This window comes from Chamaea fasciata, unplaced genomic scaffold, assembly GCF_029207755.1.
Source record: "Chamaea fasciata isolate MVZ Bird 193981 ecotype frontalis unplaced genomic scaffold, bChaFas1.0.hap1 SCAF_14, whole genome shotgun sequence".
NCBI classification, from domain to species: Eukaryota; Metazoa; Chordata; class Aves; order Passeriformes; family Sylviidae; genus Chamaea; species Chamaea fasciata.
Window position 1 is genome coordinate 3,104,858 of NW_027094099.1, and position 277,800 is coordinate 3,382,657.

At 50.4% G+C, this 277,800-nt stretch overlaps 12 protein-coding genes and 1 non-coding gene across 19 annotated transcripts in view; 8 read left to right on the forward strand and 5 right to left on the reverse strand.

Moving 5' to 3' along the window:
• Nucleotides 1-816: 816 nt before the first annotated feature.
• On the forward strand, nt 817-39,167 carry CPEB1 (cytoplasmic polyadenylation element binding protein 1). Of its 3 annotated transcripts, none has more exons than XM_066196486.1 (12): nt 817-897; nt 6,509-6,686; nt 15,934-16,122; nt 30,432-30,646; nt 32,143-32,392; nt 32,646-32,759; nt 32,877-32,981; nt 33,780-33,916; nt 34,905-35,103; nt 36,585-36,679; nt 36,900-36,980; nt 37,700-39,167. In XM_066196486.1, the coding sequence occupies exons 1-12, from the start codon at nt 883-885 to the stop codon at nt 37,808-37,810; spliced, it is 1,689 nt and encodes a 562-aa protein (XP_066052583.1). In that variant the 5' UTR covers nt 817-882; the 3' UTR covers nt 37,811-39,167. The 3 variants fall into 3 exon arrangements, with proteins under 3 accessions (XP_066052583.1, XP_066052584.1, XP_066052585.1); XM_066196487.1 differs by having other exon boundaries at nt 32,877-32,966; XM_066196488.1 differs by lacking the exons at nt 817-897; nt 6,509-6,686 and adding an exon at nt 15,581-15,667.
• A 784-nt stretch (nt 39,168-39,951) lies between these two features.
• On the forward strand, nt 39,952-42,627 carry RPS17 (ribosomal protein S17). Its single transcript, XM_066196469.1, has 5 exons — nt 39,952-40,032; nt 40,238-40,389; nt 40,858-40,963; nt 42,059-42,124; nt 42,501-42,627. Exons 1-5 carry the CDS (start codon nt 40,030-40,032, stop codon nt 42,579-42,581), a joined length of 408 nt encoding a protein of 135 aa, XP_066052566.1. The 5' UTR covers nt 39,952-40,029; the 3' UTR covers nt 42,582-42,627.
• On the forward strand, nt 40,556-40,684 carry LOC136297114 (small nucleolar RNA SNORA71). Its single transcript, XR_010723098.1, has one exon. It is a non-coding gene; the product is annotated as a small nucleolar RNA SNORA71 (small nucleolar RNA).
• Nucleotides 42,628-43,176: 549 nt separating the features above from the next.
• Nucleotides 43,177-48,301, reverse strand: TERB2 (telomere repeat binding bouquet formation protein 2). The gene is made up of 7 exons (XM_066196468.1): nt 48,227-48,301; nt 47,716-47,797; nt 46,336-46,481; nt 45,970-46,028; nt 43,700-43,791; nt 43,508-43,596; nt 43,177-43,433 (listed from the first exon to the last, which is right to left on the reverse strand). The coding sequence occupies exons 1-7, from the start codon at nt 48,288-48,290 to the stop codon at nt 43,306-43,308; spliced, it is 660 nt and encodes a 219-aa protein (XP_066052565.1). The 5' UTR covers nt 48,291-48,301; the 3' UTR covers nt 43,177-43,305.
• Nucleotides 48,302-50,171: 1,870 nt separating this feature from the next.
• B2M (beta-2-microglobulin) lies at nt 50,172-52,837 on the reverse strand. Its single transcript, XM_066196396.1, has 4 exons — nt 52,723-52,837; nt 52,285-52,563; nt 51,791-51,826; nt 50,172-50,633 (listed from the first exon to the last, which is right to left on the reverse strand). Exons 1-3 carry the CDS (start codon nt 52,790-52,792, stop codon nt 51,813-51,815), a joined length of 363 nt encoding a protein of 120 aa, XP_066052493.1. The 5' UTR covers nt 52,793-52,837; the 3' UTR covers nt 50,172-50,633; nt 51,791-51,812.
• A 2,198-nt stretch (nt 52,838-55,035) lies between these two features.
• Nucleotides 55,036-60,940, forward strand: PATL2 (PAT1 homolog 2). The gene is given in 20 exon segments (XM_066196214.1): nt 55,036-55,122; nt 55,124-55,195; nt 55,674-55,776; nt 55,901-56,196; nt 56,317-56,385; nt 56,494-56,559; nt 56,950-57,117; nt 57,234-57,302; nt 57,502-57,656; nt 57,774-57,851; nt 57,925-58,063; nt 58,177-58,291; nt 58,372-58,469; nt 58,777-58,821; nt 58,979-59,127; nt 59,373-59,532; nt 59,809-59,949; nt 60,030-60,127; nt 60,205-60,357; nt 60,563-60,940. Coding segments are annotated over 20 exon segments (2,301 nt in total). The 3' UTR covers nt 60,603-60,940.
• Nucleotides 60,941-63,773: 2,833 nt separating this feature from the next.
• Nucleotides 63,774-75,769, forward strand: SNX1 (sorting nexin 1). The gene is made up of 15 exons (XM_066196401.1): nt 63,774-63,943; nt 67,073-67,175; nt 68,034-68,164; nt 68,702-68,768; nt 69,837-69,880; nt 70,803-70,944; nt 71,415-71,493; nt 71,737-71,812; nt 72,509-72,622; nt 72,749-72,842; nt 73,746-73,951; nt 74,570-74,713; nt 75,066-75,146; nt 75,457-75,528; nt 75,662-75,769. The coding sequence occupies exons 1-15, from the start codon at nt 63,812-63,814 to the stop codon at nt 75,710-75,712; spliced, it is 1,536 nt and encodes a 511-aa protein (XP_066052498.1). The 5' UTR covers nt 63,774-63,811; the 3' UTR covers nt 75,713-75,769.
• A 723-nt stretch (nt 75,770-76,492) lies between these two features.
• On the forward strand, nt 76,493-80,828 carry SNX22 (sorting nexin 22). 2 transcript variants are annotated; one of them, XM_066196681.1, is made up of 6 exons: nt 76,493-76,767; nt 79,626-79,709; nt 79,800-79,904; nt 80,005-80,099; nt 80,214-80,290; nt 80,420-80,828. In XM_066196681.1, the coding sequence occupies exons 1-6, from the start codon at nt 76,627-76,629 to the stop codon at nt 80,560-80,562; spliced, it is 645 nt and encodes a 214-aa protein (XP_066052778.1). In that variant the 5' UTR covers nt 76,493-76,626; the 3' UTR covers nt 80,563-80,828. The 2 variants fall into 2 exon arrangements, with proteins under 2 accessions (XP_066052778.1, XP_066052779.1); XM_066196682.1 differs by having other exon boundaries at nt 80,217-80,290.
• Nucleotides 80,829-80,998: 170 nt separating this feature from the next.
• Nucleotides 80,999-83,030, reverse strand: PPIB (peptidylprolyl isomerase B). Its single transcript, XM_066196680.1, has 5 exons — nt 82,848-83,030; nt 82,234-82,347; nt 82,006-82,099; nt 81,430-81,614; nt 80,999-81,316 (listed from the first exon to the last, which is right to left on the reverse strand). Exons 1-5 carry the CDS (start codon nt 83,001-83,003, stop codon nt 81,194-81,196), a joined length of 672 nt encoding a protein of 223 aa, XP_066052777.1. The 5' UTR covers nt 83,004-83,030; the 3' UTR covers nt 80,999-81,193.
• Nucleotides 83,031-85,963: 2,933 nt separating this feature from the next.
• CSNK1G1 (casein kinase 1 gamma 1) lies at nt 85,964-188,946 on the reverse strand. 3 transcript variants are annotated; one of them, XM_066196676.1, is made up of 15 exons: nt 188,814-188,946; nt 149,469-149,577; nt 145,253-145,665; nt 138,655-138,695; nt 134,314-134,383; nt 117,106-117,257; nt 111,229-111,463; nt 108,815-108,900; nt 106,734-106,818; nt 104,958-105,106; nt 103,270-103,374; nt 98,530-98,637; nt 94,369-94,475; nt 92,139-92,162; nt 85,964-89,227 (listed from the first exon to the last, which is right to left on the reverse strand). In XM_066196676.1, the coding sequence occupies exons 3-15, from the start codon at nt 145,428-145,430 to the stop codon at nt 89,173-89,175; spliced, it is 1,395 nt and encodes a 464-aa protein (XP_066052773.1). In that variant the 5' UTR covers nt 145,431-145,665; nt 149,469-149,577; nt 188,814-188,946; the 3' UTR covers nt 85,964-89,172. The 3 variants fall into 3 exon arrangements, with proteins under 3 accessions (XP_066052773.1, XP_066052774.1, XP_066052775.1); XM_066196677.1 differs by lacking the exon at nt 149,469-149,577; XM_066196678.1 differs by lacking the exon at nt 92,139-92,162 and having other exon boundaries at nt 188,814-188,945.
• Nucleotides 188,947-195,606: 6,660 nt separating this feature from the next.
• PCLAF (PCNA clamp associated factor) lies at nt 195,607-197,940 on the reverse strand. Its single transcript, XM_066196259.1, has 4 exons — nt 197,714-197,940; nt 197,496-197,573; nt 197,098-197,239; nt 195,607-196,029 (listed from the first exon to the last, which is right to left on the reverse strand). Exons 1-4 carry the CDS (start codon nt 197,757-197,759, stop codon nt 195,972-195,974), a joined length of 324 nt encoding a protein of 107 aa, XP_066052356.1. The 5' UTR covers nt 197,760-197,940; the 3' UTR covers nt 195,607-195,971.
• Nucleotides 197,941-198,145: 205 nt separating this feature from the next.
• Nucleotides 198,146-225,347, forward strand: TRIP4 (thyroid hormone receptor interactor 4). The gene is made up of 13 exons (XM_066196258.1): nt 198,146-198,290; nt 198,647-198,813; nt 199,024-199,160; nt 201,151-201,384; nt 202,145-202,223; nt 204,154-204,283; nt 204,585-204,800; nt 205,123-205,249; nt 205,917-206,104; nt 207,088-207,212; nt 207,509-207,600; nt 221,794-221,896; nt 225,098-225,347. Exons 1-13 carry the CDS (start codon nt 198,205-198,207, stop codon nt 225,211-225,213), a joined length of 1,800 nt encoding a protein of 599 aa, XP_066052355.1. The 5' UTR covers nt 198,146-198,204; the 3' UTR covers nt 225,214-225,347.
• A 3,385-nt stretch (nt 225,348-228,732) lies between these two features.
• ZNF609 (zinc finger protein 609) overlaps nt 228,733-277,800 on the forward strand; it is a 64,690-nt gene continuing 15,622 nt past the window's right edge. Inside the window, exons 1-2 of one of the 2 annotated variants that reach the window (XM_066196587.1) lie at nt 228,733-228,805; nt 242,460-243,322. In XM_066196587.1, coding sequence (XP_066052684.1) covers nt 242,576-243,322 — 747 coding nt within the window. In that variant the 5' untranslated portion in view covers nt 228,733-228,805; nt 242,460-242,575. Of the gene's footprint in view, nt 228,806-242,456; nt 243,323-277,800 lie in introns of both variants that reach the window. The other variant, XM_066196586.1, reaches the window with a different exon arrangement.

Sequence of the window (277,800 nt, forward strand, 5' to 3'; positions counted from 1 at the left end):
GAAGGACTGATTGAAGTCCTTAAGTCCTGTCATTGGCCCTTGGGGTCCCGTTCCCCTCAGAGGAACATGGAGTGTTGCAAGTGCTGAGCTGTCCCCAGGGGCTCCAGCTGGGCAGTGCCACCACCATCCCACTCCCCTCAGAGGGGCTGACTTAACCCCTCAGGAGTCCCATTCCCTCATGGGGTGTTCAGTAACCACCACAGCCTGTAAATGGAGAGCTTCTGGTGCTGAGGTGCCCTCAAGGGGCTACAGCTGGGCAGCACAGTGCCACCACCACCCCACTCCACTCAGAGGGGCTGATTTAACCGCTCAGGGCTCCCATCCCCTCTGAGGGGGCTGAGTGAGTACCACAGCCCGTGTGTGAAAAAATGATGACACTAAGCCTGCCCTTGAGCGCCTCAATTTAACGCCTAGGGGATCCCATTTCCCTCACAGCGGGGGGCACGGGGAGTGCCACATCCCGCATGTGGCAGCTGCCAGCGCTGAGGTGTTCCTGGGAAGGTATCTGAAGCCCGACAAGGCAGTGGCGCCACCCCATCCCTCAGGGAGGCTGTGTGAATCCCTCAGTTGACCGCACGCTAACCCGTGGATGCCCCGTCCCCTCAAGGCGCCCGGGGCGAGGCGGCACCGCGGGGCTGTGGCGGGAACCGGCCGATGGCGGCAGGCAGACGCCACGCGGCCGGCGCGTGCCCCACGCATGCGCCGCAGCCCCGCCCCTCAGCGGCACCCCCTCCCCTCCCTCCGTGCCCCCACCCCCTGCTCGGCCCGGCCCGGCCATAAAAGCCGCGGGGCGAGAAGGGGTCTGCGCCATTCTCGGTGTCCTCGCTATCATCTCGCTTCGCCTCTGCCGCGTCCTGGGACCGCCTGCCCTCAGCGCCGCTCATGGCTTTCCCGCCGGTGAGTGCGAACACGTGCCGTCTCGCGAGGCCGCCCCACCACGTGGTTCCACGCGGCGGTGCTGCTGGGGGTGCTGTTCCCGCATGTTTTAGCTGTGTGAAGAGGGGATGGGAACCCCGAGCCCTCAGGACAGCGGTGGATGGGGCTCTCCCAGTTCCTGTCGGAGCGCTGATATGGGATCCCCATTCCCTCTAGACTGGCTCCGAGGGGGTCCTGCTGCTGAGGTACCCCTGGGGAACAGGGAGCTCTGACGGAGCTCAGGCTCAGGGACCTCATCAACTGACCAGTGCTGCCTTCAGGGAAACGCTGGACGAAACCGGATCCTAGCCTAGCAACCTATTATTCCACTCTTCTGAGGTTTTAGGGGGATGAAGCTGGGTTGGAGGTGCTGAGCTCAGGTTTGGATGGTGCGGCATGTTTTGGCTAGAGTAGGGACTTGTACGCATGCAAGTGATATTTTGGCGCACTTTTAAACTGCCTTTTTTTAGTGTATAAGGTGACCTAAGGTGCTGTTTTATTTTTAAACCATGTGCTGAAAGTCTCTGTAGTGTCTGGTTGAGGTGGGGGGTGACACAGGAGACTCAGCTGGTAACTGAGTATGGACAAAGGTGACTCTTCTGAGTGAGACGAATCTGCTGAAAAACAAGTTCTTTTTTTACCGTTTGCTATTCCCCAGCTGCAACCAATTAATGCTCGTTACTGGTGGCTGTGTCATGGGTTAACAAGGTGTGCTGGCACCTGGAGTGGGGCTTCAGGTACAGCTGGGCTCAGGGGGGAGAGCTCCAGGACCCTGTTGTTCTGCTGCAGTTTGTCTCAATTGGAACAGTTGCCCTAAACCGATAAAAAAACCTTATTCAGCTTTGATAAGCTGCGGCAACAGGTAGCTGTGGGTATTGCTTGTGTACAAAGCTGCTTGTGAGTGATGGCTTCAGAATGTTTTGTTTCCAAAAAAAAAACAAACAAACAAAAACCAACCAAACAAAAAAGCTGCCTTGATGGTGAAATGCCTTTAGAGACAGGGATTTGGGCAAAACGGGTGTTTTTCTGAAGTCAGTGCGCCCCTGTGAATTAAGACCAGTCTTAATTCCAACCAGGTGTGTTCAAGACATCTCTACTCGGTAAACCCTGGGACAGCTGCTTAACTTTAGCCTCGCTGATGATGGGAGAGCTAGTGCAGCTTTGCCTCATTTTGGGATGAGCTGGGGGTGGGAGTGTGTTGTTTGGTGGAAACAGTTACACCAATGTCATGTTTTGCGGGGTGTAGCTGGCTTCAACTCGGGAGGCCAAACATACCAACAAAAAAGGATTTTATGACCTGCCTTTTATTGAAGTATGGAGCCATCGTGGCTTGGTAGTGTTGACGTGGGCACCTTTTAACAGCATCTTAAATTTTGCCTCGGGATTGAAAGCCCTCTTGGCTGTAGCTACAGCTCCAAGAACCCCTCTGGGCATGATGCTGCCTGGGTGAGATTTCTACGGAAGATGTAAAAAGCAAAGGCTGGAGTGGAGCTGAGCCTTGTCTGCTCCACAGCATCCCCAGAAGCTAATGCACATCTTGGCTATACTGGCAGGCAGGCTGTGTTTAATGACTTCCCTAAGGATTAGACTATCCTAATCTGTGCCAGTGCTGTTGCGATGCTGCAGGTTCTGCCTAGCCCTGGGATTTCACTGTCTGTAGGTTTTCTGCAGGTGTGTGTGCCATGGGGCTGTGGAGGTTCCTCATTTCCACTTGCCTTGGACAGCTTTGGGGTGTTTTACTGCACAGGTGTGTGTTGTGCCACTGACTGGGTGCTGCTGGTTGTGCCTGGAGTGGGCCCTCCTGCAGGTAAACTCTGCAGGCTGTGGCGTCTTTTGGGGGGATGGGAACTCCAGGGACCTGCCAGCTTCCTGATGCACAGCCGGCAAACGAGCTCTCTGCCGTGGTGGTAAGGCTTGCTGGTGCTCTTACTCTGAGGGAGGGGAACTCTTCCTCTCTCTTTCTTGGCGCTCCTTTTCTCAATTCTCTGTGTTTCTTTGGGTTGCAAGAGTGGTCTGGAGGCTTTCAGTACCCTCCTTGAAACCTCAGTGTTCTGGGGATAAATTTTCCTGCCTGGAAATAAGTTCTTAGTTGAGTCAAGGTGTGGAAAACTGCCCTCCTGCCCGAGCTTCATCTTGGTGTGTGTCTGTGTATAATGTTGCTTGGGTCTGTGTTTCTGACCTCCAGTGACTTAACCTACAGTCACAGAATCGTTTGCTCTGTGGCACTATGTGCCTGCTGCAGAGAACTGAATTGCCCTTCTCCTTTGGTTCTGATCCAGGAGCTTCCCTAGAAAGTGATCTGATCCAGGGGCTTCTAGCTCTCTTAAGAGTCTGGGAGTCTTATCAGGCGTTAGGAAGTCGTGTTTGACTCCTGGTGGCTTTAAAGCACCTGTCAGCTGGATCAGCTGCTCCGTTCACTTGTTCATCCCCTGATAAAACTGTCTGTGCCTCTGCATGGGGACTGAGGTGTAGCAGGATGGAATGGCTGAGAATGGCTCCTTGGGTCACTGGTTACTCCCCGGGGGTCTCACATGGTGCCAGGAAGGACCCACCGGTGGTGCTTGACTAGTGCCTCTGGAAGCAGAGAGGGATCTGTAGTTTGTAGCTGCAGCGTGAAGTGCTTCCAGGGAAGCCTGGAGAAGGCAGTGTGTTGAATTTACCAAATCCTTCCAGGTAGGGTAGGGAAAGCAAATCCCACCTGGGCTTTGGAGTGCTGTGTTGCTCGATGATAGAGCAGCACCGGCTCTGGGGACGCAGTCTCAGGGGTAGTGTGCTTCTGTGGGCTTTGGTATTGACTCCCAGATGGAAGCACTTGGGTGGATTCTCCAGTTTGCAAACTCTTGCCACCATTCTTTCCAGGCTCTTGGGGGTGGTTTGGGCTCTGAGTGCTCTGGAGACTTGCAGAGCTCTTCTCAAAGGAGTATCTTATTTTATGGCTGAGGGAGGGGGATGGGTGAACCATGAGCCCCTTCCTGCAAGGGGTTGCAATGCTGCAAGGTCCCCTCTACCCTGTGTCCAGGATGATTGCAGTATCCCAAGGATATTTGTACAGTCCAGAGTTAAAAGCTCTCCAGCAGAAGGGTTTTTTGTGGAAAGGCTTGGCTGTGTTCTCGGTGGTTTCTGTTCCTGTTTGGAGCAGGACTGGTGCTGCCAGTTGTGGAGGCTAAATGAGAAGGAGCGGGGTGGGGCGTTCAGCTGCCTGCTCCTGGTTATTTAGTCTTGCTAGTGCAGACTCCTAGGGAAAAGCTTTGCCTCCCGCTGGAAGTGATTCTTTTACGGGAGCAGGAGTAGAATGCGGAGTTTCATGCTTGTGCCAAGGCAGCCTGATGCGGCACTCCTTTTTATTAAAGATGACTGGCAATATTTTTGTAATTTGAGCTTCTGTACTCCAGCTGCTCTTTATAAAGATGACTTAAAGCCTGTTATCTCAGCCTGCAGCTCGCTTTTAGCCTTACCTGTTTTACTCATGTAAATGTTCCAGAGTACCGGCGCCTTGTCTGGCGGTGGGCTCTGATGCGTGCTCCTGTATTTACAAACAATGGGTGAGGATATGGGTGTTCACGTATTTGAAATGGTTCTTAATGTCTCTACCAACTTCAAGCCGCAGGTTTGTTACAGAACCCAGACTGTTTGACTCCTGAAACAGACAAAGGGTCCGTACAAGCCTGAGTTTATGAACTTTGGGGGGGAAAACGACGTGTTTAAAAGGGGGAATATGTGGTAGGCGGTTTGGGAAAGCTGTACCTTCCTAGTACCTCAGCTAGGTAAGGAAGAGGGCAACCAACCAACGTGCCACCGGGAGTTCAGGCTAAAAGGAGGCTGTGCCCTCTGAAACCAAGAAAGAGAACCCCGCGGGCGTACACCCCAGTGGACAATCTCTCCCTTTATTCGAATAAAGCTGCAGGATTCCTCTCTCCTTTATGGACACTGGCTTTTCATAGCGTGGTTTCCTGCACAGCTCTGAGCGTTTCAATAGCCAAAGATCCCAGCCCTCAGCGCTATAGAGATGCTAATAGTCCTAAACGGGCTGGAGTTTTCCAGCAATTGTTCAGGTCCCGCCTGAAGGCACCGTGCGAGATGACCGTTCAGTAGCTCATTTCTGCTTCCAGGACTGGGATTCCTTTGCTTTTTTAGATACGTGGTGGGGAGTTGGAGAAAACGGTAAGATCGTTGGCGTCTAATGAGGGTGTGTGGATTGGAATGTAAGCGCCGGGCACGGGCTGGACTAATATTCCCATCTCCACCTGAAGCTCAGTTTAGACCGGCCTTCTTGATTGATCAGCAAGGGGTCATTTGAAGGTAAAACCAGCTCGGTGCTTCAGACTTGTTTGCGAGTGAAGTAGAACCGGAGGTTAGTGAGGCCTGAAAGTTGCAGAAGTACATCCAAGAGGTGCCTGTAATTAAGTGTCTTCTTGACAAGTACAAATGGTCCAATTTAGAGCTTCGGTGTGTGTTGGAGGAGCAGGGGCTCGTCTGCCAGACTTGATGCTCTTCAGTTCTTTGAATTTGAGTTTAACTTGATTTAATGGCCATTATTCTACTCCGGAGGCCTGGACTGGCAGGGCTGTGCCTCCCTGCTCCTCTCTTTAAACCGGCGATATCGATTGCTCGGCATGTTCGGGAGCAGAGTTCCGCAGTGGTTTTTGGGTGGTGTCCTCGGCCTCAGAACGTTGGTCGTGATGAAGCTTAGCGGCTTCTAAATTGTCAGAGGCTCAAATGTGATGCAGCTGCTCCCGAACGAGCAGCCTGCATGTCAGTGGCTTGTGAGCAGAGCTGGGAAAGCAGCTGCTCTTCATGGTTCTCTGGACCGGCACCAGGGTGTGGGAGGGGTTTGATGTTTCTTAGGCAGAAGCTTTACAAGAGGTAATCCTTTTTTAGAATGGTTGCAAAACCTTGATGCTGGTGGATCGGTGCCCATTGAGGGTTGTGCTAAAGCAGAGATGGTTTGAGGTAACTACCTTTGTGGTCAGGAGCTGCTGCCTGAAGGGAAGATAAGGATTTTATCCTCTGCCTTTCCTCGGGATTTGGGGCCGTTAGATTAGCTGGGAAGCAGTGTTGTTTGGGTTTTTTTGCAAACCTGGAGTGATTGCTGCTGACTTGGATCATGCCAAGATACTGTTCAGAACTCCAAAATGGATAGCAAGGTGAGCCTTATGCACCTGTGTGTGCATAAGAGGAGCTGCTGTGGTTCCTCGTGGTGTCTGCCTGGAGCATGAGCATCCCACTTTTCCCTTGGTGTCAGGAGACAGATTTTGGGGTAGAAGGTGTGTGCCCTCATTAATCAGATCTCTGCTGGTGTTGTGATGTGCTGGAGAAAACCAGCAGGGAGCTGTGTTCACAACCCAGCTGGATTGGTGTGGTCTCAATCTAAAGTCCATCCCTGTTACTTGTGTGTGATGGGCAGTGCTCCGGTGTGCTGTGCTGACAAATTGCTGACCCGTTTGCTTAATTGCTTCTTTAATGCCAAGAATTGGGTTTGAATGTTGCTAAGACCTAAGCTAATGTGAATATTGGAGGCAGTCCAGGCTTTCCACAATGTGTTGAAAGCTGAGTACTTGCCTATTTGACACACATACTGGTTCTTTTTTACCAGAAAGAAGATCCTGTGAGGAGCATAAAAGACTGCTGGGATAGCCCAAATGCCCCTGCACTTTCCACTTGCAGCAATGCAGATATATTCCGCCGAATAAATGCCATGTTGGACAACTCTCTGGATTTCAGTGGAGTCTGCACCACGCCTGTCACAAAAAGCAGATGTGACACCCTGCCAGGTGATGAAGGGGGGCTGCTGGAGTTGGGAGGCACTTGGTGGGGCCTGGTGAACAGAGATGGTGGTGGTGGTCAGCCTAAGTGGTGTGGGTGTTGGCATGCTTGCTACCAGGGGGCTTTGCTTGTGTGCCTGTAATGAATAATCCATGTACTTCCTGGCAGCATGGAGGTGCCTGGGAAGGCTTGCTTGCCTCCTTGTGATGCTGTGGGTCACTGTGGGCAGGATATGGGTGGTCCCTGCCTGCCCTGCCAACTCCTGGTGGGAATACCTCCAGCAGACTCGTTTAGCCTGTCTCTCCTGAAGGCAGGATTCATCTGCTCTCAAGGTTAGCGGAGCTGAGTTGCTGCATACATTGAAATTGCAAAAGAATTTGGAAAAACACATTTGCCACAGGTCAGTTAACCTGCGTGTAAGAGTGCAGGTGGGTGTGCACTTCCCTGTAAAGCAAGCTTGGTGTGATGAAATCAGTGCTGCAAGCTTCTGTTTCCTCCAGGCTGAGGGGAGTGGGCACATTCTGCTGTCTCAAGACAGAAGTTCTGTGCCAAAGCAGAGAGTGTTTGGTCTGGTCTTATTTTTATCCAAGTGAAGGACGTGCTTTTGTCCCTTTGCAGCAGCTCAGGTCTGCCAGTAAATGTACTTGTGCCTGATACTCCTTTTGCCAGCACACCTCTGAGCAGCAGTGCTTGTGCCAAGGATTTGGGCACTTGAAAGGGATTGCTCTTGCCTCTCCAGCCTCTGAAATATACAATAAACACTTCAGTAAACACTTCAGCCTTTATTGGAAGCAAACTAGCTCCTCAGGATATGTCCCAAAACGAAGTGGGAAGTGAAGGGCTGAACCTCTCCAGCTGACGACCTTGCAGGGTGCCGTGGGCAGAGCAGGTTTCTCTGCAGTCACATGGAGACGGGGTTGCCTTGGACGCATCGCTAAGCTGAGGTTTAATCAAATGGGTGTGGAAGAAAGCTCCAAATGAGCGTCTGGGCACCTTGTGGGTCTGTTTGATGCCTGCACAGTGCAACTTTGTTCTGGGCTTGTGAAATGACTGCTACCAGATGACTTCCAGTGCAGCCTAATCTCCTGGGTATTTTGAGGAGTTAGCAGTGTGGACCGGGAGCTGATCTGGCCATGTGATCCCATGCTGGCACTGCAGAAATACCAGAGGAAGTGAGCTGCTTGCTTCGAGGCCTGGATCCATGGCCAGCATTGCTTGATACCTGCCTCGTAAAGTGGCATTGGAGGCTATGCTGGCTACTTCTGAGCAGTGGGGTAATGAATATTAACCAATTCGGGTAGTGGTGCATTTTTAGAGATTTCCTGTTGGGCTGAGCTGGTTTGGCTATTTTTTTTGTCCCCTGGCACAGTGGTAACTAGTGCTGTATCTGATTTGGGTGCACTGGAAGCATAAAGGAGAAATAAACAGAAATATTTTCCTTTTATCTCCTTGCAGTGGGTTCATGAAAGAGTTGTTTCTGGCTTCCTTGTTGAAATCTTGGCTATAGACTTTCCCACTCCATTTGGAATGGAACTATTTCATGGACTCTTAGAATATGTTCATGGTATTTTCTGATTGAGTTTCAGCTTGCAAAACTTAACCTCGTTTATAAAAGAGATGTCTCTGTGTGGTAGAGCAGATTGGTCCTGTGAAGATGTAGGTTAGTTCTGGTTTTAGGTCTGGGCTTAAGAGCTGGTGCAACAATTTTAACATGAAATGCTGTATTTGACTTTAAAAACTCTCCTCTGAGGGATGGGGGTGTTTTCCTGGCACTGAAGTAGTACTTGTTCTACTGCTTTTTCTGTCGTTTACTCTGGTTTTTCCTAGGGATGTCTGGACCAGAGGGTCTTGCTGGTGATTCCTTGTCTGGAAAATCTTTGAGTTTCCCAGTGGTGTTAAACTGTTTGTTTCAGGGGGTCAGTAAGCCCTGTGGAAGACCTCTCACAGTGCAAGTGCATTAGCTCTTGGATGTAAAAATGAGTGCCTTTCTCTAGAAAATGTTACTTTTGCTGCAGGGAAACCAAAGTTGTGCTTTGGGGACACCCTAAGCAGCTTTTTTTCCTGCTGTGGCAGCTGAAGACTGGTGTCACCAGTGAGTGCTGGGGACCAGGGTAGGGGCCTTGCTCAGCAGTAGTTACCCAGACAGGAGGGTTTCAGCTTGTCACATCCCTTGTATAGTGACACAAATGCTTATGATGTTGTGAGGAAACGATTCCTTGCTTCTCAAAGGATACTGCTGCTAAGAAGGGTTGCCCTGGGCTAATGGAAGTGTGAAGGTACTGAAGGTACTGATACGACCTGGGCCAGCAGTTACCTGCTGTAAATTCGTGGATGAGTCAGCATCTGCCAAAACATTTGCAGCTCAGAGTTACTGGTTTCCTTAATGTTGGAGCTGGGACCTCTGGGTAGGTAAGGAGGGCCTGAATGTGACAGCTCTGCAAGCTTTGTCCTGTCTTTGGATCGGAAAAGTGCAGGAGCTGCTCTTAATGTTTGATAATGAGAGTCTTCTTCGTGAAAAAGCTGGCAGTGTCAGTGGGAATGTGAATCCTGGGGCATCTGTGATCTATAAATGGAGGAGTTACTTTGATGCCTGAACCCTGGCCTGAGTTGTGCAGAAATTCACGCCTGATTCACCCTGTAAGGGTGAGCAGCTGATTGCTAAAATTCTGAATATGGTGCAGGTATATGGGCAGGTGGTTAAGCCTGGAACAGGTTGTTGGAGCTGCTTGCCTTGCCCCTAAATGGATTTCTGGGTAGGTGACCAGTGGAGCAGAGACCATTCATCTCATGTGGTGTTTTGTCATTGCTCCAAGTCAAGTCACTTCTAAAAAATTCCTGAATCTGTGGTGCTTCTACTTTGTGCAGGACCAACTGTCCTTAGACTAGATTATCATGGAACTCCTTGCTTGGGCAGGCTTAATGAGTCTGGAAATCCACCATGGATGTAGTAGCTCTGACAGGTGAAAGGACTCTCTTTTTGCAACTTGAACTATTTTTGTGGCAGAGCTTGGGGAAGAGACTTTATTCCAGCACTAAATGCTTGGACTTTAATCTCTTTGTGGTCCCTCAGGCTTTTCAGTTGTCATCTTCAGGTCAAACTAAATTTATCCCGGCTTGGACTTGTGTTGAAGAAGCCCTTTTGAACACTAAGAGGATTACACGTGGTGGAGAAGAGATGGCAGAAGTTCATGACCTTTCATTAATGCTATTGGGGAAGCACGTGTGGAGACACCTTACTGGGCTGACAGTGGGGCCGTGCTGGGATCAGTCCAGCAGCAGGCTGAGCAATGTGAGAGGACAGGCTGATTCAGCACTCCTGGATCCACACAGTCAGTGTGTTATCCTCTTCTGGGCAGAGCTGGGACTGCTGCTGCAGGTTCAGCTTGTCACACCTTAAGTTGGATCTCTGTAAAGATCAGTTTGCAGCTGATGCTAATCCTTGGTGCACTTGGTTGCCTTGTCAAACCCAGCTATGTTGGGATGCCCGGGCTGCCCCACCTGCCCCGAGGTTTGTGGGGAGCTGCTCCAGGAGCTCTCTGAGCACCAGGCTCGGGTTGCTCTCCCAGACTGGGGGGTGCAGTGGTGTGGGGAGAGCTATCATTGTAGAACCTGTCTGGTGTCTTCTGGGACAGGTGCTTCACAACTCCTGCCTGTCTGGCTGCCTCAGTCCTCTCTGGAGAAAGGCAGAACCTCCTCAGTGTGTGCAGGCCTTAACCTTTAGTGGCTTTTTGTGTGGTGCTGGAGATGGGAGAGACTGTGTAGCCTTGACAGAGACAGGAGTCGGCATCTCCTGCTGGAGCAGCTGCCTGTCCTTGAGCAGCTGCTTTGCAAGGAATGTGCTTTTAAAGTTGTTGCATATGTTTTTCACTTATCTGAATAAGAACACGAGCAAGGGCAATTTCTTAACTGGCTTGGGGGTTTATTTGCCAGGCTTTAAAGCTGGGCCTTGCTGGGTGGAAGGTGCTGCTACCTACACTAGCTTTTGAAATCACCATGTTCTTTCTTTTGCATGCTCGTTCTTGATTTCAGTGAAGGCAGTGCTTTGCTTAAAAGGAACTTTAAAGACATGTAGGTACCCCAAATGTCCCAGAAGGACTGCTCTCTCTTTCATTAAGCTCTGCTCATTTAACAGCAACAAAGCGGCTATTTTGCTCTAATTTGACAATCCGTTGTGTGAAGAAATGGGAGATGCTTAAATGACTTCCTTTAGGTGGGAGAGGCCTCAGGTGCGAATTTCAGTGTGTAAAGGCTGTTAGTTGTGTCCATCAGGCTTTAATGACTTTGTGACTGCTTTATTTAAGGAAAACTGAAGGACAAATGCAAACCCAGACTAGCTGATGACTAAATCGGCTTCCTGTTTGGTCTTAACTGCAGTCAGTTAATGACCTATCACTTGTTTGGCCCTCCAAAAAGTGTCTCTGATACTGTAATGTAAATTTCTTTGCTCTTCCGTGCCTTGCAGCCCCAAGGAAACATTCCAGACAGCGTGGATGCAGCTGACCTGATATGCATAGTCTTGGATCAGGGAATAAAATGCCCTAGGATATAGAGACCCAAAAGGTAGCTCTGCTTACCTGGAGGTGCTGAGGCAGAGTGAGACTGTTAGCAGGAGCTCACCTGAAGCTGCCAGAAACTTCTGTCTGCCCCAAAGAAATGCTGGATGCCAGGTACACATCCAAAGTAGGGAAATTCCACACCTATGCCCCAGAAAAAGGGCACACTTACTTACTTCCCTTGGTCTTGTTGGCCTTTGGGTTTAAAGTGTCACATTGCCAGGTCTTTGCTTATATGAGTATGATGCTTCTCTCTACTGGAAAGTGGCTCTAGTAACTGGGTTTTATGAGATGTGCAGGTGGAAGCAGGTCAGTGTTCTGCAGAGCAGAAACTTAGCCTAGAGCTGTTGTACTCTGCAGCGGTCCTAGGCTGGTGTTGTTCCTGAAGATCCAGCAGTTTTCTGATTTGTACTGAGCTCTGTCACTGAGGTTTTGGTACTGTAATTCTGTGGCAGTCTCTGGTACTCTTGGAAGAGGGAGGTAGAGCAACAAGACTGTTGCAGTGCCTCTTGGTTTCTGAAGTAGCTGTTTGTCAGCTGCTCAAGTTTTTGTGGTTATGGAATAAGGCACACTCCTTCATCTGGCTGTGAAACAGGTCACGCAGCAGCGTCTCCACTTCAGGAACTCTTCAGGTTATAGGGGAGATGCTTAGTTGTGTTTCAGAAAAACCTCTTGTAACTAATAGTTTATGCTGAACAAGTGCTTTTCTAAATCTCTGATGATCTCCACTGTGCTTTGGAAATACAGTTGGCTCATCTGAAAGCTTTCACTTGGGTATGTCTTGTGTGCGGAAGGCACTTCAGAGGCTTAATTTTCAGGGATGCAATTCCCAGCCTTTACAATTGGCGATGTAGAGAAGTGTGAAAGGCAAAGCAATGCTGCTGCTGGCTTCTTGTTTGTCATCTGAAGGCTTCTCCCGGTTCGGTTTGGAAGTTCAGCCTTGGTCAGAGCTGTAGTCCAATGGGGTGAATCCCCGGTTTTGTCCGTGAATGGAGCTTACAGCTGAGCTGGGCTTATCCTCCTGCTGCCCTCTATGCTTGGGGCCCCCATTCAAGGAGGGGTTTCATCTGTTTTCAGGCTCTGGTGGAAACCAGTATGTGGGAGCAAAGGGAGAGCTGTCCTGCTGTGAAGGTGGTAGGAATGGGCTCTGACTTGGTTTCACGTTTGCGTGACCATTCTGAGAAAACCCAGAGGAAGAGAAACTCTGCTGGAGTGTTAACTGGCCTTCCCAGATCTGGAAGGTTCAAATATATGAACAACTTTGTGCTAGGTTGAAGCAGCACCTTTCCAGACTGATGGCACAGAGGTGCTGCTGCTATGGGCTGGGAACTAAATCATGCTCCCTGTTCCCTTAACCCACAACCTGCCTGTGGATGACAGCTTCTGCTGCCAGGCCTTGTGGATCCTTCCCACACAGGCTTAGCCTGTAATTTCCTAAATATTTTCTTGTTTGAAGTGCTTGGTTGGTGCAGCTATGCTGCAGACCGGATCAGGGGAGTGAACCGGGCTTAAAACTAACTCCCTGTGGCTTGGTTTTAGCTAGATGAACTCCCCAGCCCAGCTTCCTGTTTGGAAACTCACCTGCCTAAAGTGGTATGGATGGGCTGGGTCTGTGGGAGCTGTCCTTGGCTGCAGGTGAGAGCTGAGCTCATCTTCCAGAGCCTTTGGAGTGTCTTAAATCCAGGGCTCACGGTTAAAGTCTGGAAAATGCAGTTTTCCATGTGGGCAGTAGTTTGGGAAGCTGTCTGGCCTGTGCTGCAGTGTGGTTGGCTACAGGGATCTCTTGGACAGGCAGGTGGGAGTCACCCAGGAGAGACACTTGCTCCAGGGCCCCAGGGAGGGAGTGTTTTGTTGAGGACTTTGTTCTCATCATACTGTTGAAATCAAACCTAACAGGCTTGGGAGGCAGAAGCTCAGTCTCTCCCAGACGCTCGGGCACGAGCCCAGCGCAGCACTGCTCCCTCTGCCAGGATGGTTGGCTTCCAGTGGCAACTCCAGGGAAAAATCCAGGTTGGAAGGGCTTGTGCTGGTGGTTGGTGCCTGGAAAAAACTGCAGTAAAGCATTTGGGTTGGGCTGTATCAGGTTACAAAGTGAAGTTATTTAGTATTTGGTAGACATTTAGTTATGAATAACTTGGATATGACTCTTTTGACTGAATTTTTGTCGGAAATCTAATTCTTCCTGCTCTAGTGTCTGATTAGTTTTTTCTGCCTGCAACAATTGATTGCTTTGTAACAAATCTCCAGACTCTTGACTTTTAAAAATAACTAGTCCAGAAGTCTGTTCACTTTGGTTTTTTTTTTTTTAGTTGATATTTTGGCTGGGTGACCTGTATCTGTCTTTCATCCTGGCTGAGAGTATTAAAGGGGAAGCAGCTTGGGCTGGCTGTTGGCTTCCGATGGGAAAAGGTCTAATTAAAAACTGCTGGTTGTCTGAGTGGATTCTGCTCTGTGCTTCTGCAGTTAGAGCTGTAACTGGATTGCAGGGAGTTTGTTTTTAATGTGGATTGAAGTCATCAGAGGGGATCATGGATCTTTTACTTGAATATGATTTGGTTCGATTAAACGGAACTTTGTCCTGAAAAATGTGAATAGTGAGGGAAAAGGTGGCTGGACACTGTGGAGTAAAGGTTTCCTGTCACAGATAAATTTGTTTCCCATTTTCTTTATTTCTTCAGTCGTGTGTTTCATCCAAGCTGTTGGGATTCAAGTTGTGCTGTGTGTCACTACTGTGTCCATGCTTCCCAGAAGATGGAGCTTGGTGGGAATTATTTTTTGAGCCCTAGCAAGATCCCTGGTCCCCAAAGGGGATGGGAGTCTTCTGCTGCCAGGGATCTGGGCACAGCACTTGTGCATTTTCATAAAGGCAGGAATGTTACATATTCATATGGACAAGTTATGGTTGCTGTGGGAACTGAGTTGGCTGAGCACTGTGTCTTGATCCTCTCCTCCCTATGTTAGAGATGTCCAAGCAATCAAAAAACTATCTGGGAAGAATTGATGCAGTGAAATACCATGCTGGAGATGCAGTGTGACGCTGTCAGAGGAATAGATGCTGTTACAGGTGCTTGGTAGTAATGTGACTGAATTGGCTCTACAGCTTGTACTAGTACTACTAGGAGTAGGAAACACCGTGGTGGATGCTATCCTGGTGGAGTGCTGTGGAGGAGGCTGCAGCTGGGAGGGGGGGAAGATGACATGTTGCCAGCAGGTTATGGTTTTAAATGCTCTAATCCTGCCTGTAGTGCCTCATTGGGGTTCGGGAATGCTGGTGCTCCCAAATTGTCATGGGGTGAAGGCAAGCGTCCTGCCTCTGGCAGCAGTGACCTGTGTGTGTCACACATAGGGTTACCCAGCTGCCACCTGCCTTTGCCTGGGCTTTGCTCATGGGCATCCAAGTGGCATGGGATGTGGATGCAGAAAAGGAGGCCAGGAACGCTGTTGGGCTGTCTGGGATGGCTGGGGCTTCACGTGAGGGATAATGTGACAGACTGGAGTGACTGCAGCGCCTGCGGAAGAGCCGGGAGCGGTGTGTGGAGTGAGGTGTACATCTGATGGCACAGTGGGAGGCTGTGGGGGCAGGGGGAGGAGGAGGAGACAGCTGCTGCTGCTTGGGAGTTGGCTTATAAATGCCCTCTGACTCAGATTTCGGGTAGCACAGCTGAGCATCTTGTGGTTTCACCAGCCCCCAGATCCCTGCTTTAAACTGGAATTCTCAGACTATGAACCTGCTGTGTTTCCTTAGGCTGTTGGCACAGGCTTAAACCAAGGCGAGAATCCACATCTCCAGTACTATAGGCTTGTGGACACCCTGCCGGGGAGGGCTGGGAAAGGGGGGACCAGACGGGTAAAAGGTAAACAGGCCATGAAAAATTCCTGATGTGAAATGGGTCTGCTCAGTCCTCTTCCTCCTGTGCAGGCAGGATGCGCCCTCTCGGGCTGGACCGGGGATAATGGGCTGTTCTCCGGGTAGTGGGGGTTGAAGGTTATCCTTGTTACTCAGGGGTAAACAATGCCGAGTCAGTGAGGCACAGTGGCCAGGCTCAACCAAACAGATTATGCCAGCAGAATTGCGAAGCTTTGCATCGGCTCTGAATCAAAGCCAGGAGGTGGAAGCTGGCCAGGACTAAAGTGTTTTTGGGTTTTGTGGGTGGAGGGAGGCGGGGACAGGAGAGCTGGGTAGCACTAAAACTAACTGTGCTCTGTCGCTGCTGCTCTCGTCGTTGCTGAGGGGATTGCTGCCTCCAGCCTGGTGTCTGCTGTGCCGACGAGCCCTGCTTTGTGCTGCCTGCCTCCCCTGATTTACTGGAACTGCTCCTCTTTCCTCCTGCTACTGTCTTGTCTGTCAGGGGAAATCTTATCCTTTTTTCTTACCTTTATTTTGTAAGAGCTGATGCAGTTCTCTTGCATGGCTGAGTGACGTCACTGTCAGCACAGTAAGCATCAGCAGCCTGGTCACATGCTGACCCAGTCAGTAATGCAGACGGGATAGGAAGGTGGAGGGGCCGAGGGGGGTGGGGGGCTGGATTCTGGACATATGGTAGCCCTCCCTTTTGGGGTGCAACTGCTGGTTGCAGGAGCTGTGGCTTCAGAGCGGCACGAGACCTGGCTTGGGGCTTAACGCTTTGGAAAACTCCTGCTTTAAAAAGAAAAAAAAGCAGCCCTGAACTCTCAAGCTTCTGTTTGTTCTCCATCCGAGCAGACATCCAGGATTCTGAAGAAGCAGTGGCAAGCAGGATGCTCTTCCCTACGTCCACGCAAGAGTCTTCCCGTGGCCTCCCAGACACCAACGATCTGTGCCTTGGCCTGCAGTCCCTCAACCTGACAGGGTGGGACAGACCCTGGAGCACCCAGGACTCTGACACTGCAGCACAAACCAGCACACAGTCCGGTGAGTCTGCTGACACATGCAGCAACAGTTGTTGGATTCTGTGTGTGTTTTTGGCTGGTTTCAAGCTAACGTGGAGCGATGTGCTTGTGTAACAGGGCGCTGGCGGTGGCTAATGGGGGCTTCTCCAGCCGTGATGCTTGTGTAATGTGACAGCTGAGTTGGGGAGGCTGTAGCTGCCTGTGCCACAGCCCCCTCTGCTCTGCTGTCAGCTCACTGCAGATGAGAAGTGCCCGGGGTTGTTTTGCTCAGAGCTGTAATGCTTCTGGAGGAATAACCTCACCGGGAGAGGAGAAATCCTCTTGCTGTGTTTGGAGGGAGTGGGTGGGGGGTGTGGTGTCAGGAGGCTGAACACGCCGGGTAGGAGTGAGGCTGAACTTCGCTCCAGCAGCCTGAGGAAATCCCTGGTGGCAGGGAGCTCTGCAGGTGGGGGGAGTGTGCTTGCCGAGGGCCCCGCTGTGCCCGATTGCCAAAGTCCCGGCAGCCCCGCTCGCCCAACTCTGCTGTGGGGCGTGGTACAGCCAGCACCCAACAACTTCAGCCGGCAGCTCCCCAGCTGGGTGGGAGACTTGGAGGGATCCTTCTCCACTCCCACACTCAACTAGAAATAGCGGGCTGTGCCTGGCAGTGGGCTGCAGGAGATGCAGTGGAATGGCTTCTTGCTTTAACTCTTCTGGTCCAGCGCAAACCTACATGATGGGCAGGGTGTGGGCTTGCAGCCACGCGCTGCTGTCTGGTGTGCCTTTCCCCCTTGATCCTCTCCAGTCTGCTTTTGCAGCTGGGATCGGCTGGGGGATCCCAGGGACGCTGGGTGCCTCCCCTGGAGTGATGTGGGGTCCAGTTAACTGTTTGAGACACCAGCCTTCCCTGTAAAATCCCAGGAGAAAGGAGTGCTGCGTGCATGAACTTAATGCATCCTCTCAGCCTGGTGTTGGAGCAGAGGGATAAAACTGGGAAGAGTTCACTTGCTAGCCTCTGAGGCATGTAAAAACCAGTTTCACAAACGGTGTGTTCGTTAAAGTATCAGTCTGTGGAAAGATCTAGTGCTTTGGCAGAGTTTGTACAAGTACAGCCTGGTTGCTACAGAAACTCATCCCTTTATAGCAGCATGCTGCTGCTTTGTTAAAAGGAGAGTGCATTGCTGCGCAGACTTGGGTGACACAGAGGCCTCAGGCATGGAGTTCGTGCTGACAGAAATATAGATTGTTTCTTGGGGTGGAGGGGAGCTGGGCAGTGGGGTTTGCCTGTGTAGATGTTTGGAGGGGCAAGAGGGTGCTGTCCTGAGCATAGGATAGGCTTCTGGGACACTGCTCTGAGTTGCTGCATGAGTAAAACAGCAAAAAGAAAGTACTGGTAGGGTAGCAGAGTTTGAACAGCTCAATTTGCACAGCTCATTTGAGTTTCTGCATTTAATTTCCACAAGACTTGGCATGTGGGGCCTGGCATGGGCACTTGAGGTCTGCCTGCAGCCCAGCTGCGGTAGCTTTATTAAGCCTTGCTCTGCTCCAGTGAGCGAACCTCCACATGGTCCTGTGGGCTTCCCCTAATGAACCAGGGAATACCACATACTCCTGCCTGTACTTTCATTGCCAGCTGAGACCTTGAAGGAGGAAGGAGAAACAAGTTGTTAGCGTGCACTGGACTGGCCAGGTGCCTCAGAGCTCTGCTCTGAGCCCCTTCTGGCTGTTGGCAGACTGGAGCCCTGCTGTTCCCTGTATCACAGGGTCTTTAATGGATGAAGAGCACACTTGGAGCAGGTGACATCCCCTGGAGCGACCCTGCTGCTCACGGCCCTGGCACTGGGCTCGGTGCGCAGCGCGCTGCGGAATGAGGCTGTCACACATGGAGGCAGCCACTTGGTGCGGATGTCCCAGCTCCACCTGCTCCTCCGTAGCCATCTCCAGAGCTCTCTTGGCCGGCTTCCTGCCAGCCTGCCTTGGCAGAGGCGTGGATGTCTCCGCAGTGCTCCGGCAGGCAGGCGAGCAGCGCTGGCATGAGCTCAGGGCGGGCTCTGCGCCTCAGAGGTTGGGTGGTGGGGCTGGCATGGCTGTGCTGGTGGTGGGAATTTACTGCCAAGGGGGTGGAAGGGCTGCTGTTTTCAGGAGGGAGGTTGAGTTGGAGAGGATTTGAAGGTGCTCTGGTGACCTCCCTGCTCACAGAGAGTGTATCTGGTGTCAAGTGCCTCCACTGACTGCAGTGCTTTGTGCTGGAGCTCCTGCCTGCTGCAGAGGCCTGGGTAGAGCTGTGGAAAGGATCTTGCCTCAGGCACAGCCCTGGGCTCTGATGATGTGTGCCCGCTGGGTGCTTGTGGCAAGTGTGGTAACAGCTGGTGGAAGATGGCACCCAGTGCTGTCTGAAGAGGCCTGTTTCTTCACTTTTGGCTCCTGGTATTCCCGTTAGTACACAGAGAGAGGGTGGCTGGGATGTGAGACCTGCCCAAGTGCAGCTGTAGTGCTTGTCCAGAGCAGCCTCTGGCCTTCAGTGGCTGTGCAGAGGGTCCAGTGCCCAGCCGCTGGGTGTGTTGTGGTCCTGAGACTGTTCTCCTCATTCCCTTCCCCGATGAGCAGCAGCTGGGCCAGGAGTGCTTCATGGTCTGGGCTGCTGTTACTCTCCTGCTCTGAGAGCTGTGGGGATGGTATGTGCTGGCTGGGGAGGTGAAAGGCTGATCCTGTGCACAGCTTTGGATTGCTTCAGCCCCCCACACCTTCCATCTCTGTGAGGCCTTCGCCTTTCCTCAGCGCCCTGGAGGAGTGGGAGTGGAGCTCTTCGGGAGCAGAGAGCTTGTAGTTCAGGAGTGCTTTCTGAAAGGTTGTGGAACACTCTGGGTACCAAAGAAGTGTTCTGTGTCTGAAAGCTGTGTGGGTCTAAGGAGCTGGCAGATGCTCGTGCTTCCAGGTGGCCTGTCCATGCTATGGTGGAAAGAGGAAGGACATGGAGAGGATGCTGCTGTGTCTGAGGCCTGGGAGGCTGCAGCTGGCCCAGCCCGTAGGCCTGGGGTCTCCATCGGGGTGTCCGGCAGGCAGGTGAGGCTGCGGCAGTGCTGGGCTGTGGCCGGACATGGGGGAGGGCTGGCACTGCCAAGCCGAGCTGTTGTGCCGCTGGCACCCAAGCGTTTGGAAGGTTCCAGCAGTGACTCAGCTGTGCAGACCCACAGAGAGGTGGCTGGAAGGGTGGAAATGCAACAAAATAGCTAACAGGCTAAAAATATTGCTGATGTGGTCCCCTGCAGTGCTGTGCTTGAGTACTGATGAGCTGGGACCTCTCCTCTGCATAGTCCCTGCCAGCACAAAACTTCATCAGCTTGGGAAGGACCTTTGGCTGCAAAGCCTTCTGGTGTCACCTTGTGCTCCCAGGGCGTTGTCACTACACAGCTTGGTGCAGTAGGAGCAAATGCCTGCTGATTGGACGTCAGAGAACAGTGGGGCTGGTTTTTATGCCCCAATCCTGCCTACATTCCCCATTCCCAAAGGGCCACTGAGTCCCTTGCACTCAGACAGGGTTATTGGTGAGGAGTTTTCCTTCTGCACCTAGCTTGTAATGCACAGAGGGTGTGTGCTGACCTCTGGGGAGCATGCTAGAGGCACTGCTGGTGCCTGGAGAAGCTCTCTGGAGGCAGTGGCTGCTGCAGGCTCAAGCTGCTGGCACGTCCTGGCTGTAGGCTTGAACTGCTGTCTCGCAGCAGGCAAAGTGTCTCAAACCCTCTGCTGCCACTAGATCTGTCAGGCTGGAAATACTTCAGCAAGTCCCAGCAACCTGCTCTGTGACCTGGGGAGGGACTTGTGCAGGAAATTGGCCTTTAACACTTCAAGTCCCGCCGTTCTGTATTTCTGGAGGCAGTGTTTCCCTGTCTTTAGCCTCCCAGTAGGTGGACATGTGTGCTGAGATCTCAGGGTTCAGAGGCAAGAAGGGGTTAAGAGGAGCGAGGTGGGACTGCCCTTGATGGTATCCTTTACCTTCACTGCCCTGTTTCTCGAGGGGTGTGAGCAAATGGAGTCTTGATCCAGTTTTTGCCTGGAGAGCAGCAGTGCGCAGCAGATCCATGTGCATATTTTGGGTCTCCCTGCCTGGCTTTCAGCCTGCATGCCAGCCGCTCGGTCTGACTGGTCTGTCCTGCCCTACATTGAGAGCTGTCCCTATGTGGGACAGCAGACTTGCCCACGGGAAAATCATCCTAAAACCAGTCTGTTAACACTAAGTCTGTAATGCTAACCTGGGGGTGTTTTTAGCAGGATCAGGTCTTCTGGAGAGGATGTTGGAGTCTCCCAGGTGAGCTCTTCCTGATGGCATCTGATGGAGCACCTTGCTGTATCTGCCTCTGTGCTTGTTGTATGACCCTTAAGCTGTTGGTGCCGCAACAGATTTGAGCCTTCCTTTGGATTTGCTCTTGAGACTGCAGCTCCAGCCTCATCTGTGCCCTCTGTGGGATGGCTGCTGCTGTCTCATTCTCCAGCCTGCAAGGTTGCAGCTCCTGACACTCTGGTTCTGGGGAAATAGCCCATGGTAGGAAAATGCTGCTGAATCTTCTCAGCCCTTGGCTTTTCTGCTTCCCAGAGCACAGCAACTCATTTTTGCAATAAGCTTGCTTATCTGTAGTTATTTAAAATCTACCAGGCTGAAGCCGTGGGCAGTCTGTTGTGCGTTGCCTGGCAGATAGTGAGGCCTCAGAGCATGGATCTCTCTGAAGTCTTCAAGGCAAAACTCCGTCTGAAAGATGAAAGAGAAGACCTGTTGCACAGGAAGAATGGTTGTTTTCATGGACTCCTTGCCTTTCTTCTTGATAACAGCTGGAGGGATTCATAAGCTGCTCTCTGAGGTCAGGCTGTTTTCAGTGTCCTCAAATGCTGTGTGGTGGAGGGCACCTGAGCCCCCCAAGGGAGAGTTGCTGCTCAGCCTGCGGTGGTGGTTTATAAATGCAGCATGGCAGTCACTGGCTTTCCTCGAGCTGCTGGTTTGAGCACTTGGATGCAGAGCTTGGGGCAGGGGATTTGGGTCCCCAGTTCTCCATCTGTTTAATTTGCTGCTTGGCTAACCCATGCCTGACTCCACAGAGCTCTCCTTTGTGCATGTCCAGGTCACTCCCTCCTGCTTTTCCTGCTGTCTTTTGGACAAGTGGCTTTAGAAGACTTAGGTGTGTCCTGGGCTCCTGTGTATTCCTGCTTGGCTGTGTGTAAATCCTTCTCCTTTTGCTAGAGGAAGATTTCAGAGGCTCATCCTGATGGAGAGCTCAGTGTCTGAACAACACTAGGTTGGCATCAGAATATCCAAGGATGATTTTTTCCCACTCCATAATGAAAGGGGTGTTTTGGATGGGGGGCAGAGCACTTCACCTGAGACTTACTTTCATCTAAGCCCAAGTATGCCTAGAAAACTCAGTGAAAGATTTCTTTGTGCTGCTGGTGGGATAGCTGGTAGGATAAGGAGGGAACAGCAACTCCTGCTGACCTTGGACCTGTGCCTGGTTCAAAAAAAATAGGTATCCAGAGTTTTAATGGTGGTCCTGAATTACATGTTCTTGGTGTCCTTTCTTCTCTTGAAAGGAGGACAGGCTTTCCCTGCAGCCTGGTTCTTTGGGAGCAGCTTGCTGATGTTCAGATATGATGTTGCTTCCTTGTGAAGGTTCTGGATAACAGCGTAATGGTACAAAGCTGGGAGCTGGTTTGACTCTCTGGGTCTCCTGCTTTGGTGATGCTATTCCAGGAGTACCTGAGACAGCCTTACTAAAAGCTTGTCCCATGCCATCCTAGTGCTTGTAGCGCTTTTCTAAGGACTTAATTGATGTAGGTACTTAATGGACTCTTGTTCCTTGAATGTGTTTCCATAAGAGCTGCTCATGCTCAGTGGGCTGATTCCTCAGTGCTTGGCTCTAGCCACCAGTGCTGGGGAGTGGAAAGCACTTAATAGCTGCACACTGCTCATGTGGCAGTGGTATTTGATCTTAACAGAATAAAATATGTATCAAACAAGTAAAAGAAATATCAAGCCTGAACTTGCAATTGGTTTCTAATGAAAGTTGCTCCCAATCTGACTCTTAAAGCCTCCATTTGAGCAGCTTCTCTTAAAACAGATTTATTTTTTTCTGTGCTGATGCTGTAAAACGGATGATTCAAATAGAGGAGTAACTGGAGCAGGAGCCCAACCAGCATCTCTGCTTGTATCCAGCCAGAACTGAAGTGGGTCAGGGCAGCTCCAGTTCTGTGCTGGAGGCAGCTTGTGGGGGCAGCCACCCTTGGCTTTTGTCAGGGTGTTTGATTGTGGCCTCTGGAGGAGCCCTGTGGCACTATCCAGTGGTGGTTTGGAGAGCATTTCTCTTTGCTAACTCTGGGATTGAGCCTTAATAGTCATGTTCTCTTCTAAGGAGAGCACTGGAGTTGCTATTTGGTGGGTCTGAACTGCCCCAGGCAATTAATGGTTTAGTCTTTCCTGTGATTGATGTTGGAGGTAGCAGCAGGGAGAGTGCTTTAGTGTATGCGAGCCCTGGCCTGGAGTAGTTTACATCCCCAAAATTGCACCAGCCAAATGAGAGATGAGGTTTTCTTCCACCCCTTGCACTGCTACACATCTAAGCAGTGAATGTGAGGGTTCCTTGCTGGGCAGAGCTGACCTGTAAGGCTGTGCTGCAGCTCCATCAGGAGCATGGGAGCTCTCTAGAACAGGCCTTGAATGTGTTCTTGACTCAGTGCCTTTACTGCAAACTCCACAGCACGTGCTGGCACAAGTGCTTCCACATGGAGCTGGGTAGGGAACAGCTTTTGGACCTGCTTTCCCAGTGTGCCTCTAGCAGAGGCTTGTGGACCCTTGGCAGGCTGGGATAACTCATGCCAAGAAGGAGTAACTCCTGCCAAGGGTAACGCCTGTGGGAAGGGACCTCTTGAGGTTATCCAGTTCAGCTCTTGCTCAGAGCAAGGTAGGAAAGCTGCTGGAGGGTAGGAGAAATAATATAGCCCGGGGGGCTCCAGAAACTAATTCTGCCTTGGTGTTCCCACGAAAACACCCTTTCAAGTCGGTACCTCCCCTGAGGTTTGGATATGATCCCCTTCCGAAGGATGCTGTGGTCCTTGAGCTGTCACTGCACAGAGGCTGAGTGGTGCTGCTGTAGGGCTGATGCCCTGGGCAAGGCATCTCCAGCCAGGGTTGCGCCTTCCACCCGTATCTCCAAGCTCACTCCCCCTATGCCTGGTCCCTTAGGCAATGGCAAAAGAGCTGAATCACAGGTGCTGTCTGTGCTGCTGCCAGTGCAGAGGCTGCTCTCGGGCACGGCAGCTGGTGCCACACATTCAAGGTGCTCACAGGGACTTGCTGGCTCCCTCCTTGCCCCCCTCTGCCTGGTTTTCTCCCCAGGAGTGTGCAGGGGAAGGTGAGGCAAACTCCCAAGCTGTGATGCTAAGGGGTACAGACCCCTGGAAGGTAACTGGGAACCTGCAGGCATCACCAGTGGGGTGTGGGAGTGCCAGTCCAGCAGTGGCTTTATGCCAGCTGAAGGCCTCAGTGAGGCTCGTGTGCCAAAGAAAATTGAGTTTGGGACTAAAGTCTGTCTTTTTTTCAGTTGTTTTTCCTTCCCTGGAGAGGGATCTGGCCAACACTCTGCCCCCTTCCAGAGAGTCCCCCTTCTTAAGGTGGTATCCTGGCCTTGACACCCACAAACTGTGATGCAGCTGAGGATGAGTCACTCACCCTTGTTATCATGTCAGGTAACACACAGAGCACAGTTTGCACCCTAGATGTTGCGGCAGATAATTGAGAGGAGTTTGGTACTTAAATATAGAAGTGTTTGTTCTTGAGGCTTGCGAAGCTGAAGCTTGTTGTGCAGAATTTGACCTGAATATGTTGGCTTTTAAATCTCTCTGGGACTGACACATGTTAAAACCTGCTGTATTTCAGTGTTCTGATCTTTTTAAAGACAGCTGTGATTGTGGCAGTCTGCTTAGTGAATGCAATTACCTGGGCACTTGTAATCCTGAATTGCATTTTAGCTGTCTTTTCTGGTTTTTATATTTACCTTGGGCAGCTGTTTTCCCTTCCTAGAACCACACAGGAGTAAATTCTCTGCCTCAGGAAGCTGTGAGTCTGGTTGTCAGCTGGGTCCTGCTCTCAGTGTCAGTGCAGGACCGGTGCTCTGATGTTAATGCAATAATCTTCTGCTTGTTCCCAGTTATGCTGCTGTTTCTGTTTTTCAGGGCAAGTGGCTTACCATGTTGGTGTCAGAACCAAGAATAGACCTCAGGTGTCCTGACTCTAATTCAGTGGTTCAGCTGTGGGATCATGCTGCCTTTTTTTATTCCCCTGTCCCCTTCTTAGCAAACCAGAAATAGCTGCCCGAATACCTTCAGTTTTTCTTTGCCCCAAATGAAGAATCTGAGGGCAGAGGTTCCTCTTTTGTAGTTCAGAAAAAAAAAATGGGCTGTGCTATACATCTTACTTAGATGGTGGTTGCTGCTGGTTTGATTACATCTGCAGTTCTGGGAGCTGCTTTTCTATAGAGATGGTAGTTAGCTCAAGTTTATTTGGGCTTCTTGTAGAGGACTGTGTGCCTTGGACTTTGCATGGCTCCTCTAATAACAGCACTGACTGTTTTTTCAGTGAAGTAATGGGAATTCAGTGAAATTCAGAGGATTTTAGCTGGGCAGATCATCTGGACGTATCTAATGTGCTGCTTAGGTGAGCTCCAGGGCTCTAAGGACTCAGTTCCCTCCACCTCTGGGCCTTGTCCCGTGGCTGCTCCACTTAAGAGGAAGAAATTTTTTTGCCACTGTTCTTGCTGCAGCTTTTCTTTGGGCTTTTTTGTGCCCCTGTAAGAGTTTGGTAAACGGAGAATCCAGTGTCTGCCTTCCCTGTGCCGAGCAAAGCCTGTCCTTGTCCTGTGTGCTCCAGCCCCACATCTGCCCCCGCAGCTGCTGCTGGCCACATTTCAGTCAATGTTCCTGTGCTGTGGCTGTATGGATTCCTTGCAGGCAGCTCCAGGTCCACCAGCTGCAGGTGAGAAGTGCTAAAATTTAGGAGTAGACTGGAATGTTGGTCAGCCCTTGCCTGCCATGAGCTTGGAGCTACTTGGTGCTTGTGTGCGAGGAGAGTAAGCTCACCCTGGCAGCTTGTCTGGCTGTGTCACTGCTGAGCTACAGCTGTAGGAGGTGGTTGAGGTGCCCATTTGCTTTTCAGACATGCAAATGTTCCTCTTGCCATGGAGTTTCTCAGTGTCTGTAGGAGGTGCTGCTTTTTGGCTGACTAAAACATTCAGCTTGCTCCCATCCCACCAGGACAGAGCTTGGCTGGGTGGTAAAAACTGCAGACAAGCTGTTTTTCTGGAATTGTAGCAGGCTATTGTTTAGGACATTAGCTTTTTTTTAAAACTTTACAAGCTTATTTGATGCATGACAAAAGAAAGTGCACTGTATTCAGTCTCCAGGGCCTCAGTCACACTGCTTCTCTCCTCTGCTGCCCTGCCCCAGATGTGTATATGGTGCTGCAGCCTCTGGGCATGGCAGGTGTCACTGAAATCTGTCTCTTCTCTTTATTTCTCCTGGTTAAGAGCATTCCTGTTGATCTCCGTGGGGAGATCCAGGCAGAAGGGTGGACTTCTGGCTTATGTAGTAGTTGGTGAATGCAGGGGGAGGTCTTAACAGCTCACTATCCTTCTTGTGCTGAGTGATCTCTGAGCAGATAAACTTCTGGAGATGGCGGTGTCCCTCTGCCCAACCTTGCTGGGGGTGCCAGCCTGCAGAGGTGACCCTCTGAAGGCCTGCTCAGACAAGTCCTGGGCTCTTCAAAGTAAGCTTTTTCCAGCCCTGCAGTGAGTTTCCAAAGGTTGGGACACATCTCCAGAGCATAAATTCCAAAAGTGTGTATGCTCCCCTGGCCCTGGGGCTGCAGCCAGCACAGTGTCAAGCTGCCTGCACAGAGTCTGTGGGTGCCAGACACAGCTGGCAGCTCAAGGACTGAACCTGGCACACTGCTCCTGTAACAGGAGTTCCTTGGCCCACTCTCCACGTGTCTCTGAGGGGTGTGGCTGTGTGGTAAATGAGGTTCTCAGCCAGGGGGAAGCTCCCACTAATGTTCTGAGTGTGGAGAAAACTTGAGTGGAAGGACCTGGGCAGCTTCTGGATAAGAGAGATTTTTGCTCTGGGCAAGACTCACTTCCTGGATAATTTGACTAAACTGATGTACCATGTAGTAAAGAGTGTCAGCAGTGATCTCGTGCTGTTGGCTGGGTGGTGTCCCCCAGAGCTGAGCTGAAGCATTTTGTTCAAAGGGCAGTGTGGAAGTGGCTGGGGTTCTGATCAGCTCTGTCCATCAGGTGTAAACTTGGTGGATGCTCCATGTGATACATCTGGATGTGGCACTTGGTGGTCTGGTCTGGTTGGCAAGGTGGTGATTGGTCAAAGGTTGAACTCTAGTTTGGAGGGTTTTTTTCCACCTAAATGATCCTGTTGCTCTTAAGGTGTTATCCAAGGCAATAAACTGTCATTTGTCATCAGCATAGTGGTTATTTTCCCAGAACCCTTCTTTCCCTGAGCTGCCAGCAATCACTGGAGCTCATCTTTACATTCATCTCTTACAGAATTGTCATGGGCAAAGCTACCAGGGAGGTCTGCGTATCAAATGGCTGTAAATTACAGTGTTCAGGGAAGAACTGTGTGCTTTAAGGTCCTGGGCCGGTGCTGGAAATCTTAAATTGCATGTCTTAACTGGTGGGTGGAGTAGTAGAAGCTGTTCTTAGTGCTTGGATTGGACATCTTGCTGGTGGGACACCTTCCCAAAGTGTGCTCTGAATTGCAGCTTCTGCTGGTGGAGTGATCTGCTTGAGATAGGGTGAACTCACATTCAGTGTGGTAGTTCAGTGGTTGGTAACGGGATTTAAAGGCTAATTTGGGGTCTACAGGTAGAGTTGACCTCAAGAGTTGAAACCACCACGGTGGGCTCAGTGTAACTGCTTGTTTCTTTCAAGTGTCTGGCTCAGGTATAATGAGTCTGAGGGTCTTGATCGTGCTCCCCGGGCTTCTTTGGGGCCCTGGGATGATGTGGGAATAATGGTGTATCCAAACAGCAGTTACTAGGGAAAGCTCGGCTAAGGAAGAGGCCACACAGGCCATGAGCTGGTGGTGCCATGGCTGTTCCACAGAGTTCAAAGCTGCCAGTGCTGGACTAGCATGCCTTGAGATGGAGTGGACTGTGCTGGCTCTGCATCAGGCATTAGAGCTGCAGCACTGAGTCTAAAGTCAATGCCCAGATTCTATTAAAAGCTCCTTTTCTGCTGTCCCCTGCAGAGGAGTATTGCCATGTGCCTTCCTTGCTACATTGAGGAGAGGCAGGAAAAGTTCCAGAAGCTCTTGGTGTGTGAGTGGTGAATGGGAGTCATGTTGACCCCGAGTTAAAATTTTCCCTCTAGGTGTGAAAAATACTTCTTTGCACTCGTGTTCCTTTCTTACCCTGAGTAGTTCCATGATATTTGCTTTTTCACTTTAGGTCTTTCAGGGATGCTCTTGACTCCAGGAATTGCTGATGCATCTTGCATATGTGTTGGGAATGATTTTTCACTTAAATGAGCTGTCTGCTTCAAAAGGGAGACAAGGCCAACTCCCCAGGAGCAAGTGTGGCCCCAGTGCCTTGAAGGCTTTTTTTAGGTGGGCAGCCCGTGTGGGGCTCTTGTGCCCCATTCCTCAGGAGGGGTTTGGTGGGTTGGAGAAGGGAGTTAGAGGGTGGTGCTGAGGAATAAGATTTGTGTGTCTCATGCAGGTGTTTCCTAGGCTACCTGCACAGCCTGGCATCAGGGCGTACAGCCTGGTCACTGAGCAAGGATAAAAGAGGAAATGCTGAGTTTGGCTCATGGCTTTTCCTCCCAATGTCCCTGTGAGTGGCTGTGGGTACCAGGTGAACCTGAGTCAGGCCCACTGGGGTGATGTGGGGTCTCCCGTGAGCTCAGTTTGTCCTGCAGAGTGTGTAACCAAGTGTTGCCAGTGCAGAGCTGTCAAAGCTGCTGGACTGGATGAAATCCATCCGTGTTAACAGCAGGATGTCAGCACTTCAGGACATGAGGTTAGGATTGGGACAGTTGAAGCTGGCAGGATTTTGTGTCTTGGTAAATACCCAGACAGTAGATCCTTTTAAAAGGCAGTAATCCTGCCACTTCATTGTGCTTATACTGGCCTTACTGGTTTTGTAGCTGCTGTGAGAGCTGAGAAATCACGGGAGAGATATGGGGCAGAGCTGCTGGACCCTATAATGCCACTGGGAGCTCACAATGAGCCCCAAACCCTTACTGCTGCATCCTAAATGGATTTCTGGTTCCACATCTCTGTTAACCAGGAGATTCGGGGCAAGGCAGCATTATCAGGTAGCAGTCTCCCTGGCATTAGCTGCCCCAGGTCTCTGGAATGCTGTGCAGCTCGGGTCAGCACAAGGCTGCCGGCGTTCCAAACCCACGGTCCTCACTGCCTGGGGAAGGAGGAGGGTGTCAGTGCGGGAGCATTTGTTGGCAGCAAGGCTTGGGCTGTGGGATCAGCTGCTTTGCTTTGCCTCTTGTGCTGTTTAGTGACTAATCAGATTTTGGAGCCTGTCGGACAGATTCAGCTGTCTCCCCAGAACAATACGCCGGCTGTATTTTTAAACATATCACGTGGCTTCAGAGAAGTCGGCAGAGCAGCGAGTGCGGCTTGCTGGGGCTGGGAGATGCTGTGCCCTGCTCAGAGCTGTGACTAGGAGGGAGCATCTCCTCCCTGGCTGTGTCACATTCCCTTGGTCCTGGGGCTGCAGCTGCCTGGGGTCTGCCCAGGTAAGGACTGCTGGGCTGGCCAGTATTTTCCTGTGGCTGCAGGGCTGGATGTGAACACAGGTGCTGCCTGTCCAGGAGAAAGAAGGGCAGGAGTTCCCTTTCTCAGCGTGGTCAGAGGTGAGTTCCTAGTCCCATGATGTAGCCGAAATAGGGGAATCTCACAGGGATAAGGCTCTGCAAATGTGAGAAGATGTTGTGGCTGTTGCTGAGGGCTCTGCCTTGAATTGAGGGAGATGCTTCAAGTAAAGGATCCACCTGTACCTGTGTGATGTCACTGTTGGGGTGGTGAGGTTTTTTTCCCCACGTGTGGGGCTGGAGATGCCAGCTTCATGGCAGGTGTGCCATTGGATAATGCAGCTTGGGATTGGTACATCCCAGCATCTCGCCTCAGTCGTGCTCAGCAGCTCTCCCTGGCGCTGACACCACAGGGTCCTGCTGTCTAACCATAGTGCACCAGCATGATGGTGTTGTCACTCTCCTGGTTTGGATTATTAATCCTCATCTGCATAGGAGCTGCTGAAAGTCTGGGTTAAAACCTTGGGGTTCAGCTTGCTGAGATCAGGTGGGGCTTGGAGGATCTCGAGTGGATCCCAAATCTGCTTTGCTGAAAACAGAAAGCTTCAGGGCAAGCTGCCTTGTTTTGCAGCCTGTGAATAATTAAAACCATTTTTGAATGCTTTGCTCTTTTCACTTGGTTTGGGTACATATTCAGCTTGCTGAGACTTGCTCTTTTTGAATAGACTGGCTGGTGTGTGCCCTGGGGGGTCCCTGCCCTACATTCCCTCTTCTTGTGGATGGCAGCTGCCCCCAGTCACTGACCAGGATGTGACTTCATGACCTTTGGATGGCCTGGTCCTCTGCTCAGAAGCAGCTCTCTTTGTAGGCAGGCATTTTCTGGATTCTCCTCAGTGGGAGGAAAACCTGCAGTGTGAGGGAAGCAGTCTGACACATCCTCGTCTGCAGGCTCCGGGGCAGGGGCCTGATCAGACAGACTTGCTGTGAACACACACACCAGGGACAGCAAAGCCTCTCTGTCAGCAGCCCAGGCTGGCACCTTCCTGGCTGCCCACAGCCAGCTCCTGGCAGGGATGAGAGCAGTGTCTCACCTCCGAGCCTGAAAATTCCTGCTGGTGGGCCCAGTGTGCCTGCCACTGGTGTGTGCCCCCATCCCTGGGGAGCTGCCCCCCTCAACCCTGGCTTGCTCCAGGACAAATGGCAGGGAATGGTATGGACTGGGCAGAGGACACTGTCCCAGAGCACTTCTGAAGTCTATAGTCTGGAATGCAGGATCTCTGAACTTCTGCCCGATGCAGTGTGTTCTCCTGGACAGTCTCTCATAACCCACCTTCATGTTTGTCAGCCACACAAGGCTGCTCTGGGTTCTGTGCAGCACCATGGCCTAGCTGATGGCAAACACCAGAGGTGCCACCTCCCAGACATGACATTTGTGGGCTGGCAGGAGCCTGGTGGCCTCCTGGGCCACAGGAGCCTGGAGGAAGGAGCTGTGCTGTGCTGCAGCCCTGACAGACTCTGTCCCTCTCTGTTGCAGTTCTCAGCATGCTGAATAACCCTCTTGGGAATGTCCTGGGGAAGCCCCCGCTGGGTTTTCTGCCTTTAGACCCCATTGGTTCAGACCTGCCAGAAAAGTTTTCCACACCGTCGCTGAGGAACTCCCGCTCCCTCCTGGATTCCCGCTCCAGCAGCCCCTCGGACTCGGACACCAGTGGGTTCAGCTCTGGTTCTGACCATCTCTCAGACTTGATTGTAAGTTTGGGTCCTGGGGTTTTGCTGTGTTTTTGGGGAGCGCAGAATGGCTGAGTGGAGCTGCCAGCCAGAGCCCTGCCTGCTCAGGAACGGGAGGGAATGCTGGGAGGAGCTGTTGTGCACACGCTGGCACAGCCCAGGGTTTGGGAGAAAGGCTGCTTATGTAGTCCTTCAGTGCAAACCAGCAGTATCCTCATATTTTTTTCTTCTAAGCTAATATTTTGGCCTTTGGGGCCTGTGCTTGCAGCCCTACCGGGTTACAGTAGCTCCCAGAGGGATCTTGAGTGCTTGAGCTGGTGTGTGGCAGGGTGGTGTCTGTGCCCGGATCCCAGCAGGGAGGAGGCTGATCCAGCCTGGACTTCTCAGGGGCTACTGTCCTTGCCTTTCATTGCTCTTTGCGTTTGCTGACTGCACTTCTCCATCTCAGACTGGTGTACTCTAGAGTAATCTGGGTCTAGCCTGCTCCTGTTTCCTAAAGCACAGCTAAATTTGAAAGGGCCGGGAGCAAGTGAGTCTGTCTGACTGCCCCAGTGTGCTCTGATGGGTCTGTGGTGGGTGCAAGTGGCAGCTCTGGGTGCCAACGGGACAGCCTGGCTCCAGCCAGCTCGGGAATGCTGCTGCATGGCCTGGCCTTGGCACAGGAGGATAAAGCCAGGAGCTGCTTCAGGCTCTGCTGTGGTGTTGCCATGGCCCTGACCCCTGTGTTGGGGTAGGTGTGAAGGACAGAGCTGACTGGATGTGGGATTGATTCTGCTGTGATCCACCCTGGAGAATCAGGAAGTGCTAAGTGACTGCAGCACCCAGGCAGTGATGGTGGCAAGTGGTGCAGGGCACAGGGCTCTGTGCTGTCCTTGTTTGTGAAGGGCAGGACTCCCAGCACAGCCCTGGCGTGGGCGGCTGCCGTGGCAGCACAGGGACAGATTCGCAGCGCAGCTGGCACTGAGCTGTGCAGCATCTTGCCTCCCTGCTGTTCCATTAATCCAAGCTTTCTCTCCTCCTGCCCTGGCAGGGGCTGTGGTCCATGGTGCCCACTCCCTGGTCAGGCAGCCCTGGAGCTGGGCTGTGAGGATGAGATCCAGCTGGTGCCTGCAGAGCCCATGGACACTTCCAACAAGTCCTGCCCACTGCAGACACAGCAGAGCCTGAGGCTCCTTCTGGGGTGGCTGGTGCTCTCCGGGGGTGACACTGTTCTTGAGGCCATACAGCCAGGGGTAGCTGTGGGCTTCTGCTGGTCTGTGAAGTGCTTCTGCTTAATGATCCCTGCTGCTGATCGTGGGCAGGGGCTCAGTGGAGAATAGCCCAGGCCTTGCCCAGGATGCTGGGATGTGTTGGGGTTGCTGCTTTCTTGCCTCTGCCAGGCCTCAGGGGGTCTCAGGAGATTTCTGAGAGCTCACTCTTCTGCCATGGGCAAGGGCAGGGCCCCAGTGTGATGCCTCACCCCTGGCATTATGTGCTCTTACTCAGAGCTGGATTTCATTGTGGGCTTTCTCTTGCAGTCAAGCCTTCGCATATCCCCTCCTCTGCCCTTCTTGCCTCTCAGTGGGGTGTCGAGAGACCCCTTGAAGATGGGAGTGGGATCCCAGCTGGATCAAGATCAAGCTGCCCTGGCTGCAGTAACTTCCTCCCCAGCCAGTGCATCAAAAAGATGGCCTGGAGCATCTGCGTGGCCTTCCTGGGATCTTCTGGACTCTCCAGAAGACCCCTTCAGTATTGAAAGAGAAGCCCGACTTCATCGGCAGGCAGCAGGTGAGTTGGGAGGGGGGGTCCAGGGGATGGTCCCACTCTTGGGGGAGGGCAGATGGCCTCTGTGCAGACACATGGAGTTTGCTCCAAGCCCAGGCCTGACTCTGGCTCAACCTGCTGAGAGAACAGGTGGGTCTGGGCAGCTGCCTGTGGCTCTGCAGCTCTGCTCAGCCTGTAGTTGGGGAATATGGGGAGACTTGTGGGAGAGTGGGAGGGAAATGATCCTGTTCTGAATATTACTGGTGTCTTCTCCAAGCTGTGAATGAAGCAACCTGCACCTGGAGTGGGCAGCTGCCTCCCCGAAACTACAAGAACCCCATCTACTCTTGCAAAGTGTTCCTGGGAGGAGTTCCATGGGACATTACAGAAGGTGAACAGCCCCTGGAAAGTGAGGCCCCACACCAAGGCCTTGGGTGTTGACATTGGGAAGGGTGCAGGATGGAGCTTTTTGTGGGGGGAGCACTGACCTCTCCCCTTTTGTCTGTAGCTGGGCTGATCAACACTTTCCGTGTTTTTGGCTCCCTGAGTGTGGAGTGGCCCGGTAAGGATGGCAAACACCCACGCTGTCCTCCCAAAGGTAATATGCCTAAAGGTAATAGCGAACACGGTAGGGTTACTTTTTTCCCATGCTATGTTACAGCACGGATGCTGGGATGGTACAGCTGCATGCTGGTGACTGGATGGTACAGAGCACCTGGGGTAATGTCCTGCCCTCACTTGGGTCTGCACCTGGGCTGCAGAGCACTGGCACCCCAAACCCAGCATCCTCACCTATCCATAGCACGGTTGGACAGAACTGTGGACTGGGGGAACCCTCTCTGGAGGTGTTTCTGGAGCCCCGTGTAGGGCTGTGGCTCCGGAGCAGCTGCCGATCCTGCTGCCAGCATGTGCAGCTGGGCTGACATAATGTGTAAGCAGGAATTAGTTATAGGGTAGGAAGTGGCTGGTTTGGAGGCTCTGTAGTGCCTGATGGCCTTGTTCAGTCACTGGAGCAACGTGAGATAGAGAGCAGTGGCATCCGTGGAAGGGGCTTTAAAACCCTGGTCTGTATTTGAGCCTGGCCATCCTAAATTCAAAGCAGGGTCTACTTTTCCGCAGATCTTGTTGTGGCCAGGCTGGTAGTGCCCACCTGGCATGTGCAGGTATGGTTTTGTGGATGATGCCAAGTGGCCCATGTGGCCCTGGACCTGGGCATCCTGCCCCTCGTGCTGTGCTTGGGCTCTTCCCAGCTTGGCTTATACATACGAGTCTGCTGGGAACAGCAAGAGCTACCACACAGATACTTCAGATGGCACCCAAGAGTGATTTTGATGATGTCTGCAAACTGGGATGGTCTGTTCCTCCTCCACCACAGCTCTTAACAACTGCTTCCTTCCCTTCCCTTCCAAAGGCTACGTGTACCTGGTGTTTGAGTCGGAGAAGTCGGTGCGTGCGCTGCTCCAGGCGTGCTCCCAGGACCTGCTGAGCCCTGATGGGCTCAGTGAGTATTACTTCAAGATGTCCAGCCGCAGGATGCGCTGCAAAGAGGTGAGCAGAGCTGAGAGAGCACCCTGACAGGGCAGCAGGGGATGTGGAGGGAGATGCCTGGAGGAAAGGAAAGCAGGGCTGGAACAGCAGCTGAAGGCATGCTGGCTCCTGGCTGGCTTTGACTGCCCTGTGCCTGTGGTAGGGATGGTCAGCTCAGTGTTTGTGTCTCTCATAACAGCTTATGTTAAACCAACCTGGCCGGAGCTCCTGGGTGGGTTGGTGGCAGACCCTGCCTTCAGGCTTTGGTTAGCTTGGACAGAGGATGCAAACAGAGTTTTGACTGCTCTGTGCTGCTTCCATCACACCTTTGCTTGCAGAGGCAGACTGGGGTCCCTCAGGTGCTTTGTCAGTCCTCTGCTTGCAGAGAAAATGACAGGTGTTCAGCAGGCAGATATTTTGGATCCCAGGCTGCTCCCCAGCGTGGCCTTGGCTGGCTGACATGTGGTTTGGAGGTGCTGGGGCTACCAGAAGCTCTGCATGGGCTTACGGGAAGGGGGGACCTCAGATCATGGGCAACTGCCCGAGTTCAGGGAGTTACAGGATGGAGATGCAGCTCTTAATCTAGATAGGCACAAACTAATTGTGCTCTAGACAACTCTCCTGGTGTCTGGCGATTGGCAGTGCTTCTACGCTCGCTGATTTAGTTCTGCCAGAAGCTTCTCTCCTGAGCCCTCCATCAGCTGCAGAGCAGATGGGAGCTCCTGATGGAGCTAGTACTGGGTCATGATTCCAGTGATCCCCTCCAACATCAGACTCCTATGCTGGGAGGTACCTGAGTGGGCCATAAATACAGGTAGAGGGATGTGGATTGTCCTCTGCCTGCCACCCCAAAGAACTGCTGGCTTGGGTTCCAGTTCGGCTGGAAGCAGAGTTGGTTTTGTCCCCTTTGTGGGTTCTCTGGAGGTGTGGACCCTGAACAGCAACAAATAAAAAATGATGCTTGCAGCTCGGGGTGAATTCTGAGGTTCAGGGGTTCTCCTGGTTGCAGGTGCAGGTGATCCCATGGGTGCTGGCCGACAGCAACTTTGTGCGCAGCCCCTCGCAGCGGCTGGACCCCAGCAAGACAGTGTTTGTGGGGGCCCTGCACGGGATGCTGAACGCAGAGGCCCTGGCAGCCGTCATGTACGACCTGTTTGGAGGGGTGGTCTATGCTGGCATTGACACTGACAAGCACAAGTATCCCATAGGTAAGTGATGATTCCACCAGGATCGGTGGCCGTCCCTGCCATGCTCTGAGGCTGCGGTATGTCCTTGGCTTGTCCTTCTGTTGGAAGGCTGCCCAGGTGCCAGGCTCGGAGAGCAGATGCTGTCCAACCTCTTCTGCAGTCTGTGCTCCTCATCTCCTGGCCCTGGGGAGGCAAGACAAGCCTTTGGGAGGGCTGATAGAGCTGATGGGCCTGGGAATTGGAAGGTCCTGGATCATTTCAGAGAAGCCTGAACTTTTGAATATGCCTTTAGGCATTGCTGAAGGTTTCTCTGTCCTTGTTCAGTGCTGTTAGTGGTTGTTGGATGCTGCTGTAGCTGCTTTTCTATTCCTTGGGCAGAGACAGCTGTGGGTCTTAACCCACTCTTGGGCTCTTGTCACCAGAGCTGAAACACGGCTTGTTATGATGTGTGTGCCTCCCTGGAGGCCTCATGGGCCAAGAGACACCACTGAGGTGGCTGGTATGTTGGAAAAAACCCACAGCCTGTGCCTGAAGATCAGCTTTCCAGGCTCACGCTGCAGCAAGTCACAGATTTGGAGAGACCATGATCTCCTGGTGTTGCCAGGCAGTAAGAGTGTCAGAGCTTGGTAGTGCGCAGTTGTCACTGCTTGGTCAGTGTCCTTGGAATAGCAGTCAGGCTTTTCTGGGCAAGGCTCTGGTTTAGGGACGTGGATGTGGTGCTGCAAAGCCCCTAAAGTGCCTTTAGGGGCACAGTCTCGAGGGTGGGAATGGGAGTGAGATTTCAGGCAAATTCTCAGTGTGACTGGATGAAGTGCCACAGAACCCCCCTGTGCTGGCCCTGTGAGATCCCAGTGCGTGACCCCAGCCTCCTGTGGTTCACGCAGAGCCCAGGTTGCCCCAGGTAGGCAAGATCCATCTCCCAGTAGCTCAGTGGCACTGCCAACCTTGGAGCTGTCCTGAAGTCACAGCAGTCAGAGCTCAGTTTTGGTAACTAAGCTGCCCGCTAGTTGGTTATGCTGATTGAGGGCATCTCCTGTAACCCCAAACTGGGTCCAGGCCCTCCTGCCTGTGTCCTGTGTGATGCCTTGTGAGGGGTGTGGATGGGTTTTGGGTGGCACTTTGTCTTGTGGCTGAGATGTAGGGATCTGCCAGTGTCAGTTCTGGAGCTTAACAGACCTTGGCGGGAAGGGAGTGGTGCTGGAATGCTGCTGACAAGCAATGAGGCTGCAAAACACAAGGCTCTGGGGTGAGGGGGAGGCTGGGAGTAAAAGCTGCTGAGCTGTCTTGGCACCAGCATATTTCAGGTGTAGTGTGAAGCACTCCTGCTGCTCCTGGGAATGTGGTGCCTGGAGAAGGAGGCAGGAAGAGCCCCCAGGCACTGAATACCATCTCCCTGTCAAAGCTGTTTCCCTGTCTGACTGACACCAGGAAAGGGGTGGTGCTGGCAGGGATTCCCTCTTGATCTCTGCTGTTCCTAACAGTTGTGGTCTGGCTTATTGCAGGGTCGGGCCGTGTCACCTTCAACAACCAGCGCAGTTACCTGAAGGCTGTGACTGCTGCATTTGTGGAGATCAAAACCACCAAGTTTACCAAGAAGGTGAGTGGGGATGGTGGGGCAGCCCAGGGAGGGGTCTGTGTGATGGGTGGTACTGCTGGAAGCACCAGTGTTCATGGAGCCTGCCCCATGTTCCTTCTCAAGCAGTGGGAAGAACTGCTGCTCTTCCAACCCCAGGGGGGCTGCTGGGGCTGGATTTGAGGTGCCCAGGGAGAGGGCAATCAACCTGGTGCTCCATGCCCACTCCCTCATTCTCCTGCAGGTTCAGATCGACCCGTACCTGGAGGACTCCATGTGCCAAGTGTGCAATGCCCAGCCTGGCCCGTTCTTCTGCAGAGACCAGGTAAGGCCAGTTCTCCTGCAGCCTGTGCTCAGGCGTTTCCTTGAGGAGGAGCAGGCCCTGCTGCTGGATTTTGGGGATATATACACTGTCTCTTCCCCAGTGGGCAAGAAAGGGCCCAGCTGGGAGGGTGGCCTTCTTTTGGCGGAGGTGCAGTCATCCTGGAGGGGACAACTCTGGTACTTGCCAGGAGGCCCAGGCAGGCAGTGCCCACCTGGCTTTGAGCCAGGGGTGCTGTGCCAGCACTGGGACCTAGTGTAGGAATGACTGGTGGCCCTGAGGGGAGGGGACACTGCTGCTCTGTGAGCCATGATGAGCTGGGGTCAGGGTATATCCCCCCTGGGGCTGGCTGAGGCACAGGGAACTCTGGCTGACACAACCTCGCTGCAGGCAAAGGAGCTTGGCTGGGCTCTGGTAGCTTCCTGCAGAGCTGGGATGGGATATGAGCAGGGGGCAGGAGTGCCATGGAGTGATGGGAGCCCTGGCGGAGCCTAGCTGCTGCCCCAGTGCCCAGGCCCTGATTTTCAAACCTGTTCAAAAGATGGAAGCCGGGCACAACAGGCCCTCCGCAGCATCATCGTTGACATTCCCTCTCTCCAACCCATGGATCAAACTCTGCTGGTGGGGGCTGCAAAACCGGGCAGGAAGGGGAAGAGTGGTTCTGCTGGTGTCCCTTTGCTGCTGGAGACACCCCCGTGTTTGCTCCTGTGCTCTGCCCACAGATCTGCTTCAAGTACTTCTGCCGCTCGTGCTGGCACTGGCAGCACTCCATGGAGGTCCTGCGCCACCACCGCCCGCTGATGCGCAACCAGAAGAACCGGGACTCCAGCTAAGGGGCTGCCGCAGGCACGGGCAGAGTCTTGGGAGAACCTGCCACGAGGAGAGCGCAGCAGCGCCTGCCAGAGCCAGGCCCAGCTGGGAACGTTCTTCCTGAGGACTGACGGGGAAAAAAAAAACAAAAAAATCTTACATTCATGTTTGCACTTGCTGGTCTTTTTGTTTCTGCACTAATGCACAGTGAGTTTTGTTGGGGTTTGTTTGGGGGTGTTTTGAGGGGGGGGAGTGCCCCTCAAGCCATTCTGCAGTTCCCAGACTTTGGTTCCTGGTTTGCTGACGAAAAGCAAAAATTGAAAACGAATAAACCCAACCAACCAAGGGCCATGTGTCGCGGAGGTGTCACTGCAGGCGCCTCTGCCCTGGTTTTTTTATTTTTTAAAGGCGCTTTTTTTACATTCCTTGCAATACTGGTGGAGAGAGCGCAGGTCTCATTGGTCATTGTTTTGCCGTTGCCATACAGTGCCTTTCCATTCATTTACCCCCACCTGGATGGTGTGACCTGGGTGTTCAGCTGGCGTTTTTTACTGTAACAACAAGGAGACTTTGCTCTTCATTTAAACCAAATCATATTTCATATTTTACGCTCGAGGGTTTTTACGAGTTCCTTTTTACACTCTTAAAAACAGTTTTTAAGTCGTTTGAAATGAGAGATTTTTTTCTTTTCCTGGCAGCTTTTAACATTACTGCAATTTGTGTCTGGGGGCTGCTGGCAGGACGTTGTAAATCCTTGCAACGGGACAGGCCGGGCTTTGTTTTTGTTTTTGGATTTGAAACTGAACAGAATGAGGATATCTGAGCTGCTGTATATAGTTTTAATAGTTTGTTGCACTTTTTTAAGTTGCACTTATGGGGGGTTGATAGAGGTTTTTAATCACACAAAGTCACAGGACTTACCTTTTCTTTTGTAACAAGCTAAAAAAGGGCTGCGTTTGGTGGACGATTGAAGGTTCCTGGGAGCCCTTTCTCTTAGAGGGGACAAGTAATTTTCCTTTCCTTCCCGAGATGTTTGGAGTATCAGTGCAGTCGACTGAAATGCTGCTGCTGGGATTTGAGACGTTAATATGCTGATCATTATTATTTTGTTACTTTCCCCTCTATTGGAAGCTGTGTGCCAAAGAACCAGTGTCATAATTTCTCCCTCTTTACTATGATTATTTTTTTCTTTACTGCTGAGCTGATGTTGCATTGTTGCATATCCCAGCTGCTCTTTGTGGGGTTTTGTGAAGCTGTGTGTGAAGTCTCTACCTCATTGTAGTATATGCAGGCAAGACTGCACTCTCCTACAGACGTGTGGAGTAAGCTGTGGTGTAGTTTTTGGCACATAATAAACACGTTGCAGCAAAAAAAACCCAACTTCATTATGCCTTGTGTGCTTCTTGGGAGCTCTCTGCATCCCTGAGGGCTGTGGTGTCACTCCCTGGAGTTGTGGAGGGGAAAGTATGGATGTAGTTTGAGGGGAGGGATGGACGGAGCTATGAATTGTAGATGCTGTAGGTGACTGACTCAGTTGGGAGGGAGCTCTACCTGCTGGGCAATGCATTTTTAGATCTCACCCGAGGTCCCTGCGGGACCCTAGGGCTCCAGCTGGAGCTCTGCTAATTGCAACAAGTTAATGAGGCTGGTGGGAGGGGCCTGTGTTCTCTCACTGGGGCAATGGATGTGGGGCTCCTGCAGGGCTGAGAGGGGAGAGGGACCCTAGGGCTCCTTTCTGTGGGGCTGGGGAGGGCTGAGTTGGGCTTATGCTGCCACAGTGGACACTTTGTGTGCCCCATGTCCCTGGAGCACGGAAGGCTTTGGCCTCCTTCCACGTCCCGCAGTGGTAACGCTGCAGCAGCCCTGTTGTGGTCACCCCTCCTCCTTTGGGGCTGGGTGCTGCTTCCATGGGTGCTGCGAGTTTGGGGGCGCTCCGTGTCCTCTCTCGGGACCACGTGTGGGAGGGGCTGGTGCTACTGGCACCGCAGGTGTCTCAGATTCCCTTCCCGGGCTGCTCCATGCTGTTCCGGGGCGCGGGGCGGTGCGGAGCGCCTCAGGATGCGGCCCCGGGAGGGGCCGAGCGCCGCCCACGGCAGCCGTGCCCGCCGCGCCCCCGCCCTGCTCTGCCCCGCCCGCCTTCCCCTCCGCTGCAGCCCTCCGAGCCGCCAGGGGGCGCGGGGGGCGTCGCTGGCTTCCGGCGCCTCCCGTCAGCTTCCGCTCTCTTTCCGCGGCTGCTGCCGACATGGTGGGTCCCGGTGTCGCCATCCGCCGCCATCCTCGGGAGGGCATGCGCCCCCGCGGTGGGGAGCGGCTGGGGGGACCGGAGGGGACCGGGGCGAGAGGCAGGGAGGGGCGGCGGGAGCTGGAATGGCTGGGGAAGGGGAGGATTGGGACTCTGGGCCTGGGCTCGGCGGAGCCTGACCGGCGGCACTCCCGCCCACCCCGCGTAGGGACGCGTTCGGACGAAGACGGTGAAGAAAGCGGCGCGGGTGATCATCGAGAAGTATTACACGCGTCTCGGGAATGACTTCCACACCAACAAGCGCGTGTGCGAGGAGATCGCCATCATCCCCAGCAAGAAGCTGCGCAACAAGATTGCTGGGTGAGGGACTGCGGGCTCCGAGTCGGCGTTGGGCACTGAACGGTCGCGTGGGGTTCGGGCACCGCGGGGTCCCGGGTGGGCTTTGGGCAGCTGGGGGTGTCCCGGGGGCTTTGGGCATGGGAAGGGCCTGGGGGGATTCGGGCACGGCGTGGGGGTTCCTGCTGGGCCCTGCATTCGAAAGTGATTACGGTCCCGCCCGTGGCCGGGTCATTGATAGTGCAGGGAGAGGAGTGCGAGAGTTTTCCCGTGTTTGGGGCGGGTCTGTGTCTCCCCCAAACCCTGTTGCTGTCGGACATTTTGTCTTTTTTGTCCCCTGGAGGTGGTGGGATGTTGCCGGGGTTAGCGGTGGGACATCGCTGGGGTAAAAGGTGGCAGCTGGCCCCATCCTGCTGTGGTTCCAGGATCTGGGATGTGGGGGAGGGTGACGTGAATCCTGGGAAAGCCCAGGACACTCCCGTGTCCCCGCAGGTATGTCACCCACCTGATGAAGCGAATCCAGAGGGGCCCTGTCCGCGGCATCTCCATCAAACTGCAGGAGGAGGAGAGGGAGAGGAGGGACAACTATGTCCCAGAGGTGAGGCTGTGAGGCTCCAGCCTCTCCATCGCTCTATCCTGCTTTGCCATATCTCCATAAACGGTCCCAAGTTTCTTTGAAACAAATCCTCAGCCAGGAGGAGCTGAGGAGGATTTGGATCAAGGGGGCCAAGGTGGATCCCTCCAAAGCTGCTGCCTGGGACAGGAAGGGCAGCTGGCTTCTCATGGTTTGGTTTTCCTAACTTAAAATTCGGGATAAAATAATTTGATGGAAAGCAGTAGGATATTTCAGAGCGGCTGAAAACCTGCTCTACAGCTAGCATCCCTAGAGGGAGGGTTTTGGTAAAATCCCCTTGCCTTAACCCTCTGTTTGGAACAGGGTCAAGATCTCACCTGTCACCTGGGTGATATGGTCAGGAGGGCTTCCCTTGTTCCAGGCATATGATCCTGTTGCTCCTAAATCCTGTAGCCTTCAGGCACAGGACACCTTACCTGTTTCCCAGATCTTTCCAGTTGGGTCCTGACAGAGCTGCTGGTTTCTGTGTTGGCCTGAGAGGAGTTACATGGAAAGGACTCCAAGCAGGGAAGGGAGTGTCCATGCTGCAGCTGTTGGTGCAGTGTCAGCACACAGATCTGTACTGTTTGTGATTTCTTAGAAAAATCCTGGGGTTACATAGCTCTTGGGGGAGGAAACATGTGGAGGTAGGGTTTTGGGGTCTGGAGAGGGCTGGAGGAAGTTTTGCTCGGATTAAAGAGCAGGAGAGCACAGGTCCTGGAGTTGGGACAGCCTGTGTTGGCACCACAGTGAATTTGTGTCACAAGGCAGCTGTGAGCATCGGTGATGACTGCCAGGACTGGTGCAGTTGAGGGTCCAATGCCAGCTCCTCAGCAGCCCTGGCCTGGAGCAGGTTGGGCCTCGGTTTCCAAAGATTTGCCATAAAACAGGCTTTTCTCTCTACTGCCAGTGGCCTCTTGTAGTGTTCAGTCAGGAAAGCTGTGTTCCGTCACGATGCTCCTGGCTCTGCTGCTGGAACCGTTCCCCACCGCAGTGGGATGGGAACAGAGAGGCTGTGGGGACACCCTGGTAGCTGTGGGGCTTTATCGGTCATACCTTTTCTCTCCTCTCTGTCCCCAGGTCTCTGCCCTTGACCAGGAGATCATTGAAGTGGACCCAGACACCAAGGAAATGCTGAAGCTCCTGGTTAGTGGCCACAACTGTTCCCTGCCCAGCTACTGGTATATCCCTGGCACAGCTCCTGCTGCCCTGAGTGGCTGGATGGTGTCAAGGGCGTCTCTCTGCCCTGAGTCCTGTGGGAGGGTTGATTCATGTGTGGCTTTTGAAAGGGCAGAGGCACGGGGGCTTTGCCACCAGCACAGTGAGGGTGTTCCTTGCCCTCCATCCTGATGATTCCCTCACCAAGGAGTCAATCTCTGGAGAAGGGTGGTCTCCCCTTCTTAAGAGACCTGTGTCCACCCTTTGTGCTGCACCTTCCCTCACTTTTCCAGAGGAATTTGTATCCACTGTCAGTGGGCAGGATGCTGTTACTGATCCCATTGTTTTCCGTGCTGTTTCCCAGGATTTTGGCAGCCTGTCCAACCTGCAGGTGACACAGCCCACAGTGGGAATGAACTTCAAGACGCCCCGAGGAGCGCTCTGAGTCTGTCCCTGTGTGTCGCTTTTCCAATAAACGTGAGGAAACCATCTCAGCCTGCCTGGTCTTTAGACACCCAAGGGATGAGGGAGGGTGGGTTCTGGGGGTGCTGCATTGGAGCATGCGGAGGGCTCACTACCTTCATGTGTACCAGCATCTTTTTGGTTCTCTCCTGGCGGTTTGGAGTGTGAGGTGCAAAGGATCTCCTGCCTATGGGGCAGTGGCAGAGAACAACCATGGCAACTCCTTGGAGCTTGTGGGAGCCTGTCCTAGATTTGCCTGTGCTTCCTCCATATGGACAGCCCAGGGATCAGGCTGTTCCACAATAAAAGTTGCTTTTTACAACCCTATTGGTCACTTCTAAGTGCTTAAATGAAAGGGAAAAGTCTTAAAATTCCTTGATTAAATGAAAGTAAGGAGATCTTGGTGTGTCCCTCCAAGGAAAACTTGCTTAAACTAGTTAAACACAGCTTAAACCATCACCAGCACTCCCCTACCCTGGACTAAAAAGAAAATATTTGTGTTTTGGAGAGAAATGTCTGTATTTATGTTTGTTGTGAAATTTAGTTTAAGTAGTTACTTAAAGAAGTAAATACTGCAATAACTGTAGCCAGTACTTTAATAATACATTAAACACTCTGAGCTGCAGTCAGATAATTTAGAAATCATCTAGCAGCTCTTACACTGAAGTTTTTGCTGTTCCAGCCACCTGTTCCTTACAATTTCCTCTTCATTTGGTCTTCTTGCAGTAAATGCTAAATTTGCTTTGAACCCAGTACGCTGCATAGCCCGAGGTGCCGGGGATAAAGTCGTGGAGTTCCCCCTCATATTTCTTCATGTCCCGTGCAGAGGCATAGCCTGCAGAGGGAGAATAGGCTCACTGAGTCCCTGCTCCATCTGCCCCATCCGCAGCCCTTTCCAGGTGTATTTACCTGTCACCATGTTATTTATTGGGTATTCCTGGAGGGCGCGGTATGGAAATTCTCCCTGGACAGGTCCTTCACAGTCTGTTTCTTCAGTGCTGTATCAGGAGTGAAAAAAATTCTGTGTGTTAGTTCCTATGTGTTAGGATTGCTTGGAATCAGGGGTGCATCCAAATCCCACCACCCAAGGTAGGAAAATACCTCTCATCCAGGTCTAGCACCTCCTCCTCTGGTTCTTCCTCACAGACACTTCTTGCTACTTCTGGTTCCTCTGTCAGGTTTTCGTTGGGCTGCTGGTGAATACCAGCACAAGGAAAAGTTAGAATTGTGCTGTGGGTCACCTGCAGAGCACATGGGACACACTCCAAGTGCACAGGCTTTTAGGGCTCATGATTTCAAGCATAATTCAGAGTTAAATTTTTAATTTGAGGGCATTCCTGCTTCAAAAGTGCTGGGAAGTTGCTTTGAGCAGAGAGTGGGCAGTGACATGGGGAAGGAAAACACCACACCAAAGGGCTGAGTTCAGCCTGTGGCAAATGGAAGCCCTGGAACAGCACACTGCTGGGAGACTAGATATGTCTGGGCAAGGGAGACAGTCCTTTCAGTGCTGTCCCCCCTCAGGATGTCATGCTGGGAGGGACACATAGCAAACACAAGGAATCAGAACCAATTAGGTTGGAAAAGACCATCACGTCCAAGCAGTGACCAATCACCCACCACCTTTCCAACCAGATCAGAGCACTGAGTGCCACGTCCAGTCACTCCAGGCAGCCCATTCCAATGCCTGATCACCCCTTCTGGGAAGACATTCTCTCTGATGTGCAACCTAAACCTCTCCTGGTACAGCCTAAGGCGGTGTCCTCTCATCCTGTCCCTTGGTCCCTGGGAGCAGAGCCTGACCTCCACCCAGATCCACCTTCCTGTCAGGGAGTTCTGCAGTGCCAGAAGATCCCCCCTGAGTCTCCTTTTCTCCAGGCTGAGCCCCCCCAGCTTCTTCAGCCACTCCTGGTGCTCCAGACCCTTCCCCAGCTCTGTTCCCTTCTCTGGATCTGCTCCAGCACCAAAATGTCCTACCTGAATTGAATTGAGGGGTCCAGAACTGGACACAACATCTAAGTTGGGGCCACAGCAGTGCCCCGTTACAGGGGAAAAATCACTTCCTGGTCCTGCTGGCCACACTACTAGCTCAGGCCAGGTGTCATTGGTATTCTTGGCCACCTGGGCTCATGTCCAGCTGCTGTTGATCAGCACTTCCAGGATCTCTCTTGCTGGGCCGCTTTCCAGCCACTCATCTCAGTCTGTAGCTCTACAGGGGTTATTGTGGCCAAAGCGCAGGATCCAGGCCTTGGCCTTTGATCCAGCCCATCTGGGTCCCTCAGCAGAGCTTTCCTAGCCTCCAGTAGAACCACACTCCCACTCAGCTTGGTGTCATCTGTGCATATGCTAATGGTGGACTCAGTCCCCTCATTCAGATCATCAACAAGGATCTTGAATAGGACTGCGCCCAACACTGATCCTTGGAGGACACCACTGGTGACTGAACACCAATTTTCCAAGCCGTGGGCTGCAGTTTTCCAGGAGATGCCTTGGAAAACTGACAAAGGCTTTGCTGACATCCAGGTAGGCACATCCACACCCTTTCCATCATTCACCAGGTGGGTTCCCTTGTCGTGAAAGGAAATCAGGTTGGTCAGGTAAGACCTGTCACTCCTAAATCAATGCTGGCTGGGGCTGATTCCTTGGTTTTCCCGTATGTGCTGTGTCATGGCACTCAAGGTGATCTGCTCCATAACCTTCCCTGCCACAAGTGACACTGAAAGGCCTGTAACCCCCTGGATCCTCTTTCCAACCCTTCTTGTGGATGGGTGTCACATTGATACCTCCTCATCTAGGACCTCCCCAGTGAGCCAGGACTAATGATTAATGATGAAGACTGGCTTGGCAAGCTTTTTCTCCAGCTCCCTCATCACCCAGGGATGGATCTCATCCAGGCACATGGACTTGTGAGTATCTAAGTGGCACAGCAGGTCACTGACTGCCTCCTCCTGGATTTCTGGGGGTCCATTCTGCTCCCCACCCCTGTCTACCAGCTCAGGGGGCCGTTTGTCCTGATACCATCAGTCTTAGTGTTGAAGACTGAGGGAAAGAAGGTGTTAAGTACCTCAGCCTTTTCCTAGTCTTTGGTGATGGACAGTCCAGGAAAGAAGGGAGGTTTTCCTCAGCCCTCCTTTTGTAAATGAAGTATTTATAAAAGTATAATCCTTTACAGAGGTGGCAAGATTAGGTTCTAACTGACCTTTCACCTCTCTAATTTTCTTCTTTCTGCATGACCTTAAACGCTTCCTGAGTTGCCTGCCCCATTCCCCAAAGGTGATATATGCTTTTTTTCCCTGAATTCCTGTGAAAGCTTCCTGCTCAGCCCAAGCTCGTCCTCCAGCACATACATGTGGAGTACAAATTTTTCATCTTACCTGTTCTTCAAGGTCATCTGCCTTCTCCCAGATAAACCGGCCAATTTTCCTTCTGATTTCTGCCAAGAACAACAAAACCAGTGACTCTGAGGACAACAAACAACAGCACTATTCTGTCAGCAGTTTCTGCCAGTGTGATGCCCTGGAGGTGCGTCTGGGGACAAGCCCAAATGCAAGGTCCCCACTTTGTGATAACAGATGGAAACTCTGCCCTCTGGGAGGAGGAGCCACTCCCAAGCAGAAGGAAAAGTCCCTCTGTAATATTTGTATTACAGACAAATAACTGTCAGTTGTACTTTGCACCAAGGCTGCACTCATGGGGGGTTTCCCTGGGGAAATATCCCCAGATGATTTTTTTTGCCTGACCTTCCTGCAGGCAGGCAGGGGGCAGGACGAAGTTGCCCAGAACCACCGAGGGTTTCTCTCCGTCGCCGGCGCCTGCACACACTGAAAGGTAACGGGAGTGAAAGACCGTGGCTCTGCCCTCCAAGTAACTGAGGCTCTCGTGTATGCTGGAAGAGAGAAAAAAGAGCTGGTTTCCAAAGGAGAATCTCGAAGCAAACCAAAACTGAAACGTTTAGAGGGGTGTTGTCATTAAACCTGCTCTGATATTTTTGCCAAAAGCACCTAATTTTCTGTGATTTTCCAGCTGTGAGACTCTACCAGTCACTTCCCCTTACAGTCCCGGCTGCAAGCACCTCCCAGGGGTAGCCTGGAGGAGAGACAAGGGTAAACGTATTTTTAGGGATTACACGGTCCCACTCTTCTCTTGAGGTGAAACTATTTCGGGGAGGGCAAAGCCAGGATTTTTCCAAAATTATCCTTCACCACACTGGTTCCTGCTCACACAGCTGAGCAAGGAAGTTGAGGTGGAGGGTGCTCCAGCCCCCACTGTCTTTCTTAGAGGGGAATTGAATCTCGTTTGCTGGGTTTAAGGATGTGTATAAAGATTACATTTTTTCACAAGAAATTATCTAACTATATACACTGAAAATATATATTAAAAAAAAAAAAATTATCTGGAATTCCCCTGGGGGAATAGGCTGGTCTGGCAGCACGTTGTTGCAGAACAAAAGTTGTTTTTCTGTGTTTATTGGAATTCCCCTGCTCAGCTGGAGCAAGTGGCTGAAAGATTCCAAAATTCGAAGCCAGTTTTAAGCACTGGTGTGTTAAAAAGAAACTACTTCGTCTAGTCTAGCAAAGCCTAAAGGAAACATCGTGGCTTCCTTTCCCATGAATATGTTTACATGACTAAATAATGAATAAATACAAATATTGACTGATATTGAGGAAGTGAGGAAGATCCTGAAGATTTTCCTTATATTTGTACAAATGTTCCATAGCTTTCTGTTTTTTATATTAAGCATTTCAGCCATTTTTCCATCTATTTTTACCCCAGTGCTTCCTTTTAGGATTAATTCACACTGGCTTTTTAGCACCAGGTTCCTTCCTTGGGAATTGGATCACCTCTATTTTAGATGCTGATTTTCCAGCCGATAATTCACAGCCAGGAAGAAACCAGCACTATTAATTTAATTTATATTACAGTTAATCCCCTCAACACAGGGATAGTTTTTCTGTATTCTTTCTACAGTTTAGCGTGGGTGTGAGTTTTCCTGACCCCACTGGGCAGAAAGATCCTGGCAGATCCATGCCATGACTTTAAAACCACCCCCTTGATTTTTATGGAATGTCAGTATCCATGAAATACTTTCCACTAAATACATTAAAGCCTGCTTTGCCCACCTGCGGGTGTCGGGGTGGGCGGCATCGCTGCTGAAGAGAAAGTCGGCATCCAGCCAGTGGACAATTGTCCCGCCACCGTCTGCTGCAGAGGACAGGGAGGGAGATGAGGGTGGGCATCCAGGGGGTTCCCACCTGGGGGTGACCTGGGACAGGGACAGCTGCTTGTGGGGCCGCAGAGATGGGCCCTGAAGTGGAACCCGTGATAGCTCCCCACGGCTGTGGGACTCCCATTGCTCGCCTGAGGGTTGTTCAAGGCTTTTCCTCAGCGTGGGACCACCATGGACTGGCCAAACTCATGCTCTGCCCTGTTGTGCGGGTCTCAGACCCACGAAGGGGTGACAGGGCTGTGCCCCCACTGCTGTGCCCTGCCGAGCAATGATGGGGCTGTGTCCCCCCTCCTCATCCCCCCTGAGTGATGACAGGGCTGCGTCCCTCCCTATTCCCCCGCGGATTCCTGCCAGCTCGGTGCCCCGGGGCACCCCTGGCCTTCGCCATCGCCCGGGCCCCTCACCCCAGAGCCCCCGCGGGCCCGGGCTGACGCTCTGCGAGAACCAAGCGCGGTGTCCGCGGAACATCGAGGCGGGAACCGCCCTGAGGGGAGACGACGGCGGGAACGGCCCTGAGGGGAGACGATGGCGGGAACCGCCCAACGGGTTCGGTGGAGGCGGGAACCGCCCTGAGGGGCGGTGGGAAAACCCGGCGAGACGGGGAACGGTTGGAGCTGTGTCGGGGAGCTTTAAGCTGGGTATTAGGGAAAGGTTCTTCCCCCACAGTATGGCCGGGCACTGGAACAGCTCCCAAGCCTGACATAGCTCAAAGGGCACTTGGACAACGCTCTGAGGAACAGGGTGGGGATTGGAGTGTCCTGTGCAGTTAGGAGTTGGACTCGATCCTTATTCTCCTACAAGTTGGGGTTTTTTTCGAAAAAAAACCCGTTGCATTTTGCTGACTCTGGAAACTGCTTGCAGAAAAATTGCTTGTATTCTTGTATTTCATAAAGCACGAATGAGGCTTGCTTCAAGCTTCCCAAGATATCCCTCAGGATCCCCCATCCCCTGGGAACTGTCACCAGCAGCAGCAGCACAGCAACATCCCACGTACCTCAGCACCCCAAGGATGCTGGATAAAACAGAGAAGGTACTTCTGGATATGGTCCCGAAATCCAGCTATTAAAAAAAATCAGCCTCTGGTGTGAGCATGTGTCATTCTCCCACAGACAGGGGATTTTTGAGAAACCCATCATGATATTTCCTAAGAACAGAAAAATCCCACAGATGCAATCAGGGCACAGCTCCCCAGAGTGGGAAGATGATGGTTTGTCCTTTGGAAACGGGCATTTCACATTGCCTCCACAGAATCTTCAGTTTCTACAGTCGACTCCACTCCTGTCCTAATTAGGATGAAGCTCTCCTGACGGAGTGGTTACCCGGCCATTATTCTGGTGCTCCTGAGGATAGGAAAGGTGGAGCTGAGGTGGTGGAAAGCACTTTGATGGCCCTTCATGATCCACAGGAAGAGGCCAGGACATGTTCCACAGCTCCTTAGGCTCATAAAGCAGTTTGTGCTGCTCCACTGGGGTCTTTGGGAGAGAAGCCAAAACTTTTTCCCCTCTCCCACCGCCACCTTCTCTCACACAAGGGACCACTGCTGGGGCTGCCTGGTCCCTAGGGTGCACCTGGTGCTGCAGGCATTGCTGTTTGCTGTGTCCTGCTGTTCTGTGCTGAGTGATGAGCACTGTGCACAACCACCCAGCCATGACAGCCCCACCTGTCCTACCCTGAACACCCCTCTGATGAACCCAAAGGGATCCCCATAATGGGGCCCTGCCCCTCAGCAACCTCCCACGTGGGTGCTGGAACTGCAACAGCCTGGATTTTCCCAATCCCTAACAAAAAAAAAAATGGTTATAATGAAAATAGCTATGGAACAAGACAATACCCATCAAAAATCTCAAGTGGGTGTTCTGTGACACCATCACAGCAAATCTCAATATACCAAAGAAGACATGGGATGCCCTGAGTCACCAGGAACCCTTGATCCCATACAGGTGATCCTGGTTAAATCCATTTGGATCCAATATTCAACCAATGATTTTTATTTCTTCATAAAATAAAAACGAGCCAACGGCAGTAGCATGGGTTTTGGGTAGTGTCATCAGTCTCCCAGAGTTCAACAGCAGCCCAGCCCCAACTGGGATTCTCCACGGGGTCAAGTGCAGAGAGCAAACCAGAATTGGAATTCACCAACACACACACACATCTGCTTCCCCCAGGCTCAGCTTTACACCACACACTCCAAGATGCACCAGCCAGAGCTCTCGCCCATGGAGTAAGCATCATTACCTGCCACCACTCCTTCTGTGTCCCACCCTGTATCCCCAAGGTTCTTTATCCCTTTTTAAACCTTGTGCCTTCCTGTCAAAACACACAGGAGACTCCAGCCAGGCAGATACCACATGAGCAAAAAAAATTCTTTAATTCTCTTTTTATTGATGGAAAAGTGCTCTTGCATCTTCTCAGTGGGATAAAAAAAAGCACGACTGGTCATCATGCCACCAAGGCTACATATCCACCACCAACCCCGTGGCCACCAGAGCCTGTGAAATCAGCTTGGGCTGTCAAATGACTTTAAAGAAACATTTTAAGGACTAGCAGTTTATTAAGGTATAAACATCCTGCAAAATTTGGAACAGTGAAGAGCTACCATTGTTTTTTAAGCAGTAACGTGGGCATTTTCAGCTACATGCTCAAAAGGCTTGCAGACCTCCCTGGGTCCCTCTCCCTATGCTATGGCAAAGTGATATTTTTAATACAGCCTATTAGCAAATTTCTGAAAGGAAGCTGATCCTTCTTGTGGATAGGATGAAGCACGGACAAAAGCTTGAGAAGACACTGACTTGCAAGAGGAATTTCTCAAACCTGCACGGAGAGAGTAGATTGACATAAGTCACTCTAGTGACACCTTCAACTGTAAATATTTTAGGACTAAAACCCAGTTCCCCTAGAGCAGTCTGACTGCAACACCACTGTTCCTGCAGAACCACCTTCCAGTGACGTTCAGGTAAAACTCCTACAGAACCTGCTTTTCTGCCTCTTCCTTAGTGGAGTTCCAAGTTCAAAAAGTCAAGAAGATTCTTGCTCCCCACCCCAGGAAGTTTGTCCTGCTCTCAACTTTTTCCATGCCAGCTCAGTAAATCCTCATCCCCAGACCATGGTGAAGTCAATCACATCCAACCTCACCCTAGACTTGGCATCCCTCACCCATGTCCCACCACCCGAAGCCACGGTGCTGTGTGGGCACAGCACATTTCAAACCCTGCCTTGGGGCCAGGTTTACACCCCCACTGCCCAAAGGTGAGTGACAAACCAGAGGACTGACTGTACACAACTTTCTAGAGCTCTACAGAAACTGGGTAATTTCATGCAAGGGTCCTGTCAAGGCCTGTCCCAGGCACAGTTAATCATTATCCAGCCTCTAACAGGGCACATAACTACGGTGTTTCAACCAGGACTATGTCAGCTAGGCCACATATTCAGTTTCTTTTCCCTCTCAAGTGTTAAACTAGAATTTCCCTGTTGCTAAATTCAGAACAGTTACACGCAGATAGTTTGAAGAACTTGGAGCCCTCAGACTGAGACACCCGTGAATAAACCCAAAAGTGTTTCTGGTTTGTGCCTCACGAATCCCACACGGCGCTGCCCGGCCACAGGGTTAACCAGCCTGCCACCCACAGGCACAGAGATCTCGGGTACAGTGACTTCCTGCTCCTCCCCCAACAGGAGGACAACTGCGACAACTCTCTGTGGTATCTAGCTGACACAGCAACATCATGCAAGGAAAATTTTTTTCTGAAGTTTTTTTTTTTTTTGGAGCAAAGGACTCTTGTAGGCACGGGATGGCCAAAACCAGACCAAAACAGTGTGCAAAAAGAGTTTTGTGTTCCAAACCAGCACTAAAATTATCTACTTTTTTGGGTGTGGTTGCTTCTGTTCCTCAGCTTTTAAAACCCTCCCCCCTACAGAAATGGGTCTGTGTTTCCCCTACCAGCATAGCACACAGCGCTGGAATAACTCACCATGGATTATCCCAGCCACAGCTCAGAAGTCTGGTTCTGCAGGAAAGAAGTGAAGAGCATTAGATTTGGGGGCACATGGTACCCCCTCTCCCCTATCCCCACAAGGTTTCCCTGGAAACAGCCCCAGTGAGTTGCCCTCAGCTGTAGCTGAGGCTAGGTCACCACCATCGACTGCTAAGTCCTTCTTTACATTGAAACAACATAAAGCAAAAATTCAAAAATGACCCATCACCTTCCAGTGAAGCTCACCAAGGCAGAGATCAGATGACACGGCATCACCAAATCCCTATGAATTAACACCAATGTGTGTCTTTCCTGAATCTTTCACAGGTATAAGTAACAGCCTTTTCAGCTAAAGCCAAGTTAATTTTCTATCTCTAACACAAAACCTTCAAACCCCACTCTGTTACAACACCCTGCTTCGCAGGAAAAGGAACAGTCACAGCACGGATATAAAACAAGGAGCTCCAGGCAGAAGGGAAGGCACAACATACCCCATCGGTAAGTGGCTGGCGCTGGCATGGTGGAATGCTGCACCTTGCAAGTGAAGATGTCCTCCCTTGTGGGGATGAAGGGTGCATAGACCAGGCGCTGGAATTGCCACTTCTCGTTGAAGGACAAGTCCCCGTAGGTGACGCCGGGCATGGGCTCCCCGTTCTTCAGGAGATCGATGTCGATCTTGGGTGGGTGAAAGCCAGTGATGAAGCAGTGGAGGACGTTCTCCTTTCCCTCCTCGGCTCGGGAACGGGCATAGACTTCGACTTTCGGCGACTCTGGAGAGAGGGGCGAGGGCGTGTGAGAACCGGGGCTGCGGTGGGCATCGCCTCGATGCCAACCCTCGCCCACCCACCCAGGTACAGTGACCCGGACCCGCCGGGACCCCGCAGCCCCTCACCCCCGTCAGGACCCTTCGCGCCGCCCCAGGTACTCACCACCGGCCGCCTCCAGGCCGGGCAGCGCCAGCAGCACCAGCACACCGAGCGTCAGGACCCACCGCAGCATCGCCGCTCTTCGCTGCCTCGCCGTTTCCCGGAATGACCCACCCCCGCCCGCGCTGCGCCTTTTATACCCTCCGGAAGGCACGGCCAATCGCGGCGCGGAGCGGCCTCTACCTCATCGGTCTCCGGGTAGAACGGGAGCTCCGGGGTTGTGCGAGCCAGGGGGCTGCTTTCGCTTTCAGTTCCGTGCTGGGTGTGGGGACAGACCCGGGCAGAGACCCCGGGGCTTCGGGCAGAGACCCCGGGGCTTCGGGCAACGGCGGCTGGACGTGAGCCCAGGTGGACAATGGCACCTAGTTTGCACCAGCCCCGGTGTGGCCACGGGCCCAGGGGAGCGCCCGCCCCTGTGCTGAGCACTGCTGAAGGCACACCTCAAATCCTGGGGTCAGTTCTGCGCCCTTCACGACAAGAAGGACGTGGAGGGGCTGGAGCGTGTCCAGGGAAGAGAACAGAGCTGCGGAAGGTGCTGGAGCACCAGGAACAGCTGAGGGAGCTCGGGGGTACCTTATTTTTCTACAACTCCCTGACAGGAGGGGGCAGTCGGGTGGGGTTGTGCTCTGCTCCCAGGGAGCAAAGGTGAGAACAAGAGGAAACAACTTCAAGTAGCACCGGAAAAGGTTTAGATTGGATTTTAGAGAAAAGTTCTTCTCTTAAAGGGCTGTCAGGCCTTGCCACAGGCTGCCAGGGCAGTGGTGGAGTTCTCGTTCTTAAAGGGATTTAAAAGCCCTGTGGATGTGGCACTTGGGGACATGGGCTAGTGGTGGCCTTGGCAGTGCAGGAAGTATGATTTGACTTGATGGTCACAGAGAGCTTTTCCAGCCTAAATGGGGGTAAAAGCCACCTCTTGCAGAAGAGTTTGCATCTAGGGCCGATATTACACCAACAGTCTATGGTGGTACAGGCCTCCACCTTCTTTTATGAACTTCTTTTCAAAACTGTGTCAAATGTCTCATTCCAGTAGCTGCAGGGTGAGAAGCTGACTGTTGTTTGAACACAGCATAGGCACCCTGACATAAAACATGAGAATTCTAACACCAAAGAACCAGGTTTTCTAGTGCCTCCTCCAGAAGAACTGTGAGCACCAAAGCCCGGGGAGGCTAGGAATGCCACCGTGTATCCCAACAATGCTGCTTGGAAGGAAAATAAAGGCAAAAGAAAGGAAAGTCACTACTAGTGGGGGGAAAACAGCAGCGTGGTGTAAGTACCAAAATGCTAAGCCCCTTTAGGACCTGCTTTCTTAATGCAACTCATCAAAACACAAATTAAATTAACAAAGCATATATGGAGAACATCCCAAAGGCAGCAGGTAAATCAGGAGAGGCCAAGCAAAGGAAAATCTTGAAAACATTTGTTATCAGTTCCCACTGGCCCAGCTCCTGCTGGGTTTGCTGGCTACCCAGTGAGCAGTGCCAGCCACGCAGCTGAAAACACACCATGTTTTTCTCAGTGTGGGATAAACAGATGCAGCTGTGACCAGAGCCTTATCAGGGATCTTAGGGCTCTGGCAGAAATAATCCCTTAGTGCTCCATGGGTGGCAGAGTTGTTATTAGGGTCACCACATCAGGAGTTACCACCCCAGTCCAGCTGTCCCCGGGGTGAATCTGACTCTGCCCCACTGCATACTCCCCTCGGCTCAGGGAGAGGATGGCAGGACACGGATACTTTCCAAGGCCCTTTGGGATGTGAATCCCTGGCAATGGACTCTACTGTAATGCACACCACGTGTCAGAATTTCCCAGTAAAGATAAGTACAAGTCTTCCACATAATGTTTATAAAAGGCCACAATGATTTGGCTAGAGTAGCCAGATCTTCCACTTTTGGGACATTTTTGCTTTTATTAGCAGAATACTGGAAGAATTATTTGGGAGTGGGTGACATGACCAAGGTGCTCCTGGTATTCAGGGAGATAAGGGCAACCCGCTATGCTTTGTGGGATACAGAAATTTGTAGTGTTAGTGTTGACACCCGTGCCCAGCGTTATCTACCAGAATATTGAATCCTGACAGATCACACCCCACCAGTTTCCCCTCAACTCCTCAGAAGGAGATCAGCACTGAGAACACCATGGCAGCCAAGGAGCGACGCGAGCAGTGGGGAAAACTGGCCTGGGGTGTTCCGTGCTCCGAGAGCCGCAGGTGGGGTCACTAAACCTCTCCAACCTCACTCCTCCCTCGGCTCCAGGAATTCCTCGTACGGGGGCACGGCGAGGCGAGTGCGCAGACGCAGGTCGCCGCTGGGAGCCGCCATGCTGTACGGCAGGCGCATGCCGGAGCGGCGGGGGCGGCCCATAAAAGGGGCGGCGGGGGCAGGGTGGCCTTGTAGAGGGACCCGGGACGGACGGAGGGTGGGTGAGCGGGAGGAGGCGGCGGCGACACCGCGGGATGGCGGAGGGCGGCGAGAACATTGTGAGTGCCTGCCCTGCTCCGCTATCCCCTGCCCGCTGCTGCCTCCCGGCGTCCCGCTCCCTCTGCGGTGCTCGTTCTCCGGGGCTGGCGCTCCCTGGAACGGTCGGTCTCGGGGCAGACGCTGCCCTGGAGGTGCTGGTGGGATGCTCTTCCCTGCCTTGTGCTCGCGTGCCGCTCGTGCCCACGTAGCGGCTGTTCACTCTGAAGCCTAATGATGTCTTAGCCCAGCCGCACGCGTGCCGTTCCGTGCCGGCATTCGCTGGTGCCGGCAGCTCCTGTGGGCTGAGCCTGCGGGTCCTGTCCTCGCTGGCAGTGCCGCTGGCCCATTCTTTTCCCTTTTCCAGCTATGGGCTCTGTGGGTTGTCTGGCACCACCAGCAGAGTGAGGGGGAGGTTGGGTGCCCCCCCCCCCCCCCCACTTTTGAGAGCATGTTAGGGTTACTCTCCCTTAGCGAGGAATCTGCTGCTTCCAAATCCAGATTCTCGAGGATTTTCTGCTGGTGGAAGATGTACTTCTGCTAGAAGAGATGGCTGAGGAGGATGAGGAGCTCGACCTCTACAACGAGATGACTTTTGGCTTAGGTAAGACCTCAGGGGAGTCCTGCTGTTGGAGAGACCTGCCAACACTCAGGGGGGAGCAGACAGCCTGGTGGGTACTGCCCAGGCGTTAACGCACCCTGCTGTGCGCTGCTTTCCCCCCTCCAAGACCGAGACTCCACAGAGGAGGATGTCCCAAAACTTCTGGTGGTACCAGAGATAAGCCCTGAGGTGGCCAAGGCACTGGTAGAGGCGACTGGAAGAGCAGCTGAGCAGCTGGAGGAGCTGCCCGAGGAGGAAGGTGGGATAGAGGCGGAGGTGGAGCAGGTTAACTCGCAGATGGAGGAAGAGGTAGAGGAGCTGGGGACTGAGGAACAGGAGGAAGACCAGGAGTGCTTTGAGGAGCCCAGTGAACTGGGAGACCCAGCAGTGATGAGAGCTGTGCGGAGCAAACCCACGCTGGAGGTGATGTGTGAGCAGAAAGGGGGTTCTGCTCCTCCCCCCTCCATCCCCACACCTTTGGGTCCTGCCCCACAGAGGGCACTGGGGCAGGGAGGCAGACCTTTAACTCCACTTTCCTTGCAGAGCCAGGACTCGGCGGTGCTGGACAGCAGGATTGGTACTTGCTGGGGAGAGTTTGGCAAGGAGGATATGGTAAAGATGTCCCCACCCATCTGGTGATGAGGCAGAGTGGCTCCTGTGGTGTCCCCTGTTCTCTCCTCCTGTTCACTTGCCTCATGCCAACATCTCCCTGTTTTCCAGCTGTCAATGGATTCCACGGCACTGGGCTCCTGCCCTGGGAGTGTCCCACGTCACCTCATGCTGGAGGTGGGTACCTCCAGGCAGCCCTTCAGGGGGTGGCTAAGGGCTCCCCACTACTCTAAGACGAGGGTCACACAGGGAATTTGGGACACCTGGGGCATCTCCAAATGGCTTTGGAGGTGCACAGATGTGTCTTGGGTGCCAAGGCTGTGAGTCCCCACCCAAAGCAGAGCCTGGGTTTGAAGGCAAAGTTGTTGAGTTTGGGGGGATTGGGACCCCCATGCTGGGTGTTCCCATGGGTCCCTAGTTGCTCCACACTACCAGGGTGGGAGCCCAGCTGGTGCATGACACTGGTTTAGCAATGACCAAAGGTTTTAGTGAGCTGACTATTGCTGAGGGAATTAAACTGTTCCCACCTGTGCCCTGTTCCCACCTGCTGCTGCCTCCTCCCCACAGGATAAAGCCATCCTCCAGGTTCTGGAGAGACCTCCACCATCTACCAACATGGCACTGGACTTCAGTGGTTCTCCTGTGCAGAGGGGCTGTGGGGGCTCTCCCCAGCTCAAGTGCCCTGACTTAAGACTGATGTCCCCCAAGCCTTTCCCCCAGTGCTTTCTCCAGCAGGTAACAGGTTTTGGGGTGCTCTTGCATCCCTTTGTTCTCTGCTTCCCCTCCTTGGAGCTACTGCGTCGAGGATAGGCTTGTCTGAGTGACACCTCTTGTCTCCTGCTCCCTACCAGGCACCCATGGTGTCTCCTCGACCCTTCTCACCAGCTTGCAGACCCCCTCCACTCTTCACTCCCAACCAGGTAAAGTGGTGGGCTTTGAACCACTGCCATGGGCCCACTGAGGCAGCCCTGGAGTGGCAGGGGATAGGGAGAGTGGCAGTATCTGGGGGTAGCATTTTGCCAGAGGAATGGGAGCCAGAAGCCAGCACAGAGCTGGCTGACCCCTCTGGGATGCTCAGAGGGGAAGGCTCAGACCCTTGATCTCCTCTCTCCCTCTCAGATGGCAGGGTATGCACCTCCAACCCCTTTCCAGCCTGGGTCCCCCACCATGGGCAGCCCACCGCGGGCCCTAGGCATGCACTTCAGGTCCATGTCCTCTTCTTTGGACCCTGCTCTCTTCTTCAGCCCCTCAGCCATGGGCCAGCTGGACTTCAGGTAGCAGGAGTGGGATGCTGGGGTGGGACTGGAAGGGCCCTACAAAGCAGCTGGGGGTCACCTCACTCTGGGGATGTCCCAAACTCCCCCTTGACCCCTGTCTGGTGTTCCCTGCAGCACACCCAGCCACATGACCCAGCTGCACCCTCAGCACCAGCGCATCCTGATGCAGCAGCAGGGCAGGCAGGTGCAGAGGTATGGAGGCCTTTAGGGGGTGCAGGGGGGGCTCTGGGTGGTCACAGTGGGCTGAGGTCTTCTCCTGTGCCAGTGTCTCCCCCAAGAAGCTGTGGTCTCGTAAAGTGGACCCTTATGCTGGACTGATGACTTCCAAGGAGAAGGACTGGGTTGTCAAGGTGCAGATGATGCAGCTGCAGAGTGAGAATATGGATGATGACTATTACTACCAGGTGAGTTCCTGCTGGCAGCACCTGCAGCTTGTTCTCCTCAGGGTGGGGCTTTGGGAGCTGGAGAAACCCTCCAGGACTGGTGGAGGGTCTTCTGGCTATTCCTGTTGTTACAGACCTACTACCACCGGCTGGAGCACAAACAGGCGGAGGAGGAGCTGTTGGGCAGGCGCAACAAGCCCCCCAAGCTGGTCACACCATTCATCCAAAAAGTGGAGACCTATGACTCTGGTGAGGGGCTGGGGCAGGTGTTAGGGGGCTGGGTGAGGAGTTCTGGGATGTGGTGTCACCATGTTCCCGCTCTTCCGCAGTGGTACGCATTGCTGGGTCACTGGGTCAGGTCACAGTGTCCACCTGCTACAGCCCTCGCCGGGCCATTGATGCTGTGCACCATGCCCTCATGGAGGAGGTATGTGAAGGGAAGCTGGGCTGGTTGGGGCCTTGAATTGCCAGGAATGCTGCTTTAGGAGCTGCCCTGAGCAGTGGGATGGGGCACACAGTTGGAGGAGGTGCCACCTCAGCAGTGGCAGCTTGTGCCTGGCTAAGGGGTGGGACTGGGCTCTGGCCATTTGAAGCTGGACATGGTATCCCCATGGGACAGCTCTGTGTCCTGAAGTCACCTCTGACCCCCAGGGGAGCAACTGGCCCCGTGCTGGGCTGGTGGCAGTGTCTGAGGTGGCTGTAACCTTTGTGCCTTCCTTTCTACCCTCCCAAAGGCTGCAGGGACCCACCTGCTGCGGGCACTGCACAGGATCGAGAAGGTGAGTGAGTGGTGATTTGGGGAAGGGCAGGATGGTCCGGGTGCTCTATTTTCATCCAGGGATTTCTCTAAGGGGACATCTACCTAGGCAGGGTCCTGGATAGCCGGTTGGTAGAAGATGCTCCAAGCTTCTTCTTTACCCTGTATCATTGCTCTAGCTCTTCCTGCAGCTGCTGGAAGTGGAGGAGGTGCAACAGAAAATGTCCCCAGCCCTGGAGGACCAACAGCCCCACAGGCAGGAGGAGAAGAGCCAGAAAGTGGGGAGTATCTACCAAGCCTTGAAAATCAGGGCTTGCAGCATTGAAGAGTGAGTCTGTGCTGTGGGGAGAGGGGAGAAGGCAGCATATCCTTGTCCTTGTGGATCTGAGATGGTCATTGATGAGCAGGTCTAGGTCACAGGAGGACTGGGTCCTTCCTTCCATGTGTCATTGCAGCCTGTGCTGACCCTGTCTGTGAACCACATCCTCCACTGGAGCTGATGCTGGTCCTTTTAGATGGATCGAGATGCTCCAGATTCCTTGGGATTTGTGCCAATGGAGCCTTTGTTCCCAGGGAGGCAGAAAATGAATTCCTGCAAGTGCTGTGTGTGCGGAAGGGCAAGAAGCTCGTGGCTCGGCTGCTGCCCCACCTGATCGGAGAGCAAAGGGAGAAGATCCTGCTGACCATCACCCACCACCTGCCCTTCCTCATGAAGAAGGACATGCTGGATGAGGCAAGCACCTCCAGCCAGGGCAGGGATGGCTTGGGCTGTCTCCTTCCTCCTCTGTTCTTGCTGGGGGTGGCACCCTGGGCAATGAGGGGGGCCTGTCTTGTGGGGTTTTCATGAGACAGGAACTTATTCCCATCCTTGGGCGGGAAGAAGGTCTCCAGGAGTCAGTCAGCAGCATTCCTGGTAGTAGTGACCCTCCCTTCCAAGTGCTAGGATGGGGTTGTGGCTGTGACAGGTCAAAGGATCTCAGGTTCCTGCTCTCCCCTCTGCCCTGCCCAGTCTCTCCCCCTGCTCTACAGCCCGTTGAATGAGGTGGTGGGTGAGATGACCTTCAGCAAACTCATCGAGGTCCTTCAGGAGCTTACCCGGCCTCTACCTGAGTCTTTGGAGCTCCCCCTCACCATGGCCTTGAAGAACCAAGTATGTGGCCCTGAGCCTGATCGTGTCCCTGGGGTGTTGTTGCTGCTGCTGGCTGTGACACTCCTGGTGCTTTCCTGCAGTTTGGTATCTCCTTGCTGTATTCCCTGCTGAGCCGTGGAGAGAGGCTGCTGTCCTCACGTGTGCCACTGAAGCCGTGCAGAGGGGACTTTGAGGCATGGTGAGGGACTGTGTGGGCTGGGAGGGGGGTTTGTCACCACTCCATGGGGTGCTCACCCCCTGTGCTGGTGCCCCCAGGACAGACATGGTGTACCTGATGTCCCAGGAGCTGTCACGCCTGCCTACAGCCTCGCTGGCAGAGCCTCTCTTCTTGCCCAGCAACCTTGTCTTGCTCTTCTGCCGCTACCTGGACAAGCAGACTGTCTACCACCTAGCTGCCAAGATGACTGAGTGAGTACTGCCTGGAATGGCTCCCTGCTCTCCTGGGGATCTCCCAGGGGGAGAGGAGCAGACAGCACTGGGGCCTCACTGCTTCCATCCCCCCTCGGAATTATCTCCAGATATCTGCTGGGTTGAGTTGATCCTGTTGCCATTGCTTCCACTTCTTTGGGACAGATCAGCAACCTGGTACTCCAACCTCATCCTTTCCCTGCAGGTGCTCCCCGCTGCCCACGGAGGCTGACATGTTCTGCTGAGCCCTGGGAGCTGGGATATGGGGTCTGGAGCCGGCGGTGCCGGGAAAAGGGCAGGGCCCGATGCTATGGCTTTGGAAGTGAACATTTAACCCTGGTGCGGGGCACTCTGGGTGACACGGGCAGTGGCAGGGCTGGCGCCGAGGGGCTGATGCCGCCCTGTCCCGGCGCTCGGGGCACGGCGGTGGGCGGGTGTAACTTATTTTGGCCTCCCGCCGGCAGTCGGTGGGGTCACGGCGGGGGCTGAGGCGGGGCACAGGGGCGCTGGGAGCACCTTGGGGGAAGGGGTTTTGTCTACAGCACTCTCTGTATAGTGCTTGAAATAAAATAAAAAGGTGATTAATGAGCTCCTCTGGCTCCTGGGGGCAGCTTGTGTTGGATGCAGGGTGGTCCTATGGGTATTGCTGGGCAAGGAGACCCCTGGCCTGGGACAAGGATCTGGCAAAGGGCAGGGAGAAGAAGGGAGGGATGCTCAGAGGATTGAGGAGGAGAAAGGAGTGCTTGGAGAGGGGATCAGAGGCCTCATTCAACTGAGCACGCAGGGAGGGGAATAGACTGGGAAAGAAGGGATATGGTGGGGAAGATCAGTCAGAGCTTGTCCTGGCAGGGAAGTAAAGATTTGTGCAGGCATCTGGCAACACGTGGGAATGATATGGTGGGAGGGTCTTAAACATACATGGGTGCGTAGTAGAGCACCTCTTGTCTATGATGAGCTCTCAAAATAGCTCTCAAAAGCTATTTAGTTTGAAGTCTTCCAGTTGTGGTCACAGTGAAGTACCTTGAGGCATCTTTCTAATCAATTGTGACTACCCCAAGCTGCTCCTCACTTTTGTATCTGTGGCTGAGTGTGTGTGTAATGTCTGTTCCCACTGTGGGAATCTTGGTAGCTCCTGTCTGATTTTATGGTGGGATTTCCCCTAATCCTATGTGACAGCTGGAGCTGGGCCACCTCCACCCATCCAGAGGTCTAAACCTGACACCCAAAGCCTGGTGTGTATTTAAAAGATGTTTACAGCAGAGAGTTGTCTCATCCTCAGTCTGCCCAAGCTCCAGCCCCGAGTGGATGAAACTATTCCTTTAAAAGGAGTTTCTCTTTCCTCCCTTCAGGGGCCAAATGGAGAATTTACATAGAGTAGGACAGCCGTGGGGCTTTGGTGGGATTTATCTCCACTGCTCATCTAGGTAGCTCAGTTTCTTCTGCCTCAGAGTGCAAAGTTCAGCTGGCAGGACCTCCCAGTCTTTCTGGCAGCTATATCTCCTCCTGCTGCCTCTCCTGCTCATCTTAAAGGATGTATGTGCCCCTCACACTTTATCCTTAGGGAGTTTTCTGGGACAGCTATGTTCATTCCTAGCCATCCTCTTCAAAAGAGTGACACTGGTAGCTTCTCCATGGGGTGAGCCCCTCGTTCCAAACCCACTGAGGCAGTTGAGGAGTATTCCAGTGTGGGGTCTCACCTGCCAGTGAAAGAACAGACCTTGCTGTTACAAATCCCAGAGAATTTCAGGCAGGAGGGAATTAGCAGCTGCTCGTTGATAGCAGGAATTGGGGAGGACACTGGCAAGTCCTTCAGATAAGGATAAGCGGTGTTCTGTTTTCTGTTTGCTCCTTGCCTGGGAGCCAGTGTGGATGAAGGATGGAAGTGTGACCTGGCTGCAAACATGTACTAGACCAAGTTTTAGCATGGAGGGTTGGAGATCTCTGCTGGATTTTGATGCTTCATTATAGGAGACAGCTGAGGGAAAAGAAGGAAAACCCATCTCTTTGTTGCTCTCCCACAGCCAAGTGGCTCACAGCACCCAGTGCTTCCCACCTGGAGAAACAGACCCTCTCCACGGGGCAGCACCCAGGAATGAATCCAGCTGAGGGGTGTCTTGCAGGTTAAGGATCCCCAGATCATTCACCTGCATCTAAATGCTCTCCCTTAATCCAGAGCTGATGGAAGTCCAGGGTGTCTCATCTGCCCTGCCCTGAGAGCTCCTCCCGGTGCTCCCCTGACAGGACCCTGGCCCCAGAGGATGGTGGTGATGCATGACTGTGGGCTGTCACTGTCTTGGGTGGGAAGAGGGGGTATGGGGCTCATCCTGGGATGTTTTGGGGTGTATGGAGCTCATCCGGGGCTGTCTTGCGTGTTGTATGGGGTTAATCCTGAAACATCTTCAAGGTGTGTGTCTCATCCTGGGGTATCTTGGAGGGTGTGTATGGGGCTTATCTGGGGATGTCTTGTTGGGAGTATGGGGTTAATCCTGGGATGTCTTGAGGTTATGGAGCTCATCCTGGGAGGTTTTGGTAGGTGTGTGGGGTTCATCCTGGAGTATCTTCAGGGTATGGGACTCATCCTGGGATGTTCTGGGGGGTTATATGGCTCATCCTGGTCTACCTCCAGGGTATGAGGCTTGTCCTGGGATGTTTTTGGTGGTATATGACTTGAGATGCTTTGAGGGGTATGGGTCTCACCCTGGGATGTCTTGGTGGGGTATAGGGTGCATTCTGGGCATTTTTAAAGTCTGAGGCTCATCTTGCAAAATCTTGGTGGGTATATGACTGACCCTGGGACAACTTTAGTGGTTTAGGGCTCATCCTGGGATGTCTTGTTGAGTGTATGGGGTTAATCCTGTGGCATCATCAGGGTCTGGGACTTATCCTGGGGCATCTTCCATATATGTGGCTTATCCTGCGATGTCTGGAGTGGCATAGTGCTCGTTCTGAGGTGTCTTGGAGATTGTATGCGGTCCATGCTGGAACATCTCTAGGTTATGTGGCTCAGCCTGGGATGTTTTCAGGGCGCATGGGGCTCATCCTAGGATAATTTTTTGGGGGGGGAAGGCGCTCAGCCTGGAGCGTTCTGGGTGATACCGGAGTCCTCCCCGGGCTGTCGAGAGGATACGGCATTGCTGCCCGGACTGTCGAGGGACCGCAGCCACCTGAGCCGGTGCGCTGAGGGGACACGGCGCCCTGAGCTCTCCCACTTCTTCCGGGCGGAGGGGACGCGCTCCTCTCTCTGCAGGCACAATGGTACGGCCGGCACCCCCGTTTCCATGGTGACGACGCGGCGCTTGCCAGCGGCGGCGCTCATTGGCTGTCACTGCTGGCGGGGGCGGGGCGGGCAGAGACATTGCCCAATCCGAAGCGCGCCCGCAGCCGAGGCCCCGCCCCGCGGGTTAAGGCGTGGCGGGCCCTTCCGGCGGGGCGGGCGCGGGAGGAAGCGGCGGCGATGGCGTCGGGCGGTGGCCACGGATCCCGCTCGCCCTCCCCGGCCGAGCGCCGCCCGCCGCCCTTCCCCGAGCACCGCGGGCCGGGGGCCCCCGACAGCGACTCGGAGGGCGAGGACATCTTCACCGGCAGCGTGAGTGCGGCCGCGGGCGGCGCGCCGCCCCTGGGGCTCTGCGGGGCCGGGCCCGTGTGCGAGGGGCTGCCCGGGACATCCTCGGGGCTTGGTGAAAATAGTGCGAAACACCCCCAAATCCCCCGAAATAAAGGGGCGGGGGTTTGATGCCTCTGGTCTCTGGTCGATGCCTGTCCTTTCGGGGGAACCTCGTAGGGCAGCTGCGGAGAGGGAGCCCCGGGGCCGGGTGGGGGTCATAGAGTGGCTCCCGTGGCTGTGGGATTGAGAAAAGGCTTGTGCTCGGCTGCTCCCCGTTTCCCCGGGGTTGTAGCCTCTGCGTTCCTGCAGAAATACTGCCCAAAGCCGGGTTGGGTGGAGGTTGGAGCAGCCTACTCTGGTGGGAGGTGTTCCTCCCCATGGCAGGTGGTGGAACGAGGTGGGCTTCAAGGTCCCTCACCACCATCCTACAGTGGCAGCCACAGCTCAGCCTCTTTGCTGTGTAGCTTGTGAGGCTTCACTGGGTGGAGAAGCTCCATCTGCGTTCCCTCAGCATCATCAGCCCTGGGCCCCTCAACATCCAGAGGGTGCTGGTGTGGCTGCCATGGTCCATTCAGTTTGAGGGTAGTGTGGGGGGTGAGGTGATAGGAGGTATCCAGTGTCCCCTGCTTACCAGGGCTTTGTGCTGGGCTGGAGGGAGGGTCTTGGAGGGTTTGGTGGTACTTGTTCAGCAAACCAGGTCCTGTTGCACAAATCCATGCTGAGGGTGGAGGAGTGAAGGGTGTCAGTGCCATTCCTTGTTTCTAGCAGTCTCCTGTGCAGGAAGTCCAAGTTGCTGAAGGCTGTTGGCATTAACTCATGCTGGCATTGTCCTAGCTTTGCTCCAGGCAGTGAGCAGCTGGCAGGAGAGGAGTTAAAACACTGACTTGGTGCTTTCCCTTGCTGAATCCCAGTCATCTGAATTTTCCCAGTCAGCCACTGGCCTCTGGTCCTTGGGATCAGCATCTTCATGGAGCAAGGATCTCAGCTAGAGGGGCCACAGAAGCTCTACCAGCAGCCTGGAGGCTGGAATGCTGTGGTGTTGATTCCCTGAGCTCTGGGAGCCTCTGCCCACCTCACCCGGACTTTTTCCAGCCTGCCTGATCCAGCTGGCAGCACAGGAGGAATTGGTGTCTGTGGCAGGAAGTTCTCCAGGAACATTCTGCAGTTTTCTAGCCTAGGGGGGCCTTGAGTGGGAGACTGTGGCCATGACCAAATGAACCTGCTGGGAATGGCCTGGCCAAGCTTCTCCTGCCACTGACACAAAGCTGGGGCTGTCTCTGCCCTGCTTCTGGTGCAGCTCCTTCCTGGTGTCTGTGAGCTGTGCTTGTATTTCCCCTTGGCAGCAGGGAAAAAGGTAGATTAGGGAGAACGTGGATAGATTGTGACCTTGTGAGGATGAAACTCACACTACTCTGGGCAAAACAACAGAGTAGTTGTTTGGAAACCTGAGGAAGTTCAGCCCTGGGCCTTGAAAGAGGAAGGTGCTGGTATGTATGGCAGACACCAGGTTGTGGAGATGGTCTGGAACCTCTCAGGACCTTTCTTTGGTGAAGAACTGGAGGATGTAGGAGGTGGCTTGATGGTCTGTGGCCCACCAAGAGGGGTGAGCACAGAATGCCGTGGGATTTAATGGGAATCACACATCCTTGTGCTGGAAGGGGAGGTTAGTGAGCCGCAGCAGCTTATCAGGTGTTTGGGTTTGTTGTGGAAGCCACTGTCATAACTAATACGTGAATGTTCTTGTGACCTGGTGGCTTTGCATGTCTGTGCCCTTGAACGTTAGGAAAACACTTTCTGGGAAGCAGGGGAGGCAGAGCTGCCTGGCTGCCAGCGTTCAGGTGGCTTAACAGTACCTGGGCATCGCCAGCAAGGAAGTGTTTGGGTCAGGCCTGAGTAGAGCCAGAGCTGGACCTCATCTGTCTGTTGACAGAGGTTGGATCCCTATGTGACCACGGCCCTTTCTAGGGATGCCCCTGAGGATCAGCTCTTCCCAAACAAGTTTTGTTTCCCTGTCGTGAGCATCAGGTTGGCATGGGGAGTACCTCTGCCTGCACGTGTGATGTTGGGGGGTGCTGAATCCAGCCCCAGACATGGCTGGTGTCATGTCATGGGCTGATCTAATAAGGTCACGGCTCCTCTGTAGCAGCAGATGGAGAAGTGGGAACAAGGCGTGGTGCTTTTATGTCTGAGGAGCTAAATTTAAGGCAAACCGGGAAGCAGTTTTGGTAGAAAACCACTTTGTCCATGCGCAATGGGGTTCTTTATGAGCCTGAAGATTTCCTGGGGGAGCAGAGGAGCTGTGTGAGCCCTTTCCTCACAGGTCACCACTGGTACCAGTCCTCTTGTTGGCTTGGACACTAGTCTGAAGGACCCTGGGGGGATGTTTGGCATGGAGGGTCCCTGCTCCCCACTCTCCATCACTAACAAACATAGCTCTTGCCTTTAACTGCTGTGATCCAAGCTGGGAGCATTCCTTCCTCTAAGAAAACATCCTAAAATACAGGAGCTCTTGCCATCAAGTGAGTGTTTCAATGGCTATTTTGTTTCTACCAGCCAAAGACATGAGCCCACCTCAAAGAAAAGCTGCCTCAGCACGGCTACACTCCTTCAGGAGCGACATGATCCGATGGTGCTTCCTTGCTGGAGAGAGTGCCAAGGAGCTGCTGGTTTGGAGTCTCTAATAGAGCTCCATTTACTGCCTATCAAAGACCTGTTCTGTTCTCTGCTGGGGCCTACAGAATAGCACTTGCTGTCCCCTTCTTTCTTGGGATATCTGTCTGCCTGCAAAATGAGGGATGATTTGGGGTGCAGGCATCTGTAACAGGAATGCTGGAACAGCTCTGTCTTCTGGTGGGCAGGACTGGTTGGCATAAAAGCTCTCAGGTGGGCTGTCCCCTTGTCCCCAGGCCTGCTCCCAGCAGCCAGGATGGTCCCTTCTGGGTGGAAACTGGCTCTGGATTTTGGTGTGATACTTGTCCTTAAAAGTGGCAGAAAGGGTAATGCTGTAGGGTGAATGGAAGGGCACGGGGTGGTGGACAAGGATGGTGACATGTTTGCTTTTCCATCCCTCAGTGTAAATGACCTGTCTTTGACCTTTAAATCCTCTCACAGAGCAACTCCCCGGCCCTGACAGCAGAATCTCCTCTTCCTGTGAGCAGCTCCTCCAAAGAGAACGGAGTTCATGTGGAGCAGGATGATCAGGACCTGTTTGCAGGTGAGTCTGTGTGTGCTGGGCCTCTCTCAGCTCCAGGCCTGGAGTGCTAGTCCTAAAGTAATAGTCCATAACCAAAAGGAGATCATAAGTGCTTGTCTCAAACTCATGTTTTGAGTCCACTTGCTCTGGTGTTGTGTTCGGGAAGGTCGGAGCAGCCTCCACCAGGTCTCTAGGATAATCCTGCCACAGGACTAACTGTTTGGGAGCTGAGGAGGATTAAAATGAGGGTTGCTTTTGTTGCTTTAAGCTCTGAGGTGGTGAGTGTCTCCTCAGAGTTAAAGGATTTTCTTTCTCCACCTTCTCCTGACTCCAAGCCAGTGGAAGAAGTGTCTCTAGCAGAGACCTAGCTGTTCCCAAGGAACAGGAAACACAACCCCACTCAGCAGGGAAAAATGAGGAGGGTCAGACACTCCCCAGCCCTGGCATGATGGGCCAGTCAGTTCTGGATACTTCTGTGGAGAAGTGAAAGCTTTTACGTCTTCCAGGTGGAGAAGTGACCTGGGAAAGAGCCTTCCTCCCAGGCTGGCCCATGTGACAGGTGAAATCTGCCTTGGCTTTAGCTGCTCCAGGGTGCAGCTCCTCTAGCACACAGCAAGGAGGTGATCAGTGAGAGGCGATGCCTGGCTTCTTCTGGAATAAGAAGTTCATTGGATTAACGTAATGTTCTCCAACAGGATTGATCAAATGCTCTTACTGCTTTGTCGTATTCTTCCCAGTGCTTATAGGTGTCTTCCCTATGGGTTTCTTTCCTAATTAAGACTATTGTTACTTCCTAGATCCCATGGATCAGAGAATATTGCAACTGCCTTTCCAGAAACCCCTAGAGAGAGGCTGACCCTTGCAAACTTGTTTTGACAGATGCCACTGTGGAGCTGTCCCTTGACAACACTCAGAACAACCAGAAGGAAGTGGCCAAAGCATCCAGTCCTTTGCCCTCATTAGACGTAGGGGCAAGTTCTTATAGAAACCTTTCAAAGAGCTATGAGGAGGTGAGAATTGCTCTTCCAAACTGTCCTGTGGCTTTCAAACTGTCTTTGGCAGGAACCCATCTGTGTACTCAGTTGTAAACGTGAATCTTAAATGAGGTAATTAATATGTAATTGCCTTATTGAATGCCCTGATTTGTATCTCGGGCCATCTTGAGACTGATACCACTGGAGTGGGGCTCAGGTCAGCCTGGTGGCATTCCTGCTCGTGTGGAGGTCCAGATTGCTTCCAGAGCTATAATAGTGGTGGATCTGGCCCAGAGGGTCCAAGCTGTGAATTGGAGCTCTGCAGTTTCTTCTCAGGGCTGAGCAGTTTTTGCATCAGTTTGGGCAGATAGTGGGGTAGGAACGACAAACCCAGTTTGGGATCCTTGCCTGGACACAGTGAGGAGCTGGAAGGGTTTATAGAATGGTCCTGGCCAGATTGAGGAGCTAGAGGTGCCCTGGCAGGGGGGACAAGCTCACCATAATGGTTTGGGGTGGGTTGAACCCTGGTTTCCTGGTTTTGACTTGCTGGCCCTGGGTGCTTTCTCCAAACAGCTGGAGGAAGAGGAGCAGGAAGACAAATTTGACCTGACTGTGGGAGTGAGTGACCCGGAGAAAGTTGGTGAGTTACTGTCCTGCACAGTGAAAGGGTTAGGGGAGCCAGGCTTGGCCCTGCAGCTCCAGCCACTGGGCTGTCTCTAAGCACAAACCTAAACCTTAAAAAATGTCTCCAAGGCTTCCTCTGGCGTCTTAAAGAAATGATGCTGCACAAAGCTCAGGGTGAGAACAAGCAAGGCAGAGTCAGGTTCTAGAAAGTCCAGAGCCAGGTTTATGGGATTCTTGGTGCCTGGCACTGTGGTGACCAACTTGGCGTGACCTCCAGGCAGCACTGCCCTGTGTGGAGGTGGCATGGGGTAAGCAAAATTACCTTAACCTGATACTGAGGGCATTTTTCCATGCTCTGGCACATTCCTTGAAACCTGGGCTTGCCAGGGAAGCAACTCTGGCTTCAAAATGAAAAGCAAGAGGGTTTCTGTGTGTTGAAAGAGGGGTCAGAGTGTCACAATCAGCCATGTGGAAGTTCCCGTGGTGCAGAATGCCCAAGGTGACATCAGATCCCAGCCAGCAGAGTAGCCTCACGAGTGGCAGCTTGTTCCCACTCTATGGCTTGTGATCTCTGGAGCTGGGAGGTGTAAATCAGATGTATCTTAAGGGTAGCACTGGAGCTCAGAGGATGCCCTTCAGATGAACTGCCAGGTGAACAAGGGGATTTCTGTGTGAGCTGGAGCAAACTGCCTGCGGTGTTCCAGGATCCAGCCCCATCCAGCCGGACTTGCATCCCGTGAATAGACTGTTTCATGTGCCCCACAGCCTCTGAATTGTTGGGGTCTGAGCAGATGTGTGGAGCCAGCCCAGACGCTGCTGGCACAACAAGTGCCCAATTGTCAGTGCTGGCTCCTGTAGGAAGTGTGGGGAGGGAAAAGCAGGTTGGGAAGTGGCTGCTGGGAAGGAGTCCAGGGCCATGCAGCAGGATGCTGCCTCTGGTTTTGCAGGAAGATCCAGGGCTCCATCAAACCCAAGATCAGGATCACTGAGGCAGGAAAAGGTCAGGAGCCTTGTGCTTTGTGTTCTGGGAATACTGGAAAGTGCTGATGTTGTGGTCCTAACAACTAGTTTCTTTTTTCCTTAGGGGATGGCATGAATGCCTACGTAGCCTACAAGGTGTCAACACAGGTATGTCTAACCCCTCTATGTCTAATTTTCCATTGTTTTTCCATGCTTAAAGGCAGCTGGACTGTATGTCCTCAGCCAAGCCAGCAGTGACCTAAATAAACAGGAGGCCTGAATGCCTTGTTCTGTGTTGAGGAGTTATAATCCACAAAGGATGAGCCTAGCTGAGGAATAGGGTTGGAATTTATTTGAAAGGATACTGGCTTTATTTTCACAGCCATTTTCCTCTTTGCAGCCTTGGCTGATAGGGATGCTCAGCATTGGAGGGAGCAGCAGGAATCAATTGGGAGAGTCCCTGAGCCCGGGGCTCCTGCTGAAGGTTCTGTGCCAGCAGCAGCATCAGATTGAGCCAACCTGAGCTCAACACTCTCTGCAGAGCTGCTGCTGTAGTTGCATTCACATCAGGACCTGTTCCCTTAAGTTTCCATGAGAAATGCAGCTGCTGGAGTGCTTTGGAGTCCGGCTCTGGAAAGTTTCTGCAGCTGCCTGTACCATGGCTGCTGGGCTACAGACAACCTGTGGTCTGAAGAAGAGACTAGAGGACTTGTTACCCTTAATTCCTGCTCTGCAAACTCAGTCCAAAGCACTGGTGGCCCCTGTAGTCTTTAGGTGACCTGAGGGGTGTGTCCCTATTCCAGCGTGGAGCAGGCATGATGGGATTAGGCAGTGGGCAGGGCTTGCTAAGCAGCCCAGGGCTGCAGGAACAGCTGTTTGTTATTTCATGTCATTAATGCTGCTGTTGGCTCCAAGGAGAACCCAGCTGGGAGGGAAGCTGTGGGAAACCTGGGCCAAAACTTGGTCTGTTCACTGCTCACATGTTTCAGGCCTGGTACTGTGCCACTTCATCCCAGGGGTGCCAGCAGGCAGAGCTGGCAGGGCCAGGCTTTCCTGGGGGTGTGTGACCCAAGTGTCATCTCTTCCCCAGACCAGCATGCCGATGTTCAGGAGCAAGCAGTTCTCAGTCAAAAGGAGGTTCAGTGACTTCCTGGGGCTCTATGAGAAGCTGTCGGAGAAACACGCCCAGAATGGGTTCATTGTCCCTCCGCCACCCGAGAAGAGCCTCATAGGTGAGTGAGGAGCTGCACAGCACCAGTGCTGGTCCTTCAGCTCTTGTGAGTCCTTCTGATGGTGAGCTCTGTGCCCGAGGACAGGCCTGTGGCAGCCTCAGAGCTGACAGGGAAGCTGCAGAGTAGACAGGGGAAAATAATCTGGGTTCTGTGGCACAGACAAAGCTCTGGCTCCATACTTGGAGCTCTGGATGTAAATCCTTGATGGAGTTCACAGATACCTCCCCACCTGCTTGGTGAAGAGTAAAACCTCTGTGGTGTCACCAGATTGCTGTTCACTTGAGTCCAGCCCATTGCTTTGCCTCTTTCCTACATGTCAATTCTTTGGGCATGAGCAGATTTCACATTTCCAAAGTCTAATTCCTGTTGTTAGATTCTTCTTCTCCACTGTCACCCTGATAGTCTGTAATAAACCACTTTGTGTGTAGAGTTTAGAGCAGCTCATTAATCACGTCTTCCTTTTGTGCTAGGCATGACCAAAGTGAAAGTTGGGAAAGAAGATTCCTCCTCTGCAGAGTTCCTAGAAAAACGTCGGGCTGCCCTAGAGAGGTATGACCCTATCAGCCATCCCTGAACTGAGTGAGGGACCTCAGAGGGGTCTGGTCTTTATGGTGCCGTCACCAAATTCCCCAGGGAGATGGGAAAACTGGTGGGTGAATTAGAACAGTTGCTGGCTCTGATTTCAAGCTCCCCAGCTGCTGTTCTGGAGTAAATACCAAGCTGTGTTGCTGTGATGGCTCAGAGCCAGATTTGCTGCAGCCACAGTAACTCCTGGAGTTGTTCCTCCCACAGGTACCTACGGAGAGTGGTCAGCCATCCAACCATGCTGCAGGACCCGGATGTCAGAGAGTTCTTGGAGAAGGAGGAGGTCAGTAGTGTGGAGAAAGGTGTCCTTGGAAGTGCTGCAGGAAATGGTACTTGAGCAGTTAATGAGGCAGGATCCTGCAAAGCTCAAGGGAAAGTGGCAGAACCCTGTAAGGGTGAGAGTGGGAACTGGTGTTGACACAGGTGCCCCCCAAAGCTGCTGAACCATCCCCTCAGCTGGACATGAGGGAGAAAATAAACAAAAGGCTTGTGGGGTGAAGTAAGGGCAGGGAGAGATCACTCAGCAGTTACCTCATGGGCAAAACAGAACCATGGAATGGCTTGGGCTGGAAGGGACTTTAAAAAGCCCATCTCATTCTACCCCCTGCCATGGGCAGGAACACCTTCTGCTATCCCAGGTTGTTCCAAGCCTCATCCACTGGCCTTGAACACTTCCAGGGATGGGGGAGCCACAGCTTCGTTGGGAAACCTGTGCCAGAACCTCATCACCCTCATAGCTAAGAATTTCTTCTCAATATCCCATCTGTCCCTGCCCCTTGGCAGTGGAAACCCATTTCCCCTTGTCCTGCCACTCCAGGCCTTTTTCAGAGTCCCTCTCCAGCTATCCTGAAGCCCCTTTAGGCACTCATTGGGGGTTTAAGGTCTCCCCAGAGCCTTTTCTTCTCCAGGCGAACACCCCCAGCTCTCGCAGCCTGGCGCAATCTCCTATGGCAAAGCAAACTTTCCCATTCCTTTCCAGCTCCCAAGAGCAGTAGGAACTCAGACCTTGAGTGGGGCGGGAATAATGAAGATGTTCAACAAAGCCACGGATGCTGTCAGTAAAATGACCATCAAGATGAATGAATCAGACATTGTAAGTGGTGGGACACTCTGGGCTGTCCCTGTCCTTGCTCTGAAGCTGTTTGCTCTTCCCAGCTCCAGCTGTGGGTGCAGGGAAAACCTCCCTGTGGGAAATCAGCTCTGGATTTACCCATTGCAGTGGTTTGAGGAGAAGCTGCAGGAGGTGGAGTGTGAGGACCAGCGGCTGCGGAAGCTGCACGCTGTGGTGGAGACGCTGGTGAACCACCGGAAAGGTGACTGGATCAGCACCGTGCGCGGGTGTCTGGGCTGGGACAGTCACACCCTGGGCCCTGCCTGGGGGTCACCGGGCCACGTGTCCCAGGGACACTTCCTGGGAGGTGGGACAGTGCTATAAAGGATTCTGTCTCTTCCTCCTGGGAGACAGATGTAAAACGGTCACTCCAGTTCTTCTGTCCAGCTCCACAAGCTTGGGATGGTAGTGTGGAAGTGAACCTGTGTCCTGTGGGATCATAGAATCCCACAGGATGGCTTGGGGGCTAAAGGGACCTTGAAGTCCCTCTTGTTCCACATCCCTGCTATGGGCTGGGACACCTTCCACTGTCCCAGGTTGCTCCAAGCCCTGTCCAACCTGGCCTTGGATACTTCCAGGGATGGGGCAGTTCCCTCACAGGGAAAAATTCCTTCCCAATATCCCATCTAACCCAGCCTCCTGTCAGTGGGAAGCCATTTCCCCTTGTCCTGTCCCTCCAGGCCCTTGTCCCAAGTCCCTCCCTCTCCAGCTCTCTTGGTGCCTGATTGGGCACTGGACGGGGCTCTGAGGTCTCCCTGGAGCCTTGTCTTGTCCAGGCTGATCAACCCTAAATCCCTCAGCCTGTCCTTGTGGTAGCAAACCTGAGCAGAGCTGACCTTATGCCTTTTGAGACACCCTCTGGGAGTGGGGATGTTTTCCTTCCTCTGCATGTTTTGACTGACTTCTGCAAAGCTGTGCCTGTCCTCCCACTCAGCTGCTTCCTTCTTCTCATGGCTGGAAGCTGCTAGCTCTGACTGAACCAGTGCTGGCTCTTCCAGCTGGTATCTCCTGGACTTACGAAAAGGCAGCTCCAAGGGCTGAACCTTCTTCTGGGGAGCTCTTGGTGCAGCCAGGCCCATCTCCTGACCCTCATCCCATTCCCCAGAGCTGGCATTGAACACGGCCCAGTTCGCCAAGAGTCTGGCCATGCTGGGAAGCTCTGAGGACAACACAGCCCTGTCCCGGGCATTGTCCCAGCTGGCCGAGGTGGAGGAGAAGATTGAGCAGCTGCACCATGAACAGGCTAACAATGACTTTTTCCTCCTGGCTGAGCTCCTGGGGGACTACATCCGCCTGCTCTCAGTTGTAAGGGTAAGGACTCCTTTGCTCTTGCTCCTCGTACCCATCTTAGGCTCAAGGATGCTAGGAGGTCTTCCAAACTTAACCACAGGATGTAGCAGAGGGCATGCAGGGCATGGCCTCTTCAGGCTGAGGGAAAACTTGCTGGTTGTCCAGGTGTGCACTGGTTAGGTTGGAAAATGGTTGTAGGTGAGGCCTAGCCATGCTGCTGTCCTCCAGAGGGGATGTGGAGAGGTTCATGGCTTGTGGGTGACCCCAGCCCTTCCAGAGGTGAAGGCTGAAGCTGTGAGCTGGTAACCTGTGATACAGGTGGTGAAAACTGACCTGCCAAGTGCCTGCTGTGTCAGAGCCTGAGTCCTGGTGCTCCTGAACTTGGGCATCAAGTCCACACAGCCCATCTGGTGCACTGGGAAGAAGCAATTCTATGGGAGTAGAAAGTCCAGCAGGCTGATCCCTTCCTGTCCCAAATCATCCTACCACAGAGGCCAGAACACCATATCCTTGGTCCACTGGTCCATATAGGAGCTGTGGATGCTCCAGACCAGGACCCAATCTGTGTTCTGGCTCAGCTTTGGTCCAGGACCTCCAGTGTCCCCTTGTCAGGAGACCTCTGCCCCTCCTTCCCTCCAGGGAGCCTTTGACCAGCGCATGAAGACCTGGCAGCGGTGGCAGGATGCTCAGGCCATGCTCCAGAAGAAGAGGGAGATGGAGGCCAGGCTGCTGTGGGCAAACAAACCTGACAAGCTGCAGCAGGCCAAGGATGAGATCTCGGAGGTAGGGAACGGAGCATGGGGGTCTCTGCTCCGTTCCTGCCCTCCATGCTCCAGTGGGGGACCTTCTGGGCTGGGGAAGGAACCTTCTGGGCTGGGGATCACCTCCTGAGCGGGAGGGACAGGTGTCTGTGGTCAAGTTGCACCAAGGGCTAAGCCAGCCTTGAGTGAGGCTGCAGGAGGGATTGCTCGTGGTCCTGCCTCCCGTGACCTCCATGCCAAGGTGACAAGGGCTGGAAAGACTGAAAAACCCAGCAACACTTCTCACATGTACAGTCGTGGCTCCAAACCTCCATGGAGAGGGGGGCAGGAGTTCCTTCTCCTGCCCCCAAACAGTGCACTTCCTGTCTCCGCAGTGGGAGTCCCGGGTGACACAATACGAAAGGGACTTTGAGCGGATCTCTGCTGTCATCCGCAAGGAAGTGATACGGTTTGAGGTACGTTTAGGGCAGCCCTTGGCGCCTTGGGGCTGACCTGGGCTCCTGCCCCTCCTCCTGGCACAGCAGCATCCCCAAATCCTGACCTGTGTGAGCTGGGGTATTGCTGAGGACTTTTGGCTAAGAGGGGGTTTCCCCACAGGGAATCCATTAAAATGGAGCTGGGTGGGCAAAGATCCTCCCTGTCCTGTGTGCTGGTCTCCTCATGGGACCGCAGGAGGAACAGGAAAATCCTGGTGGTTTCTCCTTCCTCCTCCCAAAATCTGGAGGGTTTTGGTGGTTGTTCCAGCCTCATGCCCATCTCTTGCAGAAAGAGAAATCTAAGGACTTCAGAAACCACGTCACAAAATATCTGGAGACGTTATTGAACTCTCAGCAACAGGTGAGTGGTCCCTGATGTGGTTTTATGTCCAAGTTCAGGCCAAGCTTGTGAATTTCTCAAGCATGACCCTCTGCACTGCAGCTCCATCCTGAAGGCTCCTGACTCTCTCCCTCTCTCCCTCTCCTCCCTGCAGCTGGTGAAGTACTGGGAAGCGTTCCTGCCCGAAGCCAAGGCCATTTCTTAATTGGACTGAACAAACAAACCTGAATTTTGCCTTTTTTTTTTTTTTTTTTTTTTTTTTTTTTTTTTTTTTTTTAAATATATATACACTATACCTCCTTCTCTTTTCCACGTGAGCGACCCCTCGTTCCACATGCTGGAGCTGGTAGAGGTATCAGCCCCAGACGAGCAGCTTGTGAGCCAGTAACTCTTCTAACTGTATATTTTTCATTTAGCAACATATATTTTCTTACTGAAGAGAAACTAGTTTCCTGCTTCCAGACCAGACCTGCAGCCAGGGGGTTAATGAGATCTGGCAAATACTATTTTTCAGGCTGGGTTTTAAGGCTCTAATGAATTATCTTACTCCTACAGTGCCATTAAAGTTCTGTAATAAAACTTCTATCAGGGCAAACAGGCTCTGGGTGTTCAGGGTGGGAGGGAAGGGGTAACGGTGCATCCTGTGGAGGGCGAGGGAAGCAGCAGAGCCTCCCCCGTGTTGTGACGGGCCAGAGGTGACCTTGGACGCTACTTCGGCCACCTGTCCCTGCTCTTGATTAGGCTTTGGCTCTCCGCCTTTATTCCAGCGGGAGCCGTTTTTAGGATCTGAGCTCAGCGGGGCTCTGTAGCAATCCCACTTCGTGGCATTCCCCAGAAATCCATGGTGGAGCCCTTAGGGGTGTGGTGCTCCTGCCCCCCCCCCCTTTACCGGGGGTTAGGTTTGCCCCTTTCCCCCCTCCCCAGCCTCGCGTGTGCGTTTTATCAAAACCGATACCCTTTCTGCGTTAAAAAGAGAAAAGGCAACGTGGGCTGACTTCCCTCTTTCCTTTCCCCTAATCCTTGTAAACCGGGTCCCTGCGGCGTCTCCGCCGCTCCCTCCCCCTGTGCTGGCCTGGGGCCCCAGGATCGTGCCCGGCGTGTTCGGGGACCGTCCCCGCCATGGGCGCCCGGGGCGGTCCCTGCCCGGGCCCGGCCCGTCCCGCCCGCAGCCCCGCCGTGCCCCGGGCCATGATCATCGCCGTCTCCATCCCCGCGGCGGAGCCCCCGCCGGCTGCGCGCAGCCCCGACCGGGCACACACGGTGAGGGACGGGGCGGTGCGGGCTCGGGGCTCTCCCCGCCGCGGGGGTGGGGGTTCGGCTGCCTGCGGGGAAGGGTGGATGAGGGTGTCTCCTTCTGCCCCGGGGACTGGAGGTCGCCGGTTGTCGCCAAGAGTCCCCCAGCCCGCCCGGGTGTGCAGGTCTCTGCCTTTCCCCAGGGGTGCCTGGTCTGGGAGTCCCAGCTGCCCTAGGACTGGAGCCCCCCAGGTTCTGACGGGGGAGTCACCCCATGCTCGCGGGGGGGATTGTCTCCCTCTGCCCCAGGGCTCTCCCACGTGCCCTGGGAGTCGTGGCCTGTCCCTAGGGAGTCCCTGCCGGTGACAGACAGACCCTCTGCCTTTGCAAGGGGGTGTCTGTGGTGCGGGGGTGCCCTCTGGTCCCGGGTGTGCGGGATTCTGCGTGCCCGTGTCCCTGCTGCCTGCGGCGTTTGGAGGTTTCTGCCGCTCCCCGGGGATCTCTCCCTGCCCGGCGGTGCTCCCACCCTGACCCAGGGGCTGGAGGGCTCTGCGTGTCCCACCGCCCCCGTGTCCTGTTCGTCCCCGAGTACTGTTCTCTGCCTCCGGGGTGGCGGTGATCCTGGCCCTGGCCCTGGAGGACCCCAGACACCCTTGGGAGAGTCCCTGACAGACACAGGGAGTTCCTCTGCTGGGGGTTGCAGGCGGAGGTCCCCACAGGGGTCGCTGCCGATGGGCACCCATTGCCCCTGGAGGAGAGGATGGGGGACATGGGCAAGGTGAGATTATTTTGGCCTGGGGGAGGGCCATGGGGGCGGAGGCCTCTGCCTGTCCCAGCCGGTGGAAGCACAGACCCTCTACCTTTGAAAGGGGGAAAGGTCCCTGTGGCCCCCATGGTTGGGGGTTCCCTTACTTCCCCGGGGTGCCCTACCTGCTCTGGGACTGGAGGTCCCCTTGTTCCCTCCAGTGACCCTGAAGTGTCCCCGCCTCACGGGTTGGAGGTCCCCAAGTATCCCTGGGTGGTCCCCACCTGCCCCAGGGGTCTCTGCCAGCCGTGAGTCCCTGCCAGGGGCACCTTCTGTCCTTGAAATCAGGAGTGTGTCTGTCCTGCAGGTTTCCTCTCGCCCTGGGTCCTGCCTTGTCCCCAAGGGGTCCCCACGTCCCAGGGGTGGCTCCACTTGCCTCAGGGGTTGGAGGCTCTTCCTGCCTGCCCTGGGGTCCTGTTCTGGGGATCTTGTTGCTCCCACGGGGTCCCCACCTTCCTGGGAGGGTATCTCCATGTGCGTCAGGGACTAAGGGTCCCCAAGGGTACCCCTGGGGAGCCCCACTTGTCCCAGGGGTAGCCCAGAGGTCACTCTCTGTCCTTGGTATTGGGGATGTTCCTCTAGGAATCCCCTCTGACCCCGGAGGGTTATGGGGTCCCTGTCTATCCCTGGGTACCCCCATCTGCCCCAGGGATGTGTGTCCCACAGCTGCCCTGGGGGTGGGATGTCCCCAAGTTCCCCCCCTTGGTGATCCCAAATGCCCAGCAGTGGCTGTCTCTACCTGCATCCAGAGGATCCCTGCTGGGGTGAGAGGGAGGAACAGTGACCCTCTGCCCCTGGAAGGGGCACCACTGGCAAGGGTGTCTCCTCTCTTCCCAGGGAGTCCTTGTCATATTCCTGTGCACCCAGGATGGGGATGTGTCCTTCCCCCAGGAGTGCAGGATCCAAGTGCCCCTGAGGGGTCCCTGTCAGAGCACTCTTTACACCTACAGTGGCAAGGGTGCCCCCTGGCCCCATTGGTGGGGTCCCTGTCTCTCTGGGTGCCCTCTCTGCCCTGGGTGTGATGGTGCCTGCTTGCCCTGGGTGGTGGAGGGTGAGGGGGTCTTAACGTGCCCACCAGGGTGTCTGCACATCCTCCAAGTGCTTGGGAGATTCCAGCAGCCCTCACCTCCTCCCCAGGGTCCCAACTATCCAGGCAAGTGCGGAGGCAGGGGGAGAGAGGGGCAGATGGGACAATCTGCCCTGAGGAGGAGAGGTCCTGAGCTGTCCTCATGGATCTCTTTCTGGGAAGGGGGACACAAAGCCCTTGAAGGGGAAGGCATGGGAGTCCCTGGCCCAGGGGTGCTGGGAAAAGGTCCCCACAGGGTTCCTTTCTGAGGTGGGTCCTCTGCCCTTCTGCCTTGACCTGAGGAGTCTCCTGTGGCACTGTGGGATGGAGGTGCCTGTCTGTCCTCAGGGGCCCACCCTTGAACACAGGGGCTGTCCCTGACCTGGGGGATCCCCATTGGCCCTGGGGAGTGGAGTGGGGGGACCCCTGGTCTGAAGGTTTCCTCTGGCCATGTGGGGAAAGAAGGGGCTCTCCTGCATTCCCCAGGAGGGTGGAGATCGATGACTATTCCTAGGTAGGGGGCCTCACCTGCCTTGGGGAAAGATGGGTTGTCTTCCTCTGTCCCAGTGGTTTGAGGTGCCCATGTGCCCCTTCCTGGTGTCCCTGTCAGCCCCAGAGTCCCAACTGTCTGTGTTGGGATTCCACACCTTCCTGTGTTCCCCTCAGGAGGGGAGAATTGTGTCCCGTCTGCTTTTGGGGGTCCTGCCTGGTCCCATGGTGCCCCCATTGGCCGTGGGCGTGTTGGGAGTCTCTGCCTGTCCTAGAGAAGTGGGGGTGGAGTGTCCCAAGTGCCCTCCCCAGGTGTGTGAGTTAGGGGTTCCTACCTCCTCTGGGAGGCTGATGACGATGGTGAGGCTGATGAGTGTGATGAGGATGAAGATGGTGAGGATGGTGAGGACTGAGGATGGTGAAGCTGATAATGCTGGAGCTGATGAGGATGGTGAGGGCGATGAAGATAGAACAAAGATGGTGATGCTGGGACTGATGAGGACACGATGTCTGTCCCCATCACAGGTGTTCCGGGTGGAGGTGCTGTGCAATGGCCGGCGGCACACGGTGACCAAGCGCTACAGTGAGTTCCAGGCACTGCACAAGCGGGTAAGATCCCCCAGCTCTGCAGGGAGGGGACACAGGAGGCCTGGCCTCATCCTCTGCGGCCTGCCCTGATAGCCCCGCACTCTTCCTCAGATCAAAAAGACCTGCAAGGTCCCCGACTTCCCCCTGCGCCATGTCCCCAACTGGATGCCCAAAGTGCTGGAGCAGCGCCGGCAGGCCCTGGAGGTCTACCTGCAGGTGGGGAGTGTACGGCAGGGTCAGGGTGGGTTTTTAGGGGTGAAGAATACATGGGTTTGGGATGGGGTTTTGGGGTGCTGACCTCCCTGGAGCATTGCAGGGTGTGCTGTACCACAACGAGGAGCTGCCCCAGGACGTCCTGGACTTCCTGAAGGTGCGGCAGTGCCAGCAGAACCCCAAGGCCAGCAGCCCCCCGTGAGTAGATGAGTTCTGCCGGCACCAGGGTTGTCACCCTGCCCTGCGTTTGGCACCCCGAGGGAGTGGGGGATAGTGGGGACAGGCTGAGGGCTGATGTCCCCTCTTCCACAGCAGCACCAGACTCCTGCCCTCCCAGCGCCCCACAGTCGGTTTCTGCTCGGATCCCTATGTGCGGCCACACAGCACCGGTAAGGAGCAGGGCCATGGAGCAGGTCTCCAAAACCTCCAAAATGGTCTTCTGGGCCCTACAAAGGTGTTTCCCCTTTAATGGGGCCCAGGAGGGAACAGGCTATTACAGCACTCCCGTTTCCTCACAGACTTGCTCCCCAACACCATCCTCAGCGGAGTCCTGCAGGGCCTCTACCTCCCCCTGAGCTGTGTCCCTGGCCAGGCAGCACCCCGAGCCTCTGGAATGATGAGTTCCCAGACACCCACTCAGCACCCAGGGATGCAGTGGTGAGGGAAGAATCCTTGTGGTGAAACTCACTCCTCCCTGCTGGGTGGGAGAACCAAACCCAAGGGGCCAGGGGGAGAAGCCAAAGGAATGTTGGGAACTGCTCTCCCACTACCATGCTAAGTGCCTTTGTTGGCAGAGCAGGAGCTTTGCCTTCCCCCCTGCTGTCTTGGGCTTGCAGTACGAGCATTTGGATGCTGAATGTTGCTGGAAAACCTCTCTGCATCCAGGCTTTGGTGCAATAAATCTCCTGGACTGGACTGACTGGCAAAGTGCTGTGCTGTGGAATTCTGCAAAGCAAACCCAGGGCCAACTGTGGCACCGCTCCCAGCTGGATGTGGAAGAAGGAAGGCTGGAAGGGGGGCTGGAAGGTCGAGGGGTGCATCTGGTTGAGGGATGCAAAGTGCTCTGCACCCCTCCGAAGGCAGGAGAGAGGCAGCTCTTTAAAAAACACATTGGTCACATTTATTGGTGCATGTGCTCCTTACAAAAGTGATGGAAGAGCAGCCTGTGCCCCATCCCACTGGCTGAGAGGCAGCAGGGAAAGGGGCACTGGGACGCAGCAGGACCCAGCGGCCCCAGGGCAGGGGAAGCCCCCGTCCCACAGCTCCTCACAGCCTGGCAGGGCCTGGTCCCGTCACTCTTTGGCGATGGCAAACGGCTTCTCCACCTCAATGGTGCCACAGTCGGTGATGGTGACGTCCTTGAGGGGCTTGTCCCGGCTGTCTGTCTTTGTGTTCTCCACCTTCCGTACCACGTCCTGGGTGGAGCAGAGTGTGACAGTGGGACACACGGACAGAGCCAGCTTGGCCAAGCCCTGCCCGGGCCCGCTCTCCCCGGAGCACCGACCCCTCTCCCTCTCCCATCCCTCACCATGCCCTCCAGCACTTTGCCAAACACCACGTGCTTCCCATCCAGCCACGGCGTCTTCACGGTGGTGATGAAGAACTGGGAGCCGTTGGTGTCCTTGCCAGCGTTGGCCATGCTCACCCAGCCTGGTCCGTAGTGCTTCAGCTTGAAGTTCTCGTCAGGGAAACGGTCCCCGTAGATGCTTTTTCCTAAAGGTGGGGACAAAAAGGCTGCAGTGGTCTCATGGAATATGTTGGGGAAGGGGTGGTGGTAGATCCAACACAAGCTGGCTGGGGGAATGAGCAAGTTCAGAGCAGGGACTAGCACTGATGCCACAGGGAGACATGAGACATGGGCTGCTGCAGGCAGCTGGAAGTACCCCAGGAGCTGGGCAGGGGTGTCATGCCAAGGGACTGGAGCAGGAGGCTCCCAGCACCTCAGTTACCCCAGCACTTCTCCGAGGCCACATCTTTGTGAGCTCCATGCCCACGTGTTTCCACCAAGCTCCAGCTCTACACTGGTCCCAGGGACAGCCCTGCAGTGGTTGGAATTGCGGCCGGTGTCTCACTCCAAGACAGTGGCTCGGATCTGCCACGTTACCTCCAGTGCCATCGCCGCGGGTGAAGTCTCCTCCCTGGATCATGAAGTCCTTGATCACACGATGGAACTTGCTGCCCTTGAAGCCAAATCCTTTCTGGGGGTGTGGAGGGAGAACATGGAGTGAGGCGAAGGGACAGACCAGAGCCCCCTGGCCCCAGCGCTGCCCCAGGGCACCAAGCAGGACCTGAGCAGGGGCAGGTGAGGCCCGGAGCACCACAGGCACCTCACCTCTCCGGTGGCCAAGGCCATGAAGTTGTCCACTGTCTTGGGCACTGTCTTGCCGAAGAGTCCAATGACAACACGGCCCACATCCTCCTCACCGATCCGCAGGTCGAAGTACACCTTGGGTGGGGGGGTGGAGGATGGTTAGGGGGGATCAGGGGAGCCTGACTCACCTTGCCTGGCCAACCCACCCCCCAAAATCCAACTCCCCAAGTCCAGCCAGGCCCAAAACCTGACCAGGTGAGGTTGGTTGGTGCCCCACTCTCGTGGCTGCGTCTCCTCTAGCAGCCTCACCACTCACCGCAGCTGGATCCCCACCCAACCCAGGCCTTCAGCCCGGGCCCCCCGCCAGCTTTCTCAGAGTCGGGCCAAGCTGTCCCCAGCTCTTCTCCCCCGTTCCAGGCGCCCCTGACCCCCCCGCGCTGCACCCTCCTTCCCTCACGGCCTTGCCCCACCCTCCCCGTCCGGGCCCCGTCAATCCCAGACTCCTCCAGACCATCCAGGGCCCCTGACCCCACCTTCCCCCTCCCCGGGTCTCCCCAGCCCCCTGCGGGCTCCCTCCGCACGGAGTCTTTCCCAATCCGCCCCCGCCGGCCCCGCCTCGGCCCCCCCCGCCCGACCTTAGCGGTGACCTTGGGTCCCTTCTTGCGCTCGTCGGCGCGGGAGGCCGCGGGCAGCAGGAGCAGGAGGGCCGCGCCCAGCGCCGCCGCCGCCACCAGCACCTTCATCCTGCGCCGCTCGCAGCCCGGCCACAGCGCCCGCCGCGCCGCCGGCATCCGGCCACGCCCGCCGCGCACCCCCGCCCGCACCGCGCCTTGGTACCGCCCGCGCCGCGCGCCCGCCCGATCCGCCCGCCTGGGCGCGACCAACCGCGGCCACAGGGGGGGAAAGGTAGCGCCTTCCGGCCGGGCGGGACGCGGGCGTGTGCCACGTTGCCCCTCGCTGGGCGGCCGCGGCGCTGTCAATCAGAAGCGGAACGCCGCGATGATTGGTCACTGAGGAGGAAGAGGAGGCAGAGGGGCGGTACCGAGGGTGGCCGCGGCCAATGGGCACGGCCGGGGGGCGGGGCGCCGAGGCCAGGCAGGGTTGCTGTTCCGGCGTGTCTCCGGTGTGCCCTGGCGCGTCCCCGCTTTGTCCTCCGGGCCCGGTGCGCTCCCGGTGCGCTCCCGGTGCGCTCCCGGTGCCAGCAGCCGCGGCCCCCGGGGCAAGGGGGCACCGCGTGCCTGAAGCCGGTGACCGCTCGGTGCCCGCGGCCGCGGCGGGAGGACGAGCCGAGTCCCCGGCGAGCTAAATGGCTGCCCGTCAGTCTGAGCGGTCCCATTGAAGAGATGCCAGCCGAGAGCCAAACCATCTTTGAGAGCAGCTGGCACTGCACCCAGTCAGACACCCGCACCTGAATCAAAGTGTTCCTGCGCTTGGAATCTGCTCCACACTGTCATATCTCGTATGACATTTTCTCCCCTAATTCCCAGCTTTAAATGTACCATTTTTAGCACGAGCTTTCATTTCCCGTTCACAAAAAGTTGTCTGGGGACACGAGCGCTCTGACAAGGAGATGAACCTCAAAGGTTCCCTCCCTGAGCCTTGAAACCTGCGTCTCCACCTTTGAGATTTATTGTTTTGGGGATTGACACTGACCCAGACCTGATGAAAACCTAATTCCCACATGTTCAACTAACTCCAGGATTTGCAATCACAGACTGGTTTGGGTTCGAAGGCATCTTTTTAAGTCTAACCCCTGGCATGGGCAGTGACACACCTTCAGTGACGGTGCTAAGCTGAACACAGGCATCTGCAACACCACAGACAATCCCGTGTGCTTCTAGCCTGGCCTCTCCTGGTACTTAAGAGGAATTAGGGCTTCTCTCACTCATTCCTTCAGTTTTTATCCCACAGCCTTGCCGGGGCGGGGGGGGCATATCCGAGTACCCCTCTCCCATTGCGTCCACTGAGACGTGGGGAGACAGCATTCCCAAGAACGGTGGTGAGTGTCCGGTCAAGACCCGGAGATGTGGGAGCCACGATCTCGAACCGTGGGGGAGCACGGCCTTGAGCAATGGGGAACGGCCGAGAGCCGGGAAACACATCGCATTAGAGGAGACCGGGGGAGGGAACGGTCTGAAGAACCGTGGAAATACGACGTGCAGATAAGACGAAGCGTGCCGTAGAGATGCGATCGAGCATCGTGGGAGAGCTACGGCCTTAAGCCGGGGAGACAGCGACCTAAAAGTCGTGAAAAATACGCTGTGGAAGATTCGCGCCGCGGAGCATCACACGCGCGAAAGTACGCACGGAGGGCGGCGGGGTAACGTCCAGACGGAGAGTTTAAAAAAAGGGTAAAAAACGCGAAATCTCAGGTCACGAATTTCAGCTGATGAAGAAGCGAAAATACGTGTGTGGGCACTTGTATTGCGCAAACGGGATAAAACAGGATAAAGGGAAACAGCGAACTTTATTGCTCTGGCGTAGAAAACAACGTGAGAGTAGATGTACAAAATGCCTTTTGTATCGAAAGGTGGGACGAGCTGGGGCAGATTTTGTGGGCAGCGGCCGTAGGGGAAGATAGGGTAGCCACAAAATCGTTACCAACATGGCATTTTATTAGAAATTCGTTTTAAAAATTACAGTCTGCTGATAGGACCGCAGCTGCTGCGACAACCGCCCCCCCCGGGCTCCAGCGACCTCTCGGTCAGTACCTCCTGTGTCTGCAGGTCCGTTTCTGTTCCCTCTACCCACGAACGATGGAAAAGTTACCTTTTAATTCCGCTTTTCATGCTGAAAAGACTATTAAAAATGTTATAACCACTTTGAAACTGCTTCCAATCTAAGCCATGTGAAGACGCGGCCACACGGCGAACAAAGAGGAGACGGGATCTGTTTGCCTGCTCCTGTGTAAAACGGTTCCGGCGGGACACGGTGTCCCCAGGCGGCAATGTGCGGTGGCCGCTCCCGCTCCCTGGGAAGCCGCGGGGCCGGGCGGTGGCCGCGGCGGCTCCGCGCGGGTGTTTTATCCTCCGGAAAGCCCCGAGCCCCGGTCGGTTCACAGCTCCATGGGGAACGCGCCAGCTCTGTAGACGGCAGGGACCGGAGCACATTTCCTGCTCCCAGCTCCTCCCCAGAGCTGACAGTTCCAATCCATTCCCTCCCGGTCTCTGCGCGGGCTTTTCAACGCAGCCGGCGGCTCCGCTGGGCCCGGCCCTGCATCAGCGGCCCTCTCCGCGGAGCTCCGCGGGCTCCGGGGCCGGAGGTGGGAGCCACAAGCGCTTTGTGCCTTTTTAACCTTTTCTGTATTTGTTTTCGGCGTTTTCCTCCCTTTTGCTACATGAGGTCTTTAGAGCGTTTTTTTGTGTTGCTTTTCCCCCCTCCGCTTTTCTACCGCGGGTGTTTGTGGGGGGCAGACGGGGATGCAGCAGCCTCGGGAGGGCCGAACCCGGGCCCCTTCTCAAGGGCTGCCTCAGGACAAGGCATCCTGCATTCCAGGACAGCTAAAGTAGGAATGCGAGACCCAGGGAGAAGGGAAATCGGGGCCACCATGCCTTGGCCGAGCGCCATAGGGCTGAGCCACCATGGCTGTAAAGCACGGAGTGTTGGGAGGGTCCCACAAGGTCCCACCCATGCGTTGTCCCCTCCAAGGGGAGCAGCGGGTGACAAGTGCCCAGTAGAGCCAAAGGAAGACAAAACACAAGTGCCATGGTCAGGCTGAGGTAATAAATACTTCTATTCATGGAGAACAATGCAGCAGTGCAATGTTTTATTGAAAAAAAAAAATCATCTCACTTGATACCTCAGAAGACTGCATCGCAACGTTGGTGGGCCGAGAGCCGCGTCAGAGACACCTGCGCCGGGAGCCCCCAAGAGCCCTCCCCTTGCCTGGGGTCTCCTGGCTGCCGACCGCTCCCGGCAAGGAGAGGAGAGATTGCCCAGGTTAATGCCCTACATCCTACTACAGCATGGCTGGCTCAGTCTGGCTGCATCTCCTTGTCACTTCCGAGCTCCCTGGGGACAGCGGTTTCCTCAAGCACAGGACTTGCTGGTAACCTGCTTTATTTTCTTTTTTAAAAAAATTTCTTTGTTAAAAAGCCACCCCGCATCTTTGCCCTTTTTCTGAAGAGTCCAACGTACGACTATAGTGCAAGAGGGCTTGGTACAAGTGAGCGTTACCAGCATGCCGTGGGGGGACAGTCCTCCCCTCCAAACACATCACTGTAGGATTAAAAGAACACCGTATCTCCAGAGAGAAGCTGTAGTGGGTCACCATGAAACAGCTTTCAAACCAACCCACTTAAAAACAAGGTCAGGAAAGTTTCTAAACGATCAAATACATTCACTTAAAAAAAAAACAAAAACAAAAACCCCCCAAAAAACAACGAAAAAAAAGAAACCAAAAACATTTAGGAACAAAACCTGTTGAGATGGCCCCTTTCCCTCCCCGCCCTCCCTCACCCTGCAAACACTTACATATGCTGCAACTACAAGCTGCTCCTTGAGTGGAGGCAGCGAGGAATGACCAAACACGGCAGGAGATGCAGAAGGAATCGAGTTCTGGTGACAGGCACTTAGTGGGGCTTGGGAGGGCAGCAATGGAAGTGTCTCAGGGCCCAGCTCCATCAGCAGTGGGCAGGGCAGCTCCCTGGGGAGCGCCTGTGCCCCTGGACCCCCCCTCCCAAGACGCCAAACCATGGTTTCCTACAGCAGAGAGAGGAATGCCTATGCCAGAGATGCAGCTGCTGGGAGCCACTGGCAGCGGACGAGTTTGGAAAGAGAAAGGTGGATGTGCCCATGGCTGTGTCCTCCCTGTGGCAGGAGGGGACAGGGCTGCACACCTGGCATGTGCCTGTGGGAGGTGAATGGTGCCCTTCCTGCCCTGCTCCCACCCTGGCCCATGGCCCAGCTGGAGGAAAGCGCTTTGCTAAGGGGGAAGGAGGTGCTTGTCTGAGCCGAGGGCTCTGCGCCTCCATGGCGCTCACTAGGATAAGGCATGGAGAGAACACAGCAGAGAATGGAGGAGAGATGCCCTGCGGGGATCCCGGCCAGGAGGGAGGCTTTTCCACCCTGGCACCACACCAGTGTCTGCCTGACTCAGGAATGCATGAGGAGTAAGCCCCGAGCTCACTGCCCAGGCTGATCTCCTGCCCTCTAAGCCTGCTCCTACCCAGCCAGGGAAACTGAACCTCCTGGCAATGTTGCTCTGTGAACTCCAAGCAATGCAGATTAGCATTAAAACTGAATAAACGATAATGAGATCTAGTCTCTCCCTTTCCTCCCTTCATGCTCTCCAGGATTTTGGGGTAGGCCAGGTCCAAGTCTACAGCAAGCGAACCATTCCAGCCTGATCTGGTGTCACACACGGAAAGACAAAGTCGAACGAACCTACTTACAACCTCCCCAAAGCTGCTCGAGTTCACCCACAGCCTTGCCACCTCTCCAGTAACCTCTGACAGCCTCATCTCCTCCAATTTGGGAAATGCTGCAGTTGGATGCAAGATTTCACTGTTTTTCTGAGTGTGCAAAGCACCCCAAGCCCTTTCCTTGCTATTGGTTTGGCTCAAAGTGGTGAAGGAGAACCGTGGCTGCTCCGGCAGTGGGAAGGTGCGGGCAAACTTGCACCTGCCCCATGCTCACAGAGAGGAGGTGAAGGCGATTCCAGTCAAACCTATCTGACCATCAGGAGATGCAGTCAGTGTTAAGGCATGAAGTATCCTCTCCCCTGCTGGGGATGCTTTGCTCCCACTAATGTGTTCTTGCAGAAGGTTCCCAACCACCCCAAGGAGGGATTTGGGAAGGCTGCCTGGCTACCCACACTGAGAAACACCCACGCTTCAGGAAATCGCTGTTTCTCAGGAACCTCAATCCTGATCTACCTCTTAAACCAGCACGAGTTTCTCCAGCTTGGCAAAGCCCATGCCGCTCCCTCCGGCCCACGCTGGGCATCAGCCTCGCGTCTCCCAGCCAGCTGGGTCAGGCACGGTGTAAGAAACCATGGAAAGGACATTCACTGGCAGCTAGGAAGGGTGATTGGAAATTCAAGTATGCTTTCCTCAGCGTGTGGCCCAAGGTGGGCGTCAGGAGCCCCAGACTGGCACGAGGGTTGTGGACATCCCCACTCAAGGGCATTTCCATGCACCCCACCATCCTCCCCGCTGGATGTCTGCCTGTGCTGGCGTGGCCACGCAGAGATCCACAGATACAATGTGCATCTGTAAATGCTAAAAATAATAAAAAGTGCAACGACGTCAGCTTCTTTAAAACAATCCACACTGCTCTGTTACTGTCAGAGGAGGGAGGTGTCAAGGGAGCTGGAAAAAAACCCCTAACTGGAACAGTAGATTGCAAATTTCTCACAGCTTGCACATTACAGTGTAACTGTTCCCAAGGAGCCACAGAGAGAACCTGTCTCTTCCTGCTGCAGCAGTCAGGCCCTTCTCCTAGCAACTCTCCTGCCTGCTCCGCATCCTCCTGCCCTCTCCACAGCCAATCGAGCCTATGGAATTTCTTCACTTAATTAAGGAGGGAGGAGAACTGAGGAGCAGAGTGCAGGGGAGGGAGGGGAGGAAAGTGAGCAGGAACTAAGCACAGTCCTCAGGTTTGCGTCAACGATGCCTTCGCCGTAAACAACAGGAAGGAGGGTCAGCCAGCCAGCCCCCCTCCCAGGGCGACCAAGACCTGAGCCAGCCACAGTCCTGGTCCCAAAAGGAGCTTCAGGCTTGGAGTGAATGAGGGAGACCATTCAGCAGATCCACCCCAGAGTGGTTTGTTTTGAAACGTTTTCTTCTCTTTTTGGTTTAAAATGTCACTTGGGTTTGTTTTTTTTTTTTTTTTGTTTTCATTTTTCTCTCTTCCTCCTATGCCTCCTCCTCCTCCTCCCTCCTAAAGAGAAGCCCCTTCCAGTGAGACAGGGCAGGAGCTGCAGGCGTGGTGGTTCCTGCAAGGCCCAGGAGGCACCGGTCACTTGTGACGCTGAGCCGTCTTCTTCCGTTTCCTCTTAAAGAAGCAGCAGCACCTGGGGCACAAAGGACAAGGAGGGAGAGTCAGCCCTGCGCCCAGCAGCCTGCCTTGTCCCCGCAATATCCCCATGATGTCCCTGCCATCCCCCCACTCATCCTCATGCAACAGCACCTCTGCCCGCCTGGCCCGGGCCCCACCACACTGCCGGGACAGGGGGCAGGTGCTGGTGGTTGGATGACACCACCAGCCCAGACTGGGAGACCAGCCACAGCTAGCTGGGGTGTCCCACTGCCAGGCCCCAGAGTGCCAGCCGGGCTTCTCCCTCCCAGGCTCCACTGGAACACAAGGAGCCATCTGGGAAAGCGATGGGACCCAGGTGCTCCACTCCCTCTGTCCCACCCCAGAGGAAGTGGGCTGGGACAGTGCGCTCTGTCTGCTTTTCCCAACCACGAGACACACGGTTTTCACCACTGTTCACTAAAAAAACAAGTTCCAAAGAGACCTCGGCTCAGGGACCAGGCTTCTTTACTGAACCTTTCATGATAACCAGAGCTTCCACCTTGGGTAAATCACTCAGTGCTGGGATGCAGAACCCCTGCTTCTTCCCCCATCCGATTTGAGGGTGGTGCACAGGATTAGGGGAAGCAAGAAGGATGGAGAGTGGAGGCTGAGGTAGGGAAAGGAACACCCAACGCATGTGAACCGTGAGGAGCGGTGGGTTCCCTGTGGGATACACTGGGAGCAGTTGTCCTATACTCCTCCTGGCTTCTTACAGAATTCCTTGGTGTTGAACACTTTTCTACCCTCAGCCCACTGTCAGGAATGCTCTGCGTATCTGTACAAGTTCTCCCAAGCCATGTCTTTCTCCATCTGCTGGGACAGCCATCCCTGGAGAAGCCTGGGTGATGCTGGAAGACTGCTCTTTCAGGCTGATGGAAGGGATGCCTGGATAAGCAATCAGAGTAGACCACCGAGTCTAGAAGATCCTGAGTTGGAAGAGACCCACAAGGATCATCGAGTCCAACTCCTGGCTCTGCACAGGACAGCCCCAAGAATCCAACCATGTCCCTGAGAGTGTTGTTCAAATGCTCCCTGAGCTCTGGCAGGCAAACATGAGGATGCAAAGACCGTTTTTTCCTACAACCGTCTGTTGTAGGCTAAAAACATTCCAAACCACTCTAACATCTTCTCCAAACTATTTTTCACTGGTCCTTCATGGAATGTCAGCTTTACACCCCTGTCCTCTCAGAGCTGGAGGAACTCTCACCCAGGTACTTGTCCTTGGGTGCACAAGCCTCACTCTGGGATGCAAAAGCAATGGGTGAGCACAACCTGCCATGATCTGAGTCTGCCAGCACAGATTGACCGCTTGGAAGAACAAACAACTCTCCCTGTGACATGGAGAGCTCCCACAGCCCTCCAAGAGGAGGGACCCCTCCCACTGCACGGACTGATGTCCATGATTTGCCTCTAGGTTCCCAAACAGGCCCAGTTTCACAGTGGGATGAGGAGAAATGCAAAGCCCTTGTCCCTGCAGGTCAAGTGATGCCTCCATTGCCGCCCACCCGCCCTGAGGTGTTTGTGTGCCACCTCAGCACTCCTGTCTCAGGCTGGAACCCCCACCCCAGGACTGCTCTGGCATTCTGTTGTCCCAGACCATCTGCCTCTACCTCCTGCTTTAGCCTGTTGCAGTATTTCTCTCCCACATTAGCCACCTTCCTTCATGGCTTGTGCGATGGTGAGTAAGGGGGACGGTCACAGGGAGAGGATGGAGGATGCATGAGTGATGGTTCTGCATGCAGCGGGTAAGGGAAGAAGGGGCTGAGCAGCACTCGACTCCTTGAGCACCGAACAAAGGAAGCTGACTGACTTCTGGCTGGTTTTCCTTGTGACTGTCTTTTTAGGCTCTTACTCAGAGGTCCAGGGAAGGGTTCAGGAAAGGAAGTCCTGGGAAGGGTTCAGACAGGCAGAGGCAAAACACCAAAATAAAAGGATAAGGCAGGCTGACAATTACAGAACGTGATCTCTCTGCATGCAGATGATGCCCAAGAGAACAGCCCCAGACTACGACATACAGAGAAGCCAGAGATGCCAGAGGTATTGAAGGCGATGCCTATGGAGAGCAGGGCAGAGTCAGTCTCCCATCCAACAAGGACATTCCTCGCCACACACGGGTGTGGTCCCCTTGCTCTGTGGCAATTTCCACCCATCAGCCCACCCGGGAACCTACAAACTCATCTGGGTGTCTGCTTGGTCCTCCACTTACTGGGTACATGGTTTCCCCAAGGGGCACCTCTTGGGACAGCCTGAGACTGGGACACTACAGCTGTAGCTTCAAAACTCTGATAGAGCCCCAAGCTGGGCTTGGACCAGTGGTAATCCCAACCTTTCCACCCCTTCTTTCCTGGAGAAGCCCACTCCCCTGCACCTCAGCTGGCTGGACAGGAGCCACCTCCTACCTACCCTCTCTGAGTAGGGGCTCTGTCTCTAATGAGGACTCCCTGTCCTTCCATCCTCTCTGGCCTGTGCTTCTCCAAGAGGAGTCTTTCCAAGGAAGCAACTGGCCCCTCTCCTCAATACTCAGTGCAGGGTTTTCCTTTTGTAACCGTCTGCGTGAGGAATTCCTGCAAGAGGCTCAGCCAGCCTAGGCCCGACTCTGCCCAACTCCATCAGGCATCATCTGCTCAGGGACATAAACGTTTGGGGGAGATGGAAAGCCAAATAGGAAAGGATTAAAATCTGATTTTGCATCCATTCATTCAGAGATCAGCCAAATCCCTCAGCCTAGTGTGGCTGGTCAGACACAGCCCATGCCCTCCCCAATATTGCAAATGATCCTAAAATCAAAACAGCTCTGGGTTGGCTTTGACTTTGTGCCTTTTTAGCATTTGGTGGGTTTGGTTTTGCCAACTCCAGTCTAGTCTGGTCCGCTCCCCCTTGCATGTGGACTGGAGAGAGGGACTCACCACAAGTTGAGCATTTTCAGGCAGCTACAGAGAGTATAGAGAAAAAACACAGAAAGGAAGAAAGAGCGATTAGTTCACAGAGGTGGGATGGAAGCGAGTCACTGCAGCCATGCAAACATGCAGTGCAGAGCGGCAGACACACACCAGGCCTGCCCGCCGCCCGCCCCAGCACTCACACCACTCTGCCCTCGACACCTCCTCCGTGGGTGCGAGGCCTCTGACAAACACCCATTCTCCACGGAGGCATCAGACCCCTCAGGTTCTTATCTGGGGCTGGGATCAGAAGGGGACCCTGGGCCACCAGCAGCTCTTGTCCCCTGTAGCTCCAGCAGCAGAAGGGCCTGATGATGGATCTACACCTGGGGCCTGCCTTCCAGTGATATCCACTGCCAGGAGCTTTTCTCCAGCACACTCCAAGCAGAAGCACTGGCAGGGCTCTGCCTGTGGAGTGCCAGGGAAAGCCCATCCCACTACTGCACATCATCTCAAAACACAGAGCCCAGCTCCAGTTCCAGCTCCTGCCAGCTCTCTCTGGCACCTTTTCTGCAGGGCAGAATCCCAAAGTCCTTTGCTCTTCTTGTGTGCCTGAGGGGATTTGTGCTCAGAGATGTAAGGAAAGACAAAGACCTCCCTGTGGCAAGCAGAATGAAGTGATCTATGCTTGGGAATTACAAGAGACCCCAAACCTGTCAGTGTAAAGCAGCTTATGCTCTGCTTCCCAGCACCTCCAAAACCAATCTGGGAGCACACAAACGAGGGCTGGAGAGAGACAGGACAGCTCCATGTGCTGTGGGATAGGGCCTGAGTGGCACAGCTCTTTCCCACCTGGCTTGATGTCTCCAGTGTACACAGAGTGGGGGCTGGACCTGGCCTCGCTGCACAAACATGGGCTGGTGATGTTCCTGGCTCTTCCTTGCACTGGGTTGTTGGACCAGAACTGTTGAGGGTGATAATCTGCTCCATCCTAGGAGCCACATGCCTGGGGTGACCCCCTTCAGAGCCCATGATGCCAAACTGGTGGTCTCTGCCGGCCACACAACCCATATCTAAGAGGAATGTTGCCCACTCAGGAAGTTGCTCCTCAAGATCTCCCCCCCCTCCCAGCCTTATGAGGAGCCTGCACCAAATCCAAGGCTTCTTGGACTGGGAGGAGAAGGTGTGTCTGTGGCCGCTGGGATCAAGGCCAGGCCAGCTACCAGTGAGCAAGATCCCACACACATGCTTCCTGAGGAATTGGGGAATCCCCGAAGGATTGGGGAACAGAGAGCAGAAGACCTTCAGGACAACCAGCACAGATTACATACAAGGACCTTTTCCATCCATACACCCTTCCTTGCACCTGCCACTTTTTCACTTCATACAGAAGAGAAAGATTGAGGCAAACAATGGGGGACAAGTGGCACCAGTATCACCCAGTCAAATAATAACCAGGCAGCTGGGCCATGTCTCAGCAATGACCAGTTCAAAGGCAGCCCTGAGCCTATTGGCTCCTTGTTTGGGGACTACCAGAACTCTGTGGTGACTCTGTAGTGACAGGTTCTGGTTTAGTTCAGAGGCAGAAAGAAGGTGCAAAAGGTGACACGATGGTGCCAGATGTAGGACAGGAGCCAAAATGGTCAAAGCAGCAGCTCTGACAGCAGTTCTCATGTCTGACCACAAGCTATAGGAGAGGTCAGCTTACAGGGGGCACTTTCTCCATGGGCTGCTTCTGTTTCCTCCCACTCAGCTTCTCAGGGCTGGACTAAGAGAAACCCCAGGGAGAACTATCCACTACCTGCAAGAGTTACTTCCAGACTGTTCAGGATACCTGGCATCCACCTCTCACAGCCAGAAATGAAGTGACAACTCCCAGACCAATGATCTCTTTGCTGAGCTGTGCTCAATCTACTCCTACACTCTCAGCACGAGAGCACAGCTTGTTCTCCCTCTGCAATGGGGGATGCTCACCGGGATTCCTGAGATCAGCTCCTGGTATTTTGGTATCTGTGCTACTGAAACGTCTATCTGGCAATACATGCTCTGAGTGAGAGTTATGTTCTCCAGGCATGACAAGTGTCAAAGAGAAGCAGCAGCAGCACTGAAGGCACCATGCACAAAAGCAGCAATATGCAAGGAAAAGGGCACGGGACATGAGCAGTGAGGACTTTGCCACACAATAAATGTCCCCACTTGCTTCCCAGGAGAAGGATAACGACCACCCAGTGGAAAGCCTGTTGTAAAGCAAACGTACTTAGCTTCCTCCACCACCTCCACCTCCGCCTGCGCTGTGATGGGTGCGTTGGAGTGTGCTCCTGTTGGGTCGTCCACGTTCAGCTCCCCATTGGTTGAGCTCACCACCTGCAACACAAAGGAATACCCTGTTAGAGAGGCTCCCTGGCAAGGGCTGCTGAAGGAACGGGAAATCTGATTAATACCCATTTGCTCCTGTCTCTTTGCACCCTCTCAGGAGGCTGCTGAGTTTCGTGGGTGCCTTGGAGTCTCCAGGCTGGAGCAGCCAAAGCAGAGCAGCAGGCAGGGGCCTGTGTGCGTGCTCCGTAACTCACATTCCTGTGCCCAGCACATTACTTGGCATTGAGAGGCCCCTCTGGGAGCACAGGCACTGGTGTGAGCACTGACTGCCAGCCCTATCTACACACACAAGCTGTATGATGCTGATTGTTTTCTCCTGACATTTGTACAGGTGAGCAGCTCAGTCCTGTTGCCTGACAGTACTATGGGGAGAAGCCTGAATCCTTAAGTCTCATTCCTTACACTGCCAATTTTGGGAATTATGTCCTCGCCCCAAAGCTACCGACACAGTCTCTCATCTCTTTTTGCCTAACACCTGTGATGATGGCTCACTCCAGCTTTTCCATTACAGGGATAACCATCCAGCTCACCAGCTCCCAGCAGCTCCACTGTTGGAGATTAGGATTTTTCTTTTTTCTTTTCTTTCTCTCAGGGAATTTTGTCCCATCTGCTGCCTAAGAGATGATAACGGCCAGTACTTAAAGAGACAAAAGAAGTGGCCAAGGAGAGGAAACCATCTCTTGGGAAAGGCAGAGATACTGCAAGATTTTGGCTGGGGGAGTGGGGGACTGGGCTCAACTCCTTGCTTGCTCTCTCAGATGGAAGGGGAAAGGTCCAGTTGCTGCTACCATAGGGAGAATTCGCTGCCACTGTGGAGTCTATCCCCTGCATTGCTTCTTCCTTACCGTGCGTGAGCCTTTGGATAATTAATCACTGCTCCATTACTATGACAACCCCCAAAGCATCCTGCATGGTACAAAAAGTTCAGCTGACCCTTCATGTTTCACTTGGATGTTAGACAGGCTTCTGCACCTTGCTGTGAAAACTGGGAGCTGCTCTTGGCTCCAGAACTGTAGGGACACCTGGTTTCCCCACCCTGTTTCTCCTCTTAGCCTTTCTACAAGGTAGAAGGAGGCTGCTCCCATGGGGTGGGGGTAGGGGTGGTACTCAGAACTCCTGGTGGCTCTGGATGATCTGACCACCACGGATGAAGGGAAGGAAGCCCTTGGAGCATATAGCCCCTTGTCAGCACATTGTGGTAATTTTGAACACTTCAGTCCTACCAGGAGCTGCTGTTTATGCCAACAGAAATTCCTTGGGCTCTGCCAGGACAGGTCAGAACTCAGCTCACACAGTGCTCAGAGCTCTCCTTAAGTGACAACTTCTTGGTCTTCAACCCTTCCCTTACTCATCATGCCTGGGTTGCCCTGGGTTCTCCAGACTCCCATGCTTCCCATACAGAACTGAAGAGCACTGGCAATTGCGTTCCCAGGGTTCTTCTCACACTTCATTCAGCTGCTTGTTAAATTCCATTTTACAAAAGGCTTTGATTTTCCTCCTCGCTTTTCATGTGCCTATACTTCATCTTCATGTAGCAAATTCTGCCTTAAAGGGATTGGTGACTCGAAGCTGCTGACCTGCCAAGGTCCAGCATGAGCTGGGGTATCTGCTGAGGAACAATTCCAGCCTCTGCAGTTTAGCAGCCACACACAGCACATTTCCTGTTCTCAACTGCAGATAAGCAGAATTTTAGTGCTTACAGTGGCACAAGGAGCTTGTAAAGTGCTCAGGTTGGCAGCTCTTCCTGTTCGATTCCTAGGGCTGCTTCAGTGTTTCTGTCACAAGGAAACATTGCCCTCACTGAGAGGGGTCAATCTGATTTCTATTTGGGCCTCAAGATATGTTGTACACGAGATGAAAGATTCCTAAAAGAGCTGTACATGTTTTTCTAGCAGCCCTGTCCCCGGGGAGGCTTCTCCTAGCAGCCAATCAGGGTAGAGAAAACCTCCATGATCAGACTGTGAGTGACCTTTCCCTACTTCCCGGTGGGGCAAATGCCCCGATGCCCGCGAAGAATGCCTGGGGAATTCAGGCCATGGGAGGAACCTTAACACATAAAAGCAGCTAACTATGACACAACGAGAGCCATTCTGCTTTGGGTTGCTAGGAGGGAGTAGGGGCTCGCTTGTAGGGTCTGCTTGGCCCCCCTCCTCCTCATGCCTTTTCCTCCCTGGGGTCCTGCTTCCCTGCTTCACTGTTCCTGCAAACCAGATTGTCATTGCGATGACCCTGTGCTCTGCTCCCTGACAGTGGGCACCGCTGCAGCCAGCCATCCCTGCCGTGTTTCCTGGGCGCAGCCAGTGCCACCACCAGCCTGCACCCAGCCGAGCCCACAGCTGCCACTGCAGCTGTTGTCTGCAACACGAGCCCGCTTGCATCCAGCTGCAACCACCACCACTACTGTATTTCCTGCACTGCACGTCTGCACCAACCCGTAGCAGGAGCCCGTAGTGACCAGCCTGCCACTGATGCCTGCACTCGGTCATGCCCACAGCTGCTGTGCCCCGAACCTGGGAACCTGCAGCTACTCCAGGATTGCACCTGTGGCCACAGCAGCCTGTTCCCTGACAATGGAAGGAACATGCAGCCTGGTACTGTTTGGAAATCGCACCCAGCCCGCCACGGGAGCTACGCAAACGCACTGCAGGTCGCAGCACACGTGCTCTGCCTTCTAAGCTGATGTCGACCAAGAGCTGGGTTTCTTGTGGTAATGCTGTCCCTGTCTTCTGTTTCTTTCCCCCTCTCTCTTTTTCTTCACTCTGCTCCTTCTCCTCTCCCCCTTTAGTAGAAACACTTACCCTTTTTTATCAATAAATGGTCCTCAGATAAATTGCTGCGTTGGCACTTTATTTTCATCTGAGAAATGGATCAAAAGAACCCTTCTCAACTCCCCCTTTTATTGTGGAACGGGATGCTCACAGAAAAAAATACAAATAAAAACATCTACTCTCTACTGAATGCTGAAGTTGTACAATCACAGAATGGTTTGTGTCAGAAAGAACCTTCACAGTTCATCTAATCCAACCCCCTGACATGGGCAGAGACACCTTCCACTAGAACAGGTTGCTCCAAACCCCATCCAGTACTTTCTGCTCACATCTGAGAGCAGAGCTACACATTCATCGGATCCTCCTTATCTTTGTTTCTCTCCTACTCAGTAAAATATCTTTAAATTAAAAAAGGACCGTGGAAGCTAAAGCCACATTAAACCCAACTATGTATCAGGAATAAGTAAAAATGTCAGCCTAATCTTCATTTTTCTAAGGGACATCCTGCACTACCTGCCTCCTTGGCTCAGCTCTGTCCTGCTCCAAGCACTAATTTCCCATTTCACCAGAGCCAATCTTCAGGGTGTTGTGTCTGACAGCAGAGCCAGCTCTCATAGCAAAGCTCTGCCAAAGAGGCAGCGATAGCAAAGTTCTTGTTTGCTTGGATGACTCTCCAGCTTGTCCAGCCAGTTCACTCTGGCTTTAGTGCCAAAAGGTCCCTCAGTGAGCCTGAGTGACAACCAGGACAGGTAGGGCTTCACCAACAGGAAGTTTTCAGGAATTTAAATACACTGGTAGTGTCAGCTCCAACATTGTCTGTTGCACATCCTCTGCTCATCTTCCAGGGCAACCCTCTGGGGATCCATCTTGTGCCCACCATGCCCTCAGACTGGTGGTGATCTGCTTTGGAACAGCTCAGCCCTTTTCCCAACATTAATGGGGACTGTGTACAACAAATCCTAACTTCAGTTGCCTGTACTGCCCTAGACCACCTCTAAGATAAGGTAGAGGGTACTTTATAGACCAGACCTACTAATGCCCCTCCTGCCTTCAGTTTAACAAATTTGGGTTCAAAACAGCCTAAAACTTTTTGTTGAAACAGTAAAAGGCATGGTGTTGGCCATCACAGCTTTGGTCCTTCTCAAACCATGGCTTGAGAACGCCATTTGGGACAGAACCAGTGAAACTGCTCTCCTGACCACAACACTGCTGCAATTTGAGAAGAATTCAGGGAGTTTAACACAAAAGCTGCACACAACAGAAGGTGGAGGTACCTGCACTGATCCTCCATGTCGATCTGCAGCCAAATGAGATGTCAAGTACGAGGTATTTGTCTGCCGGCTCGGTTGGATCTCCCACTCCCCTCGGCGATCCGACGATGCCTGCTCAGGAGTTCGGGAGCATGAAAGAAACAGAAGAGAGGGCAAAAGGTGAATAAAGAGAAGAAATAAAGGTGTGTTGGTTAGTGAGTTAGTTTCTTTTGCAGAAAGCAAGGCATTTACACTTTTAGCTGAGATAAAATTCTCCTTTACCAAGTGCACCTCATTATTTACTTCCAAGGTGGCTGCAGTGATCCACTGGGAGAGTGGATTTCATCTCCTCTAGCTGCTGTATGAAGGGAAAGATCTATTCTGGCAATAATTTTTTTACAACAGCTTCACTTCCCATGGATTTCAGCATAGGCACAATTAGACTGACAGTATTTAAGTATGCCTGTCAGGCCACACACACCAAAGCACTTGGCACGGCAGCAAGATGGGATTCACAAGCTCAACCTCCCTCAAATACGTCTTTTTAAACTAAAATTTGCAATATAAACCGAAGCCAAACATTTCATTTCACCCAAAAGCAGTTCCACACACTGATTCACCTGTGCAGTGCAGAAGGAAACATCCACACCTGCTTGACTGCAGAGGAGGTTGGGGGCTTTTTGGGTTTCTGCAGAAAAGTAGATAAGAAGCTTTGGCTAACAAGTTTCCTCTTTGCTCCCAAAGGATGAACATGTCAGGTGATTTAAAGTACTAGAACTTCCTATGTTTTCTTAGAAGAATCACCTGGAACTTGCACTTTAAGCTCTGGTGGGTCACTGTTGGGGGTTTAGGGTTTTTCCTTGTTTCCTTCTCTCATAGCATTTTGTCCCATCTGTTGCAAAGAAACAATAACTACCCATACTTAAGAGAATAAAAGATGTGGCTGGGAGGAGGAGGAGGAAGGGTGCAGCTGTCTACTCTCTTACCTGAGGGCTTTTCTCTTGGGAAGGGCAGAGTTACCTTGAGATTTTAGGCTGGGGGGAAATGGAGCGGGGAACAGCTCCTAGCTGCCTCTCGCTGTCGGCACTGGGGGGAGAAGGGTTGAGTGGCTGCCTACCGTGGGGAGAATTCACTGCCACTGCTGGGAGCCCAGTCCTGTACTGCTTCTTCCTTACCGTGGGAGAGCCTTTGCTCGTAAAGACTAGCCGTAGGACTTGGGCCTTATTGGCACCCAACTTCACTAGAAAGGACTCTCACCATCTACTCAGGTGCCTCAGGGGAAATCCTGGAGCCCCCTCCCTCTCCAGGGGAGCCTCTTGCAGTTGCGTTCAGGAGCCCGGCTGCCACCGCTAAGCCCTGCCACTTCGGGTTTTTCACTACACGGGACACCCAGGGCCTCTTGCTATGCCTGTGGAGTTTCTGATACATTTCATTTACTACTCCAGGATCTGCTCCTCCATCCCAGCCACCGCTCTGAGGTTCCTGCGGCAGCCCTGAGCCTCTCTCTGGCCCGCCCGTCATCACCGTGAGGGGGAGAGGGGCCGGGCTCGCGCCACAGCGCCCCCTGCAGCGCGGGGGGATCATCGCACCCGCCCTGCCCGGCCGGGAGCCACCGGCGCCCCTGCCGGCCGTGCCCGGAACTGCACCCAAGGGGAAAGTGCCGCGGCCGGGAGCAGGCTGGGACTGGGCTCCCGGCTCTGTTTGGGGCTGCTGCCGGGGCTGTTTGTTTGTCTAGTAAAGAACTGTTAATCCTTTTCCCATACCTCTGTGTGAAAACCCCTTAATTTCAAAGTTATAATAACTCGGGGGGAAGGGAATCATACTTTTCAATTCCAAGGGAGATTCCCGCCTTCCTTGAGAGACACCTGTCTTTCAAACCAAGACAGCCAGCTTTGGTGACAACACATCCAATGCTCACCTAAGATGCAGGAGGATCTCAGCACACCTGAAGGCAAGTGACCAGTGGGAAGAATGAATGCTTCCCAAGACTGGAAAGTGTGGGACAAACAGATCTGTGTTGGCCTCAAGGCCTCAGATGAATGAGACACCATGGATCTGGCCAGGAAACAGGAGGCTTCAGTGAATAAACCCAGGTTGTGAGCAGTGAAAATGCACCCAGAGAAAGACTCCAGAAACCCTAGAATAAACTTCAACAATCACTAGCAAATTGTCATTCAACTAGAGCAGGAACACATGCAAAAATAGGAGAATTGAAAGAGAAGCCTCCATAAAACATCCATTATTTCCTTTGCTCTGCCTGCCTCCTGGAGTGACCCACGGGGCTGCTCTTCCAAGCAGGCACCCCAACCAAGTGCTATTTCCCTAGAGGTCATTTTGTCATAGGATCATAGAACAGTGTGTGTTGGAACGGACCTTATGATCATCTCATTTATCAAATATTCTCACTACAAGTTCCTCCCATCAGCCTGAGATGCTGCTTACACCTCTTGTCCTTGGTGAAATCCAAAAGAAGCAGCATCTGCCTTGGAATACTTTTTTAATGGCTGTAATTCACAAGATCAGAACAACTGGAGAATTTCAAAGCAGGTTTTATGAGCTAGTAGAAAGCATTTATTGAGTGCTGTTCTTCCACGGCATCAGATGGCTTGACTAGCTCAGGGAATGAAGTTACATCAGTGCTGGGCGAAGCAGGCTCCTGCCTGGGAGCCTGTAACCAATTTCCAGGAAAGGCTGCAGTAGCCACAAGAGCCAGATTTGTCTCTTAGCTCTACAGCCAAGTAAGTATGTGACAAACTGGGTTTGAAGCAGGCTTGAGGTGAGCCCAACACAACCTAAGGAGTGACATCAAGAAAGTGATGCCGTGAAATTCAGAATAAACTAGACTAGACTAGACTACAATATTCTGAGCTGGAAGTGACCCACAAGGACCATCAGTCCGACTCCTGGCCCTGTACAGACACCCCAACAATCCCACCCTGTGTCTGAGAGCATTGACCAAACACTCCTGGAGCTTTGGCAGTCTCAGGCCATGACCATTCCCTATGGAGCCTGCTCAGTGCCCAACCACCCTTTGGGGGAAGAGCCTTTTCCTGATATTCAACCAAAATGTTCCCTGATACAGCTTGGGAGCATCAAGTTCCCACTAACACTCATCACCCTCCTACCAGCTTCCAAATTACACAAGAGTAAAGACAGAGGGGGAAGAGCTCACTCATTTTTGATTAAAACCCTTCACTTTCCAGAGGAAAAGGCTACAAAGAAGAGATTGCACATAAGCTCTTTACTAGGAGTCAAATATTGTAAGAGAGAACCTGCAGTTATTACATCCAAGAACAAAAATTAGGCCATTAAATCTGAAGACCCAAACCCACACCTCTAATTCACTTCTCGAGATGTTTAATTTTTTTTTCCTTTTTCCTTTAGAGAAATACTTTACTCAAGACTTTAAAGGAACATCCCTCAGAAGAGAGTTGTTTGTGTTTTGGTGAGAAGAACCTGATCTCCCGCATGCTATATTAAATAATTTATCATCCTAAGTAATGTTTAAGTAAAAAATATGACAAAAGCTGCTGTGCAATCCAGAACTGGACTATCTGTGCAGCTCAGAAGAACAAGGACTGCAGGCTGCCTGCATATTTTGAGATTTCTTTGGGCCTTTGTGAACTAAAATGCCTGAAAATGAAGCCAGGTGTCACTGTGCTGTCAAGGAAACATGATGCCTCACACATACACAATGTGAAGGTCTGTGGTCAAGGTGGACAATATGTGACTGCTAGAACAATCCCCCCAAAACCAGGGGGTTACTGCATCTGTCAGGGAATTTATTAAAGCAGATGACTGTATCAGGGCTCACACACCAGCCCACACTATTCACCATGCACACATGCTGCAAACAACCCGACTTCCTACAGCAACACTAACCAAGGAGGGGCCCTCTTGACTGCAGCTTGGGATGTATCCTACCCTGTGTTAGGTTTGTGACCTCTCAGAGCCCAGGAAGGCTGAGTCCACACAGGTCGTTGCACTCCATGCTTGGCTCTGTACCCACAAACCCTAGCTCGAGGAACTGAGCAGAACATGAAGGTTGGGGGAGCAGAATAAGCCCAGAACCACTCCCTGGGAATAACAGCAGCAACAGCTCCAGCTGGGAGCTGCAGTTGAAGATCTACTGAAAGTCTAAGAATTCTGTTAACACAGAAAATCCAAACTCTCAACACCAACAAAACAATACAAAGAGAAAGGAAAAAAAGGGAAATTCAATTTCGCCATGGCAGTTTGTCCAGACTGTGATGCCTTCCTGAGGGTTCTGCCCTGCCTGTTCTTTGTGCTCTGCAACACTCACACTGTGAACTGGACACTTTGAGAAGGACATATGGATGTTCCTGGGACACACATCCCTGTCACAGCCGCACGGCAGAGGGCACCTGGGAACAGGCTGCCATCAACACAGCTCAGTCTGCTTCACGGTCCATATGCTATGAGTAAAAGCATCTCAGAAAATGTGGTAGTCAGGGAGCCTAACCAGGCTGGATGATTGCTTTAACCTGTTTACCCACAAACCACAGAAAAACAACCCCATTCCAAACTGGACTCCGGCTGGCTCACGATACTGAGGAATTCCACTGCTTGATACCTTATTTCAACAACCCATTGCTTTGACAAAATTCTCCTCAAATCACCATCTCTAAATTAAGCAGGAATTGTCCTTGCTATGACCAAGAATCAGCCCCAGCCATCTATAACGCCATGTGGCTTCTGCTTCTCCAGGGCCAGAGGAATTGGGAGAGGAGCCAAGCAGTGCACCTGATTGCGAAGGGCCTGTTGTGATGGTCGGTCCCGGTGGATGTGGCTGTCTCTTGTCACTGCAGACGTCCCAGAATCTACATGGACAGATCCCACGGGAGTAGGCTGGAAAATAAGGTGTTGGTTAGGGCAGAGACTCTCACATGCACAAACCCACCTTGTCAAGCCAGTACGAGGCAGAAAAACATCAAAACACTGCCCAAAGGAGCCAAGGAGAATTACAGCCAGGGCTATCGAATCCCTGTGATTTACAGACATGAAATTTGATGGTGAACACCAGCACCAAATGTCTTGTATAAAAATAAATTACAAAGATACAGTTAGGTGCCTGTCTCGATGTCAGATCACACCTAGTACATCTCACACAGAATTATTACAACAGAAAATATACAGACTTGTTTTCCTCATCCCATTGTCTCACCACTTGTAAAAACCACGCTTGAATAGAAACAAGATGTGTTAAAATTAAAGCTTTATCTGCTCTCTTCTCGCCAAAGTAAAAATCCCTGCTCCCAACATCAAGATCTCCATGGCAACCACCGTGGTTGTCAGCAATAGCATGCTTGTCTCACAAGGTGCTCTTTATCAACTGCCTTTGTAATTAAAGAAAAATGAAGAGAAAATCTTGGTTCACAAAGGGAAAGATTTCTTAGGAACTCTGTTGAGCACAGTAAGTATTGGGAATGCTAAATATAGTTGGGAGAGTAAAGCACAGGCAGTGGTTCCAAGCTTAGTGCTGATGGCATTTGATCTGGCACCAGTGACAATTCATTCACAGATGTCATTACTGGTCTTTAGGGTGGGTCGTGAGCAGAATGACCCAAAACAAAGAGCTTTAGGTTCTTCCACCATATTTCCCCATGACACATCCTTTGGCCAAGGTCTTCCTGAATTTAAGTGGGTTTTGATGATAAAAGTGATGCAATGAGATCAGGGTCATGGTCCACATGGAGTCATGGAACTGCTGAATGGAGATTGGTTTCTGCCACATTTCCTTGCCATGTACTGTACAGAGCTGGTTCAACCTACGAGATATTCTGAGCTCAGGAGAGCAAGTTCAGATTAGATATTTGGGAGAAATTCCTCCCTGTGAGGATGATGAGGCTCTGGCAAGGTTGTTCAGAGCAGCTGTGGCTGCCCCACCCCTGGAAGTGTCCAAGGCCAGGTTGGATGAGGCTTGGAGCAACCTGAGATAATTGAATGTGACCCTGCCCATGGCAGGGGGGTGCAACAAAGTGGGCTTTACTGTCCCCTCTAACCCAAATCATTCTGGGATTCTACTATTCACTGAGGATCCATCAGAACCTGCCTCGATCTCCTGTACCTTTTTGATGGGAACATCACCATTATAGGGGGCTTCTATGATTCTCCTGCTTTAAGATAGATTTTAGATACTGGTCTCCAATCCTGTGCTAGACTAGAGGGAATTCAGTCTCATCATGTTCATTGTCACTAATGGGAAAATGAGGTTTGAATGTCCAGAGAGGTGGGATGGGGCATCCGTCCATCATGAAAACAAGGCACTGCAAGAACCCCCTGAACACAACGTCAGGACATCTCACTGTGTTGAGAACTGAGATTTGATCCTAAACTCACTGGGATTAATTGGGATTATCTGGAACAAAAAGGCAGTGGTGGGAAAGCAGCACCTGGAAGGAAAGGCATGGGATTTTGCAGGAACAACTCACAATTGGCCTGCCGACCCAGTCGTAGGCATAGTCAAAGGTGTAGCCTTTCTTTTCAAACAGCTCCGTGAAGATGGTCCGTAGGTAATCATAGTCTGGTCTCTCAAAGAAGTCTAATCGCCGGACATAGCGGAGGTATGTGGCCATCTCCTCTGTCAGAAAAGGGGAAAAAGCAGCAGCTTTTATCCTGAATCTTCCAAATGATGTGTTAAAAACCAATGTCTGGGCTGCTGCCAGCGCAACCTCTGGCTTTTCTTCTACAAGTCATGGTTTTTAGTAACAGTCCTCAATGAAAAACAATTCAAACACTTCTCAAGCAAAGATGGAAGTCCCACCTCTGCTCAAATCTGACTTCCACACCCTGATTTATTCTACACATTTGTATAAAAATAAACAGAGTGAGAAATAAACTCACTGAACCTGACAACAGGCTGCTCACAGGCATTTAGAATGCTGTTGCCCAGAGAAGCGGTGGCTGCCCCATCCCTGAAAGTGTCCCAAGCCATGTTCAATGGGGCTTGGAGCATCCTGGAATAGTGGAAGGTGTCCCATCATGACACTGGCAGTGTGAATATTCAAATCTAGACTAGAGGGGGAGGCTCCAAGGTTAATTTACCCGAAGAGGGTTAATTTACCGACCAGGGTTTGGTGTTAAGCTAATTAATTGCTTTCCTGCATCTGGGTCGCACTTTGCATACACAGAATATTGAGCCCTAGGAACTCATGTCCTGCCTCTTCTCGGCTCTCCCTTGGTTCGTGGCCTTGCCTTCAGCTGACTAAAACAGGAATAGAACTGCTTATTGATACTTAACTTTGTGGCTTGTGGCTTCCATGGAGGTAAAAGAGGGGGAAAAAAAAGTAAAGAAAGAATCCTCTCTTTCAAGTACCTCTGGAAGGTCGAGAACAACCAGTTTCAGGCAAGGAACGGACAGAACTCAGTTCTCTCACGTCCCATCAGCCCAGACCTGAAGAAGCTGTGAGGAGGAGTATTGGCAACAAGATGAGAACAGCCAACCTGATGCTGTTCTGGCTGGAACCAGGTGGTTTTTGGAATGAGACATCTGGGGAATTACAGGGACTTGAGTGAACAATGATCCCGTTCCAGGCTTGCTGCTCCTCATGCTGGGAAAGAGCCGTGTGGCACAACAGCTCCTACAGGAATGGGATTAATTGTGGGTGCTCTCCCTGGTGTCAGGACTTCAGAAACTCCCCAGAAAACCTCCCAAGCCCACTCTGTGGCCAGGGGACCCTGGCGAAGGCATTAACTCTGTACCCTGCTCTCCCGGCTCCAAGGTCTGTTTAACTGGAGATCAGGTGTTCGGCTTGGCTAGAAGCATATTTCAGTAACACTCTCCTTAAAACTGCTCCCAGAGGTGGAATTCATGGACAGACACACCAGCCCATCTTCCAAGCTGGCCACCTACACCTGGAAAACCCATAAAACATTCCATTTGGAAAAGAATTAACTTGGTAGCTTCAACACGGTCATTTGGGGGAGGGAAAATAATGAAGAGCTCGTTTGGAAGGAAACTAAGAAATAAAGCAGGCACACAAGGCCCTTGAGCACTGTTCAGCCTCCTTGATGAGAAGAGTTTTGTTCCTTTTGAGACCTCAGGCCCTGCTAATTTATAGTAGCAGCTCCAGTTGTTTGCCAGCTTGAGAAACAATATGATGGATACACGTCATCCAATACTTTCTGACGGAGGAGTGCAGGCCCATCCTATTTAACAAGGTATGGCCACCTCCAGCTGCACTCCCACAATCCCATCAGGGCTTTACCTGGAAAGTTCTCACAGAGAACTTCAACCGGAGTGTTTCTCTTTGTGTCCCCAATCTTCTGATATCTCTCTTTTAAGGTGTCAGCCTGCAGCGCACAAAGACAAAACAGTAGTGGAGAAAGAGTTCAACCATGTGAGAAAGGACATGCTGTATGGGAAGAAAAACAAGGTATTTAATAACTATTCTGGGTGACATCAGGAGATGCTACTTGTAACTGAACTGTGTCCTGGACTACACCAGTAGGAATATTTCACAGGCTATTGGCACAGAACATCCAAGGATGTTCAAAACATCTTTGTTCATGAAAGGCAGGACCCTTATTAGTGTCTTACAGGGCTCATTTCTCACAGCCCAGTCCTGAGGACTGTACAGGGACGGTTTCATGGGAGAAGGAAATAAAGGTGCATGAACTGTGATGGCACATCAGGACCTTCCCAGGTTTAGGGCCATTGAGTGCCTTCACAAACAACAGCAAAACAGACCCATTACACAGCAATTTGGGTTTTCCTCTGTGCAATAGGATGTTACCACATTGACAGGGACTCTACATCAGTCACACTTTTCCCAAATCCCAGATTGCTCCCACACAGCCTTTCCTTTCGCCCCCAAACCGTTCATCACTCAGCACTGGCTTAATATTTGGTCAACAAGGAAATGAAATCACTTGCAGTTGGATTTCCCACCTAAATCAACCTGAGGCAGAGCACTCTGCTCCAGTTGACACCCTAAAGGTGGGGTTTCTGCCTCCATTTCAAAATACGTCAATTCGACCCGGTAGCAGCATAATTAGCACCGTAGATATTCTCTGCAGATACAGCCCTGACAGTACACACCAAAAGTGTAAGCCTAGGAAACCTAGAAGGGCAAAGATGCCACATTCTAAATCCAGCTGGAGAGTCTGTGCTCGCCCTGGAATTCAAAAAGGAATCAACTAACTCTTACCAAGTTCAGCACTGAACTGAGGAACTTTTGTAGAACCTTGTATAAACTTGGAATTATTTTAGAATAATTTACAGGATTAACTTAAAGCAGGTAAGTTCAACTAAACCTGAAAGAAAAGATGTACCAGAATAACACACTTACAGAGAGGCATGGACATAAAATTAGAGAGAGTATGATTTCTTTCACAATCCCTTTCGTGCTTGAAAAACCTTTCTTTGCTTTTATGAGCTGCTGCTGACATTTCTGGCATGTGCCTGATGAGGCTGAGCTGAGACTAACTCTGGATAGGTGGTGAAAAACAGCTGAACAAGGTCTATCAACCCTACTGGGTCTATACCCACTGACCATTGCCGAACTCTGCCAAGCAGCTCCTGAACCCAAAGCCTTGTCTCCTTTTTCCAACAAGAGCTTCTTGTCTTCCCTGATAAACACAACCTGATCAGTCCCTTCACTCCCTTCAATTCCAAAGTTGAACACAGTAGCTTAATCATCAGGGAGGTGATGGAGAAGTGAAAATGCAGCTTCCAGCAGCTCTGGAGCCAGCAAATGACTTACTCCTTGTTAGCTCAGCTGATGGATGTTGGCGGCAGTCGGCAACACTATTACTTGCAGCTCTCCACATTGTACACAGCATCTCATAAACTCCCCAGCACTGAGTGTCCAGTGTCTCTGGAGGGAAGCCAAGTCCAATACTTGTGCCAGGAAACCAGTTTTTCAAGATGAAGTCCATCTGTGCATCTAAACGCATCAAACTGCTCCCATTATAAACACGGATCACAGATGCAGCTGGGAGATTGTGCTGCCGTAACTGGAATTTCATAAACAATCACTGTGTCCCAGTCATGCTCCAGTTCGGGGCAGCTTCCAATCACAGCTCTCTCACTGCTGTCCCTGTCTCTCTGTTCAACCTTCTCTCTAAAATTGTACCAATTTGGCAACTTGAAGTGCCAGGTACTGTATTTCTACCTTAAAATCTTCCCTACAGCTAAACTTAATGCCTCAGTGTTAGGCTTCAAGGACACAAAGGAGAGGACAGACAACATTTCTGATTGGATTTTGCCAATGTTTCCCCAGTGGATTCTCCTTTGGGCAGAGACTAGCCAAAGTTTTAAAGGACAAAACATAAAGCTCAAACCTACCTTCAATCCTTGCCAGGGCAGGCTGCCTCGGAGGAAATACATGAACATATGGCCAAGGGCTTCCAAGTCATCTCGACGACTTTGCTCTAAAAGAGAAGAGATGACAAATTATTGCTGCAGAAGCAGAAATGGCTCTGAGATCTCAGCAGCAGCCACACCTGTATTTGAGATAAAGGTACCACAGGGATGTTCACTCACTGTGTGCAGCTCAGATCTTGTGCAAAACCAGAAGCTGTTTAAGAAAGCCAGAATATGTATAAAATCAGCCAGAAGCCATGAGATAACATAGGAACTGCACAACATACATCCCAACCTGAGGTAGAACAGAAAACTCTTAATTGCAGAGAAATGAAGCAGTGCCCCAATTCTTTTCTTGTCTGCTAGTGTCAATGGTGCCATTGTGGTGCTGGATCATTTCCTCTGGACTAAATGGGAATGGGATACTCACAACCAGCTGCAGGGATCTACCCTTACACAGTGCCAACCCTTCCCAATTGCCTCTGCTGTTCATCAGAGCAGATCAAAAACAGCTCCTTCCAGCACGGTGGAACACTTGCTGCTGCTGCCATCCTGATGACATAATTATAAATAAAGAGGGGGGGAAAAAGGGGCAGGGAGCCAAAGGAAAAAGTATCCTAAAACAAGTGGCCAAAATGTATCCAAAACCCCAGGAGAGGACAGAAGAGAACAACAGATGTGGAGGCAACACTGGGCTGGGCTGAGCTGCATTCTTGGGTTCACTGAGCTCGAGGACTCATTTGGTGCAACCTCCCCACCTTTGAACCCCACCTGCTCCAAACAACATGCTCCAGGATCCAGAGCAGATCCAGCCCACGACACTGTGGCCACTTAGCCCGCAGGAGATGCTGGGAGTGGGAACACTTGGGAGAAGGGAACTGAAATGACAGTTCCTGCAGTTATCTCGATAAAAAGGAGAAAAAAAGAGGATGCCCTGGGTAATTTAGTGCAGTGATGCAGATGGACTTCCAGGAAGACGGTTGAGTGCACTTGTCTCTCAGAAAAACTGCAGTCAGACTCCTGAGTGTGAAATGTGAAAGGACTGATTCCACCTGGGCTGGTCTGACCAGCGAAGCATCAGCTCCTCACAACCCCACAGGGCAGGGACAGCCCCCTCACATACACCCCCAGAACTGATTTGGACCCTTCCCCTCCATGAGGCATGGTGCAAGCTGAAATCCTGTGGGAAATGGGTCCTAAGGAAGGCACACGGTGCACTTCAAACACAAAACAGACCTTCCCTCCACATTGCCTGCACCAGCCGCTTCCCAGCCTTCGCTCACTGAGCCCTCTCGTTCCTCCATCCCTGCCTGACTCTTTACTCTCCAAAATTAGAAGCTAGGCTCATCCCTCCTTACTCCCCAAAGAGAGTGAGCTCTCCAAGTGGGAGCTAACATGCTAGGAGGCCTCCTAGAGAATATTCCATTATCTCACTGCTTGTATGAATTTAAGAGAATATAAACATTTATTAAGTTTTTGGGTTTTTTGCCTTTCAGCCAGAGAAATGTAATCTTCTGGTAGGAAAGAAAGCAGCGAGCAGAGGAGATGACAGCCAGGTTTAAAGTTATTTAAATCATTCATTTTCTCCAACAAATTACTAGGTCAGGAAGCATCCAGCTCTAACACCTGGACTGGAAGGTATTGAGACAGTGCTGTGCTATAAAAATCTATTTGTCTATCATCCAGTGCAGCAATCACCGCCTGCCTGCTTGTCTTTTATCAGTGCAGGGCTGCTCCCAGTTATTTAGTTCCTAATAAAAACTGTAATTATGAGGCTTCCAACATTTCAGCTGGCTCAATTCCTCAAAAGAGGGGAGAAAAAAAAAGCCACACAACGGTAAACGGTATTGGGAGGTTCACAAATAGCTTCAAGGGCGCAAGAGAGCTGAGCCAAGATGCTATGGGAGGTCTACAGGATTCAAACGGCAAGCTGTAATGTGTCCAGGAAAGGGACTGGAGCTGGAGAAGGGGCTGGAGCACGAGGAGCAGCTGAGGAAGCTGGGGAGGCTCAGCCTGGCGAAAAGGAGGCTTAGGAAGGACCTTCTGGCTCTGCACAACTCCCTGACAGGAGGGAGCAGCTGGGGGAGGGTTGGGCTCTGCTCCCAGGGAGCAAAGGACAGGACAAGAGGAAACAGCCTCAAGCAACACCAGGGAAGGTTTAGGTTGGCTATTAGAGAAAATAATTCACTGAAAGGGTTGTCAAGGATTGAACAGGCTGCTCAGGGCAGTGGTGGAGTCACTACACCTGAAAGTGTTCAAAAGATGTGTGAATGTGGCACTTGGGGACATGGTTTAACGGTGAACATGGCAGTGCTGGTCAACTGTTGGACTCAATGACCTTGGAGAGCTTTCCCAGCCTAAAGCACACTCTGTAAGCTCCCTCCAGGCAGACAAACCTTTGCCAAGGTGTGTGTTGATGGACATGTATCTCGCTGTTCCAGTGAGACTCTTGTGCTCCCTGTAGGGAATGTGTTTTTTGGTTTCCGGGTCGATGTACTCCTTGGCCAATCCAAAGTCTATGATGTGAATGACGTGCTCCTTCTTATTGCCCTGCCGGCCAATGAGGAAGTTCTCCGGCTTGACATCCCGGTAGATGAGGTTCTTGGAATGCACGTACTCCATCCGAGAGATCTGCAAAACCACGAGGGAAACGTTACTTGTGAGCAGAGCTCCGGCTCCCAGCAGAGCTGGAAGAGGAATTTGTCATCCCCTCCTTTCCAAGGCTATCATGCTGCGCTCCCTGCTTTATTCCCACGGAAATGGCAAAGGCTGTTTCTGAGGCGTTACCACTGGGATGCAGCTCTTGGCAGGATGCCACGGGGAGCTGCAGCAGCCTTTTTGTATTGATTTTAAACATACTAAACCGGTTACCAAGAGCTCTTCCCTTGCCCACCGCCTTCCCCTGTTGCTCTGTCTTACCACCTTCCTCCCTCGACCCATATGGTGTCTTAGACATGCCAGATTCTTCATGGAGGGGGATTTTTGGGCAGGCAGAAGCTTTACGATCTTCAAAGCTGACTAAAATAATAATTAATCTCATTGCTGTCAACTAGGAATAGCTGGAGTATTTTTCAGCTTTTGACTAACGTTTTTCTGGAAGTTTGACTGAACAGGAAGGTGAAAGGGCAGAAACCCCATTTCTGAGGTGGTGGAGTGCCTCTAACAACACGCCTTATTCAGAAGTTCACCATTAAAATTGCTTTTAAACGCAAACATTGCAGGTAATGTTTGAACAGGCTGCCAAGCAGTTCTCCTTTGGGTCCTGAACTTAGGACATCATTCCAACTGGAAATAATTCCCAATTTCACTTCATTTATTACCTTTAATTGCCTTTTTATGTTTCAAATGAACACACACAAACCCCCATTTATGGCTGTCCTGGCTGCAGCTGCCCTGCAATGCCAGAGGGCACAGTGGCTTAAACAAGATGCTTCTTTGGAAAGGCTACTGGGATTGACCCAGATGTTTGTGGGCTGGCAATGTTATGAAACCTATGCAAAGCTCCACCAACTCCCAGTTTTGCACTAACGAGCCTCAGTCCCCAGAGGTCACTGCCACACCATTGTGAGGGACATCCAGGGTGAGGGCCACCAGCTGGTCACCCCCACTGGGTGGATTCTGGTGGGAAAGCTCAGCAGGCTGGAGTCTCTGGGTCACAAAGCCGGGTCACTCTCCCCCTACCAAGCAGCCAGGACCCCCTGTCAGCCTTTCCAACCCCTCTGCTCACTCTTTGGGCTGGCAGACCCTGACTGCTCCTTCATTTCTCACTGAATCCAGACACATTCCCAGCTGGCAAACTGAGACCACTCTTAATCTTTACAGATCTTGGACCCACACCTGGTTTTAAAAGTCCACATGCATGTGATCCTTCATCACACTCCCAGGCCCTGACCATGCACCTTATTTTAAAGGAAAATCTGCTGCATTTCCACCTCTCGGAAAGAAGGGGTAGGCAGGAGGGGGCAGCCCTCCTTATAAAATAAACAGCTGTATAGGGAGGGCAGCAGACAGGAAAAAATTTGCTGCAGGTGAATCAGGCTTAAAAACCAGAATTTGCTCAAAGACTCTTCAAAGAAGGGAACTGCACGTGCTGCCTGCCCTCCCTCCCCTCAGTGCAGTGATTGATTCCAATGTGCCGAGAAAATGGGTTTCACGGCTAACAGCCATTATTTCCGATCAATTACAGGCTGGTGCAGAGCAGAGCAGATGCTCTTCAGTCATTCTTCACACTTTGAATCACCTACAGGACACAGCAGCAGGTTGTGAGACAAAAAGCCACGTTGGGAGGCAATTCAAATGAAGATGCAACCCTTGAAAGTGGAACAAAGAGCTTCCTTGCCTCTCCGCACACAACAAGCTTCCAAGCGGAGCCTGACTGGCTCATTTGATTTGTTCCTGCTACCAGAGCAGCTCAGTTTTTGAAATCCCAACAGCAATTAGAGAACCTGAAAAGGGCCCATTTTTTTTCTTCTTTAAAAACTCTCTGGCAGGTTGCAGCAGGCAGGACAACAACCTGGACAGCTGAGGTGTTCGATGAGCCAATATGCTCCAGCAGCACTCAAGGGTACTTATTTTCCTGCCTTTTTTCCTCCCATCTGCCTTTTTTGCTTCCACCACACACACACAGCTGCTGTGGGGTCTTTCATATTCCTTCTTTACTTCCACCTGCCAGGACGCTTCATGCTGGAGAGCTTTGCTCAGTCACGGCAGCTGAAAGACGCTCCCCCAGTCAAAAAGATGTTTCCTGGAGTAGCTTCCATGCTTTATTCACGCTGACAAGACACTCTCCCTGCTCGTGGCTGCTGTGACGTGGAGTGTCTGGGCTGCATTTCCCTTCCAGACTCTGCCTGAGCACACACAAGCAGCGGTGCTGCTGCACAACCTCGGCATCAAACCCATCGCATGGCTGAAGGAGAGGAAAGTGGAGTTCCCACTCCAGAAATGTGCTGGATGCAGAGGCGCAGTGCCTACTCTTTTGGGTTTGAACTACAGGTTCAAACACACTGAGTTCATTCTTTCAGGGGCAGAGAAACCACTCGGGGAACTGGGACTAACTTGGAATTGCTCTAACACTGGAAAAACAGCAAGCACGGGAGCACTAGGGTAGATGGAAGACTGAATTACAGAGGGATTTCCATGGCCACAGCCGACTGAGTCCATCCTTGGAGCCAAGAATCTCTATTTCAGATGTCAGAGAAACCCTTAGGAGGGGGAAGAATCCTTTGGCACACAGCAGGACCCCTGTGCTGCAGTGGAGAAATGAGAGGATATTGTGACATTTAGCAGGTGCCAAAGGAACCCGTGCTTTCATTTGCCTTCCTCCTGCCAAGGCAGCAAGTGTAACAAACCCTCTTCTCCCTGAAAGGTAACTCTTAACAGGCTGATCTTGACAGCAGTTCCATCTCTACACCTTCCTGATAAATTTGAGCCCTTCTTCCACACATCACCTGCTTAAATATAGATTAGATCAGCAGAGAATGAAATTAATCTTGTTCAGAGACAATTTTGATGGTCACAGGTAGAAAAACATCTTGCCATAACTTGGTCCAGATCACATCCAGAGTACTTTTCCAGTGCCTGGTGGCACAACAGAGCTTGTTGTAAACTGTCAGTGAGCATCATACAGGCTGGACCTGGCCAAGAGTGAAAAACAGATGCCTGAATTGAAGAACATTCTCCCACGATTTATGGGCTGCAGGGGCTGAGATAGTGACCACATTTTAATTGCCAGGCTTGACTTTGTTCAGGAGTTTCATCCACTGGATCTGATCTACTGGATGTCTTCAGCTGCATGAGGAGTACAGAGGAAGCAGATAGAGTCTGAACAATTCCCAAACAGGCTGTCTTTCTTAAAGACTCATTGTCATCCAGTCTTCTCTCACCCTCAGCCAGGAGAGCCTTCCTGATGTAAAACTATGTTTGAATTTTCCTGTAATCTCACATGGCACTTCTTAAGAGACACTGCCCTTGTTTTCCCTAGAGAAACTTCTCTTTCTTCTAACATCTGTAAAGGATCCACCGTCAGTCCCGAGACGCTGCAACCTGTCAAGCTCATTCACACCACGCAAGCAGAAATACGTATTAAAAAATATCTTTCCAGGATGTCTCTGGTTAAAAATTGACCAGGGGACTGGATGCTCCTACAGACATGGGGATCATCCTAAGTATGAGGAGAAAGATCAGGTTGCCCATGGTTAGAACTACAGCAGCTTAAGCAGACTCAGCTGGTCAGAAGCAAGAACAAAACATAATTCTTGGATGTGAACCCAAGGAGTTTGAGAGTCCAGCTTTCCTTTCTGATGTGTCTCACGCTGGAGCGTGACACAGTGACTGCAATCACTTAGTGTGGGAGAAAGACAATTTCCCCATAAGCCTTGTGGCTGGAGCAAAGGGTTTTCATTTCCTTTGAGCAGTAAGTGCCAGATCCTTTGGAAAACATTTCTCCCAGGGCCAGGTGATGGGGCACACCTGAGGATGCTGAATCTTAAATGCTGTCTCCTTAAATGTGCACACTTCCAAGCTGGCAACACATGTAACCTCCCGGAGGAGGCTGAGAAGGCCCTACAACATCTCCCCATGGCCAAAGGAGCATCTAATCCTTTGAGAGAACATCAGCTCCTCCATTTCTGACTGTTTTTGCTGTCCCCCTGCATCAGCCTCAGCATGTGTTCTCCAACTGGCACCAATGCTCTGGCGAGCTGCAGCCTGGCCACAAGATAACAGGTGATGCCAGTGAAGAACATCCAAGCCCAGAGCTGAGCTGCAGCCCCAGGACTCAGCAAAAGGCAGCAGCCATGGCTGTGACAGTTCTGGTTTCTGCAGTAGTTCCTTGGGAATGAATTTAAATCTTTATATTTTCCCTCCAAAGGTCACACAAGCCATATCTGAGGCTTTGCCAGCTGTTGCCACTTGATTTAATCAAAGCCAATACTATAAATTGGTTTTCCATTGCTAAAGAAACATTCAAAACCAAGAGAACTTGACTGCTTTGCTGTGGGAGGCCTCAGTTCCAGGCAGGTGCTGTTCAAACTTCTGCAGTTCTGATTTCAGTTTTCCATTTAAGATTCTGCTGTGTCAAGCTTCAGTTTATGTGGAAAGGATGATTGTCTTCTTCATGCCTTACATCTCCTCTTCCCTACCATGCTTCTATCTGTGGATTTTTATTGTGAATATACAATCCCAACTCTGCTGTGGAGTATCTGGGTGATCCATATCCAAGATCTGGATATCTGCAGATATTTAGATACTTGGGAATCTGCAAATCAGTCTGAAAACCAAAAAGGCCAAACTGACTGGCTGGTCTCACCGACTTGTGGAAGTTTCTGCACCACATTTAGTATGTTCAGCTTTCACGTTCACTTTTAACACAGATCCAGATCCAAGCCTGGATCCCTTCCAGCTTGATTTCCTTTCCTTTTCAGGAACATTAAAGGCTCAGTGATGTTGCCCGTATAACTACTATATTCCAAGTGTCAGTAACTTAAACACATTTGATTGACCAAATTTTTGACAAATTTGACCAAGGCAGAGCCCTCAAATGTTGGTATTTTGGCTAAGGAGGGCTCAGCTCCCATTGCCCTGTGAGGTTTCAGTTTATGGGCAGCGCAGTAGCACCAAACCAGCAGAACTGGTAGGAGTGTGGGAGGGTGCTATGCTCTGTGTGTCCCACGGAGCAGATGAGAAATGAGATGTTCCTGGGATGTCCAAACAGAGGGAGGGAGCTGGGACAGGTACCGGGGCAGGGGCATGTAGGGAACGTGGGACGCAAGTCCAAAGGAATCCAGCTTCACTGGTTCTGCTGTGCAGGGAGCCAGTTTCTCATAAGCATAATTTGACCTTCCCTTTCATAGGCAGGAGTCCTTCTCACCCCTGAGAAGATTTCTTTTGTAAGAAAGATGGACAAGGGACTGGAGGGACAGGACAAGGGGACATTGCTTCCTGCTGCCAGAACACAGGGTTAGATGGGATACTGGGAAGCATGTGAGGACAGTGAGGCCCTGGCACAGGTTTCCCAGAGAAGTTGTGGCTGCCCCATGCCTGGAAATGTTCAAGGCCAGGTTGGACATGCCTGAACACCCTGGTCTAGTGGAAGGTGTCTCTGCCCATGGCAGGGAGGGTGGGATTAGATCTTTGAAGGTTCCTTCCAACTCAAACCACCCAGTGATTCTATGATGGAAGAAGATTCTCTCAGCCCTGAACCTTGCACTGTGCTGACCCTAGGATGGATGGACACCCCAGGAGAGCCCCAGGGCAGGGCCCTGCCCATCACTCACCAGCTGAATGGCAATCATTAACACAGTCTTCAGAGTGAACGTCCTGTCACAGAGGTCAAACAGATCTTCCAAGCTCGGACCAAGCAGTTCCAATACCATGGCGTTGTATTTTCCACACGGTCCAAAGTAATACACTTGGGGGAGCCCTTCAGCTGGAAGAACAGGAAAAGAACTGGAATCAGTCAATGGGACAAAGTTAATTCCCCTCCCCTTGTGTGCACACCTTTGGTTAGGCAGAGTTTTATTGTCACTTCTTGGGTATTCTCTTTGATGCTGCCCAGGAAGGAGGTAAGTTCGAGCACAAACTGTGACTGAACCAAAGGCCAAACCAGTGCAGGCTCTGCTCAGCTACACCCTTGGACAGAAAAATGGATTTCAGAGCAATTAACAAAACCACCTGAAAGTATTGAGCTTTGGCAGCTTAAAGGCTTGGATTTAGGGAACAAGACATGGAGTTCCCTATGTTCCACTAAACTCCAGGCAGAGAACAGCCCCAGATGTGGGCTGGCACTTGTTGGAGCAATTAGGAAGATGACAGTCCTTGGCGAAAATGAAGCATGGCTAAAAAAGGGCTGCTTTGTCACCAGAGATAACACCCAGCCCTTGTTTTTCAGCACAACCTTACCCAAATTTACATTCACTAAAAAGGAAAGAAACCTTTTCCTTTAAAATAGGGAAAAGTTTTAAATATTGACCAATCACCACACAAAAATAGGTGATCATGGTCATTAGCATAAGTGCACACACACAACTATCAACATCAAACTGCTAGGAGCCAAAGCCCATCTTCCCACCCAACAGACTGCTCTGTGGGAGTACAGTGTTGATACTCAGCTGGCAGGGGATTTTGGGTGGATTAGCTTTCTGGAAGGGGAAAAACCAGCCTTAATGTTGGAAGACTCATGGAGCTGCACAGCACTCCTAGAATTACCTCTGAGTCAAAAAGGAAACCACAGCAGCCCATACAGGAGGAATTTAGTGCAGGCCCAACTGCTCATTTTGCTAATCAGCACCTGCACCAGTGTTATAAATGCATATTATAAAGTTGGCTTTTCACACAATGTGTGCTATAGGATTAATAACATTGTGGTAAGGATATAAGTTTTTATGTCTACTGTTAATAAAGAAAACTAGGCAGAGTGGTAATAGTCGATATAGTATGCTTAAACTGTTTGGCCAGGATAACACCCAGTGAACATGGAAAGAAGACCCTGCTATTGAGATGCCAACTATCAGCATCTACCATCTGAAGAAAGTATGGACCAAGGCCCAAACTGGAGGTGATAATGAACACACAGACAAGAAACACGCATGCTCTAAAAAGGCAGACCCAAGGAGGGACCATGGAAAACAGTTCCTGGAATATGGAAACTAGTTTATGGAAAAATATGAATATTCAACAAACTGACGCAATAGAAAGGGTATTTAAAGAATGACTCTGATATAGCAGTGTGAGGACTTGGCTCAATGCCAAGTCACCCAGCTGGTCGCACTTTGCTTTTTTATCTCCTGATTGTCTTATTTTTTTTATTAAATCTACTTCTTAAAATTTACATAGAAAGTGAACCTCGTTTTTCACAACCGGCACTCGGCGTCCCAGTGCCAGCGCCAAGCTGGGTAACATATTTAAATATCCATGTATTTCTTGTCTACACCTCATAAGCTGCTCCAAAACAGAACGGAAAGGTTTTGTTTTGAAATATAGGGCTTTGTCTTACGTCAAAACAAAACATTTGCTTGAATGCCCAAAGACATGATGTCCTGCTATTCAGTGTAAAGGCTGAGCACGGGGAGCACTGCTATGTGTGCAGCCTTTTTTCCCACAGAGATCCTTAAATTATAGTGCATGGGATCTGAAAGCACCATGATTATTAATTCTATTGCATGTTTTAAACCAGTGCAGGCACACACCTGAATTTGCATAAGTGATCAACGTTAGATATAGCAAAACACTTGACTAATTAGGCACACAGTTTGGTGTCGGCTCCGTGAGGTGCTCAGGCAGTGAAACATTTCAGGCTGGAGCATGTCAGCAACACAAGTGCATGTCCTACTCCAGATTTAGGGAAGCTCCCTTAATCCACCCCCATGGCACTGGGAACTCTGCAACCTGCCAACAACAAATGCAGCACCTAGATCACTAAAGCTTAAATATCACAGAACTTGTGCTCCCAAGTAATGCTCCAAAAGAACAAAACCCAGTTTGACAAAGATTACCTGAGGAGGGTTTTAATCTCATTAATTCACATGCTCAGGGAATCTGTCATCAGGATGCATTAACGGGATATTGCAGAGTATTGCAGGAATTCCCTGTCTAACCAGTGTTTTCTGTCCCATGGAAAACATTGACCCAAACTGGGTTTGGGAGGCTGCTGCTCCTAACAGAGCTCCATGCTTCAGGAAGCAGTAACACTCATTAAATCCTCTAACAAGACAGGATGGTTTGATGCAGAAGCAATTCAGAAAGCCAAACAATGACGGGATATGATCCAGGCAGCTCCAAGATGCTTTCAAATATCCCCAAATCAACACAAATGGCAATTTAATGTCATCAGCTTAGTGCTGAAGGCTGGAATAATTGCAACAGGTCTTGAAGTGACTCAGGGTGAGCCACTGTGTTTTCAGTAAAGTCTGATGAGGACTCACCTACAAAATCACCTCTAACACCAAGATCAGCATCTCTGTTTTTTAGAGAATAATAGAATAATAATAGAGAATAAGAGAGCAACAGAATATTTTATGCACAGTTTAAACCTGAGCCCATTATAGATTCTAGACACAGACAGACAATAAGTACCTCTACCACAATTCCTACAAGTCTCAAATAGTGGAACTGAGGAAAGAATTAGGATTAGGATTCGGCTAACTAAGGTATGCAGGAGAACAAAATTGCAGAAAGGCTCTTAAGGAAGGTGAAGGATCCTGTTCCCAGACCCGTGGAAGATGAGAACACTTATAGCTTCACTCAGTAAGGAGCAAGCATTGCAATTAAAATGAATTTCCTACTGAGTATAAGAACCAGGAAAACAGATTGCAGCAAGACCCAAAAGGTGGGGATTTCATGTAGGGAATGAAGCAACACTACTTAGTGCTCTCTGGGATCCCAATTCCTTCAGCTTTACCTACTCAGAGCTTATAGCCAAGAGCTTGGAGAATCCTCTTAGTCTTAAACCCTTAGGAAGGCTCTGCTTTCTGTGGGAGCTCTGACAAGGTGAGGCCTTAGTGAAGAACATAAAAAAAGCATCCTAAATGTCAGAATACAGAAGACATCACTGGCTTCAGGCATATTTTTAGGGAATGATTCTTCCCTGAGGGTCTTCCCTGACTGCCAGCTCTGCAGTCAAGGACTTCCTTCTTGCCTTTGCCAGGATAAAGCTGCTGCAACATCTCTCTAAATTCCAGAGCCAGGCTGCACCGCTGTGTCCTGGATCAAAGGAGCATTGCTGATGAGCCCTGTGGAGCTCCCAGCCCAAGCCAAGGATCCTCAGATCCACACTAGATACAGAAATAATGTTGGGAGGGACTTGGCGCAACACATCCTCAGTTCACTCAAACTCAACCCAACATTCACCAGCTCTTTGGGAAGAGGAAAAGCTCGAAAGATGAACTTGATGTACACAGTAAAGGATGTGCTGGCAGATAAGACTGGATGAAACTTGACATACAGCCAGCTCCAGAGCCATTCTGAACAGTAAAAAGGGTCAGCCTAAGAAAATCTGCATAAAATTTGATTTTGTCACAGCCCATCTGCATAATTTATGACATAGCTTGGCTCTATTTCAGCAAAAAGTATTGTGTTCTGGTGCCGAGTCCATTGTCACAGTGAACCACAGGAACTCCATAAATATTACCAGCAGATCCATAAATACCTAAGGTTGTTGCCAACTAAAGAGACTGATGGAGGAAAAAGGATTTTTTTTTCTGGGCAGTTGGAATTGAGGTTTTTAATGGAGAGTAATCACATTGGGAGAGGAATGGAAAGGTCACACACAAAGCCACGGCGTCATGCTGTAGGTGACCAGCTCTGAATTCAGAGACTGTGGGATAAAAAGCCACCAGCAGAGCAGAGTCTCATACTGAAGATTCAAAAGTACAATTCAACATTTGAAGTACAAACCATGATCTGTTTAATGCAATTAATGCATGAAATCACATCAGAACCAGGAATTTCTCCATGGTATCAAACAAGAGCAATACACTAAGGGCAGAAAATACAGGTATGATATGTGCAGGTTCTCTCCTTTGGAGGAAAACCAGTTCATTATAGCAGAGACTGCTGCAAGCAGAAATCATCTCAATTTGCCTAACGGCTTTGGTCTCGCTGCTGAGTGATTTGGCTCAGCTACATGGAAAAGGCCCCACTCCACCCTCACTCTCACAGGAAGTTTATCACCCCAATAAACACAGACTGATTGCTGCACTGGAATCCACAGGCAAATTCTGCTATTTCAGCAGAGTGACGTCTTGGAAGAAATTCAAGCTGAGCACAGCGAAAACCTAGCAAAGCATTTTGTAGATTAAAGCATCGCTGTTGGAATGAGAGCAAATGCAGACATCAAAGCCAAAAACTCAAGACTTTGATTCCCCCACACTCCCGAGACTGGCCTTGGCTTTCCGGGGATGCTGAACTCTCACTGCTCCTAGGCTGCCACCAAAAGGGACTTTCCCATCCTTCCTCATGCTCTGTGGCTGTTGGATCAACCCAAAAAACGCTTGGCTTGAGCTTGAACACAAGAATGGGAACAGTAACGAAGAGCAGGATCACTGCTCTTCCAGAGAGTTTCATCTGAGCTGGATTAACACCTGGAACAACACCTTTCAGAAACTTCCATCACATGATCAAGTGTCTTGGATGATTTGAGCAAAGTTATCTTGCTACCACATGTTTTTACAGCATGACTAATGGCCACAAAACTCCTCAGACATCCAACATACTCCAAAAAAACACATTATTTCAGGCACACAGACATTCCAAAGCCATTTCCAGGACTGGTTATGAAATGGCGATGGGTAGAGATGTCAATCTAAGGTCATGCCCGAGGGAAATCAGAGTTTGCAGCACCTGCTCTGCATGGAAGGCACAGGAAGCAGAACCCACCTGCTCTGGAAGAGCGCCTGGCCTGAGGCTCTGTGTGAGCATCAAGAGAGGCTACAAATAAACCTCATCAACAGCAAGTAAAATACACCCAAGGAGGAACGAGGGAGCAAGTGCAGGAAGCTGCACGTGGCATCTATATCAATGGAAGGACAAGTCCTTCCATACAGCCAATCACGAGGAAACATCCAGAGCTTGTGATCAATACTGGTAGTTTCTGACCCACCCCTTTTTGCACCCATGGGAAGTTGTTTTCCACTGCCCTTCAATGAGGTGTAGCCAAATAAAGAAGATGAAGTCTTCAATTTCAAGAATTAAAGAAGAATTCAGATCCTCTCTCTGCAGGTTTTGACACTGAGCTCTATTGCAGAGGGGAGGCACTCCTGAAGAACCCCAAATTCCACACCCAAAGACAGAGGGAGGGGGGAACAATGAAAGGCCCAGCAAAGGGCAAGCCCATGCTCTGTGTGGGCAGCAAGAACTCTTTCTCACTGAAAGAGATGCAGACAAACACCAGAAGCATCAGTGCACACAAAGTTCTGTGTGGCTTTCAAGAGGCTCTGATGAATGGGCCGTAGATTGTCACCAAATTCTCATTCAGAGCAGAAAGTTTATTTTTACAAAAATTTTTCACAGAACACAAAATTACACGATGAACACCATAAATAGCAACTCTGAGAGGGCTGCATATCTATAGCTAAAATTAAACATGTTCCAAACAAATTAAACAAATTGCTTTAGAGTAGTCAACCCATTTAAGCTGATTACACTAATGAGGATCTACCCTTCTCTTAATTTTCAAATCAGAATAAAATCCTGGTTGAAAGAGAAGATTTGTGATCAACATCGACTCGGCCAAGATCTCAGCTTTTAACCTCTTCAAACACATCCCATGTAAATCTACCCGAGCACGTTAGTTAACAGGTTATTTCTGTGAGCTGGAAGTAAAAAGACTTATCCTGCTCTTCAGATTTTGGAATAGTCCACTTCAAAAACAGGAAGATGGGAGAAAAGTTGAGATTGGGCTTATTACTGGGAATAATCTTGTCCTAAGGGTCTTTCATATATTTGACTGGATGCCCTTCAGAGATATCGTCCTTCAAAGTACAGCTGCAAAAGCTTTATGATACAGTCCTTCACCTTCAATCTTACCTGGAGGAGCTTAGGGAAGGACAGAGATTTTGGGTGATTGAGAGTGTTTTCTCTTGATTGAGAAACAGCAGTTGAGATGTGAAAGAAAACAAGCAGAAAATGTAGTTTGTGGCTCCAGCACCAGCTCACCTGCCGGTGGAAAAAGAGGTGGTGGAAACCACCTGCCACAATCTCACCAACCACTCCTAGGCTTCACAAACCTTGAACTGGCATGAGATTAGGGAAAGAACCTAAAAAAAGTGATCTGATGCCACAACCACACAGAGAAACATCCATATGGAGAAGCGGGGCTGGAGGAGCTGGAGGATGGCCGGCACTGTGGCAGCTCCGACGGTGATCCACAGAGATGATCACCATGCTGTGAGTACTTCCAGCCTGTAAAGCTCCTGAATAATTTCCTTGATCTCTTGAGCTCTGATACTGTGTTTTGAGAGCCCACAGTTTACCTTTAGCTCTTTCTCACTCACCTCAACAGAGTGAAGAGCAGCCAGACCTGTCCAGAGCCCCTCACACATCTGTCCCTGAACATCCTGCTCTGTTTGCCCCAGCTGCTGCCAGACACTTGGCTCTCTGCTGCCAGCTTTTCACAGCGTCTTTTCCCTGCTTTGTCTGGGCAATAAATCATTTGTCCTAGCAAATGCTGAATGCTCTTGCACCACTGCCTAGCAGGAATTTCTGCAGCATGACTTTCCACTTTAGCCCATTGATGGGTGAGGAGGAGAAGGCAGAGCAAGGCCCTACTCCTGGCCTTGGATATGGAAAAGGTGCAGCTCAAACACTCTCTGAACCCAAGAAGAAATAACTCGAAGGAGAACAGAAGCTGGAAGACACCTCAAAGCTGCCATGGGCAGGGACACCTTCCAGTAGACCGGGTTGCTCCAAGACCCGTCCAACCTGGCCTTGAACACTTCCCAGGGATGGGGAAGCCACTGGAAGCTATTGGATCAACACCTTCTCCCCTGGTGATGGCAGAGAAAGCTGAGCTTTTCAGGGGAAGAGACGACACTAGGCAACAGTTGTGTATGAGCTGTGAAGAGACAGAGCTACTGTCATCTCCAAGGAGTTCCACGTGGACTCCAAGATTCCAGCTTCACTCCAGCTTCTCTCAGGATATGCAGGATGTATTTAATCCCTGCTGTGTTTTGTTTCATTTTGGTAGTATTTGAATCTACAAAAAGGAAAGGTATGGGAAAAGGAACAGCAGAAAAACAGAGCGGGGAAGGACAGAAGGAAGAACATATTTGTTCTTGCTGCTGGTAAAAATCCAAACAACTTGATTTTTACTTCAGTTGCAGAAAAACAAATCTCAGGATCGCTGTGTTATTAGAACAGGGTGGCATTTTATCTTCCTTGAGTGGTAGAAGGTGGTTTCCTGACATCGTGGCTTCACTTTACTAAACTACTCTTCACATCCACAAAGCAAGAAGCACTTGAAGAGGGGGTACCAAGGAGACACTCATATTTGTGTTCATAAAGATTAAAAAAAAATATTGGGAGGAGAATCAGCCCTATCTGAAAAGGGCAAATGCAGGAAACTTTTAAAATCTGGGAAATTTACCCAGAATCAGCCATTCACAGGCAATTTTTTAGCTTTAACAACTAAATTAGTCAAGTGAAATTGTTTCAAAAGTTAAGCGAAATTCTTGACAAACACAAAAGAATAAAGCACAGCACAATAAATCACTTTTTTGGCAAGTTTCAGAACACTGAATTCATATTTCTAGGCCTTGGGGGAAACTACTGTATTCAAATCTCCATGTTACTGTTGGATTTTATATCCAACACAAAGTCTTTCTCCAGTGATCATGGCAGCTGGAACATAGAAAAACACCTTAAGAGAAGGATAAAACCAGTTTAGAAGAGTTATTTTAAACCACCCAAGAAAGTTTTAGCTTAAGTTCTATGAATTCTTGGTTGTTCAGCAGCACCCAAATTTAACTTCAGAAGTGGTGCCAGGGAAGAGGCTACTTCTGGGCAGATGAAAAATGCCACGAAAGCAGCAAAACCAAATTGCTTGTGCTGAATTGCTCCTCTGCTGCCCAGAGAACCATTTTGGTTTGATCATACCAAGTCCTGGGTGGCCCCTGCTCTTCCTCAGCTCATCTCCATAGGAGACTGTTGGCTGGAGGCAGAGCTTTTCCCTGCTTCCTCCCTAGCTGCACACCAGCGTGACACAACCACGATGACAATGCAGGGAGGGTCTGACAGCCTGAGCTGTGGCCCAGCTGCAGCCACAGCACTGAGCAGTGGCCACAGCCATTCTCACCAGGATAGCACAGCAACAAAGGCAAAACTGGCATGTAACAGGCAGGATTTGTCATGGATCCAACAGCATTTTTAACTGGGATGGCAGATCAGTGGGTCAGATCCAACTGAATAAAGCAGACAGTGGTATCAGACACATACCTGTGGGTGCTCAGGAGGAAGATGATGCTTGGCCTTGCTCAGGCAGCTGAAGGCCAGATTCTCACCAGACTGTGGTGGGACAATCTGGTGTCACTTCTGGCAGCACAGCCCTATGTGTCACCCCAGAGCTGTGCTGGGATCCGCCTGCAAAGCTGTGGGTGCAACTTGGGCCCCAGTACTCATACTGGTCCCACGGGGAGGGTGGATTTTTGCAGGTTTGCCCCTGCAGCAGCATTGAACTAGAAAGAATCTAATGCATGTAAACTCTACACAACAAGCCAAGAGATTGGCATCCACACATCCCATCACTACAGTAGGACTGGAGGGGAAAAGGGATTTTACACAGTGTTACCCACATGGTCCTTCCAGCCAGAGGGAAAACCTCCCATTCCCTCTTATCGCAGGAGAACCTGCTGCCAAACAGAAGTTCAGAGGCGCTAAATCAGATCCTACCTCCAGTTACCATCTCTGTTTCACCTTACGAGAGTCAAGTAGGAGTGGGTAGGAATGGAATTCTAAAAGGAAAATTGCGACTTTCAGACAGAAAAATTATTACAAAACTTCAGAACTCCAGCCTGACCTGTCACAGACTCAGGCAGAGCTTGTGACTTATCTTTTAGGAATGAGAGGAGGTTTTTCAATAGCAGGCAGGGCATAGCTCCAAAACACAAGTTCCAAACCCATTGGAGAGCCTGTCTGGGAGGTGGGCAGCCCTCCATAACAGGACTTCCCTGGCACAGCTCAGTGTTTCACCTTAGAAATCTCCAGTGTGTGTAGGATGCCTCTACTGCATTGGAAGGGATCCCACTAAATCTGGCACCCACCTTTCAAAGGGGAAAGAGCTTTCTTTGTATCAAGGCAGTGCTCAACACCTGAAACAGCAGCCCCCCTGAAAGCTAATTTTATAGCTTAAGATCTCAATTAGTTTCTAAGTGCAGCATGCCCATGGCTAGAAGAATGTTCATAGAAGGGACAGGAAAGGGAGACAAGCAGAACAGTCAACCAGCTCCTAATCCTCAGTAATCATCCTCGCCCTCATTGCCAAACTGTGTTTTTAACTCAGTGTAAATATCAGATAAAAAGGTTATCTTCAAACATCATGTATCATGTGGACTCCTCATCCCTGGAAGTTTTCAAGACCAGGTTGGACAGGGCTTGGAGCAGCCTGGGATAGTGGAAGCTGTCCCTGTCCATGGCAGAGAATAGAATGAGATGAGCATTAAGGTCCTTCCCAACCCAGAACAGTCTGTGGCTCTGTGGTGTTCACCGCCCCACTCTGATGGCTGAGGCACTCCAGTTTCCAAGCACAGCCTGGGCTGATAGCCAGCAAGACATATTTCAGCTCAGGGTTTGCTAGAAGGTACCAGAAGCAGCACAGACCTTAATGATTAAATGTCTGTCCTTCTCCTCAAGCTCTGCTGGATCCTCAGAGCAGCAGTACATCCCACAACCTGCTCTTAGTGGACATCACTGACTGTGAGGAGAACCCAGGGAGGCATCTGGATGAGTCCAGCTGCTACAGGTTTATGGCCATCTCAGGCTTCAAGGAAAAGTGTCTCCAGGAAAGGCATTTTCCACCTTCCCAGCATCCTGCTGTTCCCCTTCACGTGCTGCCTGGAGTTGCTGGCATTTGATTTGTGATTACTGCCACAAATACCGGAAGAGTATGAGATGCATGAAGACTTTTCTGAACATAAAAAGGAAACTGCCTTAATCTCATACTCAAATATTAATGGCCTTGCCTTAAAAGCATCTGGTAACTTCCAATTGACAAATCCTAAATTTAGCCCAAGGAAGTCAAAACTTCTGATGCTGAGATGCTGAAATGTGCACATTTAGAAAGCCCTTCCTAACAAGGGAATGGCCACGTGAAAAAAAGCCAAGTAGTTTTAAATAGTGAAACATAAGTCTCTGGAGATCAACAGCAAGCCAGCTCTGAAAGCAGCAGGGTCGAACTGAGCACTTTACAATAATCCACTACATTTCATTCTGCAATTCAAAAGCTTGGAAGTCCAGGATCCCTCAAGTTCAAGCTCCTAGGACTACCCTGACTTCACAATGAAGCTGCTGATGACCATTCCTTAATATGCAGCTCAGCGTGAGGGTCTCCACTTTTTGCCTAAAAAACCCCATCTTCAGTAGAATAAAACTGCATCTCCATTGCTGAACATCTCCCACCTATGGCCAAGGGCACACTTCTGTGCAGAATTTGAGAATGCAGACGTTTTTCCTCGCTGGTAGAAAATTAACCCAACATCTTAAAACCTTTGGGTCTGTTGCAGGCATCTGAGGTAGGGAATGACTGACATGAGATGTGTCACAAAGCTGCTTTTCTTGTGAAGATATGTCAGTTTTGTATCACCTTGCACAGATGAGTCACTTATTAAATACTTACAGTCACTGAACGCTGGCAATCTAAAATATTTCCAGTATTTCAAAGGAGGAGGCTGCAGTGCTCATCCAGAGTGTTGCAGTGTGACAGGTATGAACAAACCCGTCCGCATAACAAGCAGGACACAAAATACCTCAGGTGACAGCCAGGTGTTGCTCCACACAAGTCCAAACTCACTTTGGGGTGCAGAAGGGCAATCCTTGGAAGTGTACAAAGCCAGGTTGGACAGAGTTCTGAGCAAGCTGGTCTAGTGGAAGGTGTCCCTGCCCATATGGCCACAAGATGAGCTTTAAGGTCCCTTCCAATCCAAACCACTCTATGATTTGATGATCATCCCCACCCAGCAGCTCCATCCTCCCCAAACCAGCCCCCTGCTGAGGGGTGACCTGGCTCAGCTCCTGGCCACAGCAATGTTTCCATCCAGGTGGCAAATATGAGTGGGAATTCTGAAGATTAAAGTGACTGTGGCCAGTGTTAATGGGTATGTTCACACTTCTTAATTAAACAAGGGTGGGGACCTCTTGCACTCACCCTCCCTCACACGGCCTGGAGTTACTCTCACTCCCTTGGGGAGGAGTGCTGTGCACAACGACCTCCCTGTAAAATCGTGTTGTTGGCAGCTCCACCAAGGCGACTTGTTTACATCCATTCTTTAACAAGCTTTACCAAAATGACCCATAATTGCCATGTGAATGACAGCATTGTGCAATCGGCATGGAAAAAATCTTTTCATAAAGCACACCGATACATACAGAGTGTGTGTGGGTAAAGCAAGAGCAACACAGAAAAAGGTGCTCAATGCAGGCAATCCCAACAGGAGAACTCCATAGGCAGCATGGATAGCAGACAGCTCAACCACACTGAGGAATATATATGCAAATATTGACTAGACTATGCAAAGGCTTGGTTATTTATACCACCTTCATTTCCCTCAGTCCTACCTCCTGACAAGTAAACAGACTGCTTCGCTCTGGTGAGTTGTGCAACACAGAGAGGTCCCCAAGTAAACACACAGACTCCATACTTCATTAGAGGTGAACTTGTTTACAGAGCAGGAATTAAAACAAAACCACAGAATCCGTCAATATTCTATATGTACTGACATACCCCTCCCTGACTCAGAACATTCTGCTCCTACACTGTGACTCATCTGCTGTGTGGGCTGGGGACAGCAGAGATCTCGGTTTCCTGGGATTCTCCAGCATTTCAGACTCCTCTTCTGCTCCCCACCACGCTGCTCATGACGTTCAGCATCCACCTGCCAGTGTTACCTGCCTGTGCTGGGAATGGCCACTGGCTACAGAGCCATGGCACAGAACTCACTGCACAATGCCACGTGTCTGAATGAATCACACATGCCAAGGTGGGACTGTGAAGGGTAGGGAAAGGTGTGACTAATCTGCCAGCTGATATAAAAATAAACTACTACTGAATCAAAAATGCATGACTTCTGCACACGATGTGCACAGGCAGAAGCTGTCACTATGTGGAAACTTGAGCATTGGCTCCATGCAGCCAAAAGAAACCTGGAAGCATGCAGTGCTCCATCTTACCTTCCAAAGGTGATGCTTACAGGAAAGGTATGTGTCATGGGAGGGCATGGGCAGGGACATCTTCCACTAGACCAGATTGCTCCAAACCACATCCAGCCTGGCCTTGCACACTTCCAGGGATGGGACAACCTGTGCCAAGACCTCATCACCCTCACAGGAAAGAATTCCTTCCCAATATCCCATTTAACCCTGCTCTCTGGCAGTGGAAAGCCATTCCTCCTTGCCCTGGCACTCCAGGCCCTTGTACCAAATCCTCTCCAGCTCTCCTGGAGCCCCTTCAGGCACTGGAAGGGCCTTTCAGGTCTCCCTGGAGCCTTCTCTCCTCCAGGTGAACACTCCCAGTTCTCCCAACCTGGCTCCAGAGCAGAGGGGTTCCAGTCCCTGAAGCATTTCTGTACCCTCATCTGGACTTGTTCCAGCAAGCTCCTGAACAGAAGGTTAGATTCTTCTAATATGGAATCAGCCTCAGAACAAAAAGACTATTCCTGTTATCCACAAGCAAACAGAGCCCACAGGAGGGATTCCACAGATGGAATCACTGAGACCCTGATGTACCACCAGCAGGACCCAGCTGCTGCAGGACTCCTGCAAGCCATGGGAAGAGCAGTTGCTTTTATTCATCCCAAACTGAACAGGAGGGTCCTGGGATGCTGCTGGGTGTGCAGGGGGCAGTTCAAGCAAAACCAAAGCTTTGTTTTTTCATAACTGCCCAGGAAGTCGAACCATTCCAGGAGCCAGGAGCTGGGGCTGTTTGACTATGGATAAATAACTCAGTTTATTCCACAAACTTCAAGTACAGGGGACAAATGACATGCTCAAGTGACTTATCCAATACCAGAAACATGCTGGAGACTTGAACTGCTTCTGGTAGCACTTGGAGATGCAGAAGCATCTGGTCAATTTGGAGGGGGAAGTCCTCTTGCCCCCATGGTATGGAAGCAGCAGATTCAAGCAGCTGTATGAAGCATCAGTGCATGGAGAAGCCCAGGAGCCAAGGAACCAGCTTAGGGGAGCCAGTTCTCAAGGAGGGTCACAGAGCAAGAGCCTAATTTTGGGGAACAACTATCACACTTGGACTGTGCTACTCATATTCATGCTCAGGTAGGTGCTGCCATCAGGACTGACTGTGCCACCAGCAGTAAAGCAAGATCCTGGGGATAGCTCAGGCCAGGACTACTCCAGTCAGGATGCTGGTGCAAGCTCATGTGGCTTTTAGGACAAAACCCAATCATTAAACGGTTCAGTACAACACTGGCATTAGAGGACTGATGAGAGCAATGCAACTAGTTTGCACAGAGACTATTAAAACTACTTCAGTTATCTTGGTGAGCAAATGGATCATATCCCAGACTACCTAAAACCTAAATGAATTACATTTCCTGAAGGAAAGATATCCTTTCCTGAGACACCCTATGGACTGACCATCAGGTGTCTGACTCCATGCCCACGCTTTGCTGTTTTGTTTTGCTGCTCAAATGAAGGTAAAGCGCTCAGACACTATTTTAGGTTATTAAATATTTAATTCCACAGCAAGAAAGAAGCTGCTAGCAGATGGTCACTGTGCAGCAGAGCCTTGCTTGACTTCTGTGTGGAGAAAAGTTCAAGGGAGAATCATGCAAATCCCTTTGCGCAAACATTCCTCCATATAGAAGGGAATTACAGCGGAACTGTTAGTTTCCCTAAAACAAGGAGGCACTAAAACATCGGAGACAGCATCAAATATCCAAATCAGCACATCAGAGACATCTGTTACTTGGTTACTCCTGTCTCAGGACTTTCTCTGAATCTACTGGATCCATCGACCAGTACTGAGCTATTCTGAGAAGCACCAAGAGCCACATTCCTACAGTTTAGATCCCTTTGACAAACTTCCCCCTGCTCCATCACTTAATCTAGTGTGAAGCATCTTAAGATGTCTGAGACACATGAAATCCAGGCTGCTTCTTTGCTAATCCAAGCTGACTAGGGATCCTCATCTGAGCCATGTGGCAGGCAGAGAAAATGGTGCTGCTGGGAGGGAACAGATGCAACTTTGGTGCCTGTCAGAAAGTCTTGGAACATCAAAGCTGATGGAGCACGTGGCACAGGGAGCCACAGAATCACTGCTAAAGGAGGAGGCAGTTATCACATCATCTGTTCATGTGGAAACATCTCACATGGAAGCTCATCTCAGGATTTAGTTTCTGAATTACTGGGCTATTTGCAACTCTGTCCAGCTGCACCAAGGGAAATGCAAAACTTGACTGAATAGTTTAGAAAAAGGAAAAAAAGACTATTTTCACTAGTTTTTGATGATGTCACGTGAAGCAGGCAATTGATACCCGCATCCATCCTTCAGGCATTGGCCAAGTAGGTCAGTCCCTTCCGGCCTAAGTTTTCCACTGACTACTACCCAAGAGTAACACATTAAAAAATGTTTATTCTGAACACCAAAGAAGGAAATCACCACTAAAACTCTTCCTATTAGGAAAAAAGAACCCCATTTTTCTCCCAAAGCTGCAGGTGATGACAATTTTGACATCTCAGAGCTCACTGGGACCATCTGGCTGCACAGGCAGTTGAACGCAGCCACTGAGCTGCCGAGGGGACAAGGTGGCTCCCGTGGTGTCACAACCAGGCTCCCTCTGCTCTCCCTCCTTCAGCTAAAGGTGGGAGCTGCAGCCAGCCACGTCATTTGGCAAGATTAATTGGCTAATTTATTGAGCAGAATGTCACATTCAACGCTACTGTTGTTTTCTCTGAGTCATGCACACCATGTGTTCGGACACTTCTAGTCTCTGTTTGGCAAGTGTACGACAATTCCAAGTAACCAGACATCCCTACTGGAAGTTCAAGCCTGGCTATTTGAGCAGTTCCAGAGCAAGGACCATTACGGGAAGCCTGGCACTAGCAACATCACTGAGAACAAACCCCTCTGTTTCCCCAACGTCAGCACTTATTTATCTGTTTTTCCAGCCCTAATCCCTGGTGCAGGCACCAAATCAAGCCTCCCTGCTCCTGGCAGCCTGACTCCACCAAAATTTGTTTTGTTCATATTTCAGGTTTCATGGTGAGACCAGAATTGTAGTTCACATCCTCCACTCAAGACTTGGCCGACTTCCAATTGTTTCAGCAAAACTTCAGCACAAGAGCTTCTAAAGGCATTCAGCAGCTCATCAGAGTTGAATGTGCGACACACATAGGGAGAAACAGAGACAGGTTCTTCAGGAGGCTTCTCAACACTCCCCTGACAAATGCTCCAAGACAGTAGATTAAAGACTAGGAAGGAATTCCTCCCTGTGGGAGTGGTGAGACCCTGGCACAGGTTGCCCAGAGCAGCTGTGGCTGCCTCATCCCTGGAAGGCTCCAAGGCCAGGTTGAACAGGGCTTGGAGCAACCTGGGCTAGTGGGAGGTGCCCTTGCCCATGGCAGGGGGTGAAATGAGATGGGCTTTGAGGTCCCTTCCACTCCAAACCATTCCATGATCCCATGAATCCTCTGAGTGGGTAAGTATGACAGGGTGGAAAGCTTAATTTCTTTAGGAACAGGGGAGAACCTAAAAATACTTAATCTGACCAAAATAAAGCCATTCCTTCAAATTTTCATCAGTTTTATAATTCCTTAATAACATCTTTGAAGAGTGGAAGGAAGCCAAGTGGTGTAGAAAAAGCAGATCAGGATTCATTCACATGTCACAAGACATGTGGGCTGGGGTATCCCAGAAATCACAAGCACCAACAGAACTCCTGCAGGAACTTCAACTTAGTATTTTTATAATATTACCCGAGTATTTCTGGATGTCCATCAGACATCCTCTGCAAGTGAAAGCTGGGTCCATTCAGGGAAAACAGGAAAAATAAAATCAGGAGTATAAAAAAACTACAGTAATGTAAGAAACTTGTCAAAACCCGAAGCCAATACATGATCAAGGCACAGAAGGAGCCGAGAATTTTGTTGCTTCACAGAGACTTCCTTGAGCAGTGGAACACCCTGCTCGAGGCTGTGGAAATCCTTGGCATAGGAAACAGAACATGCTAAAAGGCTCTTCAGGCTTGAAAAACAACCATAAATTCAGGGAAGAAAAATCCAGGCACAACTCAAGCTCTGTATCAGGGAAATCAGAGACTGTCAGAAAAAAATGTATTAAAAAATCCACCTTTGGCTGATCCTGCTCTATTTTTCTCCTATTTGCTGTAGACCATGGTTGCACAGAGGAACCATGGGGCTTGTGGACACTCTTACGATTTAACAAGTAGAAATGAAAACAATTTCCTAGGTTTGAAGACTTTAGATCACCTACTTAAGGGGTGTTGTTCTATACACAAATAACTTCCCATCCATTCATAATTCCTATGTTTTAAAAACACACTTACATGGGTATCTCCATATCAGCGAATCCTCACGAACTCAAGGTTTTAGGTCCACACAATTACCCAGTATCATCACTATGATCCCATTCTCACCAAATAGCTTCCAAAACTTGTGTGAAGCTAAAAGGAATTGGCCCAGATCCCTAAGTTCAAGCCAGAGTTACACAACAAATACTATGGTGGCGTTTGATTTAATAAAGAAATCCCTTTTAATAAAGGCATTTAATCAAACTTTGATAAGCTTAAGGTAGGTTTACTCACCCGCACTTCCAAGTTGTTTATAAAATCTGTATTCTAAATGAAGCTGTGGTGCCCGGGATTTAATTGGTTCCTAGAACAGAAATAAATAAATTGGTTAAAATCAGTTTGACTAAAAGAAGTTCTGTCCTATACTTGAAGATTTGTGCATAATTAAAACACACAAGATTGAAATTCTAACAAGAGACTTCACCAGTACATGTCATTTAAATAAGAAGAGAACAAAAAGCAGTAGGATTTGCACTCTGGAGGAGAAATAACCTCCTCATTTATATACAAAGCTCACTCATTGCGGTGAAATTCAAGAATCATTCCACAAAGCTCCCGATCCTTGAAGAACAACCCTGGACATTGGCAGAGGGAAGTCAAGGCAGCAAAAGCTCAAGCCCCAGTTCACTCTGTGGGCACTGTGACTGCCCACAGCACTTTTGCTGGTCTCCAACCTGTATTTTTGAAAAATGTTGAGTCATACAGTGTGTTTTAGATCAGACCACAGTCACTCACAGCAAGCACCACAGTGGAGCCAGACAGTTGGGAAAAAGGAAGAAGTCTCTCCCTTCTTGTGGCAGGTGTCAATCAAACATCTTGAAACATTCAATAATATTCTATTTTTATCCACAAAATACAAAAAAATTAGAATGGGTAAGTCTGCAATGCACCCAAACCATCCCATTTATCAACTGTTACTCATCCGCGCTTTACATACAAGACTTAATGCCTACGATCCATCAAGGCATTAACGTGCAAGATTACAGAGGTTCTAAAAATATAAAGTTAATATGGAGAGGATTAAGAGACTGGAGTAATTACATTTGCAATAAAACTGTGCACTTGGGATAGGCATGGATGTGGGTTCACCAGCTGTCCAGGCAGCCTGAAGATAGGAGTTAATACTGGCCTCAATTTTTGTTGACCTCTAGTCTACACAGTAAGACTGATGTCCACACTGAGTGTGAACTCCACAGTCAATGCTTCTTCCTAAGTGTGGAGAAAGAATTCTGTACAGGAATTCAGGCAATTTGACTTGCAGCCAAGCTGTTCCTCATCAGCTCAAGTAATCCCATCCATTTTTCAGTAAGGGAACAAATGCTCCCAGGTTACTTCTCAATCATAGAATCATTGAAAAGGTCTCCAAGGCCACAAAATTCCCTATGTTTTAAAGCTCCAGAAGACAAATATGACCAAATATTCAGCAAACAATGTGAAAAAAATATTCTGGAGGAAAAACTGAACCTGGACGGAAGGCAAATACAAAGCAACACACAAACAAGTTTGTTATACAAGTCACATTAAATTAATTGTTGCTGGTGGCTTGAGTCTACAGACACCTGCAGAGCACAGGGATTCAGGGCAATAGGAACTCAGCATGTTCAGGGAGTAGTTTATTCATCCAAACATGTAAAGGGGAAGGATTGATGTAGAAGGACATGATGTTGCAAGTGACAAAATCAGGGGAAGCAGCCCTGAGCCACTTCTGCATCAGGAGCTGCTGGAGCCAGAGCTCTGGACACTTGCCAGAGTCATGGCAGCTTCCGAGAAGATCATACCAGCACAGATGGTTGTCCTGTAGGCCAAGGGCTTAGGGATGATGGCAGATTTTGTGTTTGTAGTAAAAAAACCTGAATTGCTACTGCCTAATGGAGAAAATCCGCAGCTCGAACCAACTGCGTCATCATTGCTGAGAGGGATGGCCTGGTACTCGTGTTCTGACTGCAGCTGGATGGCACCAGACTGGCTTCTCCCAGGGAAGAAATTCCTACTGTGGACAATGCAGCTTTGACAACCCTCAGAAGAAGAAACCAGATGCCCCTGACCAAGCAAGTCAGCTGAAGAGCAGTACCAGGAGCTACATGGTGACACCACACAAATCAACACAAGGACCAAGCTCCACTACCAGCAGTTTTCCAAGGTGTAGTGTCAGTCCCAAAAAGAAACCACGAGGCATTAGCATGGAATTTCACAGCACTTTCTGATGGGTTCTTGGTATCCATTGCACAATTCCCTCATTTCCCAGTTCTAACGTTGGGATAGAAGGCAGGAACAGCTGAGACAGCAGGGCTGCAGTGACAGAAGACCATCTCACAGTTTGAAGGGCTTGGAGCAGTGCTTTGACTCAGTCCAACAATGAAGATAAAAGAAAATGCTGTCTATAAGTACATCTTACTTATGCTATTGCACCACTAATCCAGAAATTATTTGAAGGATAAAGAAAACAGCAGTTAAGTCTGCATATAAGAGAAGTGTATTTGCTGCTGAGGAGGCTGAGTCATTCTTATTCCTGCAGAATTTTGTCTAAGATTAGGAGACCAAGAAACCTCCATTTCTCCTACTGTTCCCTCCTTAAACTTCTCCAAAACAGAGCACATATATGGACACCTGGATGGTCATCAGATGGCAATTCCAGCCCCTCACACAAGAAGGACCTGAGATTTTTAAGCCTGGATCACAACAGGGCAAATGAAACTGGAGAGTGTTGCAGAGTAACTGCAACAAAAATAGTAAGGAAAAAAAATAGTAAGAAAAAACGAAGAAAGAATGCAACCAGAAAAACGGGTCAGATGGAGGCAGCCATGAGGCAATGCCATTGAGTCTTGCCATATGGAAAAGCTTCAGGTTACTGAGAGGTGTCACTGCAGCCACTTTTTCCGAGAGAAAAAAGCACCCTTTGCACTAGCACAACTGTGTTTTACCTTATGGTTACCAATGCGACAACTTTGTGGGATTATCTTTGGAAGCAAATTAGAAGAATTAAGAAACTGCCTCAATAAAACACCTTGTCAGGGTACATAGCACATTTCCTAGGGTCTAAAAGCAACAATTCTTTCTGATGTGCATCCATATCAAGGGCATCTCCTACGGAGCCAGGCTGGAAGAGCTGGGGATGCTCACCTGGAGAAGGATCCAGACCTTAGAGCCTCTTCCAGTGCCTGAAGGGGCTCCAGGAGAGCTGGAGAAGGACTTCGAACAAGGGCCTGGAGGGACAGGACAAGGGGGAATGGTTTCCCACTGCCAGAGGGCAGGGTTAGACGGCATATTGGGAAGAAATCCTTCTCTGTGACAGTGTGAGACCCTGGTACAGCTGTCCAGAGCATCTGTGGCTGCCCCATCTCTGGAAGAGTCCAAAGCCAGGTTAGATGGGGCTTTGAGCAACCTGGGACAGTGGGAGGTGTCCTCGGTGTTTCACCATGGCAGGGGGTGGAATGAGATGAACTTTAAGATCCCTTCCAGGAAACCCAAACACCTCTGGGATACTATGTTCCTGAATTCTTCCGCAGGCATTTATTTATTTAGTTTAGGGAACATCTTCTGACATTTGCCAACAGGTGTGAAAACAAGTCCCTCCTGCAAAGCTGCAATTATTTTTCATCTACTACACATCATAAGGGAAATGCCAGAGATATGAATCTGAGGCACTCAAACGTGATCAAAATTAATGCACCAAGTCCATCCTGATTTTCTGTCAGCACAGTGATTCTTGTCATTTTGCCAGATAGCATCAACTGGGCAATCTGGGGGGTTTGCTGCAGTATCAAATTAGCACCACAACTTTAACTTCAGATTTTATGGTTTGGATTATGTTTAAAGAGCGTTTGCATGAGAACTCAGCACATCAGGTGAAGACATTGAAACTGAAAACCCCAAAGGACTAAGGGAAAGTCTGAGTTTACAGACAGGAAAAGTTAAGGCCTAAACACAAACTACTAGGCTCTGAGTTTATTAATATGGAAGAGCTGCAAGTTAGGGAGTTCCCCATCCCCCAGATTCCACAGATGATGAGACTGTATCTTCTCTGCAACCCAAGGCAGCCAGAGGAAAGATTCGCCTTCACCAAAGTGGATCTTGTTTTGCCTGTTGCATCTCCAGTCTTTCAGTATCACACCAGACCCAACCGTGCTCTGCTCCCCCAGGGAATTTCAAAGGAACACTGTCCTGCCTCTTGACTCCAAAAACACAGACCACAGGCTGCACAGTGCCATACTCCTAACCAAACATTCTGACAACTGGAGAATTCATGGAGTCCTGAACAGAAAGGCTTGAGCCATGGAGCAGTAGGAGGCGGCAAACCCACCACCAGTGCCCTTCACTGGGACCTGGGCAGAGGAACAAAGCTCTCACTGCTCTAAGACAGCTACAGATCCTTTAGGTACCAGAAACCTTCAGCAAGTGGAAGGATGGCTTTTTTTCTCCTGCTTTTAGTGCTTGTAAGAACTTACCTTAGTTTTAACAAGTCATTCCCAGCCGAGGGTGAGAGCAGCACTGAGCCCAGATTGAAAAACATGCTTTTGGTGTGAATTTTTAACAAGAAACACAAGTCATTTAAAGACACCTGAAGCTACTACTTACCAGTTTGATCGCTACATATTCATTGGTGTAGAGATTTTTACCTGCAAAGGGAGGAGAAAAAAATCTTTTAGTTCCACATTCAACACTTGCAGCTGGAGGCACAATGAGAAATAGTGACACTGATGCCAAAGGACTGTTTTCCCAATTCTCCCTGAAGCTCCTGCCTTTAACAAAGTGCAAGCCTGAAAATAATCAAAATAATGAACAGTTTGCAGCAGTTTAGCAGGGCAGGCAAATAACACCTTCCACTCAGCACAAGGTAATTGTATTTGATGGCAGCAGTTTCACTCCATGCATATGTTGAAGGAGGTATCCCAGACACACTAGGCTTCATTATCCACAATGCCAAAAAAGTCTTGGGAACAAAAACTGAAGAGTCAGAGTGTCAATGCTTTTAGAATGTCTTGGATCTGCTGGACACTGAACAATTTCATCCTGGGATGTACAGGGAGTTTCACTAGATTGATCATGCTCTGGCAAGGAGCGTGAGATGAACACAACCAGTCAAGCTCAAATCCAGCTCCTGGTGCACCAAACCAGAGCTGGGACCCATGTGTGTTACAGCTGGAGGGTAATTTTCCTCCAGGAGCCTGTCTGGTGTTTGAAGCAAGACCTGGGCCTCCTCAGTGAACTGAGGCAGTGATGCACAGCTCCGTGTCACAGAGCATCTCTCCCTGTGCTCTGACACTGCCAGTTATCGTATCACTCAACGTCCTCTGTTTCCTCTGCCAGGGAATTTGAGCAATCACTCCCCCTCCACCCGGCTCATGCCTGACAGCAAACTCTCCTGGAAGACATACCACAGAGAAGGATGCTTGGGCAGTGCCTGGACCCCCATCTGTCCCACCATCCTGACACCCTCCTGACCTCCTCTAGTCCCACTGTCCCTTTGGAGGAAGGAAGCCCCCACCACAAAAGCTTCCTGTGGATTTATTCAGGGTAATGTTCACCTTTGTCATCAGTGTGACAGCACAAGTCATGCTTTTACTGAGCAACTCCAAAATTCAGGAGCAATCCAGGATGGAAGTTATCAGGGCTTATTTGTAGCATCAGCTTTGCTCAGCTCTCTTACTCATTTTCCAATTCCTGTAATGGATATTGATGCTTGGACAGCCCAGCTCTTGAGAAAGCCCAGGACAGGGAGTGACATCACTCAGAGCAGGCAGGAGCTGGAGCAGCTCTTCCATATCCACGTGGCAGCATAAAAAAACATGCCATGTACTCCTCAGGACAGGATACAACAGCATAGGGAGACTCAATAAAATTTAAGACATTATGAACATGGGAGAAGACACACAGTCATCTTTAAATCCTGAAATATCAGGGGAAATTTAGTTTACTCTATAACAGCTTCATGTTTTCTGCATTTAAATTCTCCTGATGCTTTCCCAACTGTATCACTCAGGGTACTTGTGGCCTCTAAATCTGTGACTGGGTATTCCCAGGCCCAGTCTGCACCAAGCAGATCATTTTAACATCCCTCAGGAATAGAAGACATCATAGCTCCAATCTGTTTAGGTACCTGGTGATGCTCTTTAACACAGGACAGGTATGAGGTTAAATATGCTCAGAGGGGGTGTCTTCTGCCAGCAGAGCTGAAAGCTGAGCCCCAGCATTAACCCCTGACACACAGGGGGTGGTTTCCATGTACTTCTTTCAATCTTTTAGAAAAAGACATAATATTATGCCCGGACTAAGGGTATAATATTATGTCTACCTACTACCCTAACTAAGGGTAGAAAGGAAATTTTGCAGTTTCATCAGGAACCCACCAACACCAGAAAGTATTGAAAGAGCTCACAGGCCAAATCCATGGAAAAGCAGGTGGTAGATAAACCCCTGCATCCTCTGAGACAGACCAGGGCTCCAGCCAACAGCTGGGGGGAGAAGATGTGAGGACATTAGGGAAGGAAATCTAAGTAGACTTGGATTATCTGCTCTGCATTAGCTACCAGCAAATAAACCCCATCAGCAGCTCCAGTTTTATCTTGCTCCCTGAAACTGCCTCTTCCCCTCCTTGGATGAAAATCCCAGAATGGTTTGGTTGGAAGGGCCCTTAAAGCCCATCTCATTCCACCCCTGCCATGGGCAGGGACACCTACCACTAGACCAGTGACACTAGACCATCTTTGACTGATGGCAAAGACGATTAACTTCTCATATCCCAAAGGGAAAGAGCATGGAGTCTGTATTCCCAGGGTCAGTGCGGTTCCATACTCAAAGTATCACTGTGAAAAGCAGTTCTGAGAACGTCCTGAGTGTGTTGCTGCTTCCTGGGCATGGTGGCCTCCAGCCTTGGGGTTTTCACCAGCCAAAATCAATAGTAATAAAGTAAAATATTAGTACCTGGTAGACCCCGGGCAGCTTGGAAAGAGGAAATTGCCTCCCCCAGCTCTGAGGGACTAAGCTTGCCCTTACAGAGGGAAAAGCTTTTTGGAAAGACAAGAACTGTGCCACTGTAAGTGTGATCTCAGGGAGGTTTTGTAAACTCTGATGAAAGAATATGTGGGATCTCAGTCTAAAAACAGAACAAGACTTCCCCCAAAACACTGAGCTGACCAGGGAAATCCATGGGATCTCTGTGTGCAGAGGGGAAGAAAGTGGAATATTTTCCCTTATGTGTCACAGCCCAGACTGAGCTGCAGGAAAACTCCCAGGTAACAGAACCATCCTTGGAAATAAATGCCCTGGGATAACAAGTGGCCAAGAGCTTAGAAAACTTAATTTTGCCATTGGAATATGGAGATTTGGCCTTACAAATCTGGGTCAACATAGTGACTGGAGTGTTTTAAACATCCCAGCCTGGTGGAGCTCAGCCAAGGGAGTTGATTTCCTTTTGGCTTAAAGAAAGAGCAAGGAAAGCCCCATCCAGCCTGGCCTTGAACACTTCCAGGGATGGGGCAGCCACAGCTGCTCTGGGAAACCTGTGCCAGGGCCTCCCCACCTTCACAGGGAAGGTTTTCTTCCCAATATTCCATTCTGGCAGTGGAAAGCCAATCCCACTTGTCCTGTCCCTCCAGGCCCTCGTCCCTAATCCCTCTCCAGCTCTCCTGGAGCCCCTTCAGGCACTGGCAGGGGCTTCAAAATCTCAGTGGAGCCTTCTTTTGAAGGTGAACACCCCCAACTCTCCCAGTCTGGCTCCAGAGCTGAGGGGCTCCAGCCCTCAGAGCATCTCCATGGCCTCCTCTGGGCTTGTTCCAGCAGCTCCACATCCTTCTGCTGGGGACCCCAGAGCTGGAGGCGGCTCTGCAGGTGGGGTCTCACCTGAGTGGGGCAGAGGGACAGAATCCTCCTCTCCCTCGCTGCCCACACTGAGGGAACAGCTCAGGACATGGTGGAGACGCTCAGTTTGAGTACACCAAGGCACAGAAGCTCCAGCCCAAATCCCTGAGGAAGTCGGATGCTTTGAAGAGCAAAATAAAACCCCAAGGAGGGAGGCAAAAAAAAAAGAAGCCCAAAATGATCCATCTCCAAAGTGATGCACCTAAACAGAGACCAGATCATCGGGTACTTCGGACATGCCTGATTTGCTGTCCCAGTAACAGCTCCTGGTGTAGGTGCTTCCCAAGATCTACTCCTGCCATGCCCTCCACATCTAACATTATTCCAGTCAAATCATGACTTTTTATTTTGGAATTACGGCCTCGTATCAGATGTTATTATCACCTTTACTTGTTTTGAAGCAGAGTTCCTGGCTTCAAACTGCAGTCTGGGAGGTATCTGGGTGACTCTCACTTTTTGGAGCACCTTCCCACTTCCAATGGAACTGCTCTGACCCGGCAACCTACAAAGAAGCAGCTTTTCTGCTGGGATGGTGACTTCAATGCTTCCCTGAGGAGCCTGTTCCAATGCCCAGGCCACCCTTTCAATGAGGAAATTTTTTCCTAATATCCAGCCTGACACCCTCCCTGCCCCAGGTACAACTTGTGGCCATTTCTCCTGTCCTATCAAATATTACGTTTTGGGCTTCCCATCTCAGCTCCTTGAAGGCTGGAATCCAAATGTGCTGCTCCCACATGCTCCAAAAAAGTCATATCCTTGGGTGATCTGTATTTTCAGGAAGAAAGATCAACCCTGAGCAGCGAGTTGGATATATACAGCAAACAGCTTCATTAGGTAAGTGCCATCTCCTCCCTGAAGACGCAAACAAGAGCAGCTTAAACTGAAAACACAGCACCTCAAAAGAGAGAAAATTTTCAGGGAATTGAAAAAGCCTGTTTTCCCTTTGACTTTGTTCTGCCTGTGATTGGTGCTTAACAGCTCTGAAACCACATTAAAAATAGGCAAAAAGCAGAGGGCACATCATTCATCTTCGCAGGACAAAACTGTTATCAGAGACTTGTGTGCTCAGATTTCAGCTGCTGCTTCTCCTTCCCCCCAGCGATAATTACCATGGGCTGTGCAAGAGAAATAGCTGCTATTTGAGCAAACAGGAGCTCTTAAAGTGAAAGTGACTGGCAAAAAGCAAGAGAAAAAAAAAAAAAAAGTAATACAGCTTCTGTAAGAACCTTACAAGAAATGGTTGCTATCAGTACATGTGGTTCATTGCCTAAAATTTTGTAGTATTGCAAACTAGCATTAACAATACATGTATTATTAAAAAAAAGAAGCACTCAATTAGCAGGTGTTGCAATTTAAAACTGAATTTCTCTGTAAATTGACTTTTTCAGAAGGCAAATCTCTTCTGTAAAGTCCATGCCATGAAACTGTACACAAGCCACAAACCCAATACCACTAAAATTTTGAGAAATGTGAAGAATAATCCTGGAAACAGCAGCTGCCTCCCCACAGTGTGGAGAGCAGGGGCAGGGGGGTTCTGCCCCTCTGCCCCCTCAGGTGAGACTCCACCTGCAGAGCTGCTTCCAGCCCAGGGTCCAACAGCAGCAGGACAGGGAGCTGCCAGAACAAGTCCAGGGGAGGCCACAGAGATGCTCTGAGGGCTGGAGCCCCTCTGCTCTGGAGCCAGGCTGGGAGAGCTGGGGGTGCTCACCTGGAGAGGAGAAGGCTCTAGGGAGACCTCAGAGCCCCTGGCAGGGCCTGAAGGGGCTCCAGAAGAGCTGGAGAGGGGCTGGGGACAAGGGCCTGGAGGGACAAGACAAGGGGGAATGGCTTTACCAGCGGGCAGGGTTAGATGGAATATTGGGAAGAAATTTTTCCCTGTGAGGGTGCGGAGGCCCTGGCACAGGTTTCCCAGAGCAGCTGCAGCTGTCCCATCCCTGGAAGTGTCCAAGGCCAGGCTGGATGGGGCTTGGAGCAACTTGGGAAAGTGGGCAGTGCCCCTGCCCATGACAGGGGTGGGATGGGATGAGCTTTAACGTGGACTTCAACCCAAACCACTTTGTGATTCTGTGATTTGGACACTAGCTGAATAAATTCAAGAGCCATATAACCAGAGGGATTCACTACAGCTGCTAAACCTCAGAGCAGAGCTTGGATTGCAAAGCAATTCAACATCTCTCTGGGGATCCTGAAATCATTACATTTGCTGTTGGGGGGGCTTTGAGAATCCAATAGAGCAATTCATGTTATGTCACTGTAAGGATCCAAATTTATCTTTAGCTGCCAATTATACTCATGTGCAGGAAGGTGGGAGTTTACACCGTTGCCCTTGGTTTCTCTCCACCTTAGGAGTGTTATCTCTGCTCGGGTGAATCAATAAAACTTCTCTGATGCAATTCTGAAACCAAAATACGCATTTACTGAGACACACCAGAAGTGAGTTGGTTGATCTTCAGCCCGTGGAACAGCAGCACACGTATTGATGCAATAACCCAGCCTCAGAAATCACAAAGATTCATTTAAGATGACAGATTCTGAGCAGGAATCTACCAAGACACTATCAGTAATATTATGACCCTTGAGTTATGTCAGGCAACACCAGCTGCTTCCCCCACCTCATTTAAACCACAACCATTGTTTTTTTAGGATGACTTAAGAGGCCAGTGCCCTGCTCTGCACTGGTCTCTTAAGTAGTCCTAAACAAACAATGCATCAGTGGAACCATCTGTTTTGGGCAACCAGCTGCAAGACGTGGTTAGGAAACCAACAGACCATGAACAAATGTTGGGCTGCCAGGCCGGCTGAGGGAGCCAGATGGGCCACCCGGCACATCCTGCTCCTCCCAGCAAGTCCAACACACGGACAGAGCACAGAGAGTAATGGGGCTGAAATTAGGGCAGTGAGGTTAGAGAAGGACATGGAATTGAGTCTGAGAGCTGGGAAAGAGTCTCACCCATCCCTTTAAATGGCCGTTCTAGCTTATAAACAAAAAATTGAGAGCAAAATATAGCAATTCACAGTTAAGATTTTTTTTCACCTTAGGCAAGACATTCAGCACTGTGAACAGTCGTCATTTGTTGGGATTGTTCAAAGTTTGCATCTTTGACCTCTCCAGTGTATTCCCTTTGACTTCATGCAAATCAAAATCACGCTAAGAGTTACATCTTCTGAGTCAGAAGCTTCAGATAAGGCAGCTCAACACTTGGGAAACAAGACAGTGCACGCATTTCTCGAGCCAGGGTAAGTTTTTATGTATTTATATTCCAATGGTGAAAGGCTAATTTGCATAATGCAGGCCACTAAAACGCTTGCTTCTTACCTAGTCTGAGTTCTCCAAAGTTCCCACACCCAATCTTCTTGCCCACTCTGAAGTTGGGTCCCACCATAAGAACGCCGGAGGATGTTGACGAGCTTGGCCGAGAACCGTGCCCACTCCTTCCCGGCATTCCTTTCGTTGTCCGCTGCCTTTCATCCTTATCCCTATTAGGATGGTCCATGATCTTAGTGAAATACCTCTGCCAGCAAGCTGGCAGAAAGGAGTTGGAGTACACACTCTTCCTAGAACAGAAATTTATATCCAAAAGTATCTGTGTTGGAGTTCAAGAGAGTCATGGAAACTCATGGAGTTCTTTTGGCACCAGATCCAGTTTCCTAATGCATCTTGATAATGTACCAGAGGGCCGACTGCGTTCTTGAGAATTCAATAAAGGCAGGTTGCTTTTGGTTTCTTACCTGGGGAAAAGAAGAGATACATGAAATAAAACCCATTATTTTAAAACACCAGGTGAGAAAGGTAAAACAGGGCCAATGTCCAGAACTTTCCTGGCCTCAAGGAATTTAACAGCTATATGAAAACTTTATCATTTTCTTAACAACCTTCTGATAAAAAGCCCTGATGTCATGAAGACATGTAAGTGTTGCCCATCCACTGTTGCTACTTGTCCCATTCTTGGTAGTGTCTCAGGCCAGGTTGGATGGGGCTTGGAGCAACCTGTTTAGTGGAAAGTGTCCCTGCCCACGGCTGTGGGTGGATCCAGCTGAGCTTTAAGGTCCCTTCCAACCCAAACCAGTCTGTAATTCCATGATTCCACTAGAGTTATCAGGACTGAACCACATGCAGTAACCAAAGCCATTCCAACTATACCAGCATGTCAGATGGACACTGAGAGGAAACCACATCCCACCTTTAAAGCCCCTGTGAAGTGTAGGTTTGGTTTTTCCTCACTTCATGCATTGATCAAGTACTACAGAAAAGCCAGACAAAAAATATAAAGGGACCAATGAAAGGTGCCAAGAGAACAAAATTTTGTAGCACTCTTCAATAAAATTCTCCTTGCTTTTACCTCTTGAAGTTGATCTAGATTACCCTGAATAACCTAAATTGGAAGGGATTCACAAGGATCACTGAAGTCCAACTTCAAATCGACCTCAGATATATTTGCTAATTCAAACTGCTGTTCTACAGAAATGACCAAAATGAGGAGCCAAAGCACAATTAATTATTTTTTAAAAGCTGATATCTCAGTCAAAAAGGGACAAAACATAGATGCTTCTCAACCCTTGCAGGCCAAATGGTTCTTCTGTGCTCAGGAACAAGACCAAAGGAGACTGGCAAGATCTGCAAGGACAGTCCAGAGGTAGCAGTGTGGTGGTTGAGCTTCCCCTCACTTCCCAAGAAATCAGCATGATAAAGGGAAAGGTTGCAGGATGCCTTGTCTGCACAGGTGCTGCATCAGCAGATGGTATAAGGCACTCTTGGTGTGCAGTTCTCAAGCAAGAATTATAATAAATACATCTGGAACTACCCCCCATATCCCAGGATATAAAGGCACTGGATTGTAGCCCTTACAGGAACATTGCTGCATTCGGATTTTCCAGATGTGAATAGAACAGTTCCTGTATAATTTTACCAACAAGGTTTGTGTCCTACTTCCAGTGCCTCACAATCACAGAAGTGCTTAATGAAACCACCCAACCAAGAGTCCGGTGGAAGGACACCCAGAAGCACAACCATGTAAACAAGGGCTCAGCAGTTACTTTACTCAGGCAACTGGCTCAGTTCTCCTGCAGCAATACCTCTGTAGAGGGCTTGGCAATGGTTCCTTCTGTTAATTTTGCCATTAAATCATTAAGCTTGTAAAAGACCTCCATGATGATTGAGTCCAACCATTAACCTGGCATTGGCCCATCCAGTGATGATCCTCTCGTCCACCAGAGGATGAAGCTAAGCTACCTACTTCTAGTTATCCAAAAATAAAAGACAAGGATCATCACCCATCCACACAGAACAGAAGCATAAGCCCTTCTGAAATCTGACTATGCTTTCCCTGGCCTCCAGCTGTGGAACACTTCTGTTTCTGGAGACTTTTCATTTGACCTAAAGCACCTGGATAGAAGGCAGAAGTCACTCGTGATGGATCCACAAAATTCAGGGAGCTACCAGTTGGAAATTCCAGGTTTTGAGTATTTATAGAATCCCAAAATGGTTTGGCTGGAAGGGACCTTAAAGTCCATCTCATTTCATTTCACCCTCTGCCATGAGCAGGGAAGCCTTCCACTAACCCAGGCTGCTCCAAGCCCCATCCAACATGGCCTTGGACACTTTCAGGGATGGGGCAGCCACAGCTCTGGGCAACTTGTGCCAGGGCCTCTCCACCCTCACAGGGAACAATTTCTCCCTAATATTCAATCTAAACACATCCTTTCAGCTTAAAGCCCTCTTGCTCTACCACTTCTCGCTCTTGTAACAAGTCCCTGCTCAGCCTGCCCGAATGTCCGACCCCTTTAGGTACTGGAATTCTCCACGTCACTTGGGACAGTTGTGGATCCCTGCAGAAAATGTCACACAGCATGTCTGCAGCATATCCGGGAGGTCTGACAATCACTGGGTCACCTGAGAACCTCCACATCTCGGCCACACCACCAGTTTGGCCATAAACCAAAGTGACAAGCTCCCAACATGCTCCCAAGCAAGGTGTGAAACACCATTTGCGATTCAGCACCTCTGGACTAGACAAAAGAGCTGGAGATGTTAATGTACAAGAAATTATTTAGCATAACCAAGCTTTACTCGCCCCTCAAATTAATTTCAGATTTAATACTAGAACTGAATATGGATAAGCAGGAAGCATCTGTTACCGGTGAACTGGCTGAACTGGTTTTTCATCACAGACATCCCCACATACTCTCAGCTGCTGTGCTTGGCACAGACACAGCAGAGTTGTTTTTGCCCTGTGAAACCAGTCAGCGAGAGCAGTGATGAGGCTCTATCAGATATCAGAAAATCACTTTGACTGGACCCCACCCCAGGCTGTCCTGGGAGGAGAGACTGGCTTCAAAACAAATAGCATGAAAAAAAATCATCAGTAAAACTATGGAGTTTTTACTGCTGAACTCAAACCAAACGTGAGAATGACTTCTAGTAGTAAGTGGATTTACTCACACAGGTCTTTCTGATAAAATTCTGGAGAAATAAAACTGAAGCATGGGAAGTTTTGGTCTATCTGTCTATTTGGTCTAACTCTGCTATGGCAAGAGAAGTAGACACAGAACATTCCAGCCAAATGTTGTACTCCCACTTAAGCTATCATCTTCCATGTAATACAACATATGGGTCTGGCACACGGGGACATGGCTTAGTGATGGGCTGGGCAGTGCAGGGAGAATGGCTGGACACAGTGATCTCACAGGGCTTTTCCCACCTAAATGATTCCCTGATTGTGGAATGTTCCTAGGGTTGGGTCACTAAGCAAGATGAGCAGGACACAGGAATTCTATGAGTAAAAAACCAGTAACACTTTGGAAAACACACTCAAACCCACCAAAGCCAGAGAAGAATTTTTTTCCCCTGGAGACCAAAGTCATCTTTTTAATCAAGATTGAATAATTTATGACCAAGAACTACCTACAGCCTCAGAAATGGAAACAGAAAGAAATCTCCAGCAAGAGCACAAACCCTGCTCAGTTTATACCTTGCTCAGCACATCTCAGATGGGACAAGCAACCCCATCATCCTCAGGCAAATTAAGCACAAGTCCCACCATACATTTTCTGGCTCACAAAGTAAGATGTTAATGGTTATGAGCTCCTGTGCCTCCGTCCTTCCCCCGCTCCCCATCTGGATCAGGTCTCCCTGGGGAGAAGGATGGAAAGGTCACGCCTGACAGTCTGTAAACACTAACCATCCTCTCTCAGCTGAAAGGCTCCGGCAAACAGGAATTCAGAGCAGCAAGAGCTAAGTGAACCATGCCTCTCAGAAGCTCTTTATCACAGCCAAGCCGAGGAGCAGAGCCCAGCTGCCGGCACACCAGATCACACAGAGATCTTACACCATCATTGCCACCTATTAAAAGTGTCAGTAGTAAATATGGCATTAAATATGGCCTTTGAGGACCAGCAGAGCAGTCGGCTTTGGAGGGGAAGTGGCAGAAGAATGAAGACCAGACTCTCAGTCACATTAATATTTAAAGGCAGTTCAGAACACCAGGATGACTTCCTGTCATGATTCAAACTTTTTTATAATGATTTCTTCCTACCTTTCCACCCACTCAGCAAGATTGCTTCTCAAAGTTACTTCCATTTGAACGGAGCTGCATGAAGATATTTCCCTAATGGTGAATCAGCCCAGTTCCAGGATTGGTTTCACTACAATACAAAGACACAGGAACAGGTATTTAATGAAAGACACAGGCTTGAAAGGAAATTACTTGCAGCACAGTTGGCTAAGTAAAGAACAACAGCGCTGCATCCTACATGCCTCCAAACACTTAGACCCAAATCTATGTCACAACCTCTCCTCCACTGATAAACCCACAGCACTACCGCTAGAAACCAGCATCCAGGTGGTGTTAAATCATGGAATGGTTTAGGTTGGAAGGGACCTTAAAGCTCTTCTTGTTTCCACCCCATGGGCAGGGACACCTTCCACCAGACCAGGTTGCTCCAAGCCTGGTCCAACCTGAACTGGAACAATTCCAGGCAGCCCTGGAAGGCAGCTGCTGTTTGTCTTGATATAAACAACCCAGTGTAAAGGAGCGTTTAATAAATGGCACAGAGACACTGCTCACAGCCACACAATTTTTTAGGGGAGCCCTTCAGATGTAGGAAAGGATATTGCAAATGAGAGGTTGGTGTAAAGAAGCCAAAGCCATCCTTGTTCCCCCTTTGCAAAGGGAAAGCTCACTTCCCTTGAACTCAAAACTTTGACCCCTTTGAGTTATTCTGGAGACCCCTCCATGATAGGAGCAAGTTTTGTCAAAGTCTTGGTTTGTGGCACAATTTCAGAAATCTGTCCAAACTGAAGTAAGCCAATGAACGTCCCCTTCAAATTGAAGCAAGCAGGCCTGGTCCAGGTCTGTGAGTGGTTTTGATCCCTGAAGGAGTCACTACATGCCAGAATTAAAACTGCAAATGCCTGGTGGATGAAACAACACCCTAAAAAGCAGGAAATCAGTCCCATAATTCTTTTTAAAATCTTTTAAGAAGAGATGTCGAAGAAATCCCCATTTAGTGTTGGGATGGGTGAACTCACCCTGCTCTCTACAGACACAGGACCACAATTCCTCAAAGCAGCTCCAAGATCATTGCTTTAGGACAAGGCATATGCCTTCCCACTGGGTTTTCCAACATCCACCCCACGTGTCTGTGTAAATACGTCTGGTAAGTCTCCTGATGCGGAGAGCACTTTCCAGACAAGATCTGCTGCTTCCCACGTGACTTCAAAAACGAGAAAATCTTCCAGGGCTCTCAACTGACTTGTTATAAACCCATAGATATGAGCTCACCAGCTTACACTCTCACACTCTGTAAAAAGTAGAGCCTTCAGCAGCAGAAAACTTCACTGGCTTTGCCACAGATTGGAACAAAGAGCTCACCCTCCGGAAAAGAGAGAGCAGCCAAGATGCAGGTAAGGAGAAACATTTTGAAACCAGGACATACATGATGTGTTTGCTCATGTTTTGAGCATCTACTAACTCATTTTATGACCTCACACTCCTAAGTTTAGAGGATCAAGCTGGCTTTGCATGCTCTGCCTCACTGTGTGCATTAAGAGCTTCCAAGGTGTTAATGTGCTGCCTTTATTAAAGTACAATTAGTAAAGCCTTCGTTCCAAGTTCTGCTCTCTTCTGCATGGACACACATCTCCACAGGCTTCACAACCCTTAAAGCTTTCTCATCCCCCTGCCTTTATCTCCCCACTTCCATGACATTTCATTTCTTATCCTGCTTCTGTCCTTCCAGCTGGCCACAACAAAATTTTCTTCTTCTGCAGCCATCCCGTTACTTACTCCTGGCAAAGTCATTGTTCTAATAATGAGAAAATAAGAGTTTTCAGATTTTCCCTGCTCCTGAGGAGACAAATGAACAGATCACCAAATATCCTATCTTAGAATCACAGAATCCGTAAGGTTGGAAAGGCCTTCTAAGGCCATCAAGTCCAACCATTAACTGAGCACTGCCAAGGCCACCACTTAACAATGTCCCCAAGTGCCACATCCACACATATTTTGAACACTTTCAGAGATGATGACTCCATCATGGCACTGGGCAGCCTGTTCCAATCTTTGACAACCCTCTCTATGAAGAACTTTTCCCCAAGATACAAAGGAACCCTCAGCTGGCACAGCTTGAGGCTGTTTCCTCTTGTCCTGTTGTTTGTTCCCTGGGAGCAGAACCTGATCCCCACCTCCCTGGCTGCCCTTTCCTGTCAGAGAGTTGTGTAGAGTCAGAAGGTCTCCCTTGAGCCTCCTCTACTTCAGCATGAGCCCCCCCCAGCTCCTTCAGTTGCTCCTGGTGCTCCAGCCCCTTCCCCAGCTCAGTTCCCTTCCCTGGACACCCTCCAGCCCCTTACTGTCTTTCTTGCTGTAAGAGGTCCAAAACTGACCCCAGGATTCCAGGTGTGGCCTCAGCAGTGCCCAGTACAGGAGTCAATCCTTACCCTGGTCCTGCTGGTCACACTATTGCTGACACAAGCCAGAACACTGCTGGTTTTTTGACCACCTGGGCACACCTGGGCTCATGTTGACCATTACAGGTCCTTTCCCACCAGGCAGCCTCCCAGACACCAACTCCAAGCCTGGAGTGTTCCATGGGGTTGTTGTGACTTAAGTGCTGGACCTGGCATGCGGCCCTATTGACACCGCTGCCCTTGTCCCATGGATCCAGCCTGTCCAGATCCCTCTGCAGAGCCTTCCTGCCCTTCTGCAGGTCCACACTCTTGGTGTTACCTGGAAGAGGGCCCTGCTCTGGCGCTTGGCTATTACCCAAGCCAAGGAAGGGAAGATGGAAGGTCAAATACTTTCCCCACTCAGACATGAGAAATATCCTTTTTGGGTTTGTTTTTTTTTTGCCTTTTCATCGTCCACTCAAGAGCTTTCTGGTTACTTCGAGGATCTTCCACCGGATGTATTCCAACTCCCCTGCTGTACCACAGCAGCTCCTCTACACAGAAATCAGCAGTTATCTGTGCTTCCCCAGTCAGCACTACACTGACCTGGTTTCAGTGTCCTCGATGTTGTGCAAAACAACAGAAAAACTGAAAAAGTAGGTCAAAATTCTCTATTGCAATTTACAGCTGGGAACAGCAGTGACAAAGCTGGCTGCCAACTACAGCAAGCAGGTGCACATCACGTCCGATGCCCCTCACTTGGGAGATTCTCCCCAACCTTGGAGGCTGCAGGTGCCTTTTAAACATTACAAATTGCTTCTGTTGAATCACTTGACCCAACAATTTAATCTTCAGCTTGTGCAGTTAGTTTTGTACAGTGCTTCACAGGCTGAAAATAAGGAGACACACAAACAATATTTAAGTCTATATTGTTGGGAAGGGAGAAAGATGGACAACTGCAGATCACTACACTCATTCATTACCCATGAATGGCCCAGGACTGTCAAATTTGCACCCTCCAATTACAGTTTTTACAAACAAGGATGAATCCAAACAAAATTGTGCCTTTTTCCATCTGAGTGAAGTGAACTTCCAAGAGCTCTTTTCCTTGAAGACCTTATGAACATGCTAAAACACATTAATTGAATAATCCCCAACTAAATACATTGGCAAGTTAGTTTTCCAAGTGATCTCAGTTGATCGTTTTACAGAGAATGATCCAAGCACCCATTCTCTAAGTTCATTCCTGAACTTTGCTCCCAATCTCCTCTACGGAAGCTCAGCACGAAAGGCAGGAATGTTTGGAAGGGAAAAACTAATTTAGCTGGAAATTTAGTTCTTCCACATGAGCAGAGTCAAAAAAAAAGCAGAGTCAAAACAAAGCACAGAGCATTTTCTAGGGAAGTGGTTTGTGAGATCAATTCACTGACTTCTCTCTCCCAACTGAGTCCCAGCCAAACATGCGCCAGCAGACAGGGATTCCTATAGATGTAAAAAGGACTAGAGACCATAATCTGTCAGAAAAGGAGGGGTAGTGCTGTTTATGAAGAGGTAGATTATACTGGAACAGTTAAAGGAACACTTGAATGCAGGAATAAAATGAAAAAATCCCCTCATGAAACCTGAGCTCTACATATTTTCGGGGTTTTTGTAGGCTGGGCAGAGAAAAAGCTGAAGTGCAACTGCCAGATCAGGACCCCTGTACCTTCTGAGGCTTCAGCAGACATCAGACTCACATCCCTCTGTAGAAATCCCATCCGAGTGTCAACGCCTGGCTGTGAGCAGCACATTCCTGTGATCCATGCAGGTGCTCAGTCCATACAGCCCACCAGCCTCAGGGCTGCATTCCCTGCATCTCGGGAGTCCTGCATCCTGCTGCCCCTGCCTGGAGGGGGCCCTCACACCGACAGCACTTTTGGGATCTATTTCCTGACAGTACAGCTTTATAGTCCAGTGTTTAGAATCACTAAGGAAAAGACTTCCAAGATCATCAAATCATATCTTTGAATAGCTTCTTAAAGAGCCGGGTGGTCAGGATACCATCTCTGCTCTCAAAACAGACTGTGTAAGGCCACATAAGATCAGGTTTCAGCAGAAATATGTATTTATGGGGATGCTACAGAAGACATGAGGAAAAACCTGCCAGCAGCAAAAGCTCTACAACAGACTCTTCAGAAGTTCTCTCCTCTGATATCCAGGCATCATAAACCTGTAGGTTATTTTTTCCTCTTAAAATACCAGGTTGTTTAACAGCAAAAGGAGAGGTGCAGATGTGCCTATACCATCCCCTTCCTTCCAGGCAATGGATTTGAAGAAGAAAAGGGCAAAGATGACTTCTAGACAACCATGCACAACCATCATCCAGGAATAACCCACAACACGTGGATTCAGGTGCATCCACGTGGTTGATGGATGTAGTTTGCAGTTAACTGTATCAAAGTCCTCTACAAGACCACCATGGGAGCTTAGGCTCTGGAGCAGCCTTGGATCACTGGCAGCAACATCACTTTTACAGATGTACAGCCTAATTTAACACAGATGCACCTCAACCATCTAGGACTGTTTTATCTGCGCTCTGTCTGGCAAGGAAAAGCAGTGCAGAGGATAAACTGCGGGCAGGCTCAGACAGCATGAAAAGACTGGTGAACTTGGCAGACAAACACAACTTCCCCCGTCCCCAAAAACCTTGGTAGTCTCGAAACTATGAAGTGCTTTCTTCTGCTTCAGAAAGGAATGTAAGTAACAAGTTTAGAGCCAAGGCAGCTTTCACAGTGTGTGTGGGATGGGGTGGGGAAAAGCCTCCCACCAGAAGAAAAGTCCTTGTGAAGTTGCGGAGATGGGTCAAAGAAAACTGAAGACACCTTGATGGCAAAGGCGGGTAGAAGCTACACTAGTGGAACCCAGCTCTGGATAACAGGGAGCCCGGAGGTGCTGAGAGCCTTTTGGCCCAGTCCCAAGGTGAATCCAGCACACAACAGGTATGGGTTTCCCCTATGGAAGAAAACATTCCTGTCGAGTGCCATCCAGTATCCATAAAAAAGTGTCAGAACAGAACAGCAGCGAGGTGGGGTTCAGATGCAGGTCTTTGAATTCCAGCTTAAGAAAGCTCCAGGTCCCCAGGCTCGGCTTGTGGTTACCTGATGGGAACAGGTTATCTCCTTCCTCTCTGTCCCACCAATACCTAGAGCACTTCCAAAAACTGAGGACAAACAAACAGAACACTTTCTTTGTTGCCTCAGCTCAAAATGACACCAAACTTCTGCTAAGTCTCATACCAGCTCCTAAAATGATCTTGAGACACCACTGGTCAGATTCCTGGTGCTCAGCATTTTTACCTGATGGTTCAGGAGACAGGAAAATGTCTGGACTCTCACAGCACAGGTGTAAGGGCTCTGTCCGTTGTGAAGTGTCCACCACAGAGCAGCAAAGCCTTGGAGAAAATTCCACTTCCATGCAACAGGAACGAAGTACCTAATTCAGTGAGATGATTTAGTCACCGAGGGCCAAACGCACCACAAATTGGGCATGATTCAGCCTGGCTCAGGTGTGTCCTGCAGGGATGAACAGCAGTCCAGGCCAAAGCTCATGTGGCTGTAAGAGATTGCATCCATGTCCCTCTGTGATTCCAAGTGTGACCCTACAGTAACTCAACCAGCTGTTCTTCACCACCACACAGCCTCATATGAAGAGAGGACGAAAAGATAAGAAGGGAACATGCCCAAGAACAGTGGAGTGGGTAGAAGTCTCAAGTACACTCTGTTCAGCTGAACTTTAAGACCTGGCCTGGCAGGCAAAGGCCAAATGTCCCACAGCAAATGGAGAAGAGAACTCTGCCAAGTCTGCGTCACTCCATCCCACAGACTCTTGACGGTGCCCAATAGATTTCATTCAAGGCTGCTCACCACTAAACACTCCTTGTAAGAGCTGGGTAATAAACTGGAAACATGGTGATGTAAGAACTGGAACAGCAGCACTTCTTAAAAAAATAGTAATGGTGATACCAACAGGAGAGAGATAGAGTGTATTTAAGGGAAAACACAAGAAAACCTGATAGTCCATGATTTAATGTACATGTTTTTTCCTTTTAATGCCTGAGCTTTTACCTTCCCCTTTCGTGAAGATGCTGCCTTTTCCAGCAGTCATAGAGAGAGGAGCGGATTATGCTGTCTCTTCATGTAATGAGACATTTGGCAGGAATTTGACTGACATCACCTACTTATTTTGTTTGCAACTAAACCATATCTTGAAGAGGAAACTATGTACCTGAGACCTACATAGGGAGAGAAATCTGCCCCAGCCATTAATGGGCTCCTTTTTTGGAGGTGAATTGCTGTCAGACAGGGGTGACTAACCATTCACCTGCTTAGGAGGCTTAGAGCACAAGAGAGATGGAAAGGTAAGAACCACAACCCCTAAGTAATAAATTCTGGTAATTTGGGCTTAATAAAAACAGTGCTTCAGCCTGAGCAACCCAGTGCTGTTGCCAGCACCTTGATTCCTTCCCACCTCTGTTTTGGGAGAGGAATGTTTTTATTGGGATAGATAAGGTCCATTAAAACTGGCAGAGTTTGATATTTAAGGCGCTGTTACACTCAAAGCCTGAAACCTTCTGCAGCAATTTGTCTCCCCTTCTCAGTATGGCATTATAAAAACTCCATTATGCCAACACTGCAGCCCCAAAAGAAATTGTCCCACCCCAAAACCCACCTACCCCACAGGGCAGCATCCTCATGGCACATAAAGAGCCATAATTTCCTTTGTCTCTGAGATGTAAGACTCCCTAAATTGCCCAGATCTCCCAACTCTGCGTCCTGATGAAGCAGTTCAGCTGTCAGAAGGATCTGGATTACCTATGCGACTGAAAGGTGCTAGGAATTACATCCAGACCAAGCAAAATACCTGCTGGAGAAGCACGATCCCCTTGCAGGCAGGCCAAAAGATGTTTAGATCCTGTCTCTTGCCTTTTAAATTTTCATTTCTTATACTTTATTCTTTATTTATTTCTAAACGAAGCAAAGGTCACTCTGTTTGCTGGCAGTTGAGCTGCCTCCTCCCTAGTGCAAGGTCCACTCTTGGTTACTGGTCTAATTCTGTGCTGGTGGCTACACCTACACAAACACCATCAGCTCCATAAAACTCTGCACTTCCTCAGTAGGGCAATTAGGCACCACAATCCCAAAATACACAGTCAGACAGTTGCGTTTGTTCACAGAAAGCAAATGTTTGTGCCGAGTTCCTTCCTCAATCTGGCAAGGAAGTGGCCCGTGGTACCTCCCCACAGGGGGAAGCCAAGCAGGAGCCACCAACACTTCAAGAGCAGCCACACGGCTTTAAAAAAATCATAATACTTGAAGGTTTGTGCTGTTGGTTGGTTTTCTGGGTTTTTTCTTCCTCAAATTTGAAGTTGTCAGCTCCTCAAAGTTCTTCACATACTGGATGGGTATTTTAGCTCCTTCCAGGTGTATTAGGAAGCACCATCCCACACCTCTCATTTTTCTACCTGTGCTTTCACAGGTGCAGCTTCTTTGTAAAATGAAGCCAAGATGAGGTCTATGTGCTCCAGGTGGAAATGGTGTCTCTGCAGTGGCATTCCTGTAAGGCAATTCTGCACACCAGAACAGGTCTGGGTGGCATGTGCAGCACCAGAGATGGCAACAAACACACTCTGGTTTCTCGCAGTGACAGTCTGGAGAAGTTTCAGAGGTGTCTTCTGCCAGTATCCATCCAGTTCTCACATAAGCATCACCAAGGTCGTCGAATTTCCCCCCTCAATCTCACAGTAAAGGGACAAATTTAAATTTGTGAAGGATCAGCCTGGTTGAAACATCACCATCCCTTCCTGGCTCTTCTGAACACAGGTTGGCAGACAGGGTGGTCAGACATCACCTGCCTTTGCACCGGGTGATGGACAATGTGCCCATGAGAGTGTTAATGCCTATAAAGACATCTGCAACCCCCAAAATCCCTGCATACCAAGAAAAATACCATGGAGCTGTGGTAGGGGTGGGTTAGGTTGGATACTAGGAAAAAATTCTTTGCTCAGAGGGTCGTGGGGCACTGAACAGGCTCCCCAGGGAATAGTCTTGGCCCCAAGGCTGCTACAACTCAAGGAGTGTTTGGACAAGGCTCTCAGGGACTTGGGCTGTACTGTGCAGGGCCAGGTGTTGGACTTGATGATCCCTGTGGGTCCCTTCCAACTCAGGATATTCCATAAGCTGTGATTTTTCAAGTCACAAGCAATAACTCCAAAGCCATATCCAGCTTCCACGGCACATTTATTTTCATTATTAAGCCAGATATTTGGAAATGCTGCTGTGTTAAGGTCATGGCAGTGGATTTAATTCATGTCAGCTTCTGCCACTGACACTGCTAACCCTTTACGTGCATCTCAGCACTGTGACACCACCTCATGCTTATCTGACAGGTCAATCAAAGGCACTTCAACAGTGGGTGAACACCTGAGCTCTTTTTCTGAGGTCACCTTGCTGTTTTGGTTACATCTACTACAATTTGAGCCAGAGGAGCATTACCACTGGAGCTACTCAATGCCCTAAAGGAGGGATACTGGATTACCAACCCACAGCACATCCAGTGAGGGCAAGTGGCAGGAACAGGCAGCGCTGACACAAACGCTCAAGCTCATGATGCATCCGATGGAGCAATGTCAGCTCGAGGAAGCAGCCTGTAAACCAGCCGGGAAATAAGCTGAAGGGATGGTTCCATTTCAGAGAGGTAATTTTACATGACAACTCTTCCTGCTTCTCTCCTTTCCCTCTTGTTAAGGACTTTACACAGTTCACGGCCTGGCTCTGTTTGCTCTAAACTCCAGACGTGCCCATGTAAAGGGAATATTGTGCCAAAACAAACAAATCTTCCACCCACTTGTAGTCCAGCAATCCATTAGGAAGAAAAGACAAGGCACACACCACTAAAACTATAAATACCTGCTGGTATGGACAAGAGGGAAGGCTTGTGGTTAACAAAAAGAAGGATTTTGCTGCATTCCTCAAGGCATTAGACTTATGTGTTGACACTCCTGTTTCACAAGTTTCTAACCCTTTCCTGTGTTTATAGACCGGTTTGGGTTGGAAGCTCAGCTCGTTCCACCCCCTGCCATGGGCAGGGACACTTCCCACTATCCCAGGTTGCTCCAAGCCCTGTCCCACCTGGCCTTGGACACCTCCAGGGATGAGGCAGCCACAGATGCTCTGGGCAACCTGTGCCATGGTCTCCCCATCCTCAGAGAGAATTTCTTCCCAATATCAAATCTACCCCTGCCCTCTGGCAGTGGGAAGCCATTCTCCCTTGTCCTGTCCCTCTAGGTTCTTGTCCACAGTCATTCTCCAGCTCTCCTGGAGCCCCTTTAGGCCTCTACGGTCTCCCTGGAGCCTCCTCCAGATGAACATCCCCAGCTCTCCCAGCCTGGCTCCAGAGCAGAGAGGCTCCTTGGAGCAACTCCGTGACCTCCTCTGGACTGGCTTCAGCAGCTCCACATCCTTTCTTTGCTGGGACCCCTGTGCTGGAGTCACCTCTGCAGGTGGGATTTCACCTGAGTGGGGCAGAAGTCCCCCTGCCCTGCTGCCCAAGCTGGGGAATCACCCAGGGCACTGGGGTTTTGGGGCTGTCAGGGCTGTGCTCAATCCCTTTTCCACCCAGCCTCTGTTTGTGCTTGGGATGGCCCTGGCCCAGGGGCAGGACATTGCCCTTGGCCTTGTTGAGCTCCATGAATTTCCCACAGTCCCACTTTCCAGGTCCCTCTGCATGCCATCCCTTCCCACCAGCCTGATGACCATAACAAAGTTGGCATCAATCCCACTTAACAGAGAATTCAAAGACCCTGAATTTCTCCACCATTATGATAAAGTCATGGGAGACCTATCCACACATACTCCCTCTGTGAGGAAAACAATGAAGCACCAGCTCAGCTGTGCAGCATAACACAAAGGAATCCACATGGGAGTGGAGTCACTCATACCTGTTCCCAGAAAAAGCTTCAGAACTTGGGCATTATTAGATACTGGATTATCCAAAAACTGAAACCGCATTTCCTAAGACACCGTTGAATTCACTTAGTCCAGCAGCAGAAGCTATAGGAATGTGTGCAGCTCCATGAAACTGCATTTCCCATCCTAGAATGACTTAATAATGATTAGTGACACTGCGGAGAGAAGCCTAAAGGTTCCTCAAGAACCAAAACTGTGATACAGCAACAATTTGGTGCAAAGAGATTAGAAAACATCTTATGGATTCCTGGGATTAGCAGTGAGAGAAACCGAAGCCAATACCCTGCAAGAAAACACCGAACAAGGAGTGATAATCAGAGGAAGTCTCTGGAGCTGGAAAGTGTTTATTCTACCTCTCACACTCATCTGGACTTCCGAGTTAAGTTTATCTTTTAAAACAAAGCAGAGATGCCACACAGGTACTCACAGAGATCTGTAGCCAAGGGAAGCACATCCTGATGATAAATTCCTTTATCCTGCACTGCACAGCCCTGGACTAATCATGGCTGGCACATTTCTTCACACTGAACTTCAGCACTTATTTCACAAGTTACCTCACTGAGTAGAGACACACCACCTTTTTCCACCATATTAGTTTTAACACCCATCATCTAAAACAAGACATGGGGGGCTGTCCCATGCAGGACTTGCCTTCAAACCATGGTAGAAGTTATCTCCTACCGAGCCTCTTTGCCCTCTGAGAGGCACCAACCTCCCATCTAAATCCTCCCCCACCACCAAATCTTCACTTGAATACAGGTTGAGCTCTAAGAATCCTTTGCTGGAACCCTGCCTCCCTCAACCACAGATCCCTTTTAGGTGCTATCTTAAACTGTATTTCCAAGATTAATTACTCCATTACAGCACCTGTTCCCCATCCCATGCCAACAACATGACCTTGAGAAAGGTGGAAAAACAAGCCCAATTCTTCTGCCTACAAGGCAGTTCTTCCACAAGGGAAGACAGTACCTCTTGATCACATCTCTAGAAAACAGTCCAGTACTTCAGGCACTTTTTCAAACATTATTGTTTGTGGTTTGAAACCCAAAAATGGCTCTGTACTCGGCCACAAAATACCCTTTCGAATCACCACATGCAGAAGAAAATTCAGGCTATTTCTAGCTGAGTCTTCTCAGTCAGATCATGAAAACAGGCAGGTGGGATAAGGGCATTTCAGATTATTTGTGAGAAACTGATGCCATGACAGTGCAGGTGTGATGGACAAGCACCAGCCAGACAAGCCCCGGGAGCACAGGAAGAGCACAGTGATGCTCTGTGTTGGAGCAAAGGACTTAAAGACGATCTCAGAATCTGTAATATCATCAATGCAACGGTGCTGGACTGGTTTTCCCCACCTGACTGAACTCACCCTGCTCTGGGTCAATCTGTGCTGCCTCCTGTTCCCACAGCTCATGGAACAGTGCCCTAGAGCTTGGGCCATGTGAGGTAGCTCATCCCTTCTTGAACCTGTGACCTTCAGAGCTCATTTGAGGTCAACCACCATCCTTGTTTACAGGAGCAGCTCCATGTCCCCAAAGCATCTCAGAAAAAGTGAAACCTGATACAATTTCACCATGGCCAATGCAGACATCTGCATCAGAAAGGTCTTTTTAACCCAATTTCTATTTCCATTGACAGGCAAGATAAGAATTAGAATACTGTTTTGTCACAGAAACTGCCCAGATTTGATTCTCATTCACCTGGAGAAGAATGTTTAGGTGAGAAGGAAACTAAGGGCCATCTGTCTTCTGCTACAGGAAATGTTAAAAATCAGACCTCCTAGCACCTGAGGGGAACATTACAATGGAAAATAAACTCTCAACCATGCTGGTCTGGTCATCATCCCTCCCAGGCTGCATCTCAGGACAAGGTGAAGCTGCACACAGAAAAGGGAACAACCTGCCTAAATATAATCAATCCCTTGTTTGCGATGGATCATTGCTTGACCACATCTATAAAATACCAGTCTGATGTCCCCAAGGGACCTGGCTTCACTACGTGCACTCTCTGAAGTGATTTACAGCCCTGAAAACCTCTGCTGCTGCTTGGGGAAGAGAAAATTACAACAACCATGTATTTGCTTGTAGGAATCACATCACCTGCCAGCTGGCCAGGAAGGAGCTTGGATAGTCTGCAGCTGATCTCTCCATTCCACAGGCCATAAGTGCAAATGCTGCACAGCACAACCTGGGACCACTCACACCAAAGGACATTTGACAGGAAACAGGAGATGCACTTCCAGAAGCCAAGCTCTTCTGGTGTCCCCCAAAACACTAACAAATACAGCTGAAGATGCCCAGGTGTCCTCTGACATCTCTCACACAACTGCATGCTGAAAAAATGAAAGGATTTATATGATTTTATAGTCTTTTCCAGGGATTATTCCCTGGATTACTGTGATAGGTACATGTTAGCAGTGGGGTTGGTTTGTTCTAAGGAAAAGTCAGTGGTACTGTATGACAATTTCTCCAATTCATGTACATATACAAAAAGCAGCTTATACCCGATCTAGGAGGTGATCAGGTATAAAACTTAGCAATCAAGTTTTTCCTGATAGCAAAAAGGTAAAGTTTTTCCTTTTGTTTTCCTGGTAGTGTATTTTTTTTTTTTTCCCCAGGAAAGCAATCAGTGAGACCAAGCCTCCACCACAGCTCAAAACCAGCCTTCTCAGCTTTGTTTACAAAAGCACAGCCACAGAGTTTGGGTGTGAGTCAAAGCTCCATATGTACAGCAATCCACATGCCCGTGGAATCATGGAATGGCTTGGGTGAGAAGAGCCCTTAAAGCTCATCTCGTTCCAACCCTCTGCCATGGGCAGGGATGCCACTCACTATGACAGGTCCCTTTAGATTTGATCTTAGTCTTTCAGACACACAGGGAAGTGTTTCATAGTCAATCATCTGCAACTGCTGAAGCTCAGAAAGGGGGGTTGAGGTGATGAGGAAAAAGCTCCAAATCCTTAGAATTGAAGCAATTAAGTGTTTATGCCTCCAGACCCATGACCCAAAGGAAGTGAGCAGCAAGGAAATCTTCCCAGATACAAAACAGTTTATCCCAGCAACATCTTCTATCCAAATCTAAAAGCACTTCCCAGCAGCTCCCTTCAGGTGAACTTCCAAATGGCCCCACAGCATCCCACAGGCCTGAAACATTGCTTCTACAGCACAGAGCAGCTCAGGCTCCTCCAGCCCATTCCAGGGATGTAACAGACCATGAGCAGAGCATTAGTAGTTAAGCAGCCAGGTTGAGACAGGCTAAAAGCTGAAATTAGGCAAAGACAAGGCAACACCAGCCTAGTGGAGCCTCCCAGCATTGGCAGCCATGGGTCAGGGTCACACCTCCCATGCTGCCAGGGAGACACAGTTACAATGAGGAAGGACAGAATGGGAGGCAAAGCCAGGCTTTAGATGTCTCACTGGGGCTGAGGGAACCGTAAGATGAGAGGACGTGGCCTCAATATGTGCCAGGGGAGGTTCAGGTTGGACATCGGGAGTAATTTCTTCTCAGGAGGTATGAAGCATCGGAACAGGCTGCTCAGGGAGGTGGTGGAGTCACCATCGCTGGAGGTGTTCAAGAAACAACAGATGGTAGGATTTAGTGTTCTGTTCTAGTTCAAAAGGTGGTGATTGGTCAAAAGTTGGACTTGATCTCAAAGGTCTTTTCCAACTTAAATTATTCTGTAATTCTAGGACGAGACGATTCTGACTGAAGAGCTGGACAGCCCCCAGGTTACCAAACAGGCATGCCTGGTACACACACAACAGATGTGTACCCCAGCTAACATCCAGCTACCCCAAAAGGCACCTTCCTGGTCCTCAATCCATCAAACACCCTCAAGTCTCTCCTCTTCACCAGCTCTGGCACTTGTTTGATCTCTTAGTGAGTCAATGCCAGAACTGCAGGGCTGGCTGCCAGCTGAATCCCAGACTGGACTAGGTTGGAAGGAACCTTAAAGCTCACCCAGTTCCATCCCCCTGCCATGGGCAGGGACACCTTCCACTATCCCAGGTTGCTCTAAGCCCTGTCCAACGTGGCTTTGAGCACTTACAGAGGTGGGGCAACCACAGCTACTCTGGGCAACCAGTGCCAGGGCCTCACCATCCTACTGAGAGGCTAAAAGAAGCCTCAGAACCAGCACAAGGATGACACCATCCTTCCCAGTAGGATCAGGCTGTCACACACTGTTGCTGCATTAACTGGACAGAGAAGGAATTTGGGGACAATTGGACATTTATGATTCTTTTAACACCCCACAATAAACACATGAACTTAAGGAGTTCGGCTTCCCCCGTCCTTTGGTGATTTTCAGTAGCTTTGTGTAACAATGGCAGAACATAAAGGCTCTCGTTTGTGTTACGCTTAACACACTGGTTGTGTTAAGCAGCCAACAGCTTTCCTTCAAACTACAGCCACATCTTCCACCCTCACAGGTTTCTGGAACACTGGGATGTAGCACATCCTCTATCCAGCATTCCTTCAGGAGAAAACAGGACAGGAAACACTGAATTTCAAAATTGGAAGAAGCAGCACAAGGGAATGCTAGTTCAGGATGCTACTTCAAGTACCAGTTGCACATCTTACTACAAGAAAAGGATATTCAAGTTACCTCTGGCTTAAGTGGTGCCAAAATTTTGTGGCAGACACCTAGAATTTCTCAAAAATGACCAATTCAGAGACCAACAAGCACCAAAATCCCTGATTTTGAAGACTGGAGCATCCACACTGTGTCCTGAAGCATTTCCAGCACTGGAGAAATCTTATTTCCAGAAGAACCACCTTTAGCCTAAACCAGCAGATACTTTGATCTCCAAAACCGTGAAAATACCTGCAAAGCTGAACTTCTCTACCCAATCCTTACTTCTCAGGTACAGAGCTACCACCAGTACCCCCAGTTACAGACCAGTAAATTTCCTCTTGAAGATCATCTGTCCAGCGCACACCTCCGTGTCTAAACTGCACAAGAAGCAGCACAACGGGTACAATATATCCTTGTGGGGAAGGGAAATGGCACAGTTCTGCTTTGATTTATATAGTCTCTGCAGACATGAACAAGAAAACAACAGACCCAAAAATCCAAGTTTCAGATAATTCATACCAGCAAAGAATCCCTGTGCAATCTTCCCCCACACAAAGTGGTCCTGGATGTACAGGACAAACCCCCAGAACGGGAATGTTCCAGAGACAAGAGCTGCTGGGAACTTCTTGCAGTGACCACCAGGACCACTCACCCTATTTGGGTCACTCTCTTCCCCCAGCTGGAAAACTGACATAGGAGTTGGTTTCCCACGGAAATATGAAATAGAGAAACAGGAAATAGTCTAGCAAAGCACACAGTTGATCACAGAAAACCTATGGACAGCAAGATTCCCATCAAATAGAATTAATCCATACAGTGCTAATTGCCCAAGTAACACTAACTGTTGTAAAGTAGCTTAATCCCATCCCCCTGCTCCTGACACCACATTTATGGAAACACTAAAAACCACAGACAAGGCCTCACAGTATACCGCAAAAATCAGGATCCATCATTGCTGGACTCAAACTGCAAGGCTTGCAGTGGGATTTTAGCAAGGAAATGGAAATCACACTGGCATACAATTGTTCCGCCTCCCTGTTCGCCTTCACACATTTCTCACAGGTCAATTTTAAAGAATTAAGTCTTGTTCGGTGAAACATCTGGTGGCTGTTGCTAGAGGAAACCGACTATCTGCAACATTTGAGCAAAAATAATGAGTTACATAAAAGCCAGACTGCATAAGCAAGGACAAGGGTTTTGCCAGTCTCTGAATCTCAAAACCTTACATGAAACCTCATGTTTAACTTCTGGGTTAGAATACAATGAAGTCAATTCACACGCATTACAAAACCCACAAAGATTTAAGTTTTCTTTCAGTTTGAGGATATAATTGTGCTGTATTGGAATTAACTTTCTAGCTAGCAACTGTCCTAAAGATTTTCTGCAAACAGCACAGACAGATGAATTACAGCTTAAAAATGGACCATCATTTCAGCTTTAGGCACTTTCAGACTTAGTTCAAGACAGAACAAGTTCAAGAGTTAGGGAAGAGGGTTTTCATCTTTCACTATTTGAGTTGTCCCACGCCTAATGGAAGAATATTTTGTCCTAATGTTACAGATCACCTTTTCCTCAGGGTTTCTCAGTATCTGGAGATCAACATGGACCAGCTGAGGCTTCATCGAGCTGAACAGGAGGAATGATTTCATGGGAGAAGTTGAGAGGACCTCTAATGGATCACCAGAGATGTCCACAAGACCAACCAGTAGCCTTTAAGATTTCAGATCTTTGATGGGGGCCCTCCAGTTCCTGCAGTCCCACAACTGGAGGGGCAAAATTCCCAAGAACATCTCCAGCAGGCAGCTCTAATATATTGGAATTGCACTTCACATGATGTACCTTTCTACAAATAGATATTGCTGCTTTTTGAGGAGTGCTTAAGCACTTAAATAATCCAGAAGCCTGATGGATGACTAATACAGCTAGAAAGCTCCTCGTACAAAAAGAAATTCAGGCTTCCCCACAGTACCAGGGTTGCTCTCAGGATGCAAGCAGGGTACAGAGGAGGCACCCAAGGCCCTCACAGCTGTCTCCCTGGTTTTGGACATCAGCTTGAAGCTGCAGCTGCTGTTGCTCTTGTTCATTTATGCCATCCAGGGTAAAAAAAAACCCATGCACCTAAGGCCAAATTCCTCAAGCTGGACGTGGCTGACTGAGCACACTGAGGTCACTATGGCAGTGCCATGAGCCAGCTCCTCACTCACATGAATAACTTCTGGTTCTGCAGCACAAATGTGGGAGAGAAGCATCTGGCACTGGTTTCACTGGAGCTGGGAAGAAGTCAGGCCAGTGCACCTTGGGCATCCTGAGGCAGGGAACACGCAGGTGAGGACACACACAGACAAGTAATGGCATGAGGCAGAGTGCTGGCTCACAGCAGCACCTGTGGAAGTCACAGAATGGGAAAACCAGCGCGTCTTTAAATATTGAATTAAAATATACAGAAAGATAAAAGGAGGCAGGAACAGGAAACAAGCTTCACCCAAGTGAAAAAGCATGCTACGAATGCAAACCTCAGGAAATAGGTATATCTGAGTCAAAAACTTCCAAAGATCCCAGACATCTTGCAGGCAGGATATAGAAAAAGAAGCCAGTGACTTCAGTTCCAAAAGAAACCCTCCACAACATCACAACAGCAAAGCTTTAGACAGCAGATGCTTCTCTTTGAGAAAAAAAATAATATGAAGGAAGGCCCAGGCAGATGACATAGCTTCTGCTGGGCTCACAGAAGACATTAAAGCACTGTACTGCACCAGCCTGAACTGCGCAAACTAAACACTTTTCAACAATTAATGACACTCCTACTACTGTCACCAAAAATAGACAAATTGGTTTTAGGGAATAAAGCTGCAAAAATAATTTGAGATACAATATCAAGCAAAGTTAGAACCAGATTTCTCCTCCAGGTTGGAAGCTGCTGAGACGATGAAACTGCGGCCCATCCACTGTGCCCTCCTGCCCCCAGCTGAAATTACCAAAAAACAAGAGCTCATGAAGCTTTCTACAGAGAGAATTCTAAATGGAAATTACAGTTTTAAAAGAATTTGTTTTGTCACATCACTTTGGCCAAAAATAGAAACATTCCCAAAGGATGCTGCACGATTATGGCCCTAAACAAAACAACCCAATGACTTAATCAGGATCACTTAGTCTGCACAGAAAAAAAAAATTGTTTAGCACTACATAAACGCATTTTCAGAAGTCCAGAAAGAGAACTCTAACACCATTTTCAGCCTTTATGTACACCCCAAAAACCCCTTGTGCCAAGCAGGGACTTGCACTCCCTGAAGGACAACACTCACTGGTTTGTTTTCATGAAATCAAGCGATCTACCCCCACTGGAATCAGTCCAACACTCTCACCTACAGATACTATTCCATTTGATTTCTGGAGGGGAAAATTTTCCCAACAACTTCAGTTTTGAGTTTTCTGCTCATTCTGTAGGTGAGCTGTTACAGAGTAGATAACCTGGCCCTTATTTTGTTTGTCACACAAACACTTAGAACACAACAACTCTGCTCTTAGTTCACCACAGAAGACTCTGGACTCTCCCTGTCTTTAATCCTGTCCAATTTCCTTGTTCATCACTGACAAGCAACACTGCAGCTACCTACTTCTCAGCTCCACACCTGTCTTTCTAAAAATAATGCCAGGGAAAGGAAATCAGGGATGTAATTTCCCAGGTAAGTTGCTTCAGATGAAAAATGCTGACAAAACTGAGAGGAAAAAAAAATCACAATGGAAATAAGGAGTAAGAATTGAACAACTTACATTTGGGTCTCTAAGCATCCTTCCATAGGCTTGGCAGATATTTAATTCATAATCCAGATAAGACACTAGATTTTTAGTGTCTTGTCTTATCTAGAGAATCAAAGAAACCACAGAATGGTTTGGGTTGGATGGGACCTTAAAGATCAGCTTGTTCCACCCCCTGCCAAGAGCAGGGACGCCTACTAGCCCAGGTTGCTCCATGCCATGTCCTGGCCTTGAACACTTCCAGGGATGAGACAGCCACAGTTGCTCTGGGTAACCTGTGCCAAGGTCTCACCACCCTCACAGGGAAGAATTTCTTACTTGTATTTAACCTAAATTTCCCCTAAATCAGTTGGAAGTCATTCTCTCTTGTCCTGTCACCACAATTCTGGATGAACACTGCCTCTCCAGCTTCCCTGTGGCCCCTTCAGATCCCAGAAGGTGCTCTGAGGTGTCCATGCAACCTTCCCTTCTCCAGGTTGAACAGCCTCAGTTCTCCCTGTTTCCATAAGGGAGATGCCTCTTATGAAATACAGGTGAGTCTGGGTTTTTTAGGAAGGCATATTTGAGCTTCAAGCTAAGACATTTCAGAATATCAAAGGCATGTGACACTCACCACACAATGTCTAACTCAATTCTTAGGCTTGTTATCCAAAAGCACAGGGAAGTGAGTGCTGGGCCATGGGAGCAGCAGAGCAACCAGGCACTCATATCTATACTGAACCTGATAAGGAAGAAAGCACATTTTAGGAAGTCTCTGTGCAGCAGCTCACACCAGTGACTTCCAATCTGACTGTATTCTGCTTAAAAACAAAAAAAGCGTTGTTTGGTTCCAGCTGGATATGGCAGCTTCCTAGCACTGGGGATGAAACAGAGCCAAACCCCACTGCTCATAGGAAAATCATTCTCCTTACTCTATGACAGGGGAAACTCATAGCTTTCCATGCAACAAATAATGTGAACTTTAGTTCAGAAGACAGTCTTTTCTTAAGAAAATAGATATTTCCCTTCCTTCAGTAATTGGAGGTTTGGTTTTTGGTAAACTGTGTTTCCCCACCTTGGGAAACAGGTTCCCAAACCTGAACTCCCTTGACGCAGTATGCCTGGGCTGGCTCCATCTCCTGCTGTGCTCCAGGCATTTTGGTCAAAAGGAAGCACAAGGGTTTTTTTGTTTGTTTGCAACTTTCTTCCTTAAAAAAAACCTTCCAGAGAACAGGGTCCAAACAGCAGTTTCTGAGGGGGAGTGCACTGTAAGACAGGTGGGGAAGTCAAACCAAAATGAAACGGTTTCTGGGTAACTCTGCCCAGAGACAGCCTGTTCTGTACTGCACTCAAAACTTGGCCATGTAACATCCTTTGAAAGAAAACACGTGGATAATTCTAACAAAAATGAAATTTTTAAAAAGCAGCTTTAAGTTCTGAGAAGCTCTGACTGCCATCTAAAGATTCTTCTGAAACACCACGGGAGACTCCCTTACACAGGCTACAAGCAACCAGCTCCCCAATAGGTATTCAAAACTAAGTTAGCACTTCATCCTTATTTTTCCAACTGCTACAGAAAGGTAACAGTAAAGGTCCATATTAATATCTTAAACCAGAGGGTGTTTTTGCTTTTTCAAACATGAAGTGCAAGACAGACCAAAGCCACTATGGCTGTGCTGCTGAGTGACACCACTTTGACTGAAGCATGTGGGAATTCGGTGTCCATCTCTGCCCTGTCCTTTCAGGAACTTGGAGTCAGTCCAGTCCAAGTCACATCCATGCTCTTCTGATGTTGTTCATGGTCTCTGTCCTCGAGAAGCCTGAAGGATTGCTCAGTGGTGTTGTAGCAGACTTTGAAAGTCCTCACGAGCTCCCAACAGCTATCATTAATTAATCCTCCTCTACAATTATCCAACACCAGCTTCAGAATGAAGCCAACCACCAGTGTGAGGAACACACATCACTACTCCAGTGTACAAGCAGTGACACTCATTCCTCTCAAATGAAAAGGCAATACAGAGCTGAATGTAGCCCTCAATACAGAATCTACTGTGAAGCATTTAAGGCCAACTTTTGTTCTACATGATCCTAAAGTAATTTCAAGTTATTTGACTGGGTCAGAGGCTGCAGCAAGGAAGAACCAGCAAAACTTGTACCAAACCAAGACCTAAAAGAAAGGGAAAACACAAGCACTTATTCACAGGAAAACAGGGATTGCAGCTTTATTTAGTCACTTGTCATCCACTCCTGGGCAAAAAACTGGAGCATCCCATTAACATGACAGTCCACATACTTTAATGCTGAACACCCTTTCAGCTCTGCTCTCTTGCCACTTGGAACATGCCCTACTTAAACTTAGAAAGAAAACCAAATGCTGTGCATAAAAATTACGGATGGGTTCATTGGCCAGAAACTTACTCAGTTTCCTTATGCCAATCCCAATGTTCAGTGGTGACTCCAAACAAGGAAGTGAAACAGAAAACTCCATTTATAATACACTCCACGGTACAATGATTCACTTTAGGAATAAAGGTATATAAATCATCTCATGCCATCCTAAGGTTCAGGTTTGAAGCAGGGGTTAAGCATTATTCACGTTCTGCTCAAAGAACAAGACGACCAGCATATTGCAGAGAATCAAAGTGCAATGTGGGAAAATCCATGCACTGGTCAGACTCTGCCACTTCCTACTGGCAAGGCCAAGTGACAAAACCCATCCCCACCTTATTCAAGACTTTTTCAACAGAGCTTTTGACCTGAAGCACAGCAAACATGACTCCCACATTCACAGAGACATGACTCCAGCATCTTGAGAGAACCCAAGGTTCAAAATGCAGAGCTTGGCCTCCATCCTTTCCCTGGCCATTCACCCAGAAATCCTGCCCATGTTAAACATGTCCAGGAAGCCAGGAACCTTGTTTAGCTGCAAGCATGGCATGGAGCAGAAAGGCACCTCTGACAGCAGCAGAAAGCAATGGATAGCAAGTGAGAATATGTGGACAGCCCGGTTAGAGCACCAGTAACGAGCTCCAGCCTCCCCCTTTCCATCCAGCCTTGATGCCCAAAGCCTGACATTACGGAGAATCCAGGGACCACATCCCTGGGTGAAGGGAAGAATAAGGCAGAATGAAGAATGACAACGAAAGAGGAAGTCTGAAACTATGACTAGCAAGGGGGACCCTTTCTAGCTCCTGACAAATAATTAACTCTTTTTGCCCTTAATTAGCATCTTCAGACACTGAGCCCATTGCCTGGGACATGTCCTAGCATGGATGGCTCCAGCGAGGCCTTAGGCCCAGACACCTGGAGCTGAACAGGTCCTGAAGTTTTACAACCATGCAGGAGTTGTACAGGATCCTTCCAAGAGGATGCTCTGCTTTGTACCAGGCACTTCAGCAAGCAGAGTTATTTATTTTCCAGAGTGCCAAAGGCAGGAGGACGTGAAGTATTCAGGGGTGTGGAGCTCGCACGGGCCCCACACACCTGTATTCAGGACAAGCCCCTCTGCATCAGTCAACAGAATCACAGCAAAGCTGTTTCTTCCCAGCACACAGCCAACAAGCAGCATGTTGGTCAGCCCTCAAAGGCCACTTTAGGAAGAAGTTCTTTACTTCTTCCAGGTGAGGCACTTGAACAGAGACTGTGGACTCTCCATCCCTGTAAGTATTCAAGACCAGGTTGGACAGGGCTCTGGTCTAGTGGAAGGTGTCCCTGCCCATGGTAGGGGCAGAACAAGACGAGCTTTGAGGGCCCATTCAACATAAACCATAATCTGCATATCACAGAATCACAGAAATCACAACAACCACAACTACCACACGGGCTGGAGAAGCCACAAAGACCCCCAAAACTCTTCAAACTATCAGTGTGAGAGAACAGGGCTCAACCAGAAGCTTTAAGCCTTGCTGGTTGTTTTACACATTACTTTTCAAAGCAAGGAGCAGATGAGAAGTTTGTTTCAGTTTCAGAGTAAAAGCTAATGTCCTTGAAGGCATGGTTTGAAAAGCTAGTATTTGCTACCTAGAGCACACAACCAGGTCTTTAATCTCTTCCAGGGGCCAGGGAAATACTTGCCAGCCTGAATCAGGAGGCATGATTTCTGTGGTGTAGTGCCTCCAAGGTGGGGGTACAGCACAACCACTTTCTGGCTCCCCGAGGAGGATATGGCTTCTGCCACAGCAGGGAAGACAACTCTACAAATCCACTTCTCTGTAGTTCTCCCAGGAAGCCGGTACACAGTTTTTGGATCTTTTGTACTTCAGCTCATTATTTTATTACCTGTTAGCAGCACAAAACTCTGGGTAGCACTTGGAAAAAGCTTCTCATCTCTAGGCTCCAGGTGTTTGTACTGTTCCCAAACTAAAGCACAAAAACAAAATTCAAATTCCAACCTAATGGACACTGCCCTACGCCAAAGTGTTCACACCATCGAGCACAGAAGAAAAGGTACAATGGCTCCCACCACCATGAGATGATAGAATGCAATCTCAAGAGCCAACATGATGCTCCAGCACTTGCACTGAGCTCAGACAATGAGAACCTAGCTTAGCAGTGCCCAAGATGTGTAATTCTCCACAAACAAGTGACTTATCTGAAAAGCAACCCATCAGTCTTGGACCAGTGGGGGTTCACATGAGCAGACTCCCAGTCAAAGCATTCCACACCTATATGAAAAATATAAGGTCTCTGTAGACTATTTCTGCTGTGTGGTAAAGCCCCTTCAGGATACCTCAACTGTGCCAGACAGCTTCAGCATAAACCTTTAAATATATGAAGCTGTGTCAGGGGAGGGTGAGGTTGGATATTAGGAAACCTAATATCCAAAGGGTGGTCAGGCACCGAACAGGCTCCCCAGGGAATGGTCACGGACCCAAGGCTGCCACAGCTCAAGGAGCTTTTGGACAACACTCCCAGGCATAGGGTGGGACTGCTGGGTTGTCTGTGCAGCACAAGGAGTTGGATTTGATGATTCAATTCAGATGTAAAACACCTCAGGTCACATCCTCCAAGAGCCAAAGAGGTGAAACAAAGAATAGGGCACAGCTAGCTTGACCTCCAGTTTGGAACAGCATCCATGCACACATGTTTGGGAAGGGAAGGAAGAGAGTAAGAATACTATGCATTTTTCCCACCTCCAGTGGTTTGTACTTCTGGGCCTCCCCAAGTCAGTTTGGGCCTCTGAGTGTTCTGTATGTAATAGCTAGGGTTGTCCTGTGCAAGGTGAGGAGCTGGACACGCTCATGAAGAGGCTACATTGCATGTTCTTGACAGCTGTAGAATGGCCTGAGTTGGAAGGGACCCACAAGGATCAGCAGAGTCCAAACTAACTCCAGACTAACAAAAGGTTTTTGTAGCCCCAATAGTCCCTGGCTACCTAAACAACATCTGAACCCACCTCCTGTCAGCTCTATTTAATCCTCATGCAACAGGAGTGGACTGTCCTCTCATATACACCCTGATGGCTTTGTGGCCTGACTTACCCCTCTACTGACCCTTTAATGTCAGACAGGTCCAAATAAACTCTTCTTGGCAGAAGAGAAAGAGACACCAACTTCGACTGCACAGACTCAATAAACAGCATTTTGCTGTGAATGAATCAGCAACATTATCTGCTGATTATCAGTAGATATCAAAACCAGCAGAGCAGCAGTAAAGCAGAAAGGACCTCCATGACATATTAAGGTGTCTGCCCTCAAAACATGGATCGTAGCAGGGTCAAAAGGGGAAAAGTCATACATTGTTGAGTAGATTTTGCTGCCTTTTTTGCCAAAACCAAACACATTCAATGCCTGAGGAAGAGCTGGACAGAGAGATTAATGCCTTCATGACTGCACTTGAAGAAAAGCTCCCGCTTGGACTCAGTAATTTGCAAATTCTTCCCTGAATACACCCCAAAGCTGATACCTACATCCATTCTGCCCAGCTGAAGAAAAAGAGAGTCATCCTTTATCCCAGACTGTGCACTTGAGCACTGCTCAGAACAGCCTCTATCAACTCACACCAAGGTAAAAGAATAAAATTATACAAACCTGAGGCTTACAAAACCCATGTGGCATCTCTCTCCCAATTCCCTTAACTCATGAGCAGCCTGCATACCACCAATACAGACACGGAATGCTGCAAACAGGTCTAGATCTCAATTCTGTATTTACAAAAGGAAAACAGCAAATATTTTTTGGAGTTACCTAATGCCATGCCCGATGTAATCCCACCACATCAAGGTTTGACATTCCCAGTAAGTTGCCTGTACCTAACACATAACAGGGGCCTACACTTTATTAACAACGAAATATTGAAGGCTCCAAAACCGATGACAACCATCTTCGTGATGAAAGGGAGCAGACCACTGCCTCAAATAATACAAGAATAAAAAAATTAGAGAAAACATGAAGGCAACTTTAGGTAGAGTCTACTGGCAACACAGGAACATCAGGGAATGAGATTCTTTAAGTCTTTTGACTCATCAGAAAGAGAGGCCTGCTTATTCTAAATTAAATTTCATGATATGTTTGCCCTGACTATACCTCAGGTATTCCCAGCATTGAGCTGTACTGCATGCTCCAGCAGCAATCATTCCATATGATGTGGTTTGCTGACACGTCAGCCTGGGAGCAGAGAGATGTGACAGCTCGGCTGAGGATGCTCATAAAGAGAACTCTAATTTACCCTTTCAATTTGAGCCTCAGCTCCCAAACCCTGACCTGTCTGGTACAGCTTTCAGAGCCTGAAACTCAAACAGGGAAAGCCCACCCAAGGAGTATTTTACTTTTCACTTTGAGATGATTTAACCTTTTCCCCTGCAGCAGGTGCAGATACTGTGCAAGGAACAGTAGTCTGAAAGAAAGCGAGTGTGCGGCTCAGGGAAAAACAAGCACATCTCTTAATATGAAACATCTGTTTTTTACTCTTTCTTTTATTATTATTACAAAGAAATTGGAGTTTTTTTCCCCCTTTTGGCTTCCCCTGCAGCAAGAGCAGAGGGTATCCCATGACAGGGCCCAGTAACGGTCTGGGTGCCCTGAGTTCACGGAGAAGGGTTGAAACAGAGCATCCACCTTGACCAAATAATGAGTTATGAAAAATATTTATAAGAGGGCTTTTGAACTCTCATTATCTTATGGAAAAAGGCTTTGGGGAAGACTCTGATCACAATCTGCCCAAAGTGCCTCTACACAGCACTCACTCACCTTATACCCCCCCATGAAATGCACAGCACACAGCTCACACACTCTCTTTTACCATTATCACATTGCACTTTGCTCATATTTTCTATTATTATTTTCTTCTTTTCAAAGGATCTCTTTATGGGTTACATGAATCACACAGTTAATATCCTTCTAGTATGTGTACAAGAAATGTTGCCACTCCCAGTGCCTCTGGGAAGAGGGAGAAAGCCCTCCTAAATTTGAAGTCATACTAAATGGCATTTGCTGTCAGACATGGCCAAGTTCACACTCCAGGTGTCAATCTCAATCCAGACCATCATGCAGTAGTACTTAAAAAAAAAAAAATCCCATCTAGTCTAAGGAGTTTTCTTGCAAGATCCCTTTGATTCACACCTGAAGATGAGTTTCTTCAGTTCTTCACATTTTTTTGAAGAAAGGATAACAGAGCTGTTGGAGCACTCACTGCTCCCAATCTGCACAGCAATGATGATTTGCTCCATATTGCTCCCTTACTACATGGGTTTACTCAATCATTAACAGACTCTTGATTTAATGCTCTTTCAAACAGCCAGCTCAGCTCATACCCCTCTTCAGACCTAAGCACAAGCCAGTAACCCGAATGCAGATATTTAAGATCCTTTTTCCTTACTCGAGAGATTCTGAAAGCTCATACCATGCTCAGGTGACACCATGGCTCTCTAAAGAGAGGGAGTGACTACATTAAACTGAGTAGTCTCTGTTCCTCAGGGCCTCTGCTGCTGCTCCTCAAGTTTTTAAGAGACCTAAGGTTTTTTGTTGCTTCTGGTTCTCCCTCTCCATGTGTGAACCCCAGAACAACCCACATGTGCCCCAAAAGTTGGGAAGATGCCTGCAGCCTAGAACTGCCACCAGGACGAAACAGCATCTCTGAAGGAAAACCCACACATGCTCTCTGCAACATGGAGTAACCAAAGAGCTGCAGGTACCCGGTGGTTTCTCCCCTTATCAGACCCACTGCTGAGCAAGTCTAACGCATTACAGCAACAGGAGAAAACCAACCCAACAATACCTGGAGAGCTCTCTGCCAGGTTCGAAACTCAGGGCAGCACAGGAACAGGTTTGACAAGCAGTATATGGGAAAGGCAGGAGAAAATCTCCCCTTTTGGGCAGAGCAGGTACCTCTGCAGAGGTAACAAAAAAGACTTCAAGCTGTAAACGTTCCGCAGTGGGATGTTTCAATCCCAGGGAAACTATTGAAACACCAAGTTTCATGTTTAGGTATGAAACTCCATTAACGGCTCCTCATGCATGCTTAAAATTACTAGTTTAATAGGTCAATGTCTGATTAAAACTAGATTTTCAGCAGGCACAGATTAGGAAGCTAAAAAAGCAACCCACAGTTGGTCAGCCATGACAAACACAAGGCACCTATTGGGATCATCCCTATATATATATGTGTGTGTGTGTGTGTATATGTACACTGCATGTAATTAGTATGACACAGAGTAGGACATTAACTTGTGCTGTTTCACTCTTGGCTGTCCCTGCCCCATTCTGGGCTATCAGCTGATTGCAAGCCCAGCTGCCTACTGGATCCCACGCTGAGAAAGCTGAAGAGAGGCATTATGATCACCTCCTCCCACTTTCTGCACGGAAAGGTGGAATTTCAATAATTTTTCCCATTTAAAGGGACCAAGAATTTTATATTCAATTCCTTTCTTCATCCTTAATTTCTAATTTTATTTCTTTCATTTTTGTTTCTACTGATCCCCCCCAGAATCCTTTTACTCATAATCCTCAGTACAGTGTACAGCAAATCTCCTTTGAACAGCACAGCATGGGAGACCTGTAGAGATGGACAGTATCCTAGAAACAGTTGGAGATTTCCCCTCCTGTAAGAATCCCTAAGGCATCCTCCAGAGTTCAGAAATATTACCTCCTCATGCTGCCCCAGGATTCTAGAAAGGCAGGAGGTTCATAAAGGTGAAAATAATCGTAGGAGAACACTTACGTCAAATCTGTCCAAACAATTGAGGATGATCCAGGGAACAGCAAACTTCTGCAGTCTGTTCCAGGATCTGCCACTACTGGATTACAGGTGTTGGTATGGACGCAACAGCCCAGTCCTACCAGCATTTATTTTATGGACATGCTGATCCTGGGTTTGTCCAATCACTTTTTTCGTTTGTCCGACTTTCTAAACCAACAGCTGCTACACAGCTTCAGAACGACATTCAGAAGTTTGCTGCCTGCTTTTTAAAGAAATCCTCCCAATCCTAAGTCTCAGGTGTTTCAGACTGCCCAGGATAGGCAGTTTCTCATCCATCCTCAATTCAACTTTGTCTCTCCTTATGTTTTCCAACCCTGGTGAAGATGCAATGACCAGAAATGCACAACACAACAGGAGTAGTCACATATTCACCCACTACAATTCACTCAGTGTATTACTCAACGACCCTAATCCTTAATCAGATTAATATTTCAACCCAAAAAATAAAACAATGTGTACTACCTGTAGCAAGCAAGAGACCAGTACACCAACAACAACCGAATCAATGCCAGAGGGATGAATCCAAGCTGTGCCCATGCCAACCAAAGGGTTTTTCCCACTCACCTGTAAAAGAGTTTCTTTCACAAGGCAAAAAAACCCACACCGCTCACTGTGCTCCTGAACAGCATGGCAGATACCCAAAAATCCTGTTCGACTTCCCAGCAACTTTTCCCATTCAGCTGGCAGCTTGTTGCCAACTTAAGAGGAGTCTGGCATTTTTGGAGGATGGCAGAAGAGATCCAGAAGTACTCCTGAGTACACATTGAAGGCTTCTTCTTCATTATGCTCGTAGGTTGAATTACATATTTAATTAGAAACAGCTTCAACGAGAAGTTGCTAAAGTTGAACATGGAGGAGAAGTCTCACTTCACACAAGGAGGCAAACCCACGCAAGGAAGTACATGCCAGAACTGGCCACCTCTGTGCACCATCTCACACATAGTACAAACTTCTCCCAGAAGCTGAAGTAAAGTGCTGTTTTGCACAGATAACACGCACAGCTTCATGTTGCCTTGAAGGCCAACATTACAATTCCCACAGTTCAGAAATTGCATCTGTATGAAGCTGCTTTGATTGAACTTCCACTTTCAAGCCCTAATCTTCAGTGTAGCTGTCAATTAGAAATGTTTGTTACCAAGTAATCAGCTCTATGCAGCACATTGTGTCTGTCTCCTTTGAAGCCTTAATATCCACTGGTGAGGATGGCTTTGTACCAGTAGATCACTCGTGAACCTTTTGCACTGCATTCAGATCTGGCATTAATTCTTGCCAACAGCCACACTGGAAGCGTTGGCCAATGACAAACACAAAAAGCTGTTCGGCATCATCTAGCCTCAAAGCACTGCCCACCACACAAAAACAGTGTTTACGTACTGCGAGAGATACAAGTAGAAAGTCCTTGCAGCACAAGGTCATACCAAGCTTGCTGAAGACTAAATTTAGCCACCTGTGCCTCAGGCAAGTCTGTTAGTTATAGGAAGCTCCGATACTAGTGTGGAGTACTGATCCTAGGGTAAATCCCATGAAAGACTTCCATTTAATTGCAAATGATCTTGAAGCTATTAATGAGGAACCCAATCCCAACCCATCAAAGAGGAGCTGTCTCTGAGTACCCCACAAACACGGCACCGGGACAGCACGATCCTGTTAGGGCTGGTTCGCTCAAATGTGCAAAGTACTACATTCAGAGTCGGCAGGAGGAGCTCAAAAAGATTTAACAGATGGGGTTTCAGCGCAAATATATTTCAGAACACCTCCTTAGGAAGCACATTTTCTCCTCTACCTCACCTCACACTACAGTGCTAACAGCTATAGAAGAGCGGTTAGACAAGAACTCAGGGATTATTCCAAGCTTTTGTAAATGTTAGCAGAGGCTGATTGAACAGTTTGTGAAGACAAGCTCCAGTTTACCAAAAAGTGTCTCAGCCAACAGTTTTGTCAAACGTTTAATAATTTTCCAAGCCAAAAAGGCGAGGGTTCTTCAGCTCTGTTAGGTCTTAGGATCACTATCAGCCATGAGCCCATGGAAGGACCACAGCAGTCAACTGAGGTTTGATGTCTAGGATCACTGCAAGAATCTACCCACAGGAAAAAACAAGTGAAGAATCTGGTTTCAAGACACCACTGTGGAATTTCAGAACTATCTGCCTCAGCCCTGCAGGGCTTCAGAGACACTCAATAACCTATTTTGATGCCAGAAACTCAAACAGGAGCATTAGCTCAAGCATACAAAGCCAGTATTACTAAGATGACTGCACCAAGTCCAAGCAGGCACAAGGTTTCTCACATTAGATGTTGAGTGTATATGTTTCAAAAGGCATCTGGAAGTCACGCTCCATCCCCTAACGCCTCTGCAAACAGAAGGTGACACAAGGCTACCTGAACATCCAGGAGCCACCCTGCACATCACTGCTCTTACCAAACCTGTCCCTGCAGATGCCCCAGGCAGGAGGATGCCATGACCCCCCAGCCAAAACCTGTAGCTATCACCACAGCAGCCAAATTCCCCCCAAACTCCTGTCTTCAATCACATTGTCTCCTTAAAGTCAAAGCACCAGGAAGAACAGAACAAGTGGTTCCAAAACATCCCACTCCCAGTCACGGAGCTTGACAGGCAAAGGCATTCTGGCATGCCCAGTAACTCCTAACACTTAGAAGGGATAAAAAACACCAAGTACCAGTGCTGTACCCAGCAAATCCACACAAAACCAAAGAGCTGTGACGTGTGTTGGTGCCCAATACCAGTCTTGGATTTTAATCACAGAATATCAGGGATCTGAGCTGAGATATTCTCTCCAGAGATGCAAAGCACAGCCCTGTGATGATTTACCACACTGGCATTGCATCTAGCACAAGTCAAACTGAAGCCTCAGCACTGCCAATGCTGCACAGAGCTGCTTCAGAACAGGAAACTGGTCAAAACCTTTCCAAAAACAGGACAGCTGGGAAGCAGTATCAGATGCCAAAGTGGCTATAGGCCTGATGTCAGCTGCAGAATGATCATTTAGAGAACCTGAGGGCCTCCAAAGGACCCAACCCAGCACTGAAGGCAAGGCAGCTGAGGTAGGCCGTGGCTAGAATAATGAGAGCGCAATCAGGGAGTGAAAATTATTCAGAGTGGGGAAGAAGCATAAAATCATAGACTGATTTGGGTTGGAATGGACATTAAAGACCACCTTGTTCCGCCTCCTGCCACCACACTATGTTGCTCCAAGCCCCATCCGACATGGCCTCGAACACTTTCAAGAATGTCACTACCTGAAGGAATGACACACAGCAGGTATTTTGGAAGCATTTATTTCCAACTAAGAAGTTACTTAAAACACGTGCTGCCCCAGTCCTTTCCCCCAGCACAAACCAGAGTACTGTGACCTGCCAGAGAGCGACAGCAACAATGAGTCGGCATGAAACTCCTAAAGGCGAGACCTTTGAAGTCTAACCCCGACTTGAAAAGAGACAACTACAAAGCTTGTGGCCTCTGCTTCATTAGAATAAGATGTTAAACGTTCTTAAGTTTCATTTGCTCATTTAAACTTTTCTTTTAAGATCTAGGAAATAAAAATAAGCCGCAGAAACTAAACTGGCCTTGTGCATTACAAAGGAAGACAGTTACAAGGTAACTAAGGACGGCCAAGATCGGGCAGGATGGGATTGCTGCAGGATGAAGCACTTTGTTCCAACCTTGAAAAGAGTCAAATTCTGCCGTTACACTTGCCAGAATTGCCACTGTCGAGTCAAATTCTGCCATTACACTTGCCAGAATTGCCACTGTTGATGAACAATAATAAAGCTGTATTTTATAAATGAGAGAACTTCCTCTCATTTGTTGTAATAGATGCAAACAAACAGCAGTCAAATCTGGAAGGAATTTTGAGTGAGGAATGAAAGCTTGAAGATCCAGCTAGTCTGAGAGACTTCAAACTGCTACTCTTCCAAATAAAGAATTTTATATAAGAGAAGTAACCTTAATGGATGGGCTCAGTGATCCTAAAGGCGATGCCAACCTGAACAAGTCAATGAGTCTATGGTCAATTTATACACCTGATTTATATACCTGCTGAACTAGACAGATGCAGACAGATTTCCTGTGCTATTTTTCCCTGTTGTGAGCCCTCCACTAATGTGAATGATGACAACTGAAATGATCTGAATAAATCCTCTGACTTGTAACTCAGAAATGAATGTGCAAAACAAAGGAAGAATGAGTCTGGCTTATTTCTACAAACAAGGTATTACCTGTGTCAGGGCCTCACCACCCTCACAGAGAAGAATTTCTCCCCAGTGTCAAGTCCAACCCTGCAGTCTGCCAGTGGGAAACCATTCTGCCTTGTCCTGGCACTCCAGGCTCTTGTCCAAACTCCCTCTTCAGTTCTCTTGGAGCCTCTTTAGGCACTAGAAGGGGCTCTAAGGTCTCCCTGGAGCCTCCTCCAGATAAACACTCCTAGCTCTCCCAGCTTGGCTCCAGAGCAGGACAACTCCAGCCCATGGAGCCTCCTCTGGACTGGCTCTGGCAGCTCCACATCCTTCTGATGTTGGATCCCAGAGCTGGAGGCAGCTCTGCAGGTAGGGTCTCACCTGAGCAGGGCAGAGGGACAGAATCCCCCGTCCCACTGCCCACATTGGGGGAGCAGTCCAAGGCATGGCAGGGGTTAAATCATGAACTGAGCTCCACAGCAAATCAGTGAGATGGAAGAGACCATCTTTTCTAACATAAAATAGCTCCAGGAAACACGTCAGACAGGTTGGTTTCACAGAGTTCAAATAGGTTTCTCCTACAACTTGATTTAACTACCTTTGGCATTGATGCACAGCGGTTCCTTGTGTGCTGGGAAAAAGGAGCAGCTCTATAGGCAGCAGGTATTTCAGAGTTTTCTTAACCTCAGCACAAACTGCATCAATTCCCCAGGCTTTACCACTAGACATTAAAACATGTATATAGGACAGCAGCTACTCAGGATATTTAATAAATGATGCAGCCTCCTCTAATGCACCCCACACAACATGGCCATCTCATCTAAGAGAGCTATAGAGACTCAATGACCTCAGGAAAAAGATTTGGGACTGCAGAGAAACCTTCACATCTTTGTAAACAGCCACGATATTCCCAGCCTAAAGGAATGTCATAATACAGCCATAAGAAGGAGGGGGAAGAAAGAAAAAAAAAAAAAAAAAAAAAAAGAACAGGAGAGTAGAGGCAGACAGGAAAACAATTTTACCATCTCCCCAGTGAATATCCCCAATTCCTGCATTAAGCGCTCAGAGTAGCAAATCCAAGCTATTCAATTGTCTTCCACAACACAGAAACTGTCAGGCTGATCTTGACGGTGGAATCACTGTCAACTTTTCAGGCTATTAAGCTGTTCTCTGGAAGAGATTTGCTCAAAAAAGGATGAGCAAAGCAAACCAGAAGATTCAGACAGGTAAGAGACACCTATCCATTGCAGGAGATGGGCTGCTCCAAATGGATCTGACAGGAAGGAAGAACATACAAAAAGCCAGGAGAAAATGGTAATTTCACCCCTATTGAGTTTCATTGTTGCTTTTAACAATTTCTAGGAAAAAAAGGGGATTGTTTAAAAGGTAAGAAGAATCTGATGAACCAGAAATTAAATGGGCCATTTAACAAGGAGCTCAAATATCTCCTCCCTCAAGTCAAAAACAAAGGCGGGGGGGGGGGGGGGGGGGAGGTGTGTTAATGTGGAACACAGATTACGTAGGTACAACAATTCTGATACTTTACCACTTTGTAGAACCCCAGAATGGGTTGGGTTGGAAGGATCTTAAAGCCTATCCCATTCTATCCGCTTGCCATGGGCAGGGACACCTTCCACTACCCCAGGTTGCTCCGAGACCCATCCAGCCTGGCCTTGGACACTTCCACGGGTGGGGCAGCCACAGCAGCTCTGGGAAACCTGTGCCAGGGCCTCACCACCCTCACAGGGAGGAATTTCTTCCCAGTAACGCATATAACCCCGCCCTCTGGCAGTAGGAAGCCATTCCCCCTTGTCCTGGCACTCCAGGCTCTTGTCTGCAAGGGTAAAGCCAGCAAAAGAGGAGGGAAGTGTCCAGAGGCAAAATTCAGGCTGAGAACAGGAAGGCAATGAGCAAGAGTTGTGAGACAGCATCTCAAAGAATGGTTCCCACACTCTGGCTTGGATTCATTAGGATCTGAGAAGGTTTTGGACAATTGGAAGCCTGTACAAGAACAAGGACTGAATGGTTTAAAACGGTACCATGACAGTGGCCCGTGCCATCAAAATCAAGGGTTCCTCTCACACTGCAGAAGAGTAGAGAAAGCCAGCAGATCCAGAGAAGAGTATATTTGAGGAGGATGCATCTTTGGGGGGAAAGAAGGTGATTCATAAGAGCCTCATCTCCTCAACAACTCCTACAGATGGGACAAGAATTAGCCATATGAAAATCCACAGCTAGAAAAAAGATCAGTATAGTGCAAGTCAGATGGAAAGACAAAAACAAGGGTCAGGAGTGTTTCTTCACAAATGCTGGAAGTCTAAAAGTATGACAGAAAAACTCAAGTGTCTGGTTTGCAAGTGGACATAGTAACTTCATTCAAAACACAGTGGAGAGCAGAGAAGCCACTAGACATTAAAAAAACCCATAAGGACTAAGCAAACATTTAGAGGACCAAAGCCGACACTACCATTTGAGCAACTCAAGTTTTTTGTGTCAACAAGAAATCCCGTGTAAATCAGAATTACAAGTTTAAATCAGAAAAGCAAAGCCTCAGACACCAGAAGCAGCAGAAGCAGCAGTCACACTGTCACCAGTGGGCTGCACGAGCAGGACACCCGGCGTTAACCAGGCCCCACATCTCTCCATGTCACCAGAGCAAATGCCAGGTCACTGTGTGACACCAGGAACAAGTTCTTAAACAGCAAAAAGTGATTCCTCCCCAGGAGTGGCTGAGAGAAGCAGAACTCACAGAACCATGGAATGTTTGGATGGGAAGAGACCTTAAAGTTCATCCCACTCCTTCCCCTGCCATGGGCAGGGACATTTTCCACAATCCCAGGGTGCCCCAAATCCTGTTCAACCTGGCCTTGGACACTTCCAGGGATGGGGCAGCCACAGCTTCTCTGGGCAACCTGTGGAGGCCTTCACCACCCTCACAGAGAAGAATTTCATCTTAACATCTCATCTAAACTAGTTCCTGCCTTCACTTTGGATGGCAGTTGGAATATTGGTGTGAGCCCTACAGTGCAATCTGACCAAGTAATCAAAGCCAACCTATCCCTACAGCAAGCTTAAATGTCCAAGAAGGAAACAAAAGCTAAATTTACTTTTAAGCTTTTAATAAGAAAAAAAAAAAAAAAGGTTAGAAGCCACATGATCTATTATTGTGTTAATGAATCATCAGACAACATCTCCCAAAAATTAAAATTGTGTTTTATACACACTCTGCTGAGTTTGGCCATCTCTTCTCTCCCTGCTTGACCCTAGAAATCAGGCTCTTGGTGGCAAAAGACAATGAGGTGACAGCAACAGCCTCACTTTACTCCAAACTCACACAGGAGGAGATGGGGAAGTGCCCTTGGTTAAAGCTGGTACCTGAAAGTCTCTTGGCCCAGCTTTCACAGGACGATTCAGCAGCGTCTAGGCAACCACAGCCCAGGCAGCCATGCTGGCAAACCAGGGCTGGCCTGAAGACCAGCCTAAATTGCTGCAGGGCTAATTATATTGTACAAAATGAAGCCATGTCTCAGGAGTCAGAGGCTGTTGTCTTTTTTAACCTTTTCCTTCTTCCTTTTGCAGTGGACAGAGCACATCAACGAGGGAAAAGCAGCTGATATATTCCATTGAAAAAAGTAAGAATACTACATGACAGAATCCATCGAAGCTCTCTAGAGAGAAAAACTACAGGATAAGAGGAAAAATCCTTCATGTACATAAATAACTAAGGGGGTAAAAATGGGGGAGGAATGTATCACTGGTCCATTTTGCAGCAGAAGGGACTCACCAAAGGATTCTGCTTGACACTGAGCTGTGTTACTCAGATGACAACATTTGCTACTCTGAATAATTCAGGATGAGAAGTAAATAAGAGCCATGACTCCAAGGAATTGCAGTAAAATCTTGTGATATGAGTGGGTGATACAATTCACAGAGCAGCACATCAGGAACAACCACCCCAACGTCAACTTCAAAAAACATGACAGACTGAACTCAGGCCAACTCTAGGAAGCAGGACTACACCAGAGTATTCCACAAAAACCATCACTCCATGGTTTTAAGATCACTAATGAACACAACATTTGTAATTACAGAGACAACAATATAGGATAAATCACCTCTAAAGAGGTACCTGCACCATAAATATAACCCAGCACCTTTGTCAACATCTCCCGTTGTCCTGTGCCCCACCCCTCCTACGTTACCTGTCTCAAAGGAGGCTGGAACAGAGCTGGCATGAAAAACAAGAAGAGCACAACAAGAGAAGGTCTAAATATACGAGCACAATTCAGCCAAGAGACTACCAAGAATGGAAAAATATTTTCCTAAAATCATGAATATCATGGAGAGAAGTGTGAAGGCTCCTAAATTCAACACCTGGCTCAGTGAGGTCATGAACTGCTGGAGAGAGAAAAATAAAGGACTATTTCCCTGGATTAGATCTGCTGTGATTGTGTTCTCCTCTCTCCAGGCATCTGCTCCTGGTTACCAGTGAGCAGGATACCAGGCCAGATGGATTCCTGGAATCATCTGGTAGCACTTTTTAAGGCATTACACAGGATTTCATCTGTTAACCTGAAAATACACAGAGGCTGATTGCTTCCTAAGAGCTGGAAAAGGGAGCAGTGTTAGGGCAGGGAAAATAGCAAATGGCTGTGGACTGGGATGGAGTTAGGATCTTGCCCAGCTCACAGCTCCCCTCACAGTGGAATTCTGAACCTGCCTGAATATTTTCCATTGGTGACTCCTGCACAGCAAACCAAGTTGCTGCCACTACAGAGAACTGGAAGAGCATGAAAACTGCTTTGGAAGAGCAAGATAGATGTGCTGGAATGAGACAAGGTCACACACTTCATACTTCACAAGAAACACTACTATGAACCCGAAAGCTCTTTAATCCAAAGAAACAGACAGTGTATTAGCTTGTTGCCATGACCTGTGAGTCACCAACCTGCCTCAGACATGAAGGATACCACACACACAAAGGAATTCTCCATGGCACGGCACAGCATCCCAGAGAGCCCTCCCCTGCCATTCCGTGCCCTGTTCCCCTCAGGGATTAGCTCTGAGCAAACACGCGCAGGGAAGAGAGCGACGGAGGACATGGAAAAGAGTGACTGTGTGGTTTGAAAAGAAGGAGCTAACAGTTGGGCCAAGCTTTCCGAAAGCACCAATGGAGAGAAGAGCTGATTTATAGGAAGCAACTCTAGCATAAACACAGGCAGGTATGTACCAGCCACAGATAAATTTATTGTAAGAATCTGGTGCAAGTTCCCAGCTCTCATGTCCAGAAAACAAAACTTACACAAAACACAGCAAGGAACCCAAATTGGCCCAAACTTGTGGGGACTTTTGGCCAGCAGCTGAAAACATAGTTATAGCCTTGCAGAGGAAAGCAGAGAGATGAGACTCCTCTTCCTCACCACCCAACAGCTCTTAAAGAATAAAAAAGGCACCAGTCAAGTCCAGAAAAAATTATTTCAGGGCAGGAACTGTTAAAAGAAACACTTGTATCTGAAAAAAGCTTAGGTGCTTATGCAGGGTGTGAGCATAAAGTCCTGATTTTATCAAGCCAATAGTCTAAAATTTCACTGCAGTCAGCAAGATTTTTGCCAAAAGGCCGGAATATCAGTGGTGCCGGGGTGCCACTACACCGGCAGCCAGAACTTCAACATGGAAACTGAGATTTCCCTGGCAGCTCTCACCTCCATCCTCCACTCTTCCTAAGTACATCTGCATGTTTTTTACTAATAATGATTTTTTTTTTCAATCACACACCATGATATTTAAATTCTTATCTGGTCACACCTTGCCAGCAGTCACCTTCCCTGAACAAGAACTCCTGCTGATATTTATCATTGGCAGCACCTCCAGCTCATCCCTGACTCCAAGAGCTCCAGTGTGAGCCCAGTGTCACGTGGAAATAACCAGTGTGTGCATCTCTCTACAACAGCAATGTCACGAAACCCAAATTCATCAGTAACACTTCACCACCCAGGTGGCACTTTCAAAACTTGAGCCACTGGCAAGCATTGAGGAATTCTGCAGCCTGAACCTCTCCAAACTCATAACTCAAAGGCACTCGTTGTTTTTTTTGGAATGTATCCGTGGGAAAATGCTGCTAATATTTGATAGGAGTTTCTCAACAGGAACAAAGCTCATGATTCCCAGTTCACCCACCATCTTCTCCCAACAGAGACCAAGTTACCAACACAGCACTGAACCAGGGATGTAGAGATGGTTCATCTGTGTAAGTCACAGCCAGCAGCTGGGAAGCTGAGAGAAGGAAAAGGCAGGTCCTGAAGAACTTGGGGAGTGGCTGCACAAGCTGACAGGCATTAGATCACTAGCAAAAAAAAAGAGTCAAGTCTGACGTCACACCCACGACAGTGGGACTTCAAGCAGGTCACGGTGAGCCCAGAAACCAAAAATGAGGCAGGTAGAAAATGTCACACGAGGTCAGGCACGGGAGGCAGCTCAACAGAGCTTGGACTCTGCTCAGAAGACTTTCCACGAACAGAGAAGTCACTGCCGAGAAAGGCTAAAGGGGACTGTTGGTAGCAGTGAAACATTTGGAAGGGAAGATGTCACCCTTCTGAGGCAGCTGAGGCTGCCCCATCCCTGGAAATGTCCAAGGCCAGCTTGGATGTGGTTTGGAGCAGCATGGTCTAGTGAAAGGTGTCCCTGCCCATGGCAGGAGGTGAATTAGATTACCTTTAAGATCCTTCCAACCCAAACCATCCCGATTCCATGACTTGAATAAGACAACAAACCCCAACCCGTAGAGTTCCACGCTGTGCCAAACAGCATATGGAAACGCTTCCTAGACGTAGGGGGGGGAATACACAACTTCTTCACACAAATAAGTTGCTGACACACCTCCAGTTACACAGAACACTTCGCTTCCTTAGACTGGGAACACCACCGGGTTCAGCAGTTCCCAAGGTACCTCCAGTTCCTCCCCCGGCAGGTCGCTGCCCCGCACTCCCGGGATAGCCCCTCAGCTCCGGCTGCCACGTTCCCCCGACTCAAACCCCGCCGCTCCGCCCCGCCGGGCAGCACCAGTCCAGCACCCCAAGCCCGCCCCGGTTCCCCTCGCCCACACTCCGGGGGGAAGCCGCGACCCCCGGCCGCCGCCCCGCGGGCGCCCTCGGGCCGCCCCACGGCGGCTCCTCCGCCCGGTCGGCCGGAGCCGTTCCCGCCGCACCGGCAGCGCTGGAGAGCCAAGCCCGGCGGAGCCTCCGCCGCGGGCGGGCCGCGAGAACCGCCCCCCGCCCGGGCCGCGCGGCCGTACCTGCTCCGCCGGCGCTGCGCTCCCCGGGCGGGCCGGGCCGGGCTGGGCCGGGCCGGAGCCGCCGCTGCTCTCCCCGCGCCCGCCGCAGCTCCTCCCTCACGGCACTCGACGGGCACAGCCCGACCCGGCAGCGCTCGGCGCCGGCACCGCCCCGCACGGCTCCGCCCTATGGCCGCGCCGCGCCCGCGCCGCTTCCGGGGCACCGCGGGCCCTAGAAACCGCGTGCCGTTGCCAGGAGGAAGCGGCGGGCGGGAAGGGCGGCGGGACAGCGGCCGCAGAGGCTCCGCTCCCGGCGGGGCTCCGCGTCAGCCGGGTTTGGCACCCCACTGCGGTTCACCGCCCGCTGGGGTTCAGTGTCGACCGGGGCTCAGCACTCTCCGGGGCTCAGCTTGGCGCTCCGTTGGGACTCAGTATCCTCCGGGGCTCAGCGCCCACCAGAGCTCAGCATCAACCCGGCTCAGCACAAACCTGGGCTCAGCACCCAATGGGGCTCTGCATCCTCGGGGGCTCAGCTTCAGCTGGAGCTCAGCCTCCTCCGGAGTTCAGCACCCACTGGGGTGGTCCCTTCCAAACCAAACCATTCCTTGATTCTGTGGAACAGGAGCAGAAACCCGCTGTGGTTGTCACCTGGATGCTCCCAGGCTGATTCTGGTGAAGAACGTGGCATTTTCCAGATGGATGTTTTAAACTGACATATCCGTAGAATCACAGACTGCTTTGGGTTGGGAGGGACCTTAAAGACCATCTTGTTCCCTCCCTGCCATAGGCAGTGACACCTTCCACCCGACCAGGCTGCTCATTCCTTGAAAGTGGTTAAAAACACCATGAGGAAAACCTTTCTCCCTGGCGTGCAGGCCTCTAGCCTGGGGATCAATCCCATTACCCAGCCATACACATTACAGCTTGCCAGCATTTGGGCCCCACCAAGGACGAACCACAGGTTTATTTGGAAAACGTGTTGAGATCCAGAATTTAGGCATTAAAATTATTTATTTCCCGTATTACCTCATAATCCTAAGGCTGAGCTTTGAAATTTTTCCCTGATGCCATAGTTAACTTGAAAACAAAGTCCAGTTCTAACAAAAATGGACATTTCACTTTAGGTTTTTCCTTTCTCTTTTAAGAGCTATATGCACTTGGCTGACTCAGTATAGGTTTAATAAAGGCTTAATATTTCTTATTAAACCTTTTAAGTTGTCAATATCAAAAGCAGAATGTCTCAATCCAGCCACCTGAAAAGCCTGTCCTGGAAGCATCCTGTCAAACCCTACCCTGAGCATCTGCTCCACAATGAGTTTATTTCGCTTATTCTTTGTGCTATTATCTAGCGAAAATAATAGTAATGTAGATATAATAATATTGACAATATCTTTGATCAGAAGGAGAGGCATTTTTGCAATTTGGCTCCCATTTTTTCTGCTCTGAACCATCTGGGCACTCCCAAGGAGCATCTTAATTCTGAAAAATTATTTATCATCAATTTTAGTCTGAGTAGTTCTTCTGTTAAGTCCTATTAAACGTGTGGATTCTCATTAGCCCTGTGATAATCCCCTGGGAGGTTGTCTGAACACCAGACTGTGTGTTGAATGAAGGGGGGTCAAAGCTGACCCAAAAATGTTTGGGGTGGGTGAGGAGGTCCCTTGCATCTTCATCCTCAGCCCGGACAGGTGAGATTCCGGCCTGATTCCCAAATGCCCTGTTATGAAAAGAAAGGAAACATCCTGCTTTTTTTTCTTGCGTCTCCTGTCGGGTTGAAGCGGCTCGTGGCCGCAGGGCGGTGGAGCTGGTGGGCAGGACAATTCCCCTTTGTCCGGAGAAGCGGGAAGGACAATGAAGCTCCTGTTGAGGATCAGGCACAGGGAGGCACCACCCCGACACGCCAGCCTGGGCAGGGGGGACCCTGCAGACACAGACCTCAGATCCTTCTGAGTAATGGGTCCGAAGGGGACAAAAACAAAGTTTAAAAGTGCATGTTTGGCAGAGAAGTGAGAGCAGAGGAGCGACTACTCAGAGCGAGAAGGTAGCATGGTCTTATCTTTTTCTCTTCCAATTGAAACAGCCCTGTAGCCACTCAATCCAGAGCAGAAATATACATGAACAGGTTTGAAATTTACCAAAATTCGTCGTGCTCTCGGAATCAAGTGGATCTCCCTTAACACAAAAAGGCAACACTTGAACTCCAAACCACAGTCCACAGCAGGGAGGCTCCTCTCCAAAGACTGGGAAATCAACAATCATGGCTATAAATTGGACACGGTCTGGTAACAGATTTTCTTTTAGAAAAAGCCTTGATAAACAGAAAAAAAATATGAAACCCCCTCATCTGGGGATGAGGTGCCTGGGATTCAGCACTAGATTTCCCATGGCGGGGTAAGAGGTCGGCAGCCTGACAGCTGATGGCCCTGTTCCCCTCCCCTCCATCTGCGTCCCCATGGCCCAGACATCTGCTGTCCCCGCCGACCAGCTTACCCCCTGTGCAGCCCTGGCTGCAGGACAGCAGCAGGAGATTCCTCCTTCCAGCTAAACCCAACAGAAATATGCCGTCTGTCCTGTTTTGGACATGAGGGGAGAAGAGGTCTGCCAGGGAAAGCTCAAAAGTGCTCTGGAGCAGCAGCAATTTGTAATTATCCCTATGAGAAGGAAAAGCCTTAGGCTATGGGGATGAGATAGGATGGCTCTGTTCCATCACTCTCTCTTGCCCAAACAAAGATCATTTTGCCCTGTAAGATTTAAAAGTCAATATATTAGGCCCTCAGGAAATTCTTATTGTGCAAACACTTCCATCTCCTCTCCTAAACACTTTGCTCACTTTCCAGCTGCTTTTGGAGCATCCAAGAGCTCCTGCCAAAACACATGCCCAGTTGTGCCAGCAGTGAGCCCCCGATCTCTCATTTGTGATGCAGGTACAACCAACATCCCCTGGGCAAAAGTGTGGGTGCCCCAGCCTGGTTCAAAAGGAACTCTTGGACTTTCAGGCATGAATAGCAGCCTCAGCAGAGAACAGTTTATTGCTCATTAGTGCTCTCAGGGCTGTGATGTTCTCAAGGTCAGGGGTCAGATAAATAATTTGGACTATTGGAAAAAAAATTCATGTGTTGGGACAGAAATAAAATCTGCTGGGGGGAGTGGGTTAACCTCACTGCCCATCCCTGACCCTTCAGCACTGCTGGGTTTGAGGAAGTCACAGAGATTCTGCCGGTGACATGGTGGGTGATTTGTTGAAGCCATTTCCTTACCTGGCAAGATAACACAGACTCAGGAAATGAGCAATTCCAGTCTCTCATCCTTAGATTTATATATTCCCTTCACGTTTCCTAAATAAACTGGTCCAAGGCAGAAGGCTCCTTGTCTGGTCCCTGGCACAGCCCAGTGTTTGTAGCTGAAGATGCTGCTGACATCTATGGTCAGCCTGGGGTACTGGTGTTTAAAAGTGTTGGAATCACAGGCTGGATTGGGTTGGAAAACGTCTTTAAATTCCTCTCAATCCACCCCCTGCCATGGGCAGGAACATTTTCCACTATCCCAGGGTGCTCTAAACCCCATCAAACTTTGCCTTGGATGCTTGCAAGGAAGGGGCAGCCACAGCTTCTCTGGGCACCCTGTGCCAGGGCCTCAGCACCTTCACAGGGAAGAATTTCTTCACAATATCCCATCTAAACCTGCCCTGTGGCAATGGGAAGCCATTCCCCCCCCCCCGATCCTGTCCCTCCAGGTCCTTGTCCCAAGTCCCTCTCCAGCTCTCTTGGAGCCCCTTTAGGCACTGGAAGGGGCTGTCAGTGAGTTGTGGTGTTCATATGGATTTAACCAAATTATCATTGTTATGGAATAATTCCTTAAAATTACAAGAAATTACCTCAGAAGTGAAAACTACTCTGAAGATATAAAAGTAATACTGACTGGATTTCCAGCTGATGGTTCCCCTTAGGAAGTTCTCTGGACCACACCTCTTGCCTTAAGACTGTAGGAATCCCCTTTCACAGGGAGAATGTTAGGTGCTGTAACATTACATCCAGTGCAGGGATGCAGACAATTTATCCATAAATTAATTTTCAACATTGTGCATGACCCCTCTTTACCACACTAAACTTCACTATTAATTGTATCATTGGACTGAAGCACTTCTTGAGATTGATGGAAATCCTTCCGCACAGGTGTCAGGATAGGTGCAGCTCTCTAAGCATTCTAAGACCCACACAGTGCCATTTTAAGGAGATTTTTATTGGAACAACAATAGCTGAAGAAAAAACAAACAAACAAACAAACCAAAACAAAAACAAACCAAACAAAACCCAAAAAAACCCCAAACAAAAACAAACAAACAAAAAAAAGCCCCCACCAACCAGGCAAGCTTTTGGGCATGGAAACCTCCTACAAGTCTGGTCTTAGCTATAAATTTTATTTTGCGTTGTCTGCAGCTCCTGAGCTTTAGCACTTTCTCCCTTTCTGATTTTTTCCCTCCTTTTCAGAAGGGCTGGGTGCTATTCCTGTTTCCCGATAGACTCAAAGATTAGCAGCAGGGGCACAGCTGGAGCTAAATCAGCTCCAGCCCCAGGGAGTGTGGGTTGAAGGTCACCCTCCCGTATTTCCCTTTGGGGCAGGAAAGCAGCCAAGTAAACACTTTTTCCTGCCTTTTCTGCCTACTAAAAACCCAGCTTTAAGACTGCAGGTCCTGATGCAAACATTTGGATTTTGTCCGTGAAGAGGGAGCATATTTATTCGTTTATTACAGGCAAAAGCAGTTTAGCTGCCCCAAGTTGCTCTTTCCTCAGGTTCCCAGCAGGGTGGGTGTGTACCACAGAGACACATATTTGATCCCAAGCTCCGTCTGTGCACCTCACATCCCTCCACGGCGAGTGTTCCAGCTCCATCAGATTTTATCTGTTTAATGATGTGTGAGAGCAATCCAGCACAGGAAGGACACAGAGCTGTTGGACTGAGTCCAGAGGAGGCACCAAAATGTTCAGAGAATGGAGCAGCTCTGCTGGGAGGAAAGGCTGGGAGAATTGGGATTTTTCACCTTGGAGAAGAGAAGCTTCGGGGTGACCTAACTGTGGCCTTCCAGTGCCTGAAAAGCCAGCAAGAAACATGTAGAGAGATGTAGTAATGCACCCCACACACTCAGCAGGTGTTTCCAAATAGAGAAAGAGTTTCAGTTTACCTCTGACATATTAGCAAGTTTTCCTAGATTCTTCCGTAGCCTTCTGACAAGGATTAGCTCAGGGCTAAGAAAGAAGCGTCTATTGGATGCTGTCACCGTTCTTCAAACCTTGTGTCTCTCTCTATTGGCTGCAAGCCAAGTTATCCCTCCTAAAACATTCAGTATTTAAGAAAAGCACAAAAGGAAATAAAAGCTTTTCGAAACGTTTAGCAAGGTGTCTGAGGTTTTTTCAGGCGCTTGTGCGCAGCTTATTGTTTTCTGCAACGCTTTGTTACTTTGTTATTTTTTCTTTATTAAACGTTTTCAGTTACAAAACACCTTGGAGAAGCAGTATTGCAAATAATTACAGCCACTTTTCTGCCAGGCTGGCCCTCAGAGCGCGGGGCAAACCCACAGAGAGACTATTTACAAGGGCCTGGAGTGCTAGGACAAGGGGGAATGACTTCCCACTGCCAGGGGGCTGGGTTCGATGGGATATTGGGAAGGAATTTTTTCCTGTGAGGGTGGTGAGGCCCTGGCACAGGTTGTCTAGAGCAGCTGTGGCTGTCCCTGAATCCCTGGAAGTTTTCCAGGCCAGGTTGGATGTGGCTTGGAGCAACCTGGGATACTGGAAAATGTTCCTGCCCATAGCAGGGGTTGGAATGCAATGAGCTTTGAGGTCCCTTCCAACCCAAACCCTTCTGGAATCCACGATTCAGGTCTCCATGAGCCATGGCTCCTTGGTGAGCAGCTTGGATTTCACTGTCAGGAGCCCCTCCTCATCCTTCCCCCTTCCCACTGGGCAGCTGCACAGCCCTCATGGAGCAGCTGATGATGGATAACAGCTGAGGGGATGCAGGTGATGAGCAGATCTGATCAGAGCCCAGAGGTGTTTGCTGTCTCCCAGGCATTTTTAGGGGATAAATAAAACTGATTATAAGCTAGTTTGGCAGGTCAAAGGGACAGGAAAGAGCTCCAAATAGTGCCACTGTGGGACCTGTCACTGTGATGATGTTTTCTGTGGTGTCAGGCCAAAGAAGTCTATGGCTTTTTGAGATTTTTCCCCTTAATTTACATAATCTTTTAAAAATTTATGTTAAGGAGAAATCAAATGCTACTTCTCATTCAAACTGGAACTGCCTTTCTGTAACAACTCTCCTTTTTACCAAGACTTTCTAGGAAGAGGTTTTTACAGCATTCACCACTTTCCCCACCAGGCTGACCTACGAGAGCTGCCATGGAACTCTCCTGATGTGCTAAATTTTAAAATTTAATCTCCTCCTAAATTCCCCTTTTCATCTGCTCAACAATACTCTGATATTTCAGGAAGCTTCTGAGGGAGAGCAGAAGCAGAACCCCTGACATTAAGACCTATCACAAGGCCCCACTTGCTTTTTTCCTGTGAATTACGGGAAAAGATATGTGGCGACATTATAACAGCCACAGTAACGAGTTTTATTTTGTTTTAGCCATTTATTGCTCCCCCAGCTTTCAGAGTTCTGATTCTTTAGAACAACTAGTTTGTTTTAATTAAACTTCACCCCTAATCAGAGCAAGTTTCAGCTGCCCACCCACCTCTCCAGTGTCTGTTTCCCACCTTCAGACAAAGAAATCTTCATTAACAGCTTTTACTACAGTAAAGACACAACACAGGTGTGTGTGCTCAGAAGGCTTCAGTTTATTAAAACAGTGAAGATCTGCTTTTCAGAAACAGAACAACCACAATCATGCAAGTCTTGGACAAGCACGAGGCAGTCAGAAGATGAAAGACAAAAGCTGCCCAACATGCAGGAGGAGCTCAAGCAAACCAAGACAAAAATGAAACTAGTGGTTTGCAATGAACATTAAGTGCCAAACAGTAAAGATTAACTTTTCCAGTGCTTGTGCCATCTCTCAGACTTTTAGTCTTGTACAAAAGCTGAAAGAAAGCCCTAAAAAATTGTAAAAAAACTATACAAATGTACAAAACCCAGCTTGAGTAGGAGGAGCATTTTAACATGAAAATCGAGTTCAGATCACATCTACTCTTCCTCCAAGCACTCTCCATCTTCAGCAGGATCCAGTGGCAGGGGCTGAGCTCTGTAAGGAGCATTATTTCAGAAACATCAACAGAAACCAACTCTGGTTTGAAAGGCTAACAAAGACCTTTTCCCAAAGCCCATGTGACCCAAATGACATAGATAGCCTCAGACAGCACCTTGAGGCATCAGGACTGACAGGGGCTACTTTATCCAGAGTGCTCTGAGCCCAGAGGCAGCTGCAGAGACATTCCTTCCAAACTGGAAAGATAACATTCCACACCCAGACATCCCTGGATGGTCTCTGCATGTCCTGGATCCCAAGGACCAATGCACAGGTTCCACACTTTTCTTCGGGAGCTGCATAACTCCCATCTCACACCTGAGTTTCCATCTGACTAACTTACGGAACAAAAAGCTTGTGCAGTTGAGTGAGAATAGTTCTTTCTTCTTCCAGAACACACTGGGAAGCTGCAAATTGTTTTGGATGGGGAAACTCCAAATTAAAGGGATGAAAGTTTTCCTGTGCTACAGCAAGTATTTTCTGTTTCACCAACCTGTGGGATGCACTTAAAAGCCTTTGTCTGCTTGTCCTGCAGGACAGTTTGGGGCTGATTCTTATAGGCTCCCCCTGGCAGTTTGGGAATACCTACATTTGTTGGAAAAATGGAGTTCAAGCCAGAATTCTCTATGGAAAACAGAGTGTCTGTAAGACAATATTTTATACTGCTGCCTTTTTAGTCAGTAGTGCAGCCTACTCAGGTTAATCTCCGAGGTTTCAGCTTGTAAAAGACATTCAATTCCTGGCACATGGAAGTTGTTAGTGCTCCCCTAAGCTTTTTCCAAAGCTTTGCTCTGCTGGCAAAGTTACGTCTGAGCGGCGAGAACTTGCCTCAACTACCACTTACTCCACCCATTTTCAGGAACCTCGATGACATCCCTGAAAACTTTGTCAGACTTTGCTGAGAAACATTGTTTCCATGAGGATACAGAGGTCAGGAGACACACTGTCAACTTCTCAGCAGTCACTTGCCCCTGCATAAAGGAACTGGAGTTTCACAGAGTCACGGAGAAAAAAAATCACAATTTGCTTCCCCTAACTTATGCCTCCCCTTTCCCCAGCACTCACTCCAGGCTGCTGGGCCCAGGCATCTCTCCATCGGGTACCCGGTTCTCCTTGGATGGGAGCTTCAGGAAGTCGCTGATGCCCCTTTGCCAGGAGGGCACCGGCCTCACACAGACCCGGTTCAGCCCCACAGGGCGCCTGTCACCTGCGGCGAGTGAGATGTCAGTCCTGGAGAGGGAGGAGGGAAGGAGGGAAGAAAAGAAGAAAGGAGGGGAGGAGGGAGGAAAAGAGGGGAAAAGAGAGGGATGAAATGAAGGAGGGAGGAAGGAAGGAGAGAGAGGAGGAGGAGGAGGAAAGAGAAAGGGAGGGAGGGAAGTGAAGAAGAAAGAAAGAACGTAATGAAGGAGACAAGGAAAGAGCGAAGGAAGGGAGGAGAAAGGGCCGAGCCCCGCCGCGCTCACCTCTCCTGCTGGGCAGCGGCGGCCGCACGTTGATGCTGCTGGAGCCCAGCGCCTTGCGCGGAGCGCGGGCCACCAACACTGCGGAGACAAGGGGACAGCGTGGGCTCAGCGGCGGCATCGGACCCCGGCTCAGCCCTGCCCGCCTCGTCCCGTCCCGTCCCGCTCCCGTCCCGCTCCCGTCCCGCTCCCCGCCACTCTCCCATGCCCGGTCTCCGCACCCTTTCGAAAAGCGCGCCCACGCTGGTCCACCTTGGTCCGCGCCATCCCGGCCCGGCACTGCCCGGCCCCGCCCCGGCAGCGCCGCAGCCCGCCAATGCAGCGCGGGGCCGCCCTCCTTCCGCTCCCCTTCCCGCTCTCCTCGGCCCAGGCGGGATATTGGCAAGAAACTCCCTGTGAGGAGAAATGCCCTGTGAGGGGACTGAGGCTCCGGTACAGGTTGTCCAGAGCATCTGTGGCTGCCCCGTAAAGTGTTCAGGGCCACGCTGAACGGGGCTTGGCATAATCTGGTCTACTGGAAGGTGTCCCTGCCCCATGGCACGGGGTTGGAATGGAATGGAATGGGATGGGATTTACGGTCGCTTCCAACCCAAACGGTTCCCGGACTCTATGAACCGGTCCCGGAACGGTCGCTCCGGAGCCGCGTTCCCGGAAGGAAGGGAAGGAGAGGGTGTCGGTCGGTGCGGCACCGTTTCTCGTCCCCCCGCGGAAGATGGCGGCGCCCAGCTCGCTCCTGGCCTGGTGTGTCCAACACCTGCGTGGGGATTTCGGGCTGGACGTGGGCGAGGAGGTGGTCAGGTGAGCGGGGTTGGGGCCGATCAGGGCCCTCCTGCCCTCTGGTAGGGGCTCCTCGGTCCAGCACGCAGGAAACAGAGTGTGTCAGAGCAGCTGTCAGGAATCTGCCCGGGGTTGTCGCTCGGGTGGAGATTTGAGGAGAAGTGGCGGGGGGGCGATGTGGGGTCAGAGTCGCGGATTGCTCTTAGTGATTTTAAAGGTCATATCGTTCCACCTCCTGCCATGGTCTTACCACCGTCTCCACCGAAACCCGATGCGAAAAGGAAAGATAAATGACACACCTGTGCGATGAGATCGCTGGATTAGACCTCGGAACATCCGCCCCCTCACCCATTTTTATCCACCCCGGCCCCTTGTAGGTACATATTGTCAATCACAAACGAGGATGAGATCCGGGAGTACGTTGTTGACCTGGTTCAGGGCACGGACGGGAAGAAGGGCTGGTTTGTGGAAGAGCTTCTGACCAGGTGGAGGAAATCTGCCCAGCCGCCCTCCAAGCCTTTCCCAGCTTATCGGAAAAAAGATGGTGAGTGGAGCAGAGCAGAAAACTCTCAAATAAACTTGGTTATTGTGGTTACAAACAATTCCATGCCATGAATCCCTGTATGGATACTGGTCCCTTTCCTGTTTGTCAGGACAGTGTAAAGCCCATTTGCAGTCATGAAGTAGAATCCAGGGACATCTTTCTCCTGCTGGCACTTACCCAGCCTCTCTCTGTGCTTGCTCACCCTTGCAGAGGTTTTGGAAGTGCTGCGGGCTGGGGACCAAGGGAAGAAGGGGAAACGAAAAGGGCGGAACAAGCAGGAGACGTTGGCATATGCCGAGCCCAGTGCTCACGGGGAGGAGGTGAAAACCCCACTGGACCTGGCCAAGGTGAGTGTGGGGGGCATGCCAGGGAAGGCTGGAGGTCACTGGAAAGGCTTGGGACCTGGAGCCTGGGTGTCAGACACTGGTAAAGATGTGATTGGAAAGTGGGAACGAGTGTCTGAGACTTGTCACACTGGGATGCCCAGGTGGGCGCTGCTGAGGCCACACCTGAAATCCTGAGGTCAGTTTTGGGCCACTCACAAGAAAGACAGTGAGGTGCTGGAGCATGTCCAGAGAAGGAACAGAACTGGGGAAGGGGCTGGACACCAGGAGTGGCTGAGAGGGCTCAGCCTGGAGAAGGGGAGTCTCGGGGGGACCTTCTGGCTCTGTACAACTCCACAACTCCCTGACAGGAGAGCCAGGTGGGGGTTGGCATCTGCTCCCTGGAAACAAGGGACAGGATGAGAGAAAATGGCCTTAAGCTGTGCCAGGGGATGTTTAGGTTGGATATTAAGGAAAAAAATCATGGAAACAGTGGTCAGATACTGGAATGGACTGTCTAGGACAGTGGTGGAGTCACAATCCCTGAAGGGATTAATAAGACGTGGATGAGGCACTTGGGGAGGGAGAAAGGGAGAGAGAGGGGAAGGAGGAAGAGGGAAAAGGAGTGAGGGGGAGACAAAGGAAAGGAGGGGGAGTTAATAATGGATCTCTGTGATCTTGGAGAGCTTTTCCAACCTAACCATTTCCATGTTTCTATGATATCCAGGCTGGGGAGAAAGATTGTGTCTGTTTTTGTCTATAACTGGGAGTAAAATAATCATCAGGTAGCAAATATGCCAGCATGGATTTTTCTTCCCCAGAAAGCCTGAGAGGAGAGAGCAGGTGAAGGAAGTTGAGGCTGTAATTAGGAATAAAAGAGATTTCTTTAAATCAGATATGAGGGTGGGGAAGTTATACCATCATGTGGTTAGAACATCCTTTCCTGCTGTATTTAAACTATCTCAGTCACAATGATTAAAGCTTTAATTAGCAACTGAAATACTTCGGAAAGAAACTAGAATAAGAGCATAGAAACACTGAAATCCAAGAAATGCTGCTATTCCTGAGTAAGGAGTGGAACCTGAATTCATGTTTTTAAATGGAACTTTTTGGAGCAGGGAGGCTGCAAAGGCTGAAAGTATTTGTAAAAGTATTTATAGGATAAAACACAACATTTTTGAACTGGTGGGCTAAAAGTGGACAGTGATGTTCTATTTCCTTATAGTTACGTTCTAACTTATTTAAAATTTAAAAAACAAGTGAGAAAGAAGATCTGCCAAAGTTACTTTATCCTATTTTGAGTTTTTTTCATGGTGGCAGTGTTTGAATCTGGCAGTGGCACTAAAACCAGTTGGACTTTACTGGGGGGACTGGAAAAGCTGCATCTGCTTGTCACTAAACCAGATTGAAACTCAGAGGTGAATCATGAAATCACTGAGGCCAGATCATAGAAGGAGGAGCAGAATTTATTTTACAGCTCAGCACTTGAACCCTCCTGCATGAAAAACCTCCTCTGAGGTGGCTGTGCCAGGTGGGACTTGGGGAAGATGCTGGGAGGTGACAAGGCTGTGGATGCAGTGGCTCTGCTGCCACCACCAGCTGTGTCTGGGGACAGGCACACACAGGGTGCACAGCTACAAACACAGAGTCTAAATAATCTTTGGAAATGAGCTTGGGAGTAGCTAAGCTGCAGTTTGGAGCTGTTAAACAGGTGTGGGGCTGTGCAGAGCACAGAAAGCAGCCCTCGCTGCCCAAATCCCAGCAGCTCCAGCTGGCATGGGTGGCAAACTTCAAGTCCATCCTGGTGTCCTTGCTTTGGATTCCTTGGAGATTTTCTGGCAGGCCTGAGCTTGTCTTTCCGCTCAGTCTGGGGCCCGGTCCAAGTTTCATTCCAGTGAGGCAGAATAACACTTGTCTGAGCCTCCCAGCCTGCCCAGGGGTCAGCGCTGGCTCTCTGCTGCCAGTGCTGCACTGAGAGCACAGTTTGTTTGTTTGTTTGTTTTTTCCTTCCCAGGCCCAGGAGAGCAGCAGCGGAGTCAGCAGCAGTAGCATTTCCTCTAAGAAGAAGCCCAAGTACGTCAGCCTGTACACGAGGGAAGGGCAGGACAGGCTGGCTGTGCTCATCCCAGGCCGCCACGCCTGCGAGTGCCTGGGCCAGAAGCACAAGCTCATCAACAACTGCCTGGAGTGTGGGCGCATTGTCTGTGAGCAGGAGGGCTCTGGGCCCTGCCTGTTCTGTGGGGCCCTGGTGAGTAACTAGGGACTTACTGCCCCTCTTGGACCTGGAGAAGTTGACTGAATTAGCCCTTTAGATAGAAGCTCCTCTTGAAGAGTTCTAAAGCAGGGAAGGAAAGAACCTGTTAGGAGGTTTCCCCGATGATTTACATGGCTTTGGAGCTTGTCTGGTTTCTGACAGTCTCCTGCAAAGCTTCAGCCCCATCCCAGGCACAGCCCTGGTGACCTTGTCAGGAGCAGTGTCCTGCTTTTCCTTCAACTCTTGCACAATATGGATCCTTTGGGATATCTGTTAGCACCCAGATTCAGTTCAGAGAGGAAATTTCTTTTTGGAGAAAGGGGACAAGTTATTGATGGCAGAGGAAATTCTTCATGGGAAAGTATTAGATGAGTAGAGCAAGATGTTTCAAAGCAGATTTGTTGCTATTTTGAAAGATCAGCTTAACTCCCAGTGGCCATGAAGGAGAGAAAAATTCTGAGTTAAGGGTTGTAGTTCTGCCTGGGATGGTTCTGAGCTCATCCCTTGTCCTTTGAGCTCAGTCAGCAACATGTCCACCCACAGAGCAGGGAGACACCAAACTCTACATTTCTCTTTTAATAAAGAACAAACTTCCAGTGTTCTCCCCATGTCAGTGGGAAAGAGAAGGAGGTGTGGATTGTCATTGCCACTTTAAACAGCCTGAATTGTTGTCCAGGGCTCTGAAACTGGTCAAGCTGTGACATCTTTCCCATGTGATGTCCTTCCCAAACTTTCATTTTCTTCTTTTCCTCAGGTGTGCACTAAGGAAGAGCAGGACATTCTTCAGCGGGACTCCAACAAGAGCCAGAAGCTGCTGAAGAAGCTCATGGCAGGTCAGTAGCTATTCCATACGTGGAATAGGATGAATCCAAATGGTTGGTGTGCATTATTTCCTTCAGACTTCACTGAGCCACTTGCCCTTTGTCTGAGGTAGGCATTAAAGGGATGGATTGGACATTGGTTCCTTGGATCCTCCTGCAAGCCCTAGGCAGCATTCCTGGGCTTCAGCAGAGGTGACAGTGGCGAGTGTCAAATGGCAGCGTGTGGTGTCCTTTCCCCGAGGCCCCAAGGCTGCTCATCCGGCATTCCAGAATCAATCACATGAACTGGATCATTGTAGCAGTCCTTGAAAATTAGGATAAGTCTCCTGGGGAATGTGTGCTGCGGAAGATGAAGTGCTGCTGTCTGATTTGCTGGGCTTAGAGAGGTGGTGGTTAATATTTTCTAATGGCTCTTCTTGTCTCACACTTACCTTGGGAGCTAAAAATAGGAACAGAGCCAAGGAACGCAAGAGGAAATACTGCTCAGTGTTCCAGCGAAGACCTGTGCATTGTGGGGGTGTTTGTCTGAGTTTAGCTGAACTACAGCCAAGGTCATGGTGTTCTTGGTGGGAAAATACACTTTGCTGAAGAGCTGGGGAAATATTTACTCCAGATCTGGGCTTCTCCTTAGAGCTGTGGAGATAGCAGGAGGATGGAAGTCCCTGAGAGCACCAGCCTGGTCTGTTCTATCATTCCAATACAGATGCTGGTGGATCCCTTCAGGATCCCTTTTCTTACCTGTTTTCTCTCTTTTCCCTCCTGTCCCTGCCAGCTCTTGTTTTGTTATTGTGTAAGTAAAAGCTGAAACGTGCTTTGCTGTTTGTCTTGGGAGTAAAAATTGTGGATCACTGACCAAAGTAAAATACAGGCAATTGTTTCCCTGAAATGAAGGCATTTCCCAGTGTGGTGAAATATACTGGTTTGTTCCATCGTGCTTTGGGTTAAACCTTTTGTGGTTTTTTTGGTTGTTCCTGGTTGGCTGGTTGGTTGGGTTTGGACCCCTTGTCAGGAGGGGTAAGAAGGATGAGCATTTGCTGGGAACAGATTTCTCCATCTCTGGAAACAGCTGCTTTGGGGAATCTGGTGTGGTGTGCCAGGATATTGTTTGTGGGAGGCACAAACAGCAGCAGAAGGCTGTGTCTCCCTGGAATCTGTCCTGGGCAAGAGGCTCTTTGTGGGGGTAACAATGTGTGGGAAGGGTTTGGCTTTTAGGAGGGGACTCCTAAAAAAGCTGGGGTTGTTGCTGAAGAAGAAAAACCTCCAGACCTAAGAGCCCCTCCTCCCTGTGCTTAGAGGAGCTTATGAAAAGGAGGGAGAGGGACTACTTAAATGGCCAGATAGTGATAGGACAAGAAGGAATGGTTTTAAACTAAAGTCAAGAAATTTAGATTGGATGTTGCGAAGAAATCCTTCTCTGTGAGGGTGGTGAGGCTATGGCATAGGTCTCCCAAAGAAGCTGTCCTATCTCTGGAAGTGTTCCAGGCCAGGTTGGATGGGGCTTGGTGCACCCTGGGATAGTGTCCGTGGTGTTCCACCATGGCAGGGAGTGGAATGAGATGAGCTTTAAAGTCGTTTTCAATCCAAACCATTCCATGGTTCTGTGACCCGGGACCCATGGTTGGTGATGGGAGGAATTTTGACTGCCCAAATTGTTAGGGAAGGATGAAGGAGGACCAAAGACCAAGAGCTTCTTCCTGAACTCTACCCAGACTTTATCACTGTGATATTTAAGTCATTCCTCCTCTTTGGAGGAAGGAGTCTGTGAAATGGGCTTGATGTAAAATTGTGACTTCAACCTCCCTGGAGAGACGCTGATCTTACTGCAAAGTTGTACTTTTAGCTCCTGGCATGGCATTTAGTTTATGGGGCATTTCTGCAGCCTGGCCCACCCAAATGGCTTTAACACACTGACTGCTGAGCTGTGGCTTGTTTTGTGTCTCAGGTGCTGAAAGTTCTGGGACTTTGGATGCCATAAGCAGAGGTTTGCTGCCTCACCAGGAAGCGAGACTCAAGTCAGGCCTGGAGATGGCTATGCAGCACAAAGACAAGCTGTTGGAATTTGACAGGACAAGGTAAGATACTAGGTGGGAGACTGTCATGAGCACCATAAATGACCTGGCAGGTGAGGTGCCTTTAGCAGAAACATTGGGAATTCCTTCTAAAACCCAGACTGCAGCCACAGACACCTTAACTATGGCATTTGGTGGGACAGGAGTGAGCCTCTGGAATGGATCCTGTTTGGGTATCCTTGCTTTTTGTTCCTTACAGTCCAGCTCTCCAGGGAGATGGGAAAGGAGCAGGTTGGAGGGTGGGTTTGAGGCTCTGCCGTGGTCCCACTGTGCTCATCTTCTACTGTGGGCGTTGCTTTCCCAGCGTGCGTCGGACCCAGGTCATTGATGACGAGTCGGATTACTTTGCCACAGACTCCAACCAGTGGCTCTCCAAGCAGGAAAGGGAAGCTCTCCAGAAGAGGGAGCAGGAGCTGCGGGAGCTGCGCCACGCCTCTCGGCTTGCCAAGAAAATCACCATCGACTTTGCTGGCAGGCAGATCTTGGAGGAAGACAACAGCATGGCTGAGTACCACAGCAAGTGAGTGAGGGCTGGCAGCGTGCCTGAGAGCAAGGAGGTGCAAATCCTTATGTAGAGTGGTCTGACATGCCTGTTAAAGCTGCCTGGGAAAGAGGTGTTGCAGAAGGCCTGTCTCAACAGAACGAATTCAGCTCAAACTCACGCTAAGCTGAGTTTCTGCACTAGAGAGCAGTGACTGCTCCAACTGGAAATCAGACCGAGCAAGGAAGACGTTTACTAGGGGAAATGGGGCAAAAAATGCTTTGAGTTAGAGTGTTTGGGGAGAAAGGAGATGTTCCCAGGGGAAGCAGAGAATGTTCATCCCTCTCGCTTGTGCTTGCAGACTGGATGAGACCATTGAGGCCATGAGCTGTGGTGCACTGAGCGAGCCAGCCAGGAGTCCTGGGGCAGAGTTGACACCAAACTCTGGACTTTTGGTGAATCCCCGTCTCCTCCAGCCTGCTCCTTTGGTCAGTGGTTTATTCCAGAATAGTGACTAATTTTGGGAGAGTTGAGCTTGAGAATTGTCAATTCCAGCACATCTGTAGAACCCCAAAAGATCACAAGATGGTTTGAGTTGAAAGAAACTTAAAGACCATCTAATTCCATCCCCTGCCATGGGCAGGGGCACCATTCACTAGACCAGGTTGCTCCATCCAACCTGGCCAAGAACTCTTTCAGAGATGGAGTGACTTCTCTAGACAGCCTGTTTCAGCATCTCACAACTCTCACAGTAAAGAATTTCTCCCTCATATCCAGTCTAACCCTGCCCTCTGCCAGTGGGAAGCCATTCCCCCTATTTCCCCTTGTTTGTCAGCCCCTCTTTTCTCCCCTGTCCCTCACTGGCCATCTCAGTTTGGGACAGAGAAGGTTTAACAATGCCCTGCTCCTGGTGGGTTGGTTTACTGGAGTTTTAGCATCCTGCCTCCTTTTCAGGAATGCAGAAGAATTTCTGAGAGTCAAGCTAAGGCCATGTCACCCTTTCAGCTCTGTTTTATGAAGCCTTTTCTGCCAGATCCCCATTTTCCAAAGGGCATAAGATTAATGAAGGAAAACTTCAAATAGGATTTGCACTTGATACACATTACTACTGGAGAGGTACTAACCTTTTCCCTGTTTCTTCTGAACACTCTCAAGTGGGTGGACCAAACTGGTTTGCTCCCGCAGAGGAAAACTGTTAATTCCATGGAGGCTGGAAGTGAGTCTGGCTTGGAGCGGAGCAGGCTGCGGATTCAGGACCGAGAGCTGCAGGAGATCTCGGATGATGGTTGGTGCCTCAGCCTGCACCAGCCTTGGGCTTCCTTGCTCGTGAGAGGACTCAAAAGGTGAAGCTATCCCAGGCAGCTCCTGCTCCATAGGGGAGGTGGGAGGTTGTGTCTCTCAGAGGATCTCTGTGAACCCACTGGCTCTGTGCAATGACTGATGCCTGTGATAGCTCCAGGTGTGGAAGCTGTGCTTCCGCTTCCAGTGGGTTGATGGGTTGAGGAGCATCTGGAGAATCTTTTTTTGGGGGGGATAGTACCTAAACCTGTAAGGGACAAGTTTCTTCACAGTGGGTGAATGTAGAGAGAGGCTGAGATTTCACTGCTATAGTTGGGGCATTCCTGTGTGGAATTTGAAAGGCAAATGAGGTAATCACTTGAAATATGTTCTTCTGGGCTTTTGTTCAGCATAAAGTGGCACCAGGCTTTGTTTAAGAGAAACCCAACCCTTGCCACTACCTTCTCCCCCTGGGCTGGGAATTGGGTTGCAAAAAGAAGCTGCTACTGTTAGTAATGAACAAAGAATCTTCTTTAGCCTTTTTTTCCCTTTTCCTTCACCACATTTCTCATTTAGGAGACTGAAGGTTTTTCATTTCCCAAGCTAACAATCCTGTAAATCTTAATGTGCCTGGATTCTTCATCTCCAGGTGTTCTGGGGATGCTCCAGCCACTCTTGTACAGGTGCGGGATTCCAGGATCTCCAGACAACTGTTCCATGCAGAGACCTAGTCCCTTATTGCTCCCTTGATTGTTCCGTGTGACTTTGGGAGTTTGTAAGGGACTTCTGGGTGCAGAATGTCCTGCATGTGTGTTCTGCTGGCCCTTCTGAGGATTGATGTCCTCCAAAGCCCTGAGGACATGCTCTGCTTTATTTGTGACATTATTTTTTGCCTATCTCAGCTTTTCTTTGTGATCCTGACACATTGCTTGAGTTGGAATAATCAGGGCAAAGCTAGCAGCAGAAACTGACTATGTTTGAATGATAATCTGTCCATGTGAGTGATTTCTGCAGAAGTTTTGATCCTACATTTTCCTCTGTTCTTTAGGGTGGAGGGCAGGACCTGGTACACTTCTCATCGAGGGAGGTTATGGATTGCAGCTACTGCTAAAAGACCTTCCCCTCAGGAAATCTCTGAACTGGAGGCCACCTACAGAATCCTGCTCCAGAAAGGTAAACTCATCTCCTTGGCTCTTGGAGTTATTTGGTACATTGAGCCACTTAATGAGCAATATCAGAAATCCCTCTCTGCTGACCAGGGAAAGCATAGATATAAAATTCAATTTCCCAGCCCTAGTCCTTCATGGGGAAGATCCTGACCTGAAAGAGGCACAAAAAAAGTGTTAAAATTGCTGTTTGTGTTCTTGTGCCTCAAAAAGTAGAGGAGAGGAAAGGGCACTTGGGGATTGGAAGACCCCATCTGTGTGTGGGAATATGGGCTCCCTGAGGAGATGTTTCTTTTGCTGCAGATGTGGAATTTCCAAGTGATTATCCCTCAGGATGCCTCCTGGGCTGTGTGGACGTGACTGATTGTTTATCACAAGAGCAATTTCAGGAGCAGGTGAGTACAGAAATGAACCTTTCCATGCTTGCATTAACCAGCGGGTTTTTAAAGTGGTGGAACTTGCCTCTGGAGAAGACATTGAGTGGAAATTTTAGGTTGTGTTGAGAAGACACAAATTATTGCAGGGATTTATGTGGCAGAGGACATGAGGGGGCCTGGAAACTCAGGACGACATGGAAACATGGACAGCTCTGCTGCAGTGGTGGTGCTGTGCTGTGGGACCCTGTCCCTGCCCTGTGGTGCCAGTGGCTGCCCTGCTGTAGGAGAGAGTGGCTTGGCCTGTGTGGAGAGGTCATGTTCTGTAGCTGCTGGATCTGCCTGCTGCTTCTTACAGGAGCTGGAGGTCGCAGTGACCTCTCTGGTGATGTCACACGGGCCTAGCTGGTGAGTGTTGTGCCTTGTTTGGGGCACTGAGTGACCTAGAGACAGAGCCATGGAAGGAGGTGAGCTCTTTCCCACCAGGGAGGACGGACAGGAGAGCCACAGGACTACCTGTAGTGAAGCGAGGCTGGAATCAGGAGTCTTTTGAGAAATCTCAATGAAAGTCCATGGGTGATGGTGATGTGTGTCCAGATGTGCTGGGAGCATTGGCAGGTGGCCGTGTGAGGCCGCTCTTAGCGTGGGATGGTTATGGAAACCAGGAGAGAACTCTTTGTAACTGTTGCATCCATGGTCAGAAAGGGAAGGAAGGATGATCTGGACACTTCAGTCAGCTTCACCTTGGTCTCTGGGAACCTCGCAGAGAGATTGCTTTTGCGTGCCAGTTTTGGGCACATGGAGGAAGAGAACATTAGGAATAGCAGGTGTGGATTTACCTAAGAATAAACTCATACTCGACTAACCTGATGACCTTCTTGGATCCAACAGATAGAGTGGAGAGTATCTATTAACCTCCTGTCCTGGAATAGACACAAATCCCAGAGGAGTCATAACCAGTAGTAGTATTATTCCTCTTTGCATTAATTAAACCACATCTGGAATACTTGGGTCGCCATAAAATTGTTGATAAACTGGAGTAAATCCCATGGAGACCACAGGGGTGGTTAGGGGATGGAGCCCTCTGAGGAGAGGCAGGAGACAGAGGGATCTTCCACTTCCTGCGAGGAGATTATTGAGAGACAGAGCTGTGCTCTGTGCTGACATGCATGGCAGTAGGGTCATAAATTGGAAGGGGTTCAGTGTGGCTTAAGGAAACAAATTACTGTAAGGATGGCCCAGCAGTGGGGCAGGCATTGCCCAAGGGCTTGAACAGCCTTCATCTGGGAAGATTTTCAAGAGGATGAAGCTGTGGGCAGCCTCACCTGAATTCAGTGTTGGCCCTGCTTTGATTGGGAGGTTGGACTCAGAGACCTTCTGAGACCTGAGTCTGATGCTGTGACTGATTCCATGCCCAAAACCTGGAGCAGGAGCTTTCCTTGGGCTGTGTTTTTTGGACTTACAAAACCTGCACTTAGTACCAACCACAACACAGCTTTTCCTGATCCCATTTCATCCCTGTTCACTCCACTGTCCCTTGTGCACATCAGGTTTGGTGTGGTGGGAATCACCAAACCATGTAGGGCTGGATAGTGGACCATGACCATCTTGTGAGGTGGAATAGATAGGTTCCATGGGAAGGAATCCACCAGGATGATCTTGCTGTGAAGAGTTGAGGCAGCAGGAGTTGGGGCTGTTTTTCAGGAAGTTCTCCTCTGGCTTTCCCAAACCCTGGGAGGTTTTTACCTGAGAGAGATGCCTGGAAAGACAGGGAGTGTATTTCTGGTGAGGCTGTGTCTGTTAATCACAAGAGGAAGGCAGAGAAGTTAGAGTATGAGCAGCAGAGGGAGCTTTTGGGACTGGAATACCATGAAACCTACAGGAGTATTTGGCTTTCTATGTGAACAAGTCTTGGGAGAGAGAGAAGGGGCACCAAGGCCTGTGTAGGGATTTCCTTTTGTAGCATCTACTCATTTGCAGCATCTACTCAGTTTGGGCTTCAGTGGAGATTCCTGTCTATCTCCTGCTGTCTGTAACAGTGGTGGAAAAATAGATCTTGGTCTCTTACAGGTACTTTTCTGTTTGTCACAATCCCACCTCTTCCTTTGTAGATGTGTTCTTCAGGCATTGGTAGAATGGCTGTGACAGCATCTCCGATCTGGGAATTGTGCTGTAGGTAATTAGCTTTAATCTTCCCATGGAGGCCCTTCACAATTAGCCACATTCTCTGGAAATACCTCCCAGTTTGTGGGCACTGCTTGGTCACAGAGGCACTGGTGGCAGAGCAGTGTATTCAGGAGCACCATTATCCAACCTGTTAATGACAGATTTCCCTTTCTCCTCAGTGCTGTGGCATTTCCTGGGTTGCGTTTCTCTGGCTTTTTGCTGCTCCCGTATTGCAAACTACTTATAATTCCTAATTTCCTGTCTTTTTTATGGTGATTTTGTCTATTTTTCCAGGATTTCTTTAAGCAACGGTAATTTCCCTCGCTTGTGAGCAAAAATCCTGCGATGTGAGCCTTTCTGCTGTTGCTTTCTGAGGAAATGTCTGGTTTTTTGGGCTCTCAGGAGCAGCAAGTGCATCTAAAGGAAGCTGAGCTGAATTTAATTGCATATGTCAGCAAGATGACAAAATGTGCAACACCAGCTCAGAAATCTGAGTTAGATCTTGCTGGGAGTAAGAAATTCCTGTTGCTCACGTGGGTGTTTCAGCCCAGGTTTGTCAGCAGCGTCAGTGCTGTGATCCAGCCATTTCCTGGTGTGCAAAGATTCCTTGTAGCTCGGGGAGAAAGGCAAGGAACATAATGCTTTTTCACCACTTAGGGCGTGCAGAAACATTGGGTATTTTCAAGGAATGTGTGAGCAGGCAAGGGGAGGTGATGCAGAGCTGAGACCTCTCGGGGATTGAGCTCTTGTGGAGCTTTTCCAGGCACTGTGCTTTGACTCACACCTCTCTTCCTCACCACCTCCCGTTTGAGGCTCCTGCATGTTCCAGAAGAAATCACTTCACATGTGCAGGGTGAGCCTCTCTTGCAGGTTGTACCAACCTCCCGAGGACGAAAAAGTTCCTGGCTTGCTCATGGTGTTTTGATGGTGATCCAGTGTTTTTTGGCAGCCACAGAAGCTTGGTTTGACTCTTGTGACTGTTTGTTCCCATAGGCAAGGGAGACTCCTCCTGGTCTTAGGTCTGTTTTTCTTCATCCTGGGGGTGTTCACCTGGACAAGACAAGGCTCCAGGAAGAGCTCTGAGCCCCTGCCAGTGCCTAAAGGAGAGCTGGAGAGGGATTTGGGACAAGGGGTGCCAGGACATGGGGAAATGGCTTCCCACAGCCAGAGGGTTGGGTTAGATGGGATATTGGGAAGAAATTCTTCCCTGTGAGGGTGTTAAGGCCCTGGCACAGGTTTCCCAGAGAAGCTGTGGCTGCCCCATCCCTCCCTGGAAGTGTTTCAGGCCGGGTTGGAGCTGCCCCATCCCTCCCTGGAGTGTTCCAGGGCTTGAAGTAATCTGGGATAGTGAAGGGTGTCCCTGCCCATAGCAGGGAGTTGAATGAGATGAGCTTTAAGGTCCCTTTCCAAATTAATCTAGTCTGTGATTCCATGGTTTTGTGGTCGGTCCCCACTGTGACTCTCCCATTACCTCTCAGCCCTTTCACTGCTGTCACCCACTCCCTGTTTAGCACTGTCTGCAGATTTAATTTCCCTGCTGTTTGCATCCTCTCTCGGGTTGCTAATGAAGATGTTGTGGCACCCCGCTGGTATTTTTCTATCATTATCCTCATTTAAATTTTGGTTTTTTTTACACTTGTGCTCAAAAAACCAAAATTAAGCGATGCTACCCCAGCAGAGTCAGACCCATTCCCTGCCAGAGCTCTTGCATTATGACCAGGGAGGGGTTATTTATCTACATTTTTACTGCACATGTAAGCCTGGCCTTTCATCACCACTGAGAGGGAGCGATCCTACCTTTCCTCTGCCCTACCTGCAGCATTTGAGGCCCGACTGACGTTGTTGAGATGGTTTGCAGATCCTGAGGACGTGTGGGAAGTGATAATGGAACAGGATCTGGAGTGTTGGAGCTGGCAGGGAGCAGAGGAAGAGTAGATATGTCCTTGGGTTTAGGATCAATGGCATGTCAGGTACCCTAATCCCAATTCTGCTGTCTATTGTGTGAACTAGTTAAATCTGTTCCTCTGGGTCTCTTTCCCATGTAGAAAATAAAGCAATTCTTCTAGTCAGATGTTATTTACACCACATCTTACTGCTCAGAGCTGTCATCTTTGACTTGAGGCTGCTCTGGCTGCAGAAGTTGTGTTCAGGTAGGAGGTTCTAGCCCAGGTGTCCAGTGTCACTTGCTCTGTTTGCAGAGAATTGCAGCAGGAGCTGCTTCCTGGACTCAGCTCTGGTTGCCTGGTGCCTGGAGATCCCTCTGAAATCTCAGGATTTCCAGTTGAGCTTTGCACATCTTGCCCCTCCTCAGAGTACATTCTGGGCTCATTTCCTTCTCTTCTTGGCAGCAACCCAAAAATCCCTGCTGGAGACCAGAATGATTCCTTTGTTACACTTTCCAGCTAGAGGTGACCTGGAAACTTTTTTTCCCGCTTGGAGATCCAAGCGTTCACTACGGCTTTTCCTTGCTCCGGGGCTGACGTCACTGACACCTTGAGCAGGGCAAGGAACTGCCCTTGTTTTCCTGCACGAGGTGTCAGTGACTTCAGCAGCTCCCACTTGGGATCTGTGGGATGGGGCAGGCAGGGCTTGGCACAGGACAAAAGCCAGCGGGGATGTGTTTACATTGATGCCATTTCCATGTGCTCTGAAGACCATGTTCATTTTGCTAATGACTTTGATCTGAGAGACTATTGAAGTGGAAAAAGAGTGTTTCCTGCTGCTGTTTTGGTGGTTGATAGGTGTGTTTGGCTTATTTTGAGTGCAGACACACGCCGATACCTGGATGGAGCTATTACACTAGGCTGAAATAATGGCTAATTATGTTTGATGGCAGTTAAGTGTTTATTTTTCATTTCTAGGTGATCACTTAGTGTCCTAAATCTGCGCAGGGGAACACGTAGAAGCTGTTTTTGTGCCATGAGATTGCAACTATCATTTAAATAGGCTCCAGCTTTCCCACTCAGGAAATTTGGTTTTAAACTCTTGGCCTCCTCTTCCCTCCCTGGTGAAAAGAGCAACAAAAAAAAAAAAAAAAGAAAAAGAAAAAAAAAAAAAAATATATATATATATATATATATATATATATAGAGAGAGAGAGAGAGAGAGAGAGAGAGAGAGAGAGAGAGAGACTCAGGTGCCCAGAGTACAGAACTTGGTCTAGATTCTCAAATAGGAGTGAAGAAGGGTAGAGACTTTCTATATTTAGACTCCAGAAGGTGCCTGTTTAGATTATCTCCAAATAAAGGAACAATAGCCCTCTGGGAATATTTTCCTGAGGAGTTAATGGGAGGGAGAAACACAAACATAGACATTGATGTATACTTCTAAGAACAGTATAAATGCATAGAGACTTTTTATGAGGGCCTGGTCCCTGAGGGAAAGGTTTCCTAGTGCAGGCTCCGAGTGAGACAAATGCCTGTTTGTGTGGTGCTGTGGCTCTCCTGGCGCCTTCCTTGCCTCCACCACCGGGATGTTTGCCTTCTCATTCCTGAGGCACCTCTCTCAGTGAGGGATTTTTAGCTAGGTCAGATATCCTTCCTTCTGGAGCAGTCTAGGTGGCTGTTAATGATTGCAACCCATGAAAGGCCTTTGAACTTTACAGGGCCCTGCATTCTCCTGAGCTGAATTTGTCTTTTCTGTGCAGCCAAATGCCAGATCCAGTGGTGTCAGGCATTAGGCTGGCTCACAGGGTGATGCATCTTTTTAATTCAGGTTCTCACCCCACAAAATCCCCTGATTTGTGGTTCTGGGAGCAGAGCAGGAATGCAGCTGGTTTGGATTAGAGACGGTAAGAGATGGGGGAGTTTTTCCATATGGGAAGTGCTTTGGTTTTCATCAGAGGCTGTTCTGAGGCTCCAGCTGCCTTGCATAAGCCAGCAGGTTTGCTCAGGCCACTGCTCAGGCTGTTAAGATGAAGGAGAGATTGTCACTTGATGATGATTAATTTAGGAATGCATTAGCATGCCAAAGAAATCGAATGATAGAGGCCTGCTTGCCCTCTCCTCTGGTTTCCTAGACCCAAGGGAGAAAGTGAAGCCAAGGCTGAAGCATATGACTTAATTAATGATGACTGTGGACTTTGCCTCTGCTACCATTTCAGCAAACTACTCATGAGCTGGCAGGACCTCTTCCCTCTTTCAGATAGGGTCACTGATACTTGCTGCCTTCTCAGTTGTTTGGCTTTTATTTAATCCTGAAACTGAGGGTTAGATAAAACTGACCTAGAGCCCCAGGTCAGGTGCCCCACTGCCTTCCCATCCAGGTTGAGCCGTGACCACCCTTTCCATGGTGTCCCCAAATGATGTGTCAGTTGCAAAATACAACCCCCACAGTACGTGTAGAGTGCCCAAGGACTCTGCTTGCTTAAGCTTTTGTTGGTGTGTCATTGATTTCCTAACCCTGAACAGACCGGTTGTTCCAATGCGTTTCCTGGTTCTGTGAGAGATCCCATCCCATTTGAGAGGCTGAATCAATCCTGAGAGCAGGTGCCAGCATCACACCTCCTTGGGGAACAGCAGCATGGGGAGAGGCAGCTGCCCAAGTGAACCAGGGCAGGGACACAGCTGCGCAGGGCTGTCCTCCCAACGTTTGGGTTTTCTGGCTTGCTTGTGTGCCCTACCCTCGTGCTTTCCAGCTCTGAGTATGAAAGGATTTTGTGAAGCTGCTTGAAGTCTGACTGTATCTAGCCTGGTGCAGCTCCATGAGGTACCCTGGTTCCCCTTGTCCCCTCCTCCCCATCACTTTTCCCTTCTCCTTGCTGAGTCTGTCCAATGGTGGGGTCGATGGGGCCACGTAGGAGCTGAGCTTAGCCCTGCCCCTGCTCTCCCTTGGTACAGGGGGATGAAAACAGCCCTTTCAGCCTAGTACCTTCCCAAATATTATTCCAAATCCACCCAGTTTCTCCTGAACTGGTTGTCAGGCGCTCTATAAACATCTCCAGCCTTTCCAGGGTTTACTGTGGGCGGGTGTTGTCCTGGGCTGGAGTGTGAGCCGCAGGAGGGTGTTGGTGGTGTAGGTCCTGCGACGCCGGTTCAGGGAGAGCTGGGGTATGCAGTGGCTGTTGCTGGCACTGCTGGGTCCTCTGGGTCTCCCCCAGACTGCAGCCCTGGCAGGCTGCTCAGAGTGCACCAGCACAAGTTTGAATTTTAAATCTACATTTCAAAGTCCTGTTATTACTTACTATGCTTTAATTGCTTCCCCTGCCATTCAAATCAAAGTATAGCCTGTAGTGTAGAAACACCACCGTGAGAGCCGGGCTCTGGGCTGGAGGTGGAGAGCACCCACTGGATGGATCCGCCCAGCCAGTGAAGGAACCCGCAGTGATCCCAGCCTGCTGTGCCTGGATCTGGTTGCATACCAGCCAGGCATGTGAGGGGCAGAGCAGCTGAGGGCTGCCAGGCATTGTGGTGGGAAGAAGGGGAAAGGAAGGCAGCCTCACAAAACTCCTTGTGCATCCTGGTGCAGGGAGCATGTGCCAGCACATGAGCTGCCAGCAGCAGCTGTAAGCGCTCAGGAACAGCAGGGAGGATGTTGACTGCAACAATGCATCAAGGCTGCGGTTTGTAGCCTCAATAGTCAGGCAGTTAACTTTTTTTCTCTTTTTTTTAACAAAGACATTTTGATTGCCAAATCCATAACCATTAGCAGCTGTGGTTTCGAGCTGTTCCTTCCTCACACGTTGCAGTCTAGACCTGACAGGCTTTCAAACAAAAGTTTGGCTGATGGCTTTTGTTTGGATTTCTTTGTGATCCTACTTTTTTCCCTTCTTTTCGTGTTCTTTTGATTGGAATTGAACATCAACGCATGTCCCTTTGCTACACAGCCTCTGTGGAGCAGCTCGGCTGCTTCTCTGAGCTCTTCCATGGCCAAGGACAGCTTGTAGTGTTCTTTGGGTGGATGTTCTGGATGTTTCTGCCTCAAGCTAGAAAATCTGGCATTTCTAGAAACTTGGATCTGCTTTAGGGTTTCTGTTTAGGAAAATGTTATATGTCTTATGGGTGAAAGGCTGGTTGGCCTTAAAAGGTGGTGCTTGAGAAGGTGCTTAGAGTTGGAAGTGTGATGCAAGACTGTGTCATGAGGGTAATCAAAACTCGGAGTGAAGTGCTTGGTGCTCTGCAAGCACTTTTCGGGACTGGAGGGCTGAATCAGGAGGTGACACAGCAGTGGTAAACCTGGATCTGCTGTTTGCAATTGAGTGTCACCTTTGTGTGAGTGTGGCCTGGAGCACTCGGGGTGTAGGCTGTGTTGGGAAAATTGGCTGGATAATTCCCCAAAGGGAATGTCCTTGTAAAGAGATGATGGAGACCACTGCTGTCGGAACAACAGACAGGGAGCTGATGCTCCTAAACCACTCTCCTTGGAAAAGTGACAGGCTGAATGTGGCTTGGGCACAGTGGCATCCACATCCAATCGAGCATTATCTGTCATATTTGATGGCTTCATTTCTCCTGAATTCATGTATTCATGGTGCAGGTATTGCTGCAAGTGCCCTTATTTGGGTGCAGCACCCCCATCAGTCCCAAAAAGCTGCCCATTTTCTTTTCCCTCTTGCAAACCACTGAAGAAACATTTTCTAGCTGGATGGTGAGCAATTTCCCTCCAGAGAGGAGGAGAAAATGGCTGGTTAGTAGTTAATTACCTGTTACGTGTCTCTGACAGCGATGAAGCTTATGAGGCATGAAAGAAGAGCGGATCTGCCTCTCCCACAAATCACCAAGAAAACAGGGTGAAGGAAGTTGGGCTCCCAGAGGGTCCCTTGCATCCCACTCCTCTTTTTGCACGTGGCCGACACCCAGGAAGAGCCCAGTGTGTGTTTCTGCCTGCTGGGGGAGCTGATTTATTGCCATTGCTAGATCCATCAGCCCCGCTCTTTCAGAGGAGGTGCTGCCTCCACCAGGATGATTTTTTCCTCTTTGAATGCATTTTATGGTGAACTCTCTTGCCAACACATGGGGTCTGCTTGCTTTTATTCTTTCCAGACAGTGTTGCTTTCCAGTGCTGCCTCTTTTATTCCAAAGCTCTTGGAGAGCAGCAGGGAAATGAAGGCTGGAGTGGGTGTCCTGGCCCGGCGCTGCCTGGCAGAGCGAGCCGTGTTTTCCCTGTTGTTCACTGAGGAGCCATGCCAGGAAAATGATTCACTCCTTTCCATCATGAACCTTACAGAGCATCTCAAGCACCTCCTTGCTGCTGGTGCCCCCGGCAGCTGTAAGATGGAGAGAGTGGCAGTGACCAGGGGAAGGACCACAGGTTCCAGCGTGCAATTCTCCGCCATGCTCCGGCTAACCGGGATGCGTGCTCCATGGCAAGGAAAGCAGAGGAGAGCTCAGGCTGCATTGCAGGGCTCCATCGGCTGGCGTGTGTGAAACCGGGACTATTCCCACCCCTTTGTGTCCTGAGGCCTTAATGAGAGAGCAAGAATGCTCCTGGAGGGTTGCTAAAGAAGCTGCCGGGAGCACTCGGGCTTTGTGCTGTGCAGAGCTGCTGCTCCATGCACGCGGTGCCTTTGTTCCTGCCTCGGATGCACCGGAGCAGAGCTCATCTTGTTAGTGATGGTTTGGCTTCCCCCCAGGACATTTTCCTTCTGCTGTTTCCATTCCCCTGCCTTTGGGTCACGGCAGTTGGGTTCAAGCCAGTGCAGCTTATTGGGGAGGGGTGCAACAGTCGAGGGGTTTTTGATGACCCTTCTCTGTGTTTTTTTCTCCTGTGGAGATGGAATCAGAATGAGCAAAGGGTCCCAAATGCTGCACTGGTACCAGTGATGCTGTGTGAGACTGCATGGCCCCAGCATCCTGCTGCAGGCTTTACCTAAATCAGGGGAAAAAATGTAACAGATTGGTGTGGGGGGGAAATATAGCAGAATTTTTTTTTCTCAGATGTCAGAGAAGGTGGGTTTGTGTCTCTGCTGGCTCTGAGCTGGCTCGTCCCCTCCTTTGCTCTTTTGCTGTGGGCTGTGGAGCGGGAGGCTGGCAGCCCTGCTGCTATTCCTGGTGGTGACAAGCTGGTGATGGGAGATGAGGGATGGTGAAAACAAAGTGTAGGGAACATTCATTAGCAATTATCCCTGCTTGCAGCTTGAGCTGGGTGGCTGTTGGGGACATCTGATAGCCACTTAATACATGTTCAAAGCGCTGGCTCTGGCGTGAGGGTGAGTCTGGTGGCTGGTTTTTGGAGGAGCCTAGTGCTCAGCTCCCTTTTCCAGCTTCATTTAACCTCAAGCTCTTCCTGCGGGTGTTAAGCTGCCTTGAGATCTGCTTTTCTCTTCCCTCCCACCTAATCTCCTCACAGCTGGGATCTCCCAGACCTGTTAGCAGCTAACTGAAGCCCAGCTGGAGAGGTGGGACGCGCAGGGGGGGCAGTGGTTGTGTGGAGGCCATGTGTAGAGCGAGTCTGTGGGGTGTTGGTGTGAAGCAGTGGGAGGAGCAGCTCTTGGTGAGCTACATTGGCTGTTTGCAGCCCATGGAGCCCACTGGCCTCCCACCTGCTTTGTTGCCAGCTGACTACAAGGTGGCAGAAGGTCTGAAAGGAGCCTGAATCATTTTTTTCACACTAGTTGCTTTGCATAACTCCTCTCTTTCGAGCTTCCCTGGTCATCTGCAGGATTGGATAAAGGTAGGTTTGCTCCTTCGTGAGGGACAGTCTGGCCTCTGGACTGTGTTTGTTGTAGCCACCTTCTAAATGCCAAGTTCCTTCCAGGCAGAGGCAGTGTAAAGCCTGGAGTACCAGCACCTATCTTAATAACACCCCCAATATAAGACAGGTGAGAGCTGTTGAATTTAAGACAGGACATCCCTCATCAGACTCCTGGCTGAGTTTGATTCTTGGTCTCTGGAAGAGAGGGAGCATTTTTTCCCTCTGAATTTACCTTTTATTTGAAAAACTGCTGTTGGAGATTGTCTTTACTGGAGATCACAGTATCCCAGACTGCCTGGAGTTGGGAGCGACCTTAATGTTCATCTCATTTCATCCCCTGCCATGGGGTGAAACACACCTTCCAGTAGACCAGGTTGCTCCAAACCTTGTCCAACCTGAACAATGTGACAGCATATGCTTTGTCCTCTCCCTCTGCCACACCACCTCTGGGTTTTGGGCTTTTATTCTAAGCTCAAGTTTACTGAAGTGATGATGGGCTGCCTGTGGAGTGGAGTAGTTGGGAATAAATTTTTTCTCCATCTCCAAAACTTCCTGTGTTGCAGACTATTAATAGAGTGGCTAGACTGACCTTTCACAGCAGAAGCAGTGAGAAATTAGGTTTTGGTACTTAAACTTGGGTAGACTGGGAAAATGCAGACTTGTTTGGTGTCTTGGTGGCAGTGTCTCCACTGAGAGTGGAGCTTCCTAAATTTCTGTGGGATGGATGAATGGAATGCACTCATGGAAGGGACTGGGGGAAGAAGGGAGCTGGGCTCTTGGCTTGGCTCAGCAATTTGTGGGAGCTCAGCCTCATCTTCCTCACCTGGGAGCATTCTGACTCTAGGCAGAGGAAAGGGTTATGGCTCTTTCTCGGCTCCAGCCTGCTGGAATATTCTGGATTTTTGTTCACCAGGATGAGGTAAGAGGTTTCTGGGGTAGGTACAACAGGAAGCCTTAAATGTAGCAGATAGGGGCTCTTTCCCTGCCTCCTGGGAGTGAGGTGCCAGAGGAAGGACCAAAGCTTTTTAAAATGAAGGACACAAAGGGATTTGGCTCACACACAGAAAATGCACCCTGGGAGCAAAGATGAAAGGCTGTGGTGTGGAAGCAGGAATTCAAGTCACAGTTGTGGCATCCCCCTTGTCCTTGAGATTAGATTGAGTGGGAACTGTTGGAGCTGAAGGCTTGATCCTGGTTTTGAATGAATGCTGTCAGTGGCGAAACTAACCGGCTATTGCTTTCACTCCTGATGCCTGTTTGGGAGGTGTTCCCGGAATGGGGCTGTAAAAGGTGTGAGGGGGACATGGTGGTGTCCAGGTCCACCTAGGAGATGGTGGATGAGGGGATTTGGGAAGCAGCAACTGTATTCCAGCAGCAGGACCTCTGCAACGCACCCCACCTGGCTGAAGAAGCCGTGGGCTGAACCAGGTGTAATGGAGCAGGAAAGGATCACCTCTGTGGCCAGGTTTGGGTAGCCTTTGGTCCTCCAGCCTTGGAGGACCTTGGTCCTTTGGCTTGTCCTCAGGTCCTCCAGCCAGGGAGGTGCCACCAGTGATGCCAAGAGCGATAAAGCAGTGCCAACATTTCACACTCTCCAGGCGTTGGCCGGGGATATTCACATTGGCTCTTCCTAACCTTCCAAGATCCTCCTTCCCTGCAGATGGGAAATGAAAATCCTTGGCATGGCCATGGAGCAGTGGAAGCAAGTCAAGTAAGGTGACTCAGCCAAAAAAGAACAGAGAGGAAGAAACCTGTCCAAGCCTGGGTCGGTGCAGCAGGGCATCGGCGCATGATACGGATCAGTCCAGCTCCTTCTCTCCGGCACGGACTGCGTGGAGCAGCTGACTGCTTGTACCACTCTCTTACTCAGTGCACAGCTCTTACATACTGTTGTAAAATGAGAGGGCTTGGAAACGTTTCCCGGGGTTGATCCAATCCCAGCGTTGGGCTTCTGTAAATCTCCCTGAATTGCTGGCAATGCTGCCAAACCCTGCTGCAATGTGGGGAGAGCGGGTCGCTCCCTGCTTCCCTCACTGTGCCCAGCTGTTCCAGGGCAAATCCAAACTCATTTTGGCAGGTCGGTGAGAGCTTTTCAAACACTCGGCCTAGGAGTCATTTGTTAGTAACAAATGGGGGATTTGCCAGGACACGCAGCTCCATCTGGTCTGGCATCCTGTCCCCTCCAGCAGCCTTGATGGATCTGTTCGAGGAAGGCAGGGGAGCAGGAAGGAGAAGAAGAAGGCAGTTTTCCCATGGAAGGAAAACCACTTCCGCAGTCTGTTTGAGCAGGGTTTCCTGGGCTGGAGCGTCCTTGTGGTGTGTACTGGCCTCAGTGCCTGTCAGCACCAGCTCTGCAGCTCAGGGACAATTTGAGGTGAGAGCTGAGATATACATTTTTTAATCACTGTTTTGCATTTCACCTCTGAATGCCAAGGAGGCTGAGCTGCAGTCAGCCAGGATCTTGGTGTGCTTCCTGCATGGAGTGGGTTTTTCTTCCTTTTCCCCCACATGGTTAATGAGAGAAAAGATTTTAGAGGTTTTTTTCCAGCCTAGATGCTTCTATGACTCTATAATCTGTTTGTTCTCTTTCTATAAAATTCCCCCATGTCTTCAGTGTGGTAAAATCCCTCCATTAACTCTGTGAATGGAGCCAGCCCTGAGCTGGCCTCTTTGAGCCATCACCTTGGTATGTAGCAGGTGTGTTGCTCACCCTTTATAGGGAAGTGAATATCAAGGAATGCATGTCCCACAGCAGGACAGTGCACACTCTCCAAATATCAAATCTTTGTGTTTGGGATTGAGTTTTGTGGGGAACATTTGGGGATACATCTGTAGCTGGGACAGCTTGTGGTGCCCACCCTTCTGGTGGCCATTTCAGGCTGGGTTTGGCAGGTTATTCTGGTTGAGATGTGCTCTCCATGACCAGTTAGGGATTAGTAGGAATACTCACATCCCTGGTCATCTGAATCCGGGGATGCATCAGGCTGAAAATTTGTCCCTTGCTTGTCCCAGTGAACAGGTGGGCTGGTGGTGGTAGGACCCAACCACCTCCCTTTCAGCATCCCAGGGTTCTGATCAGCCTAAATCAAGTGTGAAACCACAGGGGTAGCACAGGTTGGTGCTCAAGGTGGCTGAAAGCAGTTTAGGAACACCCAGGGTGAGTGGATCAAGAGAGGCAGTGAGCTCCTCCAGCAGAGGTGTGGTGGGAAGAGCCTGAGCAAGGGGCTTCCAGAATAAGACCTAAACCTGTAATTGTTTGGTTTTTTTTTCATTAAAAGTTCTTGAAGTGGTTTGGTCTGAGCTGCTACAGCCTCCATATATAACCCATGTCTTGACTAAGATCTCTCTGTTCTTGCCCACTGAGCTCTTTCTGCGCCCATGCAGCCGTCCTGACTCTGCTCTCTCTGTGTTTCACAGTATCCACACCTGAGCCAGGAGTCTGGGTCTCCATTTGTCTTTATCTGCACTAATCCCCAGGAGATGGTTCTGAAGTTTCCCATCAAAGGAAAACACAAAATCTGTAAGTAGTAAAGTTTCCCCAGATGCCCCCCGAGCCCTTGGAGCCAGCTCCCTTCGCCACCCCAGCTTGCCATTGCCAGATGAGTTCCCAACCTTTGCCGTCTCCTCTTTGATCCGGAGGTGTTTGTTTAATGGTTTGAATACATCTGTAATATTTTTTTTGTCTTCAGTTCCCCTTTTCCCAGATGTTGCTTCCTTCCAAATACATGCTTCTTCCTGCCTCTGCAAACACTCGGGGAGTCAAAGAGCCATCGTGTCAGTGGCTGATCTGCTGTCGGCATTAGCCTGGGTCAGGATAGGAGTCGGTGCAGCAATGCCCAGGCAGATCCAGGCTACCTCCGTGTCCTGTAGTTCCAAATCACACTCTTACCCCTGAGGACAGTGAGGGCTTGAACAGCAAGAGCTGCAGGGCCAGATGGATGTTCCCCATCTGCAGGCCGGTGAGATGGGATGTCCTGGCAGAGTGCGCGGGGAAGCGCCGCAGCATCTGTCCGTGCTCCACTTGCCAGCATCGTTAGTCCCTTTTATGAGCCACCAGTCCCTCCGCAGGCTGCCAGTTATTCCTGCCCGCTGCTATAAAAAGGATGGAGGAGCCATGCGGCAGCTGGGGAGCCCGCAGTCAGCTCTGTCCTTATTAGCAGCCTCCCCTCCACACAGCCCGGGGAAGGCACTGCACGTGCTTGCAGGGGATGTGAAAAATTAATTTGACGGGCTAAAAGCAGCAGAAGCAGTAAGAATCTTGGCTGTTTGTTCAGCAGAGCTGACAACTGGATGATCTCCCTCTTTTCCACATGGATCCTTGGGCTAATAGCTGGGGCTCAGGAGTGTTGGGATTTCTCAGGACTGGTTAATACGGGCTTTTTGAAGCACAGCAGAGGGTTATTTTTGTTGCTCAGGGAAGCACCTTTCTCCAACAGCTGGGTGTTGGGATGTCCTGCAAAACCATTTGATTTCTTCCTTGCCTTTTTGAGCAGCAACTGGGAGGTGCATTCTGCCAGTGGAGACCATAGCTTGGAGACCTGCAAGCGCTTGAATCTCGCTTGTCATCCTCCCCCTAGATGGGTTATTCTGAGTGCCAGTGAGCAGGCAGGAGTTATTTAGGATGCAAATCTTGGCTGTGGGGGAACAGCCTTGTGGCCCTTGCATGCTGGTGCAGCCACTGCATCCTTTTTTTCCCTTGTTTTAACCTTTCCTTTGCTCTTGCCAGGCTCTCATGCTCCTTCGCTCGCACCTCTGCCTCTGTCTGGCCATGGGTGGGAGAGGGTGAAGCTGCTATGCGTCTCCTGCGCATCTGCCTTGCTGGGTGCAGGTGCTGTCAGTCCCCTCCCCATCTGTCACATCATCTCCTTTGTGTTGTGACACTTTCCTGCTTGGAGAAGGATCAGTCTAACAGCCTGGAAGGAAGCCGGCTGTGCTGGTGGCTGCCTGTGCTCCCACTCCCACTGCTGGCCCTGCCTTCCTCCCTGCCCTCCATCCAGCATCCAATGGGAGCTGTCACAGGAGCAGCGCAGGGGGGCTGTGGAGCTGCATGTTCACCTCCCAGAAGGGACATGGTCCGTCTGGGTGATATTTATGACAGCCTAGGGAAGGAGCAGGGAAGCCTTTGACCTTTCGTCAGTGCAAGGCGCTGTTTTAATAGAAGCTGGCATTGCATCCCAGGCAGTCAGAAGCTTAATTCTCCCAGCTGGAAGCAGAGCAGAGGGAAGGTGCCAGCTCACATCCCCACCTGGGCTTGCTGACTGCCCTTGGTCTCCTTGAAACCTGGCTGAAACCATGACAAAATGGCAGTTTGTCCTGTTGGGAAGCCAAGCCAGAGCAGTTTTCCTTGCCAGATAACAGCACGGACCTTGCCGTGGTGACATCCGGACGCTTCTCTGTTGCAAATTACTTGTTTCTAGCAGCCTGGGGATGGGAAAAAAACCCTAGCATGATTCAATTTTTGCTGCCAGGGTCATTGTTTTTGTGGAAGGTATGGGCACAATGTTGCATCTGGAAGCACAGCTCTCCCCAGATACGTTCCCATGTAGTTTTAGCGCATGAGGACAAGATTTCCTTGAATCCAGGCAAAGCTACCCTGAAGCATCACTTAGAAACCTCCCTCCAACAGCCAGCAGCTGGAAGAGTGCAGTGGACGTGGTGTGAGATGAGAGGCCTTGAATCATTGAGCAGAAAGAACAAGGGACCTTGAGGCTTTGCCTTACTTTTAGCCTTTTCTTAAAGGTTACCTGTGTGATGTGTGGTGTTTGCCAGCTGGAAGAGCAGAGTAGCCTCCCAAAGTTTTTAGGGTCTAGGAGAAGCAGGCAGGCACATGAAATGTAACAGCCCTGGTGAAAGGAGGTGCTGTTGGGGGACCAGAACATGGAGGGAATGTGAACTTGCTGCCTTTCTCCTGCCCAAACCACCCCTGGCATGGGAACAGGGTGGTCTGACACACTGCTTCTGGATGGGCTGCTTGGTTGCCAATGGATGCTACTGGAAACAGCAATCACAAGGAGGGGGCTTCTTCCTCATCCTTAGGTGCGGGGGGGAAAGTCTTCTCTGAGGTGGCCAAGGGGATGGAGGATCTCCCAGAACATCTTCAAAGATGTGGAGGACAAGGAGAGGCAGTGTTTTCTCCAGGTCCCACTGGAACTGCTGGCTGAGGTTTTCCCTGGTGGCAACGGCAGCAGATGGCTTTGGAGACCATCAACCTGGCATGTGGCTACATGGAGCAGGTGTCCCCATCACACTGGGTACCCATTGCACCATTATCCCAAGCTGAGGGTTTGTTGTCCCCAATCCTGCCTTTCGCTGCACCGTGGTGAAACATGTCCCTGGCACGTTGCTAGACAGTCCTGCATCTCCTCCAAGCGTATCATGGCGCATCCTGCGGGCAGGCGCAGGGATCAGTTTCCCCCCTGGTAGTGGCAGGCGAGTGCTGGATGTTAATTTACTCTTCTCCTCACTGAATTTCCCCCTCTCCGGCGTCTCTTGGCCGCGTCGGACACGCTTGCCCCTGGCTCCCTGGTGTCGCGCCTGCGGAGCGAGGCCGAGGCGGCTGGAAACGCCTGGCTCCTCAAGCAGGATAATTGGATGTGACAGGAACACACTAACTAGGAGACCTTGCTGCCTCCAGCTCATTTGCATTGCAAATGGCATTTAAAAATAAAGAGTGATGAGGGTTTGTTGTGTTTTTCTTTTTTCTTTAATCCCCTTTTTACAGGGAAGCTGGATGCAAAGATCCACCAGGGAGCAAAGAAGGGGTTAATGAAGCAGAAAGCCGTGGGGTGTGTGCTGGGGAGCAGCACTGGTTCCCATGAAGCACCCAACTGCCTCTGAAGGATGCCAGCATGGTCTTCAGCTCTGGAAAGCAAGTGCGAGATGGATCCCTGGTCCTAGATTGTTTCTAGGTATTGCTTTATCTCTTGTATTCCGAAAGTATTAAAAGTGACATGTTTTTACCAAAACCTGGCCCGACAGCCCCGTGCTTCCAGGGAGGTTCTGTGCTGCAGACAAGGGTGGATGGGAGATGGATCTTGGCAGGATGAGGTTCAACAATCACTGGCAGCCCCAGGAGCAGCGGGTCCCAGAACAGGCACGGAGAGCTCTCTGGCAGCAGGCAGCCCAGCTCCATCCTGGCTTTGGCAGGATCTCCTTCTCCAAGAAGTGCCTTGAGGTGTTTTTTGCTTTATAGGGTCAGACACATGGAGGAGAAGAGTGAGAAGCTGGGGGAATGAGGGGAATGGCTCCCAACAGCCAGAGAGCCTGAGCCCTGCCAAGTGGGCGTGGGAGGTTTGGGGTTAGAGGTCGGCTCTCTGCCTGCTCACAGGTGCTTTTCCAGCCCTTTGGAATCACTGCTGAGTGCCCGACTTTACATCCTTCTACTGATTTGTACCAAAGGAGCAGCCCACCCCCAAGACCTGGCCCCTAGCAGTTGTGTGTAGAACACCTTTGGAATATGAGTTTTGCCTTTTTCTCTACTCCCTCACACTGAGCCACTCCCCGCATTACCGTGTCCATGCTCATCGTGCACTGGTGTGTGCTGGGCTGTGATCCCTTTGTGCTGCGGTGCTCCAGGCTCTGCCTTGCCATGGTCTAAGAGCTCCTCCTCATTACCCTGAGCCCACCCTGCTCTTGGGGGGACAGTGACACCACCCCCCCCCCCCAGCACTCCCAGCATCCCTTCTCCTCCTCTTTCCCAGGAATCTGGTGGGAACTGCCAGCTTGACTGCTTGGCACAGTCCCTGGGTGTAGGTTGTCCAAGCCCTCTGCCCCATAGGAGAGGAGGAGGAGGATGCAAAGCCTTCGTGCTGCAGCACTGGAAATCGTCCCATGCCATTTGCCCTGGGAGTTGTCTTCTGGCTCCATTTGCTGCCTGTGGGATCTCTGATGTGCTGGAAATGATGGGGCTGGATCCAGCACCCACTCATGTTATTCCTCAGTGGGAAAATCCTTGCAGATGTTTCAGCTCTGAGTTGCCTGCAGTTGGCACAGTGTTTATGGTGTGAGAGCTGCTGTTTAGTGTGGCCAAGGGTGATGGGATTCTCCTGCTTCCTTCCTCCTCTGGCTGCATCCCCTCATCCGCTCTGCCCCTTGTGTCCCACCACTATTGTCCAGTCAGCTGTGCCTGGGTTTCGTAGACTTCTCTGCACTCTTCTTACATGGAGATCTTACTGTCTTGGTGGATGTCCCTTGATAATGATGGAGAATATCTGTGGTGCCAGTAGGAGCAGAGCTGGAGGGGGGATGGGGGGTTTGGGGAGTCATCCTGGGGTCCTGGTGCCTTGGGAAGAAGGAGGCAGGAGAGGCCTTCCTTGTGGGCTGTGTGGGAGAGGTGGGACACACAGAGTTGGAAGTCAGCACCCAGGGAGGAGGTACCAGGCTGGCTTCAGGTGGTGCAGCTCCTGCTCCTGTCCCAGGAGTGCAGCACCATCAGACAAGACCATGACAGAGTGGCATCTTGTACCAACTCTGTGATCCCACAAAATTGCACCTTTCCATCATACCTAGTGCCTGTTAAAATCCCCATCCCAAAGTACTGCTTCCCTGGATGGGTCACCCATCCCATGCCTGAGCCAGGCTTTAATATGAGCCCATGATTTGGCTTTGTATTAAACCAGATCCGTGTCCTGCATTCACCTCTGAGAGTGGCTGCTGCCTTGTCATCTTCCTGTCCTTTGTCACTCACAGCTCACGTCTACCTGGTGCCTGCAGGTTTCATCCATAAAGGTTTCATGTCCACCATCGTCTGTGTGATTCTGTGGGATATCTGACAGCCAGAGACAGGCTAGGTCACAGGCCCTGCTTGTGGTTGTGATAAAACATGTCATTGGAGCAATGCCAAGTTCATTCCCAATGGAACTGCCTTGCCTGGCAGGGGTTTTATTTTCCCACTCTATTAGTGGCATCACAATTTTACCGGGAAAGATACACTGACCCGTTACTGGTTCATCCTGCATTCCTGTCTGATGCTGGTTTTTCCACCCTTGGAAGCACCATTCCTGGTCTGAGATTTGCTGAATGTTGACACCAAGTGCCCATAAAACCTTTTACCCAATCCTTGAAAATACTTCAGTAAAAACTGACCTGGTTTTATTAATACAGGTTGTCCTGGACCCTGCCAGCAGTGGCTCTGTGCTCTGTGAGAACAGTTTCTCCTCATCAGGATAAGGAAAGATTTCTCCTCTCTCTTTTTTGGGCTGTAAGAGAATTCTCTTCTCATCCCTCTTTTCCCATTTCTTTAAGCATCTTCTGGCTCCCACCTTCCCCAACCCCAAAAGCTGGTAAGACACCCAAACCTCTGGCCTTCTCAGCATCACCTCCTTTGCCAGGGATTTGGGTCTCGCGTTGTCCTTGTTTGGGGGAAAAAGCATCAGAAGAAATTGGCATGTCCTTTGGCGCTCTCCTGAAACCACACTGGATGGTGGCACACTCAAGGAATGGTCGCACCTCTTCTGGCTGGAATACTGACAGCAGACCCTGGCTGTGTGGATGGAGTTGGTGCTCCTCTCTCCATCTGCAAATTTGTGCATGTTCCTGCTCCTTGCTCGGCACTGACAGATGCCAGTTGGGATTCTGCATCCCATCTCCCGTTGGCACAGCTTGCCGCACTGGTTCACCTGCCTGGTTTTGGGGTGTCATGGAGACAGGACTGGGACATCCCCACTGAGGTGAACCGAAATTTCCTCACCAGACAGTGGGGGTGATGCTGAGGCTTTGGGAAGAGGAGTGGAGATTTTGGATTGTCCAGGGGCCAGAGTTGAGATGAGCTGGAACCTCCTCCCTGGTCAGCAGGGCCAGTGCTGAGGCTTTGGGTGGGAAGTAGTGAGTTTAGGGAACATGTCACCTCCAGAGCATGAGAACAGCTGGGGCCCCAGGTGCTCTTTCCATCCAGAAGAGTGTTTGGAAAGGAAAAGTGGCAGCGTGGGGCACGATGTGCTAGATCTTGAGGTAGGTGTGGGTGCCCCGGCGTGGTGATGACTGCCTCCTCCTGCCCCTCTGTGCTGGCTCAGGGAGCTAAAAGCATGGCCTTTGCGGGGACCGTGCCGGGCTGAGGTCTCACAAGACACCGCTCAGGGCGTGAAATACCCCCAAAAGATTCCCCCCGCCATTTCCGAGGAGGCGCTCCGGCGGCTCCGGCTCCTAAGGCAGGCTCCGCTCCGGGCTTTGTCTGTCTCCGGCTCCCGATCCTTCAGGCGGGATGTCCACTCCGTGTTTTTCCGCCGTCCGGGGACGCCGCTCCACGTTCCGCCCTCCGCGTTTTGCGCCGCGTCCGCCCCGCCCCGCCCGGCGGACCCGGCGCGGCCTGCGCGGCGCGGCCTCAGCGCGTGGCGGCCCCGGCCGGCCCGGCCCGGCCCCGGCCCCGGCCCGCAGCGCCGGCCCCGGCGCGACCCACATGGAGCGCACCTAGGGCGGATACCCCAGCGACCGGGTGAGTGCGCGCCCGGCCGGCCCCGCACCACGCCGCTCCGCCGTTGGCGGGGTGGGGGGGGGGGGATGGGGGTGGGGGGGGCGGGCGGCGGTTAGGGCTCCCCTCGGGCCTCGGGCACCCCCCGTTTCTTCCGTTCGGGCTGGGCCCGGGCCGCCGTCGTGAGCCGTGACCGACGGGACGGGGATATGTGCCCTCCCTCTTTCTTCCCTGTGACCCCCGGGAACGCGGCTGTGCCTCCCCCCGTGACCCTTACGGACGGGGCTCTGGGTACCTCTCCCCCGGGACCACTGGGAACGGGAGTTTCAGTGACCCCTCCGCGCCCCGTGACCCCTGGGAATGGGGCTGTGCCCCCCCCACCGTACCCTTGGGGAGTCTGTATGCACCCCCCCCCCCCCCGCCTCCCCCACCCCTGCGACCATTGGGGAAGAGGATACGTGCCTCCCTCTCCCCCATCTCCGGCCGTGGGGATGGAGCTCCGGGAGCCTCCCCCCGGGACCACTGGGGACAAGGCTCCGTGTGCCCCTCGCCCCCCCTTCCCCGTTGCCACGGGGCCGCTATCGGGTCCCTCCCGTGGCCGTTGGGAAAGAGCCCCCGCGGGTGTTGTGGGCGTTGGGGGTCGGGTCCCCCCGAGGGGTGCGGGGCCCGCCTTTGCCGTCGCGGGGGTCGCGCTCAGAGTCCCGGGGTGCCCACAGCTGCAGGGAGGGGGTGTCCCCTGCGTGGGGTCACCGCCATCCCGGGTTTTGTGGAAAGGATCGGGGTTGCGGGCGGTGATGCAGGCGGGGAGGGGGTTCTCGAGAGGGTAGCGCTGTTCCTGGGCGGAGGCAGGGGTCACCCCTCTTGACCCCCGTCTCTGTGCACGGGGGGGTTTGGGGGGCACAGGAGCAGAGGGACAGGGCGAGCGGAGGTTCTCTGGACGCCAGCTCTTTTGTAGTGCCGTTAGGGGGTTCTCGGCACAAATCCCGGAAGATAAAATGTTCCCGAGTGTATTTAGCGAGTCCCTGTGAGTTTGGGGCGGGTCAGACCCCGAGAGCGGAGCCCCTCCGGGCATCACCCTCGGGGCCGGGCCGTGTGCTGGCGGCCGGGTGCCGCAGGACGAGCCGCCCTCCTTCAAGTCTTTTGAGCCCCCGTTGGTCAGTGGGGCCGATCTGGAGGTGACCCCGCCGGTGACAACGTGGCCGGGTGTCCCGCGAGGGCTGGGGCAGCCGGCGGGGCAAGCGCTCCTGCCGTGCGCTCTCCCGCCCGTTGTGTACACGGGGAAGGTCACAGGTTCAGGTCTGGTCTGCGAGACTTGGCTCCCCTCCATCTCCCAGCAGCCTTCCTTTTGCCTTTCCTTCCCCCCCCCTTTCTGGGAAGGCCCTTTCCCTTGGAGGAGGCGTTAGACACTCATTTTCCAAAGTGTGCACCGAAGAGCCCCATGGGCCCTTTCCCCCTCCTCCGGAATATCCAAGGATGCCGGTGTTGGGGCTGGCTTTTGGGCTCCATCGTGTGCAGGCAGTTCCTCGCCTGGACATCCTCAGGAAAACCTATTTCCATGCTTTGTGCGATGACTCCAGCATCAGATTATGCCGCACATTTCTAGCTCTTTGTTGGCAGTACGCGACCGCACATGCACGGCACTCAGAAAATCCAGGCAGCTGATTTTACTGATTAGCTCTTGACGAAAAATAATTTATATTTTATTATTTTGAAGCTGTTTCAGCCGCAAAACACAAATCCTTGCCCTTTTACTCCCTTGTTCATCCAGCGAGGTTTTCTCTTCTCTTGTGAGGAGGAGAAGGGAGATGTGCGCAGCACCAGGAATGCGGTGTCTGTGGTGGAAAAGGACAAGGATTTAATGTTTCACCTGGACTGGCCTGGCATGCAGGGCAAGGGCTGCCTCTGGTTAGAGCCACTGGAGGAAATTAATTATCAAGCAAGTTGGAATGACCTGTAATTGAGTATGCCCAGAGCACGGGGAGAGGATTTTATTCCTTTCTCCAAACCAGGCACTCGGACTTGGTCTGTGTGTTTGGTGAGTCACCATTAGGCTGCTACTTAGCCTCAGGGGCCAGTGTGTGTGTGCGCATGGATGTGTCTCTTAATGTACTTGTTATCTCTCTTCGTGCTGAAAGCAGTGTGATTTTTTGGGGGGATCCATCTGCCTGTCTGGAGCCCTGTGCTGGGTGGTAAAAATAATCCCTCCCTTACCTCAGTTGCAAAGTCCCCTCACGCTTCCTTTCACCTGGCTTGTCTTATGTTGGTGGTGATGCGATCGCTACTTCTGCCTCAAAAGCTTTTTCCCTGTAAATTGAGCTGAAAAGGTGCATTTCTGGGAAGACAGGGCTTGTAAAAGCGGTTGAGGTGCTCTCACATGGTCTTGGATCTACCCAATAGCTTGTGTGTGTGTGTCTTTATTTTGAATTAACAAGAAGGACAGACCAGAGTTCACTCTGTCTGGTTTATTCCCTTGGAGAACAGGGCTACCTTGAATCAAAATTGCCTCCAGCTTATATTTACAGTGTATTCTTAATTGTGATTGCATACATTAAAGAAAACCAGGAGCTGCCTGGTCTTTCCAGCACTTCCATGTGGGCATCATTCCCCAGACAAAGTCAATGTCTGTGTGTTGTGTCTAGGCCACAACAGGTGGGAGACTCACATCTGGGATCTCACTTCTGGGCTCTGCCTGATGGTGGTTGAGGACCAAAGTCACATGTTGTGCCTGATTTAATTGCCGTTTCCAGGGTGTAGGGATCTTTCTCTGCATGCTTGTGGTGGGAAGAGGCAGTCCTGAGCTCGACCTTGGCTGGGCTGGGAGTGGGGATGCACCTCAGCACTGTCCCACCACTCCCCACGCAGCACAGCTCTGACTGGGATTAGGACCTGTGAGTGCTGATGCAATACTAGTCCCAGATGTAATGCAGTAAGCCTCTTTGTCCCCTTTATCCAGAGCATTATGTAAATAAGATGGTATTTATGGTCCCAGGTATGTTGTTCCGGGGCTGTGTGACATCCTGTGTGTGCTGCAATGCCCTTTGAGTGTTGGCTCCTTTTCCAGTGTTCTTGGCCAGAGACAGGGGCGTGCTGGGGGCAGGTAGTGAGCGGGCAGATGCTTCTGGAGAGTGTGTCACATGCAGTCTCGCTATGGAGAGGAGGTGAGGCTGCAGGTGACCTTGCTAGGAGCTGGTGACAGTGTTGCCGTGCTCAGTTGGTTGTATGTGATGAAGGCAGCGAGTGGATCAGTGCTGCAGTCTGTGGAGTAGTTGCCCACTGAGGTGATGGAGAAGTCCATGATTATCACAGCAGGCTTCCTGCAGCATATGGACTCCTGGTTCCCCAGCCTTGGGATTGGGAGCGTCATGTGCCTGTTCCCAAACCTGTGTTCCATTGCAAATGATGGTGATTTGTGGAGATTTTTTTTGGGAAGCACCAAAGTCTCTGAACCACACGGAGATGGCCCGGGCTGTTTGCAGTTCTTCCGTCACACCTCTTCTGATGCTTCATGGGCTCTCTGGGCGTGGGGAGAGCTTGTCATTTTCTCTTGGGTCTTGTGTGCTTACTTGGGAAGATCCTAATTTGGGTGCTTGTGGCAGTGGGTAGAGGGATGAGGATGCCATTGCATGGAGGTGCTTGACTCCATCAGGGTTTGGGGCTGGGGTGCAGGTGTGTTGAGGGCCCATGTGGATGTGAAGGACCTTTTCTAAGATCAGAGGTAAGTAGATGAGCAGGCTTAGAGCATGCAGGTGTCCTGGGAGCCCATTGGTGGCCACATGTGGCTCCTGAACCAGAGCTTTGGCCACCCTGGCAGCAACCAGTCTGTTCTATGTCCCCATGCTGGGTTGACTTGGATGAAGAAGGGTGTTGCTTTGTGTTGGGAAAGGGCAGGAAAAGAGTTCACACTGGGATATGGCTTATTTTGCCATGCAGATGCACTTTCCTCCTACCGAGGGTTGGTGCCTTGGGGTATGACATTGTGTCAGAGGAAGGAGTGAAGTTGAGCTTGAACAATCTTACAGTAAGAAAACAGGGAATGGCTGCCTGACCAGGAAACTTGCTCTGGGACTCCAGTTGCTCTTGCAATTGATTTTTTTCTTTAAAGGAAACCAATTCCCATCTGCATTTGGGTGAAAAATCAGTTTTTGTGACAAGCCCAAGAGGTTGTTTTGTTTTCGCTGCAGCTGAGTGTCCTTCACATGCACAAAACCCACTGACGTAGCTGCTGAGCGTCAGCTCAGATATGGTGTGAGGGGTATGAATGGATGCAAGTGCAGTTCTTTTGTGGATAAATGAGGATAATTTCAGGACAACTTTGATATTTTGCATTGAAACATTAAATGCCCAACTTCCACAAATCATTGCCATGTTCATGGTTAAGAAAAGGAAAGATGATGTTGTTGCTTTATGCTCCTCTTTTCCCAAGCACAGAAAGGTTTTGTGGCATTGGATTTTTTCTCTAAGCTGTTCTTGGGCCCCTTATTCTTCCAGTGACTGGAATGATGAGATCTCTACAGTGCTCCATCAATGTATGATGGGCTACGCTGATTTAATGATAACAAAATTGATTTTAATGAATTTGCTGAGCCCATTTGTGGTTTGGATTAGCAGAGCATTGTTGGTTCAAGTGGGTCCAAAGATTTGACTTGAAGTTTTCCTGGTGCTTCTCTAAGGGGATGGAGGGCAGATCAGGAGGAGTGTGCTGTGCAGCTTTAAAGGAGTGAAAAGGAGGTGTGTAATGACTTCACTGACAGTAACCAATATAAATCCAATAGCAGAGGAAGAATCTTCCTCATCTCTGGGAGAATTACTTCTCCTTTCCCAAGGCTTGTTGAAATTTCGTCTTGTCCTGAGGATTTCTTGTTTGTCTTTGAGGGGTTTTCACATCTAATGTGCACCTTCCCTCTGCATCCATTGCCACAAGGAATTCCAAGTGCACTAGGACTCTCCAAATAAACCCAGCCCACTTTGATGCATGGTTTTCATTGGGTTTTATTGTATTCCTGTGCACTGGCTAATTCACAAAATTTGGCAATTTGCAATGGGTCATTAGCACGAATTAGCAACTTTCTGATGGATATCAGAGCTCTGCAAATGTGCCGTATTAATCTGGGAGATACACCTATTTATTATCTCTCCCAGGTCAAAAAAAAAGGGATTTCTCAGCATGGTACTTGCTCTGCTTGCATTTGTCCCTGTCTGCATCTGCCTTCCCTCCTCCTTTACTTCACAGTCTGGTTGTTTTTTTCCCAAAGTGTTCCCAGGCTGATGATGTGACAGGAAGAGGGATTACAGCCGCACGCACTGGCCTTGCTACAAAGGGAGTCTCAGCTTTGGGAGCCAAGGTGCCCTAATTGGTTATCGAATGAAGGGAATTAAAGGCATTAATAGGTGAAGTGGCAGCTCCTTCGGTTTTGGAGCAGTGGAGAGATGTTCATCGTCTTCTGAAGGCTGGGAAGCAGCCAAGGCTGGCTGCGTGCTCCGCTCCTAAAAGAAAAGATAAAGGAAATAAGGCCCAGAAGCTGTGCCTTCCCTGGGAGCAAGCAAACCAGTGGCTGTCTGTCCTCTCTGACCAGCCCTGCTATGCCCCTCTCCTGTCAAGCCTGGGCTGTGGCTGGGAGACACTGCTCAGTTGGGATCACTCCGATGCTCTTCCTTTGGATGAAGAAGACGGGAAAGAGATACTGACTTTGGTGCAGAGTGGCAGTGTAGCCAATGGTTTGTTGTTCCTGCTGTACCTCTGTGGAGCATGATCCTTGTTGGATACCTGCATCTCTGTGACCATGAGAACCCAGTTTGGGGTGGGGGGGACAGCAGGGAGACCAGGAGCAAGGTGAGGAGCCACGCTGCCTCTGGAGCCCTGGAAAGGGAGCAATTGGATGGTTCAGTAGTGCCCACCCTGCTCCCACCAACACCCTGAGCTCGGGATGCTGCCAACTCCTGGATGCCTTCCTGCATCCCTGCTGCCAGCGTTGGGTGAGCAGGGGAAGAGGGCAAGCTCCCTTTTCTGGCACTTACTCTGGTGGTTATTTATGCCCACTGATTGTCTTTGGTCTTCGCCAGGTCTTCTTTCTTCCCATCTCCGTGACTGATGCTTCGAGGATCTTGCCTGGTCACATCCGTCTTGCTGCTTCCTCTTACTGCTGGCCGTCTTCCAGCCTGCATGGAGTGCTGAAGTTTGGGAACCTCTTGGGTTGTTTTTATGTGTCCTCTACCCCCTTCTAGGCTGTGCAAAAGAACAAGCTGCCAGTTCAGATACCTTTAGGCCTCTCATAAATCAGTTCACTTCTGTGTTGGGGTTAGCAAGGATGTAACTGCATTGGTTTTAAATCCACACAGCTCTTCCACTTTCCCAGTTGAAACCAGCTCTGTTCAAGGGACAGTCATTCCCCAGGTTTATCACTATGGAAAGTATTGCAGTGCCAAGCAGATTGGCTCAGATGTCTCGTTTTGAGTGTTTGATGTTATTTTTGGCACCAGCCAGCAGCGACACGGCTGGTTGGGCTCAACAAGAATGGCCTTTGTGGTGGTAGAGGAACACCGGGGCCGTGTCTGGTGCTGCCGAAATGCACTGGCTTGTCTGGGGTAGACTCACCCAAAGGGCTTCTGTGTTAATCCTGGCTGGTTATTGCTCATGGTGTTGCTTTGCTTTTGCTGCTCAGTAGCTGCCAGTGGTCTGTGTGTCAGCCTTCGACAGCCAAACCCCGTGGTGCCGCTGCTCTACTCCTCTGGCACTGCCAGAGCCTGCTGGGCACCTGCTGGGCGCCGGTGATGCTATGACACCCACAGGATGGCACATGAGGATCGTGGGGCAAGCAGAGGATGCAAATTTTGAGTGAAGATGGGGCTGTGTTTCTGGTTCTCGTTAAACCATTGCGTGCAGGTCTGGGTATGGCAGTTACACAGGGGTGTCTTCCAGCATGCGGACACAACAGTGAGGAGTAAATCCTTGTTGGGCAGCCCTGATTCAGGGTAGATCTGAGAGCTGAGCTTGCAGGAAGGAAGCTGCTCTGTCATTTTACCTACCAAATACTTTTTCTCCCACACATGTGGGTTTTTCAATTCCTCTTTCCCTATACAGCAGAAAGTTTAGACACTGGGCACCAGTTTGTGCTTGTGGATTTGGGTAATATTTGGGATCTCTTAGATCTTGGTAATATTCAGCTGCCTGAGATTTTAGAGTCTGCAAGGTCATGCTTGCTGGAAAATGTCTATCTTGGCATTTTTGGATGAGCAGGCTGTGATCCAGTGCCTGAGCCTTGCTACTCCCTGCTCATCTCCATGGCGAAGGCTTGGGAAGGGGATGTGGCTCACACAGGACCCTGCTGTCAGAGCTGTAACAAAGTGCTGGCATGACTCTTGCCTGCTCATGCTGTGCTTGATGCCCCTCCAGTCCATACCACCGTGTTATCTTAGCACCGTGGCCTTTCCTGCAAACCTGGTTCCTGCCTCACCAGGAGGTCAGTTAGCTCTTTGTGGGGGTGCTGTGTGTACAGGAGAATTGCTGGACTTAAGGACACCTACAAAGAGGAGCCATATGGAGAAGTCAAGGGGTAACAGATAAAAATTGCACTGGGAGAGGTTTCATTTCAACATAAGAAAGAAATTTTTTACAGCCATTCTCTGAAACAACCCTCTCCGGGACACAGTAAGAGTCCATGCTGGTGGGAGTTTTCAAGATGTGACAGGGTGGTAGGTAATCTCACCTCCCTTTTTCACAAAAGGTTGGAGCAGATGACCTTTCAAGGTGCCTTCTAACCTGCTCTGCTCTACAGTTCTATGACCTGAGTCATGTAGACATGTACGTTCAAGCTTGTGTGTAACAATGGTGCTCGCTCGGCTTCCCACTGGAGAAGTGATTCCAGCAGTGCAGTTCAGCAGAGTGGGCAGGTGTTCCAAGTAGGTGCTGTTTGCCAGCTATCCTTCACAAGAACAGAATGGAGGGTTTGTAGGTATCAATGTGCTTCCTGCTTGACCTGAGGACCATGTGCTGAGGACCGTATGATGGTTCTCTTGCTGATAGTTTTCTTGAAGTACGAAGCTCTTGGACTTCCTTGTGAGTTCATGGAAGAAATGTGGGCTGTGTTTTATACAGAAGTGGTACCTTGAAAAAATGAGAAAGTTGAGAGATATCAAAATCAAATAGTTGTAAATATGCAGAACTGTGGAGTCTCAAGGCATGAATAGACAAAGCATTTGGACTTCGGTGAGGACACTTGCAAAACTGATGGGGGGATTAAAGAGGTAGTTGTTCCAGTTTTCCCCATTTCATGATACAAAGGAAAGCCAGAAGCTCTTGGTCCTCTTTGTGTTCTCCCTTTCTGTGAGCCTCGTGTAACAGGGCTGTGTGTAGCCTGTTGGGAATTGAGGGAAGTGAGTGGTTCTCAAGAGGGTGTCTTTGATACTCAGACATGTTCAAGGACCCTGGGTTTTTCAGCCCTAGATCAAGTTGATCCTCATGGTATTGAGGTTAGAGAAGTGTCAATAAGAAGCAAACTCTAGATTTTAGCTCTTCTGGTATTTTCTTCAAACACACTGGCAGCATGTGTCTATCTTTTGTATTGATAGCTTTGCTGGACATTGTCATGTGCTGCAGTTAGGTGGAGTTTTGCTAGAAAAGTCATGTTTTAAGGTCATGAGTGAATGGAAGTGGGTGTGAGGTTGAATTTTGATCCCAGGAGCATCTTTTGCCTGATGATGAATGTGAAGTTGAGGCCTGAGTGTGTGTTTTGGGAGCGGGTGGGTGTTGTGGCTGATAAGTCTCTGGAGCTTTGCTTCAGGTAGGGTGATTGCCTGGCTGCCTGCACCAAAGTGGTCTCTGCTCACCTTTCCACTTTCCTCCATCTCCAGCCTCTCCCAGTCACCTTGTATGTCCTGCTTTTCTCATGCCTGGACTGAAGTATTTAAGCTTTTCTCAAGAATGCCAGCAAATGACTCATCGCTCGAGTGCTGCCCTGTCTCAGGTTCATCCCCAGTGTCAAGGCTCAGCCTTCAGAAACTTGGGAGTCCTGGCCTAAGTTTGTTGGTGTCTCTCTCAGTACTCTGGCTGCAGTGCATGCTGGATGATGTAGTCTTGATGGGGTGCACCTCCATATTAAAAGAAGAAGGGTGGCTCCATTTTATTCAAATTGGGTTCGGCCTTCTCCCTCCTGGCAGCTTGCTGACGCTGTCCCGCTCAGCCCTGAGAGCCATTGAAGTTCTCTGGGCGCCTTGTGTGAGCGCAGAGGCGGGAGCACAGCTCCTCCATTCAAAATCTTGCTTAATTCCACATTGAACAGCCTGTTTTGAAGCTCTGCGCCTTGGCGTGTTTTGCAACAGCTCGGACTCCTGCGGGGCGCAGGCAGTGGAGGGATCCTGCCCCCGTTGGGTGGCAGTTCTGGAGGGTGTCATGGCAAATCTCCTTTGTCTGCTACAGCTTGACTGATGTCTGGGGGAGAGTGAACCCTCCTCCCCTGCGTGATTTCTTGAGCTGAAAGCAGCAAGTGAGCGAGGAAGCTCCTTTGTGCAGATTTCTCCGTCTCCTCTTGTTCGTGCCAGCTGGCTCGCGTTCAACATTTCTCTTTTTTTCTCTCTCTCTTTTTTTTTCTCTTCTCCCCCAGCTCTAGAGAGAGGGGGCGGGGAGAAAGGGAACATCTTAAAAAGAAATCTGCAGAAAAGACATGGGAGTTACTTAACAAAAATCTAACCCAAACAAGCCCAGCTGGGGGATTACAGGCACGGTGGTAGGAGCTGAGTGGGGAGTCAGCGCAGCAGCGTGGGGAAGGCAGTGTGTCCCCCCCACCACCGCACCGAGTTTCTTTAGTCGTAAAAGGAAACAAAAAGGGATCTCATGCAGAGGCAGTGGATGGGGAGAGCTGGCGGCTGCCTGCCAGTGGCTGGAGGGAGGGCCTCGGCACTCCAGCCCCTAGTGCTGCTGCCTCAGCTGAGGGCTTGTGGGGAGCCCTTTGGGGGATTGGCAAGCTGGGGGGGCAGCATCCCTTCCTTGCCACTGCCTTTGGCTTTTTCGGGAGGGAGCGGAGGGTTCTGCTCTCCAGGGTTGCTGCTGGCCGGAGCAACCATCTCACCAAACCTTCTGCTCCCTGCCTTGTGCCTGCTGGAGGAAATGCTGCATCCTGCAGATTTTCTCCCCCCTTCCCTGTCTTCTTTGCTGCTCCTTCTTGTGGGCATTCCTGAAAGTTAATCAGGGTGAAAATTGCAGTCAGTCGTGTCTGGAAGCCACCAGAGGCTAATCCTGGGGCGCTGCAGGCTGGAGCACATGGCTATGAGACAGTCTCCCTATGTGTGGGCTGGCTGCTGCCAGGAGAAGAGCTTTCTCCTACATCTTGCTGCCCTTGGGCGGTCAATCCTTCCCAGTTTTGGTCTCCTGGCCTCCAGTAACCAGCAGAGGAAGCTGGAGTGGTGCGGGTTCAGCGGGTTCTGAGCATCCTGCACTGGTTTTAGCGCATAGAGGCAGGGGCTGGCACAGTTTCCTTGCTGTCTTTTGAAAGTGGAGCTGTTCTGGTGGAAGAGCTGTCTCTAGGTGTGTGTGCAGCCCTGAAAGTGAACTTTCAGGTTTGTCTCTGAATATGGTTTGGCTCTGTCCCAGCCCGTAGATGTGGATTATAGAGGTCTCAGCACCTAATGGAGCTGAATTATTCATGTCTGGTGCTGTGTGTGTGCAGCATTCCCAAGCAGAAAGCTGTCTCCTTGTAGGATCTGCGCTCCAGGACTGCTCTTAAAACGCTTTGTTGGCAGGTCTCCAGGCCAACAAGTGAGCACATGCTTTTCATGTTGTGCGGGGATCAATCCTGCGATGGCAGGAGGTAAGGGGAAGGACACGTTTACAGCTGAATCAATCTCCTCGCTCTGTTTTCTGAGATGCTGTGATTTGTGGCAGCGTTACTCTCCCGGCTGGAGAGTGGGAAGGATCTGGATACCACCCGGTGCTTCTCCAGCTTGGGCAAAGGAGGCAGTGGGAAAGGCACCTCTTTCTCTGCGCCATGGGGTGTGGTAGCCAGGGACTCCTATGCACCCAAAATAATGGCGGTGTGTTAGTTCGGGGTCTCTGCGGGTCTGGCTTGAGAGAGGGATTCCAAATGCTCCTCTGGGTGCAGAGGCTGAGCCTGCAATAGTGGAGTAGAGAAATGGGGAACTGGGATGGGAGTTTTGGGGAGGGAAAAAGCTGTGGAAAATGCTTTGGAGCCACGTGCAATGGAGCATATTCAGGAGTTCCCCCCAGATCACATTCCAGGATCCCAGCCTTCAGCTCTGCTCTGGAAAGGGCTGATCCCTGCCCCAGTCCCTCTTCCTGTGGTGGCATGTCTTGAGTTTTCTGCCTCACTCTCGTTACAACGTGCCTTTCCCCTGCTCTTGCCAATCCAGCATGTTCCTGTCCATCCTGTTTGTGGTTCCCTTCTGTCTGCATTAGCAGAGCCTGGGCTCCCTCAGCACCTCCTCTGTAGGGTGAGGGTTTTGCTCCTCTTGTTTTCTAACCCTTTGATTGTTCCTGGCTCTCTAATTGCTGGGGACCCAGTGGATTTCTGGGCTTCTTCTTCCTTTTGTTGTGGTAGGAATTGGCAAAAGCTGCTGCTGTTTGCAGAGTTTCAGATCCAAGTCCCGCTCATCTGGTCTCCTTACTCTACATATATAAATAATACTTATGGAGATGTGTGTGCGTGTGTATGTGCACGTTTGGAGTAGCAAGGTGAATTCTGTGGTGGGAATGGAGAGCGGGCCAAGCTGGCATCATGCAGGTTTTGCATGGAACAGGTGATGCTATGCCTGTTGCAGTACAACCCTGCAGGTTGTCCTTTTCCTGTCACAGCAAGGTCAGATCCTTGTCTGCTTTCCCCTCTGACCTGAGCTCACCATGAGCTCTCTTTCCCTGCTCCAGCTTTGGGTCGGCAGCTCTTGGATTTGGAGACTGAACTTCATCCTTTGCTGTGGGTTTTTCCTGTGCATCAGTGGTCCACCAGTTCACTGGGATTGTTCCTGGATTCCATGTCTCAGGGCTGGGAAGGCACTAGTATCAGCCAAAAATCTGGTTCATCCAGCTCATTATTGGCTTTGCCCACCCGCACAAAGGAGTTGCTGTGGATCCGTGACACGAAGCGTGTCGTGCAGGGGTGAGGTGGTCGCTGCCAGTCGCTGACCCCATCAGTGATTTGGAGAAAGGCTCTGGAGAGGCAGGTTGATGGGGTTGGACACACCAGCTTGGAACTGGGGAGCAGGTGCTGGGGCAGGAGTGGGAAGAGGAGGAGGAGGCGGCCATAGAAACACGCAGGTCGGCTTTGGGAAGCCGTTAGCGACTCCGGTGCACAAAGTGATCTCCTGATTCGGCACTTTCCCTGCTGCTGAAATGAGAGGTCAGTGCTTTTCATTTCCAGCTTGCACGCAAGCCCCCCAGCTCATGGGGTTAAAAATCTCTGTAATGACCTGTCAGAGAGTGGATTATTAGCTGTACAGAGCCGAGGATGCTGTGGGGAGCAGATGGAAAATGGTCTGGCTGCGGCAGCCTGGCTGATGAAAGAATCCCTGGCATTTTTACAGTGTTTGCGTCTCTGGAAATGCACCGTGAAGCTGCTTTCCAGGCTCCTGCCTGCTGGGGTTTGAAGAAATTTGTGTCTGTGTGGTGTGGGTTTTTTTTTTTTTTAATTTTGTTTGGTTTTTTTACTTCTCATTTCTCTTTAAGTCACCTGTTTTTGAAGTGTCACTTGTAAATAGTATCGGGAGCAGGCAGGCCTGCAGCTTGTTGGTGAAGGAGAGGACACTGCTGCTGGGGAGAAGCCGCATTCAAATGGGTGGTCAAGGATTTCTTAAGGATTCTGGAGAGCAGGTGGCCTTGCTGGGTGTGCTGGGAAGAAGCTGTTACATGTGTTAATTATGTCTCGTCAGAGTAATTGCCATGACTTGGGTGCTGTGTAGGTTGCGTGTGGGTGTTTTTTTTGTTTCCCTCCCTGGGGGAGAGGCTGGGAAGCAGGGAGGAGATATTTTGGGGGCTCACCGGGGTCAGCTGTGGCGTGGGCAGGTAGGGCTGAACCCCCTCTTCCCAGTTAAGACTGCGTACTTATACAATTGTGTCTCCGTTTCCCATTGGAAGTTTATCATGGCCAGAGGGGATGGCGGTAAACACTCCAAATCTGGATACTGTGTTGCTCTGCCCGGAGGTGTGGGGTGGGAACCGTTTCGCTTCCCACTGCGATTTGGCCTTTGGTGACTGCTCTGACACGTCCCAAGTGTCACAGGCACTCTGAAGCAAGGGATTTATTTCCCACCAAGGCATTTGACTTCCCTGGTGAGCAGCTCTTGTCCCTCGCAGCGAGGCTGGCGTGGAGAGGAGCCCTCCCTCTGGGTGGCATTGGCAGGAGAGGAATCAATCCTCCCTCCCAGGGGCAGCGCTCGATAATTCAGAGGGAAATGGTGAGCGGGGAAATGTGTGAGTAATGTCTTGTTGGAGCCGAGAGCCGTGACCTGCCAGGGCTGGTATTGATCGAGGACTGGTGCCAGATGGCTGCTGCTGCGGGGGCGGCTGTGGAGCAGCCCCAGCCCAGGGGGCGGCAGAAAGGTGCTGTGAGGGGGATTTGGGAGGTTGGGGGTTTCACTCTGCCCAGATCTCTCCTGCCTGCAGGTGTGGCTGTCAATGATCTGCCTGCCCATGGCTCTTCGTGTGTAACCCTGTTCTCTTTGCTCTCCCTTCCAGCAGCGATGCCGTCACCTGGGCAGACCCCGACCACTGAAAGCCCCCCAAGGACGTAGGTGGACCCCCAGGGCGTAGAGGCAGGGAAGAGCCTTGAACCGTGAGGGGCCGTTAACTCTAAGATGTCCTTGAGCAGCGGAGCTTCCGGAGGGAAAGGAATTGATGCGAACCCGGTTGAGACGTATGACAGTGGGGATGAGTGGGACATTGGTGTAGGGAATCTCATCATTGACCTGGACGCTGATTTGGAGAAGGATCAGCAGAAATTGGAAATGTCGGGCTCCAAGGAGGTGGGGCTCCCGGCACCCAACGCAGTGGCAACACTACCGGATAACATCAAGTTTGTGAGCCCAGTGCCAGGCCCGCAAGGCAAGGAGGGCAAATCAAAGTCGAAAAGGAGCAAGACTGGCAAGGACAGTGGGAAGCCGACCCCAGGGTCCTCCCTGTTCACTCCCGGTGAGGGAGCTGGTGGCAAGAAGGAGGTTCAAGGACGCTCTGGGGATGGTGCGAACTCAGGTGGTTTGGTGTCCACCGTCACCCCGAAGAGCTCAGAGAAGTCAGCCAAGGCGTCTCGCAGTGTGGCTGGCTCCAAGAAGGAGAAGGAGGGCAGCTCATCCAAAAGCAAGAAGGAAAGGAGTGAGAGTGCGGGGGCTGCGGCAGAGAAGGAGCCCAGCGTGCTGCAGCCCCTGGCCCTGGCAGTGAGGGTGGGACAGTATGATGGGGGCCAGGGGACAGAGCCTGCTGCTGCTGAGCAGCTTGGGAGTATAGCTATTGACACGGGATCTGCGCTCAATCCCTTGGGAGTAAAGTCGGAGCTGGAAGATGGAGAAAGTGAGTGCCGGCAGCTGAAAAAGGTGAAGTCAGAGAAGGTAAGAGAGCTGTTGGGGAATGGATGCTGTTGCTGCTGCTCACATGTCGTTGCTGTGACATGGCATTGTGGGTGACAAGGGAGTGGGACTGTGTGTCTTGTACTGCTGGGGCCAGCACTGATGTGTGGTTGGTGCCTCCTGGTTTTGGCGTGAGGGTAATTTGGCCATATAATGTGCTGGTGTCTGGACATGGCAGTGGATTGACACTGATCAAGCCTGGCTTCTGGGAGCCATGTGTGAGCAAATCACATGCAGACACTGTGCTCTGGGTACCATCCTGCTGTACCCTCTGAGATTTGGTTTTCCCCAGCACTTTGGCTGTGCTGAATGGGTCCAAGCCTCTCTGGCCTCTATCACTCTGAAGTCAAGGTGATGTCCTGGTGCTTTGTCTGCTACATCTCCCTAGGGGATACCAAGGTCTATGCTGTGCTTTGTGTCCTGCTGGCTTCACTTTCTGTGTCAAGGCTCCCTGCAGCTCCTAAAGGAATTTATTTCTCTCCAGTTGCATCATGTTCGGAGAAGGATCCCATAACATGTTAATGGATGTGGGATCTGCATGGGCATGTGGCTGAGCACAGGGAGCAGGGCTGACAGGAGTCACCACCTCATTCCCGGGTCTGCTGATGGTACATGGGCTCTGTCCCACTTGTGGTGGTGATCCAGGGCTGGTGGGTGGCTGTGGGTGATGTTTGATGTGTCACTCCTCTACTAACACGTGGCAGTGATGCTGAGCTGGCCGAGCTGCTCTTCCAGGTCACCAGGGCCCGAAAAGCCCTGCCGATGGCAGATGGCCAATGGGGTGAGTGGCTGCTTATCTGTGTGGGTGGTGCTGGCCTCTGGGTGGCTGTGCCGCTGTGGCTGGATGTGGCCATTTTTCAAGACTCTTCGCTGGTTTCTGAGCAATCACAGTGCCTAATGTGATTTCTGGTTCAGATGTGGAAGACTTTGAGCATGTGGAGGTCTATGCTTTCCTCCATGCCAACTGCACACGGGATGTTGCTGGTGTGTGCCCATGAAGCCATGCCACACACAGGGTGAGCATCACAAGTGTGTGTGTTCAGGTTGTCTTGGCCCTATTGCCATCAACATGTGCCTGGATGTCAGGAGAGTGGCTGGGGAGTATGAGATGCAAGGGACACCATGTTTGCAGCCAGAGGTTCCCTAGGAGGATTTCTGCTTTGGCATGGGGATCACAGTGTGGGCACTGGGATGGGTGGGGAGGGCACAGTGCATTGGGAGAGATGCTGAGACCAGAATTTTGTTGGGGAGCATATACAGAGAAAAGGGTGGTGGGGATGGTCAGCCATGTGACAAGAGCTGCTAAACAGGTTGGTGCTTCCTCCACTTGAGAGGAAGATTCCTGGGGTAGGTGACTGAAGCCTGTAAAATTCAGGAGCAGTGTGGAAGACATCTTGTTCCTTTGTCTGTTCTGGCAGTGGAACCCAGGAAGAGCAGCTGATGCTCTTTTGCGTGATGGACTGGAATGCTGCTGCTAAAAGCTGTGGGTGCTGGAAGTCCACACCTTTGAGGCACCTGGGTGGGTTTGTGGAGGAGAAACTCATCAGAGGGTGTACAGGGCAATGTGTTTTGGCTTGGGAAAAGCATGAGGAGGACAGAAGCTTGGGAATTGGTTTTGGGAAATACCTCAACACGCTTGGCTCTTGTGTTCCCTCAGCCATCTGTGCTGGCTGCTGACAGCCAGCACTGGAGCTGGCTGGACCTTGGGTCATACCCTGCATGACTTTGCTGTATTTTTCCTATTAAAGATTTATTTCTTTCGTTGATACAGCTACAAAAACTTTGCAGTTGGAGATACCAGTGTGATGCGTGGTGGATGAGAAGCTCCACACACCCTGGTCGTGTGTGCTGGCACTTCGAAACCTCTCTGTGTCCTGGGCTTGACCCCCCATGTGGGAAGCAGGGGAAATGGGGAGGATTTTGCCCCTCTGCCCCACTCAGGTGAGACTGCACCTGCAGAGCTGCCTCCAGCCATGGGGTCCCAACATGAGAAGGACGTGGAACTGCTGTAGAGTCCAGAGGAGGCCATGGAGATGCTCCAAGGGCTGGAACACTTCTGTTCTGGAGCCAGTCTGGGAGAGCTAGGGGTGTTCACCTGGAGAGGAAAAGGTTCCAGGGAGACCTCAGAGCCCCTTCCAGTGCCTAACGGGGCTCCGGGACAGCTGGAGAGGGACTTTGGACAAGGAGTGCCAGGACATGGAGGAATGGCTTCCCACTTGCAGGGGACAGGGTTAGATGGGATATTGGGAAGAAACACTTTCCTGTGAGGGTGGGGAGGCCCTGGCACGGGTTTCTCTGAGAAGCTGTGGCTGCCCCATCCCTGGAAGTGTTCCAGGCCGGGTTGGACAGGGCTTGAAGCAATCTGGTCTAGTGGCAGGTGTCTCTGCCCATGGCAAGAGGTGGAAAAAGATGGGCATTAAGGTCACTTCTAACCCAAATGATTCTATCTTCTCCGTGCCGACACCCGATTGAGGATGGTTCTGCCATTTTACTTGTCCAGATTCAAGCATTACCCCCTCGGTGAAAGCTTAGGCTGGAGGGCTGATCCCTGTTTTGAGAAGGGATTTGATGTCTGGATCTGCAGGAACATGTGTCACTTAGGAGGAAGCTTTGTCTGTGTTTCATCAGCCTCCTGGGGGCAGCTGGATGGCTTCCTTTGGGTCGGGAAAGCCGTGGGCGAGAAGAAAGGTGTCTGCATGGTAAGGGGTGGGAAAGCAGTTTTGTGTCTTGAGGAAGAGACTGAGGCTGGGTGGATGCCTGGGGCAGGGTGGAGGAGCAATGGGATGCAATGCGGGATGTGGCCTTGGGCTTGTCCTGTCTCCCGAAAGCTGCAGTGATGTCCCAAAAACTGCATGTGGAGTCCAAAGGACAAGACAAGAGCAGAGGTATGTGCTGGCTGTGGGAGGGAGGGCAGCTCCTCCAGGCAGTGCATCGAGAGGATTAAGGTGGCAGGTTCATTCTGGCCTGGGGACAAACCGTGCTTGGGAAGCGAGAAACTTGCTCAGACTGAAACAGGAACAGCTAGAGTGTGACTCAGCCCAACCTTTGGTCTCCGTCAGCCTGTCCTTTGCTTAACCCTGTACTGCTCCTGCTTCTGTTTCAGGCTGGGGAGCTGGTCTCCATCTGTGGATGAAGAAAGGGAGACTGTCCCTCCGCTGCTGAAGCCTGGGGTGGGTGACCTCCCTGGAGGTCGGACAAAAGATATGTATGCTGAGCCGGTAGCCACCAGCCAGGAGGCTCTGTTGTATCTCCGTGGCTGGAATAACGAGCACTTTAGCAGGAAGTATTTTTCCTTGATGAAGTGCTTGAGTGCTGCAGCCAGCTCTTGGCCCAACCAGCTCACCCCACTTGTCTCTACTTCTGCTTTTGTGTTCTTCCAGTATCTTGCTGTAGGATCTGGCAGCCATCGAGTCCTTGAAGGAAGGAGCTTTGCTTTGGGTTTTGCCAGACACTTTTCCATGTCAGCTGGTGCTCCATGTCTCTGTCCACAGGCGAGTTCACCCTTGCTCCCATGTCTGACACAGTAGTGATGGAGCCTGGTCCTTGGGCTCCATGGGATGTTTTGCCAGTGTGACCCCATGGCTCTGATTGCTGCTTTCTGGGTTAAAGCCTCTGGAGGTGAATATCCCAAATATCCTTTTTCTTGGTGTGGATCTTGGCTGTGTCCTGGCTTGTCACGTGCTCTCCTCCAACCTGATGCCATCAGTGTGTTGGGACACAGGTGGTAACTTCTCCAGGGATGGGGCTGATCTTGATGAAATCCACTGGTGATAACCCTGCTGGGACTTTCCAGGGTCTCTGGGATGGGCTGAGCACCTCGAGAAGGTTTGCCTTTGGCTGTGGTCAGTGCCTGGGTAGGTCCTTGGAGCCCCCAAAAAATATTTGGAGGGGCAGCAGTGGGAGCTTAAAATACTTGCAGCAGGGAGGGAAAAGAGCTTGTGCTGGTGGACCCATGAGCGTGGTGACCAGTGGCTGGGTCAGTCCCTGTGTCACTGGGAATGGCTGGGGCTGAGTTGGGCTTTAGTTTGCTTTGCTTTGCTTTGCAGGGATGCTGGTGCTGGGAGGGAATGGCAGCTCTCAGTGAGCAGCCGAGCTCAGCAAAATGGCTGTGCACGGAGGAGCAGTGCTGATTTTGCCCACGAGCCACCGTTGTGTGGCCAAGCTGCCCTCGGGGCTGGTGGCTGAGTTGGCCCCTTCCTCACCAGCCCTGCACCCACCACGTTGCCCACACTGGGCCCCTGCACCCGCTTCTGGCACTCTGGGGCGTGCTGGCCCAGCCGGGGGATGTTAAGCATTAAACAAAAGAGCCTCCCAGCTCTTGGCTGCCGCTCCGGCTTTGTTTTGATTGAGAGGTTGTTCAGCAGGAGGAGGGAGGTTTTTTTTTTTTTTTCCCTTCTCTTCTGAGGAGCGTCCAGATGTGATGCTGCTGCAGACAAGGGAAAGGCAAACAGAAGCCGCTGGAGACTCGGCTCTTCTGAAAAGCCTCTCGGGGTCACGTGTGCTGCGGTTTTGGGCAGCCAGGAGGGTGGATTCATCTGTATCCCTCTGCGGGAGAGGAGGTGGAAGCCACCGGTGCATTTTTTTTCTCCTGAATTTCTCCCTAGACACAGTGTGGTGCTGCCCTGTGTGTGCTCAGAGCAGACATCCCCGCTATGGGTGACCTGATAGAGAGGGGCTCTTGTAAGAAGGGGGTCACTGCAGTGTGTTCACACCAAAACTGGTGTGGAAATGCCCTTGCGGTTCTGTGGGAGGACAGTGTGGCAGCAGAGGGAGTGCTTGGATTCAGGTAGCAATGGAGGCAGTGTGGTGGTGACACCACACCAGTGGCAGCTGCCAGAAAAGAAATACACCCAAAAAATACATCTATGCACTGTCCCTGCTGGCTTATCCAGCAGTTTGCGGGGTGGCTTTGGTGTCACCCTTGTGGACCTTCTTGCCCTAATCCAGGGATGCAGACCTGTGTGGTGCTGATCCTACAGCCTCAGTGGGATGTGGGATGGACCCCCAGGTGCCAGGTGTCCTGCACCATTAATCCTTCACCTGGAGTGGCATGGTTGCCTTTTCTTAGCCATTTTGTCCATTGTTGGGGTAAGGGATGAAGCTTGGTTCTGCATGCCGCGGCAAGGATTGGGGTGAGGGATTCCAGCTTGAAGAGGTGAGACCTCCCAGTCCCTCTGCTGGGCCCAACAGGAGATGGCCACAGACACTCTTAGGAGCTATTTCTTGATATGAGGAAGAACCAGGATGAGGTGTTGGGGGTGGTCCCAGCATTGTGCTTTGAAGATGTGCATGGGATTTTGACTGATGTGGGGTTCCTTGTCTTGGGACCAGAGTTTTAGTGGAGAAACTCCCAGTAGACCTTTTTTGGTGAAAACGGTTGTTGCTTTACAGCCCCTCCAAAGCTGGCTTTGGAGCTAGTGTTCACCCTGTGCTTCATTTTCCCCAGGGATTTTTTGGGCATGTGGGAAGCCTAGCGCTTGGGTAGGGACCTGTTCATGCCCAAAACCCTGGGGAGAAGTTGTTTCCCAGCCCTTGCTCTGCAGGGCTTGTTTCTTTCCGGGGAGTGGCAGCCAGTGTGACATGGGCAGCTCAGGAAGGTGGCAGGGGCATGCAGGCAGCTACCAGCTCAGGCCTCATCCTCTCGCTGTGGTTCTTCTTCTCCAGCCATGCTGGAATTGGCTGCCTCCAGAGCTGCTGACAGAGCTGAGTTGGGAGTCCTTGGGAATGACACCACTCGTTTCCTTATTGTTCCCAGCTCCGCAGCCCAGAGCCTTCTGCTCTAGGAACAAGGCGAGAAGGGGGCACGCAGCCAACATGTGTCAAGAGCTACAGAGGAGGAAATTGGCCTCGTTCACTTCAAACCATGGGGTTAGTGCTGGAGTTTTGGCTCCTGCTGAGAGGTTATTTATATGTGGGCTTTCTTTTATAACCACTGGATGTAGCAGGCTGGGAGTTCCATCTGATCCCACCTCTGAAGGCTTTACAAAGGGAAAATCGCATCTCTCCCTGGTTGCTTTCCCAGATGGCAGTGTTAGGAAGGACTAAAAGGCTGAGTTAGCTTTGATACCCCACCCATCAGCATTGCTGTATCCCGGTGAATTGGCTGTCATGCCAAAGCATGGCCTAAACACTGACAGAATGGACAGCAGGACATGTGGCTCCCTGTCAAGGACATGGTGGTAGGAAATGGAGCAGCTCTGGGAAAGAGAAAAAAAACCCCTCCTCGTTCCTGAAGCGTGAGAGCGAAATGGCACCATGGTAATGAAGGGGCTGATAGAGAGGGGACAGAGTAGGAACAGCCCCTTCTCGGCTTCCTTAGTGCCAGAGACCTGCAAATCTGTTCCCCCAGTGCTTTGATGAGAGATTTTGATGGGAAGGCTGGTGGATGATGGATCCTGCTGAGTCATGGACCTGATTCCTCCCTTGAGAGCAAGGGCAACTGCTGGAGATGGATCAGATTTTGAGGCTCTGGTAGACTCTGTGGTGTTTTTGTGCTTTGCTTCCAGGCTGGCGGTAGCTGCTCATTAGCCTAATGACCCCAGTTACCCAGCACCATTTATCTGCTGAGGGAGATTTCTTTAAAGGAAGATTTGCGCCTCTGGAGCACTGTGCAACCCCGAAGGCTTCAAAACCCAGTGAGCTGCTCCCGAAGCCCTGCCGGGGAGCTGATGCAGGGGGAGTGTGCCAGGAATAACCCGCTAATGAGCAAAGCTGCTTCTCCACCCGGCAGCCAGGGAGGCCACGGGAAAGGGCAGCAGAGCACAGGCTGCCTGCATTTCCTCTCCTATGCTTTTAAAGGCTGCTTGGTTGGGGATTCACTGCATTTTCCCTGTTTTCTGCAGGCATGACATCTTCTGTTTCTGTGCCACTGCTGTCACAGTGCTGCATTGCTCTGCTGCTACTCTCGAGGATGCTTTGGGCTGGAGCTGTAAAATCCATCTTCCCCATAAATCCCTACGTGCAGGCAGCCCTGGAGATGTGTTGGGCAAGAGGGCACTTAAATCCCAGAGCTGAAGGTGGGCAGGACAAAAGGCAGTGGTGATTGCTGTGGACTTTCTGGGGTGGTTTTGTGACATTCCTACCTCCTGGTGATCGGTGCCTGGAGCTTGAGTGCTCATTGGGTGCAAGAGGAGCCACTCCAGGGCTTGGAGCTGTTGAGCAGCAGCTGGGAGAGCAGCCCAGGGCTGGGAAGCAACTGCCGGGCTCCGGAATGATTTAAAGCCACCAGCAGCCTGACGATATGTTGTATTTGGTGACAACATCTGCTCGAGATATTCCTGTCCCTGTTACTCATTCCTGCCTACAGACCAGATCAGGGAACTGATCTGATGTAAATAAATATGCTCAGGGTTTTCTGGGGTGAGCTCAGGCTGTGGGCTGGCATGGATGGGTGAGTTGGGATGGATGGTGCATGGGCAAGTGGTGATGGCGCTGGGGCTGAAGAGGGGGGGCATAGCCGTGATGGTGGCACCTGGGCAGGAGATGCGAGCATGGCAGTGGTGGTGGCATCTGGGGCTGGAGATGGGGGCTTTGCTGGGGCCATGCTGTTGTGTAATGGTTTTAGGGGCTCACTGGCCTCTCACAGGGCTCGCGGTAGCTTTAGCGAGCTCTGCTCAACCCAGGAAAGCACATGGTGCATGCGCTTCCCATCCGTCCTCCTCCTGTGCCCCCAGCTTTGCCAGCTGAGTGGTGCCAGCTCCATCCCAGTGTTCTGTGGGCAGGGTAAATCCCTTTGCAGAAAGATGCTACCATGGAGCTTTTGTACAAAGTGGTGATGGTACTCACATCTGCTGACTTTTCCTGTTCTTGACATTGAAGTGGCTTTAAAACTTGATATCTAGATTTACTTTAAAATACTGTCTGGCCCTCATTCACTTGGGATGCCTTGAAATGTGTTGTGATGAGTAGCATGGAGAGCGTGCCTGCTCGGCAGGCCTGAGCTGAAATTCTGGTTAGTATGTGGATGTCACCATGTTTTGGTGAGAGGATGGCTTGTGATAAAGCTCAAAAGTGGATTTTGTCTGGTGCTGAGGGAGTAAGGGAACCCCCTTGGCTGCCCTCCCTTAATGCAAATGCTGGAGCCTGTGTCTCAGTTTCCCTGTCTTCTGCATGGATTGGCTGCTCCTGTTAGGCTTGAGCATGGGGTTTGCTAGGGAGGAGCACGAGGGTGCTGTGGGTAGAGAAGGCACCATTGCAGCTACAGATGTGTTTTTGATTTTTTTTCCCAAGCCAGAATGTAATTTCATTCCAGGAAGCTTGCTCACTCCCCCATTTAGCTGTGGAAATGCAGTGTTGTGATATTTCCCCAGGTACTATCCAAACAAACACTATTCCCACACTCCCTCTGCTCTCTCCCCCACCCCTCTGTCCACTCCTTGGGGTGCAGGTACACTGCCTCCCGCACTGGCAATGACCCTCTCATCTGGTTATCAGATGGCTGTGGCATGTTCTGGAGTCAACTGCATGCCATGTGGCTGGTGGTCACCATCAGGATCAGCTCTCAGAAGAAGGACCCTGGAGCTAGGTCTTGGTCCTGTGTTCAAGCTGGACTGGAGGAAGGAGAGTTGCACCCATCCAGTGGGTTGTCTGTGGATGGTGGCAAGTACAGTCTTGGGTTCTGTTGTCTGAAAGGGAAGGCCATCCCAAAAATCACCAGTACTGCTGCAGCTGGGACGCTCCATCGTCATTGCGGTGCAGAGCAGAGGCTGTGATGTCCATGTGGTCCCACACCAGACGTGTTGCACACCAAGAGCCATGGCTACTGTGACTACACCAGCTCTAAGCAAGTATTTCCGGCTGGTGCTGCCCTGCCAGCTTGGGATCCTGACCTGCTTTCTCCAGTGGGACACCAAGCCCCAGGTCTGCACTTCGGTGTCCCTCTAAACCACCATGGTGTAAAGAAGGAATGCCCGTTTGCAAGGAGAGCGGAACAAAGAAAGGGTTCACTGAAAGGGTGGTGAGGCATTGGAACCGGCTGCCCAAGGAAGTGGAATCACCATCCCTGGAAGTGTTCGAAAAATGTGTGGATGTGGCACTTGGAGTTTGGTGGTGAGCATGGTGGCCCTGGGTTAATGACTGGACTAGACGTCCAGCCACTGGAGGTCTTCTTCAGCCTTTATGAATCTGTGAAAGCTGGAGCCAAGTTCCAGAAATCAAATAGCTGAGAGAGGCTTGGAAGAACAGGAGAGCATTGGGTCTGGGCTCTATATGGTCAGAGGCAGGGGGAAATTGCTTTCCAAGGCTGAAAGGGATGGATGACTGGGCACCAAGGCTGCTCTTTTAGGTAGTGACAAAATCATCAAGGAGAGCTGTCCCCTGCTGGCAGAGCCTGTCCTGCCTGGGAGGGACCAGTGCATCTACCGGGTGCCTCGTACAAAGAGCAAGGTTTCAAGGTTTCCAGGGCTGTTTACTGTTCTGTGGCTTGGAGGGGAGGAGGGTGACTGTGTCTGTGTATCATGGACCAGGTTTGCTGACAGGAAGGTTTCTTTCTTTGCTCAGAATTAACATTTCAAGGTGCAGGAACTCTTTGGGCATGTTTTATGGTCATACAGGCTGGCTATTAATGCTCTGCTTTGTGGGTAGGGTGAGGGAGCTGGAGGGGCTGAATGGTGAATGGCCCTTTGAAGGAAAGCAGCCTTTTGGTCAAACCCCTATGACCACGAGCAGAGCTGCCAGGATCTGGGGGAGGAGTCAAAGCCTCTTGATAGTGGGGAGAGCAGGTGGTTTAGCTCTCGGGCTGGGTCTGGATCTTGCATACAAAAAGCCATGGTTGTGTGTGAAACCATGCCCAAATGTGACCAAATACACAATGGCTTTGCCACATCATTGCCTGGCATGTGGAAGAGCCACATCCCAGGAGAATGCCCTGCTTTACAAAGGCTCACAGCCTGTGCTCCTCCCTGGTGCTTCCTCCAGATGGAGAAAACAGGAGCTGTTGGTGTTCCCTGTGATAGATCCCTCAGTGGTAGCTTGGACCAGCATGTGTCCTGTCCATGTGGTCTCTCAGTAGGGTCAGTGTCTTCCCGTTCCCCCAGGGACCATTAGGAGATTCATGGCATTAAAAAATGGGAGTGTTGGGATTTTCAGGCTGTGTACTCATCAGTAATGCCTTGGCTGTTGCTGGAGCAGCTCCCCTTGTGGGGCCCTGCAAAGGAGGAAGATATAGCAGAGAGGGCAGCAACACATCTGTTTCTGTTTTTTCTTTTATGAACAGAGGCTGTTTTGGGGTTCCCTTGCACCACCCCTGTACACTGTTCTCAGTGTGCTTGAGCCCTGGGATCAAATGCATCTTCCTTCCTGCAGGGAAGGGGCTCTCTTCAGCTACTCTTGGCTGGGAAGACAGGAGCCATCTTTGTGATGACCCAAAGGCCTCCAGCCTTCGGCCACAGGAACAAGAGTGACTAGACTTGCAGTGGCCTGTTGTTTCTGGACAAGAGACCAGCTGTTTCATCTTTCCAGCTGACCAATGGTTTCTGCTTCCACCAAAGCAGACAGATTTTTTTGGGCAAAGAGGGGATCCAATTTGGTGCAGGTCTCAAGCCGGTAGCACAAGGAGCCTGTGATGAGAGGTTGCCTTGTCTTCTGAAGCCACCATCATGAACCAGAACATGTCAAGTAGGAGTGAGAGACTGTAGTAAATTGGATGTTTTTGGGCATGGAGATGTGTTACAGTGCGGTGCTTTACTCCTTACCCACTGCTTCTATGTTGTGTGTTACCCAAAAGCCTTTGGGAACATTTTTTCCTGGTTGACCTGTTTCAAACATGACACTGAAGCAGCACCCAGTGAGGTGCCTCGGCAGCCTCTGCCGGCTGAGCAAGCCCGGCCTCCTGCCAGTGAGTGAGGCCATTAAAACCCAGTCTCCTCTGGGAGCTGATGGTCTGATATGGGAGATGGAAGGAGCATTACTTTCAATTTCCCATTGATCCTGATGGGCCAGTGTGGGAGACTCGGATAGTTTGGCTGTGTTGGGGGCTGTTAGCTCCAGCACTCAGAGCTGCTTTCAGGTCCACTTTGCTTCTCAGTTCTAGGAAATGGAATAAAGAGAAAACCACTTAGGAGGATTTTAATCAGAACTTGGCAGAAGAACTTAAGGAAACCCAAGAAATGTTCTGACAACCGTGCTTCACACTGAGATTGCCAATGAATGGGAAGGGCAAAGACAGGGCCTTGGCTTGGGTGGGTTGGGTTTCTTGTGGCTCATTTAATGGGATGCCATTAGCATTCCTCCCCTCCCTGGCTGGGAGGGGAGAGGGAAAATAAGCTTTCTTCAGTATGCCGGAGACTTGTGAGCTGGAAATGAGGCTGAGTCCTCTGGGAGTAGATGATGAAAGTCATCCCAGACCTGCTGGAGATGGCCAGCATGGTTCAGGAGGAGGAAATGGTGTAATTTTTACTAATAGTTGCCTTGGAGTTCAAGAGAATCTTGTGGTATGGTTGGATTTCTTCAGGAGGTTGATCTTGGCAGACTGGAGAGCTGAGTCTGTGTGAACCTCATGAAGTTCAGCAAGGCCAAGTACAAGGTCCTGCCCCTGGGCTGGGGCCATCCCTAGCACAAACACAGGCTGAGTGGAGAATAGATTGAGCACAATCCTGGGGGAAGGGCCTGGGGATACTGGTGGGTGATAAATTGGATGTGACCTGGCAATGCCTGCTTGTAGCCCAGAAAGCCAGCCTGGGCTGCATCCACAGGAGTGGATCTGGCACGTGGAGGCAGGGGCTTTGCTCTGCTCAGGTGATACCCCACCTGCAAAGCTCCCTCCAGTCTGGAGGTCCAACATCAGAAGCTGCTGCAATGAGTACAGAGAATGCCATGAAGACGTTCTGAGAGCTGGAGCTTCTTTGCTCTGGAGCTTGGCTGGGAGGACTGGGGGTGTTCACCTGGAGAAGAGAAGGCTCCAGGGAGACCTTAGAGCACCTTAGATGCCTAAAGGGGCTCCAAAAGAGCTGGAGAGGGATTTTGGACAAGGGCCTGGAGTGCAGGGACATGGGAGAATGGCTTCCCACTTCCAGAGGACTGGTTTAGATGGGATTTTGGGAAGAAACACTTCCCTGTGAGGGTGGGGAGGCCCTGGCACAGTTTCCTAGAGAAGATGTGGCTGCATCGTCCCTGGATGTGTTCCAGGCCAGGCTGGATGGGGATTGGAGCAACCTGGTCTAGTGAAAGGTGTCCCTGCCCATGGCAGGGGATTGGAAAGAGATGAGTTGAAGACCCTTTCCAACCCAAACTGGTCTGTGATTTATTGGTGCTGAGCTGTTGCTGGTAAGTGCTGTTGGGAGTGAGAAATGCTGCTATGAGGTTCAAAGCCCTTGTGGGTGATGTCTGGTTTCAAAGTAAGATGTGTGAAGAGTGGACAAACCTGTTGCTGTGATGGGAGATTTCATCAGTTCTCCAGATCCTCACTTAGAGTTGATGGCGAGTTTCCTGTAATATCTTCTTAGTCCAAGTTTCTTGGTTTGGCTGTAACTCCTTTTGTAAATTGTTATTTTTGAATATTTGGTTAAAAATCCATGGAGTGGTATGAGTAACTTGACCATTTAGGGGCAGGAAAGTTGCAAGAGCAGTTCTTGCATGTGTGTCCTGCAGCTGGGTAACCCAAACCAGCTTTTGTTTTCTGATTCCTGGGGAGGGGAGCATGTAGTTCTGATTTATGAGTGTAGGTCTGGCATTGCTGAGCAGAACCCCCCTCCCCCCCCCCGAGCTGTGTTTATTTGTAAAGGACTCTTCAAGACTGCGTTGTACTACAGCTTTTTGTTTTATTGGTATTCCAGCATCTGGACTGTTTTCCTAAACGTGCTTTCATCCAAGGAGAGATTAAGGGAGTGAGAACTGTTCTGATAAAGCTGCCAAAAATAATCTTTGCTTGAGACTAAGTACCGCTCTTGGGACTTGGTCTTGCAAAGCAATTGTGGGTGAGCACGAAGAACCATCCTAGGAAGCCCTGAATGCTCCAGATTGTTGTTCCTGCTGGGGGGTTGGAGGACTATAAATTTTCCACAAGTGTTTGAATTTGTGCTTCCTAAGGAGATCTAATAGCAGTCAGGGAAGTTTCAGGAGTTTGTGGCTGGGGTGACTGAATCGCTGAGAGGAGAGATCTGCATGCAGCGTGCTTGGATTGATGGGAACACTGCTGATGCACACATCCATCTTCTCACACCCCACAATGGATTGCTCATGCATGGGTTGTTGTCTCCTGTGATGAGCTGATGTAATGAGGGTGATAGCTGCTGTAGCTTTAGGTGTTGAGGTTGTGATGGTGGCAGTGTGATACAGATGATCTGTGAGGTTTTGTATGGAGATCCATCTGAAAGTAGGTTGGTGCCGCATTGGAATAGTTTGGCTCTCAGCACCTGTGAGGTGCCGAGCTCAGCAGAGCGCAGCAGCCTCGTCGCTGCCCTCTTTGTCATTCTCCTTCTGGCAGTGTTTTTGCTAAAAATCACATGTCTATATGCTGTGACTTTGTTTGACAACTTGTGCAGTGACAGGGAGCTGAACTTCTCCCTTGATGAGATATGTAGGTATATGCGGCATGTGTTCTCAAAACTTGCTTGGCCCCGAAGCAAAATATGGTTTGGATGCCATCTGCTTCCTAAGGGGCAGAGTTAGAGCTGCTGGAGGAAGCTTAACATGCTTCTGTGGGCTGAATGTTGCCCCATGCCTCTCCCAAAGGACCTGGGATTGGCTGCTCTGGTTCAGTTTGGTTAATTCACACTTAACAAGGCACTGTTAAAAGCACGCTCATAGGAGGGCTTTCTCTTAGGCTCTTGGCTAGTGCCTTCTCTATCCCACCTGGGAATCACACCATGGCCCATGAGCAGATGATTGAAGTCATGACCTATTGAATATCCTGAGTTGGAACTAAACCACAAGGATCAAGTCCAACTCCTGGTAGGTTTGACTCCATAAACAGTTATGATATTAACTTGGAGGATATAGTGTTGGTGGGACAGAGTGTTCCTACTCTGGGATTTCTCTTGGATCTAGAAACAGGAACTCTGTAAAGCACTGTCAGAAAGCATAATGAAAAACCACCTTGGTGTCTCTGCCTGCAGAGCTCCTCAAATTCCCAGGATGGCTGAACGCATCTGTGCTGGCTGGGAGCCGTTCTGGCTCCTGCCTGGGGTCATGGTGCAGGGTGGGGGGGCCTGGCTCTGGAGACTCACTGAAGGGCTCCAGCTGGCTTGTGACCCAATGAGGCTGAAAGTAGCCACTCTTCCGTCTGGGCCAAGAATTTGTAGGGGTTTAATCACCCTGCCCAGGCATTGGGCTGGCACGCTCTTCCAGTGTCAGATTTACTGCTCTTGGCCCCTGAATGCCCAGTGCAGTTTGCTTTTATGGAACCCTGCTTGCTTTTATGGGACCAAAATGAACATCTCAGCATAGTTAGACTTTTTTAGTATCATTTGAATGTCTGACACTATAGGTCTTCAGCTTGTTTCTTGTGGTGAGGTGATTGTAATGTGTGTGCTTTTGAGTGTGACCATTTTGGTGGAAGTTTTGATCTTCTCTGCACAGGGGAAAGGAATCTTTTCTCTGGGTGTAATTTTTGTGACCAAGGCTCCACGTTCCTTCCTGAGCCTTGTGTAGCCTGGTGGTATTTTAGTGGGAAGAAACTAATGGCTGAAGCAGCTGCCTGGGCTTCACCTTGCAGAGGAGATGGTTTAGGGGGAGTGGGGATGGAGGGGGATACATACTGCCTTGGGCTTGAGACTTGATCCAAAGTTTCTTCCTTGAATCACTGCACAATGCGGAATGTTGGCATATGGATGTGAGTGCGCTACCTGGAGAAGCTGGACGGTGTTCCTGTCCATGGCAGGGGTTTGGAACTAGATAAGCTTTAAGGTCCCCATCCAACCCAAAGTTTTTGTGGTTCTGTAAGCTAACTTTGGCTCTGGCAGGTGTCCATTTCAGATCAGTGATGTCCTTCTCTGCAGGTCTTTGCCCCAACGTTGCCTGTCTTCTTGTTGCTGACAGCTTCAGTGTCTCTGCCGTTGCCTTCTGTTGTCCTGGTGCGAGAAGCAAAGAGGCTGGAGCCAGGTTTGGTTCCATCTTAGTGTTTCATAGATTCACAGGCTGGTTTGGGTTGGAAGGGTCTTTTAAACTCACCTCATTCCACCCTGTGCCACGGGCTGGGACACCTTCCACTAGACCAGATTGCTCCAAGCCCTGTCCAGCCTGACCTCAGATGGGGCAAACACAACTTCTTTGGGCACTCTTCACCTGGACAAAAGGTGTTTTCCTCCACCTGTGTCTTTTGAGAGTCTGTCTATCCTGGATGACAGGCTGGGATGTGAGATCCTGCTCAGGTGATGTCAGCCTGTCCAGAAGATGAGAGCCGTGGTCTTCTGCTTAATGGTTCCTGCCTGGAGAAGGGAGCAGAATACGTGGTGATGGGAGGCAGAACTGGGGGATTGTTCTGCTGTTGTACCTCTTGTCCTGCCATTGTCCTGAACCGCTTTCAGCCCAGCCAGGTTTCAAGACCAAGCTCTCTGGACACAGCTGGTATTTGGTGATGATCTCTTGGAAGATGGGAGATCTCAGAGGAGAGCTTCCTCACAGGTTTGTGTTCAGCCTGAACATGGACACAAGAACCTTCCTTCCTCCTTGTGCAGTCGTTGGAACTTTGCTGCTCCCCAGGAGGTGTCCTGCCTGCTCCTGGCCACCCCTTCCCACACTGATGCTCAAGGGTTTGTGCAACCATGTGGGGAATTGGGTCAGGGACGTGATCCAATTAAAAGCTGTGCTGCGCGACATTGAAAGCAGGTTTTAACCAGGCAGTTTCCTGACAGTCCACAGATGCCTGTGTTAGGAAAAGAGGGCTTTGGACCACAACAGGAGTAAACAGCCACGAGTGGATTGTGGTGGGTTGGTTTCTTCTGGTAATGGTGCTGGTCCATGAAGGCTTGGTATGTTGGTAGGCAACCATAGGGTCAACAAACCTGACTCCCACTTGGATTCTGGCTGGTGAGTCTTTGTTTACTTCCCGGGGAGCCCAGTCTCACTCCCTTGCGTCTGTTTCATGGCTTCCATCGCTCAGGGAGAGCCTCTCTCTCATCAGGTGTTTCTCAGGCTCCTTCTCTTCAAGGGTGCAGCCAAGGGCTGTGGTCGAAGGGGAGGACTGGAACTGAACCGAACCCATGCCCATCCTCACTGCCTGGGGCGAGGGGAGGTTGCCTTCAGTAATCCTGACTAATCCTTTAATCTGTATCAACACTGATAGGTATTAAAGCAGCAGATAAGGTTCAGACCATGGCTTGGAGCTCAGCGATATCCCCACCCTCTTCCAGCTAAATCTGGGCTGATTGTGCGTTCTCTTAAGGGGACCGTGCTTGTTTGCGGAGCAGCTGCACTGGGTTGAGAGGGTGGATTAGCTGTTCCCAGCTGAAACATGCCTTTGATGCTGGGCTCCAGCTTGCCAGACAAGTCTATTGATCTGTCTATGTGTGTTCCTGGTAACCAGCATCCCGTGCTTTCTGGAGCAAACCACTCCAGGTTTGTGCTCCTCTGCTAGTCTGCAGCAGATCTGTAGCCTCCTGCTTTTTATCTGTGTTATTCACCTGGATATAAGCCTGATTCAGTTGCAGACACTTCATGGAGTTCTTAAGCAACAACACGAAGCTTTCCTGAAGCAACCAGTGCTGCAGATCTGCGGTTCCTTGCTGCCCGCTGCTCACAGCGGGATTTCCCTCCTCCCCCACCTCCCGAGCAGGCTTCCCACCACCACGTCTTTCCTCTCCAGGCCTTCTGCACTCTCTTCTTTTTGGGTGTCTTTCCTCATGGCTGAGTTCTGCAATGTCCTCACTTGTATGGCTTCTGAGTACCTCCAGTTACCCCAGTGATCCAGTGCTGTGAAGGCTGGACTCCAGAACTGCCTGTCCCGTGTTTGGTGAGCACCAAACCAAGGTTAATGCCGGGAAGAGCTGCTCCCGGTTGAGTTCACTGTGCAAAACAAACTGTCCCTATTGTTTTTGCTGTCATAGGCTCATCTGTCCTTTCCCTGTCCTCTTCCAGCTTCTCCCCATGCTCTTGGGTTTGCTTCGAGTTTGCCACCAGTTCCTCATCAGCAAAGCCATGGTTAATCCTTCCCATAAATCCTTTAAGCTGTCAGCAAACAACCCCCTTCTTAAAAATTCTAGCACGCAAGCTCGGCTGGAATGGAGCCTGGCTCACAACCCCAAGGTTTCTTTTTTGTCCCCAGATTATCACCTCCAGTCTTTCTTGGTCCCAGTTTTGGCTGGCACTGCAGGCTCCTCGCCATAGCTGTGGAGCAGTGGATGGCTCATGCATGTGTGTGGCCTTCCGTGATACATCTGAGTTGTAAAAACATTCAGGTTCTGGATTACCTAATGAGGGGCTCCGGGTGTGTCAGGTGGTTGAAGTCACAGGTGAGAATATGTTCCTTAGATTCTACGTCAATGAAGTCTCAGCTCTTTGAGGAGCTACCTGTCCTGTGGGACAGAGTGTGTTGGCCCTGTTTCTCGTCTGCATGAGCTTGACATGCCGCTGATGGGGCCAAAATGGGCTAAAAAATAAGACTAAAGCTTTTTTGTGGTCATGCTCACCTGTCTGCGCCCAAACTCTCACATCTTTGCTGTTTTGCTCTCAGACATGACTGTTTGACTCTTTCAGGTTTTTTTTTAATTCCTGTAAAAATACAAGTTTGGGTCACTGTTTTGGGATGTATCTTCATTGGTGATTAGGTTACGAAGTTCGGGTGTTGTACATCTTTTGGAGAATCTCTGAATATCCCTTCCTTTGAAAGTTGACATCCTCCAAGGCATTTGGCAGAATCCTCGAGGACAAAAAATTGATCTCTCAAAGTCTCAACACACATCTTGAGTTTCTCTCCTGTGAAATTTGGTTTCTCCCTTAAAATTCCTGATGAAATACGGTTCGGAATTTATGGGATTCTCATTACAGGACTGTCATACAAGAACCACAAACCTTTTTCCACTGTTGATCCCAGAGGGAGGAAAGGCTCTTAGACTCCCTGAGGAATATTGAATGGCATCTTGCTGCCGAGTGGCTGCATCTGGGGATTACTCAGTAAAACAGAAGGAAGGGGAAAAAAAGGTTAATGCAGTGTTGGCAGCCACCAGCTCCAGAAGCTCATGTCCTTCAGGCTGCTGTGATTCAGCTTGGTGACTTGATTGCAGGTGGTTCTTAGCTTATCCCTCAGGTCTGCCGGAGGAAAAGGGATTTGGAGGAAATACCATATTAAATCTAAATTTCTGAAAAATTGATTTCTTAAAATTGATTTTTTTTTTTAAAAATGTGCTTTTGTCAGTAGGGGCTAATTGTAAAAAGGCACATGGCTTGTGCAGGCGGCCCTGTGAGCACCCTCTTTGCACAGGCTGTTTTCCTGCTTTCTTAGCTCTGCACCAGTGTCAGGATTCATGGAGCAACCAGCTCTATCCTAATGCCTGTAACACTACGAAAACCCTAGGGCTGAGTTTGGGGTGAGTCAAGGTGGGAGTACACCCACAGGCAGATGCCAGGCAGGCGCAGAGCTGCTCCCGTGAGCCCTGCTCCTGCTGCCAGCTGCCACTGTGCTTTCCAGGAGCTCCTGCGAGGGTCAGCCTGCGGGGTTACATGCTTTCTTGCAGGCTGCTGTGCCTGATCACCTACCACTGGCAAGCACGGGCTTGAGCAAAAGCCAAAAGCCGGTCACCTGGATCTACAGGAGTTTGGTTGATTTTATTTTTTTTATTTTTTATTTTTTTTTTTTTTTTGCAAACAAGCCGGGTGATCTGCGCTTGGCTGTTGGCACTGCATCCTGTAGCATATGACAGATAATCGGCCTGGCTGCTGGCCCGCGGAGGAGGTGAGGCTCCTATCGATGTGTGACCTGGGAAGGCACATCAGCTCCATAAATCACTGCCTGCTGCTGCCCGTGCCGTGCGCCTCTCTTCAGCGTCTTGGCAGATTCAATATCTGCAGCAGAGCTCTGGATAGCTCCTTGCCGCTGGGTGAGCATGTGATCAGTGTCTGTGGGGGGCAAGGAGGCAGGGCAGGCTTCTGTCCAGTCCCTTCACCCCCTTTAATGTCATTCCTCAGACAGACAAAATAACTTGGATAAACTGCTGTCTTGCTGTGTTCCTTGTGCTGGTGTCCTTATGGACACCAGGACTCCTACCCAATCCTACTGATAATGCCCTGAGTCTTTAAAAGCCAAGGACTGGTGATAAAGGGTGGGTTTTCTGGGTTTTGAGTGCTGGTGCTCTGTCATGAGATGCATCAGGTTTCTACTTCATGGGGGTTAAACTTACCAGGTCTCCACTGCTCTGCTGTGCTCATTCCCAAACTGTTCTGGGAGCAGCCACATGCTGGAAATGGGGTCTGTGCTGCTGACCCTTTTTCTGGAAGCAGTGAAATCACCCTTTGGGGATGCCAAATGGCCCATTCCTGGAAGTATCCTCAGAGGGAAGTTGCTGCTGCCAGCACCCTGCTCCAGCCAGCAGCAGCTTTCTGCAATGGAGTGCCTCATACCTCTCCTCTGTGCACACCTGAATTCACCAGTCCAGCTCCTTGGATTTTTGGGGTTTACTCATGAACAGGAGGAGGACTTGGGTTTTGTTGGACCCACGCTTTGGGATTACTCCTACTGAGTTTTGGGGTGCTTGAGATTGTAGGTAGCAGGGAAAATGAATCCCCTAATCTTGACACAGGTTTGTTAATAATCTGAAAGCTATTTTCCATTGTGGGTGAAGTGGCCAGGGCGTGCGTGGAGGGAGCACATCGAGTCCTCGAGCCTTTTGGGCGCTGGCAGCCCTGGCAGTCACTAAACAGAGAAAAAAATTGCCATAGTGCATTATTCCTAGAGCAGGGGGAGAGGGGAGCAGAGCTGAGAGGGAAGGCTGCCTCTGCCTGGCTTTACCATCCCGGAGCAGGCTGGGTTCCCAGCAGGACAGAGAACAGGGTTAGGTGCGACTGCTGCAAACCATTTGTGGACTATTCCCATGGATGCTTTCCTCATTTGTCTGCTTTCCTTTTAGAGCTGAGTTTTCCAGCTCAGGATCTCAAGGCCAGCATCTCCTTGATTTCCCCTTTCTGGAATGATTTTATCTAGCTTTTGGTGCTCCTGTGTTCAGGTGTTTTCTTAAGCTCTCCTTCCCTTGGCTGAAGATTCAGGAACAGTGGTCACGGATCCTGGCACTTAGTTTACTGCTTTTTGACAACAAAGCTTTTCTGGTATCTCAACACCTCGCCTTTTCCGGGTTGTGTTTGAGGAGCTGCAGTCTCCGGGATTAAGCCATGGAGGCTTTGCAGGATGACATTTCCCAGGAACAAGTATCTCTCTCTTGCTGTGGTCGTTGGGACAGGCAGGGGTAATGATGGGGCCTTGGCTCTTGCTTTGGGTGGGAGTGACAGTGCTGTTGCAGACCAGAGCTCCAGGATGGTGGTGGGAGGCTGTGTCATCCAGTCCCTTTTTGCTGTTGGCATGGGTACATGCCTGGCTTCTGGCTCTTGGGAAGCATGTGGAAAGGTTTGTGGGTGTGGAGGGGTTGGAGATCCCTGGGACTGAGATAACTCGTTCAGGGACTTTAGGGCTTAAAGCACAAAATAAGGCATGGTAGTGATCCGGATACAGAACAGGAGGTGCTCCAGGAGTGGGATGCAGCTGGTGAGGCCACTGCAGCTGCAGCTGTAAAATAGTACCCTTCTGCTTAGGGAAGGAGTATATGGTTCCCTTTGCTTGCTGCACCCCTTCTTCTGTCCCAGTACCCTGTTCCCGTCCCTCTTCCTCTCTGCCATTAATTGCTTAGGGTTTGCTGATGCAATTAAAATCAGTTGTGTCTGCAGCTGTGGCGCTTGCCTCCATTCTCCAAGGTATTCCTCTGGCTGCCTGTGAGCGCTGCTGGCTCAGGAAAGGGCAGGTTTCCACGTTGGCTGGCTCATGCCCATAGCGGTGGTCCCCAGAGAAGGGAAGTGGCTAAGTCAGGGCTGTCACAGGGCCACCTCTCCTGGCCTGAGGAGGTGGCTAGCTGACTCCTGGCACTCCCAAGGAGGCGAACAGGCTGGAACAGGGACCGTCTGGCTTCCTGCTGCTGATGTGTAGCGGTGATAGCTGCCAGGCTGAGGTGGTGATGACTGATAGGCAGGACATCTTGCTGGGCTGGGGGTCATTTGCACAGCAGCTAAAGCCAGCTGAGCGATGAATTATGGTCTCTGGGCTTTCAAGGGAAGAGAATGACAGTCATGGACCACGGGAGATGCTCAGCTAAAGGAACAGGACCTTGGCTCAGCAATCTCTGAGGATGGCAGCTGTGGAGGCTGCTGGCACAGAGGGCACTTGCTCCACTCTGGGTGGGAAGGGAAGTTGCTGATGTGATGGAGAAAGGCATTCTCCCTCTGCCAGGCTGCCTCCCACGTCTCTCCCTGCCTGCGTAGCACTGCCCAAGGCAGTGTCCTCAGCGTGACTCCAGCTGCGTGCCAGCTCTGTCTCTTCACTTGCTCTTCTGGGATGTCAGTACTTCTCCACCAGCACTGACCCTTGGCTTTGGTGTGTCCCCTTGGCTTTTCCCATGCTTATTTGTTACTTACTTGCCTAGCTACTGTTACCATATCCAGGAATGTTCTTCAGGTCCCCTTCTTTGTCTTGTCTCTTGGTGTTCCTCCTTGTGAAGGGAGTGATTTCCAGGCTTTTTATTCAACTCTTTAATCCTGTTGAGCCCCTCCCAGCCCCGGGTCCTTTCCTAGTGCCCATGCAGCTTTTCTCAGGCTTTCATCCCTGCAGCCATCAACTTCCTTCTCTGAGATGATACCCTTCAAATGCCAGTGTTTGGTTTTTAGTCTCAATGGCCAAGAAGCATCTCTGGGATCTGCCATATCAGCTGTGCCCCTGTCTTTTACCAGCAGCCTCTTGGAGACCCTTGAGAAGCTCTTTGGTTGTCCGCACATGAGCTATTTGATGTTGCCGTAATCTCTGCTGTAGAGAAGACCTGGGTGGTGTTCAGACAGGCACCTGCTTTGGCTTGGTAAAAGCCAGCATCAGGTCAGATGTTGGCAGAGATCCCAAATTATGGGAAAGGTGAGCAAGGAGGACTTCTGCCAACACCGCTCTTGAGTATTCATCCATCCATCCATCCATCCATCCATCCATCCATCCATCCATCCATCCATATCTTGCCTTCATACACACGTTTCTGCCTGCTCCCAGGTGTTACAGAGCTGCACAAAACCGTGGTTCTCCCTGGCCAGTGCCGGCTTTCCTAGCCCCACCCTGCAGGCCAGCGGCTCATTAGCATGTCCTGGCCATCCCAGAGCTGCTGGTTGGCATGATGGGAAGCTTCTCCTTCTGTCCAAGTAATATCTTATGTGATTATTATCAATAAAAAGCTGTTGCTCATTTTTGTCATGTGTGAGCAGGTGCAGAGGATGTGTATGGACATGCTGCTTCTGTGTTTTCACTAGAGATGGTGTGATTAAAGGTCAGATGGGTTTATTATAGATAGAAATGCATTTTGGCTGCTTCAGGAGTAGAGGTATCAAAAGGTGTTGGACGACCATTGTGGGGCTCCTGGAACTTCCAGAGTAGGCTCTGGAAGACTGTCCCACTGGTAATGAGGAATTCTCTTACAGGGTTCCATTAGATCAAGACACTTGATCTAGTGGCATTCGTGGGAGGGACTCTGATATTCTGCTTGTCCTACTTGCCTTGACTTTGTATTTTTGTCGTTCTTTTTTTCTTTTAACTCTCCAAGATCCTGGACTATGAAAAAGAGATACATCACTAAATAAGAATTAAATGCCAAGAAACATTGTGGGACTGTCTTCCCAAAGAACCTGGAAATGTGGAGCTGTGGGGTGGTGGCTTCCCCTGTGCTAAGGATATCCTTTTTATGGAGGTGACCCCAAACCCTCAGCATTTCATGGTTCAAATGACATTTTTATTGTCCCTCAAAGCCAACTGTTGGACATGGAAAACCCTGGAGAGATGTGGAGCTCCCTGATCCCTTCCCACCTCTCACCAAGGCAGGCGGGGAGGTGGAGGAGATGGAAACATGCAGCCAGCAGCTTGTTGAGCCCAGTGCTGGCTCCTTGTTGGCTTTTCCTGCCCTGGAAGAGTTCTCTGCATCTAGGACCCTCCGCATGCAGGTATGGGGGTGCTTAACAACCACTGTAGGCTAATCCATTGCTGAGCTCATGGCTGCTTTCCCAGGCTAGATGGGATACCCAGAGTGCAGCATTGGTGCTCCCCATTCCTGCCCTCTATTTTTGCCCCTTTTGCTGGGCATAAAAACCTTCCAGGCTCTCATATATGACTCGGTTGTGTCTTTCCAAACAGGACTTGTGTTATCCTCCATGGACTGCCTGTTTGAGCTGAGAGCACTGTGCTCCTTCTGGGCCCCGGGGGAATGGTTGAATTTTAATGCTGTGTGGCCAGGTTCAGGTCTGCGGTGGCCAGGAAACCACGATACTCAAGCATGGCACCTTGGGGCTAAAACTCCCTTATTTGTTATTGTTCCACTCTTCCTCATGCCATTAGGATTTCTCTGCCATAGCTGGCTGGTAATTTAAAGAATCAAATTCATTTTTGCAGGGCAAGAAATGAAATTTTTTTAAGATCTGGGCTTGCTTTTAGTGGGTCTAACTCCAGCAGTATCTTTGCCTTATTTTAGGGATGCTCGCTAAAAATCCAGTGTTGATTGAATATAAGCTTGGCCCTGCTACTCCCTGCCCACCAGCCACAGGCATCTCATTTTTACACGTGCTGTCTAAGGTGCTGCTGGGTGGAAGGAGGCGTAGCGGCTCCTGGCACCGGATGGTGGTTTTTCAGTAGTGACTGTCTTCTCTCTTGTTTTGTGGCAAAGGGGAACAATTTCTCATTAGCTGGAATTCGGTGACCCATGGGTGTCCCTGCATGTAGCCTGAGAAACGTGAGGTTAGAGGCTAAAAACCTTCCTGGAGCTTAATTGGACTAGCAGAAAGCTTCAGCCGTGGGTGGTGTCAGCATCCATCCCTGTTTGCTGGAGGCTGATTTGGATTTCAGATGCAAGCTCTTCCCCTTGGTATGGTCTGGAGGAGCTGATGAAGCAGCTACTTGAAGCTATTTTTCTATTTTTACGTGGAGTACTCTCAAGGAGCAGCATGGCTGCGGGTGGCAGAGTCCTGTGTTGCAAATCACAAAACCCCCTCTGCTCCCTGAGATGTGCTGAAAGCCCCACTGTGGCTCCACCGCTCCTTGGCTGTAGGTGGCCTGCAGGTGATGAGTTACAGTCTGGGTTGGCTCTGGCTCAGCTCCTCTTCTCAGCTTCCCTGCAGGGACTGATTGATCCTCCCCAGCCTTGCTGGTCGACTGCTGGTGGCTGCTGGTCGTTCAGCACAAAACCTGCCGGGTGAGACCTTCAGGCATCACAGCCTAGCTGTGTCCAGCAGCCAGGCATTGGCTCCCGCAGGAGCATCAGCTCTGCCTCCTTCTGGCAAATGTCCCTGCCCACAGTGGGAGCTTGGATCTAGATGAGCTTTAAGATCCCTTCCAACCCAAACCAGTCTGTGATTCTGTGATCAGAGCAGAGGCACCAAGAAGCATATGAGTGAATGACGGGAAAAGTGCTTTTCATCCCTGATGCTGCAATTAAAGTCCAGAGTGAGGGTAGGGGATGGGAGCCTGTGGATTCACGTGGAAAGCTTGTTCCTGCTTCTCTTGCAGCCCGTCTAGAGATCTCATGGCAATATGAGCACATGGTGTGCTGCTTTGGGGTCAATGCCCAGCCACTGTTCTGCTCATGGATATTGAGGGAGCATCTTGATTTCAGTAATTAATAAAACCTCAGAAATTGCCTTGAAAAACTTCCCGTGGAATTTGCTGTGTCCCACAGGCACTGATTCCTGTATGTTCCTGATGGGAGCTAATGGACATGGGTGCAAACTGTTGCTTGCAGGGTTGGGTTGAGCCCAGCATTTATTGGCCAGAATAGGAATATTGATTTCTGCCGTTTTAAAAGTAGCATGATTGAAAGAATTTGCTGGAAAAGTGAGGTTTGGGGAGCAGGGGGCAATGTAGTCATGGGACTTAGCACATTTTTCATTCCCGTGTTAGCATGAGGTTTCCATTTTGTGTGCTGAGAGACAGTGGCGCATTCCAGACACCAGTCCCCTCTCTTTGGCCACTGGGATGAGAGACATGTGGTGACACCGTCCTCCTCACCCACATCCTCATGTATCATGTGATTGGGCTCATTTCTTGCTCTCACTTCTCTTGTAACCTCCCCATCAGGCCAGGGAACAGAGCTGGCTTTGTGTCTGGAAAGCACCAGGATCTCTCCTGGCAACTGGAGCAAAACCTACAAAGAAGAGGAGATGAGAGCCAAGTGGGCGGCTTCCTAAACGTGCAGCCTGCGGGGGCTGAGACGTGCACATCATACCAAAGCAGGTTTTTAATATTAAATAGATGGAAGGAAGATGTCTCCTTTTGCCTGAGGGATAAATAGATCTGAAACTCATCCTAGACTTTGCTGCTTGTTGCATCTGAAATATGTGTGTGTCGCCCTGGAATCGAGCCTCTCCAGGAGCTGCCAATACCTGGCTACAACCCATGTGTAAAAATGCTTTGGTGTTCGTGGTATATGTGGGATGTGATGGAAAGTCTCTGGGAGAAGCATCCAGTGAATGGATTTGCCTCTTTTTCCCCCAGTCCATAGCTATGTGCACCCTGTGGTCTGGACATGACGCTTCTTATGGTGCCACCAAAGCAAGTGTCACTCCTGGCTGTGGTCCTCTAGTGCCCTTCCAGTGCTAGACCTCCTCCAGGAGCTGTGTGGGTGCCTCAGGAGGTGCACCCTGCTTTGCAGGGACTGAGTGTTGTCTCCTTCCCTCCCATCCCTTCCCCAAAAAAATTTTGCAGGTGTGAGCCCTGAGCACCTGGCTCGGCTTCTTGTCCGCGATCCACAGGACCTTCAGGACCAAATACTGTTTGTATCTGTTGACAGACAGTTTCTTGTGCAGGAGAACTGCTTAGGAAACTCTCCATCTTGCCACTGCCCTTTGATGGGAGATGGATGGGATAAGAGAAGGATTTTTCCTTATCTGCTTGGCCGTGAACCTCCTGGTCCGGCCATGGAGGTAGGCCATAGAGCTGAAGCTGCTCTCTCATCAGAGATGCTTGTTATCATGGCTGCAGTGTGGAAGAACATCAAGAAAAGATAACTCTGCCAAAATTTACGTAAAACCCTACCAAAACCTGACAAATCTAATCTGAACTTGGCCAGTTCCAAAGCTGCTGTATGTTGGCTCTCTAAAAGGAGATGGACTGCTGCCGTGTCTTGGGAAAACCTTGAATGTGACTTGTTGGCGATTCAGAGCCTGGCATGGGGTGGATCTGCGGTGTCAGCAGCACAGTGCTGTGGGGAGGGATGTATATTGTATTATATTAGTGGAGGATTGTAGGAAAGAAAGAGGGAAGGAGCAGAGCAATGCTCTGAGGGAAGGATGAAGGATTTTCTCTCTTGGAAAATACTGATGTACTTAGGAACAATTTCCCTGCCAGAAAGCTGTGGCCAATGTCTGTCTTAAACATTCCTCTCATTGATTCATCCCATTTCTTCCTTGCTCCTCTGCATCATCCTCTGCGTAATTCCTCTCTCCTTTGATGTTTTCATCCCCCATGTATTTGTAGATTACGGCTGTGTCCCCACATAGCTGTCACTGAACCAAGCTATCCATATTTAGCTCTTCTAATCTCCTCTTCCAAACCAATCCCCTCAGCCTTGTTATTTTTGTTCCTTTTCTCTGAACTTCCTTCACTGTGTCCCTTGTGTCCTTTTCTGTCATGGACTGGTGAAAGGTGTCCTTGCTTGTGGCAGGGGGATGGAATGAGATAAGCTTTAAGGTTCCTTCCAAGCCAAACTGTTCTGGGATATTAAGATGGCATCTTGGGGATGATCCCCTCTAGGTTACTGAAACGATCACCGTGGGGTGGTGCTTCACTGTTTCATGTATATCTATAACTCCATAGTCCCTCAGTTTTCTTGTACAGTATCTCTGAATGTGAGTGACACTTGCTTTTGGCCCTCCTTGAGGCCTTGGAAGCACAACCCAACGCCATAGCTTTGGCTGTTGTGGAAGGTCCAGCTTTCCCACACCACAGCTTTGTTGACCAAAACACCCCCCAAACAAAGCCCATCTTTTACTCCACACCCCATCTCTTCTTTCTCAGCTCTGCTCTGAAAACTCTCGGTCCTTTTACCACATCCTCTCTTGTGCTGTATGAGTGTAAAAGTTGGTCTCTTTGTGGTGTAATAAAACCACATCCGTGCACGTGGTTCCGTTGTATACCATGGGTCCACAGTGACAGAGTGGTTGCGGTGGCGTTGTCTGTCCATCCTCACCTGGAAGTGGGCACTGCATATTGGGATAGATGTGAACAAAGCTGGTCCCTGGACTGTGCACCAAGCAAGCAGAGGAACCCATGCTAGATGAGACAGGTCTGAGCCCAGCTCATTTTTACTTCAAGGCCTGGATCCATCTTTTCCCTTCTGCATTTACAAGAATCCAATTTTGTACTGAAAGGATTTGTAAATCCTGAGCTGTCTCCCCTTGGATTGCCTCCTATGTACTGCAGCTTTTCAAAGGTATGGACTTTGTGCCTGGATAAGCATTAATTAAAAGTGATTGAATTATTAATGCTCTGAGTTTGCATGTTGGGTTGTGGGTGTGTGTGTAGGTGTGAGTGTATGCGTGGCTGTGCCCTGGCATGAATTGCTGGAGGCCTAGCAGCCACAGTGTCCATGTTTTTGGGGTTAAAATTTGTGAGACTGAGGTAGAGGAAAAAATGGGTAAAAAAACAGAAGGAAAGGTTGAGGCAGGCAGATGTAGCCATGCTATTGCCTAACAGAGAGCCAGGCTGCTGTGCCAACTTCTTGTGCTCAGCCCTGACCTACCAAGTGTCAGCTTTGGTTTGCAGTTCTTGGTAGGTGCTCCTGGCCAAGGTTTGTTGGTAACTTTTGTGTTCCTGCTGCCTCCAGGAGCCTGCTTTTTCAGCCTCTTTCAGACTCATCTCTTGATCTGTTGAAATGTAGATGCCAAGCCCTGCAATATGTTCTTCATCTCTAGAGCTACTTGGATGGTGGGGCTTGTGCTTGGTGCTCAGGATGCTGGCCAGTGTGCTGTGTAGCACAGAACAGGCCCTTGTAGGCAGGTTAAAGCCACTTGCCATGAATATCCTGCTTTTTAATGTGGTTTCTCCTGCCTACCTTGCAGATTCAGGTTTTAGGGATGTCTCTTGTTTGTTTGTTTCAACCTCTGTTTCATTGGCACGTCATTTGGCCAGGTTTGTGGAGCTGGTGGTTATCAGATGGCTCTTAACAGTGGCTGGAGCTGCCAGTTCTTTGTGAAAGGTCTCATGGATTTGTATTCTCCTTCCAGGAGATTGATGCTCTGAGATGCCTGTGAAACTTTTTATGTTCTCCTTTGCCTGCTTAAATGTGCTGGTTAGCAAGTGCTGTTATTGGCAGCTGTTGAGCACTGCTCGGATCCTTGGGTGCAGCTGCCTGGTTATTGTAGTGGAAAGAAAATAAGCAAAAGCAAGGCTTTGTCTCACAGTGGTTCTTCCATGTAGAAACCTGACTTGCAGGAAACATGGCTGATGTCAACGGTGCGGGGGATGCTGGAGGATGGAGATGCAGGAAGCAGCAACATGAGAAGCCAACCATGCATCTGCGATGGTTGGCTGTGTTGACAGAAGGGTGGATGCAGGCTGTGGGGTGTAATGGGAGAGTTGGGTTCCCAGTGGGAAGTCACTTGCTGTCATCAGAGCTCTCCTGCTCAGGGAGCACTGCCAGGGGTAAGTATGACTGGTGACCACGGCAGCAGCAGTGCTGAAGAAGGGGCTGGAGGCTGGGTTGGTCATGGTGAAGGATGCTTTTAGCTGTCTGTGGTCAGGCTTTATGTTTCTAATCATCTCTCCTCTCCCATGATCCAGATGCATCTCCAGTGCTTTTCCACATGGGATCTTTCCCTTTTTCTCCACCAACTGAGCTGCTTCATATTTTAATTCAATATATGAGGAGACCCGGGGCCCATCTGTGGGATATCAGTGGTTGATGATGGCTGAATGGAGACCCAGTGATGTGTGGTGGGACTGATGCACAGAGGTCCCAGCTTGGATGTCTTTCCCATGTCTCTCACTTATGTCACCTGTCCCCTTTCATCACTGCTCCTCACTACCTCTCTCCTGCTGGAGACACCTTTTTTTCCCTTCCAGGAGCAGATCTGATAGTCTTGTAAGTGGTTGGAGCAGGTGACTTGGTGCCAGCACGTCTGCCTTGGATACTATTCCTGGCTTTATTGAAGACACGGTAATATGCAAGACTGTGCCTCTGGTGTCTGCCTTCTCTTGATCTCAGAATACTGCTAGCACTGAGATAAGACCGGCTGTGTTCAAGCAGCAATTTTATTCCCCTCTCCTCTGCAGAGAGGAAGCAGCTCGTCGTAAGTCATGCTGGGTTGTGTTTGCATTTCTCCAGCAGTGTGGCTGAGGTAGATAGCATCCGGCCGTCTGGATCAACTGAATGAGTCCCCCATCACTGGCATGGGTGGGGGGACTGTACCTCCAGCATCACTGGGTGGGATGTCTCACGCCAATATTCCCATTAATTGTGACCAGGTCTGGTTTTGGTGGTGCTGGTGGCGGGGCTGTGGGCTTTATGCAGATATCCTCTTCCAGGCTTTGGTTCCTGTGGCCCACTCACCTGCAGCCAGAACAGACTTCCTCAGCCACATCTGCCCCAAAGTGCCCAGATAAAAAGGAGTCTGAGTGGAGAATGTGCTGCCAGCCCCAGCATTTTGCTGCACTGTGCCATCCTTTTTGCCACCATCTCCTCTGGCCATTTTGCAGGGACTTGCTGGCCAGGGAAGGTGTTTGCATGGGTGGAGGCAAACCCCCTCCTGGATCTCAGAGCTGGAGCACAGGTGCTTGGCATGGCCAGGAAAGAACATGGAGGCACCTTTTGTATGTAGAGCATTCCCATTATGCCTTGGCATAAACAGCCCCACAGTTAGGAGATGCCATGAATCCCAAGTCTGACGGGTGGGAGCAGATGATGAGAAGCACCAGGAAGAAGCTGTGAAGGAGAGTGGTGGGGAATTGGCCTCTCCTGGCTTTTTTTAGGGGGATGCTAAGAGCCCTGGGGCTGGGAAACTGGGACCTCTGCTCCTTAAAACTCCTTACTTCCCATCAGAATTGCCTGGCTCTTTGGTGGTGGTGCTGGCCAGGAGGTCCCATGCTTGCTTGTCTTCTCTGGGTGGTGAGCTCAGGGAGTGCGATGCTGAGCCTCACTCCATTCTGCGCACATGGAAGCTCTTGGAAGCATTGATCCTTCCTTGTGGCATTTACTGCTTCTTGGTAAGTGGGGGGCTGTCACAAATGTCAATGCTTTTTTCCTGGAGCAGCTGCCCTGTGGGCTCAGATTTGCCAACTAAGGAGCCCAGTCTATTTCCCAAGTGTTCCCGTGGTCTGTAGAAATAACTGGCTTTGTTTATTTGAGCTTGTGTTTATCCAGAGAAGGGAGACTTTTGTCTAGAACAGAATCCTTTTTTCGCATCTTGATGTCAGCGACCTCAACTTCCTGCTACAGCAAGAGGGAAGAGCAGTGGGCAAGAACATTGGGATCAGTGCCCCAGACCACACTCCTGGCTCCATCTTTGGACCTGATGCTTGTGCCACCATTATTTCCCTGCATGTGGGTGTTTGTTGGAAGCTCTTGTTGGCTGCTTTCTTGCTGGAGAAATTCAGCCAGCAAACAGTCAGTGTTGAGTGGCACCTGCACTGTTTGGGGAGGGGATCTTCTGGAGCCTGTTGCGCATGACCTGGGGTTAAGTACCTCCAGTGTGTTGGGATGATGTTGCTGGGGGACATGACTGGGAGCTCTGCTTGCAGGTGGATTTAAGATTGAATTGTAGACATGGTGGGCATCAGAGCCAACAAAGAGATTCTGTCTTCAGGCTCTGCATACCCAGCTTTGGGGGTCAGGTTGGAGAAGACTCTTTGAAATTCCTAGCAAGGTCAGTGGAGGGGAAGAGGCACTGCGGTGCTGCGGTTTTGGGGTTTAGAGATGCCCACCAAAGATGATTGTTACCTGGATAGATGTGCTCCCTGGGGATCTCTCCCCAGGGAGCTGGAAGCTAACATTCCCAGCTCCTACTCTGAAAAAACAAAGCTATGGGGCATATAGTGACAGACCAGGACAGGAGTGAGAACATCAAAGCTCCCAGAGGTTGAGCTGAGCTGGTCAGTGACATGGGACACTGCAAGCCTCGATTAATGTTCCCATGATGGAGCACTTTTGGTCCATGTTCTGTCTCCTGACACACACAGTCATGAGTTAGTGACCAGTAACAAGGCCCCCTCTTGACTTTTGATGTCTCTGTGTCTGCAGGAGTGGAAGGACCTTGTAGGTGAGAAAAATGGTTCCTGTGCTGCATAGCTTCTTCACGTGGGGATACACTGGAGTCTAGACCCATCTCAGATGCTTTACTAGTCTCACCTTGAGTCCTGGCTGACAGATGGGGTGCGGGTCTGGGGGTGCCCTGCGCCTTCACACCCTCTGTGCTCTTGGAGAAGCACCACAGATATCTCTGCTGGTTGCTCTTCTCAGGGGTTTTGGTATTGCTTTTGCCTTTTATTGCTCCAAAATGCTTTTTTCTTGCCTGACTTAGATTACTGGGGACAAACCAAAATTTTCATAAGTAGGAGTGGGTGGTCTTCATGGTCCAGAAAGTGGCATTAAAATCAGTGGGGTGTTTTTATTTCTGGTTTGCCCTCTTCTCACCCTCTCATTAATAATTGCTGCTGTGATGTCCCCTTGAGTGCAGCTGATGCTGGGGAACCAGTGCTGCTAAGATGGCAGGAACTGCTCTGTGTGCGTCTCCCCATGCCAGCACCCAATGCCGTGCTTCCCTTCGTGTGAGAGGGTCCTGTCCCACCTTCCCAGGGGGCTTTAACGAGGGGTAGGTTTTAATTATCCCCCAGAGCCTGGCATCCCATGGCACCATTGGCATCACCCTGGAATCTCAGTGGATTTGCTTTTCCCCCATTGAGCAGAGCCTGTGTTGGCCGCTCCCGCCCAGGCTTGGCTCTGTTCCACTTCTGTCCTCGGCGGTGGTGAAAGCACGTTCCTCGTGATGGGAAAGCCTCCGCCAGAAACACAAAGGGCTTTCATTAGGGGAGGCAGTGGCAGGCGGACACGGACGGCCAGCACTGGCATGCGGAAGCTTCACCCCATCTAACTCCCACAGGGGTGGCTGCAGACACACCAGGTTCCTCCAGCAGTGAAAGTGTAGCCAGTATTTAATCTTAGAGCCTACCCAGCATGGAAAGAGAAATAAATTTTATTTCTGCAAGGGGGATTTAGGGCCCAGAAGTGGTATGCAGGGGTGGTCAGAAGGTACAAAGCTTGTTTTTGGAGCCACGGATCTCAGCTAGCACAGCCCTGGAGGTGATGTGAAACCCACTGCTGTGGGGTGTGAGTGCTGTCCACCACCCCAGGCCAGCATCGCCCTGGGTTCCCTCTCTCCCTCCAAGGGGAGGAGTGGCCAAAGGAGCTGCCCTATGGTACGTAGGGCTCTCCCAGCCATCCTGCATCTCCTGACCTTGCTCAGAAAGCAGAGGGGTGAAAAGATCGTGGCAACGGGAGATAAGACACACATAGAGGGGGAGCTGAATTTCATGGATTGATCCATATGTCTTTTCCTCCAGCATGGCTTTCAGCTTTTTTTGGTTGTGTCCCAGTGGGGTACCTCTGCTCCTGCCCTCACCCTTGAAGAACTATCCTGAACCTTTTGATTTTGCTGTGGAGCTTCAGGCAAGGGAGCAGGAGAGCCGCCTTGTCTCCCCACGGCTGCTGAAAGAGGCTGTTTGTTACTGAGCAGGGTGAGATATGAAATCCCATCAAGCCGCCTTGCTTATTAGAGATCTCAGTGAGCTGCTTATTATGCACCATGGCATAATGCAGATTACGAATGTGACCGGGCGATAATTAGCAGAGCTGGAACTGTAATTAAACGCTCCTGTGCTGCGCTGTGGTTTCTGTTGCAGAGTGGAAGGAAGCTGAATGGTCTCAGCAGGTCCCCAACACGCACACACAGCCACTGCTCCCCGGGCAATGGGGGCGAGTGATCCCTGCCACTCCCTGGGCTGTTCCTGCTGCCCACCCAAGCCAGGCAGCCCTGCCTGATTCCTCCCTGGCTCTACCTTTGCTGGAGACTGACTTGTGGTTTGCAGAATGTGGCATTGAGAAGCCCCTTCAAAGGAGTCTCATGTTTCCTTGGATCATCTTGCTTTGGATCTGCTGAAGAGGTTGCTGTGTCTGGGGGGTGATTTTCCTGTGGGAGTCTTCTGGAAGCTGCTCTCGCAGCCTTCTGGGATGGTTTCATGCCAAAACCACCCTTTTTGAATCCCATGGAGTGCGGTTTGTCCACTGGCTGTAGGGCAGCCTTTGAGATAGGTGGTCTGGAGATGGGCTCCTGGGGGAGAGCTGATTCTGTTGGTGGGAGATTGAAGATGGTTGTGAATAACAAGCTGTGCTGCTGGGGAGGGGACTGTGGGGTCCAACCACTGCTGTTCAAGACCTCCAGGCCATCTTTAGTGCCAAGTGGGCTGCATGTTGCTCTGATGAGCTGTCTAGAGAGAGGATGGATGTACGACAAGGAGAGGGCTGCAGACAGAAAGCGCTTTGTGTTCTGTTGGAAGAGAAAATCCACTTGTGCTATCAGAGCCAGGATGTGATATCCTCTTCTCTGCTCCTCTGCGTAGAGATTTGTTTCACCAGGAATGTGGAGAGAATCTGTGGGTCAGGAGTTGGTGGGGAGGTGGGATGCTCCAGGCACTTGCTGTGGTTTGTGAGCACCCTGTTGGGTGGAGCAGGCTAGGTTGGACGTGCAAGGTTCTGCTGGAGTTGTTTCCCTTGCTTAAAGGATGGAGATGTGTGAGCAAGAGAGGGAGCAGGCAAATTTGGCAGCTGGTCAAAACCAGGTTGGGAGTCAGCAGCAAGGCTGGAAGGGATCATGGGCTGGTGCCTTTGTCTGCACTTGGTAACCACAAACTTGGGCTCTCCAGGTCTATTGTTTTCCCTCACCAGAGTTTTAGGGGGTCTGGGAGTAGAACTTCAGAGGAATCTTCTCCTGCTTGAATCCAGAATCCAGGTCAGTACTTGCTGCTGATGTGATGAGTTTCCTCAGTCAGCTTCTCTTCTGAGGTAGCCCAGTGTCTAAAGATCACAAATGGTGGAGAGGAGATCTAAGCTGAAGAGGAGCTGCTCGCCCCAGAGCAGCTGCTGGTCCTTGCAAGCCAAGGTGTGGGGGTGGCTGGCTGTGGCTGGCTTGGCTGAGGAACCCCGAAGGATGGGCAGGTCTCCACCCTGCCCTTGCCTTGGCCAGCCACAGAATCAGCCCATCAGCCATCCTCCTCCTGACACTGCTGTAATCTGCTTGCGTGGCACAGCGGCCAAGGACCTTGGCTTCTC

Coding starts and splice junctions, on each gene's coding strand:
- B2M (XM_066196396.1), bottom strand. CDS start 52,792: ATGCTGCGGTGGGTCCTGACGCTCGGTGTGCTGGTGCTGCTGGCGCTG. Junction 52,564..52,722: donor CGGCCTGGAGGCGGCCGGTG/GTGAGTACCTGG, acceptor CCCTCTCTCCAG/AGTCGCCGAAAGTCGAAGTC.
- RPS17 (XM_066196469.1), top strand. Junction 40,390..40,857: donor CTGCGCAACAAGATTGCTGG/GTGAGGGACTGC, acceptor GTGTCCCCGCAG/GTATGTCACCCACCTGATGA. Junction 40,964..42,058: donor GGGACAACTATGTCCCAGAG/GTGAGGCTGTGA, acceptor CTCTGTCCCCAG/GTCTCTGCCCTTGACCAGGA.
- PPIB (XM_066196680.1), bottom strand. CDS start 83,003: ATGCCGGCGGCGCGGCGGGCGCTGTGGCCGGGCTGCGAGCGGCGCAGG. Junction 82,348..82,847: donor GACCCAAGGTCACCGCTAAG/GTCGGGCGGGGG, acceptor CCCCCACCCAAG/GTGTACTTCGACCTGCGGAT. Junction 81,615..82,005: donor CCGCGGCGATGGCACTGGAG/GTAACGTGGCAG, acceptor CCCCACCTTTAG/GAAAAAGCATCTACGGGGAC.
- CPEB1 (XM_066196486.1), top strand. Junction 30,647..32,142: donor ACCATCTCTCAGACTTGATT/GTAAGTTTGGGT, acceptor TTTCTCTTGCAG/TCAAGCCTTCGCATATCCCC. Junction 32,760..32,876: donor TCCATGGGACATTACAGAAG/GTGAACAGCCCC, acceptor TTTTGTCTGTAG/CTGGGCTGATCAACACTTTC.
- SNX1 (XM_066196401.1), top strand. CDS start 63,812: ATGGCGTCGGGCGGTGGCCACGGATCCCGCTCGCCCTCCCCGGCCGAG. Junction 67,176..68,033: donor TGATCAGGACCTGTTTGCAG/GTGAGTCTGTGT, acceptor TTGTTTTGACAG/ATGCCACTGTGGAGCTGTCC. Junction 72,843..73,745: donor GCTGGTGAACCACCGGAAAG/GTGACTGGATCA, acceptor CCCATTCCCCAG/AGCTGGCATTGAACACGGCC.
- CSNK1G1 (XM_066196677.1), bottom strand. CDS start 145,430: ATGGACCATCCTAATAGGGATAAGGATGAAAGGCAGCGGACAACGAAA. Junction 108,901..111,228: donor CAACACACACCTTGGCAAAG/GTTTGTCTGCCT, acceptor CTTCTCTTTTAG/AGCAAAGTCGTCGAGATGAC. Junction 106,819..108,814: donor TGCCCTGGCAAGGATTGAAG/GTAGGTTTGAGC, acceptor TGTGCGCTGCAG/GCTGACACCTTAAAAGAGAG.
- SNX22 (XM_066196681.1), top strand. CDS start 76,627: ATGGGCGCCCGGGGCGGTCCCTGCCCGGGCCCGGCCCGTCCCGCCCGC. Junction 79,905..80,004: donor CCCTGGAGGTCTACCTGCAG/GTGGGGAGTGTA, acceptor GGAGCATTGCAG/GGTGTGCTGTACCACAACGA. Junction 80,100..80,213: donor CCCAAGGCCAGCAGCCCCCC/GTGAGTAGATGA, acceptor CCTCTTCCACAG/CAGCACCAGACTCCTGCCCT.
- TRIP4 (XM_066196258.1), top strand. CDS start 198,205: ATGGCGGCGCCCAGCTCGCTCCTGGCCTGGTGTGTCCAACACCTGCGT. Junction 199,161..201,150: donor CCCCACTGGACCTGGCCAAG/GTGAGTGTGGGG, acceptor TTTCCTTCCCAG/GCCCAGGAGAGCAGCAGCGG. Junction 202,224..204,153: donor GCTGAAGAAGCTCATGGCAG/GTCAGTAGCTAT, acceptor TTTGTGTCTCAG/GTGCTGAAAGTTCTGGGACT.
- TERB2 (XM_066196468.1), bottom strand. CDS start 48,290: ATGTTCCGCGGACACCGCGCTTGGTTCTCGCAGAGCGTCAGCCCGGGC. Junction 46,482..47,715: donor GCCCACCCCGACACCCGCAG/GTGGGCAAAGCA, acceptor TCTCTCTTCCAG/CATACACGAGAGCCTCAGTT. Junction 43,597..43,699: donor GTGCTAGACCTGGATGAGAG/GTATTTTCCTAC, acceptor CTCCTGATACAG/CACTGAAGAAACAGACTGTG.
- PCLAF (XM_066196259.1), bottom strand. CDS start 197,759: ATGGCGCGGACCAAGGTGGACCAGCGTGGGCGCGCTTTTCGAAAGG. Junction 197,574..197,713: donor TGGGCGCGCTTTTCGAAAGG/GTGCGGAGACCG, acceptor TTGTCTCCGCAG/TGTTGGTGGCCCGCGCTCCG. Junction 197,240..197,495: donor GCCGCTGCCCAGCAGGAGAG/GTGAGCGCGGCG, acceptor CACTCGCCGCAG/GTGACAGGCGCCCTGTGGGG.